This window comes from Triturus cristatus, chromosome 7 (genome assembly GCF_964204655.1).
Source record: "Triturus cristatus chromosome 7, aTriCri1.1, whole genome shotgun sequence".
NCBI classification, from domain to species: Eukaryota; Metazoa; Chordata; class Amphibia; order Caudata; family Salamandridae; genus Triturus; species Triturus cristatus.
In genome coordinates, this window is record NC_140590.1 from 1,421,804,686 (window position 1) to 1,422,093,043 (window position 288,358).

The window sequence follows — 288,358 nt, forward strand, 5'->3', positions numbered from 1 at the left end:
TAATACCCGCTATATTCCAGGACAAAATTTTTAGATGGTCATTCAAATTGCCTGGCAACAAATAGTGTAAGTGCTGTACAGATCCATGAGCAGCCCCTGTACTATCATTATCCACTAGATGCTCAACACAGTCTACCGGGGCAATGATTTTCTCCTCGATCTGGGACCCCTGGATAACTACGTGTGGTCTAGGGCTGTTTGGCAGATATGTTCGGCCTCCCTCCCCGTCAACTAGATTGGTCGGTAGAATTAGGCATACCACATTATAATCACTGGGGACTTGGGCTATCACACTACCAGTCGGAGACTCGCTAAAGGGTTTGTTAAGTCAATCTATAGCTTCCAAGTCAGAAAGGGGGCCAAAATGATTAAAGAGAAAGGGGCGCTGGCAGTCAATCGGGGTCAATGCCATGGGATGTCTTGCAGCAGGACCTTTACGGAACAGAGGATAAGATTGGAAGGGTATATGCCTGCGCGGGTAGAAGTAGGATAAATCTAATGTTTGTACATCCCCCTGCCTTGCAAATCTGGGTACTCGTTTAATAGCATCTACTACCCATGAGTCTTTGAACGATATAAGGATACAGTCTCCTTCTAGATCTTTAGCCTCAGGCCCCACCCAATCAACTCTCCTCACATACAATATCTCTGTAGGAGTGGAGGGGGGTAGCGGACGATTTTTGTTCAGCCAAAAGGTGACTTTATTACGAAGGTCACCATATGATTCCCTAAATCCTGGTTTTAATGGTGCTACGCCTGTCAAGACGATGGTGTGTAGAGCCGCTTCAGGTGGAAGATCAACACTGGGGATGTTCGGCCTTTTACGCCCCCCCTCCCTGCGACTGGTAGAAGCAATATTTTGAGTTCTTGAAGAGATTGGTGAAGGACAATTTATATTAGATTGTATTTGAGGACCCATGTGTTGACGCCCAACCATATTTTGTTTAGCCTCTATTTTCGTTTGGGGCTTTAATGTCTGAGTCTGAGAACTAACACCTGGTTTAAAAGAGATGGTAGAAGAGGTATTGGTTTTTTGACCCCCTTTAGCTATGGTGTTATTTATTCCTGTCATTTTATTGAGGGAATTTTTGCCGTTTTCCATATTTTTACTAGTAATCTTATTAGGTGCCTTACTTGGTGCTGGTACATTAACAGTGCCCTTATTATTTAAGCCACACAATGCTTGCAGCATCGCGTGGTTTGATTGGATCAGACCCTCCATACTATCGATCTTTGAGGTCATGAGCCTAGTCTGCTCCAAGACTGGTAAAAGTAGTGTTTTAAACATGGCCTCCATTTTTGCCAGCAGAGCCTCATCACTATTGAGGCACATGGGACATGTGGTGGAGGAACCCAAAGCCAAAAGTGAGGGGCATAGCATATTATTATTGTTAGGCACCGAAGGTTTTAGCAAGCTTAATTGGGGCTCGGGCCCCTGGCGCCATTCCCCTTGAACTGTATTTGCTTTATTGGATGTCATATTTCTTTCCCCTGACATTCTAGAATCCCGTTTTCTCTTTTTAGTATTGGGGGCAGAGTTGGATATAGGTGAATTAGCCTTTACAACAGGATTAGAGATATTGGATTGATTAAGAAGAGGAGTTCCGGATAATTGACTAAAATCCTGCTCCTCATTAATCACAGAGACATTATCCTCCATCCCAATCTCCTGCGTATCTTTAGAGTCGTTAATACTAAGCCTTTTTTCCATTATTTTGTCTCTTGTGGACAGGCTATCCCCAATATTTTCTATATGAACTATTGCGTCCGTTGAGATTGTATGGACACAATTAAAGGCAGCATGGGGTACAGATGGTACAGGGGAGACAGATGTAGCTAAAGCCCCCAGCGAGGATCGTTTTCCACTAATCAGATCCATTGAGAGCCTTTTCTCAACCATGGCAATTTCCTTTTCTAAGATGCCAGTTGCCCGGGTGATAAAAGCGTCCAAGGGGCCAGAAACGACGCCATTAGATGTATTAATTTGTACAGTACGTACCTTCCCTGATCTTAATGGCATTTTTGGGTGGTCTTCAGAACGTCCAGAGGGAGTGGGCCTGGGCCGGACTCTGCCGTACTCGAACGGCCTCAAACGGCCCGCTCTTTGCCCGGTCTTCGCCCCGGCCGTTGCCCCGCGCGCGTCCCGCGTGCGCGTTGTCCACAAAAGCTATGAAGGAAAAAACAAGAGGAGGGGGCGGGAAGAGGACCAGCTGCGGCCGATCCACGCCGCTAGGAATGCTGGTCCTCGCAGTCCCGCCTCTACCCCTGTTGACCAAATGACAGCTTGCAAGGGGCGCGTTGATGCTCAAAGCACATGAAGGGAGGCAGAAAGGATGTTCCCCAGAGAGCAGAGAGAGTCTAAGCCTACGAGCGGCTCCCGCGAAGCGGGGGCCGCGAGGCTTGGCAAAGTGGCCAGAGAGCAACAACACAGGAACAGCGCTTCTGTGCAGGAAGGGTCCCAAGGCTCACTCACTCCACACAGTTTTTGAAGAGGAGGAGGAGGGGGCGGGAAGAGGACCAGCTGCGGCCGATCCACGCCGCTAGGAATGCTGGTCCTCGCAGTCCCGCCTCTACCCCTGTTGACCAAATGACAGCTTGCAAGGGGCGCGTTGGTGCTCAAAGCACATGAAGGGAGGCAGAAAGGATGTTACCCAGAGAGAGTCTAAGCCTACGAGCGGCTCCCGCGAAGCGGGGGCCGCGAGGCGTGGCAAAGTGGCCAGAGAGCAACAACACAGGAACAGCGCTTCTTTGCAGGAAGGGTCCCAAGGCTCACTCACTCCACACAGTTTTTGAAGAGGAGGAGGAGGGGGCGGGAAGAGGACCAGCTGCGGCCGATCCACGCCGCTAGGAATGCTGGTCCTCGCAGTCCCGCCTCTACCCCTGTTGACCAAATGACAGCTTGCAAGGGGCGCGTTGGTGCTCAAAGCACATGAAGGGGGGCAGAAAGGATGTTCCCCAGAGAGAGTCTAAGCCTACGAGCGGCGCCCTCGAAGCGGGGGCCGCGAGGCGTGGCAAAGTGGCCAGAGAGCAACAACACAGGAACAGCGCTTCTTTGCAGGAAGGGTCCCAAGGCTCACTCACTCCACACAGTTTTTGAAGAGGAGGAGGAGGGGGCGGGAAGAGGACCAGCTGCGGCCGATCCACGCCGCTAGGAATGCTGGTCCTCGCAGTCTCGCCTCTACCCCTGTTGACCAAATGACAGCTTGCAAGGGGCGCGTTGGTGCTCAAAGCACATGAAGGGAGGCAGAAAGGATGTTCCCCAGAGAGAGTCTAAGCCTAAGAGCGGCTCCCGCGAAGCGGGGGCCGCGAGGCGTGGCAAAGTGGCCAGAGAGCAACAACACAGGAACAGCGCTTCTTTGCAGGAAGGGTCCCACATATAGTCACTCATGCTAATAAAGAATCAAACATCCATTTACTTGCATATACAGTTATACACACACCACCACACTTACTTTTACAGAAACTTACACATACTTAGTCTTTTAAACAAACACTTATAGAAACACATACTTATTCATACAGGAACTCTTCCAATCTCTCACTCTCACATATACTCACTTATAAACACCAATAGTCACATATACTAGTTTAAAACATATGTAGTTACTTATGAAGACACTATTGAGACAGTCATTCACTCACTAACACACCCATGCACACACTCATCCACCCATACAGTCCTGCACACATGCTGTCTTCAACACATACAAACAGTGAGTCACTCATTCATGCATCTATGCACTACGTAATACCCCCCACCGCACCATGAAGACACTCAGACACTCATACTGATACTCAAAAAACCAACTATTAACCTATATAGACACTCATGTAGCTACTCACCAACCCATGCAGCCACTTATATACAAAGTGAGAGACTGATACAGGTATTTACACATTTAAACATTACTCACTAAGCCATGTATTCAAAAAGATACACTTAATCAGTCAGTTATACAATCAATTTTTCAGAAACAAATCATCAATTTAGACACTTATATACTCATTTATTCTTCCATCGACCTTGAGATATACATATATAAAACATATTTAATTTTCAGAAAAACACACATTCACTGGATGATGTCATCAGTGATGTCATTTGAGATGTCATCAGTGATGTCATGAGTGATGTCACTGACCATGTCATGAGTGATGTAATATGTGACGTCATCAGTAGTGCATTGCGGGCGCGCGAGTTATAGTTAGCTGAACTAACTATAACGGGGGAATTTCATTGTTTTTTTACGAGTGAAATGTCCAGCTAACTATAACATGTGTGAAACCTTTGGTTTTTTCATTGAATTTCTAAGGTTTTTTAAATGCTAATTCCTAACTATAACGTGTGTGAAACCCATGGTTTTTTCAGTGAATATATATATATATATACACACATAATCAAAGAATTTCTCTGCATTGAAGTGACAAAACGTGCACAAGCTTAAGGAGAAGAGTTGTGATCTATGTGTGGTATCTGATCTGCCATTTGGAAATCCAGGTTCATCTTTTTTGGATAAATAAGGACCACGCCTCTAAATTATTGACGAGAATTCTGTTCATGGTTTTGAGTACACATTCATCACAGATATCAGCCTTTAACTTTAACAACAGAAATCACGAATTTGTAAATTGTGTACTGGACTTGCACTCTTCTTCTCAGTGTTTCTTTGTTCCACAGCTCGGTTTACTGCTATAAGTACCTCTACATAGTGTGTATCTCCCTTTTGTCAGTGGTTCTTCATGTATTGCCATAAGGCCCAAGCCTTATGTGGTATCTCAAAATGATACTTTATAGGAATGCCTACAGGTCCTAGAGTTTACCAATGTTTGGACACATTATGGCATCACTGGTTTTAGGAATATCTGAGAGAAATCTAGGAATTCACCACTGAGCTGTCCTGCCAGGGGATTTCATAAAAGCAAAACATTCTTGACAATCAATTTGGAACTTGTCCTTTTCTTCTTTATGTTTTAATTACAGCTTTTGTTTAACTTTTCCTTATGTTAACTGAAGGCCAGTCAAGATTGTCCCTGTTTACATGTATGTATGTTTACATGTATGAATGGCCCAGGAATTATCATTACTGATGTCCCACATTTTCTAGAAAGATTGAGTTAATATTGTGCCATGACAAAGCAAATTATGTAGAATAGTATACAAGTAAATTCATTAATGTAGCACTTTCTATAGCAATATTATCTAGTTGTTATGACGTCTTACCATAATCTAATTATTGATAGGAACCAGGACCATAAAAAAATGTCACAGGGCTTGTGATGCAGACATGTGCATGAGGCGGGTCTGTGAGTGAGAGTGCACCATAAATACTGAAACTGGAATATGGATGGGACACAATATCAAGGACAAATATCAACCAAAAATATCGACACGTCTAGATTTTTTATACCTAACCCACAACATGTACCTACGCTTTACATATATCTTCAAGGTACATAGATATGGAGTTAGGAATAGAAAATCTATACTACCCTATATGCACTTACGCTTTGATATTCTGTCCCTTCATATTCTATCCTCGATATTCTTGTACCACGATATTCTGGGGGTCGATATTTAGTAGTACAATCCTTTGAGTGCATATTGGGAAAGGTTTTGAATGGGGTGTCACAGACATTAAAAAGCAGTCTCTGCTCACATGTGGTCATGAAGGCTTGCATTCATTAATTTTGAGTGCAGTTACTCTGTAGGTGAGTGGATTGCGTCCTGTCACTATAAAGTTAGCGAGCAGACCCTGTATTTGCAAGGGAGCAAAGATAGGAACGGGGGATTCTAGAGGTGATACCAAGATGACAGGGCAAGGCAGGGGTGATGTGAACACCCAATCCCCTCCCCCCCCCTGCTTTTGCAGCTACAGCAGGGGTTGGGTTCTTTATGGGCCTCTTTTGTCTGTAACTCAGCAGTAAAATGCTCATAATTACCACTATAAAGGAATAGAGCATCAATAAAAGACAAACAGGAGCAAGGAGGTATGAAAGATGGGTAAATAGAAAAGGGAAAGAAGGAAGGAATATTGAATGGAAGGAATATTGTATGGACGCATGTGTGAGTGGGTGGATGAATGAGTGAGTAGATGGATGAGTGGGTGAAAAGATGAGGGAATTGATAGCTGGATGGACAGCTGAAAGGATGGCAGAGTAAAGGAATGGATGGATGGCTGGATGGATTCATTGATGAGTGAACTGACAGGTGGATGAACAGGTGAACGGATGGAAGAGTAAAGGCATAGATGGATGACTGAATGAATGGTTGGCTGTATGGACAAGTGAAAGAATGGCAGAGTAAAGGAATGGATGGATAGGTGGAAGGTCAGGTGAAAGGATGGGAGATGGATGGATGGATGAATTGATAGATGTTTAAGTGGGTCGAAATACGAAAGGATGGCAGAGTAAAGGGATGGGTGGATAGGTGGATGGACAGGTGAAAGGATGGTAGATTAAAGGGATGGATCAGTGAATGAACAGGTGACTGGATCGTAGAGTAAAGGGATGGATGGGCGAAAGGATGAATGAATAGATGACAAAGTGGATGGATGAGTGAATGGATGGCAGAGTGGATGGATGATGAATGGATGGCAGGCAGGGAGGATGGATGGATGGCAGGGTGGATAGATAGATCAATGGGTGGCAGTGTGGACAAATGTATGGGTGGAATGAAAAAAGACTGAATGATGGATGAAAGAATTCATGAATAGCAGAATGTAAAAGTGAAATAAGAAATATTATTTGTTGGATGGAAGGGTGAGAGGATGAATGAATAGATGCTTGAATGGAAGAGGCAATGGAGCTCTTTTAAGTATGGTTGGCTCAATTGCTTCACTTCTTTGGTACCATCAGAGTTTTAGTTCAAAGTGGGGGTATTTTGATTTTCTGGCTACTCCCTTGTGGCAAGGTAAAAGCTAAAAGTATAACTGAGTTCACAGGTCAGCATTGGACAAAAGATGGCTGTAAGCAGGGACAGACAAGATCACAGTTGATAAAACTAAGGTATGTACTGGTATATGCCAAGAGGTCCCATAGAAGCTTAGGATAGCCTTTAGGATAAACATCAGCAGATTTCTCATTAACAACAGTCACACAGCGAAGTCACAGTTTGGGCCTGCTGTAGAGAGACTGATGTACCGAGTGCAAAAAGGACCGAGACTAAAAAAAGCACTGAGACAGGTAAGATCCCAGCGGATCTGGACACAACAACAGAAGTTTCTTTCCCTTACCTAATCGGAATGGAGACCAAGTCAGAGTTTATCCTCTTAATGGATGTGGACTGCAACAGACAGTAGACCCTGTTTATAATGAATCGGAAATCCAGAGTGGAAACAATAGCCAGAATATAGGATACACAAAGATCAAGAGCAGGAAACTGGACAATACCAAGGAACAGGAGACAGAAACTGAAGACAGACACTGCCCTAGCACTAACTCAGAGAACAATAGAGATAGCAAGCAGACAGGGCGAAAACCAAGACAAGGCATATGAACAGGGCTATGGAAATCAAGGACTGGAATACTGAGTTAAAGAGCAGGCTGCACCCAACAGGCTCTGAAGCAAGTAATGCCCTGTTGGCACAAGAATAAAAATAGGGATTTCGAGCAAGGGCGGAAAAGTAAATCAGAACAAAGAAACAAATGGAAGTGCTGCCAACGCAGCGAAAATGTGGCTAGATGCCCAACTGGAAAAACACAGAACTTCAGGAAAAACAGGATTGAAAGGCAGAAAGAAGGATAGACTGTAAAGCAAGGAAAACACACAAAATGTTATGCGGCACACAGCAGCCAAGGGAAGGGAGGGCACAGCTAAATGCAGTAATAGGAAACGGGGACTCTTCTCAGTAATTCAAAGGTTTCTCAGTGCAGGCAATGGGAGGAGAAAGCAGGAGCTTCCAGTAACTGCAGTTGAAGTACAAATTCTGAAAGCAGAAGCCATTCCTAGATCCCTCCTCCAGCTCACAACCCCAGAAGGTGATCGGAACCCAGAACAGGTGTGAGATACCTGCAGCACAGTGCAGGAGAGGAGCAGGGAACAGATCTTGTTTCAGAACATGATAGGAATTCTTCAGAAGGAGCACATCAGCATGATGCTGGGAATGGTAAGACAGAGTTCAAAGTGTAATAAGATTCAACAAAAGGTTCCTCTCCAGCCCTCATACTCAAGTAAGGCATACAAGTACCACAATGCATTAAGAGTTGATAAGTAGACCCTGGAATGGAATCTAGAGTGTATCTGATTTCCAAGAGGATATGTAAAGTCTGTGATTGAAGACTGAAGAGCAGCACATGTTCAAAATCTGACCCCCTGAACTCACCTTTCTTCCCTACAATCTACAACTGCCACACCACTTCCCTATCTAATTAGCTTCATTTTCTCTTATATTTCATTCTAAACTCCATACGCTAACTCTGAAGCCACATCTTTAGACCCACTGCTTGTCAACCTTTGGTTCTCAAATCTGCCCTCGCCACTTACTATATCTCATCACCCTCTTTAATCTGTTTTAGTTCATTTCTGACCATTTGCTCTGCTTTCCCATCTGTCTACTGGAATGCCTCACCCACTTTCTTTTCTGTATTTGTTTGATATTTCTTCTCTTTTCCCTCCTGTTTAGTCTGGTTTCTAGCCTGCTCCCTCCATGCCATCAATGCTCACCTTACATCTTCCAGCCATCCTAAGCTATCCTCCCTGCCAATTCTTCTTGATCCATCTGTGGACTCTGACACAGTGGACTACTCACTCCATGTTATTATTGCTTGATTTGTGCAATCTGATCCTGTTCTCTCGTGGTTTACTTATTGCCTTTAAAATGCAGATGAAACCCGCTTCCTCACCCCGCAGGAAGAGAGGAAAACCCCTCCTCCTCTGGCAACATCTGCTCATGTATAACTCTTTGGACAATGCTTCTTTGCTTTACAACTAACATTGTTCTACATAGAATCTGATACATGCATTAGCACTTGACCCTCTAACTCAGCCACCAGCGCTAATCTTTCCTCACCCTGGGCTAATGTTCTCTCATTGTTTCTTGTCTCGCCACATATTTTCTCGAGACCTCTCCAGTCACTACTTCATTCCTCTCCTTTCAGGCGTCCTCCCTACTACCTTTAATATATTCCTGACTTTATTGAATCACCTTGCCTTTGTTTTCATATGCAATTCCGCTTTACCTGACTCTTGTTAAGATGTATTATGGCTGGGTGCTTCCCAATTAATCTGACATGATCAAGTCATTCATGACTACCCGATCACCTCCCTCCACTTCCATCAGTTTTCCAAACCTGTGACTACCACACACCATTTTTGTATCTTCTAGTCCCATTCAGTTTGTCTATGTAACAAAGGAATTGATCACCTGTGCTTATCACCTTGAAAATCTGCTTCTTATGTCCCACCTATATGTTGCAATATATATATACATATATATATTCACTGAAAAAACCATGGGTTTCACACACGTTATAGTTAGGAATTAGCATTTAAAAAACCTTAGAAATTCAATGAAAAAACCAAAGGTTTCACACATGTTATAGTTAGCTGGACATTTCACTCGTAAAAAAACAATGAAATTCCCCCGTTATAGTTAGTTCAGCTAACTATAACTCGCGCGCCCGCAATGCACTACTGATGACGTCACATATTACATCACTCATGACATGGTCAGTGACATCACTCATGACATCACTGATGACATCTCAAATGACATCACTGATGACATCATCCAGTGAATATGTGTTTTTCTGAAAATTAAATATGTTTTATATATGTATATCTCAAGGTCGATGGAAGAATAAATGAGTATATAAGTGTCTAAATTGATGATTTGTTTCTGAAAAATTGATTGTATAACTGACTGATTAAGTGTATCTTTTTGAATACATGGCTTAGTGAGTAATGTTTAAATGTGTAAATACCTGTATCAGTCTCTCACTTTGTATATAAGTGGCTGCATGGGTTGGTGAGTAGCTACATGAGTGTCTATATAGGTTAATAGTTGGTTTTTTGAGTATCAGTATGAGTGTCTGAGTGTCTTCATGGTGCGGTGGGGGGTATTACGTAGTGCATAGATGCATGAATGAGTGACTCACTGTTTGTATGTGTTGAAGACAGCATGTGTGCAGGACTGTATGGGTGGATGAGTGTGTGCATGGGTGTGTTAGTGAGTGAATGACTGTCTCAATAGTGTCTTCATAAGTAACTACATATGTTTTAAACTAGTATATGTGACTATTGGTGTTTATAAGTGAGTATATGTGAGAGTGAGAGATTGGAAGAGTTCCTGTATGAATAAGTATGTGTTTCTATAAGTGATTGTTTAAAAGACTAAGTATGTGTAAGTTTCTGTAAAAGTAAGTGTGGTGGTGTGTGTATAACTGTATATGCAAGTAAATGGATGTTTGATTCTTTATTAGCATGAGTGACTATGTGTGAGTAACTCTATGGATGAGTGGCATTGTGTTACAGGATGTTTAGGTGTATGAGTACATATGATGTGCGAGTACATGTATGAGTGACTGTATAGGATTGTTGGTGGATGAGTGGATGTGTATGTGGATCTTAGAATTACTGAATAGGTTGTTGTAACTGTTATTGGTATGTCCATTTTTTTGAAAATTTTAGTCTCTATTTTTGAATGTTTGTATCAAAGGTTATATTAGGGTGAGAGGAGGTCTACCACTCTGTCACAAGGATAATGTCATCAGTGATGTCATTTGAGATGTCATCAGTGATGTCATGAGTGATGTCACTGACCATGTCATGAGTGATGTAATATGTGACGTCATCAGTAGTGCATTGCGGGCGCGCGAGTTATAGTTAGCTGAACTAACTATAACGGGGGAATTTCATTGTTTTTTTACGAGTGAAATGTCCAGCTAACTATAACATGTGTGAAACCTTTGGTTTTTTCATTGAATTTCTAAGGTTTTTTAAATGCTAATTCCTAACTATAACGTGTGTGAAACCCATGGTTTTTTCAGTGAATTTCAAAGGTTTTTTAAATGCTAATTCCTAACTATAACGTGTGTGAAACCCATGGTTTTTTCAGTGAATTTGCAAGGTTTTTTAAATGCTAATTTTATTTTTTTCTTCTTTTTTTTTTTACATATTTTTATTTTAATTTTCTATCCTTTTTTAAAGACTATGGTTAAATTTTTAAAATTCTACAATATGTTTTTTTTAAACATTTTTTATAAAATAAACAGGTAAAATTTATTAGCAATACATTTTTTCCTTTTTTTTAAATTTTTTTTTAGTGCACGTACGGTAAGCTTACGGTAAGCGTACGGTTTACGCAATGTCCGTAATTTATCTACGCTGTTTGCGTATAGTTACGCAATTTTCGTAGCCGCGCGTACTCCGCGTGGGGCGCTTACGCGTGTACGCTACACGCGCACGTTACGCGGAAGTGTCGGGGAGTGACTGTTATGCGCATGCGCGCGAGCGCGTGTCTTTTTTATGCGCATGCGTACTTTTGCCGTAAGCGTACCGTAAGCGTACGGTAGGTCATGTGATCATGAAACACAACTTTTGATTGGTTGAAACTACTTTCAGTTCTAGAACTCTCCTACACCACACCAATTCCCCTCATTTCTGCTTGTGATCCCTTAGGAGAAGGAGCTGGGTTGTCTTTGTGATACGATGGCAGAACAGCAGAGCTCTTCTGAGAGTGAGGCTAGCAGCACTACCTTGAGGCAGAGAGCGAGGAAACAAAAGACCTCTTACGTATTGGAGTATTTTACTTTTCCAGAAGGCCAGCAAAAGGTAAATGCACCCTTAGTGACTTGCAAGCTGTGTAAGCGTGTACTTTCAAGAGGTAATCCTGACAGGAAGTATTCCTTTGGGAATCACACCATGATGAGACACCTTAAGGATGTACACAGAAGGACACATGCTCGACTTACTGAAGGTAACCCTTCAGTAAATCAACCAAGCACATCCACAGCAGCTCAGCCTGGACCATCATCTGCAGGGCCGAGTCCTTCTTCTGCAGGTCAGGTGAGCCCTTCATCTGTGGGGGGAGCATCTCCTTTTTCTGGTCCTCTGGAAATTAACCCTCGGTTTGTGAGGGTTGAAGTACGGTGCGCCACTTGTCACGATCTAATTACTTATAGGGAGACCAGTATTTCCCTAGTGAACAGTAAAATAGATCAGCACACTTGTCGTACCGTCTAATATTCCCAATCTTTCTTTCCTCTGTCCCTGCATGAACACAACGGCTCTTTTAAGAGCCAACCTTACCTTTCATCTATTTTTATATATTTTTTTTAAAACTTTTTTTTTTTTTTTTACCGTACGCGTACGGTACGCGTAATTTCTTTTTTTTTTTTTTTAAAAACACTAAAAATCAATTATCACATTACAAGGTCCTTGAGAGACTACAATTAAAAACTGAAAATGTGATTGTAGAGAAGTGGAAAAAAGGGACCATGACATTATTGACTTACCATACCCACTCAAAAAAAGATTTATTCATTTAATTTTTTTTTTTAATTGCTTTAAAAATGGTTCTAGTTTTCGAAAATGTTCTATCTCAATCTGAAAAAAAAGAAAAAAGTATTAATATTTAATAAAACATTTAATAATACAGTACACATATTTACATATTTTTCAAAAAATATTTTTGCCTTTTTTTTTGCTGTTTTCAGAAAATATTGCATTTCACTATAAATTGTGAAAGCAATTGCATTCATCATTTAACAGCAGGCAAAAAAAAAATTAACAATCTCAAAGATTGTTTTTAAAAAAGCCCACAATCTCTTTTTGCATAAACATAACTTTATAGAAATGCATAATATTCTTAAAAAATATCATCTAATATCAATACTTATTTCTTTAAAATACCGTCTGATATTTTTGTTTCAGAAGTATAATCACAATAATATATGTCAAATAACTCCACAATACATCTGGTTCCATTTCCTTTAGGCCAAATAGTAATTTTAAAATTCTTTTTTTGTTTAATTTCCAATGGTAATCCAATAAAAAACAAAAGTTTAAATTGTACAGATGTCACCGATTCTCTGTAACATTTTGGTTTCCGAAAGATTAATTAATAATTAAATAAGTCCACAATAGAATTGTTTACTTTTCCGCATGGCCAAATAGTAATTTTAAAAATCTTTTTTGAAAAAATTTCCAATGGCAATCCAATAACATTCCAAAATTTAAATTGTGCAGATGTTACCGATTTTTTCTAAATTTTTGGTTTTCCAAAGTTTCCTTAAAAAATGGAAAAATTCTACATTACAATTGGTTACCTTTCCATTAGGCCAAATGATAATTTGTTAAATCTTTTTATTTGTAAATTCCAAATGGTAATCCAATAAAATGGTAAAATTGTTTTGTCCAGATGTTGCCAAATCTCTCTAAAATTTAGGTTTCAGGAAGATTAGATAGGAATTTGCTAAATCAAAAGGCAAACGTTGCTTAAAAATCAATTGGGAATCATTACACAGTGTCCAGCCTTTTTCACATTTAAGATAAACTGTGTAATGACCTGAAGTTACAGTAGGTCCATCATGGAAAATTATTGCAACTGTTACAAATGTTTTTCCTGAAATTGATAATTGCTGTCCTGTAAACTTCTTTATTAAAGTATCCAATTTTGAACCATCAGCTCTACATCGTTGCATCATTAAAATTACATACTGTCTGTATTCCTTTAAAATTAATGTTGAAAACATGTCAGATTTACACTCACCGCATTGCATGCTATGATTAGCATCTTTAACTAATTTAGCAAAAGTGACTGTTTTACTATCTGGCAATGTTAAATAAATAAACCTTTCAGAATCAACATTAGAGCCACATATATTATAACAGTTTTCACAACTATGTTCCCATTTATAAGAGAGACCAAATAAATTTTCAATGGGAACCCCTTCTTCTTCCAGTACCTGAAGAAAATAAATCAAGAATTCCTGTGCGTCTTCCTGTACATTTTGAGAAAACTGTGTTCGTCCTGAACATACATCTAAAACTTTTCTAATTTCAGTAGCACTTTCTATTTGAGTTTTATCATTACTCAGCTTTTCAAAAAGGAGACTCAGCACAGAACAGAATCTTTTTCCCTGATTTACTATTATCTGCTCTTGCAAACTTTCCAGATAAAATGCAACATTCAGCACTACATTAGCGTAGCAGTTGACACCAGAGCTATTTTCAAAATAACATCCTACAACCTGTTCTTCATTTTCCTTATTCTTTTTGCTTGCAATTACATCACTCCTCTTTTTTTTCCTCCTCTCTACATCTTCATTACAGATATTCTCATTTCTCCTTTTACGAGAAACTACACGTTTCTCCAACACAGGATACTGACCTAAATGAGGAGCATAGCTTCTTCTTAATCTATTATACTCCTTTACACAATTTGTATCAGCACTAACTTTTGAATCATCAAAGTCTATCATGAATAAACCTGATAATGTTTTCACTCGTGACAAAGCAACATATGCCATACCTTCTTTGAACACAGTTGAATCAATGTTCACAAATGCACAATCTACAGTCAATCCTTGAGACTTGTGAATAGTTACAGCATATGCTAGCGAAAACGGAAACTGCTTCCTACGTACATATAAGTCTTTCACAAGCATGAAACGAACTGAACAACGACAAATGTCTTTAACTTCTTCTATCTGATCAAATTTTATTTTTAAACATTCAATTCCATCTTTTTTCTGATAATTAATAAAACCCACAACTCTTCCCATAGCTCCATTAACTAAACCTTTTTCAACATCCAAATTTCTCCTTAAAAATACTCTACAGTTCATGCAAACATATAGATTTTTTTCTAATCCAGCTGTTTTGGAAATGTTCTTCTCTAGTGAATCCAATTTATTTTTCAGTGTGCCTGTTAATGTGACAGTAATTCTTCCATCCTCAATTTTGTCCACTGCTTCCAATTTCCTGATATCTTCCTTTTCCAATTTCAAAAGCTCCTCATTGAATATTGAGCATTCACGTAGAGTTGGCATTAAGCAGGTGACACTTTTGTTTTCTGCAATGTTCTTGTATATCTTCTCTGCAACTATTTCTTCCTTTGGAAATAAATTATGTAGCAGCCGACTCTGTAATGCTTTTTTGCCAGCTTCTGTGAGTAGTCCAATCCTGATATCTTTCAGAATACTTCCATATTCTTCATCGTTTGCTTGCCTCATATTAGTTGTAAGTTCCTTGTACTCAAAGAAGGACCAAATATTTGTATTACCGATGCTTCCCAATGACTTCTTCGTGTCTTCATGTGTCACAGTATTAAACACTGGTTGTCCTTTAACTGGAGTAAGTTGCAAAAGATCTCCAAAAACTATGACGTGTTTTCCTCCAAATAACACGTCATAGTCTGTCTTCAGAATTTGCTGCATTCTTAAATGCACAAAGGCAAGCATTAAGTTCGATACCATGCTCACCTCATCAATAATGAGAACTTGCATCTTCTTCAATACTCTTGAAACTTCCAAGCATGCTTCTCCAGTTAGCTTGTTGTATTGTATTTTGTTCTCATGCTCCACTGGTAACATTAGCAAACGATGTAAAGTGATTCCTTTTATGTTATATGCTGCTAACCCAGTTGGAGCAGTAACCACACAAGACAAAGTAGAATCCGTTTTTTGCTGTAGGTAGCTTCTGATGACTTTTATTAGGAAACTTTTTCCAGTTCCAGCTTGTCCGCTTACATACATCCTGATTGGATGAAATGATGTGCATGAGAACTCTTTTTCTTTCATGTAGAAATCCGTGATCAATTTTTTTTCTGATCTCTTCATAAATTTGTTGCTGCTCTTCGTTCAGTTGTCTTTCCAAATTTTGTAAGTCTATAAATTCTCCTTGAGCTTGATTCATAGCCGTTTCCACTTCATTAATGGCTATTGATGCTTCATTTTCAACGATTGGTTGTCCTAGGGGATCTTGACTGAGTGTTCCTGAACTTTGGCTGTCCTGAGAACTGTCTCTAGCTATTTCTGCTGCAATTGTAGTTTCCTGTTCCATTTCTTCATTTAACATTTGCAGATAAGTTGTGAATGTATTGCATTGTATGCTGTCTTTGCAAGCATTAAAAGAATCTTCATAGCTTTGAAATTCTCCCAGTAGTTCATCCTCTGTACGCCATGGTTTAAACAGCTGTAAAAGAGCCAAGTAGTAAAATTCCTTTTTGTCAGTAGTGTCGCAACTCAGCTTCCGGTGATTTATCAAACTTCCTTTTGTTTGCTTCACCAAACATCCTTCCTCACCAATGACTTTATATTTTCCATTGTTGATGTCTTCTGCGGCTTTCCGTGAATAAATGTAGTTCTGCAGCACTTCATAGAGACACATGTTCTCCAGATGATGACTTCTCTTGGGATAATATGTGTCCAACATGTTTGATTTCAAAATATCTGTACTTTCTGGGTCATTCTCGGCCAAATATTCAATTTCTCCAACAGATTTCAGTACCCGATTTCTCATTGCTGCAAGGCCTAAACTTGCCCAAATTATTCTTCTTGATTTCGAGTAGAGACTTGCAGAAGATAACCTATCTGAACATTCGTAGGATCCAATTTCTCGATGCGATAACATCTTCAAACTGAAACTGTACAGCTTCTTACTGACAGTTTGCTCGTGAGAAATCTCTTCCCACATTTCCTTCAATTCTGTTTTTTCTGATTTCGTAATGTAAGACGTTACATATCGAGCAACAGCAATGGAATTGTCAGCTACATACTGTATATCCATGTTAGCGTTCCACATGGATAAAATCACTGGGTTGTAGTCATTTATATTTTTTGATTCTTCTTTTCTTTTAAGGTTGTAGGTATTCTTAGGTGATTTTCTTGTGATAGTATGTCTCACAGATGACATAAAACTGTTAACTCTTCCATTTGAAAGAACAGGTCTAGGAAATCCAAATCGACATTTAGTGTAGTATTTATCTTTGCTCTTGTATTTCCGTCGACAGTATTTTCCACACCGATGACTTTGGAAACGTAAAACTTGCTCCTTTAACTTTTTCTCTTCTGTGCTTTTTGGTATAGCACATGTTGCATATTCTTCAATGTAAGATAACACTGCTTCATCAGTATCTGTTCCAAACTTTGGGGCATCCTTGATCCACAACAGCATATGAATATGAGGAGCACCTCTTGCCTGGTACTCTTTTCTCCAAAAGAAATCCACTACTTCTCCTAGAGGTGGATTTTTTTTATTGCAGATGAAGGACATCATAGCCTCAAATCTATGATTGAAATATCTGCAAACATTAACCGGATCCAATGAGCACAGTTCTCCTGCTGTCTTGTATTCGATGTTTTTAATGTTTGAATTTGCCTCTCGTAGAAAATCCAGTAAATCATCCCAAGCGTACTCCGCACAGCTTAGGGTAACGAACCATGTTGGTGTTCCTAAATTCCGTAACATGCATTTTAATTCACCATGGCGTCGGTACCAATATTCATTTGTCCCACGCTGACAAGCCATCAGATTGATCAGTTGTGTTTCCAAATGATCATCTCGGTGCTGCACTTTCTCCATAAAATCCTTAGCAGACACATTTTGCAAATGTACTCCACTTTTTAAAATGTGATTTACTGCATAAGACAATCCAGACAAGTCGCTTTCAAATAAAAGATGGAACAAATAAGGAATACTTTGTCGAAATCTGGGATCTTCAGCATATAGTCTTGTAGTCCGATACTCAGAAGCTGGAATCTGTTCTGGACGTTCATCGTATCGTCCTCCTTTTCCTTTAGGAAACAGCTGGGGAAAACATCGAGCTTCCAAGCTCTCCTCCCATACACTCACGGGAGTTCCTTTTGCTTTCTTCATCTGAAATAGATCAATATTGTCTCCCATAACTTCTTTTGAATGAAGAGGATGTATGCTAAAATGTTCATAAATTTCTTCTTCCTTTGACTTGTCCACTTTTTCAATTTGTCCAGTTGGTGTTTCTGTGTCTTCTTGTAAATCTTCTTCTTCTTCTTCTTCTATATAAATTGATTCATACCATTTGTTATTCCTTTTCAAATACAAATTTGCTCTTTGTACTTTCCGTACATCTACCAGCTCCTGCCAAATCTTCTTATTCTTTGTAGGTACACCATTAACCAGAATAATTAATGGTTCAGTTTCCAAAGTATCCGCATCAATAGTTTCCATATTTTTTTTCAAATCCAAGGGCAAATACACCACTCTACCTTTTAAACCTCTCAGTAAATCTGAAGGAGGTAATTTACCAGTTTTGGGCTCCATACGTACTATGGTCTGGAACGGATGAACACATTGAATGAGTATAGACTCATATGTATTTAATTCAGAAAGTTCAGCAGGAATAGCATCCAATTCTAAATTATTATGTACAGCTCTGGTCGGCATTCTATTTTCCTCTAACTTGTTGTAACAGTATTTACAAATACGCTGAACTTCACCCAATTCAAAACAATTTTCAAGAAATATATATGTGGCAAAATCCTTCCACTTATAATTATCTTCATTTTCACTCTTTCTGTAGAGATCAACATACCTGGTTTGTTTTCTATAATGAGTTCTGCGGCAACAAATACAAGTAATATTTGGTCTTTCATTAGAGATTATTGCAAATTTTGTTATGTGATCATTAAATGTCTTACTTAGAAAGGGTTCTACATTCTCTTCCACTTCTTCCTCATTTACTGTGTCCTTCTCTGCACTGTTTTGTTCAGGACCAAAGTAACAAAACTGAATTTCATCAACAACCTTCTCTACATCTGATACCGTTCCACGGAACAGAGCCCTATTCAATTCATCTAACTTTATTGCTGGACTTTTAGCAAAATACAACCGTCTCACAAACTTTCTCATTTCAGTATGATGAACAGCCAGCATCCTAAAATGATGGAAAACACTATTACACACTTTTCTAGATAGACAAGCCAGAGAATGACCCTGCAAACCAGTATTCTCTCTCACTCTGCATGGATCCAAACTTTGAAGCACCTTAATCTTCTGTTTTACACTTTTTTTGCTATATTCTCTTAGAAACTCACGAAATTTATCAATAGATTCCTGACGCACAGTGCAAATACTACTACAATTCCAAGTGTACACTGGGGCTTTAGGACGTCTCCCCATAGCCTCATCCGCCATCACTTGTACCTCATCTCTTGGAACCATTATCTCCTTCTCCATTATGCAACCATTTTTCACTTCATAAGCACGACCTCTGGTGTCAACTGCATGCAGCAAACTATTACTTTGAAAATAACTCTCTTCATTAAAAAAAGGTTCACTACTTGAACTATGCATCCATTTTCCTAAAAACACTTTAGAAAAGTTTGTTCTGTTCACTACTCTTTTCCTTTTGCTATGTGATTTCAGTACATTAACCATTTTGTCTAATGTACGCATCCTATTCAAAATTAAAATGAATAGTTTCCTTTTTAATTCTAATGCCTTTGCTGCAATGGCTTCAATTTCTTTTTTTCTCTTATAAAACTTAGCCTTTTGCTTATATTTCTTCACATCCTTTATCAAATTGGACATAACTCTTCTCTGAAACATTTTTCTACGTATCTCTTTAAACGCTGTTTTTCTGTTTAAGTTAATCTTTTTAGTTGCAGAAGGTATATTTGCATTAACTAAATTCTCAATTTTTTCCTGTGCTTTTCGATTGAAATCATTCTTTCCAGTACAGACATTTTGTACATTTTTCCTTTTTTTGAATATGTTTTTTAGAAAAAGTTTTGTCTGCTTACCAGAAGATTTTTTCTTTTTCCCAACATGAGCATCTTCAACTAACTTAGGTCCTCCAGTTGTCTTCAAATATAGGTTTTTTTTGTGGTCTTTTTTTACTCTGGATTTTGTAGGCATCTTAAATTTTGTTCACTGCTCTTCAGCAATACCTGAAAAAAACTAAAAAAAAATTCCTTTATTTTATTTAAATATATTACTACATTTGTTTTCACATTAGTCACAAAACGAAATTTCTTTGCCAATTTGAAAGCACACTTACTGCTCTTTTTTTTGGCAAGTGATAATCACTTTTACAGACTGACACATTATGAATCCACTTTTCAGATTTTTTAAAAAGCACATGTCCAAACTGCTTTTTCAGACCATCACCATTTGTAACCTGGGTGACTGCCTACACTCCAGCAAGGGCAACCAGCCTTAGTGATGCTGAATGTATTTGCATTACTGACTGAAACCTCAAACCCCACTCGCTTGTGAATACTGTGCATGATTCCACATGGTAAGCAGCTGGGTGTGTGCTAAGAGTCTGCTTCTGCACCAAAAAATGGCTCCCCCTTTCCTTCTAATGCAACTGTGAAATCACCAGAGCAATACGCAATAAATCTCTGCCTGTAATTCCTATTTGCACACAGAGTCATGTTTTCACATTAGTCACAAAACGAAATTTCTTTGCCAATTTGAAAGCACACTTACTGCTCTTTTTTTTGGCAAGTGATAATCACTTTTACAGACTGACACATTATGAATCCACTTTTCAGATTTTTTAAAAAGCACATGTCCAAACTGCTTTTTCAGACCAGCACCATTTGTAACCTGGGTGACTGCCTACACTCCAGCAAGGGCAACCAGCCTTAGTGATGCTGAATGTATTTGCATTACTGACTGAAACCTCAAACCCCACTCGCTTGTGAATACTGTGCATGATTCCACATGGTAAGCAGCTGGCTGTGTGCTAAGAGTCTGCTTCTGCACCAAAAAATGGCTCCCCCTTTCCATCTTATGCAACTGTGAAATCACCAGAGCAATACGCAATAAATCTCTGCCTGTAATTCCTATTTGCACACAGAGTCATGTTTTCACATTAGTCACAAAACGAAATTTCTTTGCCAATTTGAAAGCACACTTACTGCTCTTTTTTTTGGCAAGTGATAAACACTTTTACAGACTGACACATTATGAATCCACTTTTCAGATTTTTTAAAAAGCATATGTCCAAACTGCTTTTTCAGACCAGCACCATTTGTAACCTGGGTGACTGCCTACACTCCAGCAAGGGCAACCAGCCTTAGTGATGCTGAATGTATTTGAATTACTGACTGAAACCTCAAACCCCACTCGCTTGTGAATACTGTGCATGATTCCACATGGTAAGCAGCTGGCTGTGTGCTAAGAGTCTGCTTCTGCACCAAAAAATGGCTCCCCCTTTCCATCTAATGCAACCGTGAAATCACCAGAGCAATACGCAATAAATCTCTGCCTATAATTCCTCTTTGCACACAGAGTCATGTTTTCACAGTAGGCCCTTAAACGAAATTTCTTTGCCAATTTAAAAGCACACTTACTGCTCTTTTTTTTGGCAAGTGATAAACACTTTTACAGACTGACACATTATGAATCCACTTTTCAGATTTTTTAAAAAGCACATGTCCAAACTGCTTTTTCAGACCAGCACCATTTGTAACCTGGGTGACTGCCTACACTCCAGCAAGGGCAAACAGCCTTAGTGATGCTGAATGTATTTGCATTACTGACTGAAACCTCAAACCCCACTCGCTTGTGAATACTGTCCATGATTCCACATGGTAAGCAGCTGGGTGTGTGCTAAGAGTCTGCTTCTGCACCAAAAAATGGCTCCCCCTTTCCATCTAATGCAACTGTGAAATCACCAGAGCAATACGCAATAAATCTCTGTCTGTAATTCCTATTTGCACACAGAGTCATGTTTTCACATTAGGCCCTTAAACGAAATTTCTTTGCCAATTTGAAAGCACACTTACTGCTCTTTTTTTTGGCAAGTGATAAACACTTTTACAGACTGACACATTATGAATCCACTTTTCAGATTTTTTAAAAAGCACATGTCCAAACTGCTTTTTCAGACCAGCACCATTTGTAACCTGGGTGACTGCCTACACTCCAGCAAGGGCAACCAGCCTTAGTGATGCTGAATGTATTTGCATTACTGACTGAAACCTCAAACCCCACTCGCTTGTGAATACTGTGCATGATTCCACATAGTAAGCAGCTGGGTGTGTGCTAAGAGTCTGCTTCTGCACCAAAAAATGGCTCCCCCTTTCCATCTAATGCAACTGTGAAATCACCAGAGCAATACGCAATAAATCTCTGCCTATAATTCCTCTTTGCACACAGTCATGTTTTCACATTAGTCACAAAACGAAATTTCTTTGCCAATTTGAAAGCACACTTACTGCTCTTTTTTTTGGCAAGTGATAAACACTTTTACAGACTGACACATTATGAATCCACTTTTCAGATTTTTTTAAAAAGCACATGTCCAAACTGCTTTTTCAGACCAGCACCATTTGTAACCTGGGTGACTGCCTACACTCCAGCAAGGGCAAACAGCCTTAGTGATGCTGAATGTATTTGCATTACTGAGTCCAACCTCAAACCCCACTCGCTTGTGAATACTGTCCATGATTCCACATGGTAAGCAGCTGGGTGTGTGCTAAGAGTCTGCTTCTGCACCAAAAAATGGCTCCCCCTTTCCATCTAATGCAACTGTGAAATCACCAGAGCAATACGCAATAAATCTCTGCCTATAATTCCTCTTTGCACACAGAGTCATGTTTTCACATTAGTCACAAAACGAAATTTCTTTGCCAATTTGAAAGCACACTTACTGCTCTTTTTTTTGGCAAGTGATAAACACTTTTACAGACTGACACATTATGAATCCACTTTTCAGATTTTTTAAAAAGCACATGTCCAAACTGCTTTTTCAGACCAGCACCATTTGTAACCTGGGTGACTGCCTACACTCCAGCAAGGGCAACCAGCCTTAGTGATGCTGAATGTATTTGCATTACTGACTGAAACCTCAAACCCCACTCGCTTGTGAATACTGTGCATGATTCCACATGGTAAGTAGCTGGCTGTGTGCTAAGAGTCTGCTTCTGCACCAAAAAATGGCTCCCCCTTTCCATCTAATGCAACTGTGAAATCACCAGAGCAATACGCAATAAATCTCTGCCTGTAATTCCTATTTGCACACAGAGTCATGTTTTCACATTAGTCACAAAACGAAATTTCTTTGCCAATTTGAAAGCACACTTACTGCTCTTTTTTTTGGCAAGTGATAAACACTTTTACAGACTGACACATTATGAATCCACTTTTCAGATTTTTTAAAAAGCACATGTCCAAACTGCTTTTTCAGACCAGCACCATTTGTAACCTGGGTGACTGCCTACACTCCAGCAAGGGCAAACAGCCTTAGTGATGCTGAATGTATTTGCATTACTGAGTCCAACCTCAAACCCTTAAACTATTCTTTTATTATACCAGTACACCTTAATTTATTGTGAAAACATAGTCCATATTATTTTACTTGTTCCTCACATTTAAATTTCTCCCAAAACAGAAAATAATAAACACAACTTCAACAAAAAGAATTGCATTTCTATTATTCATTTCTTAATTTACCATATACATCCCCTCTCAAACTCTAAACTCACCTTTAAAATTAGTTAGTTGTGAAAGAAATGTGGCACTCAAACAGCAGATTATCAGAGCCAGGATCTCTGTTCTTTACACCTCTCTCCTCTCAGCAGAACCAGATAATGGCAAACTTTCCCTCTCTTTTTCCACACATATACATGTTAGTTTTAAATCTCAGTGCTTGCCCCTTTTTTTCAAATGTAATCACACATTTCTATTGGTTGAAAACCAACCCTTTTCCAAAAGTACCCTTCCCCCAACTTGACTTCTGCCTAGTACCCTTCCCCCAACTTGACTTCTGCCTGCTACCATAGCAACAGCTCATGGAACACTGCTGTGTGGAGTCAGGTCAGAAGTTCGCCAAACAATGTTTCAATTCCACAGAGCAAGAGTGCTTGACTTTTCAAACCTAACAGCAAATCCATAGTACTGTTCTTTGGTAACACATTTTTCTGTACCAATACAAAACATGCTTCTATTAATTTACACATACAGCCTAGTTTTTATTCTAGAATGGTATGAAACAGCCAATCAGTTCTTTTTTTTATGAAAAAAATATGTATGCCTCCATTTCCAAACTGTCTTTCTTTTCATATTGCCATTCTACTGAATTACACCTCCTGAGTGCATCCAGTTCTCCTTTGAAGATGTTCACAGTGTGGATTGTAGGGCACAGCTATGTCTTCTGGAGTGAAAAGTATGCAGAGAAAACAGGTATGGTGAGAGACCTTGCTTTGCCAAATGTAGACATTAAATGGATTGGTCAGAGAGGGTTAAAGTGGCACCAATTGATGCCATTGGTGAAATCCTTCATGCAAAACCAACACCCTGACCTCATAATAGTGCACTGTGGTGGCAATGACCTAGGCACTTTGACTGGGGTAGGTCTGGAAATGCTTATGAAGGACACCTTTGCACAACTGTTTTCACTTTTCCCTAAAACTGCCTTTGTGTTTTCTAACATATGCCAAAGGCAAAAATGGAACTGGTCCAATCATTTCTGTCCGCAGATTGACAAAGCAAGAAAGCACGTCAACAAATCTGTTTCTGCTTTCCTCCGTGACTATGGTATGGGTTCCATTTACCACAACAACTTGCGTTATGACATGCAAGACATTTATAGAGGAGATGGTGTGCACTTCAATGATGAAGGGAACAGAGTCTTCCTCTTGAACCTTAGACTCTGCATCGGTACTTACTTGTAGGTACCACTAAAAAATCACTTCATAAACACAACGGCTCTTTTTAGAGCCCCCTAATATCTAAACACTTAAATCTGATTTTCATTTCTTTTTTTTTTTTTTTTTTACCGTACGCTTACCGTACGCGTACCCCGCGATTTTTTTTAAAATCAATAAATGTTTTCTTTGTACTTTTCTGTCCTTCTTTGACCCCCCTTACAAATGTTAGGGGGTCTGTAACTCTCCTCCTTGCCCCCTTTTCTTGTTATCACTCTTTTTTTTCTGAGTGAAACACACGAAATGGCGGCCGCCGCTTCCTGGTTTCGACCGATTCGAATGTTTACTAAGATCTAGGAGCCAATCAGAATCGCGCTCGCGCACGCCACCGTACGCGTACGGTAAGCGTACCGTAAGCGCACCGTAAGCTGGCTCAGATATATATATTGATTTAAAGGCTATTTTCTCAGAATCTACTGAACAGATTTACACCAAACCTACAAAAGGCACTTCCTTGACCTGAGGACTACCTCTCTGCCAAATTTCTAGTAATTCTGTTCAGCCGTTCGGGCTGTAGCCCTGTCTAAAGGTCCTATGGAAAAATGCATGGGAAAAACGCGTTTTGGGACCCCCCTTTTATCTCAGCCCCCGCTTGACGAATCCTCCCGAGACTTTCAGGGAAGGAGCGGAGCGTAGCGCCCCACCTATTTTGAAAAATTCACGAGGATTCGTCGACCGGCGCCAAAGTTATTCAAAATAGAATGTTGCGGATTTCCTATGGAAACGTGGTCCTAACTATAACTACCTACTGGCGACTGCCAGTAGGTAATTACTAGTTGGAATTGTTATTATATCCTGTTGTGAGACCCTATTCTCCACTCCTAAAACACTAGAAGGACCTTTTCCTGCAGCGGCTTCCATACCATTAACCTTTGGCGAATTAGCTTCGCGCACCCTTATATCTTTAGGTAAATACTCTTCAGGATAAGAACTTGTGTTCGCTGCTTTATCCTTCTGCATATTTGGGAGAACACAAAAAAAAGATTTAAGTGAAGGAGTCACTTTTACTCTTGATGATTTCCTAATATTCCTTCCCTCACTGGATTTCCTAATAGTCTCCCTGGTCTCTATTGTTTGGAGGGACCCCCCCTGTCGCCCTCTTTTTGCTTTAGTAGCAGTCTATTCCCCTTGTGGTAAATCAGGCAAAGTGTCCGGTAAAGTGGAAAGAAAACTCTTACCTTCGATGTTTCTGGTCCTCAGCGTATACATTGAGGGCGCCTAACCTTCCTTAGGGGTCTCTCCATAAGCAGGGGACTTCCTCTCCTCTCTCTTAGGCCACTCGTCTGCACCGCCGACTCTCTACTCGAGCCTTTCCTCTCGCCTCCCAGCTGTAGCAGGGAAACCCTGCTTGTTCTGCCTCTGCCCCCAAAGCCGGCCCACCAGATCTGCCGGAGGCTCCCTGCTGCCTCTTCCCAGCTTGTCAGCTGCGCTTCGTGCCGCAGTCCCCCGCGTCTCCCTTGCTCCCAAATAAGCTCCGTGAGCATTATCTGGTAAGTGCCTTCTTTTCTCTACCGCGGGTTAAACAAACAAAATTCCCGCTATGCACCGCCTCTCTGTAGCGCCGTTTCTTGCCGCTCGCTCACACGCCAGCTCTCCAGCGAATGCAAAGCCCTCCGGACTTCCGCCTACGGCCGCTAATGTCTAGTGGCCGCCATGTTCCCCCTCCACCGACTTGAGATTACTGTGTGACGCAATCTCCCTCATCTGAGGTTAATAAAAACAAAGATGTCTTTTATATTACAGCTTCTGTGCCGATCTCTTCTTTGCTGTTGGTTTAAAAGGACTAGGTGTATCAGTGAAACCCCTGAGAAGGTTTTGATTCCTTCAGGAGAAGGCTCCTAGTAAACCCCCCCAGGATGTGTATAGCTACAAGCTGGCCTTCAGGAACCCAATTAGGAGTTTCCAGCAACTCGCTCAGGCGAATCTGGAAGCCAGCCAGGAAGAAATGAAACATTGGTATGACCAGAATGCCACTCTGGTCGAGGTTCAACCTGGGCAAAAAGTATGGGTGATGGTACCAGTGGAGCCCTGCGTGTTCCAGGATAAGTGGACTGGGCCTTACGAGGTGGTGGACAGCAGGAGCAAAGTGACCTACCTGGTTGACTTAGTCTCCTAGGAACCCTCTGAGGGTTTTCCATGTGAACCACCTCAAACCCCACTTTGAGAGGTCTGATATGACCATGCTCTTGGCTACAGATGATGGGGCGGAAGAGGAGAGTGAACCTCTTCCTGACCTCCTGTCCGCCAGAGAAAAGGATGGGTCAGTGGATGGGGTGAACCTCTCGTCTACCCTGACCTCAGAACAGCACAGGGACTGTCGCCAGGTGTTGGGTCAGTTCGCCTCCCTGTTCTCCCTGACCCCAAAAATCACCCATTGGTGCGTCCATGATGTGAACACTGGAGACAGCCTGCCTATAAAACAAAGTTTTTACAGAGTAGCTGATAAGGTCAGGGCCAGCATCATGGAGGAGATTTCCAAAATTCTGGTGCTAGGGGTAATTGAGCCATCCAGCAGCCCCTGGGCTAGCCCAGTGGTCCTTGTGCTAAAAGCTGCTGCACCTGGTGCCACCCCAGAACTCTGGTTCTGTGTGAATTACTGTGGGCTCAATGCAGTCACCGAGACTGACGCTCACCCTATCCTCAGAGCTGATAAGCTCATGGATGGGCTGGGATTTGCCCAGTACCTCAGTACATTTGACTTGACGTCTGGGTACTGGCAGATTGCCTTAATCGAGGGGGTCAAAGAGAGGTCAGCGTTCTCAACGCCAGAGGGGCACAACCAATTCAGGGTTATGCCCTTTGGATTGAAGAACGCCCCTGTCACCTTCCAGAGATTGGTTAACCAGGTGCTGTGTGGGCTGGGGGAATTCAGCGCCGCCTACCTGGATGACATTGCTGTGTTCCGTTCCAGTTGGGAGAAACATTTGCAACACCTCTGTGAAGTGTTGAAGGCCCTGCAGAGGGCAGGCTTCACTATCAAGGCAAGTAAGTGCCAGATAGGTCAGGGTTCTGTGGTGTACTTAGGACAGCAGGTAGGGAGCGGCCAGGAGGCGCCCCTACAAGCAAAAATTGATACCATTCTGGCTTGGGAACCCCCCCCCCAAGACTCGGACAGAGGTGAGAACCTTTTTAGGACTCACGGGGTATTACAGATGGTTTGTGAAGAAGTGCCTTCTTTTCTCTACTGCGGGTTAAACAAACAAAATTCCCGCTATGCACCGCCTCTCTGTAGCGCAGTTTCTTGCCGCTCGCTCACACGCCAGCTCTCCAGCGAATGCAAAGCCCTCCGGACTTCCGCCTACGGCCGCTAATGTCTAGTGGCCGCCATGTTCCCCCTCCACCGACTTGAGATTACTGTGTGACGCAATCTCCCTCATCTGAGGTTAATAAAAACAAAGATGTCTTTTATATTACAGCTTCTGTGCCGATCTCTTCTTTGCTGTTGGTTTAAAAGGACTAGGTGTATCAGTGAAACCCCTGAGAAGGTTTTGATTCCTTCAGGAGAAGGCTCCTAGTAAACCCCCCCAGGATGTGTATAGCTACAAGCTGGCCTTCAGGAACCCAATTAGGAGTTTCCAGCAACTCGCTCAGGCGAATCTGGAAGCCAGCCAGGAAGAAATGAAACATTGGTATGACCAGAATGCCACTCTGGTCGAGGTTCAACCTGGGCAAAAAGTATGGGTGATGGTACCAGTGGAGCCCTGCGTGTTCCAGGATAAGTGGACTGGGCCTTACGAGGTGGTGGACAGCAGGAGCAAAGTGACCTACCTGGTTGACTTAGTCTCCTAGGAACCCTCTGAGGGTTTTCCATGTGAACCACCTCAAACCCCACTTTGAGAGGTCTGATATGACCATGCTCTTGGCTACAGATGATGGGGCGGAAGAGGAGAGTGAACCTCTTCCTGACCTCCTGTCCGCCAGAGAAAAGGATGGGTCAGTGGATGGGGTGAACCTCTCGTCTACCCTGACCTCAGAACAGCACAGGGACTGTCGCCAGGTGTTGGGTCAGTTCGCCTCCCTGTTCTCCCTGACCCCAAAAATCACCCATTGGTGCGTCCATGATGTGAACACTGGAGACAGCCTGCCTATAAAACAAAGTTTTTACAGAGTAGCTGATAAGGTCAGGGCCAGCATCATGGAGGAGATTTCCAAAATTCTGGTGCTAGGGGTAATTGAGCCATCCAGCAGCCCCTGGGCTAGCCCAGTGGTCCTTGTGCTAAAAGCTGCTGCACCTGGGGCCACCCCAGAACTCTGGTTCTGTGTGAATTACTGTGGGCTCAATGCAGTCACCGAGACTGACGCTCACCCTATCCTCAGAGCTGATAAGCTCATGGATGGGCTGGGATTTGCCCAGTACCTCAGTACATTTGACTTGACGTCTGGGTACTGGCAGATTGCCTTAATCGAGGGGGTCAAAGAGAGGTCAGCGTTCTCAACGCCAGAGGGGCACAACCAATTCAGGGTTATGCCCTTTGGATTGAAGAACGCCCCTGTCACCTTCCAGAGATTGGTTAACCAGGTGCTGTGTGGGCTGGGGGAATTCAGCGCCGCCTACCTGGATGACATTGCTGTGTTCCGTTCCAGTTGGGAGAAACATTTGCAACACCTCTGTGAAGTGTTGAAGGCCCTGCAGAGGGCAGGCTTCACTATCAAGGCAAGTAAGTGCCAGATAGGTCAGGGTTCTGTGGTGTACTTAGGACAGCAGGTAGGGAGCGGCCAGGAGGCGCCCCTACAAGCAAAAATTGATACCATTCTGGCTTGGGAACCCCCCCCAAGACTCGGACAGAGGTGAGAACCTTTTTAGGACTCACGGGGTATTACAGATGGTTTGTGAAGAAGTGCCTTCTTTTCTCTACTGCGGGTTAAACCAACAAAATTCCCGCTATGCACCGCCTCTCTGTAGCGCAGTTTCTTGCCGCTCGCTCACACGCCAGCTCTCCAGCGAATGCAAAGCCCTCCGGACTTCCGCCTACGGCCGCTAATGTCTAGTGGCCGCCATGTTCCCCCTCCACCGACTTGAGATTACTGTGTGACGCAATCTCCCTCATCTGAGGTTAATAAAAACAAAGATGTCTTTTATATTACAGCTTCTGTGCCGATCTCTTCTTTGCTGTTGGTTTAAAAGGACTAGGTGTATCAGTGAAACCCCTGAGAAGGTTTTGATTTCTTCAGGAGAAGGCTCCTAGTAAACCCCCCCAGGATGTGTATAGCTACAAGCTGGCCTTCAGGAACCAAATTAGGAGTTTCCAGCAACTCGCTCAGGCGAATCTGGAAGCCAGCCAGGAAGAAATGAAACATTGGTATGACCAGAATGCCACTCTGGTCGAGGTTCAACCTGGGCAAAAAGTATGGGTGATGGTACCAGTGGAGCCCTGCGTGTTCCAGGATAAGTGGACTGGGCCTTACGAGGTGGTGGAGAGCAAGAGCAAAGTGACCTACCTGGTTGACTTAGTCTCCTAGGAACCCTCTGAGGGTTTTCCATGTGAACCACCTCAAACCCCACTTTGAGAGGTCTGATATGACCATGCTCTTGGCTACAGATGATGGGGCGGAAGAAGAGAGTGAACCGCTTCCTGACCTCCTGTCCGCCAGAGAAAAGGATGGGTCAGTGGATGGGGTGAACCTCTCGTCTACCCTCACCTCAGAACAGCACAGGGACTGTCACCAGGTGTTGGGTCAGTTCGCCTCCCTGTTCTCCCTGACCCCAAAAATCACCCATTCGTGCGTCCATGATGTGAACACTGGAGACAGCCTGCCTATAAAACAAAGTTTTTACAGAGTAGCTGATAAGGTCAGGGCCAGCATCAAGGAGGAGATTTCCAAGATTCTGGTGCTAGGGGTAATTGAGCCATCCAGCAGCCCCTGGGCTAGCCCAGTGGTCCTTGTGCTAAAAGCTGCTGCACCTGGTGCCACCCCAGAACTCTGGTTCTGTGTGGATTACTGTGGGCTCAATGCAGTCACCGAGACTGACGCTCACCCCATCCTCAGAGCTGATGAGCTCGTGGATGGGCTGGGATTTGCCCGGTACCTCAGTACATTTGACTTGACCTCTGGGTACTGGCAGATTGCCTTAATCGAGGGGGTCAAAGAGAGGTCAGCGTTCTCAACGCCAGAGGGGCACTACCAATTCAGGGTTATGCCCTTTGGATTGAAGAACGCCCCTGTCACCTTCCAGAGATTGGTTAACCAGGTGCTGTGTGGGCTGGGGGAATTCAGCGCCGCCTACCTGGATGACATTGCTGTGTTCCGTTCCAGTTGGGAGAAACATTTGCAACACCTCTGTGAAGTGTTGAAGGCCCTGCAGAGGGCAGGCTTCACTATCAAGGCAAGTAAGTGCCAGATAGGTCAGGGTTCTGTGGTGTACTTAGGACACCAGGTAGGGAGCGGCCAGGAGGCTCCCCTACAAGCAAAAATTGATACCATTCTGGCTTGGGAACCCCCCCCAAGACTCGGACAGAGGTGAGAGCCTTTTTAGGACTCACGGGGTATTACAGATGGTTTGTGAAGGGGTATGGCACCATTGTTGCCTCCTTGACAGAACTGACTTAAAAAAAACAGCCCTAGAAGGTGATCTGGACTGATGCCTGCCAGACCGCCTTTTGATGCCCTGAAGACTGGCATGTGCACAGCGCCTGATTTCTCCAAAGAATTTGTGGTGCAGACAGATGCTTCAGAGCATGGTATGGGAGCAGTACTCTCACAGTTGAACGACGAGGGCTTGGACCAACCCGTAGCTTTCATTAGCAGGAAGCTACTTACCAGGGAACAGAGGTGGACTGCAATTGAAAGGGGAGCTTTTGCTGTGGTCTGGGCGCTGAAGAAGCTGAGGCCCTACTTGTTTGGGACTCACTTCCTGGTTGAGACAGACCAGAGGCCCCTCAGATGGTTGATGCAGATGAGGGGTGAGAACCCAAAACTGTTGATGTGGTCCATCTCCCTACAGGGAATGGACTTTACGGTGGACCACCGCCATGGAACAGAAGACGCCAATGCTGATGGTCTGTCCAGATGTTTCCGCCTTACTGACGAGAACTCCCACTTTTCAGCTAGAGGGGACACGTGTTAGACCTGGCATTTCTAGGCGTGGTTACCCCTGATTTTTTGTCTCTACCTCCTCTATTTTTGATGCTGTGATGGATTTCGTTTTGCTGGCTTAGATGCTGTGGGCACTTTGCCACTGCTGATCTGTGGAAATATGGATTTTTCTGGTCAGTTATGTCCCCTATCTTGGACCCCAACGGTTTCATGTATAAATCACAAGTACATGTATGATCCCTCCAGTTCCAGTTATGAAGACGCAAACACATGTGCGTCCACCGCCAACATGTCCTCTTTCAGATCCGCCATGAATGGGCTGGATATTCCATTCCTAAGTATGAAAGGCCACCACCTTTATATAGTTCACTTATGCCATTTTACAGTCCAGGCAAGTAGGCCCTGATTCTGCCATCAAGCTTTTTCTGCCTTCTGCCTCTGAAAGCTTCAGTCTGAGCTCGCATCTGTATCCATGAACTTTGTCCTACTCTCTGCGCGGCTAACGGTGCCTGACTCCAGCCTGTTGCCTGCCAAAAACTGTATTTCACCTTGTGATTATCTGCTCCGCTCCCTATCCAATGCATTCCTGTCTAGTAGTTTAAGTAAACATTCTTCCAGCTACCGAGCAAAAGGCCCGGCTTCTCTGTCTTTATGCAAGTAATTCATAGCCCTGTTACTATGGAAGATTTCTGTCCTCGCTTCTAGTGTAGACACTTAGACGCTCGTACACGCACTAACAGTCAGTATAGTCAGTATAGAATAAGATTCTATCCTACGAGACCTTTCTTTTTGGATAACACAGTTCTTTAAACATAGGATGTTAGATATGATTCGGGATTAGGTTGACTTGACCCTCCAGACTTCTGTCGCCACATGTAGAGCTAAATGTCAAGTCCCCTTCACCCCCTAGTTGCACGTCAATCACACGTCATGCTGCTGCGCGCGCATCTCTGCCAAGTATTTCTGCTGACATTGCGAAATTCTTTCATGGAACCACCTATTTATGACATCATATCCAATGACGTTCTTTAAGTTACGCCCAGTTACACCTACTTTAGCTACGCATGTATGTTCTTATCTTCATTATCAACTGTTACGCCTCCGGCATCTGTTTCACTGTAATGCCTATTGTATAAAAATGATTACCTGTCAATAAAGTGTGTTCTTCACTTCCTGAACCTTCGTGGTGATGGAATATGGAGCTCCTCAATTTAAATTGATTCTGGAATAAAGCCCGTTCCGAACCTCTAATACCACGGATTCTGCCTCTTATTTTACTGAGCTATTGTTATAGATTTTCCGCATCAAATTAAGTCCCGGTAATTAAATTATTTACCACATAAATGGCGCCCGAATAGGGACACTTTCTCATCTCATGCGCCGGAGGTGCGTTGCAGGCCCGGTCTCCTGTCACAGCTGGACGGACAACAACGCGTACCCACAGGATTTCCTGTATCTCCCTCCTGCCGAGCGGGGGTAACTGAGGCTGCGATCAACACCCAGACGAGGCGGTGAGAAGTGCGAAGTATCCCGACCAGAGCCTAGCTGAGAGAGCAAGATCCGAGGTATACAGAGGCCCACCAGTTTTCTGAAGTTTCCGAAGTTCCGAGTCGAGTCCAGTCCGGTTCAAGTTCAGTTCAGTTCCGAGGCCTTCCGTTCCGAGCTACCCGGTGAGTACCATTGTCGGGGAGGCGTTCTGACGTGCACATAGGTTGTGCCGGTCAAGACGGGTTTGGGTACACAAATCCGGTCTGCACTGTTTCAGCAGTGTATCTGTACTGTTTAGCAGTATATCAAGTATGTCTAGTATATGAAGTCAGAATTATCTAGTCAGTATCGAGTATTATGCTTAGTGAACGGCCATCATTGTTGTTCATTAAATGTTAAATGTTAAATGTTTTAAATACGTTCTGCATATTGTGGTGTGAATGACTGTTCTTTATTGTGTTTTGTTGTATTACACGTGTTCAAAATTAGGTATCAGATCAGATCAGTTCTCAAAATGCCGCTCTTTTCGAAATTAAGACAGATCAAAACTAGAAAAGGGGTACTCGAAGAAGCTGTTCCCATTCCTCCTAGGGACACTCCAGGGTACTTTATGTATCATAAACATGGCCTAGACGCCATATTATTTCTTGATCTATGGGTAGACTACACCAAGGAATTACCAGAAAGTCAGAGGTGGCCCGCAGCTGGGACCTGGGATGCAGGTTGCATTATGAAAGTAGAAGAAGAATTATGGAAAAAGAAAGCTAGACAATCACAGAAAGACGCCATTGAATTATGGCGTAAAGAATCGTATAGACGTACAGAAAAAGCACGTAGACAGGAAGAGAAGAGTAAGGAGAATTTAAATAAAGTTCGAGAAAATATATTAATTGAAGAAGGTACTCGAGTCAAATCAGAACAAGTAGACAGACAACGAAATGCCCTTATGAATGGTATGTATCCTCTTCTGGCCGAAGGACTACCTAAGGCTGCTCCGGAGATACCAAGAGACTTGCCACCCCCATTGTTTCCGATAAAAGCACATCCCAAAGGGCATCCCAGAACCGCAGAAGATGTTTTTCTTTCCTCTTATTTGGACGACGCAGCTCCCGAGTATGCTAATGCTGCGCCACATAGACCGCCTGCTGAGGGGGTTCAACGCCAAGACCCTCTTCCGTCTGTACCTCCACAACAGCAAACTCCGACACAAGTTCAGGCAAGCACATCTGCTTCGACATCTGTATCCACACCTATAGTGGCTATATCCCGTTCAACGAATCCTTTCACACCCAGCACCCCAGGTGGTGCTACCAGAGGTACATCAAGCATTTTTTCTACGCCACCCAGAACAAATAAACTTTCCTTTCAAGAATTAGCCCACCAACGTACGCCCAAACTAGTAACTCCCAACACGCTCAAGGAACTTCTAATAGACTGCAGATATGACCCTGTGCCCGGAAAAGGGGACGAAATGATGCTAGCATCATTACGTATCCGACGAGCTGCAATATATTTAGGGAAGCTACCAGGAATGACTGCACATTTAGAAAATATATATCATTTTGTTCAGTCAGGGCGAGACCCTGAGAGTATTAACAGAGCCATGGAGTACCAAAAGGTGGAAATACAGGGGGAACTGTTACGTTTCCTCATAAACTGTGTGATCAGAAATCAAGATCAACCAGGGGTAAATCCGGAAGAAATGCAAATTCTTACCACATGGGGTAAGAATATATCAGAGGGGAGACACGATAAACGATCATGTATAGTAGCTATGAGCCGAAAGATCCGCAAAGAAATAGAACGAATACACGAAGAAAGATTAGCAGTAGACGAACCTGAACAAACCGAAGACGAGGAAGAATTAGAACTGCCCACAGGACAGTTAGAAACCATGGCCTATGTAGGTAGAGGAAGATCTTGCAATAATACTAGATGCTTTACTGATCCGATACGTCCGATATGTCCAGATAATAACAGAAAATTCCAAACTCCTATAATAAATATGAGGTCCCCCGAACATTCGTTCCAAGCCGCTGACAAATTGCTCCGAGAACGAAGGGGTTATCATATACTTGATTCTATGGACGAGCAAGAATTAGCCAGGTCAGCCGTTCATTGGGTTGACAGTCCCGGAAAATATAGTGATGATACACTAGCACACACGTTTTTGAACCTCACACCAGATGAACAACGTTTAGCTGGTATCTATATGGTTCAACAACTCCTTATACTATATAAAAGCCAACACTCCGATCCTGGTCCCTTACCTGATATATTGACTGAATTACTCACGAATAAATGGAGAGGTTCCGGTACTAAGTTAATTAGAGAAATACTAGAATCCAGAAAACAGTACATCCTTTTTGTATGTCCTGAACATGTCTCACTGCCCATCAAGGAAAGAACGACGTATTACATGGATAGACAGAATCCCTTACGCGAAGTGCACCCGATAAAGGGTGATGACAATGAGTTTAAACGTGTGTTTGTATACACACCCATATCCAAAATAGAACTATTAGAAATGAAGAAAGTGGTACCCAGTCATGACAAAGACCCAGCGGGTTTCCACCGAGAAATTAAAGACATGTTGCTCATGGGAGAATATACCTACCCCGACATTATGACAATATTGAAGGTATTAATGCCTGCGGGCATTTACGAAAAATTCAAGGAAAAGGATTGGGAGGTGGGAGACCAGAAGATAGATTGGACAGCATTAGAAAACGAAGAAAAAGCTCGAGGTCCAGGTTCAGGGCTCGGGGACAAGATCAAAGCACTACCAGGTTTACTAGTACAGGTACTGCCACGTTTATTAACTACGAAAAAGGAAGACTGGGGTGCAATCTCAGCCTGTAAACAAAAATCAGATGAAGACACTAGTGATTTCTATTCCCGATTTGAGAAATGTTTTGGTATAAATAGTGGAATAAAAGCAAGTAGCGAGTCGTATCCACATCTGTTTGTGACAAAGTTAGTTGAAAATGCCTTGCCCCAAGTTAAGAATAGAGTATTGAAGTTCGAGAGTACCTGGCAAGGTAACACTCCGTCACAAATGTTACAAATGCTACAGTACCATCACAATAGAATTAGAGAAGAACAAGAACATGAACATAGACGCATGAAAGACACGAAAATGAAAATGCTAGTTTCCCAGACAGTGCCAGTTGACGGTCATAAAAAGGGTATGACACAGCCCAGTGTTTCAACAGGTCCTGTAAAAGGGACATGCAACTATTGTAAACAGCCAGGCCATTATGTACACGATTGTCCAGTTTTAAAACATAATATCGCCATAGGTAATACTAAAGAAAGACCACGGCCACTTAGACAGGATCAGAACACACAAGGAGCCCCGCAGCATGCACAGTCCATGCCAGCTCCGCAACAGTCTATGCCAGTTCCACCACCGCAGCCTATTGCTGCCACACAAACAACGACCCGACAGATGTATCAGACCGCACAGTATGACTATCCCGATTATCAACGATATTCATGAAACAGCCTAGAGAGGGAAGTTGGCTTACCGCTTATTGAGGTCCCTGTAGATCAAGAAGGACCTTATGTACACAGTGAACTGTTAGGTCAAGATAGAAATTTTTTACTTGATACAGGGGCAAGCCGAACAACAATAAAACATAGTGAAGTTCCAGGGGCACCCCTCTCAGGCTCACAGAATATTTCCCTTGGTTTTTCAGGAAAACCTATCATTAACGAAGTAACACAGCCTCTTCCACTTACGATCGGTCCCTTGACACGAACTACAGATTTATTACTTACTAAATCATGTCCAGAAAACTTGTTAGGCATAAAAACTTTGAAAGCTCTCGGAGCTATAATATGTTGTTCTCCAGAAGGAGTAAGATTATTTTTACGTGATTTCAAAGGGCACTACGTGTCCCGAGACATGGATCACCGACTACAGACTTTACCGACACATTTATGGGCACAAGGCCCTACAGATGTTGGTTGCATGAACATTACACCATATCGAGTCACACTAAAGGCAGGAGTGGTACTACCACGAATGCGACAATACAAGTTACCCCCAGATGCTGTAGTGGCTTTACTACAAATCATTGACGAGCTTATTGCCCAAGGAGTGGTTGTGGAAACCGACTCCAATGTATGTAATTCGCCGATAATTCCGATTCTTAAACGAACTGATCCAACAGCCCCGCCAGTATACCGATTGGTTATTGATCTGCGCGAATTAAATAAATGCATAGTACCACAATACCCCGTAGTCCCAGACATTTCTTCATTACTGACAGCCATTGACTCCGAAGCAACATTCTTTACTGTAATTGATCTCAAGAATGCCTTCTTCAGCGTCCCAATAGATCCGGAAAGCCAATACTTGTTCGGATTTAGTTTAAATGGACGAAGCTTTAAATTCACACGCGCACCTCAAGGATTTACAGAAAGCCCCAGCATTTATAGCCAAGCACTGAAACGAGAACTCAACAGTATCCACATGCCAGTCAACACTGCCCTGCTTCAATATGTCGATGATCTGCTGATCACCGCTAGAAGCGAACCTGAATGTGAAAAAGCCTCACTGACGGTTTTACAATTTTTGGCCGAAAAGGGGCATAAGGTGTCCCCTTCTAAGCTGCAATTCTGTGTCCAGCGAGTTGTTTACCTTGGTCACTCGCTGTCCAAGGAGGGAAGGCAGCTTACACCAGATCGCATCCAGTTAATTGCTAACATGCCAATACCCAAGACACAAAAGGAGGTGCGGGCTTTTATAGGCCTCACTTCATATTGTAGGCAGTGGATCCCTCAGTATGCATTTCTAGCAAAACCACTCATTCAGTTGACAACACAGGAGGCAGCCACGTCGACTGTCCTCCCTTGGACACAGGAACATACACAAGCTTTTGAAAGCCTAAAGAAAGCTTTATGTCAAGCACCCGTTTTAGCAACACCATGTTACTATAAACAGTTTACACTCTTTGTTACAGAACGCGAAGGTACTGCTTTGTCAGTACTCACTCAGGAACAAGCAGGATCACACAAACCGTGTGCTTATTTTTCTAGTACATTAGATCCCGTAGCTCAGGCTCTTCCTGCGTGCCTGAAATCAGTGGCAGCGACAGCTTTAGCAATTAGACAAAGCGATGCCATAGTGTTAGGACACCAATTGACAGTACAAGTACCACATGCAGTAGAGGTTCTCTTGAACCGCACACAGACACAACACTTGACTATAGCACGACTCACTGGTTACGAATTAACATTGTTTCAGCCACATATAGAAATCAGACGTTGTAGTACATTGAATCCTGCCACACTGTTATCAGTAAACGGAACAGACCCACTTGCACATGATTGTATTGAAGTTATCACTATCACGACGAAACCTAGACAAGACTTGACAGACGTCCCATTGTCAGATCCAGACCTGACGTTGTATGTAGATGGGTCATGTATGAGAACAAGTACAGGAGAGTTAGTGGCCGCGTATGCAGTCACAACAGATACTGAAGTTATTGAAACAAATCGCATAAATACCTTGTCCGCTCAAGCAGCAGAACTCATCGCTCTGACACAAGCCTGTATTCAAGCAACAAATAAAAAAGTCAACATATACACTGATTCACGTTATGCATTCGGAGTTGTACATGACTTCGGCGTGCTGTGGCGAGAGAGAGGTTATTTAACTTCTCACGGTGCCCACATTCAGCACGGACCCCTCATTCATGCTCTATTAGATGCAATACATCTACCCGCTGCAATATCAATTATGAAATGTAAAGCTCATACGAAAGTTACTGATATCATTTCCCAAGGCAATGATCTAGCTGACAAAACAGCTAAACAGACTGCTCAAACTCACACATCTGACATGACAAAGACAATAGTTCCGACACCAACACATTGCATGATGGTTAAGGATCCCGCTCTTGACGTAATTGACATACAGACACATGCTACACCAGAAGAAATAAAGAAATGGACAGAGTTAGGAGGGATCCAAACGGATCAAGGATGGATGACGAAGGAAAAATCTGTGTGGTTCCTTCCTGATTCAATGGTCCAAGTCGTTATTAACACTGTACATAGTCCAGCACATCTAGGAGAAAAAGCTATGCTAGACAGCATCCAACACATTTGGTTCAACAAACATTTACGAGCAGCAGCTAAACAAAAAGTCCGTACCTGTATGATCTGTTGTCAGTTTAACCCAGGTAAAAGCATTCCCGTAGAACAGGGTGGATTTCAGCCTCCTGATCACCCTTTTGAAGTCCTCCAGATGGATTATATCCAAATGGAACGATGTCGAGGATTCAAATATGTTCTCGTAGTTGTCTGTGCTCTTTCCCGTTGGACAGAGGCATACCCGGTTTCAGATTACACTGCCCCGACTACTGCCAAACAGTTAGTTCGAGAATTCTTCCCACGGTACGGTTTACCACGTGTTGTCTACTCAGATAACGGCCAGCCGTTCGCATCCGAATTAATGAAACACGTTTCACTTTTGTTAGGCTATCAGTGGAAATTTCACTGTGTCCGACACCCCGAGGCAGCAGGTCTCGTGGAAAGACATAACCAGACCCTGAAAATTAGATTGTCCAAAATATGCAGAGAAAAAGGTGTCGATTGGGTAGTAGCCTTACCCGTTGCACTTTTTTACATGAGAATGGTAGCACACTCTCGAACAGGGCTATCCCCTTATGAATCGATCTTCGGTAGACCACCAAATATGTGGGGGACGCCTATACCACGCAAAATAACTGATATTGACTGTAATATGCTGACAGATTACTTGGCTTCCTTGATGTCTGCACTACAATCTTGTCGTTCACAGGTAGCTGCAGCCTTTCTCGACAACACCGAGGTGAAACCCCATGACGTAATTCCAGGGGATTTAGTTCTAGTGAGGAACTTTGATCGGAAGTCTCAGCTGGATCCTAGGTGGAAGTCGCCTCAACTCGTATTGCTAACGACGAGGACAGCCGTAAAGATCGAAGGACGAAAAGGCTGGATACATTCAAGTCATATCAAGAAATTTCATGGACTACCGTCAGACGTAAACGACACACCTTGTGTGTCTTCCCCGAGTGACTCTAAACTTCCTTTGGTTGAACTGAATAACCATGAACAATACAAACTAAAACTTAGGTCTAACAAGTCAGGCAATTTGATTGTTTAAGTCCTCTCCAAGGTGAATCGGTCGAATTTGTCTCTGACATGTATCCCTTAGACCTGTATAGAGAAAGAAACAGAAGGATAAAGTTGAAACGACATGCATACTGTAAATCACTGCGTAGTCATTGCACAGTGACGTTATTAATTTTGTTTTTCCTAAGTCTTTTAATAATTACTGCAAGTATTTTGTTGCACACATATTATCCTATTTCTAGACATGTTTACAATATTACTGCTGAACATTCTTTTAGTGAATTACCTCCGCATGAATTGTCTTATAGATTTGCGCTGCGCAATAACACTTTTATTAGTATGTTACATCATTCCCATCAGGTTAGCAATGCTACAAATTGTTGGATATGTGGCCGACTCCCTCCCTATCAGAACTATAAAGGAATTCTACCTCTCTTTCCATACCCGTTCACACACAACGGCTCCTGTGGAGCATGGTTTAGTTTAATTAATTCCCTAGATTCGAATTCTGCAGTTTACCAGAATAACTGGGTATGGGGAAATCTGAACTTAGTTTTACTCAAAGTCTGCCACCCCAACAAGGAGGGACTTCCCAAAAGAACAGGAACTGATCTAGAAAATGAAGTATATGGATTAGGTAATTTTACGCTCAATCTCATGATCTTGAATGTCGAATCCGAAGCTACTCCAATTTTGCCCGTCATGTCAGTATTTCCAGTAAAAGGTGAATTATGTGTAAGAAAGAATGGTTCCATACATATGGGCCATAGTAGATGCACCACTGTAATAGAATTTAGTGATCAAGGCAAGTCTACATTTAGAGCTTCTCGCCATTCCTACTTCATATGTGGTCAGACGGCATACATACGTTTGCCACTAGATTGGGATGGTACCTGCTACATCGGATTCCTTTTGCCACCTGTTTTCCTAGCTCCTCCTGATTATCACAGAAATACTCATTTAGTACATAATAGAGAAAGGAGAGATCTCCCAATAGTCGATTACACTGAGACAGCATGGGAAAAATATACAGATTTCAATAAAGGTCTCTTTCCCTATATAGGTACAGTTACCAATAGTAAGCTGATACGTAGATTAACCAGAACCCTTGAAGCAGTAGTGAACGAAACTATCTCCGCCTTAGGCAATTTAACAGAAGAGCAGTCTGCTATGCGGATTGTTGTGCTTCAAAATCGTCTTGTCCTTGACGTCATCCTGGCCGATAGGGGCGGAGCTTGTAGGGTCATCGGATCAAGTTGTTGCATTTTCATACCAGAAAATTCGCCATCTGTATATAAAGCCATAACTCGCCTTCATAAGATTGTAAGCCAGATACACCAGAATCCAGGCACCTGGACTTGGTCCGGTTGGTTTTGGAGTGTATTATCTACCTTTGGATGGAAGGTCCTATCCTTCCTAGGTATTGGCTTTCTCATACTATTCAGTTGCTGTCTATGTCTACAATGTGGACCAGCGATCTGTGGCCTGTGTGCCACATCGTGTATTCCACCACCAAGATTTCATTCTTCACGGAAGAAGAAAGAAGAACAAATGATGCTATATGAACAGATCGATGGATTAATGAAGATTGATATCTCTTGACGGGCAAGTAGGGGACAAGGAGGGAATGTGGAAATATGGATTTTTCTGGTCAGTTATGTCCCCTATCTTGGACCCCAACGGTTTCATGTATAAATCACAAGTACATGTATGATCCCTCCAGTTCCAGTTATGAAGACGCAAACACATGTGCGTCCACCGCCAACATGTCCTCTTTCAGATCCGCCATGAATGGGCTGGATATTCCATTCCTAAGTATGAAAGGCCACCACCTTTATATAGTTCACTTATGCCATTTTACAGTCCAGGCAAGTAGGCCCTGATTCTGCCATCAAGCTTTTTCTGCCTTCTGCCTCTGAAAGCTTCAGTCTGAGCTCGCATCTGTATCCATGAACTTTGTCCTACTCTCTGCGCGGCTAACGGTGCCTGACTCCAGCCTGTTGCCTGCCAAAAACTGTATTTCACCTTGTGATTATCTGCTCCGCTCCCTATCCAATGCATTCCTGTCTAGTAGTTTAAGTAAACATTCTTCCAGCTACCGAGCAAAAGGCCCGGCTTCTCTGTCTTTATGCAAGTAATTCATAGCCCTGTTACTATGGAAGATTTCTGTCCTCGCTTCTAGTGTAGACACTTAGACGCTCGTACACGCACTAACAGTCAGTATAGTCAGTATAGAATAAGATTCTATCCTAAGAGACCTTTCTTTTTGGATAACACAGTTCTTTAAACATAGGATGTTAGATATGATTCGGGATTAGGTTGACTTGACCCTCCAGACTTCTGTCGCCACATGTAGAGCTAAATGTCAAGTCCCCTTCACCCCCTAGTTGCACGTCAATCACACGTCATGCTGCTGCGCGCGCATCTCTGCCAAGTATTTCTGCTGACATTGCGAAATTCTTTCATGGAACCACCTATTTATGACATCATAGCCAATGACGTTCTTTAAGTTACGCCCAGTTACACCTACTTTAGCTACGCATGTATGTTCTTATCTTCATTATCAACTGTTACGCCTCCGGCATCTGTTTCACTGTAATGCCTATTGTATAAAAATGATTACCTGTCAATAAAGTGTGTTCTTCACTTCCTGAACCTTCGTGGTGATGGAATATGGAGCTCCTCAATTTAAATTGATTCTGGAATAAAGCCCGTTCCGAACCTCTAATACCACGGATTCTGCCTCTTATTTTACTGAGCTATTGGTATAGATTTTCCGCATCAAATTAAGTCCCGGTAATTAAATTATTTACCACAGATCAGTATCAAAGTGCAAGTGCTCCCTGTATAAAGTGTTATGGTAATTGGTTGTCCAGAATAGGTATGTTTGCCTTACTAGTAAAGTCCCTAGTAAAGTGCACTATGTGTGCCAGGGCTGGTAATGCAAATGCTACTAGTGGGCCTGCAGCACTAATTGTGCCACCCATACAAGTAACCCTAAGAAGTGATCTTAGGGCTGCCACTGCAGTTCCTGCACGCAGTTTGTTAACTGCCTTGTTGTCTTGGCAAGGGCACCCACTTGCCAGGTCTTACCTTCCCTTTCTGTGCACATTCAACACCCCTATAGTAGGCCCAAGGTACCCCCCCTGGGTAGGGTGTAGTGTATGCGAATGGTAGGACATGTACTTAGGTGTGTACCAAGTCCTGACAGTGAAATACTGCCAAATTAGTTTTTCACTGTTGCAAGGCCATCTTGCCCATAGGACAGAATGGGGAATGCTGTGTCCCATGTTTCCAGCATATCTTCCCATAGGCATTAGATGGAGGGATGGAGTTTAGTGTGCCTGAACACAGAATTTAATAACACATCTTTTTGTGAAGATGTTTTTTAAATTGTGTTCTTAAAAACCACGTTTTTAAAAGTGTCTGGTTTCTTGTCTTAAACCATCCTGTGTGCCTCTGCCTGTTTGTGTATTGACCATCTGGGTTTGGATGTGACAGGGTCTGGGAAATGTCCTGACCTCAGGGAGGAGTAGGTGAGACAGTAACAGTCTGGCCTGCGTTTGATGTAGGGGGAGGAGTAGCCCCCTGGATGTAAAGAGGGCTGTGTTGTTGCCACCAGAGGATGGCTCCACCTCCTGCTGAGCGTCTGAGCCCCAGACCCTGACTATCAAAGGAGGAGGGTGTGCACTGGCAGGAAGACACCCAGGTCTGGTTTGGACCGAGGCCAGAGTCCCCTAAACACAAAGACTTCAAAGGCATTTAGGGGTATAAGTGTAAGAGCTAAAACCCCTGAACTCAAGACTGAAATCCAGACTGAAAAAGGATTGAACCTACTTTGTGATCAAGAGGAACCTATGCCAAAGAAGAACAGCGGAAGAGAAGGACTGCCCTTGCTGTGTGTTCTGGGGCCGTCCTGCAGTTTTCTGGTTTGACTAAGGAGAGGACAAGGGACTTTGCTGTGTGCTGTGTCCCCCTGCTTGTGAGGACTTTGCTGTGTGCTATGTCCTGAAGTAGCGTGTCTCCAAGGGCCCGAGGAGAGCTGGTCCCCTGTTGTGGAAACTCAGGAACATAAAAGTTTCTAACCGTGTCTCAGCGACGCTTGGTGTGTGGTGCTTTTGCATGCCTGAGACTGCCGTGTGGTCCGTGGTACTGTTTAAGAGGTGCTCCGTGATCGCATTGCCCCCGCAGTGTGAAACATCATCCACGCTGCTGCATTTCTGTTTGTGGCCCAAGCTGTCATCGTAACTGAGGCTCTGAGTAAGGATCGCCGCCGCCGGATGGAGCCGCAACGTGCTAATGGCTGACTTGAAACTAAGAACTGTGTCTCAGCGACGCTGTGTGCGTGGTGCTTTATGCACGCCTGAGACTGCTGTGAAGGATTTCATGAAGCTAAGGAAGCTACTAGGTGAAAGGGATCGTGATCGTTGTTCGTCCAAAGGAATCTGCCCAAGATCATCAACGAAGGAGAAGGCTGCATCATAACCCATCCTGCATCAGCGTCGCTTAGCAACAGAGCCGCAAAGTGATCTTGATCGCCCAGCAGGACGTCCGACGAGCGGAGAGAGAGAGAGCGAGGCAGCTCCCACCCCCAGGTGAGGCTTGGACTCGGGTCGGGAGCCGCAAGCGTGTGGGGCCTGGAGAGGCGTGCAGGAGGAGTACAGGAGTGCTCCGAGCTCTCTCCCGCCTCCCCATGTTAGACGCGCTGAGTCCCCGAGCGGCCCATACCTGCTCAGCAGTACCGGGGTTGTCGCTGCAAGCTTACGACTGTTGTTTCTGCTGTTGGGGCCCAGTGGGGCCCGAGTTGACTGCGCAGATTGGTTAACCGCATTATTCTTGCATTACAAACTGCCTGATTCTTGCATTACGATCCACATGATTATTGCAATACGAACTGCCTGATTTCTGCATTATGAACTGCATTATTATTGCATTACGAATTGCCTGATTCTTGCATTAAGGAGTGTCTTATTACTACATTACGAACTGCATTACGAACTGCATAGCATTGCATTAGGACTGCATTAGAGATCGTGAATTGCTCATTAATACCGCAAGAACCTACAAGTGATTGCTGGCCTAATAACCGGCCTAGTGAATTATTACAAATATGCATATGTTGGATTTCTATCTTTTGGTCTCATCGTATTCCTTTTTATAGAGATACCGCTATTTTTATGAAACCAGTGTGGTGTCCTTTTGTGGTGTTATCACTGTGTTACTGGGAATGTGGTTGCAAATACTTTACATATTGCCTTGGAGATAAGCCTGGCTGCTCATGCCGAGCTACCAGGGTGTGAACAGGGGTTATCTAAGGGTATGTCCCTCCTTACCCTGACTAGAAACAGGGGTCCTTATTTGGACTAAGGTGCCTACCTCAGCCAACTAGAGACCCCCAGTTCTAACAGGAAGTGTATTTCCTGTTTTCTAGCTATGAATATTATGCTTTGCAATGGATTTCTGCTACTGTATGTTTTTTTCCATGGTTTCAAAGTGGTAGGGAGGCAGTGGGGTTGGGTTGTTGGGTAAGGTGAAGAGGGTTAATTACATTGAGACTCTATTAAGGGCCCATGTTTTTCACAGTTAATAAAAATCATGGTGTATTCAACTAGCATGGATGTTTCCATTCACTGAGCGAGAGGCATCATTTTAATATCTTCTTTTGGGACAAAAGAAGGTGGAGTAGTTTTTACTAAAAGAAAAGTGAACATGACTTGCCCCACTGTCATTTATTTCTGGCTAATGCCATTGGCAGAGAAGCCAAGTTGGTGCGTGAATTTTTGGGAAAAAACTCTACAGATGAAGCTGATGATACAGATGACCTAACAATTAAATTCGCTATCACGGCCCTTCTGGAGGTGAGTATCCTGCCCGAGAGGTTTGTGTTACCGTTTGTACCACCATAATAAATGTGGTCCAAGCCTTCACCATTGATTTCCAAGCAGTTCAGTAGTAAAAGTTGCCAACATAGATTGGGCGGCGGCGATGAGACAAAACGGCCGCTCCTTAGAGCTCCTTCGCGACACAGAGAAATGGCCGATTACGAAGTGATTACTATAGTCAGCTGAGCGGCGCTCCGAGCATGGGAAAAGACGTCCGAGACACTCAGGAGCATAGAGGCAAGTTCTTAGACCTCTAAACGCTTTAATTGTCTGTTGGCTGCGTTTTTCCCTCTGCTCCTGGGACTCTCTGTGTTGCGACCGCCATTTTCCAAGCTCTGTACTCTCATTTACCTCAGCTTTCAACGCGCCTGAAATGCTCTCTGGGTTGTTTTTGGCTACTTGGAATTCTTTTTGCAAAGGAAAAATGCGCATTTTAATAAACTTTCCAGACCTAGAATGACATTTGAATTTTGCATTATAATAAGTAATTTCTGATGAGGTGATGGATATGTCCACTGCAGGAAAATACGGTCATTGTCCTTAATCAGCATGATCAGCGCCTCTACAAATATTGAGGCAGTGTATTGATGAAAGAGGCCCCTGGGACCGGTGAGGCAAGTTTTTGGCACCTTAATATAGCTAATTGGCAGTTGGGCACTTCTCACCCCCTGCACGTTCTGTACTTTGGATGCCATTTTGTGAGTTTGGTGCTTGTCAGTGCTTCAGGAGGCAGCGTGCCATATTGACTTTTTTGAGTAATAACGCTCATTTCCAGCTAATTTGAAGTAATTCTTTTTCATACGTTCTGGGAGAGGAGTACTCAGTTTTGTTGGAACACACTGGCTCACTTTGGCAGTGACTCCTCCTTGCAATATTTTTCCTCTGGAAAATATTTAAAATTTCCTCAGTCTGCTTTAAGCATGGATTCCGCGCATTCAAATAAATCTCAAAGATCTACAGGCTCTAATGCTAACGGACGCAAAGACTCTGTCGGAAATACTAATAAAAGGGTAAAAAAAGTTTGTTCCTCCCCAAATAAATCACTTCTTCCTTTGACCTTAGAAGATATTATGGATGAACTGAGGAATATACAGCCTTTTATGGCAGATACCATTGCGACTCTTCGAAGAATTGAAGAGAAATGCTCTAGTCTGGAGTTAAGTTTTACAGATGTAGAATAAAAGATTAGTGATGGACAATATGGTGTCATTAGAATGGACATTTTAGCTTAAGAGGTCGCTCAACTGAAGGATTTGGTAAATCAAAATAGACGTAACAACCTAAAACTTTATGGTATTCCAGAGGGTTCTGAGGGTCCTGACATGATTACTTTTATGAAAGTGCATACTCCACAAATAGTAGGTTTGTCGAAATCTGTACATCTAAATAGTCAGAGGGCTCACAGGATAGGTCCTCCTAACGTAGCAGCCTCAAGCAGACCACGTGGAATCATTGCCTACTTTCTTTTGTACTCTGACTTAATGGTGATTCTTACTGCAGCTAAACAACGTAAACAAATGCTCTGGTTGGGTCAAAAACATTTCTTTAGTCATGTTTCTAAGCCCACTGCTAATTGCGGAAAAGAGTTTCTAGACCTCAGACCTTTGCTGTGATCTATGAGTGCTCGTTATGGTCTTATCCATCCTTTCTCATAGTAATATATAAAGACAGAACAATAACCTTCGAAGTTCCTGCAGAGCTCAAGAAATGTATACATGTGCACAAGGGAGAAGATATGGCACTGAGTAAAACCTAATTGTTCTCTCTCTCTTTTGTTCCACGGGTAATTAATCGTATCATGTTGGATGATGATGTCTTTGTTCGCATTGTCCATCTGTTTCGTTGTCCGTGCTCCGTTTGGTTGTGTTGTCTCCCTAATGTTAGGTAAGTTCCCTTCCATGTGTTGGCTATGTTCTTTTTTCATTATTATTGTCCTTCCATTAATTGTGGATATTAGATCTGTTTATTCTCGGTATTCCTCTTTGGAGCGGCTTCTGTCCTTCTCGCTCCCCCCCCCTTCAACATTAATGTTCTTTCTGTTTGTGACTAATATGGCTAAAGTCTTCTGGCTTTTGTCATCTTTTCTATATATATATGCTTCAGAGGAAACTGGGTTCTCCTTTTGTTCCCCTTGCTCCTTCCTCACCTCTTACCTTATCTCTCCTTCCTTTTACTTTTCTCTTCAGCATATTACAGCTACCCTTGCTATATACAAACTTGTTCTTGTGGTTTTCTACTATTTTCTACCCAGTCTGATCGGTTTTGGAAAACATGTTGATTGTTTTGTATTCTTTTTTATCTTTTACTTAATTTTTTCTCAAATTCTATGTTTTGATGTTGTTTCGTTGTTCAATGGCATTCACTTATACCTAGGTTTGCATTATTGTCTATCATTTTGTTTTATGTTGATAAAGTATTTTACTTATTTTAAGTTTCATGCTTGTCTTTTTATGAATTTTTTTATATCACCTCAATGAGTGGATTATGTATTATCTCATAGAATGTCAAGGGCATTCGTAACCCTGTTAAAAAGCAAAGAGTGTTGTCTCATCTTGCTAAATTGCAATGCCATGTGACTCTACTACAAGAAACTAATCTTAAGGAACAAGAAATTCTTTCCTTACGTAGACAATGGGTTGGATTCATTTTTTATTCTCAAGCAGTAAATAATAAGAATGGTGTAGTAATATTATTTCACAAATCGTTATGTATTCTTTTGCTAAATGAAGTGAAAGATAATAATGAAAGACGGCTCTTACTAAACATTAAAGTGAATTAAACTCAGTTTTCTATATGTAATGTCTGTGGTCCCATTTTTAAAGACCTAAGGGTCGATTAGAATGTAGGGCGGATCGCCACCACCCACATGGCGGTGGCGATCTGCCCTACAACACACCCCGCCTGCCACCCATTTCCCCCCGCCATATTAGTATGGCGGGGGGACCCCGGCGGATGGAAACACTGTCCGCCGGTTTTCTGTCGCTCACACAGGTGACCAGGCGGAAAAAGGGCCTGACATGGTGGTGGTGTCTGCTAGACACCGCCATCCATATTAGGAAGGCAGCGGGAAGCAGCCTTTCGTTGCCGCCACGGAAAGGCATGCGGATTGTGCTTTCGGGGGCCCGTTGCGGGCCCCCAGGGTATTGGGGGGTGCACATGGGGGGTCCTACATTGTCATGGACCGCCACAATGCTGGGAATGGAGGATACCACGGTGGCGGTGGCATCCTAATTGCAGGTGCGGGCCGCCGTAACACTGGCGGCTGTTTCCAGTACCGCTAGGGTGGCGGGCGGACTAAAGTCTGCCCGCCACCCTAATCAGCCCCTTAGTATTTTGGAATAAGTTGTCCACTCTTCTTTCTTCTCACGCTTCATAAAATCTTATAGTGGGTGGTGATTGTAACCAACTTATGGATCCTTTCTTAGATCGGAAATCCCAAACCAAATTTATCCCGAATAAAATGCAAAAGACCTTCTTCAAAGCTATTACTTCTAGAGGGTTGCTGGAAGTTTTGAAAATTTCTCATCCTGATGTTTTTGAGTTCTCCTTCTTCTCCTGTGTTCATAAGTCTCATTCCAGAATAGATTGCATATTTTTCACTCAATTCATGACACATGCTGAGATAGGCTCAATTCTGATCTCAGATCATGCCCCTATTATTGTAGATTTGGACTATCCCACTCTCACGCCTATTTCCCGCATTTGGCATTTTAATAACGCCCTTTTGTTAGACACTCAATTTACAGAACAATTTTCATTGTTCCTACAAGAATTTTTCAAGAATAACCTTCCCTCGGACTCACAGGTGAACCTTATTTGGGATGCATTTAAAGCAACTGCCAGGGGATTCATGATAGACTTTGTTGCCAATAAAAAAACAGAAGGCATTTAAAGATGCAATGTCAATTTTAAAACAAATTAAGGTTTTAGAATATAAATACTTTACTTCAAATCGTGCAGATTCTTTATCCAATCTCATTAAAGCTAAATTGCAATATAATAAACAGTCTTGGGATAATGCTTGCAGTAGTCTGCTCAAATTTAATGCTAAAATGTACGGCGGTCGGAATAAAGCTGGCAAATCTCTAGCTAATTATCCTAATATTAAAAAACAGAAATCCAAGATTGTTGCTGTTACAGACAACACAGGGGTTAGGCATATTAGCGACTCTAAGATTTCAAATTGTTTGACTGAATATTACTCTATACACTCCTGAGTCCTCCCCTTCAACCGATCAGGTTTATGCATATTTTCAAACCATTCCCAAATACTCAGAAAACACGGTTGACCTGACATCTCTCGATAGTCCTATACTAGAACAAGAAATTACAAATGCTGTTAATCAACTTCCATAGGATAAAACTCCTGGCCCGGATGGAATTTCTGTAAGTTTCTTTCTTTACTTCAAACAATTACTTGTTCCTCGTCTGCTGTTTCTCATAAGTCATTTTCTAGCTACTGGAAAGATACAAGGATCCTTCACTCAAGCTATGCTCTGTTTAATTCCCAAAAAGGACAAAGACCCTTCTTATTGTAGCAATTATAGACCTATCTCTTTAGCACGGATTGTAAGGTTTTTGCCAAATTATTAGCTCTCTGTATTAATAAGGTAATTCCTGATTTAGTTAATTTATATCATAAACAGGGTTTATAAAAGGACGTTCAATTACAGATATTCTAGAACTTTCCTAAATATTATTCATTTGGCCTCCGAGACTGATTCACCAGTGGCCGGCTATAACGTTTGACGCTGAAAAGGCTTTCGGTAGAGTAAATTGGGACTTCATTTTTGTAGCATTAAAATGGCATGGCTTCTTTCTCTCACATCATTCGTTATATTAAATTGTTATATTCTGCACCCTCCACCTCCATCTGGGTTAACGGATGTCAATCCAATTACTTTTCACTTCACAGAAGAACCAGACAAGGCTGCCCTTTATCTCCACTTTTATTTATTATAGCCCTTGAACCTTTTTGGGAAATAATTTGGCGTTCTACACAGTATACGTGTTTTCAATTTGAAAACGTTGACATTAAATTTACTACTTATGCGGATGATATCTTATTATATTTAACTAACCCTATCAATTCTTTGCCGGAGTTTTTCTCATTATTGAGTGAGTATAGTTTCGGGGTATAAACTCAGTATTGATAAATCCAAGGTCCTGCCTTTAAATAAACATTGTCTCCCAGACATGTTTAAAGACACAGGGTTCAAACAGAACTCAAAAAATATTAAATGTTTAGGTATGTTATATACAAAAACATTAAGGAAAGCATTAAAATGAACCTTACTGAGATAACTCCAAAACCTACGGCGTTAATAGATAGTTGATCCCCATCATTTTTATCTTGGTGGGGTAGATTAGCAACAAGTAAAATGATGTTGAATCCGATAATTAAGTTTTCTATCCGTCCATTCTACCTATTACTCTTCCACTCTCTTTTTTTAAAACCATCAACCGTTCTTTGATTAAATTCTTGTGGAATAATTGCAAGACTAGGATCTCATTAAACCGTCTTCAACAACCCAAGGAATTAGGAGTTGTTAATTGCCCTAACCTTAGACGTTATCATTCTGCATTTACAATTAAACAAATCTGGACTTTTCTTTCAGATAACCCACATACAACATTAACTTCTTGGTGCCTATTAGATCAAGCCCAATATACACCATTTTCGTTAAACGCAGCAATTCTTTTATCTCAGCCTCTTCGGAGCTCTCACACATTCTGCAGCTGTAGCTAATTCTTTGGTTGCCTTCCATAACTCTCATATAGATATTATTGCACAGACTCCTATTTGGTATAATAAACACCTGAAACTAAATAATAAAGTTCTTTCATGGAAAGAATGGATTGACAAAGGTATTATTTCACTTAGGCATATAATGATTAATGGATCTCTTATGGACTATTCTGAGATAAACAATAAATATGACATATCCTCTCATCATGCCACTCCTTACCTTCAACTGAGAACTTGTATTCTTCATCTCCTTTCTTAGAATTCTTTCTTGGTTCCACACAGTCAGACCCCCTCTCTCTCCTTTAATTTTTATACTTATTTTAAAGCATCTGCTATTTACAAGATTCTCTCTCATCCCACTGATTTGAGAATTAAATCTAAGGTTGAAATTTTATGGGAAAAAGATTTACAACAAGAATTCGCCTTCCAGACTTGGGGTTTCTCATGAGCTAAAATTCACACCTCTTTTCGATCGGCAAGTAAAACACAGACATTGTATTATTTCCACAATAGGCTTTTTCTAACCCCAAAAGATCTTCAAAAGTTGAAGCTGACAGACAATGCAAAATGCTGGTCTTGTCCTCATGAAATAAGTGATTTATTACATATGTTTTTTCTTTGTCCTTTGGTTAAAAGATTTTGGATGCTCATTTGGAAGAAGTTGAATGAAATTTTGTCTACAAATATCTCTTTTGACATTTTACACAATTTTGGGGTGGTTCCTCCCCAATATGGTGTTCTTAGGGGAATGTGGGTAAGTTTATTGATTTGATAATAGCTATTACACTACAGATTATTACCACAAATTGAAAGGATACCACTAACATTTCTTATACTGGTTGGTGGAATCTTTTATGCTGTCATCATAGATTAGATCGTGCTCATGCTACCTCTATGGCTTTAATGATTAAAAAAGATTTACTATGGTCACCACTCACTGCATTTTTATCTAGGAAAGCCATTCAGCCCACTACTGTGGTTTCCAGATATGAACCCCCTTAAATATCAATATGTTTAACAAGTTAAGTTATTATTACAATGCTGTTTTGCTTATTATATGTTTTTCTTTGTATGTTTCCCCTTCTTTCTCCTTCCTTTCCTTTTTGTCCCCTGCTTAAATTTTTTAAAAATGCATATGTTTTAATGTAGAATTGTTTATTTTGTTCAAATTAATTTTTGTTGTTATAATTCCTAAATTATTTATATCGTTCTTTTTTTATTCTCAGTATTTGATTAGTTGCTATAGAAGTGTTTGAACATTATATGTATATTTTATACTTTACTTTATTTCAAATAATATATCAATGAAGCATTCTAAACACAAAGTTGCCAACATGAACGCTGATGTTTTTTAAAGAGATGATAAAACGGCTTATATAATATGTGGTTTACTCAGACTTCAGACATATTTTCGTGGCTTGTGGGTTTATGGAGTTAATTTATAAATGCAGATTAATGCCACATATTGGGGGTAAAAGACCAATTTTACATGTAACACTGGGTAGAACAATACCAGCAGAAGAAGCTAGTGAGGTATTGGAGCGAGGTCCACCACAAAGTGCTTAAAATAGAGGTTACCAGCATCATGGCATGTAAAATAGAAGTTCCATTGCACACAATAGTTTTAATCCTTCAAATACCCGCTCATACTTCAAGATCAGATAATGAGTAGTTCTTGTAAAATGGGTCCTATCCAGAGCTTTTTTCTTTACGGCTTTGTGTGTAAAGATGTCCTAGCTCACGTTGATTCCAGGGGTGATTCTACAGATGATTCGGTATGTTATTCCGGGGCATTCCTGGGCATCCAGTGCATCATTGCATTTGGCAAGTAAGGTGCATTGACGTAATATGTAATATTGCATTGATTTGCTGCCTTCTTGTGTGAGACATGGGAGGATTCACCACTTCAGGTGAAAAAATAAAATTAAAAGTTAATGCTGACAATCTGAGGACCTTCTAATAGTTTCATAGTGAAAGCTGGCGAGGAACACTTCAGGTATTCTACTGGTCAAAAGTTAGTAGCTCAGTTTTGCCTGTATTGAATTTGAACCACTAACTGCTCAGCACACACAGGTGGGAGCTACTAAAAGTGACATCTGGCTCTGGAGTTTACAGCTTTCTCAGTACGTTGTTTTTAAGGTGTTTTGAGAATTATTTTAGCAAATGTTTTAACATGGGGTGTTGCTGCTGCAGGCAATTGCTGTGCTCTAGTGTTGACATGTCATGCTGATTTAGTGTTGTTTTTAGTAGAACTATGTATAGTGCTCAGTATTTGACCAGCTTCTATCTGAAATTATTGTTGCCATTGGTGTCTGAAAATACACTTTTTGAGTGAAACCTACGCATTTGGGTCTTTGAAAGGACAGGTATCCCGGTATAACAAATGTTAGATCTTGAGCTTCAAGAGCTAGGTGAAAGGTTTAATTGCAGAAATTAGTGTTATGATTGATACCAGAAATACATTTCACGTTTGCACTACATTAGTCTTGTTTGTTTTGATTGTAGATTGTACAGTCTGGAGGCAGAAATATCGAGCTTGCAGTTATGAGACGAAATCAACCGCCAAAGGTTAAAAAAATAAAATAATTGCCGTTATTACCTGCTTCTATATTTCTTCTGCAAAGTCTTTTATACAAGTCCAGCAAAAATAGAATTGGTGCGCTGATGCAGCATTAAAGATTCTTTCTGGTCAATAGCTATGAATTTAATCTCATAGTCTATTACAAACATAATGTTACTAAATTATTTGAAATAGATTCTTTAATTTCCTGTTTCATCTCTGCAGTGGCCTTGATGTAACCAAAAACGTGACCGACAGCAACCACCCATATCTTTCGTCCACATAGATGTATCAAAGAAAAACAATTCCATTCTTTCCTTCTCTTTGACCCATGTACATGTACATAATCTTGAATCTTTTACTTCTGCCCACCCGTCTCTCTCTCTCCTGTGCACCATTGCATTCTAAATAGATTCTCGCTTTTAGATCATGCCAATCAAAGTAATTTTCGTGTGTAATGTTCAATGTTTGACATATGAAAGCAAGGGTTATCACAGACATAGATTTTTTAGATATTTTATATATTGCCAGAATGACCCCTTACAGCTGTCTCAAAACGCTATGCAACTTTCTAAACATACATCAGTACAAAATAATTCTGAAACTTGACAAATACAGACCTCAGTGGTAAGGGGAGCGAGAGTTAGTGAATGAGGTTGCTTAAGTCATAGAGTTTCAGGATTCCTTAAACTTTCTCAATATTCCATATAATATACTGGCATAAAAAGTACACTTGTAAGAAATTGGGTTATTGATTGAATGGGGTGGAAGCCTCGGACAGACAACAACCACAGTCCTTGTTCGGCTGAATCACAAAGTCACTGCATAACCTATGCTTAACCCTTTGGTAGTTGGCAGAAAAGCAGTCCGGCTAATCTCAGAGGCAATGATTAAAGTATTTATGCATTGCCGCTGGTGGTGCAACTAGAGTGCCCATCTAGACCTTGGGCAACCTTGGTCCTAACACCCAAAACTCGTAAGTCTTGTACTTGCCTGAGAAACCGCTGACACATTTTCTCCCTTAGTAACCCATGTTATGAGATTTGGGGTCTCAAATGTTCTTAGTGTTGAACTGATGTTTGTATGGTGAAAATAGAACTAAATTGCAAACAATAAAGTCTTACTTACCGTGTATTGTGAGAACCTTAGGTGTGGTATCTAGGTATACCGCCCCCAGTCCTCAAAGTAAACCAAAAGTTAGTAAAAAGTATTCAGAAAGTAATTATTACTATTTAGAGGCGGCTCACGATTTGGCGGCATCAGTGCACGATTTGGTGGCGTCAGCTCACGATTTGGCGGCGTTGGCTCACGATTTGGCAGCGTCGGCTCACGATTTGGCGGCGTTGGCTCACAATTTGGCAGTGTCGGCTCACAATGTGGCGTCAGCTCACAATGTCTTGGCGTCGGCTCACGATGTGGTGGCGTCGGCTCACGATGTGGTGGCGTCGGCTCATGATGTGGTGGCGTTGGCTCTTGATGTGGTGGCGGCGGCGGCTCACGATTTGGTGGCAGCAGCTCACGATGTGGTTGCGGCGGCGGCTCACTGTGGTGGCGACGGCTCACGATGTGGTAGCGGTGGCACACTATTTGGCGGCGGCACACTATTTGGTGGCGGCACACTGTTTGGCGGAGGCACAATATTTGTATGGAGAAAATAGAACTAAACTGCAAAGTATAAAGTCTTACTTACCGTGTATTGTAAGAACATTAGGTGTGGGATCTAGGCATAACACCCCCAGTCCTCAAAGTAAACCAAAAGTAAGTAAAAAGTATTCTGAAAGTAATTACTATTACTATTTGGCCACGACTCACTATTTTTTAGATGCCATATACGCCTCTAACTATTTCTTTTTATCACTAGCAAGATTGAAAATACAATACATACACCACACACATAACTACAATTCAGGTTATAGAGTAGAGTAGACAGCATGCCCTATCAAAAATAATAAAATAGCCGGTGTTTTTAAAAAGAAAAACAGTGGCCAAACTGGTGACAATCGGACATGAGGTCTCTTGGTTGGAAAATATAATGGTGCCCTCCTCCTCCTCATACTTCCTTCCTGCCATGGTGCACAGTAATCAGTTGTTTGCCATCAACTGCTGCTAATTTGATTTGATGTAAAAAAATACTAGAAATAGAAATAACTAAGTTGGTAGGTAATGCAGGGATAACAAGAATTTAGAAACAGATAGATCGAAGAGGATTTGGGAAAAAATGAAATTAGGAAACGGAAATAATAGTTCAAACTAAGGAGCGGTAAAAGTTAGGGAAATATATATTAATACTAACAACAGGACGACTTACTGGGGCTAGCAGAGCCATCTGCAGAGGAGCGTTGTTCCTGCTGGGAGGCACCTCCAGCTTCTGCACCCGCCTCAGAAGACCCCGTCTTCTTGCCCCTGGATGCTCAACATGTAAGGCATAATTAAAGAAATAAAAAAATGATTGGTGTTAAATAAATAATAAATAATTGCGCCAAAAAGATTTTCTGACAGGAAACGGCAATTGCAATAACATTGACCTTTCCTAAAACAGATAGACTAGTGGTAGACTAGTATCGCGGTTGTGGACTGTTCTATCTTTATTGTTCCACAGTTCCATTCCGATTCCTGAATCCTAAACCTACCTAGCCCACCTATTCCAAAGACTTTGGAATGAATTGCAAAAAAATTATATTTGCTTCTAAGTTCCGAATTCCAATCTCATTCGCAATCATCCCAAGCCCCTTTGACAGGTCAATCCACTAGGTCTGCATTTAGTCTTCTTCAATGCATAGATGGAACCATGCATATTGCATACACTAAATTGGTTGGTTGCTATTCACTCACTATATGAACTACAAAAGGTTCTACTGAGGACTGAAGACACGTGAGAAGACGCGTCACGCGGGCAGCTAAATAACCATCTAATACTAAGTAACTAACTACGACTATCTTAGTGTGACAGGACAAAGTAAAGGAGTCTCTCTAGTCTTCATTACCTAATTTAAGTTCTCTAACCTTTCTTACAAAATCAGCCCAAGCGAGTACAAAGTAGTAAACAAGTACGATTAGTAGCGCTTTTCACCTGTCTAGATTAAAAACAATCACATAATATGAGATTTTTAAACGTAACTTACCTGCATGTAAGCAGCAGCATTCTTGCTATTTGGGAGAAAAATTATATCCGCCATAACATAGAACACACAATAGTAATAATTAGCTACTCACCAAGCCCCACAACCTCAACACCTAATACGTCCAGCAGGTCCTGCTCTCAGTTCAGGATATCGGACCACGAGTGCGTCATTTGGTTATGGGTGCACCGGATCCCAGAGCTGCAATACACTGCCCTGCGCACCCTCACCCACTGCTGGTGACACTCCCGGAGCTTGTACCAGGCCTGCCGCCTGCTGCCAGGGGGAGGGGAGGTGGCGCTGCACACAAAAACAAGCACAGCCACCTCCAAAAACAAGGCCTGGGGCTGCACCCTTTCTGTGTGATCCCTTCCACAAGGAAGGCGGCTTCTCTTTCCCCGGTTCGCACTCTGAGTCTTCTTAGCCATGATTCTGGGGGAGCAGGGGTGGAAAAAAAAATTAGAAAGTAAAAATTTGAGTGAGGAGAAGAAGAAAGAAAGTAGGAAATAAGTAAGTAATAGAAAAACAGTACGAAATGCACACAAAAAACACAAAAATTAGAACAAAACACAAAATATACACTGAAGAAGAGAGAAGGATAGACAATAAATTAGAAAGATCCCCCAAAAAGTTTTAAGACTAAACGATTGCCAAGATTTAGGGAGGATTAAAAAAAAAGGCCCAGAACCATAACAGACAAGAAAAACAAGATGGCCGTGCCAATGTGCGACCTAGTGGTGAAGTTTGCACGGTATTTCCCCCCGAACACACAATCCGTGTTGGCGAATGTCAGCAACTCTGCCCGCTCGCGGAACTCTGCATAGTGCTGCTGAGTTTTTTTTACTACTTCGCGGAGTTTTACGTAGCACCGCTACGCGAACTCTGCCCAGGCTTACTAAAGATGAGTGAGCACAGATTAGTGGGAAAATGGCAGCATTAGATTTAAATTGGCTACAAAGATTATGCATATTCATTAGGAAATCCACAACTGAGAAAAATTTCGTAGGGAATAGTGAATGTGATCATACATTTGAAGTTCAAGGAAACTGGGGATTATATTTAGAGGAAGCAGATCCTCTTTTTCCTGGAGTTTATTACATGTGCGGGAAAATGCAATTTATAGGTTACACAAGAGATGGTATGGAACATGTTATATGGGGATAGTTGTTCCAAAGATTTATGATGTGTGACAAATTGATGATTCAATAAGGACACATGAGCTAAAAGAGGTGCTAGTGAAATTGTAGGTGACATATTTGGTGCTTTGATATGTAGGATTGATACTCATCTCAAAAGAATAGATACATTTTACTGTAGTTGACAAGTTGTATACTAGTATAGCTGGAGAATTTTTAGTTATAGATACAGAAATGGTTGCAATCAGATCCATGGTTTTGCAGAACTGACTTGTATTAGTCTTTCTGGCAAAAGAGGGTGTAGTCTGCTCGATGTTGAAAGTTCAACAATGTTGTACTTGCATTCCAGACTAGTGTAAGGACTTGAAATATATTAGAAACATCAATGATTTAAAGAAAGATTTGAAAGGGTTAACAGCAACAGGTGATTGGAAAGCAACAGGGAATGGATTTTCTGCTTTAGGCAGATTGCTTGGAACCTAGGTAGTGACATTTTGGAGGCATTTTGAAACCATTAGTGATTGCTCTTTGTGAATTATTTTTGATTATAATCAACAAGGGATATAAACATGCACCAGTGACAGAATATTTGAACCATTCAGTTCAAAAGCTATGCTTAGTTCTCAACTCTGACTCCAGCTATTGAAATGCTGGTGGCAGAACATACAATTGCACCAGCACACTCTGTGTTGCGTACCTTGTTGCTCTCTATTCTAGACATTTTCGGTACATGTACCTTGACCACTAGAGGGAGCTCACAGATTGTAGAAACAATATGCAAACATATACCAACACTAACTGCACCAATTTCCGAACTTGTATGAGAACCATCACTCAGTCACACAATTTGCATATAACTGGAAGTTCTAGCGTGCATTTTGTTCAGACGCTAAGTCTTCTAAAGACCTACTTTGTTGGTTGAATTTATTTCCATGGGATGACTGCCTCATGCCTGGTTATCAACAGGCCCCACAGTGTTCTTGGATCATCTGTCAAGATGATGGCCATAGGCAGTTTTCCAATATCCACACCGAAAGCAGTGGGAAGTCAAATGGCTCGATGTGTCTCGGTAGGGGAGTGATGAGAGAGTGTCACAATCAAAGCTACTTTGCTGGCATTTTGTGCCACATGTCCAATTTTGCAGTAAGAAATATGGGTGGGCGGGTCTCCATGGAAACACACAGAGTCTTTATTTGGGTATATTAGGGTAGTGGCTTCTTATGCTCCAATGTAAGTCAGATGTGTTGCCCCCTCATTACTACTACCAGCTGTGATAGCTGTTGTCAAACCTGCCTCAAGGAAAGTTTCCCGCGTTGCTCCTGGGTGACTGCTCCCGATCCACCCCGATGTTGCAACAGGGGTTTCCCCTCCCCTCCTCCCATGGGGCCAGTAGCTTTGGTATTTAGGGCTTGAACTTGGAAGCAATTTCATAGTGGAGAGTGACACAGCTCACACCCGCACAGTGGTATCTTCTTGCCACCAGTTGGTAAGAACGAAGCCCCCTATTCTTTACACTAAGGTCCTGATGAATGCCCTGTACCCACCTGGGCCAATACGGCAGAAACATGTCGACCTCTTACACTACGGTTAGGGGACGATAATTTCCCCATACACCATCCATTGATTTTAATATCATATAGTTACCAATCACATTAAAAAGACAATTTGATAACTATAAGGATTTTTACTCTCACTCACTCTTTCACGGGCCCCCACTTAGTTTAGAAGTGCATCCCTGTCGTCAGGTGTATGCCCGCCCTCTATCAAACCAAGGATTAAGAGGGCGAGGACTGGTCAATGATGACGCATGACACCAGGTGATGTGTGAGACCAGTCCGTCACATTTTGTGAGATGCCCTCACTCACAATATAACTATAACTCCACAGTGGTCACCACACTAGGAGCAGCTCTTGTTGTGGTTAACATTTATTGTTGTAGGCTGCTAGCTCCTGGAACCCCGCGCCCCTTGTCCTCTTCTACACGCATTGTGAAGCTCATTTGTGATTATGTTGTAGGAGCATCCCACAATAGCAAGAATATAATAAATGGAGCTGTAAGGCGGTAAGAGCAGCCTATTTAAGTAATAGTTTAGTAAATGGATGATTTATTATTCTCCCGCCAAACTCCATAAAATATATACACCAAGGTTGAGTCTAAATGCTTTAGATGCAGGCAGACCTATTGAGATTGGCTTCATACAGTATGTAGATGTACTCATTTAATTATATTCCGGCAAAACATCTCTTTAGGTATTAGTTTAAATCTGCAAATCAGCATTTGTCCAGAAGCATCTTCTGCTCTCTGTGCCATAACGGGAATAGTGGAAGAAATAACTATTGGACAGCGTCAATTTATGTTTATAGCTACCTTAGTAGCAAGGTCCTTAATTCTGGGAAATTGGAGAGAACTCTGCATTTTCAAGAGGCACTGAGATATTGTTAAAGAGTTTACACTCTAGAAGCTCTATATGCCAAAAGGGGGATGGAGGGGGGAATCCTTAGTTAAACTAAATAAAATAACGAAGAATTTGAATTGAACAGCTAAGAAGGGATAGTTGGTTATTGAGAGTAAACAATGAAATATGCTAGATATAATCTGAATATGAATTATGCAATTTCTATAACTTTTTGATCTAATGTTCCAAGTTAGTTTGTATGTCCTAGAATAAGTTTGAGAAGCACTTCATTACTGGTCGCTCACTGATTGTGCACTTTATAGATAATTCCTACTAGACCTATTGTATAGAAGAGTCTGTTTAATGAAGTAATTTTATTGCTGGAAAATGGAAATCTAGGAGTCAGAACATTACTGAGAAGAAATGTATTCTATATTGATAGTAAAATGAATTTGGGGAATGAATTTGGTAAGTTTATTAGATTCTTGCTTTCCTTTTTGATGCAACGGATTGTGCTATTTAGGAAACTTCTTCTTTTACTGCCATATCTTAAGAAAATACAAATTAAAAATACATATATTTGTATGGATCCTGGGTAAGGACTTTGGTATGACTCATGTGTACTTTTTATCATATGGATATTAAACTCTCAAAAAATGTAGCTAAAAAAATCACTGTAATTTCTTACCCAGGCGTCCAAAAAATTGATAATGTGACAGTGGATAGAGCTACAGTGAGAGGTAGAAGTAGCCTGAAGGTAGGTGTGATGTCTTGTTTTATTTTTGGGTGTGGAAGGGTTGGTTGTTTGCCTGTTAGACCTGGCATCTTTAGCTTAGTTCTCTCCTAACTTTTTGGCTTAAACCCGCCTATTTTTGGTGGCTCTGCTTTTGGAAGATCTTTTTGTTATCTCTGACTTTGTGTCGGCTCTGTCTTTGTGTTGACTCGCGATTTGGTTCTCCCCTGAAGTTTTGCCTTTAACCCTCCTATTTTTGATGGTTCTGTTTTTTGCTTCTGTTTTTTTCCAGCTCAGTATTTGGTGGCTCAATATTTGTAGGCAGACTTTTTGGCAGCTCACTTTAGTGGCTACTGATTTGTCAGCTCAATATGTCGTAGTTCAGTCTTTGGCGGCTCAGTCTTTGGTGGGTCCGTCATTGGGGCTTCTTTTATTATTGTGTATTTGTTTTGATGTACATCTTAATACTGTTATAGCTAATAACTGAACCACTATTATGTTAACAGAATACTGCCGTCCTGTCTCTGAGTTAAGCCTGTTGGTGGCGCAGTATTTGGCAGCTGACTTTTTGGCAGATAAGAATTTGGCAGCTCAGTATCTGCTGGCTCAGAAGTTTGTCAGCTCAGTATTTGGTGGCTAACTTTTTAATGGTCCCCTCTTCAAAATCTGAATTTTATTATTCAATATTTGCAAATTCATCCCAAAAATTCAATTGTACATTAAACTTTCAGTAAATGTCACTCTAAAATGAGTGTAATGTCTTGCATATTGCCCCCAAGAAATTGATAAGACAGTGGGTAGAGCAACAGTGAGAGATACAGGTAGCCTGAAAAGAGAGGTTAAGAAACTTGTGAAAGATCATTTTCCCTGAGGGGCAGCCTTGAAAATACTACACCTTGAGTAACTGCCCGTGCATTAATAACTCTTCTCTACTTTAAACTTTCAGCATTGTCAGGATTGGAACTCTAAATTCAAAAGGTACATGACAAACCACTGCAAGGAGGATGGTGTTAGATTTTGTGAGGTATAGACAACAGCTACCACCTACTTTTATTTGGGTATAATATATTAGTTCTTGGTTTCTTGTATTCCAAGGTAGTCAGATGTGTTGCCCTTTCATTACTACTACCAGCTGTGATGCTTAGTTTTTTTGAGGGGTCTGTTCTTGTCCTGTTAGTCCTGGCATATTTGGCACGGTCTCCCCTAACTTTTGGCCTTCAACAATCCTTGCTTTTTTGGCCCTGATTTTGACAGCTCTTTTTCGTGGCTCTGTTTTTGGCGGTCACTATGTCTCGGCCCGGTATTTGTCGGGCCAGTGTTTGACAGCTTAATATTTGGAGGCTCAATTTTTGGCCACTCAGTTTTGGTGGCACAGTTTTTGGCTTGCCATGTTTTGGTGGCTTTTTATTGCGCATTTCCTTTGATGGACATTTTTTGTTTTTGCCACTAACTGGACCTCTATTTTGTTAACAAAATACTGCTGTCCTGTCTCTGAGATAAGTCTGCCAATGCTTATGGTCTTGTACACATTGGTTTATTATGTGTTGAAAAAATGCAATAGAAATATTTATTTAAAAAGCTTTGCTTAGTCAAATAAGCTTAGAGAATGGTGATCCTGTCTGAGAAGGTGGTGGCTGTTTTTATGCCACTTTGAGACATATATAGATAAGGATACTGTGTAAGGACTTTGGTACGATTCGTTTCTACTTGTCTTATCTTATGAATATTAAGCTCTCAGGGAATGTCGCTCTTAAATCACTGCAACTTCTTGCTCAGGGTTCCAAAAAATTGATATGATGATAGTGGTTAGAGCGACAGTGAGAGATACGGGTAGCTTGAAAAGAGAGGTGAAGAAATTTGTGAAAGATAATTTTCCATGGGGGTAGCCTAAAAGATAGGATGCCATGAGAAACTGCCCATGCCTTAATACCTCTGGCATACTTGAAGCTGCAGCAATGTCAGAATTGGAACTGTAAATTCAAAAGCTAAAAGACAAGCCACTGCAAAGAGGCTTGTGTTATGGTAGGTAGCTTTGGGAGACATAGTCTTCTGTCGCCACCTACTATTTATTTGAGTATATTATAATAATTCTACTTATATTCCAAGCTAGTCAGATGTTTTGCCCATTCATTACTACTACCAGCTGTGATGGGTTTTTTGGGGGGGGTGTAGAGGGGCCCATTCTTTTCCTGTTACTTCTTGCATTTTTGGTGTGGTTCTTCCCTATCTTTTTGCCTTCAACCCTCCTATTGTATTCGGCGGCTCTGTTTTGGTGGCCCACTTTTTGGCAGCTCTATCTATTGTGGTGCATTTCTTTTGATGAACATCTTAATGCTGTTATTGTCACTAACTGAACCTCTGTTAATAGAATACTGCTCTCCTGTGTCTGAGTTAAGTCTGTCGAAGCTTATGGTCTTGTGCATATTAGTTTGTCATGTGTTAAAAAAAAGTGATATAAATATTTATTTAAAACTTTATTTAGTCAAATGGGCATTGAGAATGGTGATCCCGTCTGACAAGGTGGTAGGCATCTTTAAGCCTGTTTAAGACATATATTCATAAGGATCCTCGGCAAGGATTGGTATGATTCATGTGTAGTTGTTGGTCTAATTTAAGATTCACTTGATCTCATCCATTGTTTCACCAAAAGTTTCAATCCATTATCCATCCATTCAATCTACTTTATCTTTCAACCATCCCTTCACCCATCATCCTTTTACCCCCCATGCTCCCTTTCACCCACCCTTTCACTCGTATACCATTTCACCCATCCTTTCCTTTCTTCCAACCTTCCATTCTTTCCTGTTTCCTGCAAACCATCACCACTCATTATGTGAGCTTTTGCTGAGTTGCAGATAGAAGAGGCCATAACTCAACCACCACTGCACCTGGTAAAGCAGGAGGGGGTCACGATCACGAGTCGATGATGCCCTGGTAACTAGTGAGTATACTAGTATTTGTCAATAAGCAAGCAATTATGTGACTTACCATTGCCCGTCCCTGCCGAAGTATTTCACTCTCTAACTGACATGACTCCTGCAGAGACACTTGAGCTAAGATCACAAGTGGGTTGTGTGGTTGGAATAAAAACATTGTACATTTTTTAGATGGCAAATATGCCTCCCCTTAATTTATCCATTCAAAAAAACACAACCACAATCCATACTTAACTACATTTCAGTTAGCACTGCAGTATCTTCTAACAAAAAACTATCACTCTGGGCATTTTTTGGGTTGACCATATTAGACAAGCCAGGTAGTGATGCCAACCACAAATGTTATGTAATAGAGGTGCAGAGCTATAACCAATGATTATCATGATGACTTAGTCATTGAAGAACAATGAAGGGGTAGAATAATGGTCAATTAAAGACACATGGTATTGGTTAGCAAATGCAATGGTATTGTATGTTTTCCAGCCATGCTGCACTGTCAGGGAAACTGCTGGTATACTGTATAAATAAATTACACAGCACAACATTAGGGGGTGGGACCATGGCCACTCTCATATTAACCGTTAGATTAGGAGCAAGAAAATGAAAGCCTTCTCAACACATACATGGTGAATATTATTTATAACACTAGTTTACTTGAACCTCCAATCTTCATGGTAGACAGAAGAGTATAAAACATGTGTACTTAGTCGTCAAAATAGGGTTCAAAATAGGGGAAATATAGCCAACAAAGCAGAAGATAAGTGAACTATAGACCGGAATCATTCAGTTACCAAAATACAAAACTTGAAATAAGAAACAAAAAATGCAAGGATACCAGGAATGAAACTACAATTGGATAGGTGAGCTTGAAAAAATAAAAAATTGTAAATAAATATATTCAAGGACGTTTTTTAAAGTAGTATAGTAGGCAGAGGAAAAAAAGGAATCTATTGTGCTTTGCATGTGTAGGTTAGTGTCCCGTCCTCATCGCCACACGAAAAGATGGCTGGTAAGGGTGTCAGAGCATCTTTGTTTCTCACCAGCAACACCAGGATTGAGGCAGCAACTCCAGACCTGGAAGCCAGCACTAACGTTCCAATACCCCAAGTTTCTACCCTAGGCCCACAACAATCAAAATCCCAACATTATGGAAATTATTAAAAAAAATAGGACTTACTGGGGTTAGCAGAGCCCTCAGCAGCCTCGTTGGTGGTCGGTGCCTCCTGACCAGCTACTCCAGGACCCACCACCACAGCATCCTTCTTGTCCTTGGGGGCTGTTATGTGAAATGAAGATAAAAAAATAGATTAGTGATTCACTTATACTCCACAAAATTATTATGACAGGCAAACAGTCACATTGCACTCAAATAAAACAGATTGCCTATAGTACCAGTTTCAAGGCTATTGACTATCGTTGAGTTGGCCATGGCTAATCCAAAGGACAGCAAGATATTTTGAGACTGGCTGTTATGAAAGCACCTTATTTGTGTTGGTGGTTGGGAAGAAGGCAAAAGAACCATTCTTTCAATCTTGTGACTTGCCAATTTTTTCCTCCAGCCTATCGATCACCATTTGGATCTTCCAGTAAGATTTCACTGCAGGCATCTATGCCTCCTTGCAGTAATCTGGATGAAAATATTGAAATTACAAATGTGAATGAGCTACCTTTTTTTCTGGATTCTTTCTAGGGCTCGGCTCTTCACCTGCTCAGCCTCCTCCTTGTAAATCTCTTGTCACGCTACTGTGGTTGGATGATTATCTGACCTCGCACTGATGCAGGTTGTCATCGCAGGGCACTTCGAGCAGACCAGCAACAGATGCTCCAAAGTGCATTAATGGAGGATGTGAAACCCTGGGATGTTTACCCGCCTCTCATGTTCTTACCCAGTGACTGAGAGATCCTGGACTTTGACATGGACTATGTGCCTTGTGAAGGTGAAATTGTCCTCCCCTGAATCTCTTGCATGGGATCACATCTTGCTTTCCACCTTCAAAAGTTTGCATAGGTTCAAAGAAGTGTTACTTTCTTAATACCTATACTTTGAGTCATAGTCTGCTTTGGTGTAACTGTTTTAAGCAGTCTGTATTCATAGGTCATTGATTACGACTGGTGCTTTTGCACTGGCTAGCTATAGCTACAGTTCTTTAATTCAGAGTCACCTTTAAATGTCCCTTTGGCAAAACACATTCAAGAGCAAATGTGTATTTTCTGTGCCCTTGCATATCTTTAGTTATTTCAGCTAATTCATTAACTTGTTAGGGATAAAGATTTAATATTTGTAGTTATGCATCCTACATGGTCGACTGGTGGGGTAGGTGTGCTTGGAGAGAGTTTCAGACCCAGGTATGGTCAGTCTTAAAAGATGTCTGAGAATAGGCTTCACAATAAAAATAAAAGCATCCTCCCTGTAGGAAGTTTGGGTTCTGAAAGGATTCAAACATGCCCCATGTACTCAGCACACTCCACTAAAGCATGTTGCTTTTTTCTGTTTATGCTTCTCTGCTTAAAATAGGGTATAAAGTCTAAAAGATCAATTGTGTCTTGACCTCCAGGATGGGGCAAGCACTGATTTACTTTACTGGAGTCTGATTGCGGTTATTCTTTTAGCAAAGCCAGTATCTTAGCATGCAGGTGAAGTATTTGTGAGGGGTCTGTTGGATGTAGTGCATGGAGAGGTAATGTGTGGTAACAGGACAGTGATTTTGAGACTGTATTTAAAACCAGTCGGTTTCAAGACCTCCTTTTGTTTGTCATTTCACCAGAACTGGTCTCTCGCAACCCCAGAGCAGGAGGGGCTTCTACCGCATCAGAAGCAAGCTGCAGGTAAAACAATTGTGAAGGGAAGGTTGTGGTAACAAGATAATGGGTTGAGGCTCCATTTATTTGTCATGTAAGTCAGGATGTGGCTTAACAGCCAGAGCCGCCGGCTTTAGAACTGAGGACACTGGGTTCAAGTCTCTGCATCGGCTCAACATCCTGTGATTCTTTTCAAATCACTTAATCTCCCCACGCCTACCATAAATTAACGTGTCCTTGTGTAATGTAACTGGTGCTAATGTAAACCACTCAAATAACTTCGGGTTGAGTTCTGGCTATATAAAACTGCAAAAAAAAAGTCAGCCATGTTTTATAGACTGCAAGTTTCCTATCTGTTTGCTTGTCCCTTTCCCTCATTGAATTTAATCCTACCAGTGCTGCAGCTCTTGATCTAAACCCTATGCTGTCTTAAAGCTCTGTGTATCAGACACCCCAACTTGTGGATTTTTACTCTCCCCTTCAGTGTTTCTTATTATCAATGGCAGTAGAGTAGAACCTTTTAGTATTGCATTTCTTAAGGTGGAATGCACAAATAAGTAAATTGTCACAAAATGGTGACGGTAACCTCAGTATAAAATCTTTAAGGAAGTGAGTCCAAGTGGACACTGACTTCCAGCTTGGAGATGTCAGACAGGAGAGTTGGAGAGCAATATTTTAATACACTTATGGGTAGCTTGCAGAACTCAATACATTTCATAATTTTGCAGAGTGGCTCCAATGATTATATTTTCTTTAAATTGTTAATCTAGGTCCTAGGTTTGGATCCCAGGCTGTAGGAGAAATGGGTTTGGTCATAGGACCCGGAGTGGGATACCCTCCTTGATGGCTGTACATAGTTTACTGAAAGCCTCGAAGTCTGGTTCATGAGCACCCGACTGCAGAAGAACCCATAGTCTTCACTCTTAATTGCAGCTCAAGTACTAGTTAAATGAGGCGTAACTGAAATGGACTATGATCAAATGGGAACTGCACTGAAGGGGTGGGCTAGATGGAAGTAGCATAGCGGATTCAAGCCTTTGTTCTTTTAACTTGCAAGAGTGATTTGCCCAGCCATTTTCATGCCCATTGAAGTGCTTCAGATAAATAGACCTTCTATGCTAATTGGCACTACTGACTTGTCCAGCTCTGCATCATGACTATGATGGCAGAGGTCCGCCCATTAATGAGGTTCCACCCTGCCAACCACTGATGCATCTTTTTCTTATTTTTGATCCTGATTCTGATAAACCAGGTCCCATAAATAGGTTCTTACTTAAAGTAAATGCATTTCTCCAGCAGATTCTATGTACTAGATACACTTTTTTTGTGTGCCACATTATCACGTCCAGAGGTCGTGCAGACAATAGAATGGGTTTCGTCTGGTGTTTAGTTTGTTGTGATTTGTGTGGTTGATTTTCTTGTTTTTATAATCTGGATGTATCAACACCAGTTGAAACAATTGTTTGGGGATGGGTTGAGGAAAGGCCAGGGGGGTTGGGTTTGAATTAAACAGATTTTGATTAATATTTTGTGAACACAGGCAACAGTACAGAGGCAGTTGCGTCAACTAAAGGAAGAACGAGTGTGTAAGATATGCAGGAACAGCGAGGTGTCTTATCGTCTTTGTTCCCTGTGGCCATCTTGTAGTGTGTACAGGGTGTGCTCCTGAATTAAACCAGTGCCTAATCTGCCGAGCCTGTATCGAGGACTCTGTCCGCACTTTCCTGTCTTAGACCCGTAGCTGAGTTTTATATCTGACAAGTTTCAAAGTTTGTTCAAACATCTGGATAATGTGCCTTGATGTCATTGCTCTGACCATGTTTGCGTTTAATATGACAAGGGATAAACAGCTCTCTAGTGGTATTCAGGGCTAGCATTAGCGCTGACACCCGGTGGACCAATTATTATTTTATTTTTTGCCCCCCACCCCACCTTGACCTCCTCACTACTACCCGGTAAAGGGCCCCTCATCTCTCCATAGCCCCTCCGTCACATATAAAATATGTATACGCAGGCATATTAACCCTCTGCGCTACTTTATGGCGAGTCAAAACTGCCTCTAGACAAAACTCCGATCTCTTTCTAGCAGGAACATTAATCACAAAAGTCATCTTGACATTTTTATTGCTGCCTGAAATCTGGAGGCACAAGGAACTCTGCATCAAGTGCTTTTAAATTGTAAGTTATTGCTAAACACAGCGTCCCCTCCAACCTGAGGTCAGTGCCCCCATTCCAGGTCAGCCCCCAGTGTGACCGCACTGGTTGCACTGCCCTAAAGACGGCCCTAGTGGTATTTATACTTTTTTCTGCTGAGAGAACGCTCGGGGGTTGTGTGTGACCCGAAGGTGTCACAGCGATTTACATGCCTGCCGATACTCGAACCCGATTCCCCAGCTTCGATAGTGACCGCTGTAGCCATTAGGCCACATTCTCTTGTTGGCCTTCAGTGTACAACAGACTATGCTGACTCATCTAAACTGGCCTTGCCCCTAGATAAAACTATTTACCACCACATACAGGGATGGCCTAAAGTAACTCCCACTACTGGTTCCACTACTGGTTCCTAGGAAAATCATGCAATGTGTATAATCGTGCTGAAATTCTAGCTTTCAGTAATTGCCTCGAGTATGCAAAAATCAACATGCTACCGTAAATATTTCTGCTAAAATTCTATTCATTCATAAGGGCAGATCCGAAGGAAAAGGATACATTTTTTGTTGACACTACAATTCGTGACCTGGCTTTCACCTTGGCTGCTGGCTCTCACAGCAGGCATTGTGCCACAACTCTAACAGCTTTCTACCATGGAGTAGCTACATTTAGTTCTTACTTGTGACTAGACTTCAACAAACTGTAACGACTAAATGAAACTGCCTTTTGGACAGTTACTGCGATCTACCAGTTATTATATTTCACATCCCCACTTAACAATGTGCACTAAGTAACCATTAAGTTAATCTGCATTCTGTATGATTTGGCACTCCCCTGTAGCACTTTGCAATGTGATTCTAATGCAATCTGTATTGCCCTTAAACACAATTGATAAATATCCCCCTCCAAAAGGTAATGCAAAGTAACCTCCACCTGCTATAGGAGTAAGCAGTAATGTGAACTCTTCAGCCTATTAAAGTAAACAATTGAGGGGGGGGCGGTCTAGGGCAGGGGGTTGGGTGTTTGTTTGGATGTTTCTTTTGGTTTGTTAAAAATTCTTAAAATCGAAAGTTGCTTTGTTATGTGCCATATCAGAGAGATGTTCTCTCGCAATTTACTGCCATGTTTAGAAATTGCTAAATCTTGAAGTCTGGAAAATAAATGTGTAGCCCTGTTGTGCCACAATATTGTGCGGATGGGGTTTCGGAAGGAAAGGGAAGTTTTTCACCAGTATGAAACATTTGTGACTTTAGCTAGATAAAGGGGATTACAGATATCTGAAATAGGTGTTGCAGGAAATTGGATTATTTTGGGTGAAGTGACAACCCACATCAGAATAATCACAGCTTCTGAGTGAACCGTAAGCCACTAAATGAACCTGAGGTCAACCCCCTGGTAGCTGTGGCACAGAGCAGTCAGGCTTCACATGGAGGAAATGTGTTTTTATGCAGCATCAAAATGGATACAGTCACAACACAAAGTAATAATCCCAAACCTAACTGAAGAGAGTAAAATTTTGTAAACTAAATGACTCCTCAAAATAGGAGAGCTGCGAATATACAAGTAAAAAATAAATAAATAAAAATTGGGCACAGGGACGTAGGCGAAGTTTGAGGCAGACTATGATGGCGCCCCAGTCAGATACACAACCGGGTTTGTCTTAGTCCAAGATTTTACCTAACTACAGGAGTACACTTCTAAAGCCTTTCTGGGGAGGTGCTAAGACTCATAGGGTGTCAATAATGACGGCAGAGTCCAGTCCAAGTGCCATTAATCAGTTGGGAACTGCGGGAGAAAACTCTTGCTGCTTGTTTCCCTTTAGTTGCACAGGAGGTCACCCAGCTGACCCTTGGAGTTAACTTCTTTGTTCAGGGTACTAGAGGGAGGATGTCCATTCCTTCAGGACTTCTCAGTAGGTGGAGTAAGTGTTTGAGGAAGGCTGGGTGAGGTCAGTTTTTTAGGATTGACCAGCTTTTGGGTAAGCACAACGGAAGACACTCCTAGTTTACCTTTGACCAAGTAAAGCTTCCCAGGCCTGACCTGCTTACTTTGCAGTAGTTCCTATTTGATTTACTGCAATGTCCGGGCAAATCTAAGATGGTGACAGTCTTGGCAGTGGCGGTGCGTCCATTGGGGCGCAGGGGCGGAGCCCCACTTACCGAACGCGCATGCACGCAAATCAGCAAATCCCAGACCGGCAGCAATGGCAATGCAATGATGAATATATTGCGTCGGACATGAAGGGGGTGGGGCTGAGGGTCGAGCACTGACACAGTTGACAGGCAGCGGCTCGCAATTTATTTGCGCATGCTCGAGTTTGTCTCACGACAAGCACGGGCATGCGCATTCGCCGCACTGTCTGCCACTGACTACTACTGAGAGGAGGGGGCCGAGAGGCCGAGGGTTGCCTCATGCAGCAGCCCCCTCTCTCGGTATCCGGGCGAGCCCTATCCGTGCTCTTTCGCCAATCCAGGGCAGGCGCTGCTAATGCAGCGTCTTTGGATTGGCTGAGAGCCTGATACAGTCTCTCAGACCCGCGGCAGCCTACGAGTAACTGCTAATTGGGTGCCGCGCAACTATGGCCAATCACTGTGGCTTATGTCTGAACACAGTGACAGTGATTGGCCATGAGGTGCGCACTCCAGCAGTCGGTCGCGTCATCACGCACGCGGTTGTGCCACACTGTCTGCATAACCTCGTGGCGGCGGTGCGTACAGGACCCGTCGTGTGACCGTGTGACTGAGTGACTCGTGTGTCGTGGTGTGGTGACAATTAATTCTTGTCGTGTACTCTACTGTCCCGGACTTGTCCATTGGTGGTGAGTACTGCAGTGATGTATATCCTTATACCGGCAGGACAGGGTGTCTAGTGGAATGGATACAGTCAACCGTTTGATCCCTCTGCACTATAAAATAAGTTAAATGCCCCTGTAGTTAGCTGGCTCAGACCGTCTGTACTTCCTTCCGTCTCAAGTTTCTAGTTTAGATATAAATTATGAAGCATACTCTTTTTTTATTCCTTCTGTATAATACACAATATAATTAAATGTAAAGTCAGAGCATAACAAAGAGCCCGGTGCTAAAAGATTTCCATTAAAATGTTAAAACTTTGCGTGCACTGCATTGCTGAGAGTAGAGAGCCGTCGGCACTTAAACACCAACCACCGTGAAATGACAACCGTTTGCTGACATGTTTCTATAAACTGAGGAAATGGGCTATTTTGCGCGTGCAGAGAACGCCCCAGGGAGCGGCCATCTTCTCACCGCCAGTCAAAGCACACGCGATAGAGACCCACCCCTGGGTGAGAGCCTGGGGGTTAACAATAGCAGGCCCCAGGTGCCTGCCGTGTGTATGAATCAATCAATACGGCTATTTGTGGCCCAGACCACAGCGGTCTCTTCCGAGCGAGCTCCGATTACCGCCGAGCAGAGAGAGGCCTGATGGAGCAGGCGGGATCCGGGCCTGGCGCAATCCGCCCGACAGAACCTGTCGGAATTAAGTGGCTGGCAGGGACGGGCTGGCAGCGAGAGAGTGAGAGGCAGGGCGGGCTGGCAGCGGGACAGTGAGAGGCAGGGGGTGGGCAGCAGAGGTCAATTTTATATAGAGGAAGTAGCAGCGAAGCAAAGATGTCGTGTCCTCGTGCAAGAAGGTAAAATTGCCACTCTCCTCATTTGATAGTAAAAAACAGTCCTAATTGGAGTTTAGTGGGCCACTCGCACCCCTGGACCTGGTGCCACTAGCGGCCCGGTTGCACGTTATATAGGCAATCTCTTGGGGGGGGGGGGGCAAAAATACCAACAGTAGTAACAAGTGCGCATTCACACCAGGGATGGCTGCGTGCACTGTTTCCCTCCTGATTGGTAAACCGTCTACCCCATGCTGTTGATTAAAAAGTACAACATAATGTATCCTAACTTATTTTAAGCAAAAATTATAACTCAAGATTAGGTAAAATGATAATTAACCGTCTGCAGGGGTAGATGTAAAAACTATTTTTTTCTGTGCTTTAAAGTGGCTATAGGGATGTCTGTACAAATGATAACTTGTAACATGACACGTATATTTAATTTTCACGAGCACTTGTGATATTTATTTTTAGTTCTTCAGGGGTAAATGCTATTTGCGACCTCCAACCCAGTATCATGTCCTTCTATCTCCTTCTTCCACTCACCAACCGTTGTCATCATCCTCTCAGAGTGACACCCACCTTCCCTGATGGGCCTTACAGTTCACACCCTGAATCAAATACAACTAAGCGCTACCAAGAGGGCTCAAAGTGCAGGGATGGGCGCCTTACCAATAAACAGGTGTGGGGCAGTTCATCATCAGGGAATAGGGCTCTCTCCCAGGGCCCTGGCCAGTCTGCTTGTGTTTTTTTTTAGCACCTTTCAGAAGCATGGAGCGCAATGGCAGGCAGAGAAAGAGGGGGATGCAAGAGTTGTGCTGAGATAACGCTTCGAAACGTGTCTTTAGTAGAAACGTTTGAATTTAAAATTGTGATCTATTATATTCCATAAAGATACTGAAAGCTAAAAATCATATCATTATTACATTTAAATGTAAGCAGGTTCCAATGGATAATTTTAACGTAGCAGACTAAAAAAAGTCTGGTTTCCCCGAACATCTAACAAAATAAATATTTTAAGAACACTGTAGTTATTTTATGTTAACTTGAAGAACTGACGCTGGTAAAATTAATTGGGATTACTTGTATCTTAAAAGCAATGCTTGTCTAGTTACACCACGTTATTTTTATTTTCAGCACCTTCTAAAGCTTGACAACCCTTACCAAATTTTTGGTCATATTTCCGGCGAAGAACAAGACCTCCTTTGCTGCTCTTTCACCCCGGCTACGACCCAGCAAACACCAGAGTTAAAGGTAAGGAAACTGATGCTATTTTTTTTTTTAGATTGGAGTTAGAGCTATGTGTGTGGTCACTGTACATGGTGGTTGGGGTAGGCACACATTCTGAACATTGTACCCTCAGTGGATGGAATTTACTAACAGCCTTAGCCCTGTGATTTGGGCAATAACGGTTGTTAACAGCACTATCTATCCCTTGCCTTGTTCAAGGCCCTCAAGCAGTGTCTGTTTCAGTGCCTTCAGCAACCACTATGGCACACAGAGGCAGCAGGCAGTAAGGCCGTATTTTTAGCAGTCATGTTGTGCAAAGGGGAGCTGTTGGAGATTTATTGCGATACTGCACAAGATATATGTATTTATACTGAAATTTGATATTATTGCACCGCACCTTATATGTTGTACTTTGATTATTGGCAGGTTTCTTTAATATATATTGGTAAGGCCAGCATCGGCATCATGAATACAGTACAAGAGCTGATTACAAGGTCATTCCAGGCACGGCCACTTCAAGAGAAAATTCATTTAAAGCAATTGGGACCTCATCGGCCTGACCTAAAACTACAGCAAACTTCCCAGGACAGAGGAAAAATGTCCACACGTACATTCTCAAACGCCTGGTACACAAAAGCTGATTGGCTTACAGGGTGCCCTTTAAGAAATTCTCTGTTCTGCTTCCCCTGCTTGCTGTTTGGTGGTGAGTTTTCTTGGACAAATCAAGGAGTAACAGACTTGAAGCATTTGTCTGAAAAAATAAAGAAGCATTCACGCCCAAGAAAGCATATGGAAAACCTGACTAGACTGGGAATGTTGGGGGAAGATGCTCCGATTGAGCAGCAGATAAGTGATGCATACCGCAAAGCAATACAGAAGCACAATGAAGCAGTTGATAGGAACAGACAGATTCTATCCAAAATAATTGATTGCATTCGTTTCTGTGGTGCTTTTGAACTGGCATTGCGAGGCCATGATGAATCGGAAGGTTCCCCAAATCCTGGAATATTCAAAGGTCTTGTTGATTTAATAGCAACCATAGACAAGGATATGGAAGCACATTTAGCAAGTGCTACAGTCTTTAAGGGCACCTCTAAAGCAATACAAAATTAACTTCTTGAGTGTATGCTCCAAATTATGAGAAGCCATATTGTGCAAGAATTGCAAAACACAGACTTTGTGGCTATTCAGGCTGATGACACCACTGATGTGGCCACTAAAACACAGTCCGTATTAGTGTTTCGATACATTGACAATGACAGACAAGTTGTGGAGAGGTTCTATGGTTTCACACATTTAAGACACTCTAGTGCAGAAACCATTACTGCAGCTATACTGCGTCAACTGAGCTTAATTTTTCCAGAGCTGCCTCAAAAAAGAAAACTTATTGCGCAAAGCTATGATGGTGCGTCCGTAATGAGTGGAAGCCTTAGTGGAGTTCAGAAGAGAATTTGAGATGTGTACCCTAATGCTCATTATGTGCACTGTTACGCTCACCAACTTAATCTTATTATGCAACAGGCAGTATCAAAGATCACCGAGACACGAATTTTCTTTCAGGATATAGGAGGCATGGCAGCATTCTTCTCGCGTTCCCCCAAAAGAACAGAAGCACTTCATGACATTGTAGACAAAAGCGTTCCAAGGGGATCCTCAACTCGTTGGAACTTTAACATCCATACAGTCAACCTAATCTATGAACATAGAGAGGACCTTCTGAAATGTTTTGAAGCCATAGAAGCCAATGATGAGTTTGATTACAAAAGTCAGATTGAAGCCCATGGCTTTGGTAGAACACTACAAGACAGAGAGTTTCAGTTCTTACTGTTTTTATTTCATCATATAATGGTAGCTGTCGACCTGTTATACAATCAGTTACAAGCATGAGAGATAGATACTGTCAAAGTGCAAGTATATACTACTATGTTTGTCCAAAGCATAAGCAAAGTGAGAGATGGGGTTGACAATTTAGACAGCAAACTGCCAGAGCAATCTACTTTCACAAACCGCAGGAAAAACATCACCACTATGGTCCGAATTGCAAAGGAGATCTGTGACATTGTAATTGTGCAGGCAAAAGAGCGTTTTTATTTCACAAAACATTTGGTGAGTGCCACATTACTGCAAAGTCAACAGTTTGCCAAATATGATGAATCCTTCCCGGAGCGTGCTCTGAATGAGGCTGTGGGAGCTTATCCTATGCTCAATAAAGAAGAGCTGAGAACTGAGTTGACTGTACTGTACGCAATGCCTGTGTACCGGAAGGCCACAAGTGCCTTGTCTTTGCTGGCTTTAATACATAAACTTAATATGGAAAAGTCACTTGGAGAGACAGTGGCTTTACTTAAAATTGTCATAACCACTCCTATGACAACATTCGAGGCAGAACGATGTTTTTCAGCCTTAAAGAGGATTAAGACATTCCTGAGAAACACCATGCTTGAGGAAAGACTCAATGCTTTGGCAATACTCTCTGTAGAGAGCAAGCTAGTTCAGAAAATCCCGGACTTTAACACTAAAGTTATTGAAAAGTTTGCTGCTCTTAAAGAGAGACGTGCTGATTTCATTTACAAAAAGTAAACAATGTTGAATGCTGCTACTTTGCAACCAGTTTAGTTTGTTAAATAAAAAACATCTGTGAGTGAGGTACTCAGAAATGCATTTTATCTCGAAGTCTGTTATGAAGCTCTGTGGTTATAAGCAGCTACCTATGTTATATGACATCTCTTTATTAATGTTCTAACTGCACTTTCACAATTGCTTTATTAACCTTCCTGCTTTCTCAAATGTGCTTGAAAATGCACCATTTCTCTTCTCTTTTTTCAAAATTTTCTTATAGGGGTTCGGGCTCGCTCGCTCGCAACAGTGAAGTATTCCAATCACTTTACGCCCACCACTTTAAAATGTCACCAGCCGCCCCTGAGTCTTGGCTGTGATGAACTTGGCTCTGGCTCTAGGGTTGGCAGTGTGAGTGGGGAGGGTACTACGGTAATCTTAATGTGCTCACAACTGAACTCGATTTTTGAAGAGAGCACTGTACCCACAACAAATCCAAAGATCTAAGCCTGGCACAGCAATAGCAGGGTCCTTAAGCAACTAGACCGCGGATCAACAAGAAATGTCTTTGCATACTGTTCTCTCCATTTTCAGTGTCTCACAGGAGTTTCATGCGTTAAATATTTTAATTTGCACTGTTTAACATAGGATAGATGGGCCTGCCACAGTGAAATTAGGTTTTTTAGGTGCTTGTCCATTTCAGGCCATGGTAACCATTTTCTACATAGTCCACTTTTGAAAACCTTGCCCACTCCATTGTGGGCTACAAGGCCTACTGAGGGGTGATTTAAAGGAGGACTCCACTACTCAAGTACTTGAAGACATACTGCCGGGGGTCACACTGGGTTTAAGTGAACTAGTTGGTTTGAAGTGCTCCACTAGGCTTTTCATGGGTTTTTTGTCCTGCTTATATACAGTGTTTGAGGTGAGTTGGTTCTATGGCTGTAAATTAATGTTTGATATCTTTACACCTATTGGATGGAGGCAGGGGGAGGGCCGCAAGAACTGTCTCATTGAACTGTTGTCTTCCTTGAGTGCTGGTTCTCAACCTCTTGCTGACTGCTCCATCCCCACATGTCTTTTTCCTATATAGATCTAATTGGCCTTTTGGCATTTAGCTGGTCCCCAGCTCGGGCCTGTGTGTGGTTGAATCAGGGTCTATTTTGATCATATAAGACTCCCAGGTCCATTCTGCCCACATCTGAAGTATGAGACCCTCATATAGGGCCCACCAGCTAGCACATAGGAATCTGTTAAGTTGACCATACTGTCCCAGTTGTTCTTTTTCTGTTATGGGCCCCAAACTGTTTGTCAAACAAGACACCTCCTCAGCGAGACGCAGCTCCCCCAGGCCCCCACTCCCTCGATGTGCCCGTCTTCTCTTACACCCACGTAGATACAACAAGAACAGGGAACTTCCCGAGCTAATAGGGACATATCACAATACCTGATGTTGGGGGCCACTTGCCATCTGTCAATCTTTCATATTATTGTATCTTTTGCTAGCTTTAATGTAACTAAGACATGCAAATACTGTTCAATAGATGTTCAATTTCATTATGATTCACAGTCATGCATCAAGTATCCTTTTGGTAAGGAACGTAGTTTGCGTGTCATTTCTATTTGCTTAAATATTTCCATGAAGTGACCAAAGTGCGTCATGTTTCTGTGGTGAATGGTTCATCATTGAAAGAGTATAAATGATCTGCCCACAGTCCATTCATCGGACTACCTCGCTTTGGGTCACTAACACCTGTGTGGTCTCCTTCAGCCATCTAACTAGCATCTTTGGCTGAAACTCTAAATGCTTATTGTACTTTGAAATTGTCTCTTTCTCTCTGCTCTGCATTGCCCTTATTCTAAAACATTATTGCAATTGCAAAGCAGTTTTTTCCTCCTGTTTTAACGTGTGCATTCCTAACATTGCAGCCAAGTGTATTTTGCATTTTGAAAGTATTTCTCTTGATCAAAATTGTGTTTTTCATAACTCATTTACAAATGTGTCTTTGAGTTTTTAATCTGCTGCATTCTCCTAAATGTTTCTCTTCTAAAGTTGTTTATGATGTATGAATTCCATTGAGAGTTATATAAAAAGTGCCTTCTGATATGGTGATTCTCTGTGAAGACAAAGTCATTCTATTTTGTATCTAATCACCTTTTTCTTGAAGCTGCGCCTTCCAATAAATTGTGTAATCCTTTTGGCTTGGTTTCTGTGTCTCACACGTTTGTTTCCTTCATTTTAGTATGGGCATCCCTGAGCCCCCCCGGCTCAAGTTAAGTGGCCCACAAACCCTCCCACCAACATGGTGATTGGACAGGATTGTTGTTCGTCTGTCCTGGGGGAAGGGGGACTGTTGTGGTAGTGTTTTGTTGTGTACTTGCTTTTTGCCGGGGTGTGGTACATATGAGGCTGTGGTGACGTTTTGTACAATGGTGCCCTCCTGGCTATGTGAGGTTCAGTTGCTGGACAGTTCCCTAGGCTTTCCCTCTCCCACCTTGCCCACTAGCCATGGTTACACAAATTAAGTTGCTTTCATGGAATGTACAGTACCTCTCTTTCCTCCCCTTTCCCAAGAGTTACAATGTGTTGTAACTCTTGGGAATGTCATGAGTGATGTCACTGACCATGTCATGAATGATGTAATATGTGACATCATCAGCAGTGCATTGCGGGCGCACGAGTTATAGTTTGCTGAACTAACTATAACGGGGAATTTCTATGGTTTTGTACGAGTGAAATGTCCAACTAACTATAACGCCCCTGAAACCTATGGTTTTTTCAGTGAATTTCTAAGGTTTTTTAAATGCTAATTTCTAACTATAACGTGCCTGAAACTTATGTTTTTTTTCAGTGAATATATATATAATTATTATACTATGCATACATGTGAAAATGTCTCGGTCCGCCTGTTTGCCTCGGTGACACAGAAAAAATGGGTGGAACTGACATCAGCATGCAGACGAGGTCCTCTTATGGCTCCGATGAAGACATGCGGTGTCGCGAGCGGAGCCGTGCTATTATGACGTCCTCGTCAACGTGGGAGAGCTAGGAAAGAATTTCCGTGGAATGTTGGTGTAGGAGATATTCACCTACGTGTTCAGGCTAGTCCTTTGGGAGCAACTGTTTATGTTGCCACTCCAGAAACCGAAACCAGTGATCCGAGTACAGAGGCCCTGCAGATGGCACACGAGGTGGGGTGCCCAGTCATGTGCACCGGCTGGGCAACAAAGTGACAAGCACCACAACCCACAAAAAAGGTAACGGGGGCACTGAATAACACAGGATCTTCTCTTTGTATCTGGCAGGAACAACAAAGTTAAAATGCCCTAGTACCAAAATGTAGAATTAGTGTTACAACGGTCTTCAAGAGGACCTGCGATGCCACTTCTGCCTCCCGTACCCTGGATGCAGCACATGGGTCATGCGGTACGGTCATACTGCGGTGGGACGCACACTCGTTGACCTCTCATGGCACTGCTCCACACTTCAGGGAGGACGCTTTCCATTGGCTATGTTTTCTGATGACGTGTCGCGCCGGCCCCGTCCACAAACAGAACTCCTTTAGATCCAAACAGACTCTTCCACTTTCTCACCGGAAGTGAAACCAGGCCACGCGGACACTTTCACAATACAACAGTTGCGAATGCACTTTTCGGTAAAAAAAACACATTCCTTCCTCCTAAGTAATCAAATACACATCTCACTGAAGAACAGGGGCCAGCTTTGATTGGTAAATGGCTGTTACAACGACTTTTTTACCTTGCGATACCATTACAACGCATGCATTACCACGCATGTGTTGTACATCACAAAGTCATTACTACACATTTTTTTAGAACGCATGGTCATTTACCACGCATGCCTTTACAACAAATTTTGTGGTAAAGGTATGTATGGTAAATGACCATGCGTTCTAAAAAACATGTAGACGATCCACGTTGTTGTAAGGAAACAGAGGCTGTTCCGTTTCCTCACAACGACGTGCACCGCCCCTCAGAGACGATGTGAAGCAGGAACCACGAGGAGAGAGGAACCACGAGGAGTGAGAGGTAAGGGGGATTGGGCATGGGGAGTTTTTTTCCCCCCCTAGGGTTTAGGGTAGTGCAGTGGTGTTTGGGTAGTGTAGGGGGTCGTGCTGGGTAGTGTTTTAGGGTTGTGCAGTAGTGTAGGGGGTCGTGCTGGGGGTAGTGTTTTAGGGTTTAGGGTAGTGCAGTGATGTATGGATAGTGTAGGGGGTCGTGCTGGGGTAGTGTTAGGGTAGTGCTGTGTTTGAGTAGTGTAGGGGGTCATGCTGGTGGTAATGTTTTAGGGTTTAGGGTAGTGCAGTGGTGTTTATGTAGTGTAGGGGGTCATGCTGGGGGTAGTGTTTTATGGTTTAGGGTAGTGCAGCGGTGTTTGGGTAGTGTAGGGGGTCGTGCTGAGAGTAGATTAAGGTTTTAGGGTAGTGCAGTGGTGTTTGTGTAGTGTAGGGGGTCGTGCTTTGGGTAGTGTTTTATGGTTTAGGGTAGTGCAGCGTTGTTTGGGTAGTGTAGGGGGTAGTGCTGGGGTAGTGTTTTAGGGTTTAGGGTAGTGCAGTGGTGTATGTGTAGTATAGGGGGTAGTGCTGGGGGTAGTGTTTTAGGGTTTAGGGTAGTGCAGTGGTGTTTTTGTAGTGTAGGGGGCAGTGTTTTAGTGTTCCTGGTTAGTGCAGTGGTGTTTGTGTACTGTAGGGGGTCGTGCTGGGTTATAGTGTTTTAGGGTTTCGGGTAGTGCAGTGGTGTTTGTGTAATGTAGGGGGTCGTGTTTTAGGGTTTAGGGTCGTGCAGTGGTGTTTGGGTAGTGAAGGGGGTCGTGCTGGGGGTAGTGTTTTAGGGTTTAGGGTAGTGCAGTTGTGTTTAGGTACTGAAGGGGGTCATGCTGGGGGTAGTGTTTTAGGGTTTAGGGTAGTGCAGTGGTGTTTGTGTAGTGTAGGTGGTCATGCTGGGGGTAGATTTAGTGCTTAGGGTAGTGCAGTGGTGTTTGTGTAGTGAAGGGGTCGTGCTCGGGGTAGTGTTTTAGGGTTTAGGGTAGTGCAGTGGTTTTTGTGTAGTGTAGGGGGTTGTGCTGGGGGTAGATTTAGGGTTTAGGGCAGTGCAGTGGTGTTTGGGTAGTGTAGGGAGTCGTGCTGGTGGTAGTGTTTTAGGGTTTAGGGTAGTGCAGTTATGTTTGGGTAGTGTAGGGTGTTGTGCTGGGGTAGTATTTTAGGGTTTAGGGTAGTGCAGTGGTGTTTGGGTAGTGTAGGGGGTTGTGCGGGGGGTAGTGTTTTAGGGTTTAGGGTAGTGCAGTGGTGTTTAGGTAGTGTAGGGAGTCGTGCTAGGGGTAGTGTTTTAGGGATTAGGGTAGTGCAGTGGTGTTTGGGTAGTGTAGGGGGTCGTGCTGGGGTAGTGTTGCAGGGTTTAGGGCAGTGGTGTTCGGGCAGTTTAGGGGGTCTTGCTGGGGGTGGTGTTTCAGGGTTTAGGGCAGTGCAGTGGCGTTCGGGCAGTGTAGGAGGTCGTGCTGGGGTGGTGTTTCAGGGTTTAGGGCAGTGCAGTTGCATTCGGGCAGTGTAGGGGGTGGTGCTGGGGGTAGTGTTTCAGGGTTTAGGGCAGTGCAGTGGTGTTCGGGCAGTGTAGGGGGTCGTGCTGGGGCTGGTGTTTCAGGGTTTATGGCAGTGCAGTGGTGTTCGGGCATTGTAGGGGGTCGTGCTGGGGTTAGTGTTTCAGGGTTTAGAGCAGTGGAGTGGTGTTCGGGCAGTGTAGGGAGTCGTGCTGGGGGTGGTGTTTCAGGGTATAGGTCAGTGCAGTGGTGTTCGGGCAGTGTAGGGGGTCGTGCAGGGGGTGGTGTTTCAGGGTTTAGGGCAGGGCAGTGGTGTTCGGGCAGTGTAGGGGGTCTTGTAGGGGTTGGTGTTTTAGGGTTTAGGGCAGTGCAGTGGTGTTCGGGCAGTTTAGGGGTCGTGCTAGTGGTGGTGTTTCAGGGTTTAGGGCAGTGCAGTGGTGTTTGGGCAGTGTAGGGGGTCGTGCTGGGGCTGGTGTTTCAGGGTTTAGGGCAGTGCAGTGGTGTTCGAGCAGTGTAGGGGGTCGTGCAGGGGATGGTGTTTCAAGGTTTAGGGCAGTGCAATGGTGTTCGGGCAGTGTAGGGGGTCTTGCAAGGGTTGGTGTTTCAGGGTATAGGGCAGTGCAGTGGTGTTCGGGTAGTGTAGGGAGTCGTGCTGGGGGTAGTGTTTTAAGGTTTAGGCCAGAGCAGTGGTGTTTGGGTAGTGTAGAGGGTCGTGCTGGGGATGGTGTTTCAGGGTTTAGGGCAGTGCAGAGGTATTCGGGCAGTGTAGATGTCGTGCTGAGGGTGGTGTTTCAGGGTTTAGGGCAGTGCAGTGGTGTCCGGGCAGTGTAGAGGGTCATGCTGGGGGTGGTGTTTCAGGGTTTAGGGCAGTGCAGTGGCATTTAGGCAGTGTAGGGGTCATGCTGGGGGCGGTGTTTCAGGGTTTAGGGCAGTGCAGTGGTCTTCGGGCCATGTAGGGGGTCGTGCAGGGGGTGGTGTTTCAGGATTTAGGGCAGTGGTGTTCGGGCAGTGTAGATGGTCGTGCAGGGGGGTAGTGTTTCAGGGATTAGGGCAATTCAGGGGTGTGGTCGTTCAGGGGGTGGTGTTTTAGGGTTTAGGGTAGTGCAGTGGTGTTTGGGTAGTGTAGGGGGTCGTGCTGGGGGTGGTGTTTCATGGTTTAGGGCAGTGCAGTGGTATTCAAACAGTGTAGGGGTCGTGCTGGGGGTAGTGTTTCAGGGTTTAGGGCAGTGCAGTGGTGTTCGGGCAGTGTAGGGGGTCTTGCTTGGGGTGGTGTTTCAGGGTTTAGGGCAGTGCAGTGGCGTTCGGGCCGTGTTGGGGGTCTTTGCTGGGGGTTGTGTTTCAGGGTTTAGGGTAGTGCAGTGGCGTTCGTACTGTGTAGGGGGTTGTGCTGGGGAGTGTTTCAGGGTTTAGGGCAGTGCAGTAGTGTTCAGGCAGTGTAGGGGGTCGTGCTGGGGGTGGTGTTTCAAGGTTTAGGGCAGTGCAGTGGTGTTCGGGCAGTGTAGGGGGTCGTGTTAGGGCTAGTGTTTCAGTGTTTAGGGCAGTGCAGTGGAGTTCGGGCGGTGTAGGGGGTCATGCTGAGGCTAGTGTTTCAGTGTTTAGGGCAGTGCAGTGGTGTTCGGTCAGTGTAGGGGTTGTGCTGGGGCTAGTGTTTTAGCGTTTAGGACAGAGCAGTGGTGTTCGGGCAGTGTAGAGGGTCTTACTGGGGGTGGTGTTTTAGGGTTTAGGGCAGAGCAGTGTTGTTCGGGCAGAGTAGGGGGTCGTGCTGGGGGTGGTGTTTCAGGGTTTAGGGCAGTGGTGTTCAGACAGTGTAGGGGGTCTTGCTGGGGCTGGTGTTTCAGGGTTTAGGATAGTGCAGTGGTGTTCAGGCAGTGTAGGGGGTCGTGCTGGGGCCCGTGTTACAGGGTTTAGGGCAGTGCAGTGGTGTTCGGGCAGTGTAGGGGATTGTGCTGGGGTGGTGGTGTTTTAGGGTTTAGGGCAGTGCATTGGTGTTCAGGCCGTGTAGGGGGTCATGCAGGGGGTGGTGTTTCAGGGTTTAGGGCAGTGCAATGGTGTTCGGGTAGTGTAGGGGGTCGTGCTGGGGGTGGTGTTTCAGGGTTTAGGGAAGTGCAGTGGTGTTCGGGCAGTGTAGGGGGTTGTGCTGGGGGTGGTGTTTCAGGGTTTAGGGCAATGCAGTGGTGTTCGGGCAGTATAGGGGGTCCTGCCGGGGTGGTGTTTCAGGGTTTAGGGCAGTGCAATTGTGCTCGGGCAGTGTAGGGGGTCGTGCTGGGTGTAGTGTTTTAGGGTTTAGGGCAGTGCAGTGGTGTTCGTGTAGTGTAGGGGTCATGCTGGGGTAGTGTTTTAGGGTTTAGGGCAGTGCAGTGGTGTTCGGGCAGTGTAGGGGGTCTTACTGGGGGTGGTGTTTTAGGGTTTAGGGCAGAGCAGTGGTGTTAGGGTAGTGTAGGGGGTCGTGCTGGGGGTGGTGTTTCAGGGTTTAGGGAAGTGCAGTGGCGTTCGGGCAGTGTAGGGGGTTGTGCTGGGGGTGGTGTTTCAGGGTTTAGGGCAGTGCAGTGGTGTTCGGGCAGTATAGGGGGTCCTGCCGGGGTGGTGTTTCAGGGTTTAGGGCAGTGCAATTGTGTTCGGGCAGTGTAGGGGGTCGTGCTGGGTGTAGTGTTTTAGGGTTTAGGGCAGTGTAGTGGTGTTCGTGCAGTGTAGGGGTCATGCTGGGGTAGTGTTTTAGGGTTAAGGGCAGTGCAGCGGTGTTCGTGCAGTGTAGGGGGTCGTGCTGGGGCTAGTGTTTTAGCATTTGGGGCAGAGCAGTGGTGTTCGGGCAGTGTAGGGGGTTGTGCTGGGGGTGGTGTTTCAGGGTTTAGGGCAGTGCAGTGGTGTTCGGGCAGTATAGGGGGTCCTGCCGGGGTGGTGTTTCAGGGTTTAGGGCAGTGCAATTGTGTTCGGGCAGTGTAGGGGGTCGTGCTGGGTGTAGTGTTTTAGGGTTTAGGGCAGTGTAGTGGTGTTCGTGCAGTGTAGGGGTCATGCTGGGGTAGTGTTTTAGGGTTTAGGGCAGTGCAGCGGTGTTCGTGCAGTGTAGGGGGTAGTGCTGGGGCTAGTGTTTTAGCGTTTAGGGCAGAGCAGTGGTGTTCGGGCAGTGTAGGGGGTCGTGCAGGTGGTGGTGTTTCAGGGTTTAGGGCAGCGCAGTGGTGTCGGGCAGTGTAGGGGGTCTTGCTGGGGCTGGTGTTTCAGGGTTTAGGATAGTGCAGTGGTGTTCAGGCAGTGTAGGGGGTTGTGCTGGGGCTCGTGTTTCAGGGTTTAGGGCAGTGCAGTGGTGTTCGGGCAGTGTAGGGGGTCATGAAGGGGGGTTGTGTTTCAGGGTTTAGGGCAGTGCAATGGTGTTTGGGCAGAGTAGGGGTTTGTGCTGGGGGTGGTGTTTCAGGGTTTAGGGTAGTGGTGTTCGGGCAGTATATGGGGTCGTGCTGGGAGGTGGTGTTTTTGGGTTTAGGGCAGTGCATTGGTGTTCAGGCCGTGTAGGGGGTCATGCAGGGGGGTGGTGTTTCAGGGTTTAGGGCAGTGCAATGGTGTTCGGGTAGTGTAGGGGGTCGTGCTGGGGGTAGTGTTTTAAGGTTTAGGGCAGAGCAGTGGTGTTTGGGTAGTGTAGAGGGTCGTGCTGGGGCTGGTGTTTCAGGGTTTAGGGCAGTGCAGGTGTTCGGGCAGTTTAGGGGGTCGTGCTAGGGGGTGGTGTTTTAGGGTTTAGGGCAGTGCAGTGGTGTTCGGGCAGTGTAGGGGGTCGTGCTGGGGATGGTGTTTCAGGGTTTAGGGCAGTGCAGTGGTGTTCGGGCAGTGTAGATGTCGTGCTGAGGGTGGTGTTTCAGGGTTTAGGGCAGTGCAGTGGTGTCCGGGCAGTGTAGAGGGTCATGCTGGGGGTGGTGTTTCAGGGTTTAGGGCAGTGCAGTGGCGTTCGGGCCATGTTGGGGGTCTTTGCTGGGGGTTGTGTTTCAGGGTTTAGGTAGGGCAGTGGCGTTCGTACTGTGTAGGGGGTTGTGCTGGGGGTGTTTCAGGGTTTAGGGCAGTGCAGTAGTGTTAGGGCCGTGTAGGGGGTCATGCAGGGGGGTGGTGTTTCAGGGTTTAGTTGCAGTGCAATGGTGTTCGGGTAGTGTAGGGGGTCGTGCTGGGGCTAGTGTTTTAGCGTTTAGGGCAGAGCAGTGGTGTTCGGGCAGTGTAGGGGGTCTTACTGGGGGTGGTGTTTTAGGGTTTAGGGCAGAGCAGTGGTGTTCGGGCAGAGTAGGGGGTCGTGCTGGGGTTGGTGTGTCAGGGTTTAGGGCAGTGCAGTGGTGTTTGTGTAGTGTAGGGGGTCGTGCTGTGGGTAGTGTTTTATGGTTTAGGGTAGTGCAGTAGTGTTTGGGTAGTGTAGGGGGTAGTGCTGGGGTAGTGTTCTAGGGTTTAGGGTAGTGCAGTGGTGTATGTGTAGTATAGGGGGTAGTGCTGGGTGTGGTGTTTCAGGGTTTAGGGCAGTGCAGCGGTGTTCGTGCAGTGTAGGGGGTCGTGCTGGGGCTAGTGTTTTAGCGTTTAGGGCAGAGCAGTGGTGTTCGGGCAGTGTAGGGGGTCTTACTGGGGGTGGTGTTTTAGGGTTTAGGGCAGAGCAGTGATGTTCGGGCAGAGTAGGGGGTCTTGCTGGGGGTGGTGTTTCAGGGTTTAGGGCAGTGCAGTGATGTTTGTGTAGTGTAGGGGGTCGTGCGGTGGGTAGTGTTTTATGGTTTAGGGTAGTGCAGCGGTGTTTGGGTAGTGCTGGGGTAGTGTTTTAGGGTTTAGGGTAGTGCAGTGGTGTATGTGTAGGATAGGGGGTAGTGTTGGGGTAGTGTTTTAGGGTTTAGGGTAGTGCAGTGGTGTTTTTGTAGTGTAGGGGGCAGTGTTTTAGCGTTCTTGGTTAGTGCAGTGGTGTTTGTGTACTGTAGGAAGTCGTGCTGGGTTATAGTGTTTTAGGGTTTCGGGTAGTGCAGTGGTGTTTGTGTAATGTAGGGGGTCGTGTTTTAGGGTTTAGGGTCGTGCAGTGGTGTTTGGGTAGTGAAGGGGGTCGTGCTGGGGGTAGTGTTTTAGGGTTTAGGGTAGTGCAGTTGTGTTTAGGTACTGAAGGGGGTCGTGCTGGGGGTAGTGTTTTAGGGTTTAGGGTAGTGCAGTGGTGTTTGTGTAGTGTAGGTGGTCATGCTGGGGGTAGATTTAGTGCTTAGGGTAGTGCAGTGGTGTTTGTGTAGTGAAGGGGTCGTGCTCAGGGTAGTGTTTTAGGGTTTAGGGTAGTGCAGTGGTTATTGTGTAGTGTAGGGTGTTGTGCTGGGGTAGTATTTTAGGGTTTAGGGTAGTGCAGTGGTGTTTGGGTAGTGTAGGGGGTTGTGCGGGGGGTAGTGTTTTAGGGTTTAGGGTAGTGCAGTGGTATTTAGGTAGTGTAGGGGGTCGTGCTAGGGGTAGTGTTTTAGGGATTAGGGTAGTGCAGTGGTGTTTGGGTAGTGTAGGGGGTCGTGCAGGGGTAGTGTTTCAGGGTTTAGGGCAGTGGTGTTCGGGCAGTTTAGGGGGTCTTGCTGGGGGTGGTTCAGGGTTTAGGGCAGTGCAGTGGCGTTCGGGCAGTGTAGGAGGTCGTGCTGGGGTGGTGTTTCAGGGTTTAGGGCAGTGCAGTTGCATTCGGGCAGTGTAGGGGGTGGTGCTGGGGGTAGTGTTTCAGGGTTTAGGGCAGTGCAGTGGTGTTCGGGCAGTGTAGGGGGTCGTGCTGGGGCTGGTGTTTCAGGGTTTATGACAGTGCAGTGGTGTTCGGGCATTGTAGGGGGTCGTGCTGGGGTTAGTGTTTCAGGGTTTAGAGCAGTGGAGTGGTGTTCGGCCAGTGTAGGGGTCGTGCTCTGATTAGTGTTTCAGGGTTTAGGGCAGAGAAGTGGTGTTCGGGCAGTATAGGGGGTCGTACTGGGGGTGGTGTTTCAGGGTTTAGGGCAGTGCAGTGGTGTTCGGGCAGTGTAGGGAGTCGTGCTGGGGGTGGTGTTTCAGGGTATAGGGCAGTGCAGTGGTGTTCGGGCAGTGTAGGGGGTCGTGCAGGGGGTGGTGTTTCAGGGTTTAGGGCAGGGCAGTGGTGTTCGGGCAGTGTAGGGGGTCTTGTAGGGGTTGGTGTTTCAGGGTTTAGGGCAGTGGTGTTCGGGCAGTGTAGGGGGTCTTGTAGGGGTTGGTGCTTCAGGGATTAGGGCAGTGGTGTTCGGGCAGTGTAGGGGTTCTTGCTGGGGGTAGTGTTTTAAGGTTTAGGGCAGAGCGGTGGTGTTTGGGAAGTGTAGGGGGTCGTGCTGGGGCTGGTGTTTCAGGGTTTAGGGCTGTGCAGTGGTGTTCGGGCAGTTTAGGGGTCGTGCTAGTGGTGGTGTTTCAGGGTTTAGGGCAGTGCAGTGGTGTTTGGGCAGTGTAGGGGGTCGTGCTGGGGGTGGTGTTTCAGGGTTTAGGGCAGTGCATTGGTGTTCGAGCAGTGTAGGGGGTCGTGCAGGGGATGATGTTTCAAGGTTTAGGGCAGTGCAATGGTGTTCGGGCAGTGTAGGGGGTCTTGCAAGGGTTGGTGTTTCAGGGTATAGGGCAGTGCAGTGGTGTTCGGGTAGTGTAGGGGGTCGTGCTGGGTGTAGTGTTTTAGGGTTTAGGGCAGTGCAGTGGTGTTCGTGTAGTGTAGGGGTCATGCTGGGGTAGTGTTTTAGGGTTTAGGGCAGTGCAGTGGTGTTCGGGCAGTGTAGGGGGTCTTACTGGGGGTGGTGTTTTAGGGTTTAGGGCAGAGCAGTGGTGTTAGGGTAGTGTAGGGGGTCGTGCTGGGGGTGGTGTTTCAGGGTTTAGGGAAGTGCAGTGGCGTTCGGGCAGTGTAGGGGGTTGTGCTGGGGGTGGTGTTTCAGGGTTTAGGGCAGTGCAGTGGTGTTCGGGCAGTATAGGGGGTCCTGCCGGGGTGGTGTTTCAGGGTTTAGGGCAGTGCAATTGTGTTCGGGCAGTGTAGGGGGTCGTGCTGGGTGTAGTGTTTTAGGGTTTAGGGCAGTGTAGTGGTGTTCGTGCAGTGTAGGGGTCATGCTGGGGTAGTGTTTTAGGGTTAAGGGCAGTGCAGCGGTGTTCGTGCAGTGTAGGGGGTCGTGCTGGGGCTAGTGTTTTAGCATTTGGGGCAGAGCAGTGGTGTTCGGGCAGTGTAGGGGGTTGTGCTGGGGGTGGTGTTTCAGGGTTTAGGGCAGTGCAGTGGTGTTCGGGCAGTATAGGGGGTCCTGCCGGGGTGGTGTTTCAGGGTTTAGGGCAGTGCAATTGTGTTCGGGCAGTGTAGGGGGTCGTGCTGGGTGTAGTGTTTTAGGGTTTAGGGCAGTGTAGTGGTGTTCGTGCAGTGTAGGGGTCATGCTGGGGTAGTGTTTTAGGGTTTAGGGCAGTGCAGCGGTGTTCGTGCAGTGTAGGGGGTAGTGCTGGGGCTAGTGTTTTAGCGTTTAGGGCAGAGCAGTGGTGTTCGGGCAGTGTAGGGGGTCGTGCAGGTGGTGGTGTTTCAGGGTTTAGGGCAGCGCAGTGGTGTCGGGCAGTGTAGGGGGTCTTGCTGGGGCTGGTGTTTCAGGGTTTAGGATAGTGCAGTGGTGTTCAGGCAGTGTAGGGGGTTGTGCTGGGGCTCGTGTTTCAGGGTTTAGGGCAGTGCAGTGGTGTTCGGGCAGTGTAGGGGGTCATGAAGGGGGGTTGTGTTTCAGGGTTTAGGGCAGTGCAATGGTGTTTGGGCAGAGTAGGGGTTTGTGCTGGGGGTGGTGTTTCAGGGTTTAGGGTAGTGGTGTTCGGGCAGTATATGGGGTCGTGCTGGGAGGTGGTGTTTTTGGGTTTAGGGCAGTGCATTGGTGTTCAGGCCGTGTAGGGGGTCATGCAGGGGGGTGGTGTTTCAGGGTTTAGGGCAGTGCAATGGTGTTCGGGTAGTGTAGGGGGTCGTGCTGGGGGTAGTGTTTTAAGGTTTAGGGCAGAGCAGTGGTGTTTGGGTAGTGTAGAGGGTCGTGCTGGGGCTGGTGTTTCAGGGTTTAGGGCAGTGCAGGTGTTCGGGCAGTTTAGGGGGTCGTGCTAGGGGGTGGTGTTTTAGGGTTTAGGGCAGTGCAGTGGTGTTCGGGCAGTGTAGGGGGTCGTGCTGGGGATGGTGTTTCAGGGTTTAGGGCAGTGCAGTGGTGTTCGGGCAGTGTAGATGTCGTGCTGAGGGTGGTGTTTCAGGGTTTAGGGCAGTGCAGTGGTGTCCGGGCAGTGTAGAGGGTCATGCTGGGGGTGGTGTTTCAGGGTTTAGGGCAGTGCAGTGGCGTTCGGGCCATGTTGGGGGTCTTTGCTGGGGGTTGTGTTTCAGGGTTTAGGGTAGGGCAGTGGCGTTCGTACTGTGTAGGGGGTTGTGCTGGGGGTGTTTCAGGGTTTAGGGCAGTGCAGTAGTGTTAGGGCCGTGTAGGGGGTCATGCAGGGGGGTGGTGTTTCAGGGTTTAGTTGCAGTGCAATGGTGTTCGGGTAGTGTAGGGGGTCGTGCTGGGGCTAGTGTTTTAGCGTTTAGGGCAGAGCAGTGGTGTTCGGGCAGTGTAGGGGGTCTTACTGGGGGTGGTGTTTTAGGGTTTAGGGCAGAGCAGTGGTGTTCGGGCAGAGTAGGGGGTCGTGCTGGGGTTGGTGTGTCAGGGTTTAGGGCAGTGCAGTGGTGTTTGTGTAGTGTAGGGGGTCGTGCTGTGGGTAGTGTTTTATGGTTTAGGGTAGTGCAGTAGTGTTTGGGTAGTGTAGGGGGTAGTGCTGGGGTAGTGTTCTAGGGTTTAGGGTAGTGCAGTGGTGTATGTGTAGTATAGGGGGTAGTGCTGGGTGTGGTGTTTCAGGGTTTAGGGCAGTGCAGCGGTGTTCGTGCAGTGTAGGGGGTCGTGCTGGGGCTAGTGTTTTAGCGTTTAGGGCAGAGCAGTGGTGTTCGGGCAGTGTAGGGGGTCTTACTGGGGGTGGTGTTTTAGGGTTTAGGGCAGAGCAGTGATGTTCGGGCAGAGTAGGGGGTCTTGCTGGGGGTGGTGTTTCAGGGTTTAGGGCAGTGCAGTGATGTTTGTGTAGTGTAGGGGGTCGTGCGGTGGGTAGTGTTTTATGGTTTAGGGTAGTGCAGCGGTGTTTGGGTAGTGCTGGGGTAGTGTTTTAGGGTTTAGGGTAGTGCAGTGGTGTATGTGTAGGATAGGGGGTAGTGTTGGGGTAGTGTTTTAGGGTTTAGGGTAGTGCAGTGGTGTTTTTGTAGTGTAGGGGGCAGTGTTTTAGCGTTCTTGGTTAGTGCAGTGGTGTTTGTGTACTGTAGGAAGTCGTGCTGGGTTATAGTGTTTTAGGGTTTCGGGTAGTGCAGTGGTGTTTGTGTAATGTAGGGGGTCGTGTTTTAGGGTTTAGGGTCGTGCAGTGGTGTTTGGGTAGTGAAGGGGGTCGTGCTGGGGGTAGTGTTTTAGGGTTTAGGGTAGTGCAGTTGTGTTTAGGTACTGAAGGGGGTCGTGCTGGGGGTAGTGTTTTAGGGTTTAGGGTAGTGCAGTGGTGTTTGTGTAGTGTAGGTGGTCATGCTGGGGGTAGATTTAGTGCTTAGGGTAGTGCAGTGGTGTTTGTGTAGTGAAGGGGTCGTGCTCAGGGTAGTGTTTTAGGGTTTAGGGTAGTGCAGTGGTTATTGTGTAGTGTAGGGTGTTGTGCTGGGGTAGTATTTTAGGGTTTAGGGTAGTGCAGTGGTGTTTGGGTAGTGTAGGGGGTTGTGCGGGGGGTAGTGTTTTAGGGTTTAGGGTAGTGCAGTGGTATTTAGGTAGTGTAGGGGGTCGTGCTAGGGGTAGTGTTTTAGGGATTAGGGTAGTGCAGTGGTGTTTGGGTAGTGTAGGGGGTCGTGCAGGGGTAGTGTTTCAGGGTTTAGGGCAGTGGTGTTCGGGCAGTTTAGGGGGTCTTGCTGGGGGTGGTTCAGGGTTTAGGGCAGTGCAGTGGCGTTCGGGCAGTGTAGGAGGTCGTGCTGGGGTGGTGTTTCAGGGTTTAGGGCAGTGCAGTTGCATTCGGGCAGTGTAGGGGGTGGTGCTGGGGGTAGTGTTTCAGGGTTTAGGGCAGTGCAGTGGTGTTCGGGCAGTGTAGGGGGTCGTGCTGGGGCTGGTGTTTCAGGGTTTATGACAGTGCAGTGGTGTTCGGGCATTGTAGGGGGTCGTGCTGGGGTTAGTGTTTCAGGGTTTAGAGCAGTGGAGTGGTGTTCGGCCAGTGTAGGGGTCGTGCTCTGATTAGTGTTTCAGGGTTTAGGGCAGAGAAGTGGTGTTCGGGCAGTATAGGGGGTCGTACTGGGGGTGGTGTTTCAGGGTTTAGGGCAGTGCAGTGGTGTTCGGGCAGTGTAGGGAGTCGTGCTGGGGGTGGTGTTTCAGGGTATAGGGCAGTGCAGTGGTGTTCGGGCAGTGTAGGGGGTCGTGCAGGGGGTGGTGTTTCAGGGTTTAGGGCAGGGCAGTGGTGTTCGGGCAGTGTAGGGGGTCTTGTAGGGGTTGGTGTTTCAGGGTTTAGGGCAGTGGTGTTCGGGCAGTGTAGGGGGTCTTGTAGGGGTTGGTGTTTCAGGGATTAGGGCAGTGGTGTTCGGGCAGTGTAGGGGTTCTTGCTGGGGGTAGTGTTTTAAGGTTTAGGGCAGAGCGGTGGTGTTTGGGAAGTGTAGGGGGTCGTGCTGGGGCTGGTGTTTCAGGGTTTAGGGCTGTGCAGTGGTGTTCGGGCAGTTTAGGGGTCGTGCTAGTGGTGGTGTTTCAGGGTTTAGGGCAGTGCAGTGGTGTTTGGGCAGTGTAGGGGGTCGTGCTGGGGGTGGTGTTTCAGGGTTTAGGGCAGTGCATTGGTGTTCGAGCAGTGTAGGGGGTCGTGCAGGGGATGATGTTTCAAGGTTTAGGGCAGTGCAATGGTGTTCGGGCAGTGTAGGGGGTCTTGCAAGGGTTGGTGTTTCAGGGTATAGGGCAGTGCAGTGGTGTTCGGGTAGTGTAGGGAGTCGTGCTGGGGGTAGTGTTTTAAGGTTTAGGCCAGAGCAGTGGTGTTTGGGTAGTGTAGAGGGTCGTGCTGGGGCTGGGGCTGGTGTTTCAGGGTTTAGGGCAGTGCAGGTGTTCGGGCAGTTTAGGGGTCGGCTAGTGGTTGTGTTTCAGGGTTTAGGGCAGTGCAGTGGTGTTCGAGCAGTGTATGTGGACGTGCTGGGGATGATGTTTCAAGGTTTAGGGCAGTGCAGTGGTGTTCGGGCAGTGTAGGGGGTCTTGCAAGGGTTGCTTGTTCAGGGTATAGGGCAGTGCAGTGGTGTTCGGGTAGTGTAGGGGGTCTTGCTGGGGGTAGTGTTTTAAGGTTTAGGGCAGAGCAGTGGTGTTTGGGTAGTGTAAAGGGTTGTGCTGGGGCTGGTGTTTCAGGGTTTAGGGCAGTGCAGGTGTTCGGGCAGTTTAGGGGGTCGTGCTAGGGGGTGGTGTTTTAGGGTTTAGGGCAGTGCAGTGGTGTTCGGGCAGTGTAGGGGGTCGTGCTGGGGATGGTGTTTCAGGGTTTAGGGCAGTGCAGGGGTGTTCGGGCAGTGTAGATGTCGTGCTGAGGGTGGTGTTTCAGGGTCTAGGGCAGTGCAGTGGTGTCCGGGCAGTGTAGAGGGTCATGCTGGGGGTGGTGTTTCAGGGTTTAGGGCAGTGCAGTGGCATTTAGGCAGTGTAGGGGTCATGCTGCGGGTGGTGTTTCAGGGTTTAGGGCAGTGCAGTGGTCTTCGGGCCGTGTAGGGGGTCGTGCAGGGGGTGGTGTTTCAGGATTTAGGGCAATTCAGGGTTGTGGTCGTGCACGGGGTGGTGTTTTAGGGTTTAGGGTAGTGCAGTGGTGTTTGGGTAGTGTAGGGGGTCGTGCTGGGGGTGGTGTTTCATGGTTTAGGGCAGTGCAGTGGTGTTCAAGCAGTGTAGGGGTCGTGCTGGGGTTAGTGTTTCAGGGTTTAGGGCAGTGCAGTGGTGTTCGGGCAGTGTAGGGGGCTTGCTTGGGGTGGTGTTTCAGGGTTTAGGGCAGTGCAGTGGCGTTTGGGCGTCTTTGCTGGGGGTTGTGTTTCAGGGTTTAGGGCAGTGCAGTGGTGTTCGAGCAGTGTAGGGGGTCGTGCAGGGGATGGTGTTTCAAGGTTTAGGGCAGTGCAATGGTGTTCGGGCAGTGTAGGGGGTCTTGCAAGGGTTGGTGTTTCAGGGTATAGGGCAGTGCAGTGGTGTTTGGGTAATGTGGGGAGTCGTGCTGGGGGTAGTGTTTTAAGGTTTAGGCCAGAGCAGTGGTGTTTGGGTAGTGTAGAGGGTCGTGCTGGGGCTGGTGTTTCAGGGTTTAGGGCAGTGCAGGTGTTCGGGCAGTTTAGGGGTCGGCTAGTGGTTGTGTTTCAAGGTTTAGGGCAGTGCAGTGGTGTTCGAGCAGTGTAGGGGGACGTGCTGGGGATGGTGTTTCAAGGTTTAGGGCAGTGCAGTGGTGTTCGGGCAGTGTAGGGGGTCTTGCAAGCGTTGCTGTTTCAGGGTATAGGGCAGTGCAGTGGTGTTCGGGTAGTGTAGGGGGTCGTGCTGGGGGTAGTGTTTTAAGGTTTAGGGCAGAGCAGTGGTGCTTGGGTAGTGTAGAGGGTCGTGCTGGGGCTGGTGTTTCAGGGTTTAGGGCAGTGCAGGTGTTCGGGCAGTTTAGGGGGTCGTGCTAGTGGGTGGTGTATTAGGGTTTAGGGCAGTGCAGTGGTGTTCGGGCAGTGTAGGTCGTGCTGGGGATGGTGTTTCAGGGTTTAGGGCAGTGCAGTGGTGTTCGGGCAGTGTAGATGTCGTGCTGAGGGTGGTGTTTCAGGGTTTAGGGTAGTGCAGTGGTGTCCGGGCAGTGTAGAGGGTCATGCTGGGGGTGGTGTTTCAGGGTTTAGGGCAGTGCAGTGGCATTTAGGCAGTGTAGGGGTCATGCTGGGGGCGGTGTTTCAGGGTTTAGGGCAGTGCACTGGTCTTCGGGCCGTGTAGGGGGTCGTGCAGGGGGTGGTGTTTCAGGATTTAGGGCAGTGGTGTTCGGGCAGTGTAGATGGTCGTGCAGGAGGGTAGTGTTTCAGGAATTAGGGCAATTTAGGGGTGTGGTCGTGCAGGGGGTGGTGTTTTAGGGTTTAGGGTAGTGCAGTGGTGTTTGGGTAGTGTAGGGAGTCGTGCTGGGGGTGGTGTTTCATGGTTTAGGGCAGTGCAGTGGTGTTCAAGCAGTGTAGGGGTAGTTCTGGGGGTAGTGTTTCAGGGTTTAGGGTAGTGCAGTGGCGTTCGTACTGTGTAGGGGGTTGTGCTGGGGGGTGTTTCAGGGTTTAGGGCAGTGCAGTAGTGTTCGGGCAGTGTAGGGGGTCGTGCCGTGGGTGGTGTTTCAAGGTTTAGGGCAGTGCATTGGTGTTCAGGCCGTGTAGGGGGTCGTGATAGGGCTAGTGTTTCAGTGTTTAGGGCAGTGCAGTGGAGTTCGGGCAGTGTAGGGGGTCATGCTGAGGCTAGTGTTTCAGTGTTTAGGGCAGTGCAGTGGAGTTCGGGCAGTGTAGGGGGTCATGCTGAGGCTAGTGTTTCAGTGTTTAGGGCAGTGCAGTGGTGTTCGGTCAGTGTAGGGGTTGTGCTGGGGCTAGTGTTTTAGCGTTTAGGACAGAGCAGTGGTATTCGGGCAGTGTAGGGGGTCTTACTGGGGGTGGTGTTTTAGGGTTTAGGGCAGAGCAGTGGTGTTCGGGCAGAGTAGGGGGTCGTGCTGGGGGTGGTGTTTCAGTGTTTAGGGCAGGGCAGTGGTGTCGGGCAGTGTAGGGGGTCTTGCAGGGGGTGGTGTTTCAAGGTTTAGGGCAGTGGTGTTCAGACAGTGTAGGGGGTCTTGCTGGGGCTGGTGTTTCAGGGTTTAGGATAGTGCAGTGGTGTTCAGGCAGTGTAGGGGGTCGTGCTGGGGCTCGTGTTTCAGGGTTTAGGGCAGTGCAGTGGTGTTCGGGCAGTGTAGGGGATTGTGCTGGGGTGGTGTTTCAGGGTTTAGGGTAGTGGTGTTCGGGCAGTATATGGGGTCGTGCAGGGTGGTGGTGTTTTAGGGTTTAGGGCAGTGCATTGGTGTTCAGGCCGTGTAGGGGGTCATGCAGGGGTTGGTGTTTCAGGGTTTAGGGCAGTGCAATGGTGTTCGGGTAGTGTAGGGGGTCGTGCTGGGGGTGGTGTTTCAGGGTTTAGGGAAGTGCAGTGGTGTTCGGACAGTGTAAGGGTCGTGCTGGGTGTAGTGTTTTAGGGTTTAGGGCAGTGTAGTGGTGTTCGTGCAGTGTAGGGGTCATGCTGGGGTAGTGTTTTAGGGTTTAGGGCAGTGCAGCGGTGTTCGTGCAGTGTAGGGGGTCGTGCTGGGGGTAGTGTTTTAGCGTTTAGGGCAGAACAGTGGTGTTCGGGCAGTGTAGGGGGGTCTTACTGGGGGTGGTGTTTTAGGGTTTAGGGCAGAGCAGTGGTGTTCGGGCAGAGTAGGGGGTCGTGCTGGCGGTGGTGTTTCAGGGTTTAGGGCAGTGCAGTGGTGTTTGGGCAGTGTAGGGGGTCGTGCTGGGGGTGTTGTTTCAGGCTATAGGGCAGTGCAGTGGTGTTCGGGCAGTGTAGGGGGTCGTGCAGGTGGTGGTGTTTCAGGGTTTAGGGCAGGGCAGTGGTGTCGGGCAGTGTAGGGGGTCTTGCAGGGGGTGGTGTTTCAGGGTTTAGGGCAGTGGTGTTCAGACAGTGTAGGGGGTCTTGCTGGGGCTGGTGTTTCAGGGTTTAGGATAGTGCAGTGGTGTTCAGGCAGTGTAGGGGGTCGTGCTGGGGCTCGTGTTTCAGGGTTTAGGGCAGTGCAGTGGTGTTCGGGCAGTGTAGGGGGTCATGAAGGGGGGTGGTGTTTCAGGGTTAGGGCAGTGCAGTGGTGTTTGGGCAGTGTAGGGGGTTGTGCTGGGGGTGGTGTTACAGGGTTTAGGGTAGTGGTGTTCGGGCAGTATATGGGGTCGTGCAGGGAGGTGGTGTTTTAGGGTTTAGGGCAGTGCATTGGTGTTCAGGCCGTGTAGGGGGTCATGCAGGGGGGTGGTGTTTCAGGGTTTAGGGCAGTGCAATGGTGTTCGGGTAGTGTAGGGGGTCGTGCTGTGGGTGGTGTTTCAGGGTTTAGGGAAGTGCAGTGGTGTTCGGGCAGTGTAGGGGGTTGTGCTGGGGGTGGTGTTTCAGGGTTTAGGGCAGTGCAGTGGTGTTCGGGCAGTATAGGGGGTCGTGCTGGGGTGGTGTTTCAGAGTTTAGGGCAGTGCAATGGTGTTCGGGCAGTGTAGGGGGTCGTGCTGGGTGTAGTGTTTTAGGGTTTAGGGCAGTGTAGTGGTGTTCGTGCAGTGTAGGGGTCGTGCTGTGGTAGTGTTTTAGGGTTTAGGGCAGTGCAGCGATGTTCGTGCAGTGTAGGGGGTCGTGCTGGGGTAGTGTTTTAGGGTTTAGGGCAGTGCAGTGGTGTTTGTGTAGCGTGCAGCGCATGCTCTGCGTTGCTAGGAGAGACCTAAAAAGCATTGCACCAAGATGGCTGCCAACACTTCCTGGATTGAAGTGTTGGCAGCCAATTAGAGCCAAGCTCGTGCTTGTGTAGTTAGGTCCCCCATATATATAAAGGTATTTTTCCTTTAATATCTTGAAAACTACTTAACGGATTTACACCATTTAAAAAAAATGGCGCTTTCTGAACCAAGCACTACCTTTTTGCTAAATTTGGTGTAATTCCGTTCAGCAGTTTTGGCTGTAACCGTGTCTAAAGTTTCCTATAGGAAAAATGATTTTCCGACCTCTATTTATTGAATTTATCAGAAACTACTGAACGGATTTACACTATTTAAAAAAAAAGGTCTCCTTTTGAACCAGGGGCTACATTCTTGCCAAATTTGGTGTAAATCCATTCAGCAGTTCGGGCTGTATTCGTGTCTAAAATTTCCTATGGGAATTAACATGGAGAAAACACGTTTTGGGACCCCCCGTTTTTCTCGGCCCCTGCTTTGCGAATCACCGCGAAACTTTCAGGATAGGAACTGACCGGAGCGGGGCCAACGTTTTGAAAATTTTGCGAAGATTCGTCAACCGGCATCAAAGTTATTGGGAAAAGAAAAAACTCTTTGTATGGAAAGAAGGTCCTAACTATAACTATCGGTACAAAAGGGGGTGGTGATGGACAGAGCATCAGAACCAATCAAACACTCACACCCAGTCAACAGATCTGGGTTTGATCCATCACCGTTCTTTAGCCCACTCTGCCAACCCAGTTCAGACATGGCCATATGCAAATCAGTCTGACCCTGTGCCTCATGGGAACAGTCCAGCCCGAACTGCCAAGCCATGCCTTCCCTAGACCGGAAACAAGCTTCCTAGGACCGGTTTCTGGCATTTCAGCCGTCTTCAGCCAGGCTTGCTTGAATCCAGTGGCAAAGTGAGCAAGGGACTCACGTCTGAGCATACCCTGCCAACTTATGGCGAACAAAGCAGTACAAAAGGGGGTGGTGATGGACAGAGCATCAGAACCAATCAAACACTCACACCCAGTCAACAGATCTGGGTTTGATCCATCACCGTTCTTTAGCCCACTCTGCCACCCCAGTCCAGACATGGCCATATGCAAATCAGTCTGACCCCGTGCCTCATGGGAACAGTCCAGCCCGAACTGCCAAGCCATGACTTCCCTAGACCGGAAACAAGCTTCCTAGGACTGGTTTCTGGCATTTCAGCCGTCTTCCTCCAGGCTTGCTTGAATCCAGTGGCAAAGTGAGCAAGGGACTCACGTCTGAGCATACCCTGCCAACTTATGGCGAACAAAGCGGTACAAAAGGGGGTGGTGATGGACAGAGCATCAGAACCAATCAAACACTCACACCCAATCAACAGATCTGTGTTTGATCCATCACCGTTCTTTAGCCCACTCTGCCACCCCAGTTCAGACATGGCCATATGCAAATCAGTCTGACCCTGTGCCTCATGGGAACAGTCCAGCCCGAACTGCCAAGCCATGCCTTCCCTAGACCGGAAACAGGCTTCCTAGGACCGGTTTCTGGCATTTCAGCCGTCTTCAGCCAGGCTTGCTTGAATCCAGTGGCAAAGTGAGCAAGGGACTCACGTCTGAGCATACCCTGCCAATTTATGCCGAACAAAGCGGTACAAAAGGAGGTGGTGATGGACAGAGCATCAGAACCAATCAAACACTCACACCCAGTCAACAGATCTGGGTTTGATCCATCACCGTTCTTTAGCCCACTCTGCCACCCCAGTTCAGACATGGCCATATGCAAATCAGTCTGACCCTGTGCCTTGGCAGTTCGGGCTGGACTGTTCCCTTGAGGCAGAGGCCTGGCGGTGGTGCGTGTAGCCCTAACGAGGAGTGAAGGCCTGGGAGGCGGTGAGCTGCTGGGGCCTCCCCGCCCTGGGAACCCGAGTGCCCCCTGCTTCAGTGAAACAGCGGATGCCTGCGTGAGCCGCTGCTCAGACGAAAGAAGACAACCGCTGAAACAGCCTTGTGATCGCCTGCGTCTGACAATGAGCGCGCGGTGGCTGGGTAGCTGAGCTGCGGGACAAGCCAGCTGAGAGTCCATGGAGGTAAGCTCCCCTGACTTGCCTCCACCCGCCAGAACAGTTACCGCTAGCGAAGTGCTGCGGGAGACCACTAACACGCCCTAAGCCGCACTAAGACCACGGGTTGATGCGGTACACCACCGGACATATGAGCCCTGCAGAGGTCTGGTGGGGGCGCGCGTAGCTTTAAGAAGGTATGAAGGCCTACAGAAGCAAGCTGCGCTGTGCAGGCCTGCACCCTCTGAATTACTGGATCAGAGGAGAAACGTAACTGTGTCCTCCAGCTCCGACTCTGAGGTGCTCCTTGTGTTGCTGGGTGGGGAGCTGGCTGCCCGCTGTGACCGTGTGTTTGGACCGCCCTTGCGCCGCTATGGCAGTGTGAAGGGGAGGCGGTGTGGATGACCCAGCGACCTCTGAGGAACACAGCCACTGCTTTGGGCCTGAACTGCGGAGCCAAAGGGAGAGGCTGTTCCACGAGTTCTGAAATGGACAGCTTGCCCCTGACTTCCCCCTCCCCTCACCTGGACCGGTGCTGCGCTGGGGTGCCCAACTCACCCACACACCTTGAATTGCTCCGTGACGACTACGTAGGATATAGTGGGGGAGGGCAGACACCGCCTGGGCTGACTCGGGCTTACCGGGGTCTCGTCTGCGCAGACAGAGCGAGGAGAGCAACGATGCAGAACCTGTCCAGACGCAGATTTGCCCGGAGGTCGGATCGGGCCTAGACTGTCTGTCTAAGAAACGAAGAGGAGCACTTGCCCCGCGAAGCCCGAACACAAGGACAGAGGGGTGCAGGCACACAGTCCGCGCCATGGGGACAAAGACACAGAAGGAACGTGCACGGCGGGGCCACCCTTTACTGCACCATAAGCCATCAATCAGTGCCCAGAGACACCTAAGTGAGTGCCCCGAGACAAGTGGGTCCACCGCGAAGATGGTCGGACGCTGGGGGAGGCCCTGCCTCTCTCACCCCTCTCTACAAACAACAGGCTTGATCAGGCCTCACTACCTTCACTCGAGATGGAGGCGGAAACCAGGCGATAAAGCACGGGCGTGTAAACCGCGCACCCACATCCACCTCATACACTGCGTAGGCAGCTCCTCCACGTGACTGGGCCTACTGCGCCACCACGGTCCCTACTCTCGGTTGGCACCTCCACAGCCCTGTGACGAATGTTGACGGCGCAGCAATTAGTAATGGGCCGGTTACGCACCAGCACCCAGCACCTAAGCGCACGGACCGGCTGCTCGGAACAGACCGTGGTGGAGAGCGACACAAACACAGAAATGCCACGTGCAGGACTCGCTGCTAAGCTGGTCTCTGTTCTGGTAGCCGTTGAGAAGATAGAATCGTTGCTAGAACAAACCCGCTCCTCGTTGCAATCCAAAATCAACAGGGTCACCTCTGATTTCACCCTTCTGAAGGCTGACTACCATAAACTCTAGGACAAAGTACGCCTTCAGAAGCAATCTCTTGCGGAGCTGAAACTAGCCATGCGCAATCACACCGCAGCCCTCCAAGACCTTATAGATTGGGTACAAGACCTTGAAGAGAAGGTGGAGGATGCAGAGGGGTGCTCATGCCACAACAATATTCACATCGTGGATCTTCCGGAGGGTGAAGAGGGATGGCAGCCAGAAGACTATGCTGAACGTTGGATCAGAGACTTGCTTCCCGCTGGTACCCTGTCTCCTCACTTTGTAGTTGAGAGAGCCCACCGCGTTCCAGCGCAAAAGCCACCGACGGGAGCTCTCCCATGCCCATTCCTTTTTAAAGTTCTCAACTAAAGAGACAGGGACTCGATCCTCCGCAAAACCCACAAGCTGGTAACCATAAAGATAGGAAGCAGCCAAATCACAGTATTTCCAGATTATACGGCGCAAGTCCAACGCCGCAGAAGTGAATATGCGGCCGTGAAAAGACAGCTCTGCGACCTTGGTTTAAACTACTCATTGCTATTTCCTGCTCGACTTCGTGTTGTAGCAAAAAAATCGACGCACTTCTTCAATTTTCCCGCTGAGGTTTGGGATTGGTTGGAAGAATCAGGAACATTGACGGGTCCTGACCGCCTGCAGAAGAAGAATCTAGAAAATTCAGCAGAAAACTCAAGCTCCGAAGCTGACGCAATGGACACCGCTCAGAATCCGCCACCACCTCCATGGCCCTTGATCAGGCACAGAGGATGGCGGAAAGACAAGATGCACTACAAGTGGCAGCGACGCTGGAAACTGCAACGCACCACTCAGATGGTCACTTAAGCCCAGCCAGGTCCTCGGCCACTGGGGACTCCATGCCATCCAGACTCGAGGACCCTGAGGAGTTCCCAATGCCAGAGGTTACGCTGCAAATGGCTGATGACATTATCTGACTCTTCCCAAAGCCTCCGGTGGAATGATGAACATTACTCACGCAAGTACCTGCCACGCTGCCAGAATGTTGTGTTGCTTAATATGTTGAATATGTCAATGTTTTTTCCTCACATAGCGCGGCGCTGCCTCACACACAGCTACGCCCAACACATGCTAAACACTGTATTAGGGGGCATGCGCGACCCGCACTATCCTCCTTTTTTCTGCGAACAGGCCAAGGAGATACACGGCCCCAACACAACAACAGGGGGCAAGATACTCTCCGCCACTGACACACCAGACACACCCACGGCTCACGTCAATTTGACAAGTTTTTAGCCCTCAGTTGGACACTACAGTTTGGACGAACTTCCACTTGGAACTCGCCCTCATGGTTATGCATAGTTCAGTTCATGTATGTCCCCTGTTTCTCTTCCAGGGGATCCTCATCAATAGTCATAAGCACTGAATATTCCTGCCCATGTGCGGAGACCCCAGAAATATTAAAAATTATATATGAAAAACACATATATATACAGCTCTGTATATGTATAAACATATATTATTTTTTCCAAACCAATGCAGCCCCCATAGTAGGCTAGACAATGTAGATATAATATGCAATTAAACACTATAGGTATACAAATAGACCTAAATCTTTTTTTTTTTTTTTTTTAATGAGGTAAAAACTCATGAGATAGAAAAGAAAAACACTGTGCCAAACACAGATCAAGAAACATTGTTAGCCTGCAGGCTGCATTGCAATACAATACCATAGAGACTGAAAAGCCTTGTACAGGAAAAAACTGGCACCGTGCCTTTAAGGCAGCTCTGATTCCAATATCCCATCATGCCTCAGGGGTGACAGTTGGGTCAGTTGTTCTTTCCGGCTCCTTCTGTCAGGACCCTGGAATTCAGCTCTCTTCATTTTTGACTTTCTAGTCAAGAATTTGCCAGTTATTGGTGATTTTTTTGCTTCATCTTAATTATACTCCTGTTTGGTGAAGCATTTACTGTTTTTTCTGACAGATTTTCGAAACTTTTTTTCTGTCAGAAAATGCCTTCCTTGTTCATTCCCTGTCCATCCTGTGGCAAAAAGAAGGCTTCTTCGGATACTCATGATGTGTGTATCATTTGTCTACCTGACACACATTCTCCTGCTTCCTGTCGCCATTGTAAGAACCTTTCAAAGAGGACTTTGAAGGAAAGGGAGAGGATTAGGCTTTATGGCCTTTCTGAGAAGCGGTCGACGTCGAAGCAGTTGATTCCTGTGTGTCCTCCATCGGCGTCGGGCTCGGCGTCGAAGACTCCAGCGGCGGGATCGTCGTTGAGAGGTGAGGAGACCAGGGAGAGTCACGCTTCCAAGAGAAAATCAACGTCGATGCAAGATCGTGCGGCGAAACGCAGACGTTCGTCGTCGAAAACTTCGCCGTCGAGGAAGCATCGCTCGGCGTCGAAGGAGAAGCATCACCGCTCGGCGTCGAAGTCAACATCTAGGCGAAAGTCGACGTCGAGGGAACGGTACAGACGGTCGCCGTCGAAATCTACAGCAACGTCGAGAAGAAGATCGTCGTCAAAAGAACACGTCGGCGAGGATACAGACGTCGAGGCGAAGTTCCCCGTCGGGTTCTAGGCCTCCGTCCAGGTTAAGCCCTCCGTCGACGACAAGGCTCTCGACGTCGAGGCATGACTCATCGCCGGTTGTCTACTCGGTGTCGAAGTCCAGATCTCCGGCGATAGGCTTATCGCTGTCGAGACAGCCCACCGCTGTGGGACTTCAGGAGAAGAGGTCAGCGTCGAGACGGAAGTCTCCGCTTAGAGAGAGATATATACCGGATGTGACAGCAGAGCAGGGTTCAGCCTCTAGGTCTCCGCCTATTTCCATTTCACCATCGGCCTCAGCAGGATCAGGATCTCCTCTATCTCCTTCAAGATCCAGATCTCCAGAAGTCATAAATTCTTCTCCAGCTCCTCTTTCCCCAGTAGACGATCCTCGTCCATCAAGTCCTCAATTGAGAGCGTCACCGACACTCCAAAGGCAGGAAGAGGGACAGCCTCCGAGACAATGTCCTACCAGAGTGCTACCTCAGTCCATACCACCACGTATGCCTGCCATGGCACATGCAGTAAGCATTTCCTTGGCCAGATTGAGGAACCTTGTCCAGCCTAGGAGACCAGCAAGTTCCCATTCTCGGGAAAGAGAGTATGAACAGCGTTCTCGTTCACGTTCGCCCAGGAGAAGGTCGAGATCCACCTCTCGCAGGAGAGAGTCGGTGCGATCTGAGAGACGAAGGCGTAGATCTCCTACATCCTCTTCATCAAGTCGTTCTTCCAAAAGAAATTACTCTCCCACACTGACATATACGCCTCCATCTCGAGTTTCTCCAGTGGATGACATCAGCACTTTTCAAGACGTTTTGTGCAGGGGAGCGACAAAGTTGAACATTCCGATGCCTGTTCAGGAAACCACTTCCTCGGTCATCTTTGAGACTCTTCATGAAAGAACGGCGACTCATCCACTGTTGCCTCTGGTCCCTGGCTTGCTTAAACCAGTGATGGACGTCTTTCTCACGCCGGCTACCATCAAGTTGGCTCCGGCGCGAATCCTTAAGAAATATCGTCCCGCTCCGGAGGATCCTCTGTTTCTCAAGGCGGACCCTCCACCTGACTCTGTGATCACGGCGGCCGCTAGGAAGACCCACTCAGTGGCATTGTCGTCCACAGTCCCTCCGGACAAGGAGAGCAAGACGCAAGACTCTTGGGGTAGAAGAGCATGCGGATCGGCCGCTTCCAGTTTAAAGGTTGCCAGTGCCTCAGCGCTCTTGGGGCGCTACGACAGAACGCTTTGGGATTCTCTTCAAAGATTCGTAGACAGACTTCCTCAGGAGGACAGAAAGGATTTTGAGGAAATCCTGCAGGAGGGCAGTTTGGTTTCTAATCAGGTGATAAGTGCGGCAGCAGACGGAGCTACGCTGGCAGCTCACTCTTACGCCCATGGTATTTCAGCCAGAAGATCCTCTTGGCTGAGGTTAACAGCTCTTAAACCTGAGGCTCAAGCTAGGATTCTCAACCTACCTTTTTCTGGAACTTCGCTTTTTGGCTCACACACTGACGACCAGATGGCTCGTATGAAATCAGAGCTCGATACCATGAAAGCTCTGGGTCTGGAGAAAAGGAAGGAGTTCCGTCGTCGTAGGGGATCTGACAGGTTTACCTTCCAGCAGAGGGTTCAAACCCCTCACTGGCAAAAGAACCAAGACCAGCAAGGGCAGAAAAAGCAACAATTCCAGTCTCGTAGATCATCTAGAGGACGAGGGAATAACCGCCAATCCAACAGCGGTAACAAGGCTCAAGGCAAACAATGAGCATTCGCTTCCTCCAATACCGTCCACCGCTCCAGTGGGGGGAAGTATTTCGCGACATCTTTGAGAGTGGCAAAACATCACCAGAGACAAGTGGGTCCTAACTATACTGCGACATGGATACTCCCTCGATCCACCCAGTGCATTTGAATCATCATCTCAAGATGCTACGAGAAGAGGTAGCGACCCTTCTACTCAAATCGGCCATAGAAAGGGTTCCGAGAGCACAGAGAGGGAGAGGAGTCTACTCCAGATACTTTCTAATACAGAAAAGAAGTGCAAAAACAGAGTTCCGACCCATCTTGGATTTACGAACACTCAACAAACATATCAAAAAAGAGAAGTTTCGCACTCCACCAAATATATCAACATCTCCGTCGAGGTGATTGGATGTGTTCGCTGGACCTACAAGACGCGTATTTTCATATACCCATCTGCCAGAGTCATTGAAAATTCCTGAGATTTGTGGTCGGAACCTCCCACTACCAGTTCAAGGTTCTACCATTTGGCCTGAAATCAGCACCTCGAGTGTTCACAAAGTGCATGGCGGTGGTAGGTGCTGCCCTGAGGCGCGCAGGAGTCTTCGTCTATCCCTATCTAGACGATTGGTTACTAAAAGGTCCATCGCCCCAGAGTGTAAGCTCACAGCTGACACGCTGCCTGAATCTGTGTCACCGACTGGGGCTTCAAGTGAATTACAAGAAATCCAGCTTCACACCAACACAAAGGATACACTACCTGGGAGCAATTCTGGATTCCGAGCTAGGAAAAGTGTTTCCTTCGGAGGAGAGACAGTTATCCCTCGCTCAAAAAGGCAAGCGGGTAATGGTCAACAATCTGTCTACAGCGCGACAGATATCGTCCCTGCTAGGGGCCATGGCATCTTGCATATTCCTAGTGCCCAACACCAGGTTGCGAATGCGTCCTCTCCAACAGGATCTAGAGGACAAATGGGACCAAAAGACTTCTCTTTGGGAGGACACAGTATGTCTTTCGACAACGGCCAGACAGTCGATCAAGTGGTGGATGAGGCCGATCAATCTACAAGTTGGAATTCCTTTCCATCAGGAACCCCCATTGCAAACATTGATCACGGACGCATCGCTCCAAGGCTGGGGCGCGCATCTGGGGACTCTACAGACCCAGGGGCTCTGGTCCAGCAGCGAGCAGCTTTATCACATCAACATGCTAGAGCTCAGGGCAGTACATCTCGCCCTCAAGGCTTTCCTGCCCTCAATCAGCAAGAGTTCCATTTTAGTACAAACGGACAACACCACCACGATGTACTACCTAAACAAGCAGGGAGGTACTCGTTCCAGGACTCTCTCGCTGGAAGCTCAATCCCTGTGGCACTGGATCCTGGCAAGGAACATTTCCATAACGGCGGTACACCTGCCAGGCGAGCTCAACGTTCAAGCGGACTCACTCAGTCGGCACTTTCAAGATCCAGAGGACTGGGTCCTCAACGACGAGGTGCTAGAGGACTTTTTCGAGCAGTGGGGCCGTCCACAAATAGACCTCTTCGCGGACGAAAGCAACACAAAATGCCGAGGCTTCACCTCAAGGTACTATTGACCAGGGTCAGTGAGGAATGCCCTTTTGATCGACTGGTCAATGACATTTGTGTACGCTTTTCCGCCTCTTCCACTAATCCCGAAAGTGGTGACCAAGCTGCTACACTCTGCCACCAAGATGATCTTGATAGCACCGGATTGGCCGAGGCAGTGGTGGTACCCAGATCTCCTTCACCTATCGATCCGGCCGCACAAGCGTCTGCCATGCAGGCCGGACTTGCTAACCAAGCTGCAGGGGAGGATTTACCATCCCAACCTTCCCTCACTGAGCTTAACAGCATGGCTCCTGATGTCCTCCATTATGGCCATTTAAACCTCCCTCAGGAATGTATGACCATATTGAAGGAAGCTAGGAGGCCTTCTACAAGACACTCATATTTTTGTAAGTGGAAGAGATTTTACATATGGTGTATTCAAAATCATTATAACCCTACGAAATGTCAAGAGGAAGTGATTTTACCTTATCTACTCCACTTAGCCAGGGTGGGATTGAAATTTTCCTCCATCAAAGTGCACCTGGCGGCCATTACGGCCCATAGGCGCTCTCCCTCTCAGCAGTCATTCTTTAAACTGCAAGTGGTGAAAGATTTTTTGCAGGGACTCAAGAAGGTTTACCCCCCAATAAGGCCTCCCTCGCCTCCTTGGGAGTTGAACCTGGTTCTCTCGAAGCTTATGAGTCCTCCTTTCGAACCCATACATAAGGCTACTTTACAGCACCTTACGTGGAAAGCAGCCTTCTTGGTAGCTATTACCTCTGCACGTAGGGTGAGTGAGATTCAAGCCCTTTGCTCGAAAGAACCCTACATGGTTTTTCACCTTAATAGAGGGGTTATGAGGACTCACCCATCTTTTTTACCCAAAGTGGTGTCCGATTTTCATGTAAATCAGAATATCTCGCTACCAACATTCTTTCCCAACCCTTCCTCGCCAGCTGAGAGGGCGTTTCATTCTTTGAATATTAAGTGAGTTCTCAAATTCTACCTAGATAGAACTAAGGCTATCAGAAAGTCTGACCAATTGTTTGTAAACTATGGTGCTGTCCGTACAGGTTTTGCAGCATCTAAACGTTCTCACAAAAACTTTAGCGGGGTGGAGCGGAGTCCCCTGGCTCCTGGGGGGGAGACTTTAATTCTGTGCTCAATGTAGACCTGGACAGATTGTTCCCGCCTTTGTCCAGGACTGCATCTATGTCCAACTCGCAGGCTCTCACAGACTGGCTGACACACAGGGCGTTACTAGACTTATCGCGTGCCATCAATCCCGAGGCTCGGATCTCCTCACACTACTCAGCAGTGCATCGTCTGCATGTACGTATAGACAGAATAGTGGGACCACCTGCACTACTCCCTTTGATCCACCACATAGAATATTTGGGCCCAACACACTCCGACCACAACCCGCAACTACCGACACTTACCTGGGAACCTGAGCGTGCCCCTGCCCCCACGTGGAGACTCCAAACAGCCGCAATTGAAGATCCCCCTTTTAGCTCCTCCCTGGGCACGGCGATCCTTGAATATTTTTAGCTTAATGAGGACACAGCAGGGGATGCGCTCATAGAATGGGAAGCTTTTAAACCACAATAAGGGGACACTGCATGGGTGCGACATGGAACATACACAAAACACTCACCTCCAGTCTGAAGAAAATAGAACTCGAGGTGCTGCATCACGAGACAGAAGGGGAAGTTGAGGGTAGAGAAAGTCATCGTCTGGAGGCGCTGCGCACACAACATGCGGAGTTGATGGAACGCTTTCACTGCCAAAATTACAGCCCACACACAGCCCGCGCTCACGCCACTGCTGATCGTGCAGGTCGACTCCTAGCTTGGCTGATCCGCCAAAAACGGGCCCGCACACTGATAGTTGCGCTGCGCGATGGCACGGGGCTTCTAGAGCACACACAGCGGGACATTCACGAGGCACTGACGCATCACTACCAGTGGCTGTAGCAATCCCAAAGTCACCATACGCTGCACTCCCTTTCGACTTACCTAGAGCAAGTGCAACTACCTGAGGCGTCACGGTCGCACAATAAGATACTTGACGCTCGGATTTCGGCAGAGGAGATTAGAGAAGCAATTATGTCCCTGGCCACGGGGAAGACCCCAGGACCAGACAGATTCCCTGTGGAATATTACAACCCATATAAAGTGTCATTGATGCCACAGCTACGCGTCCTTTACGAGGCTGCTGTAGATGTAGGGCAGCTCCCTCCCACGTTGTGTGAAGCGCATCTGATTTCATTGCCCAACCCCGACAGAGACCCAGCAGATATGGGTTCAAACCAACCCCTCACCCTGCTCAACACTGATTATAAAATCTTAGCGAAAATCCTGGTGGACAGGCTAGCGCAGGTAGTCCCTGCTCTGGTGCACGCAGCCAAAACGGCTTTGTGCCATCCTGAAGCACCTTGCTCAATCTGCGTCGAGTTGCAAACTACTCCATGTGAGAATGACCAAGAGCGGGCTGCTTTGTACTCAATCTCGAGAAAGCATTCTATTCTCTTGAATGGAATTCCATGTGTGCAACCCTCGAAAAATACAAATTAGGCCTTGATTTTTTAAAACTAATCAGCTTACTCTATACAAAACCTGTGGTAAGGGTGAAGTTGGGACCATAAGTTTCGGCTGCCATCCCGGGGCGGCGTGGGACAAGACAAGGTTGCCCGTTGTCCCCTCTCCTTTTAGCGCTCGCAGTGAAGCCACTAGCAGAGTCACTAAGAACACAGCTGCATGATGGCATACTGCTGGGCGATGGCATGCACGTGGTATTGCTATACGTGGACCATCTCTTGATCTACTTGTGAGTCATCGCTCAGCTCCCAGAACGACTAGCCCAAATCCTCCGGGAATTTGCAGCTATATCCAGATTAAAAGTAAATGTTGCTAAATCCAAAATATTTGCCTTTAAAGAAGATCAATGGCATGAGAGTGCAGTAAGAGCGCAGACACATTCCGATATCTGGGCATACGCGTGTATCGCCAGCTGCTGGACCTTTCCGACGTAAACCTAGGCAGAGCGCTGACCGCGGTGAGATCCCAGATGCAGTTCTGGAGTATGCTCCCTCTCGCAGTGGTCGGTAGAGTGGCACTGCTCAAAATGGTTGCTTTGCTGCGATTCCTGTACTACTTCGCCAATCTGCCCATCTATGTCCCTGCCTCCTGTTTTTGCCACACTGGAAAAGATGACCAGAGACTTTATCTGGGGCCCCAACCGACACAGGGTGGCGATTAAAAAACTATATCTGCCCGTCGACCAGGGAGGCGCCCTGCTTTTAGCATTACTACCTGGCAGCCCAGCTTCAATGGATCGCCAAATGGATGGCAGACCGTCAACACAACGACACAGCGACCACACATCCCCCATATGCGCACCCCCATATACTCATGCTCTTCCACCCCGGCACGCGGGTGCGGCCCCCTGAATCCCTGTTCTTGAACGTGGCGTACAGGTGCTGTCGCAGTTGCCTCTACTAAACTCTGGGCACAACACCCTATGCTCCTGCGCTCCCCCTGGAAGGTGCTCCTACGGGCCGGGCAACACTTACAGCTGCTGAACTACATCATTGGCATGACCCGGGTATACAAACTCTAGGTGATCTCTATCGCGAAGGCTCGCTTATTCCTTACACCACACTAGTGGCCGGCGACAGACTCCTTGCAGGTGGTGGTTCGCGGCCTCACTGCGGCAGCATACAGAGGTAAATCTAGACCCCCTCCGCCACAAATGGGAGCACGACCTGGGCCGACCATTCACATATAAAGAATGGGGGCGAGCGCTGGCCAGTCCAGTTCAGATCCCCAGGAACGCTAGATTTAGACAAATCCAATACTACATAGCGCGGAGAGCGTACAACACACCATTCAACATCAACAGATATTTTCACGTGCAGATTCAGCCTGCCCCAGATGTGCTACTGTGGATGCAGACTTGGTGCACATGCTCTGGGGCTGCACCAGTCTGAGCGCATACTGGGAGGGGATGGCGACCACGCTCCGTGCCTGCAACGAGAGATACCCTTTGACTGGCCAACATACCTGCTACACATAGTCCGCAGGACACGAAACACTACAGTCACCTCTAGATTCCTAGATCTGGGCATGGTGACGGCCAAGAGGCTAATCACCAAAAGATGAAAGGCAACCGATCCCCCCGCATATACAGGCATGGAGGTGCTCTACCATTGCGTGGGCCAGGGCTGAATGTTTAGCAATCCGGCACGAGGAAACTACGGGCCTCAGGAAGATAGCCATCTCCACAAGTTGGGAAGTGATTCTGGGGACATTACAGCAATGTGCGGATCAACCCTTGCAAGCACCTAACCCGGTGGGGTAATTCCGCGTACGCGTCCAGCATCCCTAAATCACACATAAGCATTCGATCCGTTGTCCTTTGCTGTGCAATGACAAGCTGGAGCGCACGCGCGGCAGACACCAATTACCAAGGCAATCAGCGGGGGCACATACAGCGACATGCGCAAACACAAATACAAGCAGCCATGTGGGGCTGTTCCAGCTCTCCTCCAAGTTGTGTACCCTGTCTCCCTTGTTTTTTTCCCCCCTTCTTTCATCAAGAGGACAATATGTCAGAGGGGCCTAAGCCGAACTCGATCCGACACTATACCCGCAATGTAACAACTCTGTAAAGGACATATGATATAATGGGTTCATATGCTGGGTCCAGACAAATGTAAGATGTATGTTCCACCATCTTGTCATACCCGCTGCAGGAGCATATAAAAAGTACAGTTAGTATTAAAAACGTTATAAAATATGTCGCTACATGTTGTAGCAAAATGCCTCAACTGTCGGAAATGGAAACGTGAAACTTAAAAACTCAATAAAAACATATACAAAAAAAATGAGGGCGCTGTTCATATTAGCGCATACCTGTCCCACTAGATAGAGGCCCTCTCCCAATTGTCTGGAGGCGGGCCCAGAATGGAACGACTTTGGATGTTAGTTTTTGTCATATACGAGAAGTTGAAACCCATACTCTTTGTATTTCACTGTTTGACTGCACCTGCTTGGAAAATTCCATTGTGGGTGCGTTTTTGCTTGACTACGAAATGTACATAATGTATCTTTATGCTTGTCGAAGTCAGTCCTCTCTGCAGCACTCCTAGTGACTGGGCAGATGGGGCTCCACTCTGACTGTATATGAATAAACAGCTTTGGTTTGTATTCTTTACATTCTGATCGACTCTTCATTTATTACAGAAGGCTGAGAGGTGGTCATTAGTGACCCGAGTGGCCCTTAACGGGTCACTTCCTTCAGTTGGCGCCCTAACAGGAACTCCTTCAGGTGATTGATCCATCCCCTTTCCGCAGACAGGGGGGGAGGCCGAGGACATAGTCGGGTCGGACTGACGGTTCAGGGATCCCTGCAAGAATTGTCTGTTGCTCGAAGCTGCCCCCTCCGTCCTGCCAGACTGTGCCTCGCCCAGTGGTCATCCCAACTGGAGTCCTAAACGGCGAAACCCTTGGCTCTGACCATTTGGTCTGAAGAGTCGGCAGTGGAGAACCTGTTTGTTTGTACTACTGATATCAGGTGAGTTTGTTTTGGTTCTTCGTGGATATTGTACCGTTTGGTACTGTCTAAGGACTGTCTTGAGGCATTTTACCCCTTATTCAAATATTAATTTTGTTACTTAATATCTGCAAATTATGTTTATTTTTTTTGTAAACATTTTATTAATCAAAAACAAATTTAATGCAGTATTACAACAGCTGGAGCTGAGTCACGTTATAGAAAAAGATGAATGACAAGATTATATCATATATCGTCACACGTAATCACATTTTCAGAGTCAAACGCAATCATCAATCCGAGTATGGCTTTACACTACAGTCATATATGACGTAAACATTATTGTCAGTTACCGGGTATAAAACATTACTCATTCCCATGTATACTGACATTCTTGATGTCTGGTAGATCTGCCTTTTGGAGACGGTCTCGCCGCAGTTCAATTGTCAGAGAAAGACAGATGTCATCTCTGTACTTATTCCACCCACTCCATTTACGATCCCACTTTTTGGGGCAACTTCTGTTTTTAAAAACGTCTTTTTCAGCTGTCACTGCTTTGTCCATATCCGCTGCCCAGTCGCGCATGGTAGGAACAGTTCCCACCCCCTAGTGTTGCGCATCGTTCCGCTTGGCTATGATCCAACCCAGTGAGGCCCACGTTTTCTCCGTTTGTGTGAGGTCAGTGGCATCCCAGATATTCAGTAGATAGAGCTGTGGGGTGGCCTTTAAAGTCTTACCTCCCGCCCTTTGCAGTTGCTTGGTGACATCATCCCAGTATTTCCGTATCATGGAACAGTCCCACATGACATGGAAAAAGGTCTCTATTTGATGACAGTGTCTATGGCACAGCGTGTTGTCTCTCCTACCTATTTTGGCCAGGATTACCACATCTAAATACATGCGGTGAACTAGTTTCAATTGGACCAGGCGTAGTCTCATAGGAATCGCAACCTCCCTGGGAGAGGCCAGAGCGTCCCGCCAGTCATCATCTTCTAGGTCAGCCTCCCAATTGTGCCTATGGCGTATCAGGGTTCAGGGCGGTTGTTCAAAAGTTTTTTGTATGTGAGTGAGATGGCTTTTTTATTCATGGGGTCTAGTATTAATCTGTCTTCTAATGGTGAAGCCTCAGGTAGAGGGTCGTCCTTGGGGAGTGTTGTTCTAAGGGCATGACTTATTTCCATGTAGCGGAATGCTTCGGCCTCTGCAAGCTGGTGTTTTGGCTGGAGTTCTGCGAATACAGTCAACAATATCTGCAAATTTAAGGCCTCATAATATCTGCATATTAATATTTCAGAAAATGCCTCTAAAAAATCACTATAATGCCTTGCCTAGGGTTCCAAAAAATTGATAAGATGACAGTGGATAGAGCGACAGTGAAAGGTTGAGGTATCCTGATTGTGATGTTAAGAAACTAATGAAAGATCACATTCCCTGTGGGTAACCAAAAAGGTAGGATTCCTTGAGCAGCTGCCCATACCTAAATACCTCTAGTGCAGTGTTTCCCAAACTGGGGTCCGTGGACCCCCAGGGGTCCGCGACACATTCCCAGGGGGTCCGCAGGCACCAGTTTTAAAAGCACTTCAAAGTTCCTTGTAGAATTAGCAGTTTCGGAGCAACAATAAAAGTGTCAAGATGACACCTGTGATTAATGTACCTGCTGGAGAGAGATGAGAGTTTTGTCCGGTGGCAGGTTTGACTTGTATGTGCATAGGTCAGTGGGTTACTGCTTTTGTTACAGAGATTCTTTTGTTACTCTGCTGCTCATAAGAGACAATCATAATCTATCACAATGACCTATAAACGGTCATCAAAGAGCTTCTTACACACTGCATGGTACAAGTTGTTTTTTTCCCAGTCTTTCATTATCCTGATGCTGTTAAAGGAGTTTATTTGGGTGGTAATACATTTTTATTGTTAGTCAATGCTAACCACCACTGTGTTATGTTCTGAATCCTGAGTTTGTGCTTTTCCAGACCAAGCACTCTTTAAAGATGCCTACCAGTATGAAAGACATGTGAATCCTACACCTTGTAGTCCCCTTTGCCTTATGTAACATTTTCTCTACACTAATTTACAAGTAGGATTCATTGTCTCTTTATGTGTGTGATGTAAAGTGCTCTAACATCCTACAATGGTATGAGAGATGCTATAAAACAAATGAAATACATGTGACAGGTGTGCTATGGAGAAATGAGAGGCACTGTTGAAGGGTGATAATAAGGGAATCATTGAACAACCCCAACAAAGATTGTTGTATCCTGGTGCATAGTAAGGTCATCATTTACTATTCTTTAAAAGCTAATACAATTCAATATATAATGATACATGTGTTGTAGAATGCACCATTGTATCCTACATTTTCTTGGGGGGAGAGCCTCCCAAAGCCCCCTTTGTAGTGGTCAGGCTCACTCACTGCACTTGGTGTGCACTGTATGGGGACTGGTCTGAAAACATTTGCCAGCGCTGCTTTGGGTTTCCACTCTGGCCCTGGCAGGAGCAGGAGCCTTGTTCTGCGAAATAAAACGAACCATATAAAATGTAATCACGGAGATGCAGCACCAACCTTCCCATTAAAATGTTCTGTTTTTTGCAAACTCTTTCAATATAAAATACTAAAATCCTTAGTAATTCAAGTATTTGTTTTGTGTGGACGTGTGTTTATTTTTTACGAATTACTCTTTTAACCCGTTCTGTGCCCATGACGAGCTGGACTCGTCATGGAGCACAGTCGCGCTGTGCCCATGACGAGTCCAGCTCGTCATGACACCCACCCACTGGGGAAGCGCTGGCGCTCCCCCCGTGAGTGGTCGATCCTTTTTTTTTTTTTCTTGGAAGGCAGGGGAAGACCTTCCCCTGCCTCCCCCCGCCACGTCATCAACGACGTCAGCGCACGAGTCGCGCTGACGTCATTGGAGGTTTCCCCTTTGTTCTGCGTCGCGCAGGAAGCCATTTGCTTCCTGCGCAACGGAGAAGAAAGGTGAGTTTTGGGGCTGGGGAGGGAGAATTTCCTTTTCGTTTTTTTGCTGGCAGCTGTCCCCCCCCTCTCTTACTTTATCCTCTTTCGGTCTTGCTCCTCATTCCCTGAAAACCGTAACTTGAAACGGTGAGCAATCGATTTCATTTAGTTGCTTCCCTTTGAAATGGATCCAAAAAAGGTAAACACTTGCGGGAAATGCCCTTTTTTCTGACATTTTTGCTATTCCAAAGTTAGCGGGATGGAGAGAAATCGAAGGTTAATTCTATTAGGTCTGTACAGAGAGCTTTAGCTCATGGGATGAACGAAGGAAATATGCAGAGAGGGGCCTTGGGCCAGCCTCTTTCAGCCTGTTTGCTTTGAGTCTGCCACTTCAGCCAGTGCTTGCTGAAAGTTTCATTGGCATTTTGGTGAAGATGCAGCTATTGGGGCTAGGTCAAGGACAGTGCTCCTTGAATAGATTTGTGTTCATTTTTTCTGATTTGCGGTAGATCTGGTGTCGATCTGATGTAGCAGCTAAGTATACTGTACCAGATCCTGAGAGCATGATCTTAGGGTGCTTGCCTTCTGGTTTAAAAAAAAAAAAGAATTCCAGCATTGTTTGGTCTCAAGTGTGGCAATATCTAGGCTTCTAGTCCAGTGTTGCTGCAGGCAAGTCTAGTTCGTTTGTCATAAAGTTGTGATCTTGCTGCTTAGGGCTTCATCAGTTATGCAGCTCGTCGTGAAGAGGATCTGAACTGGAAGAAGGACACAGTGTGGGTCTTTTAACTTGTGGGTAATGCAATTGGTTTGGATATCAAGTGTTACAATTCAGGTCTTTAACCAGCATTCCTTTAATATGACAAATAAATACATAACTAAATAAAGCAAGACAGAGGGGTTGCAAAGTGGCCAGATTGGTTTTATTCAAATACATCAGCCTCACTTTACACTTTGCCAGTGAAGCGCTACTTTCGTTTTCTCGTCTTTCTTTGAACAGCATTGTTGTTCCCCGGTTGGGGAAGTGCACCATTCCTGGAGGTACTGCAATACCTGGTTGATGGGTGGATTGGAAAACACGTGTACCATGGCTCTGTGTTTATGGATGTGGTCTTTTTATACCATACTGCTTACGTTTTGTAAGGATATAAGCAATGGACATTGAAACGGTTCCCATCAGGGCCCTCTAGTCATGTCCATAACTTTTCAGGTAAAACCACTCGCTGATTTCTGAATAGTGAGTGAGAGATCGTTAAGGTAACCATTTTGTTTCTGCTTACATTTCACATGCTTTGCATTCCCTATGAGTGGTTGCTTTTATTTATTTTTTAGGCAGCATATTACTCTTATCAAGTGCATAATTTGAATTGAGCCACATCCAAGTGTTTATAGCGGGCACAATTAGGTTATAGCTGAAGGCAGTGCGAGTTTCTCTCAGTGGGGAAGTATGGTGTTCATTGGGGGAGAGGATGTGGCACTATGGCCAGAGCTGTTGAATTTGGAACTGGGGAACCGGGTTCAGCCTTCATGACCAGTCCACCAGACCACTGTACTGAGGGAGCACATTCCCATGCTAGACCTTAGAAGGCCCCACTAGACCTTAGAAGGCTTGATGTCTTAGCACAGGCAGGTGTACCCTAGTGGTGTCAATTGTGGGTTAACCTTGAAGGCCTGTCCACCACAATCCATACTGAAGTTCATCTCCAGTCTTGCAGGCAGGCCTACGAAGCAGCACACCCTAGAGCAACAGTGATCCAGTCGCTGTGACTCTGTCACTGAGGTCACATGAACCTTGAGCAGGTTAGGGCGATGCGAACGGTGTGACCTCACTGGGTACCTATTTTGGGTGGGTGCGTAGTGTTTGCAAGTATATTATGGTTTGAAAAAAACTTGCTGCCTCCTTCCTGGCCTCCAGCAATTTTCAGAAACAATTAAAATGTCATGATAACTTTGGTGATTAATGTTCTTCCTAGAGAGAGATGGAGTTTTGTCTAGTGGAAGGGTTGACTCCTGGAAAGGTAGCACAGAGGGTTAATGTGCCTGCTGCAAAGAACATGTACCATGCAGATCACAAAGTGCACTGCTTTAATGGGGGGACCATGATGAATGGTCATTTAATGTCAGCTGTAGATGATAGATCCCTGAACAGTGTCATGTATGTGCATGTTTGCATTGTGCTGAGGGGTTTACCAGGTAATTATTCACGCAGCTCTCTGATGGATGTCACATGTGGTTTTTCTGAGTCCCCAGATAGATCATGCAGTCTGTGTGTTCTCTTTTGTACTGCCAGTCACCGGTGTATTCAACTGTGTAGCCTTGGACCGTGTCATGTATGTGCATGTAACTTGCATGATCGAGGTAACTATTAGTGGCGATACTACTTGTCTCTCAGACCTCTTTCAAGACATTTTGAAAAAAAGAGCAAACGTTACGTTACATGAGGCAATGGTGGTATATGTGCATGTATGTTAGACCTGGCACCTTGGCGTGAGTCTCCCTTCCTCTTTTTGTCGCTGTGCCTCATGTGCCTTTATGGTGTTGGCCGTTCAGCGCGCTGTGCCACTGCCAACCAGTGTCGCGGTGCGAGTGCTCCCTATGTAAATTGTATATGTTGGTTGGATTCCATGATTGGATTGTTTGGTTTACTGTCAGACCCCAGTAAAGTGCGCCAGGAGTGCCAGGGCATGTAAATGCAAACACTGCTGGTGGGCTTGCAGCACTGGTTGTGCCACCCACAGAAGCGGCCGGTAAAATATGTCTAAGGTCTGCCATCGCAGAACCTGCATGCAGTCTGGTACTGACATGCTGACTGGCAAGTGCCCACACTTGCCGGTCCCTAAAACCTTTCCTTAACTTCATGTTAGTCACCCCTCTGGTAGGCCCGCGGGCAGGGTGCGTTGTAAGCATAAGGTAGGACAAGCCTGGATGCGTGGCATGTCCTAGTAGTGAATTACCGCCATCTTGTTGTTCACTACTGTAAGGCTACCCTGTTCTCATAGGCCAGCATGGGCGGCTAGGATTGTTACATCCTATGATCCTAACCGACCCAGGGAACATGGTGGAAGATCGAGTTTAGTATGCCTGAACTCGGAATAATAAGGTACATCTTTTCCCAAGGTTTATTTTGATATTCCGCGTTTGCAAATGCCGCTTTTAGAAAGCTGGCCTTTGCTTGCCTAAACATTTCAGCCCGCCTCTGCGTGATGTGTATCTGATGTCTGGCTGGTGTGAGTGACAGGGCTGGGGGAACCCAGATGGGCAGGGCTAGGTAGCCTGGTGGTGAATAGGACGATTGACAGGTAGATGGGTGGGAGGAGTACTCCTAGGCTCTGAATAGGACAGTGCTCTGCCACCACAATGCCGGCTCCGCCCCCTGTGGAGCGTCTGATGACTCTGCCCTGCACTCTGAAAGAAGAAGCCTGCATCGCGTAAACAAAGTGCTCAGAAACCGGACTGGACTAGGCAAGGGCCCCCCTGGCCTGGGAGAACAAAAGATTTGCTGTATAAATGTAGGAGCCCTCCTCCTAAGCAACTAGATCCGCTTTTGACCAAGAAGAATCTCTGCCTGAGGAGGAGGCACCGGGAAAGCTGTAAGGAGGAAGACTGTCCCTATCCTGGGGGACTGGCCTGCAGTGGTGACCTTGCTGCCAAAGGAGAGAAGAGAAACCTTTGCTGAAGTCTTTGCTTTATTTTTACTTTCAAGACTTGTGCTTTTCAAAACGATCTCCAAGGGCCTGAAACGAGCTTGCCCCCTGAACTGAGCCCCAGGACCATTGGGCTCTACCTGATCTTCACTCGCCTGCCGCTGGACTGTGGTGTCCTTTCCCTCGCCGGAGCTGTGACCCTCGTGCCCCAGTCCCTCCTTGAGCCGTGACCAGGACTGCTTAGCCGCCCCCGCCTTGGGAAGAGCCTCGCTCGATCTGAGCCGCTCCCCCTACGCTGTGCTGGGCTGCCCCTGTCACCTCGCTCGCCGGAGGCTCGCTGCGCACCTGCACCCTCCCGCCGGAATCGGCGTTGTGAGCATCTCCAAGACTCGGACGACCCGGACGTAACCTGCGTGCCCGGCTGCCCCGTTTTGTTCACTAGCCACCTGCAACACCCCGCTCTTGTCGTGAGCCTGAAGATCAGACCCCCATCGTGAAGTGTGGGAGCCCCGGACGCCGCCTCGCCCTTCTGTCGAAGAGCCGCTGAAATCCCGCACCCGCCTTCGCGTCAAGAAACCAGGTACTGTACTTACGAACTCGACCGCGAGCTCGCATCGGATCCAGGGTCCGCAACGTTCTGATTTCCCTGTCATCTGCCGTGTGCTTCCCGGTCGCCGCCTCAGCACGAAGTGCGCTGAGGCCCACAGTTACCTTGTGCCCGCCTAAGAACTTTCCGTAACAAAGAGAACTTTACCGTATTCCTAAGAGTTGGGGCCCCATCAGTTTAACGTTACTGGGCCTTGTATTGAATCTGCTGAATCTACATAAAAGCTTATTTTTATATACTTCCTGATTGGTGTCCGTTTGTGGTGCATGCAAGGGGTTTACTGTATGTATAATTGCACTTGCTTAACCGTGTACGCCTGAGACTTAGCCTAGACTGCTCACGCCACGCACCTAGAGGGTGAGCAGGGGTTATTCTGGGGAGTCATCCTTCGCCCTGACAAGAAGTAAAGGGTCCCTGCTTATTGTGGGTACACACCTGCGCCAACCAGAGCCCCCTCATTTCTAACAATGTATCAAAAGCAAACAAAATACAAGAGGTAGCAAACAATACGTTACAAGAGGAAAAGTGACATGTGTGCAAGTTACAAAAGAGTACAAAGTACAAGTAGAGGTATAAAAGTGCAATAAATGGCAGACACTCAAAACACAGGAACACACTGGGAAGGCACTTCTACGCCCATGGAAAACAGAATTTCCTATAATGTAAAGACTTCCTTCAGACAATAGAGAGGGCGTGAATTAAGTTTGGAAGTGTCTTTGCAGGAGGAGAACTTTGAGGTCAGTTTTGAAGGACTGGGAAGAGGGAGGGGGTGGTCCGGAGCTGAGGCTGAGTTCCAGATTCTCGCCGCGTTGCTTGTAAAGGATTGGACCATCGATCTTTCCTTCTTGAAAGTGGGAGGTTCAAGCAATAAATTTTGCGCAGTACGTGATGGTCTAGAGCATTATATGCATATGTGACATTAATGTTTTTTTCTCCTTTTTATTCTAGTCTAAAGCTTTTGATTCCTGTTTCCGGTTTCGACAGTGGTTGTTCTGCAGTTTTGTGTAGTTGCATTGTTTTGGTTTTTTTTGTTGTATTTACTCCAAATGAGTAATATTGTAATGTTTGAATGAATTTTTTTGTAAGTGATGTCATAATGGCGGCATATTTAGTTACTGGTTTGAGCATTAAATTCTTTGCGATGTGTTTTGCATAGTCTTATGTGTAATTTCTTTTCTCTTTCTTTTTTAGTGGGATATTGTTGATCCATACTGTGTCTGTACAGATTAGGTGGTGGTGAGTAGTTTAGCTGCTATTGTTTTTGAGTATATATGTGTTTTTGATAAAGGTGCTTTTTGTTTATTACTTTTTTTACAAAGTGTTTGTTGTTGTTGACTTGTTTGACAAGTTACCTTTATTAGTAAGCATTATGGCTAGCCGTAGAATGACTGCTCAACAGGTGGTTGGTATGCTTCTTGAATCTTCCTCTGAGCATGATTATGAGACTGACAGTGCGTCTGAGGGAGAGGAGGGAGGGGAAGATTCTGGCAGTGAGTTTTCTCTCAACATGGAATCATCGGATGATGAAGGTACTCTCAGTGCAGATGAAGGTACTCTTGATGTGGATGAAGCAACTCTCAGTGCGGATGAAGTGCCTGTCTTAGAGGAGGAAACTGCTGTGCCGATGGTGCAAGAGGCATCTGGATTGCAGTCTGAGGCTGCTAGGCTTCCTACTGGAAGTGCTGGACTTTGGGTTGATCCAAACAGGGTGCAGCCGGTGTTGCCTGCCTTTAGCGGTGATGCAGGGTGTACAGTGGATTGTGAACACTTTTTGCCTATACAGTTTTTTCAGTTGTTTATGGATGATGTATTTTTGGGTGAGATTGTTGAGCAGACGAATTTGTATGCTGAACAGTTTTTGAGGGACAACAGTGACAAACTTAGGCCCCAGTCTAGAGCTACCCGGTGGACTCCCACATATCTGGAAGAGATTAAGAAGTTTTTGGGTTTGACTTTATTGAGGGGTGTGGTAAGGAAGCCAACCTTGGCTTCATATTGGTCTACTAGCCCCTTGTTGGCAACTGCCATATTTCCTGCAGTTATGACTCATAATCGGTATTTACTTTTGCTACGTATGCTGCATTTTGTTGATAATTCTATGGCGTTGCCACGAGATCACCCTGACTGTGACCGTCTTTTTAAGATTTGGCCCGTTGTTGATCACTTTGTAGATCGATTTTCTGAGATCTATACTCCAAGGAAAGAAATATCTATTGATGAGTCTTTGGTCTTGTTCAAGGGCCGTTTGGTTTTTAGGCAGTACATCCCTAGCAAGAGGGCACGCTATGGAATTAAGCTGTATATGTTGTCTGAGAGTAGGACAGGATATGTTTTTAATTTTCGTGTGTACACTGGTAGAGATTCTACTATTGACCCCCCCAGGTTGTCCGTCCACTTTTGGAGTTTCAGAGAAAATTGTGTGGGATCTTGCTAGAAGACTGTTTAACAGAGGCCACCATTTGTACCTTGATAACTTCTATACTGCTGTGCAATTATTTAAGGAATTGTATAAAGTGGACACTTTTGCATGTGGCACAATCCGCTCTAACCGTAAAGGTTATCCGAAAGAGCTTGTTTGCAAAAAACTTCAGAGGGAGCAGTGCAGTGGCAGTTCATTGCGTAGTGATGAACTACTAGCTGTAAAATTTGTGGACAGGAGGGATGTGTACATGCTGACTACCATCCATGATGAGAGTACTTCACCTGTGGCTGTTTGGGGTCAGGTTGCTGAAGTGCGCAAACCTGTGTGCATTCTAGACTACAATAAGCACATGGGTGGTGTTGACAGAGTAGATCAGAGGTTGGAACCTTACTCTGCTATTCGGAAGGCTTATGTTTGGTATAAGAAGTTGGCCATCCATTTCTTCGAATTAGCAAATTTCAATGCTTTTATTGTGTTCAAGGAGTGTTCTCCTGCGTCAAACTTGACATTTCTTCAGTTTCAGCACTCTGTGATAGCTAGCCTTGTTGTTGTGGAACAGGCAAGTGTTCCTAGATTTGGAGTGGTGGAGGATGTGGTTTGATTGAAAGATCGCCACTTTACTGATTTCATCCCTCCCACACCGGCAAAAGATTTTCCCACTAGGAGATGCAGAGTCTGTTGGCGAAGAGGTATGCGGAAGGAGATTCGTATGTACTGCCCTGACTGTCCTTCTAAACCTGGGCTGTGTGTCCCTGCTTGTTTTAGAGCGTACCACACGCAAAATAATTTTTGGGAGCATTCATGAGTGGTAAAGTGAACTGCCTGGTCTGTATTCTTTAAAAAATTTGATTCTGTTTCAAGGTTGGCGTTAGTGCAATGTATTTAGTTTCATGATTTTGTGTTTGTAGATTTGTATCTATTTGCGATTTGTTTGTGTTTTTATTTTTGTCTAAAAAAAAATCCTAAATGTGTTGGCGGGGTGTGTGGACTGGCACTTGGTTGGCGGTGTGCGTGGAATGGTGCTTGGCTGGCGGTGTGCGTGGACTGGTACTTGGCTGGCGGTGTGTGTGGACTGGCGCTTGGCTGGTGGTGTGCGTGGACTGGCGCTTGGCTGGTGGTGTGCGTGGATTGGCAATTGGCTGGCGGTGTGCCTGGACTGGCGATTGGCTGGCGGTGTGCCTGGACTGGCGCTTGGCTAGCGGTGTGCGTGGACTGGTGTTTAGCTAGCGGTGTGCGTGGACTGGCGCTCGGCTAGCGGTGTGCGTGGACTGGCGCTCAGCTGGCTGTGTGTGAGTAGTGACTTGCTGCTGGTCACTACACACACTGCTAGCTGAGTGCCACTCCATGCAATCCATCAGCTTGTGTAGTTGCTGTGTCAGGAATGTGGGCGTGTGAAAGTGATGGGCCCTTGAATGGCGCTGTGTGCTGGTGTGAGTTTTGTTATGTGATGGGCCCGCGGCTGGCGGTGTGAATGGTTTTGTATGTCTCACACGTATGAAAGGTGTATGAATGGCCTGTAAAGAGGTTGGTGCCTTGTCGTGGCTTTACAGCTCACGAGCTGTGAGTCAATGGTTCAGTTTCTCGCCCTTTCAATTATTAACAGTGCATTTCATTTTTGTGAAATCACTTGCTAATACAATTGTATATACTGAACCATCACTCACCCTCGTGCCAAATCCAACCAGTATGTGTGTGTGCTTGAGGATTAGATGGCTGTGCAGTAATATTTGCCTTTCTGAAGCAGGGTGTACCTTGTCCCTTTTGTGAATTTTGTAATGTGTTGTTTTTGTGCCTGGTGGTGCGAATGGTCTTGTGTGTATCACGTATGAAAGGTGTGTGAATGGCCTGTAAAGCGGTTGGTGCCTTGCCGTGGCTTTACAGCTCACAAGCTGGGAGTCATTGGTTCAGTTTTTTCTCCAATTAATTATTGACAGTGCATTTCATTTTTGTGAAATCTCTTGTTAATAAAATGTAATATACTTAACCATCACTCGCCCTCGTGCCGAATCCAACCAGTATGTGTGTGCGTTTGAGGAATAGATGGCTGTGCAGGAATCTTTGTCTTTTTAGTTTCTCTGCCAAGGTGTATGTTCCATGTAAGACCCATGACCTCTGACACCTAGACATAGTGTGCCTTTGGGGCGATATATTTTTACTACAAAGGGTAAAATGTCTACAACTAAGCTGCAAGTTTACCCTTTATTATTTATGATTTTTTGTAGCACTTTGCACGCATCTCTCTTACCCTCAGAAGACCCCCTCCTTCACACACCCTCATGCACCATCCGGCAGTCCTGAAAAGATCTCCGACAAAGTGACCCTTCGGGGGACCCGTAGGGAATTGCAGCGCCGGCCCTACGAGGAGCAATTGCCCGATGATGAAGCATGACACCCCTTGGGGTGTGTGAGGGCACTAAAGGACAAAGAATGAATTTTCCTTTCTCCTTTTCTATGGACTCTTCATCCCTAGGATTTCCTTTTCTCTTCCTTTTTCTTCCCCTAATTTTATATGGGTGACTTTTGCACCCCAAAACATGGGTGACTTTTTGCACCCTGTTATAGGAACAGTGTCCTCTTGTTGTTGTTCATATAAGCATTAGGAGCATGGACACTGGACCTTCATTAGCTCCTAGGTCCCCCCTCTTCTCCTTTTTGATACATCCATGTAAGAATAACCCACCAACTGTAGATATTGTCGTAAACCCACGGGAGTTCATGGTGATGTCTCTCTTGTGAATTCCAAAAAGTTATTTTATCCACAATGTCCTGCAAACCTCAAAATGTCTGTCACATTTTCCTTGCAATATTGTGCCGAAATTCTCACGCTGTAAAAACAAACAATGTCAAAACGATCTGGTTTTGCAAGGGGGTCAACTGTCTTTTTGGCCCGTGCTCGGCGGCCATCTAGGGAAACCTACCAAACCCATACATTTCTGAAAACTAGACACCCGGGGGCTTCCAGGGAGGTATGGCTTGCGTGGATCCCCCAACGGTACCTTACCCAGAATCCCCTGCAAACCTCAATTTTAGCTGAAAAAATCACCTTTTTCACACATTTTTGTGTGGGAAAGTTGTGGCATCACCGGGCTCACTCAAATTGCCCACCTCCCAGCGTTCCCCTGGGTCTCCCGGTAAAAATGGTGCCTCACTTGTGTAGGAGGCCCAAGTACCCGCGACAGGCAAGGGCCCAAAACGTAGTGAGGTCACATCAAAATTGCCTATCTCAAAACCACCTGGTTTTGCAAGGGGGGTCACCTGGGTTTTTGGCCCGGTGCTCGGCGGCCATCTAGGGAAACCTACCAACCCCATACATTTCTGAAAACTAGACACCCGGGGGCTTCCAGGGAGGTATGGCTTGCGTGGATCCCCCAACGTTTCCTTACCCAGACTCCCCTGCAAACCTCAATTTTAGCTGAAAAAATCACTTTTTTCACACATTTTTGTGTGGGAAAGTTGTGGCATCACCAGGCTCACTCAAATTTCCCACCTCCCAGCGCTCCCCTGGGTCTCCCGGTAAAAATGGTGCCTCACTTGTGTGGGAGGCCCAAGTACCCGCGACAGGCAAGGGCCCAAAACGTAGTGAGGTGACATCAAAATTGCCTATCTCAAAACCACCTGGTTTTGCAAGGGGGTCACCTGGGTTTTTGGCCCGGTGCTCGGCGGCCATCTAGGGAAACCTACCAAACCCATACATTTCTGAAAACTAGACACCCAGGGGCTTCCAGGGAGGTATGGCTTGCGTAGATCCCCCAACGTTTCCTTACCCAGAATCCCCTGCAAACCTCAATTTTAGCTGAAAAAATCACTTTTTTCACCATTTTTGTGTGGGAAAGTGGTGGCATCACCGGGCTCACTCAAAATTCCCACCACCCAGCGTTCCCCCAGGTCTCCCGGTAAAAATGGTGCCTCACTTGTGTGGGAGGCCCAAGTACCCGCGACAGGCAAGGGCCCAACATTTTTTTGGGATAGGCAATGTTGATGTCATAATTTTTACCGGGAGACCCGGGGGAACGCTGGGTGGTGGGAAATTTGAGTGAGCCCGGTGATTTTGGCTCATTTCTGTGATCCCTCCAGGGGAATCCACAAACCCTGAGTACCTTTAGAATCCCCATGATGTTGGAAGAAAAGGACGCAAATTTGGCATGGATACCTAATGTGGTCAAAAAGTTACAGGGGCCTAAGCGCGCACTACCCCAAATAGCCAAAAAAAGTCTTGGCACAGGAGGGGGAAAAGGCCTTGCAGCGAAGGGGTTAATGTTTGAAATTTAAATCACACAAATTGCTGGGTGTACCCGGCTTCCAGTGGTGAGTCAATGGGGGTCCTCAGGAGTCAAAGGTTTGGGAACCACTGCTCTAGTGTACTCAAAGCTTCAGCAGTGTCAGAATTAGTACTGAAAATTTAAAAGCTACATGATGTTCCACTGCAAGGAGGCTGGTGTTAGCTTTTTGGAGGCATAGACACCTGCTGCCACCTGCTCTTTATTTGAATTTATTATGATAGTTCTAGACTTTTTATATTCCAAGGTAGTCAGATGTATTGTCCATTCATTACTAGCAGCTGTGCTGTCTTGTTTTGTTTGGGGAAGCGGGTGGTTATTTGCTTGTTAGACCTGGCCTTTTGGCATGGTTCCTGCTTAACTTTTGGCCTTCAACACTCTTTTTTTTGGCGGCTTAGTATATTTGGCGGCTCAGTATAAGCTGCGTTTCTTGGGCGGCTGTGTTTCTTGGGCGCTTTTCTATTGTGGTGCCTTTCTTTTGATGGACATCTTAATGCTGTCATTACCAGTAACTGTACCTCTGTAATATTATCTGAATGTCTCTGAGTTAAGCCTACAGGCGCTTATGGTCTCGTGCACATTTGTTTGTTATGTGTTGAAAAAATGTAAAAAAGATAGTTATTTAAAAAGCTTTGTTTAGTCAAATAAGCTTAGAGAATGGTGATCCCGTCCAAGAAGGTGGTGGCTGTTGTTATGCCACTTTAAGACATATCTTCATACGGATCCTGATTAAGGACTATTGTATGATTCATTTGTACATGTCATCTTATGGAATTTTACTCCCATTAGAAATCTGAATTTTTATTTCTCAATATCTGCAAATTCATGTCAACATATTGAATTGTATATTAAAGTCTCAAAATGTTGCACAAAAATCAATGTAATGTCTTCCCCAGAGTACCAAACAATTGTTAAGATGAAGTGGGGAGAGGAACAGTGAGAGCTATAGGTAGCCTGAAAAGAGGTTAAGAGACTGATGGAAGATTACTTTCAGTGGTGTTCAGATGAAAAGTTAGGACATGTTGACCAGCTGCCTATGCCTTAATACCTCTGGTGTACTTGAAGCTTCAAGTTTTGCAGAGGTACCCTACTTTCCCAAAGGACATTGAAGCTTCAGCAATGTCAGAATTGGAACTGTAAATTCAAAAGCGACATAAAAAGCCATTGCAAGGAGGTTGTCGTGATTTTTTGGGAGGCATGGAAACCTTCCGTCACCTACTGTTTATTTGGGTATATTATGATTGTTCTTGACCAATTATATTCCAAGCTATTCAGATATGTTGCCCATTAATTACTACTACCAGCTGTAATGGCTTTTTTTATTTTATGGGTTTGTCCTGTTAGTCCTGGCATCATTGGCGAGGTTCTCCCTTTACAGTTTGCCATCAATGCTCCTGTTTTTGGCAGCTCTGTTTTGGGGAGCTCAGTATTTTGTGGCCCAGTATTTGGCTGCTAAATATTTGTCAACTCAGTTTTTGACATGTCGGAGTTTGGCGGCTCAGTTTTTGTCTTGCCCTGTTTTTGTCTGCTTTTTATTGTGCATTTCCTTTTGTCGGCCTCTTGATGCTGTTATTGCCACTAACTGTACCTCTATTTTGTTAACAGAATACTGCTGTCTGGTCAAGCTTGCCAGCGGTTATGTTGTTCCACCCTTTACTTTGTTATGTGCTTAAAAAATTTAAGAAAAATATTTATTTAAAATCTTTGTTTAGTCAAACAGGCTTACTCAGGTAATCCTGTCTGACAATACGGTGGGCTTCTTAAGCCTTTTTCAAACCTATATTCATAAGGATCCTGGGTAAAGTCTTTGCTACTATTTATAATTACTTGTGTTATCTTAGAGAATTTTGCCTGCATTCGAAATCTGAATTTTATGACTCACTCTGTAAATTAAAGCTCACATATTGAACTGTATATTAAACTATCAGAAACTGCCCCTCAAAATTCACTGCAATGTCTTGCCCAGTGTTCCAAAAAATTTATAAGGTGACAGTGGATAGGTAGGACGCCTTGAGCAACTGCCCATGCCTTAATACCTCTGGTGCAGTTGAAGCTTCAGCAATGTCAGAATTGGAACTGAAAATTTTAAAGCTATACAGCAAGCCACTGTGGCGGCTGTGTGTATTGGCAGCTCTGTGTATTGGCGGCTTCAAATATTGGCGGCTCAGTTTTTGGCTTGCCTTTTTTTTGGCGGCTCAGTTTTTGGCTTGCCTTGTTGTTGGCGGCTCAGTTTTTGGCTTGCCTTGTTTTTGGCGGCTCAGTTTTTGGCTTACCTTGCTATTGGAGGCTCATTTTTTGGCTTGCCTTGCTTTCGACTGCTCAGTTTTTGGCTTGCCTTGTTTTTGATGGCTCAGTTTTTGGCTTGCCTTCCTCTTGGCGGCTCAGTTTTTCGCTTGCCTTGCTTTTAGCGGCGCAGTTTTTGGCTTGCCTTGCTTTTGGTGGCTCCGTTTTTGGCTTGCCTTGTTTTGGGCGGCTCAGTTTTTGTCTTGCCTTGCTTTTGGTGGTTCAGTTTTTGGCTTGCCTTGCTTTTGGCTGCTCAGTTTTTGGCTTGCCTTGTTTTGGACGGCTCAGTTTTTGGCGGTTCAGTTTTTGGCTTGCCTTGATTTTGGCGGCTCAGTTTTTGGTGGCTTTTTTGTACATGTGCCCCTCAAAATTCACTGCAATGTCTTGCCCAGGGTTCCAAAAAATTGATAGGGTGACAGTGGATAGGTAGGACGTCTGTGGCGCACTTGAAGCTTCAGCAATGTCAAAGTTGGAACTGAAAATTCAAAATATACACAGCAAGCCACTGCTGCGGCTCTGTGTATTGGAGGCTCTGTGTATTGGCAGCTCTGTGTATTAGCGGCTCTGTGTATTGGCGGCTCTATGTATTGGCGCCTCTGTGTATGGGCAGCTCTGTGTATTGGCGTTCCAGGGCTTGGCGGCCCAGTGCTTGCCAGCCCAATGCTTGGCGGCTCAGTTTTTGGCTTGCCTTGTTTTTGGCGGCTCTGTTTTTGGCAGCTCAGTTTTTGGCTTGCCTTGTTTTGGGCGACTCAGTTTTTGGCAGCTCAGTTTTTGGCGGCTCAGTTTTTGGCTTGCCTTTTTTTTGGCTGCTTTTTTGTACATGTGCTCCTCAAAATTCACTGCAATGTATTGCCCAGGGTTCCAAAAATTTGATAAGGTGACATTGGATAGGTAGGACGCCTTGAGCAACTGCCCATGCCTTATTATCTGTGGCGCACTTGAAGCTTTAGCAATGTCAGAATTGGAACTGAAAATTTAAAAGCTACACAACAAACCACTGCGGCGGCTCTGTGTATTGGCAGCTCTGAGTATTGGCGGCTCTGTTTATTGGCGGCTCTGTGTATTGGTGGCTCTGTGTATTGGCAGCTCGGTGTATTGGCGAGCCAGTGCTTGGCGGAAAGTGCTTGCTGGCCCTGTGCTTGGTAGCCCAGTGCTTGGCGGCTCAGTTTTTGGCTTGCCTTGTTTTTGACGGCTCTGTTTTTGGCTTGCCTTGTTTTTGGTGGCTCATTTTTTGGCTTACCTTGTTTTTTGCGGCTGTTTTTGGCTTGCCTTGTTTTTGATGGCTCAGTTTTTGCCTTGCCTTGTTTTTTGCGGCTCAGTTTTTGGCTTATCTTGCTATTAGCGGCTCAGTTTTTGGCTTGCCTTGCTTTTTGCGGCTCAGTTTTTGGCTTGCATTGCTTTTGGCGGCTCCATTTTTGGCTTGCCTTGTTTTGGGCGGTTCAGTTTTTTGCCGCTCAGTTTTTGGCTTGCCTTGTTTGTGGGGGCTCAGTTTTTGGCTTGGTTTGTTTTTGGCTGCTCAGATTTTGGCTTGCCTTGTTTTTGGTGGTATAGTTTTTGACTTGTAGATAGGTAGGACGCCTGCCCATGCCTTAATACCTCTGGCGCACTTGAAGCTTCAGCAATGTCTGAATTGGAATTGAAAATTTTAAAGCTACACAGCAAGCCACTGCGGCGGCTCTGTGTATTGGCGGCTCTGTGTATTGGCGGCTCTGTGTATTGGTAGCTCTGTGTATTGGCAGCTCAGTGTATTGGTGGCCCAGTGCTTGGCGGGCCAGTGCTTATCGGCCCAGTGCTTGGCGACTCAATGCTTGGCGGCCCAGTGCTTGGCTGCTCAGTTTTTGGCTTGCTTTGTTTTTGGTGGCTCCATTTTTGGCTGGCCTTGTTTTTGGCGGCTCAGTTTTTGGCTTGTCTTGCTATTAGCGGCTCAGTTTTTGGCTTACCTTGCTTTTGGCGGCTCCTTTTTTGGCTTGCCCTGCTTTTAGCGGCTCAGTTTTTTGCTTGCCTTGTTTTGGGCGGTTCCGTTTTTGACGGCTCAGTTTTTGGCTTCCTTTGTTTTTGGTGGCTCAGTTTTTGGCATGCCTTGTTTTTGGCGGCTCAGTTTTTGGCTTGCCTCGCTATTAAGAGCTCCGTTTTTGGCTTGCCTTGCTTATGGCGGCTCAGTTTTTGGCTTAGTTGCTTCTTGCAGCTCAGGTTTTGGCTTGCTTGGTTTTGGCGGCTCAGTTTTTGGCTTGCCTAGTTTTTGGCGGCTCAGTTTTTGGCTTGCCTTGTTTGTGGCTCTGTTTTTGGCTTGCCTTGCTTTTGGGGGCTCAGTTTTTGGCTTGCCTTGTTTTCGGCAGCTCAGTTTGTAGCGGCTCAGTTTTTGGCTTGCCTTGTTTTTGGCAGCTCAGTTTTTGGCTTGCCTTGTTTTGGGCGGCTTTTTTGTGCATTTCGTTTGATGGGAATGTTGATGCTGTTATTTCCACTAACCATACCTCTATTTTGTTTACAGAATGTCCCAGAACGAGGATAATAACACCGGAACCGGTGGAGCTGTACCCTACGATGTCGCAGCAGCTTTTGATTATACAGGTTTTAATGAAACCGATGAAAATGTGAAAATCATCGCTCCAAATTTAAGGAGAGCCATCACTCCAAAACTTATAAAACATGGCCTAACACCGAGAGGTGGTAGAGCAGTTTTTGTGATTGAGGCACATGAATCTCACCAGATAGAGGTATTCTATTCATGGATAGTATTCCCAGAATCATATCCAGTAACTAAAACGTTTAACTTCTACAAAGAAGATAAACCACCTGAGGAATATATTCCTTTCGAGTATATTGAAATTCCACTCACATACCAGGAGCATGATCTCTGGTTTAAAGGCTCCCTAAAACATTACAATCATATTACCAGGCTCGATCCACTAGGTAGACCAGGAGCAACATGGCCGATTTTAGCCAGCTACACACCTCATCCGGACATTGAAGAAATGTCAAATGAAGAATTACTTGCTTAACTCAAGGAGTTAATCAAAATATATAGACAATTGTTTCAATATGTCATGCGGACTTTCACAGTCCAACCAACAATAGCCATTCCAAGACAAACCTCTCACCAGGGGAATGCGCTAAAAATCACACCACAGACTTTATATGCAGTCATGGGTAAAATTCCCACAAAACATGAACAAATTCCGTTCTGGATAGCTCAAAAATTACTCAAATCGAAGCGGTATTTCCTAATACCAGCCCTATGAGAAACATAGAATTCTAACAATCTGTTTCCCAATGGGGATAACACCACATCTGGAAGACTTCCCCACTTGGGGAACAGTCTTTGCTGCTATCTACACTAAAACACATGGTGTTCCGTCTATGGCGGTAATACCCGATGTCCTGAAACAAATTCAAAACGAATACGGGGCAGAGCCTGCTCTGAATTTAGATATGAAGTTACTGAAAAATTTCGAGCAGGTCTCAACAATCATATTTAATATTAAAGGAGAAGCAGCATCAGTGGCAATCCGCCAGAAATTAAGGAAATTTTGATGTAACAGAACAACCACAAGAACTAGTCAGAATAATTGAAACATCCTATGAAGAATTAGGCCGAGACAGTTTGGGAGGGAAATCAGTTAAACCACAACTGTCTGAAAGTCCTGAAAAGGCCTTTTACTAAAAACAATCCCACCTCTTCTAAAAAGAAGTGGGAAAATAAAAAACAACATTCAAAAGAGAAAGATTCTCAATCCTGAGGTAGGTCTCCTCAAAAGGAGCCCTCTGGAAGGAGGTATAACCTCAGGAATAGGGATAATTTGAGAAAACCTGACAGGTATCAAGATACTGATACATGTTCCTCTCGTACCTTTCAGATATCGTTACAGACATACGAAAGAAGAGGACGGTCACATCAAAAAGAAGAACGCGTGAAGTCCAAAGACAATCAAGACGTTCAGAAAAACAAACCAAAACCTCTATTCACCAAGAAGAAAGTAGCAGGTCTGAAGATCAGACATGCTGAGGATTCTGAGAACACAACTCAAGAACGGAGAATGGGCTCAGACAATGTTGGACAGCGCAGCAGAAGTATCAATAGCTCGCCAGAACCTGAAGGGACTTCTGGAGACAGTGTACCTGAATGAAGACATTCGAGTTGAAACTGCAGACACCACGGTTAGTTCTCCACAAAGGTTATAAGAAATAACACTCCGGATGGAGGGAGACATACCAAGAAAAGTGAAAGCACTCTTTTGGGAGCGACTTTCAAAGGGTTATGATTTACTTTAGCAGAACGGGACTGGCCACCAGAATTTGTCATAGAGTGCCCGCATGGCGAGGCCATCATTATGCCAGCCTTCTCTAACCATGTTCCAGTACATTTAAAATATACTTATGCCAGGAAATGGGCAGTGGCCCAAGCCCCAGCAATTTACAAAAATCATGTAGGATGGGATGAGGACTCAACTCACCATAAAATCCAGTTAAAAAATCAACCAAATGCTCAAAGGCAGTATCCAATTAAGCAAAAGCTAAAAAACAGGTCCGGGAGATCTTAGATCAACTTGAATACTAAGGGGTGATTGAAACATGCACCTCATCAATGAACAATCCTTTGTTTCCTGTTTCCAAACCAGACAATACATATCGTCTAGTTTTGGATTACAGACACCTAAACTCTTGTTGTAAAACATTTGCAGAGCAAAATGCACATAGTAAAGCATTAATGAATAACATTGTGCGTAAAAAATTTAAAACCACATTAGATATTTCTAACGGTTTCTTTTGTCAAAACATGGCACCTGAAAGTAGGTATTTGACAGCTTTCTCAATAATGGGGACCCAGAGTCCATTCTGTCGTCTCCCTCAGGGATTCAAGAATAGACCAGGGTTATTCTCAGCAAGGGTAACAGAGTTACTGCAAATTTATGATGACAAGGCATTGTCATATGTCGATGATATCTATCTGACAGACGATGACCTGAGCAAGCACTTAAACAGAGTGAATACCATTATACTGGGCTTCACCTCTGAAGGTTATAAATTCAATTTAAAAAAATCAAGAATTGTCCATCTCAGCGTCCTTTTCCTAGGATATGAACTATCAAGTGAAGGAAAAAGCCTGGCAGCCAACTTTTTAGAAAAGTGTACGCTGCTCCAACCTCCAAAAACAATGAAAAACTTACAGTCGATTCTAGGTTTCCTACATTTTGGAAGAACATACATCTAAATTACGCAGAAATGGTTAAACCTCTCTGCGAATTAATCAAACCTGATTTTAAAATCACACATTGGACACAGGAACACACAGATATCCTGTGTTCACTTCAAGCTGACATGTTTGCAACAAAACACTTAAAAACACGTGTAAACGTACGCAACTTAGTGATCCGAATCATACCGGGTCAATGCGGATATACCTGCTTAACTTTTAACGAAGGTGAAAAAGTACCAAGTGCATGCAAATCACATTTGTATACGCAAGCAGAAATGAAATTTACATCGACAGAAAAATTCTGACAGCAGTTCAAACCGCTGTAGCAAAAGAAAGAGCCCTAGCACAGGGGAAACGCATTATGGTCGTAACCCCTGTACCAGCCTTATAGGCAGTTACAAAAGCGAGTATTGGCGAATGCAAAAGCTTTACATCCAAGATGGATACAGTGGGTTAATTCTCTTGCTGCAACTGATGTTGAATATGTTTTTGATCCTTATTTAAAAACACAAGCATTCCTGCAATACGAACACGAATTTCCTCTGCCTACTGAAATTCTCCGTCTTGACCAGTACAAATTTATAATTTATACTGACGGATCTGCACAACCCGCTACGGGGGGTAAGCAAGCTTATAGTGCAGCATGCGCGATCGTTAAAGGTCGTATGCTCGATGGCAAATTAAGACCAATGGTCACAAAAACGCAATCTCTAGGAGATTGTACAGCTCAGCGATTTGAACTACAAGAATTTAAAATGGCACTTGAAAATACGGATCGCGAATTCCCCACACTCATAGTGTGCGATTCTTTTTATTGTGTTCAATCATACAAAGAATATTTACAGAATTGGCTTCAAAATGGTTTCAAAGATGAAAAAGGTGGCACAATCAAGCATAAAACGCTTTGGGAACAAGTAGTTCAGTTGCGGAACGGACTACATAACACTCACGTGATACACACGCTGAGTCATCAACGTGATGGCGTTCACGTTGAAGGGAATTCATTGGCTGATGAAGCAGCGAAAGGGGCTGTGCAAACGGCTTTCGTAGCTGCAATCACTTGTTCAAAAACGAAAATAGACAGTGAAATAATACTGGCTGTCAATGCTTCGAGCAAAGTCAGCAGTGCAGCGTTGCCTAAAAGGTTTCCACTCAAATACTCATATATAATTGATGCGAACAATGTTCTGTTTGCTTGAATCCCTGGAGTGGGGGATAGGGTAATACCAAACATGGAACATAGATTAGGACTAATCCTAGCAGCACATGAAGGGATCGCCTCTGCCCATGCAGGTGTTTCCGCCACAGTATCATTATTAAAACAGAGATACTGGTAGCAAGGTATTAGGAACAGACCAGGAATTATGTTTTGGACTGCAAAATATGCCAGAAGATGAAAGTCTCTACTGTGAAATGTCCTGCGCAGACGCCCCTGTTAATTTCAGATAAACCGTTAGCATGTGTTTACCTGGACCACTGCGTTCCCTTACAAAGGGATGGTAACTATAAATATATTATGGTCGCAGTGGATTCGTGTTCAAGGTTCCTTTTGGATGTGGCCTCAGCGCTCGACTGACTCTCGAACCGTTATAAAAGATTTGCCAGTCTTTATCGGCACATACGCAATTGGCACACTACATTCTGACCAGGGTCCTGCGTTTACCTCTCGAGCTTTCAAAGAAGCCATGGCCAGTTTGGGGGTAGCATTGCGGTATTCTTCTCCATTCCATCCTGAGGCAAATTCTGTTGTGGAAAGAAAAAAACCGGAACATAAAGCAGTCTATAACAGCTAGGGTATTAGGTTCAGGTGATGGGTGGGTCAAACATCTTTATGGGGTCCAACACTCATTAAACAATTTGCCAAGAAGTTCTCTAGGGGGTGTCACTCCATAAGTCTTATTTGGAACTAGAATGTTGATTCCTGACCATGACATGAAAGGCACAGTGGTGGAAAATAAAAAGTTTGATATCAAAGATCATTTGGCTGTTTTACAGCACTTAAATGAACTAAGATCAAAACAAAGCAACGTGTTCCTGAAGCAAACCACCACTGGGAAAAACCAACCGTCCCAGCAAGGCCTGTCTGGATCCCAAAGCTTGGTGATCTAGTCAGAGAAAAGATCGCAGACAAGAAGGAATTTGGGCCTTCTTATAGACAACCAGTACCTGTCCTAGCAATCCACGGCTCGAGAACAGTACTACTGCCGCCCCTTGCTGGTAAAAAGGAGAGAAGATTTGTGTCCATCGACCTGATCAAACCACACTATGTGGCCGATACTAAGCAGTAGGCCAAGTAGACTCCAACAATGTAGCAGGCGCACTCCGCTAGCTACAATCCAAGAGGTTCAAACTGAGAGTCATCACCTTTGAAGATTCTACAGTGAGAAATAAAGGACTAAGCAATAAAGCTGTGAAACTCTTCCCTCTTGAGATCCAAATAACAGTTCGTCCTGATACACATGTCTACATCGAAGTAACAAGTGATCAACTGGTTCCAGAGATTTCAACGAATCCTGATGCAATTTCAACCATTGACAGAACTGCCTCTGGCTATTTCATTAACTTTGATACATTTTCTGAGGATCCAAATGAACCTGAAACGACGCCAGCATAAAGAACTTTCAAAGAACAAGCAACAGACTTTTTTCATCTCCCGAAAAAAACTTATCTGGTTTCACCATAGATTGAAGTATGGATTGTTTTGGGAATATTCTTCTTTCTACTTTGGTTAGCTCTGGTAATAACTCTGGGTATGCTGATAAATGGAAGATATATTCAAATGGACACAGCAAGTAAAAGAGTGAACTTACTTCTCTAGCCACACAAATTATCCCATCGTGAAGCAAGAGACGTGTCAGCAGTGAACATCACAGCCGTTCCTATACCTGATGGTATAGTTTGGGACAGAACTGAATATGACATTTTTGGCCCGTCGAAACATTTGAAGATTCCACACTTATTTAAAATTTCATTAAGTGACTTTATTACCTCTAGTACCTTTTCTGATGATTGGGATTTTGAGACTGTTAATAACATGCTGTCTGATCTAGAGATGTCTGCAGTATTCACAAATCATGAATATTTAGAGGGTTCATCAGACTATGAACAAATGTATTGTTATAACCTCTATTGTCATCATTTCTTGCATAAAACTGCATCACCTAGAAATGTATTTATGTATAACCAATGGGAACATTGTCCTACACCTCCAAAGGCTAGCTCAAAAACTTTTTCAAAGAAATTTCCATATTTTTCAGGGTTCAACTTATCAAATCCAGAATCGTTTTATTTTAAGAATATGAACAAGACAGGAACCAAAAATATGTTAACCAATACGAAACAGATTTATTCTGCAGCCTTTATTGCCCAACTGTCTAGACAGGGTTTCGACTTTTGGAAAGACAACATTGAGACAAAATCTGTCTGGGGTACAAAAGATTGGCAAGTGCAGGGGGTAGAAGCTTTGTTTAGAGCCTGTATCATCCCTGAGCATATTATGTTTTTGAATGACACCGTCCAACAAACATCTTGCCTTGGGTTAGACAAGATCAAAGACATGAACACACCGACCATACCTATACCTGCAAGTAATAGCACTACACGGAGGGAGGTCGACGTACATTATATTTTGCATCACAACAGATCAGATCCAGAATGGAAAAAATGGTTGCTCTGGCCCATAGAAACAAACAACTGTCAAGATCGAATCCTGAACAAAACACAGGGTTTCACTATCAACAGGCCAGACCCATGCTGTGTTCAAAGACAGCATCCAGGGGTAGTAACAACATACAGTGTAGGGAAACTCTGCCTTGATTGGCTACAGAAAGCTACATTGCAGGATGTAAAACAACACTTATCTTTACTTAAAGAAGGCACAGACCTTAGGGAATTCTTGCTAGGACCGAGAAAACCGCGTCAAAAACGTTTAATATATGCCGGTATCTACTCTGCTTATAATGAAATATGGAAGATTACCCAAGCAGAGACTGCAGAACGAATACGAGAAATTGATCGTATTAATTTAGAGAAATCTCTCTCTGTAGTAGACAATGGGTTAACAACTCTGTCGTCCAGGATATATTCATTGGACAGCATTGTGTCATCTGCCATAGACATCATGGAACAACATAGTCAGTCTCAATTACGTTCTATAATGCTATTAGGCTGGACGCTCCAAAACTTGCGTTCAGTCTATGTGCCTTGGCGTTTAATCAACACTACGTCACTGTTTTCAGAATTCAATCTCACTGATAAACAGATCAGACTGGCACAAAGGGGAGCAGACTATACGGTGCTGAGCATTGAAAAACTGGAAAAATTACCATTCACGGTGGCAGAAAAAACCGCTACTGAGTGGATCATACATGGTAAAATTACTCTGCCTGTTACAACTTTCCATTTTTTAATATTGCCTAAAACATATACCAGCAGGCAAATATGAAAGGTTGGGTAAAGAATACATCAACATCTTGGGATTTACCTACACACATAGATGTTGGAGTGGGGGGCATGAAGTGTTTCTTAGCGGTACAAACTGTGAAAATGCACTAAGCGGTTCTCTCCTTTGTCAGGGTATTAATTTACACGTGGCCTGCGATGGTTCCACTACAAACTTATCCTGTCACCTGCAAGGCTCACCAGCTGCAGTGATTACTCCAATTTTCGGACTACTTTCAAATGGAAGTTACCTCAAGTTGAATGATCACAGCTGCTGTGGCATGTTGCCAGGTATCCCAAATCTAGTAACGGTTACATCCAGGCTCACTTGCTGTATGCAAGTCTTGTTTCCACAAATACAGACAGTCATGGAGTCGCCTCTATGGCCTTCACTGAACATCTCTTCTATACGAATTGATACTCCAAGCAGAATGAAAGCCATTCTTTTACAACAAACTGTGCCACTGACCTCGGCCAAAGAAACCTATGACCTACAAGTCGCAAGGACTTCTGCCGAGATACATGCCCTTTTGAATACAAACTGCCCTATACATTTCTCAGAAATGTTGGAACGTATCTTAAACATGTCTGACACGAGCGGTATTGTACATGTATTTAAGACCGTGTGTTCAGGACTGTTAGCACCTTTTCAAGCAGTCCTCGGAATAATTCCCAACTTCGTGCACTCTGTGTTTCGCGGACTGACACTACTTTTTGGACCCGTTGCAGGGATCCTATTTTTGCTCCTACTGCTCCGTTATGGCAAGCCAAGTCATCAGCGTCACTCCGAGCACCGTAGAGAGAGCTCTGTTGGAAATGAAGTGTCGTGAGCGCATCGTCCAAATTGTAGGTTTACCTCGTCTACGAGAATTAAATACCACATGGTTTCTGTCATTCAGACCAATGTGGCAAGATTGCATCTTACCTGTTCTACGCTGCCTGCTTTGCGGTGAAGAATACGTGCTAGACATCTGTCTAACACTCCCATCAGTCATGCCTACGGATATTGATACTCTGCTGGACCCGGTAACGGCCCATGCTGTGTGTTGTCCCCAGCGGCTACCAATCCTGATGACGGCATTCATTGATATCTCACAGACGCAAATTGCTACTCCTGAGGTACGAGAGGAAACAACAGGCACGCAGGTAACATCGGATACGAACATTGCTGATGCGACCAAAGCTGACGGCGATGCTTCTCATCTATGAGCGGTTAGTCTTCTAAACAAGGTAATCCAACTTTCACCTACAATGGTAGACGACTTTTTGTCTACAGGGTTAGAAGATTTCATGTTTTCTCCATCCCCATACACTGCCTTTTGATTCAGCACACAGTGTACCGGGAAGACTCTGAATTTGGCCTTCATTTTTCAAAACAAAGACTAAACTTGGAACATTTTCCTATGATTCATTTTTTTTTCCAAATTTGAATTTTTCTTTTTATGGCACAGTAATCTGCTTATTGTAGAACTATTCATAGAGAACAGAATTCTTTGATACACTTTCAGAGAAAATATGTCACCTTGTCAGTACCAATTGATTTATGTAACTTAGCATGAAATGGTTTTGGCCTTTTTACTTCTGTATTTACGAGCCATTTCATAATGTGTATATATATGTATGTTCATTCTTTTAGCATTCAATGTAACTATATGCTTAGAATGAAACATTGCTTTAATATGTACAGCACCAGTGCATTTTTATGCATGGCAACAGTTTTTATGCATTTTACAATGTATTTTTAGACATGTTCTTAGCCATCCATATGTAGCTATATTTTAGATATGTTTAGCATGTTTAGGATTTAGTAATGTCGTTCATACGAAAGTGGAGTGGGTGTTGTGTGTCGATTTAGATACCGTGTATAGATTTCCCAATTTATGTCCTTATTTAGGCACAATGTGCATTGCCCATATTTAGGCATTGAAATCCTACCCTTATTTAGGCATTATCCATGCTGACAAAATACAGGCATGGCCACCTACATCCGTTCATCTACATCACAACGAGTTCTTGGTAAACCAGACTCTTAAGCCTTTAGGACTTCCCCTTGCGAACTCATTTATTATGCATGAACATCTATTCCTTAGGGGTTCATTCATGACGTTCTTCTGCCTGACTTTTACGTCAATACTGGCGTTCCTAAACACTTTCAATGTATATACCTTCACTTACCATGGCAAACCACGGTTCGGCCGCCTACTTGCACGACGCGGCTCGCCACGGCAAGTTCGGAAGGAAGTCAAGTCCCTGCCTGACGCACTGACCAGACGCTGTCATCCTCCTCGCAGAGAATCCAGCTCCAGTGTTTCTGACTCCCCTTGCGGGGTGTTAGAGATCGAGACTCGGAAAGAGATTCCAACCTCACTCATTCTAAGGTATGGAGCGGACTAGAACCTAGAGGGACTTTTGGCAAATCTTGGCAACTATAGCTTAACTAGACTATAGACAAACAGCACCTACTTCTTACCTCGTACTACACTTAGGTTAGGTACACTGGGGTAGAACTAGCTAGAAGCATCAGATGAGTATTAACATTTTAGCCTGTGTTATTTATGTATGTATTTTTATGAATATCTGTCATAGCTACAAACCATGCTATTGCAGTATTATTTTATCTTACTGCTAACGCTGTACATATTTTAATTCGCATTCTGTCTTACGATTGAAGCAGTTCATATCTCTTGCACGAAAAATAAGACTGTTCAATAAACCCTTTTTATTGAAATGCCTGTCTATCTATGTCTATGTAACTCTGTAGAAACGAAGCATGCACGATTGACTGAGTAAAACTGTTACCTATTGTTTCCACGATTCTTAGATTGTTTTGATTCTAAGGGAAACAAAGTTGTCATGTTTATGCGGTTGTCAGAAACGAATCCCTTCTTGTATATTCAAGAAGTTTCCATAGACCTCTGAGTTAGCTGGCACACACAAATAATTAAGTTTAATGTACTCAATAGAGACATACTGACCTCAGTCCTATGTCAAAACTATAGTGTATATTATTCCAATGCACAGAGCCTATCAGAGATATAGGACCTTGTTAGACCTGTCAGCCCTTTGGGTGGTCCCTCCTCATCATTATTTATTTTGTCCCACTTCTGCCTCAAACCCTGTTATAATTTTTCCTTTTTGGGAACCACCAGACTTTTTAGTGTTGATGCAGGGTCAGGGAGCCATTTTCCCTACCCCTGGAACTTCTGTCTGAGGGCCTGAGACACAAAATGGTGGCCACCCATTGTCACCTGAGACACATCTAGAACCTCCTGGAACATTCTAGAATCCTGTGATAGTGGGAGGCAGTTTAGAATGTTGGGAGGCCATCTCAGAGTGGCAGTTGGCATCTGACTAGAGAAGAGAGAGGACAGAGATAGAAGGAGGTCAGAGTAAGGCAGCAGAGGTGGAAACCAGTGCTTGGAGTGGGGTCCAGAAACCCACCCTTGATGCTAGTCCCTACTGACCAAGCCCAGCCTAAAGCCCTGTGTGGGACCAAGACCAGAAGAACCATCTTAAGGAACTGAACATTTGGAACAGGCCTTAAAGAGGAAGAACAGCAAGCTCCTGACCTGTTCAGCGGTGTCCTCCTGGAGTCCTGACGTCGAGAAGCCTGGAGACCTGGGGCCTGAGGTGGAGAAGCGGCGCTGACAGAAAGCAGACGTCGTACCCGGAGCCGCCAGAGGTCGAGTGAGGGCGCCGACGGAGGTCGTGGAGAGGCACCGGAGGTCGAGTACGGAGTCACCTGAGGTCGAGTGAGGACGCCGACGGAGGTCGTGGAGAGGCCCCGGAGGTCGAGTACGGAGTCACCTGAGGTCGAGGTGAGGCGTCGACGGAGGAGTGAAGTCCGCCCACCGGAGTCGCCGGAAACTAAAGTGAAGCGCGCCGGAGGTCGGGAGTGGAGATCGCACTCCGGAGACACCCGGAAGCGGGGAGACCGTGTCCCTGCGACGCCGGAAGGCGACATCGAGTCGAGACCGCCCAGCGACATCGAGTCGAGACCGCCCAGCGACATCGAGTCGAGACCGCCCAGCGACATCGAGTCGAGACCGCCCAGCGACGTCGAGTCGAGACCGCCCAGCGACATCGATCCGGAGCCGCCTCACGGCGTCGACACGGCGTCGAGCGGAGCCGATCGTCGAGGAAGGGACAGTAAGTGGTAGAGGGGGCGTCTGAGGCCCCGTGGAGCCCTAAAAGACCATTCTAGGGGTTAGAGGGGTGTTAGGACCAGCCTGGGAGTGCCAGGGGTGAACTGAGACTGGTATAGTGACCTCTGCAAAGGGCTGTGTAGTTTGGAGGGCCAGATCTTCAGATTACCCTTGTTCTGCCTCAGCTTAGGCCCAGCCTTGACCAATCTAGGTGGGACACCCCCCCCCATGCCATCTGAATGTCCATAAGCTGTGTTTGGGCAAAGTAAAACCAAGTGACCTCATGAAAGTGATCTGATCTGTAATTGTCATTGATTGTGTTTCCTTATTTATTGAAGGTGCTTTATTTATTGTCTTCCACTAATTTATTCTTGCACTGTATTTATTGACTGACTGTATTTATTTGCCGTCTATATTTATTGCACCCCTATTTATTCTTTGCTTAATGATGACCTGAACTTATTTATTGAGATCCCGAAGTAGCATTGTTTATTTGACCTGCTCTTTTGAAGGAAAATCCTATTGTATTGTATTTATGATGTGAAGCCTGCAACTAAGAGAAAATAAGATAAAGACATATATATTTTCATCTTGACTTCCATAATTATTTTACGGTGTAGTGTCGTTTTTGGAACGGATGAACGCATGGTTATTGTGAGGGTGTGACGTACGCTTAACACGGTGCCTGACCCCCAACCGCTCGAGCCAAGCTACCACTGTGCTGGGAACCTGGTGACTGCTAACCCGGTTGCCCGGTTTCCAACATAAAATTGGTGTTCAGCGGTGGGATAGAGCTGTGCTTGCGTCTACTCGACAATAACTTTGGGTAGTCCATAGGCCTACACCGGGAGTTTTCTCCAAGCGGACTTCCTAATTTTGAGTTTTGTTTTTTCCAAATTTACTTCTGGTGGTGGGAGGAGGTATTACAAAAGGTACCCCCCTGCATAGCTTCTGTAAGCAACTGTCTTCTATCCTGAGTGGGCAAAATGGAGTTTGTGTTGGAGGATGTGGAAACTTACACTGTGGCCCAACTCAGAGAGTTTTGTCAGCGAGAGGGGGTGTTTTGTCCCCAAGGTGCAAAGAAGGGTGAGCTCCAAACCAGCTTGAGGGCTTGGGGGGAGGCACGACGAGAGAGTAAGGTTGAGAAGGAGGACAAGGATGGAGAGCCTGACAGTGAGGGAGCTGGTGTGTACCAATCCGAGGTGGGGAACCTATTAGCGGGGCCCAGAACACTTTCAAGGAAGGGCAGCAGTGTCTCTAGCAACGGCTTATTAGAAGCAGAATTAACTGACCGGAGGGAGAAAAGACAGCTCACATGGGAGTTGGCGAAGCTGGAGAAAGTAAAGGAGGAACAGAGGATGGCTCACGAGTTGAGGCTCAGGGAGATAGATCTCCAGATCCTACGGGTCGGGGCACACACTGTTCCTAATGGTGGCAGCGAAGACAGAGAAATCACCAGGGAACCCAAACCCTATCTGCCAAAAGACATAGTAGCTGGCTATAGTGCGGGAGATGATATTGCCAAGTGGCTAGCGGCCTATGAGGTCTCTTTAAGAGTCCATGGGGTTCCAGAGAAATATTGGGGAGGGGGATTGTATAAATACATGCCTCCAGCTGGTAGGGATACATTATTGGCCCTGGAGCAGGATGAGCAGACCCACTACCCCACCATGAAAGTGGCGCTCGTGAGGAAGTTTGGACTAACACCCGAGAAGTACAGACAGAAGTTCCGGGGTAGCCACAAACTGGGCACACAGAATTGGGTGGATTTCCTGGACTATGCAAAGAAGGCATTAGAGGGTTGGATACAGGGCAGCGAGGTGAGGGACTACGAGGGGTTGTTTGATTTGATGTTGAAGGAACACCTGCTCGAAAAATGATTCCCCGAACTGCGTCAACACCTGGTGGATAGCAAGCTGACCAATCCCCGGAAGCTTGCTGAGGAGGCGGACATTTGGGCTAGTACCCGGTGTCCACAAGGGGGACTGGAGGGGACTCTCAAAAGACCGGACAGGGTGCCCCCCAGAAGAAAGAGGGAGGGGAAAAGAAAACGGAGTTCTCTAAAGGCCCCCAAAATAGTTTCCAAGGGAAGGGAACAGGATTCACCCCTAGGGCTAACCCACCCAGAAACCCTAATCCTGGCCAGAGTCAGCAGCCAAGGGTTGTCCATTGCTTCGAGTGCGATGGTGTCGGACACTATAAGGGAGATGTGAAGTGCCCGAAAAGACCACCCCCTCCCATCGGAGAAAAGGCCCCGGAGTAGCTAGTGTAGTGCTCGGGGAGGAGATGCCTTTAGATAAGGGAAGGGAGTGGGCGGGTGTCACTTTAGTGTCCCTGGGAGAACGGGAGATGGTTCCTAAGATCCAGGTGCCCGCAAATACCACAAAGTATGGGCAGTGGGTCACCATCAATGGCCAAAGAGGGGAGGCTCTGAGAGACACAGGAGCCAGTATGACTATGGTACGTAGCCAACTGGTGTCTCCAGTGCAGGTGATTCCCAATGCACTCCACCCTGCCGCGATGGCTGACGGCAGAATGGGCCACTATCCGGTGGCCGAGGTTCCATTCGAATGGGAAGGGGTTGCAGGGTTGCTTCGAGTTGCCGTAAGCCCTGCCGTGCCAGTCGATTGTCTGCTGGGGAATGACATGGAGCATAATGCTTGGAAGGAGGTGGAATACCGGACTCATGCTGAGATGCTGGGTACACCTGACTGGGCCTGTGTCAGCACAGGGTCTGCGACTACCCGGAGGGGGAGTACGTTTAGGCGGGAGCCTGGAACAAAGGCACCGCCGGCTGCCGATCAAGGGAAGAACCGAGGGCAGGAGGAACCTGCCTCGGCATCCGCGCCCCGTGTGACGGATAGGCCACCGGAGGTGATGGACCAGGAGTCCGCGGAGGGGGATGTTACCGAACTGGAGAACCTACCCATCCCGGCCGAGTGGCACGTGGAGGGAGGGCCGACCAGGGAGGAATCCTGCAAGGGCCAGAGGGAGTGTCCTACCCTTGAGGGACTGAGGCGACAGGCCGAAGCCCAGGCAGCAGGGAACGTTGAGGGGAACTACAACATTTACTGGGAGGATGGCCTCCTCTACAGTGAACCCAAGGCACCCATGCACGGTTCGTCACGGGCCTTGGTTGTCCCTCAACGTTATCGAGCCTTCCTCCTGGAATTGGCTCATGAGATCCCCTTGGCAGGACACCTGGGGCAAGACAAGACCTTTGCCCGTCTTGTCCCACACTTTTATTGGCCTCAAATGAAAGTGTCGTCCGACACCTACTGCCGGACATGTGTGTCTTGTCAAGCCAGTGGGAAAACAGGGGTGAAGCTGAAAGCTCCCCTGGAACCACTTCCTGTCGTTAGCACCCCCTTTGAAAGGGTGGGCATCGACATTGTGGGTCCGTTAGATCCGCCTACTACAGCTGGTCACAGGTTTATCCTGGTTCTGGTGGATCATGCCACACGGCACCCAGAGGCTATACCTCTGAGGACCATTACTGCACCTGTTGTGGCAAGGGCCCTGATGGGAATCTTTACCCGAGTGGGTTTTCCCAAGGAAGTTGTGTCCGACAGGGGGACCAACTTCATGTCAGCATACATGCGGGCTATGTGGAAGGAGTGTGGAGTGACCTACCGGTTCACCACCCCTTACCATCCCCAGACCAATGGTCTGGTGGAGAGGTTCAATAAAACCTTGAAAGGCATGATCAGAAGTCTGCCTGAAAGCCTGCGGAGGAAATGGGACGTCCTCCTACCCTGTCTATTGTTTTCTTACAGGGAAGTGCCACAGAAGGGAGTGGGCTCAGCCCCTTCGAGCTTTTGTATGGGCACCCTGTGCGTGGACCTCTCGGCCTGGTGAGAGACGGATGGGAAAGAACTCCCAGAAAGCTTCCCCAGGACGTGGTGAGCTACATGCTGGCCTTCTGGAGCCAAATGGCTAAGTTGTGGAAGCAAGCTTCTGACAACTTGGAAGCCAGCCAAGCAGTGATGTAAATGTCAAATGTAAATGTAAATGTAAATGTCAAGGTACTTATAGAGCGCACTGTCACCAGACGGCCACCTTGCGGTGTCGCCTTTGCGGTTTCCTGGCGCTGATACTCCTACCGCTGTGGAACCCCTCCTGGCTTTCCCTGTGAAGTGTCCACTCCTGGGCACCCCCAGGGTGAAGCCAGGCATCCTTAGCGCTGTTGGGGCCGGTGTGGAGGCTAAGCAAGCTATTGCCCAGAGTTGCAGCGTGGGGCCCATGATTAGAATAGGCACCGAGGCGAGAATAGGTAGGTCCGAGGAAATTGAGCCCGAGCCCCACCGAGGCGGGAATCGAACCCTGGTCCCTGGCCAGAACTCTGCTTCAGGGTCTGCCGCTCTAACCATTGAGCCACACTCCTCCACTGAAGGCGTGGTATGACCACAATGCTCATCCGGTGGAGTTGGAGCCTGGCCAGAAGGTGTGGGTGATCGAACCAGGAGAGCTTAGCGCCCTCCAGGATCGCTGGTCAGGACCCTTTGATGTGTTGGAGAAGAACGGTAAGGCGAACTACTTGGTGGATCTGAAGACCCCTCGCCAGCCCCTACGGGTGCTGCATGCCAACCGCCTCAAACCCCACCATGAGAGGCCCGAAGTCATCTTGCTGATGGTGACTGACGCAGCAGAGGACGTGGAAAGCGAGCCTCTCCCCGACTTATTTGCGTCTCAAGAGAAGGATGGGTTGGTGGAGGGAGTGATTCTCTCCCCGTCCCTAACTCCTGAACAGCAGGAGGACTGCCGCCAGGTCCTGGGGCAGTACTCTTCGTTGTTCTCCCTTGTTCCGGGTAGGACTCACCTGTGCGTCCATGATGTGGACACAGGAGACAGCCCACCTGTGAAGTCAAAGATCTACCGGATGACAGACAAGGTGAAGGCCAGCATTCACAGTGAAGTCACTAAGATGCTGGAGCTAGGAGTGATTGAACCTTCCAACAGCCCCTGGTCCAGTCCGGTGGTATTAGAACCAAAAGCTGTACCACCGGGTGCCCAACCGGAACTGAGGTTCTGTGTGGACTACCGGGGACTGAACTCAGTAACCAAGACTGATGCCCATCCGATCCCGAGGGCGGATGAACTGATTGACCGGCTGGGAGCTGCCCAATATCTGAGTACCTTTGACCTTACTTCTGGGTACTGGCAGATCTCTCTGACTGATGGAGCTAAGGAAAGGTCAGCCTTCTCCACGCCCAAGGGCCACCACCAGTTCTGCGTGATGCCCTTTGGGCTCAAGAACGCACCTGCCACGTTTCAGCGTCTGGTGAACCAGATCCTCGCCGGGATGGAGAGTTTCTCTGCTGCTTATCTGGACGACATTGCCGTCTTCAGTAACAGCTGGAAGGATCATTTGCGTCACCTGCAAGCTGTTCTCCAGGCCCTGAAGCACGCTGGTTTAACGATCAAGGCCAGTAAATGCCAGATCGGGCAGGGGTCGGTAGTGTACCTTGGACACTTGGTGGGTAGGGGAGCGGTGCAACCCCTCCAGGCGAAAATCGAGGCCATCATGGCCTGGGAACCCCCCAAGACTCAGACCGAGGTCCGAGCTTTTCTGGGCCTCACCGGATATTACCGCCGCTTCGTGAAGGGATATGGTACCATTGTGGCCCCCCTCACGGAGTTTACGTCCAAGAAGCAACCTCGACGGGTAGTCTGGACGGAGGCTTGTCAGCAGGCCTTTGTGAAACTGAAGCAAGCCATGTGCGAGGCCCCGGTCTTAAGGGCCCCAGACTTTTCCAAGGAGTTCATTGTCCAGACGGATGCATCGGAACATGGCATTGGGGCAGTATTATCGCAACTCAATGAAGAGGGTCTGGATCAACCCGTGGTCTTCCTATCCCGGAGACTACTTCCCAAGGAACAGAAGTGGAGTGCAATAGAGCGTGAAGCCTTTGCAGTGGTATGGGCTCTGAAGAAGTTGCGGCCATACCTGTTTGGCTCGCACTTCCTAGTTCAGACCGACCACAGACTCCTTCGGTGGCTGATGCAGATGAAGGGGAGAATCCCAAGTTGCTAAGGTGGTCTATCTCCCTACAGGGAATGGACTTTCAGGTGGAACATCGGCCTGGAGTGGACCACGCCAATGCAGACGGTCTCTCAAGGTATTTCCGCCTTAGTGATGAGAACTCCCAAGGGGTTGGGTAGCCCTCACCACTTTCAGCTGGGGGGGACGCGTGTTAGACCTGTCAGCCCTTTGGGTGGTCCCTCCTCATCATTATTTATTTTGTCCCACTTCTGCCTCAAACCCTGTTATAATTTTTCCTTTTTGGGAACCACCAGACTTTTTAGTGTTGATGCAGGGTCAGGGAGCCATTTTCCCTACCCCTGGAACTTCTGTCTGAGGGCCTGAGACACAAAATGGTGGCCACCCATTGTCACCTGAGACACATCTAGAACCTCCTGGAACATTCTAGAATCCTGTGATAGTGGGAGGCAGTTTAGAATGTTGGGAGGCCATCTCAGAGTGGCAGTTGGCATCTGACTAGAGAAGAGAGAGGACAGAGATAGAAGGAGGTCGGAGTAAGGCAGCAGAGGTGGAAACCAGTGCTTGGAGTGGGGTCCAGAAACCCTCCCTTGATGCTAGTCCCTACTGACCAAGCCCAGCCTAAAGCCCTGTGTGGGACCAAGACCAGAAGAACCATCTTAAGGAACTGAACATTTGGAACAGGCCTTAAAGAGGAAGAACAGCAAGCTCCTGACCTGTTCAGCGGTGTCCTCCTGGAGTCCTGACGTCGAGAAGCCTGGAGACCTGGGGCCTGAGGTGGAGAAGCGGCGCTGACAGAAAGCAGACGTCGTACCCGGAGCCGCCAGAGGTCGAGTGAGGGCGCCGACGGAGGTCGTGGAGAGGCACCGGAGGTCAAGTACGGAGTCACCTGAGGTCGAGTGAGGACGCCGACGGAGGTCGTGGAGAGGCCCCGGAGGTCGAGTACGGAGTCACCTGAGGTCGAGGTGAGGCGTCGACGTAGGAGTGAAGTCCGCCCATCGGAGTCGCCGGAAACTAAAGTGAAGTATACAAAAGCAAACAGTCGTACGACTGACCACAGGCTAAGCACATCAAAAGATTAAGTACAGGAATTCATATATAGTCTGTGCAATCGCATCCGGAGTACGTCGTACTTATACCCCACTGGAAACCAGATAGATACAAAATTGAAGAAAATGATGGTGCACCAGCATAAAGTCAAATTAGTCCATGTGTTTTCCAATTTTAACTTCTTTAATAGTTTTTCAGTTATAAAATCTTGGACATCAGCCAACGCGTTTCGTTCCTAGAGGAACTTCATCAGGGCGAATATATCATCGCGTCTCCGAGAGGTCGCTTAAGAAGGTCAAATTACCTATTTGTATAGAATCAATGTTCTCGAACTTAATATTGAATGCTAGGTATTTCCTCAAGATTCATAGTAAGTGTATTTTGTATTGTATTAAAGGCCCAAGTCCTAGCCCTTAGTAGGGGCCTAATTAATGGCCTATGAACCGTTGAGGTATCGTAGATCGCGGTCAAAGTACCGAGGCTCCGTTCCAATCGTTTGGCTAACTAAAGTGAAGCGCGCCGGAGGTCGGGAGTGGAGATCGCACTCCGGAGACACCCGGAAGCGGAGAGACCGTGTCCCTGCGACGCCGGAAGGCGACATCGAGTCGAGACCGCCCAGCGACATTGAGTCGAGACCGCCCAGCGACATCGAGTCGAGACCGCCCAGCGACATCGAGTCGAGACCGCCCAGCGACATCGAGTCGAGACCGCCCAGCGACATCGAGTCGAGACCGCCCAGCGACGTCGAGTCGAGACCGCCCAGCGACATCGATCCGGAGCCGCCTCACGGCGTCGACACGGCGCCGAGCGGAGCCGATCGTCGAGGAAGGGACAGTAAGTGGTAGAGGGGGCGTCTGAGGCCCCGTGGAGCCCTAAAAGACCATTCTAGGGGTTAGAGGGGTGTTAGGACCAGCCTGGGAGTGCCAGGGGTGAACTGAGACTGGTATAGTGACCTCTGCAAAGGGCTGTGTAGTTTGGAGGGCCAGATCTTCAGATTACCCTTGTTCTGCCTCAGCTTAGGCCCAGCCTTGACCAATCTAGGTGGGACACCCCCCCATGCCATCTGAATGTCCATAAGCTGTGTTTGGGCAAAGTAAAACCAAGTGACCTCATGAAAGTGATCTGATCTGTAATTGTCATTGATTGTGTTTCCTTATTTATTGAAGGTGCTTTATTTATTGTCTTCCACTAATTTATTCTTGCACTGTATTTATTGACTGACTGTATTTATTTGCCGTCTATATTTATTGCACCCCTATTTATTCTTTGCTTAATGATGACCTGAACTTATTTATTGAGATCCCGAAGTAGCATTGTTTATTTGACCTGCTCTTTTGAAGGAAAATCCTATTGTATTGTATTTATGATGTGAAGCCTGCAACTAAGAGAAAATAAGATAAAGACATATATATTTTCATCTTGACTTCCATAATTATTTTACGGTGTAGTGTCGTTTTTGGAACGGATGAACGCATGGTTATTGTGAGGGTGTGACGTACGCTTAACACGGTGCCTGACCCCCAACCGCTCGAGCCAAGCTACCACTGTGCTGGGAACCTGGTGACTGCTAACCCGGTTGCCCGGTTTCCAACAGACCTACACTACAGCACAGAGGAGGGTTTCTCTGAAACATCTAGTGTGCTTTGAGATTATAAAACTTGGGTTTGTTGACTTGGAGACTGGGATTTGTTTTGGAGTCTGAATGGGGACGGACTCGTCTACGTCAGCGCAGCAGGTTCCGGTTTTGATGATTCTCTTGACCCCCCTGTGAATCCCTCAGTCTCAAGTGGGCCAAGATGAAGTTTGCAGCCGGTGATGTGTTTTATTTTTGATTGTTGACATTGTGATGTGAGAGTGTCTGTGTGCACATTCAAGCCTCCAGTGGCTATAATCATCGTTGTGATGTGTGAGTGTCTGTGTGCACATTAATGTCTTCAGTGTTTGTAATCATCTGATGTATTTTGTGTATATATGATTTCTTGCAGCGACGTTCAGTATTATCTGCTGGTATTTCATTTCATATTTTTACAGTTGCATTTGCCTACTTATAAGTGTGATATTATTGCTTGCACATATATATATAGATATATAGATACATATATCCATATACATTTGAATGTTGTTCATTTGACACCTGAGAAAGCCTTTCTGTCAGAGAGTAATGCACAAATAAAACCCCATGCCTTGTTCTGAAAACAGTCTTTTGATGTGTCTCATTTTATAAATGTGAAATCCCTTTCCTGGTGGTTTCGTTTCTATTGCTTCGTGGTGTTTGAGCCTTTGTGCGGGAGAGCGGTATTTTCTATTATTTGGGAGGGCGAAGCAATACATTCTGTTAACATGTCTCTGAGGTAAGGCTGCTGGAGCTTATGGTCTTTTGCACATTGGTATTTGTGTCGAAAATATTTGATCAAGCAATTTGTTTTAAACAACTTAGTTAAGTTACATGGGTTTAGAGAATGGTGAACTTACCCAGTATGGTGTTGGGTGTCTTCAATCCACTTTACAACATATATTTGTAAGGAATCGGATTAAAACCTTTTTGACGATTCATGTGCATTTGTAGCATCTTTTTAAATGTTTCCTCCATTCGAAATCTGAATTTTATTACTCAATATCTGCACATTTTTCCCAAATATACAAATGTACATTAAACTTTCAGAAAATGTCACTCTAAAATCAGTGTAGTGTCCTGCCAAGGGCCGCAAAAAAATTGATAACACAATGGGTAGAGCAACAATGAAAGATACAGGTAGCCTGAAAGGAGAAGTTCAGAAAATTCTGAAAGGTATTTTTCCCTGGGGGGCAGCCTTGAAATTACAACATGTTGAGCAACTGCCCATGCCTTAATACCTCTTGTCTACTTTAAACTTTCAGTGTTGTCAGGATCAGAACTGTAAATTCAAAAGCTACATGGCAATCCACTGCAAGGAGGATGGTGTTAGATTTTAAGAGGTATAGACACCAGCCGCCACCTACTTTTTATTTAAGTATATTATAATAGTTCTTGGCTTCTGATATTCCAGGGTAGTCAGATATGTTGCCCTTTCATTACTGCTACCAGCTGTGATGCCTTAGGTTTTTTGAGGGGTGGAGGGGTCTGTTCTTGTCCTGTTAGTCCTGGCATATTTGGCATGGTTCTCCCCTAACCTTCTTCGTCGCTCTGTTTTTGGCAGCTCCATTTTTTTTAGCCCAGTGTTTGTCAGCCCAATGTTTGTCAGCCCAGTGTTTCTCAGCTCAGTGTTTTTGTCGACCCAGTGTTTGTCGGCCCAGTGTTTGTCGGCCCAGTGTTTGGCAGCTAAATATTTGGAGGCTCAATTTTTGACCACTCTGTTTTTGCAGCATAGTTTTTGGCTTGCCCTATTTTGGTGGCTTTTTATTGTTCATTTCTTTTGATGGGCATGTTGATATTTTTTTTGTCACTAACTGGAACTCTCTGAGTTAAGCCTATCCGGACTTATGCTCTTGTGCACATTGGTTTGTTGTGTTGAAATAATATAAAGATATTTATTTAAAAAGCTTTGTTTAGTCAAATAAGCTTAGAGAATGGTGATCCGGTCTGAGAAGATGGTGGCTATTTTTTGCCACTTTAAGACACGTATTCATAAGGATACTGGGTAAGGACTTTTGTATGATTAATTTCTACTTGTGGTACCTAATGGATATTAAACTTTCAGAAAATGGCACTCAAAGGTCACTGTAATTTTTTGCCCAGGGTTCCAAAACATTGATAACATGACAGTGGATAGAGCAACAGTGAGAGTTAGAGGTCGCCTTAAGAGAGGTTCAAAAACTTTCCACAGGGGCAGCCTAGAAGATAGGACGCCATGAGCAACTGCCCATGCCTTAATTCCTCTGGCGCACTGGAAGCTACAGCAATGTCAAAACTGGAACTGTAGATTCCCTTTTCAGCGGCTCTGCAGTTATTTTCACTAACTGAACCGCTATGTTAATAGAATACTGCTGCCCTGTGTCTGAGTTAATTCTATCGGAGCTTATGGTCTTGGGCACATCATGTGTGTTGAAAAACTTTACTAGGACAATTTTTACAACTTTGTTTTGTCACACAGGCTTAGAGAATGGTGATTTTGTCTAAAACGTTGTTGGGTGTCTTCAATCCAGTGTCACAAAAAATGTCACTCAAACATCAGTCTAATGTATTTTTCAGGACCCCAAAACCCCAAAATTCTTAAACAGTGGGTAGTTTGACAGCGAGAGGTACAAGTAGCGTGCAAAGAGTGGTTAAGAAACTTGTGAAAGATCACTTTCCTTGGGGTCAGCCTAGAAGATAGGACACCTTGAGCAACTGCCCATGCCTTAATACCTCTGGCATACTTGAAGCTTCAACAATGTCAGGAATGGAACTGCAAATTCAAAAGCTACACCACAACCCACTGAAAGGAGGCTGGTGGTAGCTTTTTGGAGGCATAGACACTTGGTGCCACCTACTCTTTAATTGGGTATATTATGATATATTCCAAGGTAATCAGATGTGTTGCCTCTTGAGTACTATTAACAGATGTGATGGCTTTTTTTGTTTGGGGGGGTGCGAGTGCTGGTTCTTAGCTTGTTGGATATATCCTAATTGGCATGGGTCTCCCCTAACTTTTTGCCTTCAACCCTCCTGTGCTTGACGGCTCTGTTCTTGGCAGCTCTGTTCTTGCCGGCTCGGTTTTTGGTGCTCCTTCTATTGTGCTGCCTTTCTTTTGATCGATATCTTAATGTTTGTATTGCCACTAACTGAATCACTATTATGTTAACAGAATACTACTGAGTTAAGCCTGTCCGAGGTTATGATCTTGTATGCATTGGTCTGTTATGTGTCAAAAAATGTAATAAAAATATTTATTTAAAACTTTATTTAGTCAAATGGTGATCCCGTCTGACAAGGTGTTGGGCGTCTTTAATCCTCTTTAAGACGTATATTCATAAGGATCCTTAGCAAGGACTGGTATGATTCATGTGTTGTTGTGGATCTAATGTAAGCTTTACTCGATCTCATCCATTATTTCACCAAAAGTTCCAATCCATTATCCATCCATTCTATACCCACTCTTTCTTTTAACCATCCCTTCAGCCATCATCCCTTTACCCTCCCATGCACCCTTTCACCCACCATTCACTTGTATACCATTTCACCCATCCTTTTTCCTAACCTTCCATTCTTCCTTGTTTCCCTCAAGCCATCAACGCTCATTATGTGAGCTTTTGCTGAGTTGCAAATAGAAGAGGACATAACTCAACCACCACTGCAGCTGGTAAAGCGGAGGAGGGGGTCACGATCACAACTCGATGATGCCCAGGTAACTAGTGAGTATACTAGTAATTGTCCATAAACAAGCAATTATGTGGCTTACCAGTGCCCATCCCTGTCACCATATTTCACTCTCCAACTGACATGACTTCTGCAGCGACACTTCAGCCGGCATCACCAGTGGTCTGTGTGGTTAGAATAAAAACATTGCAAATTTTTTTAGATGCCAAGTACGCCTCCCCTTAATTTTTTCAATCAAAAAAACACTACCACAATCCATACTTCACTTCATTTCAGTTAGCACTGAGGTATCTTCTAACAAAAAACTATCATTCTGGGCATTTTTTTGGTTGACAATGTTAGACAAGCCAAGTAGTGATGCCAACCAAACAATGTATGTAATAGAAAGGCAGAACTATAACCTGATGATCATGATGACTTAGTCATTGAAGCACAATGAAGGGGTGAAATTATGGCCAATTAAAGATACAATGTATTGGTTGGCAAATGCAATAGGACCTCATACTTTCCAGTCATGCTGCTCTTAGGGAAACTGCTGGTATACTGTATAAATGAATTACACAGCACAACATGGGGGGTGGAGGGGTCCTTGGCCGCTCTCATATTAACTATTAGATTAGGAGCAAGAAAATGAAAGTCTTCTCAACACATACATTGTGAAAATTATTACACTAGCTTACTTGAGCCTGCAAACTTCATGGTAGACAAAAGAGTATGAACAATGCGTTCTTAGTCTTACAGTACCACAAACTATAGAGGAAAGAGGGAAAGATTACTAACAAAGCAGAAGATAAGTGAACTATAGACTGGAAAAAGTCAGCTACCAAAATAAAAAACATTCAATAAAAAAAGGAACACCACAGAAAAACAGACGGAAAATGAATCTAAGACGGTCCAGAACACTAAACAAGTGTGTAATTAAAAGAGGTGTCCACCTTTGGGATTTCTAGGTAACCGGTCACATGGGGCGTAACAGAATCTCCAGTATCATTTTATTCTGCTTCGGCTGCAGCAGTGTAGTCTCTGAGCATTCACCAGAGAGTCTGCTTCAGCTTACAAACGTCTAAGCTTATACACATTTGTAATTTCATAGGAAAGAGTGGAAAACAATGATCTCAGCAAAACAATTATCATAAAACATAAAGGTCCTTGAGAAATGCAGCTGTAGCAGGAATATTTCAGACAGCTTGCCATGTATTATTAACAATAGTTGATCCGTTTCCTTCTTTTCTCACAATGTCTGGTTACACAAACCATTATTCACTGACCTTGACAACACAATGGGAAGTTTGTAGTATTCATAACTAATCTCAAAATCAGCTTCATTACCGGCTTCCAGGCCTGGTAACATTTTACAAAACTAAGTGAGAGATAAATTCTTTCCTTTAGTGATCTTTGAATTGGAAGGAAAACATTCTGCAGGGGAAGCTTTTCTTGAGGCACTTAATTCAACTAACCTTTCCGTAAACCCAGCTGCACTCAGCTAAACTAGATAAACATGATTATCCCTGGAATAAGTTGATGTAGAGGATACAGAAGAGAGAAAAATCAATATTAGAAACGAAGATCACTTTCACCACTTAAAGCCCTGGCATTGGTGACTGTAATGTCCAAATGATAGTCAGACACCTAGTATCACCTCTTCGGCTATATCTGCTGGAGAGTCTTCAGGTCTCATCAGTCGTGCATGGGGAGAGTTCCTGCACCATGTAAGCTTCAGTAAGTTTTAATCACAGCTTCCAACTCTGACATTTATCTGTTTTTGATGCGCTGAAGCGTGGCTTTTCTGTGCCATATGAGTGGCACTTAATTGTAAGTAAATCAAAGCAGTTACAGCCATGTAATGAGATACATGTTAGGAAGAGACCCTTTGGTGCGACCCAATGGTTTAAACAATCCATATCGCAAAGTAACCTTGGCCATAAAGCTGGGACTGGGTGACGGCATTGGTCGCACAAGTCAAGGGGCTCTGTAATGAGCTTATCATATCCCTTTCAAACCAATCCCTCACCCCACACATACAAATGGTGATTTTAAAATGTTCTGTTTAGCTTGCTTATGCTAAACATAGGACCCACAAACATTGATTTTTTTTTATCAGCGAAACTATTGTGATCTGTTATTTCAGTCCAAATAAAGTGAACCAAGACAGCATTCACAGAAACACATTATATTGTTTGCTTGGTGCGCAGGACTGAGCCATGCTTTTAACTTTCATTTGTCAATGCATAATTAAATCAATTATGTTCTTGAACCCTGATGGATATCAGGGACCTGAGGAAAGTTACTATGGTACCTGCAGCGCTTTGCCAGGGATTTCTAAGCAACCCTCCAATGTCCCCAGCCCATCTGGAAAATGCCAGATGGAATGCAAGGCAAGTATGGCCCAGTAAAACAGGTTCAACTTCATCTCTCAAGGGCAACCTAAAACATAAAGTAAAAGATGAATCACTGTACAACTTCAAAGTATAAAGCACTCTACATAACAATTGTAAACAGGTTTGAGAAAGTATAAATATGATAATATTGTGTTGGGTTATACAGTATAAATCTCAGACGCCATCCTTCCTTGAAGGAACGTGTGAAGCCCTGCCAAGTGCAGCACATCTCGGCTCAGATTTGCATCACCGCAAGGGCCAGAGGATGTCACATAATTTGCTGAATACATATTCTCGCCTCTCTGCACCTCAGGGCTGCCCAGGCAGCACTAATTGAATTCATTCAGTGATACATTGCATGTACCAAGACAATCTGGGGCTGATTCTCAGAAGCTTATCGGGCGAGAGACAGGCTCAGCGCGGACACTGGTTGAATGGTGCTGTTCTTGTGCTGTCGTCCTCTCGATAAAAAATTACTACACTAAGGTGATGCAGTTTGCTGCTCAGCTTTGACCGACTCACAGTGCGTGCTTCTGTAAGAACTTAAGCGTGAGCCTGGCTGTCCAGACAACTCAAGTCATGGAAGGTGGGAGGTTTCACACTACTAAACCAGCAGCGATTGACAGAGGCCTGTTAATGTAGTTCTAAATTTGAACTCATCTCGCCAAAGTAAGGAAGTTGGTGATCAACTGAGTGAGTCATTCATTCAGTCCAAATGCTATCCCCTCTGCTTTCTCCTAGTCATGGACCATCAGCATGGTATTCTTTTTCATCGTTTCTCTTGGTGCACCATGCTATGTCACCACGTATTTCTCTCCCAGAACTCAACAGTGACTAGATCGAGCCGAAAGGTAATGTGTTGTATCTTTAAGATAACTTAGAGAATGTCAGCTGGTATAATGTTATAATCCTGTGGTTTCTTCAAAACTAGAGGAACCAGGAGTATTTAGTATCCAGGTCCTGCACACGTACCCCCAAGCGTAAACTGATATAGAAAAATTGGTGTGCCCCCGGGCAATAAGGAATCCACCATAATGTGCCCAACATGGGGTTTTCCCTTCTGATACAATGCTGTGCCGTAAGGCACTGCCTCAGATTTTAAATATCACTTTTTATTATCTCACTTTCTTTCAGGTCTCACCGCACCAGGTCTACTAGACATGTTGGTTTCTTGCAAAACTGGTTACCACTCAACTTTATTCAATACTCGAACCATCTTTGCGTTAGTGTAACAGGAAAACTCCTCTTCTTATCATACTTGGTCCTGATGAATTGCCACCAGACCCGTTAGGGGCTCCTTGAGGCAAGAAACATGTTGACCTTTTACATCACACATGCCCTTTAGGATCATTGCATCCAGCTAGGGCTACATGCTTTTAGTTAGGTTAGCGCACCACTGGAATAGAATTTAGGATATAGGGCTGCTCTAAACCTATTTTAACACCACTTTGCACTCACTGCACTACCTAGCCCATACACCCGCATGCACCAAACGGCTTCACCACCAAACGAACTTTGTGGGTGCCCGTCGGGCATTGCAGCGCCGGCCCGATGAGGAGCCGGCCCAATGATGAAGCATGACATCCTTCGGGGTGTGTGAGGGCCCTTTAACAAAGACCTGAACATTTTCACCTTCACTTAGGAACTGCACACCAATTTTTCTATGTAATCCTGTGGTACCTGAAGTCACTTGATTTCTGATATTGCCTGGGATTTGGAATATATTTTGGTAACCATGTAGGTCAACAGCATATACGCGAATATAATGCATCCACTAGGTCTTGCAGCTTTGAAATCTTTCCTGTTGACAAAATCAGCAAGCTACTATTCATATTCTCGTATGATCTTGGATTTAGCAGAATTTGTTCTTACCAACAATTCTTTTCTTTTTCAAAATACTTTGTACCATCAATTGAAAGAGAATGCGATGGGATCCAAGTTTGCTCCCACTTATGCACACCTTTTCATGGGGATGTATGAGAGGGAGCATGCCTGGGTCCGATACATGCAGAGGCATTGAGAAGGTGATTTTTTGGGGTCGATATATGGACGATGTGTTGTTAATTTGGCATGGAACTGTCCCTGATCTTATCCTGTATCATGAATATCTGAACAAACTATACGTAATATTCTTAGTCCCAGTGACACTATTACATTTATGCCATCTGTTCAAGAAACTGGGGCTACATCTTGGCTTAACATTGGCCCCATTGGATGTTTTAAATGTTCTAAGTGTGTCTGTTGCAAATATGTAACCAACAATGCAAAGACATTTAGTGATCGTGATGGGGTGCAGCAATTCAAAATGTCCTCTTTTATTAATTGCAATACGACACATTGTGTGTAGATTTTGTACTGTGTCTGTGATAAGCAATATGTTGGTTCAACTACTCGCAAGTTGAAAAAGAGATGGAAAGAGCATATTAGAGCCATCAAAAATAAAGATCCCAAGTATCCAATGGCAACACATTTCAGTGTTGAACAGTCTATTACTGATCTTCCCAATATTAGACTCATGGGCATAGAAGCAGTTAAACCCAGCAGAAGAGGAGTAGATAGAGAAAAATCTGTTGGGAGGAGAGAAAACATTTGGATAAATAAACTTAATACAGCATCTGTTGGATTGAATTTAGACAGAGAGCTCTGTACACTGACGTATAACCTTTGGTTGTGTGGTCATCTGTGGTTCTGAGCATGATGTTCAATTACTAGTTTGGGCAAGCATATCTCATTCATGGTATAAAATAGGAAATGATTATGTATTTTACTTCTAACAACATAGAGGGTTTAAACTAAGTGAGATTCTTTTTAGAATTTATAATTATCAAACTGGTACATATTAGCTGAGGTTTTACTGATATGTACGACCATTGTTTATATATGTGTTTTATTGATGTAAATGATAGGAGTGAAGATTCCGATTTTCTCATAAGCCTATCATGCCCCATGTGGCTGATATAGAACGATATTGCTGCTGGACTGTCGGAAATTACATTATGAAATAGGACGTGACATCTTGTGAGGCTGAAACAAGCCAAGTTGCTTGTACCTTCTATCAGTTCAATGGGTTTATACCCTCTTCATTTTGCATGTCAAATAGGGGTTCAAATATCCACTTAGCTGATTTAATTTTGAATTTTGCATCATTGATGTTGATAATCTAGTAAGTTATGATGTGGCGATTGATAACGTTTTTTGAAAAGTTTTCATGCCCTCAGTGGCCAAAACAAGGGTGCTATTGATCTTGATTGATGCTATCCGCTGTTGAACTCAGATGGGATACCTTATGTGGAATATTAAAGCATAGTTAATTGTGTTCCTTAATAGCTCAACGGATCAAATCCTGATTTTTCACCTTTAGTTTTGACTATTGTTTATTACGTTTTAGTAGCATATGATGTATATAGAGATTGAGAATATATATATTACACTAGCAATATTGATGTTATTGGATGTAGGAGAGTAGGGTCTGCTTTCTATGTTCACCCCCACTTTTTGCTTTTGCTTCACTGGTTTTCGACTTAGATGTGGCTGTGGGCCTGCTAATCAGACCCACAGCCCAGCTGTTCTCTCTCTAAATTCATACTATATACTTTAGGTACATAACCCAATTGGTAAGGATCACCTTCTAGGGCCCTGTACAGTGTACCTTAGGTACCCAGGGCATAGGTGTACCCTAGGCCTACCAGTGGCTGCAGCATGTATTATGCCACCCCTGGCTGGCCTTCCATTATGACACAACTGGCTGATCACTCAGCTGGGGCAAGGTCGTGTAATCACCCCTTGCTTAGGTGTAATATTCCTATACCTACCTTAGGTATAGACACATGGGTAACCTATCAGTCACTCCTATGGCAGGCCTTAACAATCCTGAAGGCAGAGTGCTTGGTAACATGTGAGATGGTGCTCTAGCATGAGCTGAGCCTGTCTGAAGCTTTCGGAACCATGTCCTTATAGCTGTTCTATGATATCGCCTACCATATACTCTTAAAGTGCCTTATAATCCTCGCGGTTATGGTAACTATGGTTTGGCTTTATCAAAACATGTCGTGTAAGGTGTCTAACACTTTGGAATACTACCCCCACACCATTTCTGGCGATGAGGATAGTATTCCCCCCTTCTAGAGGGAGAAGACATGTTGAAGACCTACTACCCGGTTAAAGTTAACCAGAGCCCCAGCGTCACAGAATGGATGCTGCTGCCACAGACACAAGTCTGACCTCCTGCTGCTGGGAGTCCTTCCAGCGAGGGAGGCTTGGACAATAGGTTTCCTGCCTTGGGAGGTGCTAGCACCACCCTAGACAGGACTTAGTGTATTGGGGCAGGGAGGGATGAATGAAACAAGACACTGCCTGGGACACACAAGGTGTCCCATGCATAGTCCGGTTCAAACCGGTGCTGGGGCACTCCCGCCCCAGTCCTGGCGCGAAACTGGACAAAGGGAAGGGGGTGTAACCACCCCCCTCCCTGGTCCCACCCATAGGAGGGACCTAGCAGGTAACCCAGCCCCCCAGATTAGTATAAGAGTGGGAGCTGAGTCCCTAGGACTTTAGATTATCCTGAAAAACTGCAACTTGAACAGAAACTCTGGACCTTCGACTACGGAAGAAGACTGAAGAATCTCCCTTGTGGCCAAGGAGTGGCCACCCTGTGCAAAAAGGCACCATCAAGCGACCTGCCGTTTGCTTTGCCCAAGTTCTACAAGGAACCGACTGCAGAGCCCGATCAGCGCCTTGACTTCCAGACTTCTCCGACCCTGATCCACATCCACAGCAAAGCTGAGATCCGTGAAGGCGACGAGAGACGTGGGACCGGCTACCTGGGAAAATTGGCTACTAGCTTCCAGCGCAGCTTCTGAGGCATCCTCGAAGTTGTGCTCTGGGGATTGAGAAGCCCCAACCCCGAGCACCATCTGCACCGAAGATCAGCCCTCCACACTCCACGAGTTCTGCATGGGGCCCTTCTGCATTTCCCTGCTCGATGCGTCTGTCCGGTTACTGGCCCGTTGGCTAGTAGCCTCAGTGACGACAAACCCTTAACTTTCCACCGCTGGTTTGGCTCCTCCAGACTGGCCCTTGCTTCCCTGTGAAAGAGAAGCACCTCAGGCCTTCCTGGTCTGCAACAGAAGCAAGTCCTTCATCCTGCGTGGGTTGCGCTTGCCAAGGCTTGTTGGGTCCCAACTCGACATCGACGCCGCCAACAGCAAGAGCCTTCGTGGGGCAGCTCGGCTCCTGGTTCTGGTCGTCTTCGACGCCTCCTGGTACCCGTGGCTGCTGCGACAAACTTCACCTCTTCACCTGCATCTTCACGACATCGCCTGGTTCCTTCCCGGCTCCTGGTTGGCGACCTAGACTCTGACCTCTCTGCTTGCAGGTATCCTTCTTCTTGATTCCCACCTTGGAATCCAACGGACACTCTTCACTGACTGCCTGTCAGCATCTTTTCTTCAGGCATCCATAGGAGTCGACAGAGAAACCCGACGCAAGTTCACACCTATGCACCCGCAGCCCGTGGGCTAGGTAAACTGAGTACTCCGGTGCTCACAGAGGTATTGACTATCCTAGGGTCTAGTTTCCAAGTCTCTAACTCCTAGCTCCTTCCGAAGTGTCCTAAAACTCTTTAATTCTAAACACTACTATTTCTATCGACTTTTACGCATTACGCGTGAGTGTTTCCACTCTGCACCTGAATCCCGTGGGCCTCCCACTGCCTAGCAACTGGTAGTATAGTGTAGCCCCAGCGATTCCCTAGGCCTAGGCCTAACCTGTGTTCGTGACAGTGGTCCTTATACCACTTACTTAGTATATGGTTTGCGTGGCCCCTCGGGCCTAACTGTATTACTTACCTTGCTTAAATAAGACTGCGTTGTACTTACCTCGAATCTCATAAAGAGTGCTGAGGGTATTTTGACTAGAATAAATACATTCTATTTTTTATATATATCTGTTGTGGTGTCCTTTCATTTGGTATTCAAGGGATTGCAAATGGTATAACAGCTGGCTTCACATGCCATACAGAGTTTAGCCTAAGACTGCTCTTGTCCATGCTACCACTAGGATAGCTGGTCTATAAGGTTGACTTTACAACCAATCACCATAAGGGTTGTTTGGACTGATACAAGGTGTACACTAGAACTAGTGACATCATATATCAGGCCAACTTCTCACATTGGTGAGCAGCGGTTGGGATCTGAGCTTGCTGTTGTGATACCATTGCAATCTTGAGATATCAAAGTGAAAGATCACAAGGATATTTGTAAGGTACATATAACATATCTTATAAATACTTAAGTTCTACTGAACTTAGTTGTTGTAGGTTGAAGGGCCTAGCACACCCTGACTACAACTACTAGAGAGGTTTTAGTAGATACAACTAGTGTAGGTAGGTGCACACACCACACCCTCACTAGATCATGTCTCTGAGAGGGGATCAAGGTGATGCTCTCTCAGGAGAGGGATATCCTAGAAAGATACCCTCCAGATATGATACCCTAACTTTTCAGGAGATGAGACAATTGTGTACCTCCAGAAAGTTAAAACAGGGTTCAAATCCTACCCTCATTTATCTAGTGGAACTCTTAGAAGAGTATGATACTCAGAGAGCCTCCCAAGATGGTACCTTAGGTACAAGTGAGGGTCTGCCCTCTGCAGAAGACTCCTCTCACCATACTGATCAAGATGAGTCAGAAGAGACTTCAGAAGATGAGGTAGACAGCCAGGTCCAAGTTAGGAGACTTAGCCAGGCTAACCTAAGCCTACATGGGAGTCAGGATGGGGTCCCCCCATTCAGACCCCCAGGTGGACTTAACCAGAGAGGTAGGAGAGGAAAATCCCCTTCAGGGGAGTCTATCCACTCCCATGTCTCTAATAGCTCCCATGCCTCTTATCATAGGGGAATGACTTCTCCACAGAGAAAAGAGCATCAGGCCAGAATGAGGGAAGCCAATCTGAGGATTGAAAGGGAAGAACTTGCCCTTGCCAAAGAGAAGCTTGCTCTGGCCAGAGAGCAAAGGTTAAGTGGGTTAGATCCCACTGGTGGCAGCACTATCCCTAAAGATAGAGACAGGACCTATGATAATAGAAACCTGAGCAAGATTGTCCCTCCCTACAAGTGTGGGGATGACATCCACAAATGGATAACTGCTTTGGAGAGGGCTTGCAAAGTACAGCAGGTTCCCCAAAGTCAATGGGCAGCTATCTTGTGGCTCTCCTTTTCTGAGAAGGGTAGAGACAAGCTCCTCACAGTTAGTGATGAGGATGCTGACAATTACACTGTCCTGAAAAGTGCTCTGATTGATGGGTTTGGCCTAACCACTGAACAATACAGGTTGTTGTTCAGGGATACCCAGAAGACACAGACTCAGGACTGGACTGACTTTGTAGATTGTGCCACTAAGGCTTTGGAAGGCTGGTTATTGGGTAGTAAGGTTAAGGACTATACAGGATTGTATAATTTGATCATGAGAGAACAAATCCTTAACAACTGTCAAAACCAGCTACTGCATCAACACTTGATTGACTCTGATCTAACTTCTCCACAGGAATTGGGAAAGAAGGCAGATAGGTGGGTCAGGACTAGAGTTAAGCAGAAATCCCATAACCAGGGCGGTGATCAGAAAAAGGCAGACCAGAAGGGTAATGAGCAGAAAACAAAAGATCAGAAGTCTTCACCAGGCCCCCAAAAGGCTCAGGGGGAGGGTGGTCCCAAAAAGGATAAAAAGAAAGATGGCCATAAGAAACCTTGGTGTAACTATTGTAAGTCCAATTCCCATTAGTATAGTGAATGCACCAAAAAGGATAAGCCCCCAGCCACCATTGCCCCTAAGGCAACTGTACCCCCTAGTCCAGCTGTAAGTGGTGGTTCCCAGCAAAAGGGTGTAATAGGGTTAACCCTGGGAACTGAAGTGGATTCTGGCCTAGTCAGAATACCCACTCAGGCTGTTCTGATCTGTGATGGGGACATAGCTTTGTCCTCTACTGTGAGCCCCAGTAACCTGGGCAAGTACAGACAGAATCCTTTTATCAACCAGAGAATGGCTCAGGCCTACAGGGACACAGGTGCTAGTGTCACAATGGTGACACATGCCTTTGTGGACCCTGGACAGATCATGCTAGGTGAGAATTACCTAGTGACCAACGCTAGCAATGCCACTACCTCCCATAGTGTGGCAATTGTTAACTTCTCCTGGGGGGGGGGGGGGGGTAACTGGCCTCAAGAAAGTTGTGGTAAGTTCAGACCTTCCTGTAGAGTGTCTGTTGGGAAATGACCTTGAAACTTCAGTGTGAGCTGAAGTGGAGTATAAGACCCATGCAGAAATGCTGGGAATAGATGCACATGTCCTTGCTGTGACTAGGTCACAGGCCAAAAGGTGTAACACTGAACAAGTGCTGGATCCTGGGAAAATGGACCAGACACAACCCAAGAGAAAGAGCAGTAGGGTTAAGGCTGTGCCTTCCCCGCTGCCTCAGGTAGAGAATCAGCCCTCACAGGAGGATGATTCTGAGAGCTCTGAAGGAACTGTCCTAGAAGAACTGGAACCTGACCAGATTGAGTTTCTTGAGACAGGGGGACCTTCAAGGGCAGACCTGAGGCAGGCACAATTAGACTGTCCTTCTCTTGAACCACTCAGACAGCAGGCTGCTGCTGAGGCTGCAGGGAATGCTCAAGGTACCCATAGAGTGTATTGGGATGAAGGGCTGCTGTACTCAGAGGCTAGGGACCCCAAGCCTGGTGCGTCCAGGAGGTTGGTCATACCATTGAGTTTCAGAGGCTGTCTTCTTACCTTGGCCCATGATATTCCCCTTGCAGGACACTTAGGCCAGAATAAGACCTGGGACAGACTTGTCCCTCACTTGCACTGGCCTCACATGTCAGAAGATACCAAGGAGTTTTGTCGCTCCTGTGTCACCTGCCAAGCCAGTGGCAAATCAGGTGGCACCACAAAGGCCCCCCTAATACCACTACCTGTGGTGGGGGTTCCCTTTGAGAGAGTGGGGATAGACATTGTAGGACCAATGGACTCCCAAACAGCATCTGGGCACAGATTCATACTGGTGATAGTGGACCATGCCACCAGGTATCCAGAGGCTATACCCCTGAGGACCACAACAGCACCTGTTGTGGCAAGGGCCCTGCTTGGAGTATTCTCCAGAGTGGGGTTTCCAAAGGAGGTTGTTTCTGACAGAGGTGCCAACTTCATGTCAGGATATTTGACTGCAATGTGGAAGGAGTGTGGTGTTAACTACAAGTTCACTACACCCTATCACCCACAGTGCAATGGGCTTGTTGGGAGATTCAACAAGACCCTAAAAGGGATGATAAAAGGGTTACCAGACAAGCTTAGGCGAAGATGGGACATCCTTTTACCCTGCCTTCTGTTTGCTTACAGTGAGGTCCCACAAAAGGGGGTTGGCTACAGCCCTTTTGAACTTTTGTTTGGGCATCCTGTAAGGGGACCCCTATGTCTAGTAAGGGAAGGATGGGAGAGACATCTCAGACAACCCAAGCTTGATATAGTGGATTATGTACTTGGCCTCCGCTCAAGGATGGCAGAGTATATGAAGAAGGCTTCTAAAAACCTTGAGGCAAGCCAAGAACTTCAAAAAGCTTGGCATGACCAAAAGGCTGTGCTGATTGTGTACCAGCCAGGACAGAAAGTGTGGGTGTTGGAGCCAGTGGCCCCAGCAGCACTCCAAGACAAATGGTCTGGACCCCACACTATTGTTGAACAAAAGGGAGAAGTCACCTACTTGGTGGACCTTGGGACTCCCAGAAGCCCCCACAGGGTGCTTCATGTCAACAGACTGAAGGCATATGTTGACAGGGCAGACATGGGCTTACTCATGGCTACAGATGAGGGGCAGGAGGAAGAGAGTGACCCTCTCCCAGACCTGCTGACTCAGAACCCTGATGATGGTTCAGTTGATGGTGTGGTCTTTTCTGACAGCCTCACTAACCATCAGCAACAGGACTGCAGACAAGTTCTGCAGGCCTATAGACATATGTTCTCTCTGACCCCAAGTCAGACAAACTGGTGCACCCATGAGGTGGACACTGGTGACAGTCTGCCTGTGAAGAGTAAAATCTACAGGCAACCTGACCATGTCAGGGACTGCATAAACATTGAGGTACAAAAGATGTTGGAGCTGGGAGTCATTGAACCTTCAGAGAGCCCTTGGGCTAGTCCTGTAGTTCTGGTGCCAAAACCTCACACCCAAGATGGTAAGAGAGAGATGAGGTTTTGCGTGGATTACAGAGGTCTCAATGCTGTCACTAGGACAGATGCCCACCCAATACCTAGGGCAGATGAGCTCATTGACAGATTGGCAGCTACCAAGTTTTTGAGCACATTTGACCTGACAGCAGGCTACTGGCAAATCAGACTAGCTGAGAGTGCAAAGGCCAAAACTGCTTTCGCAACCCCAGGAGGACATTATCAATTTGTGGTAATGCCCTTTGGCTTGAAGAATGCACCTGCCACTTTCCAAAGGTTGGTGAATCAAGTCCTTACAGGCCTGGATGACTACTGTGCAGCTTATCTTGATGATATTGCTGTCTTTAGCTCCACCTGGGAGGATCACCTGGTCCACTGAGGAATGTTTTGGAGGCTCTGCAAAAGGCAGGCCTCACTATCAAGGCCACTAAGTGCCAGATAGGGCAGAGCAAGGTTGTGTACCTGGGCCACCTAGTAGGTGGGGGTCAGGTTCAACCACTGGAGAGCAAGATCCAGACCATAAAAGACTGGACTCCTCCAATTACCCAGACTCAGGTCAGAGCTTTCTTGGGCCTGACTGGGTACTACAGAAAGTTTGTTAAGAACTATGGGTCCATTGTGACACCACTTAATGACTTGACCTCTAAGAAAATGCCAAAGGAAGTTCAGTGGACAGTAAGCTGTCAAAAAGCATTTGATGACCTGAAGCAGGCCATGTGCACTGCACCTATTCTGAAAAGTCCAGACTACTCCAAGGAGTTCATTGTCCAGACTGATGCTTCTGAGTTGGGTGTGGGAGCTGTTCTTTCACAACTGAATATGGGTGGTCAAGACCAGCCCATTGCTTTTATTAGTAGAAGCCTGACCCCTAGAGAGAAACGTTGGTCAGCTATTGAGAGGGAGGCCTTTGCTGTGGTTTGGGCCCTGAAGAAGCTGAGGCCATACCTGTTTAGCACTCACTTCAAGATTCAGACAGACCATAAGCCCCTCTTGTGGCTAAATCAGATGAAGGGTGAAAATCCCAAACTTCTTAGGTGGTCCATTTCCCTACAGGGGATGGACTTCACAGTGGAACATAGACCTGGGACTGACCATGCCAATGCAGATGGACTCTCCATATATTTCCACTTAGAACATGAAGACTCAACTGGTCAAGGTTAGTTTAATGTCCCTAAGTTTAGGGGGGGGGGGGTTGTGTAGGAGAGTAGGGTCTGCTTTCTATGTTCACCCCCACTTTTTGCTTTTGCTTCACTGGTTTTCGACTTAGATGTGGCTGTGGGCCTGCTAATCAGACCCACAGCCCAGCTGTTCTCTCTCTAAATTCATACTATGTACTTTAGGTACATAACCCAATTGGTAAGGATCACCTTCTAGGGCCCTGTACAGTGTACCTTAGGTACCCAGGGCAAAGGTGTACCCTAGGCCTACCAGGGGCTGCAGCATGTATTATGCCACCCCTGGCTGGCCTTCCATTATGACACAACTGGCTGATCACTCAGCTGGGGCAAGGTCGTGTAATCACCCCTTGCTTAGGTGTAGTATTCCTATACCTACCTTAGATATAGACACATGGGTAACCTATCAGTCACTCCTATGGCAGGCCTTAACAATCCTGAAGGCAGAGTGCTTGGTAACATGTGAGATGGTGCTCTAGCATGAGCTGAGCCTGTCTGCAGCTTTCGGAACCATGTCCTTATAGCTGTTCTATGATATCGCCTACCATATACTCTTAAAGTGCCTTATAATCCTCGCGGTTATGGTAACTATGGTTTGGCTTTATCAAAACATGTCGTGTAAGGTGTCTAACACTTTGGAATACTACCCCCACACCATTTCTGGTGATGAGGATAGTATTCCCCCCTTCTAGAGGGAGAAGACATGTTGAAGACCTACTACCCGGTTAAAGTTAACCAGAGCCCCAGCGTCACAAAATGGATGCTGCTGCAACAGACACAAGTCTGACCTCCTGCTGCTGGGAGTCCTTCCAGCGAGGGAGGCTTGGACAATAGGTTTCCTGCCTTGGGAGGTGCTAGCACCACCCTGGACAGGACTTAGTGTATTGGGGCAGGGAGGGATGAATGAAACAAGACACTGCCTGGGGCACACAAGGTGTCCCATGCATAGTCCGGTTCAAACCGGTGCTGGGGCACTCCAGCCCCAGTCCTGGCGCGAAACTGGACAAAGGGAAGGGGGTGTAACCACCCCCCTCCCTGGTCCCACCCATAGGAGGGACCTAGCAGGTACCCCAGCCCCCCAGATTAGTATAAGAGTGGGAGCTGAGTCCCTAGGACTTTAGATTATCCTGAAAAACTGCAACTTGAACAGAAACTCTGGACCTTCGACATTCGACTATGGAAGAAGACTGAAGAATCTCCCTTGTGGCCAAGGAGTGGCCACCCTGTGCAAACAGGCACCATCAAGCGACCTGCCATTTGCTTTGCCCAAGTTCTACGAGGAACCGACTGCAGAGCCCGACCAGCGCCTTGACTTCCAGAATTCTCTGACCCTGATCCACATCCACAGCAAAGCTGAGATCCGTGGAGGCGACGAGAGACGTGGGACCGGCTACCTGGGAAAATTGGCTACTAGCTTCCAGCGCAGCTTCTGAGGCATCCTCAAAGTTGTACTCTGGGGATTGAGAAGCCCCAACCCCGAGCACCATCTGCACCGAAGATCAGCCCTCCACACTCCACGAGTTCTGCGTGGGGCCCTTCTGCATTTCCCTGCTCGACGCGTCTGTCCGGTTACTGGCCTGTTGGCTAGTAGCCTCAGTGACGACGAACCCTTAACTTTCCACCGCTGGTTTGGCTCCTCCAGACTGGCCCTTGCTTCCCTGTGAAAGAGAAGCACCTCAGGCCTTCCTGGTCTACAACAGAAGCAAGTCCTTCATCCTGCTTGGGTGGCGCTTGCCAAGGCTTGTTGGGTCCCAACTCGACATCGACGCCGCCAACAGCAAGAGCCTTCGTGGGGCAGCTCGGCTCCTGGTTCTGGTCGTCCTCGGCGCCTCCTGGTACCTGTGGCTGCTGCGACAAGCTTCACCTCTTCACCTGCATCTTTACGACATCGCCTGGTTCCTCCCTGGTTCCTTCCCGGCTCCTGGCTGGCGACCTAGACTCTGTCCTCTCTGCTTGCAGGTATCCTTCTTCTTGATTCCCACCTTGGAATCCAACGGACACTCTTCACTGACTGCCTGTCAGCATCTTTTCTTCAGGCATCCATAGGAGTCGACAGAGAAACCCGACGCAAGTTCACACCTATGCACCCGCAGCCCGTGGGCTAGGTAACATGAGTACTCCGGTGCTCACAGGGGTATTGACTATCCTAGGGTCTAGTTTCCAAGTCTCTAACTCCTAGCTCCTTCCGAAGTGTCCTAAAACTCTTTAATTCTAAACTACTATTTCTATCGACTTTTACGCATTACGCGTGAGTGTTTCCACTCTGCACCTGAATCCCGTGGGCCTCCCACTGCCTAGCAACTGGTAGTATAGTGTAGCCCCAGCGATTCCCTAGGCCTAACCTGTGTTCGTGACAGTGGTCCTTATACCACTTACTTAGTATATGGTTTGCGTGGCCCCTAGGGCCTAACTGGATTACTTACCTGTGTGACTTATGTATGCTTAAATAAGACTGTGTTGTACTTACCTCGAATCTCATAAAGAGTGCTGAGGGTATTTTGACTAGAATAAATACATTCTATTTTTTATATATATCTGTTGTGGTGTCCTTTCATTTGGTATTCAAGGGATTGCAAATGGTATAACAGCTGGCTTCACATGCCATACAGAGTTTAGCCTAAGACTGCTCTTGTCCATGCTACCACTAGGATAGCTGGTCTATAAGGTTGACTTTACAACCAATCACCATAAGGGTTGTTTGGACTGATACAAGGTGTACACTAGAACTAGTGACATCATATATCAGGGCAACTTCTCACATTTGAAAGGTTAGATCGAATGTTAGGATTTATTTTTTGAATGATAAACTGTATGGTTTTTCCTAATTGAATGTTTAATTTAGGGCCTAATTGACAATTTACCGTTATAATTTAGGGTATTTAAGAACTGGTGAGTGTGCGACAGCCTTTATCAAGTAAGTTCCTGTCGCTGTAGAGCTCTTTGAGGAGTTCGGAGGTTTACGTTTCTAGCTTACAGGTCATGGTTGTAGAGCTCTGATAATGTGATGGTAACTCATTGGAGATAAGATAGATCTGAAATATATATTTTTATTGACATTGTTTCAAAATTAATTTCTATACTGGTTGGGTGTTTGTATTTCCCAGTTTATGTATGGGGTCGGGTAACGCCATGGTGGGGGCTTTGTGATCTAATAGCTTTGAAATAGAAGTCACGCCTGGGGCTCTCATAAGTACTGTATCTAGGAACTTGTTGTACCGAGGGATATAAATTGGAATTGTGACAAAAATTTCAGTACACAGCATATTAATTTCTCAGTGAGTTTGTCAACCTAAGCAAGAGTAGAAATAGTGTTGGAATATATATGTATGGCACTAGGTTGCTGATTTAACTTATGGGGTAATAGAACGTGTAAAAATCTATGTTGTCATCAGTCTTCAAAGATAGCAATGTATATTTAGTCCATCTTTACATCAGCTTATCCATATTAGCTTGTAACAGATTGGCCTATATATTTGTTTTTTCCAATATAGTTATCGTGAAACATCCCAGAAGGAGTACTTATCATTTGGAGTGATTTACTTTATGAAAGAAGTTATAATATACAGAATTGTTCGTGCATTTTTTAAAGGTATATGCACTCTTATTTCTCCTACCTATGTTGCATATACGAAATTGTCCATCATATTAACATTATTATTAAGTGGACCTCAGCCAGTAGTTATATTCGTTGTTTGTTATATATTTGTTGTTTCTTATTTATTTTTGTGGAAGAGAGGATGTTCCCGGAAGTGGGAGAGCATGTTGGCCTAATAGTCTAAATAGGGCACAATGTTTGGGAATTACACATGATTTCCCTAGATAAAAAGGTCAACGACAGGTACCTATATAGTTTTTGTCCCCTTATGTGTAATATTCTTTCCTCTGTTTCCACTTTTTCTCCTTACATTTCATTCATTTTGTAACATGGATGACACTTGGGTTTTGTAAATGTTGTCAAATTTTCAATCAGTTTTGTTGTCTTCATTCAGAATACTTTATACTTTTTCTAATATAATGTATTCTCCTATTGACAGCACTGAAGAAGCAAATGTTTTTCGTGAAACACGTGTTTGCTTGGCTGTATTTCTTTGTATCTGTTAAAGAAGATTTTGTATCAAGGCTTGGTTGTATTTCCCTGTATTAGTGGAAGGAGATGTTTGCATCAATTTGAAGAATGAACACAATGAAGATGAATTTTGTGAACATGCAAAGAAAAAAAAATTGAACAATAAATATGTTCAATGAACTTTGTCTGTAGAGATTTGTATTATTCTCAGTGCATGATTCACTTGATATGCAATTGGTATCTGGAACACACATTTGGAGCCTGCCTTCAATAAAACTTAAAGAAACTGTCATCAGCCTATTGGCCTCACTGCCAGAGATTTTAGCAACAATTACATGAGTTCTGACAAGCTGAAGGAGACAGGAACAAGTGCTACAAAAACCCATCACTTAAGTAGACTTCTTACCGAAGTGCTCTGCTACAATAGAATGATACACTGCCTCCATAAGTGGTAAACTGCCATCCGTAAGTGTGTCTGTACCACAGCCTGAATCCGTTTATCAGATTCTCATTTTGCTGCCGTTTTACGGTGTTATGTGTGATTTAATGGGTGAACACTGTGAGTGGGAGCAGGCTGCTGACCAGGGGTCGTATTTCTCTTGCTGCTATCTAATTGGGGGGGGGGGGGGGCATAACTTTAACGTTATCCACCAGTATTACGCTTCTGAAACTTAATAGCTGCTATTTGATGTGGGGAACCTTTAAATTCATTGTAAATTGTTTTTAGCTGAGGAAAACGAGTTCGCGGCTGGCCTGGGGCAGCGCATTCAATGTAATAGAGCGCACTTTACCTGTTTGTACTTGTTTTAAGGTGCGCCGGACACAAACAGGGAAAGTGTGCCCTATGTATAATAAGGCCCCAGGTGTGTAACACAGGACCCTGCGGCGCGCAGAGGGGGGAGGGGGCAATCCTCCAGGGGGCTCAGCAGACCTTCAAGGTGGGACCTATATAGCCCAAGACAAATGAATGTTTGTGAGATATGGAAGATTTAGGGGCCCCTCTTTACATTTTGAGAGGGCCCCATCATTTTGCATTGCACCACTTCTGCTAACATCGTCCTCATAGGAATTAATCACGAGCCCCAACTCACGCTGAACATTCCTTACAGTCACTGAGAAAGTGTGTTTCACAGAACCACTAAACATGAGCTTTTATTCGTTCATAACAGGTGCCACTGCACACCGTGTGCGCATCCTTCGCAAGCTCTTGAATAAACACAAACATCGTTTTTTAGCGTTTTCTCTTATCCAGCAAAGCTCCTCTTTCTTTCTTGGTCCAGTCGCCTAAGGTTTACCCAGCACAAGTCTTCATTTAAACCAACAGCGCCATCTAGCGGATATCTTGAACACTGCAACCAAACATGGAGATAAATATATATGTAAAGCTTCAACCAAATAAAGTTAACTGTAAACTGCAGTTAAATGAACAAAAAACATTTGGCACAGTTTCAGCCTCAAGCTATCAAAACTGAACATTAGTGCTCCTCACAAGGAAAAATTATACCACCCAGCGCTCTCGAACATCCTTAAACTCCCAATATTTATTGGGCACCGTGGACTGATATGTTCCACAACTGTTAGGAAGCATTGGCTAGTCTAGTGGTTGTTCCACTTCATGAATGGGCCCCCATTTTTACCTAGGATATCTTAATTTCTTTCTTCTATCCCCCCACCCCTTTTTTTCATTGCACGGGTGACTAATTGCACCCTCATGCGTGAGTGACTTTTGCACCCCGCATACAGGAACAGTGCCCCTTGTGTTAACGAAACTTAAGCATTTGGAGCATGGACACTGGACCTTTATTAGCTCCTTGGCCCCCCCTCTTTTGATATGTTTAATTATGCACGGCGGTTCAGCCGAGGGCCAGTACTATATTTGCTCTTTCTCTCTTTCCGTTTCTACGGGCACACGAGACATTGTTACTTTAATTAGGGGTCTTATCTACATAAACTCCCCCTTCCTCTTTTTCTGAAAAATGAGAAAATAGTCTTGAGGGTATACAAGGGTCACTACCCTAAAGACACCTCTCCACCACAACCCACTACCTCCCTATGGTCTTAACTTTAGAAGATTTAGTTGGTATATTCACTGACACTAGGAACACAGACCTTCTTCTTACTCTGTTCAGCACGGGGTATTCCCGGATTAACAACGTGGGAGCGGCGTTATTGCCGCAGGATATTTAGCGCGAGTAACAAGGCAGTGGTCAGCAGGCACTTCAATTTGTGGGCAATTTCGTGATCGCTATTACAACGATCCAAATAGATTTTTTTGCCAAAAGGAATTTTTTTGCTACTTCTTAGCCCAGTTTGGTATGCGGCTGACCATTTAGCTTTTGCGCATGTGCTCGAGAGATCTTCTCCCTTGTTACACACATGCGCTGTTTACCTGCTTGTGCGCATGCGCGCTCCATGTTGATCTGTGAGGACAACCCGGAAATTGTATACGCCCACACCTCACCTCACTTCTTTATTAGCACCAAGTTCCGCGGCCACTGTTTCACTCCCGGCAGTGACTTGGAAGGGGTAGGTGTAGAGGAGGCAGCCCCCCCGGAGAAACAGTAAGTAGATTCCCGTGGCATAAAATTCAGACATGGTGAGCGTTTGGCTCAGGAAAGTCTGTGCTGTGTTTCTGTTCCTGCATCTATGTGTCCATCTCCATTTTTTTACAGCCCAGTAATGTTGCGGGCATTCCCTGCTCTTGCCGGCGGAGGTACCCTCATAACATTATGAGGTAAGCCCCTTTTATAACCAATGACCTCACGGCACCGCCAATAGGCGAAGCAACATTCGTTTTATCAGCTGCTGTTACTGTAAGGCATAATCCCCACTTGGGAGGGTTACGAGTGGTACCGATATTGACATTATCATATGGCATGGTGTTTCAATAATACCACACTGGGCCACTGCCCCATTGAACGTACTTATATGCCCCCTGTGCCTGTTTCTTTGCTTATTGCTTTTATTGATGTGAATACAGATGTGTCACATTATGAGACATCAAGTTGTTACTGATGCTCTTATCTGCTTTTTCTGTTCCTTCTCCTAGGTTTTTATCAGGAGCGTTCTTTCACCATGCAGCTGTAACCCCTAATGGTAATCAGGTTACTGCCCCGCCCCTTTTTTTGATTTAGAGGGTTTTGGAATTTTTATCACGTGCACTTTATTTATCATTGCTCTGGTCCTGAAGAAGCGCCAACGACCCTTAAGGCGACACAGGCGCGAAACATGTCGACCTATGACCTTTTGACACCCGGACATAGTGTGTTTCCGGGGCAAGTTTTTAATCAGCAGGCAATCTGCCAAGGGTTTACTATCCATACAATTGCTGCATGTTTACCCTTTATTAAATATCTCACCACTTTGCACGCACCACTTTCACCCTCAATTGGACCCATACCCCACACACCCACATGCACCATCCGGCAGGCCTAAAAAGATCTCCGACAAAGAGACCCTTCGGGGGACCCGTGGGGAATTGCAGCGCCGGCCCCACGAGGAGCAACAGCCCGATGATGAAGCATGACACCCCTTGGGGTGTGTGAGGGCAACAGAGTACAAGTGGTTGTTCCACTTCATGAATGGGCCCCCATTTTTACCTAGGATATCTTAATTTCTTTCTTCTATCCCCCCACCCCTTTTTAGGTCTCGCCTGGCGAACGCAGCGCGAAGCGCTGCTATCGCCAGCGAGATCTATTGTTGCTGACTTGCCTCGGAAGTGGGACAGGAGATGGGCACGCGCAGGCTTTGGCGGATTTGAGTTGGTGTACGCGCACGTACACCAACTCGCACGTGTGCACATCTCCAGTCCCCCTTCCGTCCACGCAAGCCAGCTGCATGCAGTAACTGCGCCACCAAACACAACCAGCCGCCCCCAGCCAGTGCACGCGTACTAGATCACTGAACAACAAACACACACACCAGCCCCCACGTTACAACTGAGCCCCACTCACCGGGCTCTTTTGTGACTGCTACAGGCTCCGTCTCAGGACTCCCCTAGTCTAATCTCCTCCGCCTCACATGACCTGGAACACGCGGGGCTTCCCTCACTCATGGGAGCCCCGCACTTGCATCGGCGGCCTCTGCTGCCACTTCTTACCCAGGGCTTCTCATTACTTCTGCCGCCACCGCGGGGCTCTCCCTCAGGCATGGGAGCCCCGCGTCACCACTTCTCCTCTCGGACAGCCACTCCGTGCGCGCGGGCTTCCCGCGGAAGGCGGAAGTCCCGCCCCACGACAGGCATGACGCTGCCTGACTTCCGGTTTTCGCGCCGAATCGGGCCGGCGGCGGTGATACCTTCACTCCAGATTCAGCCAGCAGGGTTGGAGCACTGGCGCAGAGAAAGCTTGGCACCCGTCGCTGCGTACAGATGCTAGGCAGAGGCTAGAGCCTATGCTGGGGTAGAGATCGCTGTGGCAGACTGTCGGAGCCTGATACTTTGTTTATGGTATCGGCATCGTGAGGATGTGAGGCCGGACTCTCTGTGCCATGTGCATTCAGCGTGAAACTGACAACACCGAGAAGCGGGCCCAGCTTCACTTGGATCCCGTGTTTGGCAGGCAGCAGTAGTATTACTCTTCTCCTCTGTCCCCACACCCGATAAGACAAGGTGCCGCCACGGCACAGCTGCCTGTGTGTGCTTCTCTGTAGGAGGCACTACGGGTGCTGCTGTGCAGGCTGTTTTGGTGGCACAAGTTAGCAGGAAGAGCAGAAACCTATGGCACTCCCTTTGCTCCCGACCCTCTAGCACTCACGGACATGTGTGTGTGCAATGGAGTTGGAGTCTTGTCTAAGCGCAGTGCAGGGGCCATGCACAGGCTTAAAATGGCCAGCCTGACCTGCCGCACCGCCATTCAGTCTTAGGAGTTGAAATGCTGCGGAGTGCATCAGAGGGATCAATGCGATAAATGAGCTACTGCCATATGACGTAGGAGACAGCCAGTGTGAAACTGGCTGGATAATTAGTGTTGGATTATTGGCAAATCAATTAAAACATTATTTTTCATGTTTCGGCGCGCACAGCAGGCAGAGAGAGTGTGGGGCTGGTATCCTGTTGTCCACGCTGTGCCTCATTGGTTCTGCACTCTCTGTATGCTACCAGCCATTAAAAGGGTTTTCAGCGCCCATGACTGATACCAGGCAGCATGCTTTTTAATTTTCCAAAAATCCTGCCGGAAAACAACATGCGGAGGGTTTCCAAACCTTTGAAACTGCTGCCAACCATAGCGAGAATCCTTAGGAGAGGGGACTTGCCTCGGACTCTCCATCCCGACGACCCAAGAAACATGGCATCTGAAGATGTGTAAACAAAGCTTGGCCGAAGCGCTCATCTTGGAGACCCCAAGGCACTTGTGAAATGGGAACAGGCAGGTTAGTCACGCTGTGCACTGTGTTTATTTGATATTAGCAGCATGGGCCTAACTGTATTAGGTTAACACAAATGTAATGGCATGGATGTGTAAGACGTGCTCAATTAATATTTCCTTACCTTTACATTTTTGGGCACATTTTTAGACTGTCCATGGCATATTGTATTCTACTAAAAATAGATTGAAAGGGAATGCCTGCTTGTACAACATTTTCTTCTTCTGCAGCTATGGTTCTATCTCAAACATTTCATTTGGTCTTTGCAATGGAGCATTGGAAACATTTTGAAAAATTGTACATGCAGCCATGTATTTGCTTGCAGAAACAGGAAAGTGTCACTTATACTCGTTGAATGTTACTCATAATTATACTGAAATTATATAAATGTCACACGTAGCAATCTGAAACTTTGGGAGCTATGTTGCATACACATGGTAGAAGGTGCAGCGTTACCCCTCCAGAGCTTTCTTTAAATCTAAACAAGCATTACGTGTGCATGTGTATTTACATGGTGGGGTAATGTACTGTAGCTGCTCCGCTGTGACGGTGAGCTATAACTCAGTATTCATTTAAAAATCTATGTTTTGTTGGAAAACAGTGACCAGCACTTTCTGGGTTCCAAACAAGCATTTGCAATGCAATAGGTCTTGCATTCGCGAGAATTAGAGCTATTGGCATTGTAATGACAATACCTTTTATTTATGTGTTCAGAAAAGCTGCAAGCTGTGCATAAACACGCACTTATAGTCCCTGCTTACGAAAAGAAAGACTGGCAGTAAAAGAGGTGTAGTTACTGCCAGCGTTGCTTTTCGTAAGCAATGACCACAAAGTGCCTGTTTACGCACCACTTGCAGATTTTTTAAATATATAATTAAAAGGCATTGATATTTACAATGCCAATAGCACAAACTCTTGTAAATGCGAGACCTATTGCATTGCAAATGCTTGTTTTCATTGCACGGGTGACTAATTGCACCCTCATGCGTGAGGGACTTTTGCACCCCGCATACAGGAACAGTGCCCCTTGTGTTAACGAAACTTAAGCATTTGGAGCATGGACACTGGACCTTTATTAGCTCCTTGGCCCCCCCTCTTTTGATATGTTTAGTCTAGACTACACTCATGTTCTGAAACAAGCATTTACAATGCAATGGTCTCGGCATTGTTAAAGTTAGAGCTATTGGCATTGCTCATGACATTATTTTTGTTCATGTTTTTGTTTTTAAAACATTTAAAGAAACGGCATTGTTATTTACAATGTAAATAGCTTAATCTCTCTCAAATGCGAGACCTATTGCATTTGCACCCACACACAGAGCCACATACACAAAGCCACCCACACACACAGAGCCACCCACACAGAGCCACCTACACAGAGCTATTCACAGCGAGCAACCCACACACGCTGCTGCTGTGTGACAGATAATAAAGTGTCATATTTTTGCCCGGCACTATGACTGTTGTGAAAGGAAATTCACCTTGTGCACAGTGTGGGAATACGTGATCCACTTGTCAAAGGGACACCGTTTTGAGATTGTTTGGGAACCTTTTACTGTCAACAAATGAACATTATTATTGAAAGATGTATTAGATTAATTTTGCTTTAAAAATAAAGTATTGCTGACTAATATAGCTAGCGAACATCCTTTTTTCAAGCAAATGCGGGGCCCTGTTACACGTTCCCCCAAAGTGTATGGCTTTGAGTTCCTCGACCAGTACCCCCTTAACTGGTACTGGCACTTCGGAAACCGCCACACCTTTGTGGTGGCTGGAGAGGGGGGGGGGGGGGGTTGTTGCTCTCTGATCTGTACACGCTTTTAGCCCCTAGGTGACCAAACTTGGTGGCTTAAACTGAACCCAGCTCTTCTATGAGAGGATAGACGCCATTGCACGAGGAGCGAGACACGCCTGTCAGTGGGGCTGACCCCCACGAGCGGGGCCTGGCGAAGACCAGCAGGAACCGAGAGAGAGATTGAAAGTGGAGGGGATGAGGTCCGTTAGACTGCCGACTTTGGTGTTGGAAACTAGGGTTTGAGCTTTGGGGTCGCAAATCACTTAATCTCCCCGTGCCTGAATGTGTAATGTAAATACGGTGCTCATGTAAAGCGCTCCAATACCTTCGGGTCGAGTTCACGCTATATAAATATGCAACAACAAAAAAAAAGTGGAAGATCTCTGGGGAATGTGTGGACGACGGGGAAGAGGTCAGGCAGGGAGGGAGGGTAACAGAGCAGGGGCGACTGGGGACGGTGGAGAGAGGCTGGGAAGAGGATGGGAGAGAGATCTGTGGACTGCGGAGAGAGGATGGGAGAGAGATCTGAGGTCTGTGGACTGAGGCAGAAGACGAGGGGCTGAGTAGACAGTCACCGAGTGAGATGTGAAAGAGGTCGACAGGCTCCGGAGGTGCGAGTCGGGGCGGAAGATCTGCCGACTGTGGAGCGAGAATGGAAGGGAGAGATCTGCGGTCTGTGAGCAGAGGCAGATGAGTGGCTGAGAGAGATCCTGAGTGAGAAGAGCGACCTGCAGGCTCCGGAGTGGCTTGTCAGGGGAGGGAAGGAGATCTGTGGACTGTGGAGAGAGGCTGAGAAGAGGATGGGTGAGAGGTCTGTGGTCTGTGGGCTGAGCACAGAGTTAGTGAGAAGAGGCGGGAAAGGAGATCAGGAGGATCCCATTGAAGAGGATGGGAGGGAGATCTGCTGTGGGCAGTGAGGGGAGATGAGTACAGAGTTAGTGAGAAGAGAGGCTACCAGAGAACAGCAGGCGGGAAGGTCTGGGGTCTGCCGAGGGACGGAAAATGGTGTGTGACTGGGAACTGCAAATTGTGGACAATAGAAGGGTTGGTATGCGGACAGTGGACGGAGGAAGCCGCCGGCTGAGCAACAGATACAGGACTGGAGCGGCAGCACAAAATTAAACACAACAGCCCCTATAATTAGGAGGTTGTTGTGGGTGGTGGCGGGCCGCTTTCACTTACCCGTGTGTTACCATGACCTCGACGTTCTCAAGCCGGGCTTCGGCACAGTGGGCTTCAGCTCGATCAACTGTGCGCCCACCCACACACAGAGTTGTCTTATAGCAGCTCCCTGGAGTGTGCCTCTACTAATCATCTTTTTGATCCAATCTCGCACCAGTGCCTGCAAGGGTCTGGCTAACCTCCAGGCTGGAGTCCGGCGGCTGCTCCCCGCTTCAAAACACAGATTGCGCATAGCCTGAAGGCTCACACAACATCCTGACCGCAAGCCACGGACCACCTGGGAGGCAGGGGAGGAGGGGCTCGGTGGACCACTAGCGGCGAGTACCCGTGGGCGCAGGAGGATTCGAGGACACCACCCCCTCTGGGGCACCAAGAACACACCTTGGATATCTGCTCCAGGGCGAACGCCGCGTCGCAGTAGCTCGGCTGCTGCAGGTACTCCAGGTCCAGGGGGGCGGCCGGATGGCGTCGGCTCTCCGGTTCCTCCGGCGGCTGCTCGGCCCAGGAGGCGCGGCAGCCCCACTGCTCTCCCGCTCGGGAAGAACCATACTGGGAGCGCGGTACTGCGCTTCAGAGCCTGGGTGGTGGGCAGGCGGCTCGGGCTGGGCTGGCGGTGGCTGGGCTGGCGCTGCTGGTCCTCATGCTGCTGCCGGCGGGGCGGGCTGCGCGGCTCCCATTGCCACATTTCACGAGGCTCCGGGGGGCTCCACCGCGTCCCACATCCAGAGGCGGCGGCAGGGAGGGGGCGCCGGGGCCGCTCCAGCCTCTCCTGCCCCCGGGGCGCATCCAGCTGTGGAGTTCGGCTCAAAGCGGGCGCCGGGGCGGGAGCACAAAGGACGGTGATCCGGGAGTCTCAGCGGTGCGTCTTCGGCGGGCTGCTGCTGGTGGAGGCTGGTTGCTTGCTTCGAGGGCCGGGGTGCATGGCCTGAGTACATTAGTCAAAGGCGCATGAAAAGTGACTGGAAATAAGGGATTGGTAATGGGCAGTAGATTATGGACACGATAGACTAATTCAAGGGACGCGGTTAATCGGTTGAGTGGAGACTAGCGTAGAACAGTTATGACAAGGAGGATTAGGACAAGCGCAGCCTTCGGTAGCTGAGACCTAATAAACACGAGAACGTCCCTGTAATAAAAAAAAAAAACACGCCCACCAGTGTAAAAGGGACGGGGCTTCAAAAAGAGAAAGAAGCGAAAAAACACGCCCCCGAATCCGAAAAAGACGGGGCTTGTTTCGCCAGAGAAAGCTCTTCTCCAATGGCTGACCAGCATTTAAGAGGCCAGCCAATGGAGAAGAGGGGCGGGTTCAAGCCCCACTACTGAAAAACATTAAATCTCGCAAGCGCAGCCTTCGCTAGCCGAGACCTAAAAAGCACTTTTGTTAAACGCGTTAGGCAAAGAAGGACAGCATATGTTAACATTTTGCCAAGGTGCTGGATGCAGAAGGCGTAGGTATAGATGATATTTTCAATGAAGCAAAGATGAGATTGGAAAATAAGTTTGATAAATTTACCAAGACAGAAGTTCCACACCACGATGCAAAATAGGCAAACAGTATAGATCAATTTGTGGCAAGAATTTGTGAATCGGCAACAAAATATCAATTTGGACTAATGACAGAAGCGTGAATCAAAGATCAATTTATAGTAGAGTGTGCTAGTAGGAAAGTACGAGATTGGCAGTATTCTCAAAGAGGCCATCACAACAGAAAAGACTGTTGAAGAGACAGAATGTTTGTTGCGTGGAGGAGATGCAGCGCTTGGGCTCAATGAAGATTCAGAAAGTCGCAGTGGCATGGGAAATCCAACAGGAAACAGACAGTAAAATAAATGCTGTACGGTGGAAGCATTTTCCATGGACCCAATTCAATTCATTGGAAAGAAAAAGAGAAGAACATGGCAGAACACACCAGAACAAGCCATGCAATGAAACTATCTCAGATGGCCAGTATATATCATGGACAAGAGTCCAAAGACTGCCCAGTGTTTGGGAAAGATTGTATGAAATGTGATAAAAAAAAAGGTTATTTTGCATGTGTATGTCGCATTGGGAGAAGCAAGATTGTTTCCATAGATTCGAAGATGATCACACAACAAAGATACTGTGGGCCTCATTTACTTATTTTTGGCATAGGGCAGCACCACCTGACTTCCTGCTGCACTGCCCTAAAATAAAAGGGTAGGAATCCTCCGTATCTATGAGATATGGCACATTCCTGTCCTCTTTTACTGCAATGGCACACAAATGGCTGCCTAGCGCCATTGCAGGCACCCTTGCACCATGGTGCAAGGGTGCCTGCATTGAAATCAGGTTGTTTTCATGCAGGAATGGACACCTTCCTGCACAAAAAAAAACAGTTATGCCACTCCTGGGGAGACGTAGGCTTTAGAGGCATTCCCCGGTTTCCAGTATGTTGTAAATTTTGGAATGTGTTAAATGCCGTGGGTGTTATGTGGGAGCACCGACCATAATGCCCATGGCACGCCTCCCTATCGCAGTGTGAGGCAACGTAGCGACTTGCGCTGCGTTGCCTCACACCATATCTATGAAGCCATGAAAAGCCACGCAGAGTGTCTTTATGTGGCCTTGTAGATATGGCTCTGGAGTGTGTGCCGCCGGCACATCATTACAAAGGATGTTCCGAGGTGCACAGGGATTGTAAATGGACCCTTGAGTGTGGATAAGTCAGGTGGAGACACTTGTTGGATGACCAGACCTAAAGCAAAATTTGTAAAAAAGGGAAAAAAGGTTGATCTGAAGCTTGATTCTGGCTCACTCTACACAATTGTTCCTAAAGACATGTTGGCTAGAAGTTGAACTTCTTACAAAGGGCATAAATCCACATGGATATCAAGGGAGTTCCATTGATGTCAGGGTATAGGTGGGTAGAAGTAGTATTCCAAAAGCATAGAGTCAAGGACAAAGTGTATGTAGGTCAATCATGGCCACCAATTTTGGAATGGGTGCATCGATACGATCTAAGTATTGGAAACACCAGGCTACCAGATCAGGTTATGGTGATTTCTGATATAAGTGTGGAAAGAGTTCTCACAAATTTCCAAACTGTGTTTCGAGATTGATTGGGTGCTCTGAAAAACTATATGCATTACATTGTATTGAAAACAGGATCAGTGCCTAATAGATATCGGGATAAAAGGATACCTTTAGTTATCAAAGTTGACGTAAACAAGTTGTAGCAGCAAATGGTTAAGGATGCTGTTATTAAGCAGGTTGAGGTGCACAATTGGAAATCACCTATTGTGATAACGAAGAAGGCTGATAGAAGTCTACGCTTTTGTGTGGATTCAAGGTGACTGAATCGAAATGCAGTATTGGATTCCTATTCTTTGGTAAACTTCAATTAAATTGTGTTATTATTGAAACCAGGAAGGCACCTTTAAAAGCTCAGTCTTAGAAGGCCTATCATCAGATTCAGTTACATCATGAGTCCAGAGCATTAACAGCATTCATTACACCTGAGGGAATTTTTCAGTTTGAGAGACTTCACTTTGGTTTTGCATAAGCTGACAATCAATCAATCAGGGATTTGTTAAGCGTGCTACTCACCTGTGTTTGTCTCAAGGTGCTGGGGGGGAGGGTGAGCAGCTCCAGTCAGTCGAAGAGCCAGGTCTGGAAAGTCTTCCTCAAGATGTGGAGAGAGGCGGTGCATCTGATGTCGACTGGGAGCTCATTCCAGTTCTTGGCTGCGATTTACGAGAAGGCTGTTCCACCCGTTCTGGCTCTGTGGATGTGTGGGTTTCGGCGAGGTCGGTGATCTGAGGTTTTTCTTGGGTATGTGGAAGGATATTCTTTCATTGAGGTATTGGGGTCCGGTGTTGTGGAGGCATTTGTGGGTGTGGGTGAGTACCTCGAAGGTCACTCTCTTCTCGACGGGGAGCCAGTAGAGGTCTCGCAGATGTTGGGAGATGTGTTCTTGTCAAGGGATGCGGAGGACGAGTCTGGCTGTGGTGTTCTGTATGGTCTGGAGTCTACGGAGCAGAGGCTTGTTGATCCCGGCATAGAGGGCGTTCCCGTAGTCCAGTCTGCAGGTTATGAGTGCGTGGGTGACAGTCTTTCTTGATTCGGGGGATCCATTTGAAGGTCTTGCATAGGATGCGGAAAGTGTTGAAGCAGGTGGAGGCTACGGCGTTGACCTTTCAGGTCATGGAGAGGGAGGAGTCAAGTACAATGCCGAGGTTTCAGGCGTGGTCCGTTGGGGGTGGGCAGGCTGCAGAGGGCGGTGGGCCACCAGGTGTTGTCCTATGCAGTGGGTGAGGGTCCGAGGACGAGAACCTATGTCTTCGAGTTGAGCTTAAGGCAGCTGCTGCTCATCCAGGATGCGACGTCCTTCATTCCTTCCTGGAAGCTGAGTTGGGTGGTGACGGGATCCTTGTTGAGAGAGAGGATGAGCTGGGTGTCGTCGGCGTAGGGGACTATGTTGAGGCTGTGCTGTCTGATGATGGCAGCTAGTGGGGCCATGTAGATGTTGAAGAGCGTCGGGCTGAGAGATGATCCTTGAGCTACTCTGCAGTTGATCTCTATGTGTTCGGAGAGGAACAGTGTCAATCAGATTCTCTGGGTTCTGCCAGTAAGGAAGGAGCATAGCCAGTCGATGGCGGTTCCCTGTATGCTGGCGTCGTGGAGAGTGGCGGCAAGAGTACAGTGGAAAACGGTGTCAAAAGCTGCAGAGAGGTCAAAGTAGGATCATTGCTGTGGTGTGGCCTTTGTCGAGTAGGGTGGGGATGTTGTCTGTGGCGGTGAGCAGGGAGGTCTCACTGCTGCGGTTGCTGCGGAATCCAAATTGGGAGGGGTTAAGGATGGAGTTCTAATCGATGAATTTTGTTAGTTGGGTGTTGACGGTCTTCTCGGTGACTTTGGCTGCTAAGGGGAGGAGTGAGATAATACGATAGTTCTTGAGGTCCGAAAGATCTGCCAAGGGCTTCCTGAGAACGGGCTTGACTTCTGCTCGTTTCCAGTCATCTGGGAAAATGACAGTTTTGAATGAGTCGTTGATGGTGCGTCATAGTTGCGGTGCGATGGTGGCGGCGGCTCTGTGGAACATGTGAGGAGGGCAGGGGTATGTGGGTGCTCCTGAGTGGATCCCTTTCATGGTTTATTCAGTGCCTTCTGTGGTGACTGGGGTCCAGGCGGAGATGATAGGTTAGCTGACGTTGCTGGGGGAGTGCGTGTTTTCGCTTTCCGGTGTTGGTTCGTCGAAGTTGTCGTAGAGGGACTTGATTTTCAGATGGAAGTATGTGCTGAGCTTGTTGCAGAGGTCCTGGGAGGGGGTGATGTCCTTGGCTTAGCTGGGGGTTTGGTGAATTCTTGGATGATACTGAAAAGTTTCTTCGGGTTGCTGGAGTTGGCGGCTAGCTTGTTCTGGATGAAGGTCTTTTTGGTTGATCTGATGAGTTGGTGTTGCTCAGTCAATGCGTTCTTTATGTGGTGCGGTTTTCCTAAGATTTGCTGTTCCTCCATTTCTTTTCAAGGCATCTGCAGATGCGTCTGGATTCTTGGAGGTAGGTGCTGAACCAGGTGGCCTTCCTGGGGCGCTGTCTGTCGGGGATGCGAAGATGTGCAAGTTCGTCTGCGCAGTTGGTGATCAATTTGTGTCGTTCCTTGGCAGCGAGGTTGGCGTAATTCGGGGTGGAGGGGCATCGCGGTTTAGGGGGGAGTGGAGGTGCTCCTCTGTGACCTTGCTCCAGTTCCTTCGTGGAGGGCGGGCTGTAGGTTTGAGGGCGGTGGGTTTGTGGAAGTGGACACAGTGGTGGTCCCTCCAGAGGGGCTGCGAGCTGTGCCTGAAGTGGATGGTGTTGCCTCCTGCGAAGATGGGGTCGAGGGTGTGTTCTACCATGTGGGTGGGGTTGGTGGCAAGCTGTTGCAGTCCGAGGTTGGCGAGGTTGTCCAGTAGGGCAGAGGCGGTGGGGTCGTTGAGGGTGTCGAGGTGGAAGTTGAGGTCCCCGAAGAGTATGTAGTCTGTGGAGGAGATGGCGTGGGGTGCGACGAGGTTGGTGATGGTGGTGATGAATGCTGTTCGTGGTCTGGGGGGCCTGTATGTGAGGGTGTTGCGTAGGATGGTTCTGGGTTGGTCAGTATCTGGAAGTGAAGGTGTTCATGGAGGAGGTGGAGAGTTGGAGGGAGCTCTTGTGTGCGAAGGTGAGTTCTGCTCCTGGGCAGTTGGGGCGGTCTTTCCACTGGAACTTGTATCCGTCAGGGATGGCGGTGGCGATGTTGGGGGCGGAGGAGGCGTTGGTCCAGGTTTCCGTGAGGCAGGCGACGTCTGGCGAGAGGGTGTCAAGGAGGCGTGCCTGTGTAGGGAGCGCATGTTAAGGAGGATGCCCTTCAGGGCCTCGGTGGTGCTGGCATCCGGTGTGGGGGAGGCGGCCGTTGGGGTACGGAGGGTGGTGAAGGTTCTGCAGCAGTGGCGGCAGGAGAACTGGCCGTGGGTGATGCTCAGCGTGGACAACTAGCAGTTGTTGTTCCTTCCTGGGTTAAGGGCGAGGAGGGCAGCTGAGTCGTAGCGGTAGGTGGTTGGAGGTCTAGGGTCCCTGGCACTGGTCGTGGTCGGGTCACAGACGGGCTTACTTTTGGCGCGCCTTCAGCACGCCAGTGGCGTGTCCGCTGTCCGGCCATGCAGCGGCCTCCATTAAATAGGGAAGGGCTAGGGAAGACGCAGCTGGGAGGCGGGAGCGGGCTCGGCAGGAGTGAGGGGCCGGTGGGGCACCAGCAGCGAAAAAGGACGGTAAGCAGGCACAGAGTATACAATAATAGGGGCACAGGCTGAATAAGCAGGCAGATATAATGCAGAATACAGGGCATGCCAAAAACCAGACAGGAAAATAGAATGGGCACAGTCATTAACAGGAATACAAAGAAAAACAGACCAGAAAGACAGAACGGGCACAGTCACAGGGGTAGACTCGAACCCGTGAGGGGACTCAACCTAGGTGCGGCGGGGTCAGCGGCACAATAGCAGAGCTGCGGGGGAGAGAGCAGGTCCCTGGCCAGGAGGTCAGTAGTCGTGCTCCAGCTGACAGTGTTTTTAAGTGCATGATGTCTGGAATTTTAAAGGGCACACAGAACACATTCTTTCAAGAAGACATTCTGGTGATTGGAAACATGGTCTGTGAGCATAACCAAGTTCTAGGAGAACCACTATCCAAGTTGGCAGCTGCTGAAATTACACAACATATGGAGAAATGTCACTTTCTGGAAAGTGAGGTGGATTACCTGAGGTTATTTCGGGGAGGGAGTAAGACTAAAGAAGGAACTAATTAGCGCTGTAGTAAATGCCCATTAACTAACTAATGAAGACCAGCTCAGGTCTTTCATGGACATAATTGAGTATTATGCTACATTTTTTAAAAGATTTCCGGATAAGACTGAGAATCTACGAGTATTATTGAGAAAAGGGTATCAGGGGGCGTGGCCAACTGGCCAAGATGGCGGATGCAATAGTTTGAAGCTTCGCACTAACTGCCCGTTATCCGCTACATTTCTCATCCAAGCAGCCCTCCGGAGGGCCATCCGGTTATCAGAAGGGTCCCTGAGCCCCCCTTCAAAGACTTGAGTGCAGCTTACCGCACAGTGGGTGCAGGATACCGCTGATCGGCGGCTGGGTGCCTCTGGCCCGAAGTCGCATTGCATTGTGATGGCGGGACCCTAGGGGGCTGCGGCCTCTGCCTGGATTGCCGGCTGCTTCTGTGAGGCCGCTGTGACTGGAGACTGCCTGCTGGAGACACCGAACCTGGGGAGTCCAGCGCTGAGCGGCTCGGAGGAGTCAGCCGTGTGTGCTGGGCGCTTGGTGCCAGCTAATGGAGTTCTGTGTGATTTCCAGCCTAGAGAGGCCTAGCCTGGTGACGCCGGAGGCAGATTATATGTATGCCTAGCGGTGGAGGTCGGATGTGCTGACCGAGTTGATGGGAGCTGGCTGCCCCTGCTGAGACCTACTCTGGTGGACATCCCCTGCACCGTGAGATCTGAGAGTGCGCAGGCAGCGAGGTGAGCACTACCAGCGGTCCCCTCCCATCCCTGTACTGAAGAGTGGCCTGGTGCGATCTCTCCCGCACGCCTGAGACTGTGCTGGCTCGGGGGTTAGATCAGGCCCAGGCTAGTTGTCACTTGAACGGGGCGAACGGTGGAGGGGTCTGTGCCTGCCGCCTGTGTGAGCGGGGGTGTCAGTCGAGCCCGGGGCCATATCGGACCTAGGCCAATCACTGGGGGTAGCGACCTAGTAGCCGCAGACTGCCTTGGGACTGGAGGCTTGCCGGATCGGGTGCAGGCTGCTGACCTGGGTGCTCTCTCTGGAGGGGACAATGATGGAGGACACAGAATACGCAGCCTAAGCAACTGTTGGACTCTCTCAACACCCAGGGGTGGGCTCGGGCCCAGGCTGCAATCGGAGTCATAATAGGTGATGCAGCACCTCACCTATAACATATAAGACTGCAGTGTGGTGTGGTTGGTAGCTGACTGCAGGACACATAAAAACGTGCTCAATTTGGGGCCTAGTAAGTGGATTTTGCGTGCACACGGCGTGACCTCCGAGCGCTGTGGGGGCCCCTGTACTGTTGCTGATACACAACATGTTGGTGCCGCAACACACAAAATACTTGGTGTGAGCTTTCCTTGCACGGTACTACTGCATTGGGCACCCCCCGCCCAATAAACTGGGGCTCCTGTGCAGGGGTGTTAGAATCCTGCAGTTGGGAATAGAGGAACAACAGGGTGGGCATTACTGATAACGTACACGCACTCCATAGCCTAACAAGAGCACTGCCCCTCCAACTTGAGGCCTGTCACTGAACTGTAAAAGTGCTCCACGATCAGTGCGGAAGAGGAGGAATATCATGCCAGTGGCGCATTGTTGCCTAACACACACGGGTGGCTTTGCTGGGATATGCAGCACGCAGGCTGCGACTGGGGGGCCCCGGGGTGGATAGATAAGTTTTTTACCCTCAGGTGGATTGACTGGGCTAGGGCGCTGTAGGATTGAGTAGACCACCCTGATCTCTCTAATAAATTGAATTGTAGGGCATTGCCACCACATGTAGTGGCATACACATATTCGCTATGAGGTCCCTGCACCTCCATTGAATGCCCACAGCACAACAACTGGTCATGGGGCGCCTCCGCTCTGGCCTTCTGCCCAATCCGAGTGGGCGCTCGCAGACTCCTGGGAAACATATGGAACATGAATCGCAACCTCAGCCTACACTAATGGACACAGAACTGAATGATAAGTTGGACAGTGTACTATCTGCGGTGCAGAAAACTGGGGCTTCCCTAGAGAGCACAAGAGTATCACTTAAATAGACAAAGTCAAAATGGATTTCAACCACCTGCGAGCGTATGAGCGTTAACTGACTGACAGACAATTCTCAACTGTGATGCAACTGGAAGAACTGCAGCCAGTTGCCCGGGTAAGCACCACTACGATGCAGGCACTGCTTAGTCGTAAAGCTGTGCTAGAGGATAGAATGGAGGATGCAGAAGGCAGATCACATCATAATTACGTACGTGTCATTGGTCTACCTGAAGGGGCTGAGGAGCAAGACGCTGTGAAATATACGGAGGGCTGGCTGCGCAAATGGATGCCTAAGGCCAGCTTATCTGCACTATTTGTGGTTGAGACTGCGCACCGGATGCAAGCGAGAAAACCACAGCCGGGAGCTACTCCTAGACCATTCTTGTTTCGGCTGCTCAACTATAGGGATCGGGACAGCATACTACATGAGGCGCGTAGCAGGCAAGAACTCAAGGTGAAGGGTGCTGTGTTGATGATGTTTCCGGATTATACTGTAGCAGTCTAGAAGCAAAGATACTCCTTCTCAGCTGTTAAGCGTCGACTTCGAGAACTGAATGTACGGTATTCGCAGCTTCTCCCTATGCGCTTGAGGGTGGAGGATAAATAAAATACTAGATTTTTCGAAGACCCAGCGGACGCAAGGTACTGGATGGATGGAGCGAGCGGGATACGTAACCGGGACGACACACCCCGCTGAGCTAGAGAGATCTCCTGTAACTGCAAGCTGTCACAACAGGGGCAAACGGAGGCGAACCAGTAGGGCCGAACAGCTGGTAGCTTTACCTAATCTAGAACAAATGATCACAGAGAGACGTAATGCTATACAAACAGCAGCATCGCTCCACTCTGAGCAACAAGCTTCAGACCCAGACAACGACAGGGAGAAATCCACCAACGAGGAGGACTTCATAGCAGAGCACATTTCAGAGTCTGATACATAGGTGACACCACAAACGGCTGACCCCATTATTTGACCCCATAGCTTACATTATTGGAGACCCCCCGCTCCTAGAAATTCAAACTACTCAACAGGTTCTGTACCATTAAGAGGTGCAAACTTACACCGAGTGACCTACCTCCCAGCCATTTGCACCCTGACAGATGATCATCAGCGTTGGTACAGGCACAGGAGTAGACATAGTTGTTTGCACTCACAGAGGCTAAACTGGCAAATGATGTAATGGGTGGCCACTCTGGCAAGTAACGTTCTGCATTCTAGCAGTAAAATGGGCATAGGAACACAAAGTTCTCCACTCCCCCAAATTTTGTGTGATATGTGAACTCTCTCCACTATGAATGGGGTAGTAAATCAGTCGCCACAAGTTGGCATGTTTGTTTGGGTGCATCCCTGTTGCATATGTGCTCCATTATGGTTGTACAAGTTGCATCTTATCAGTTGGTCTGTTAAAAACCTCGTAACTGAGCAATACTGTCATGTGAATTGTGTTCCCCCTTATGTGAGCGAAAGGTATACGTGGTTTCTGAGTATGAGGGCAGGGTTGGTATGATGAATATGCTGCTACAATGATAATGTCATCTACAAATATAATAACATGTAATGTGAGGGGCATGCACACGCTTTTGCGCCGCTACTTAGTCTACTCATATCTCATGCGTAGAACTGTGCACATTGCCCTTTTGCAGGAGACCCACCTGGCTGGCCTTGAGGTCGGGCGCCTGCTGTACCGTTGGCAAGGTCAGATCTATGCTACAAATTGTTCCTCATATGCGAGGGGGTGTTGATATGGGTGCAGGCAGGGACCCCATTTGAGTCGGAAGAAGTGAAAACTGACTCTAACTGGAGGGATGTCTTTTTAAAAGCTTGCATCAACGGTATCCCACTGATAATGGGCGTGGTGTACACTCCCAATACAGAACAGGTCCAGTCTGGCCAGTCGCTCTCGACAGTCTGAGCTTGATAGAGTGGCCTCTCATGGTTGATAGGGGGCGACTATAATGCTGTTATTGATGCATCACTGGACCGCTCTTTCTCTCCGCTATTGGGTACACAATCTACAAACAATGCACAGGTGCTGCGTGAATGGCTTCGACACTAGTAGATTTATGCCGGATACATCATCCCAGTACAAAAATATACTCTTACTATTCGGCTCCACAAGGCCTACATGTGCATATTGACTGGATAGTGGGATCTCCGGTATTTCAAAACATGGTAGATCATGCTGAGTACCTCAGTCTTACACACTCAGGACTGCAACCCCCACCTACTGCGCCTGACATGGGATCCACCTCATCCACTGGTTCCCATATGGCGTCTTCAGCAGCGGCCAAGAAGGATGCGTCATTCCAAGGGGCAGTGGGAGAAGCCACGGCTGAATATTTTGAACTCAATGTTGGGTGGACTGGCGACCCACTGACGGGGTGGGGGACGTTTAAGGTCTCCATCAGGGCCAGATGTATAGGTATTAATTGGAACATCCACAAACACTTAGAGGGAACAGTGGCGAGGGTGGAAGGTGAACTGATGCATTTAGAAACACGATGGGCAGCTAAGTCCGAGAACATAGCGACATTAGAGGCAAAATATTGAGAGCTGGCAGAATTATTGGAGCGCTTGCAACATGTTAACTATGTAGCACATTTGGCCAGAGTACACGTGCATTCGGACCTGGCGGGTCGCATATTAGCTTGGCTTATATGGCAAGACCAAACACTGCAACTTATGCCCTCAATGCTGTGACAGGTCAACTACTCTATTCACAAGCAGAAATACATGCAGAACTAACCAGTTACTACAAAGCCCTCTACACGTCCAAAAATATATTTAGCGACACAACTTGCCTCTTTGCTCTCCCAACTAATGCTCCCAGCAATAGACCAAGCACAGATCCTAGAACTAGATGAGCCCATCACACCTATGGAGATAGGAGCAGTGATACGAGCATTGCCTGTCGGCAAAACTCCCGGAACACATGGACTCCCTTCTGACTACTATAAAGCTTACGCAAATGTAGTGACAACGCATCTCCAACAGCTGTATAATACAGCGCTGGATGCGGGCATCCTCCCCCTCTCCATGCGGGAAGCATTACTTGTATCTCTTGCCAAGCAAAACAAAGATCCGGCCAAGCCTGGATCCTACCGTCTGTTAGCCTCGCATTACAAAATATTAGCTAGGGAACTGGCTGACCGTCGGGCCCCACTAGTGCCATTGCTAGTGGATGCTGAGCAGAATGACTTTTTCTCAGCCCATAATACATTGCTGAACCTTCGCCGTTTCTTCCAGGTTGCCAATTGTTCTCTCAGTAACTGGCCACACTTGGGTCTCCTGGTGCTGGATCTGGAGAAGGCGTTTGATTCCCTGCAGTGGCATTACATATTTGCAGTACTTAGTTAACAAGGCATCACAGGATGCTTTCTTCGTCTAGTCGAACTGCTGTACACACAACCAACGGCAAGAGTGAAGTCAGGCAATTATATCTCCAAACCCATACTGATTGGCGTGAAGCCCGTCAGGGGTGTCCTCTGTCTCCACTGTTGTTCGTCTTAGCAGTGGAACCACTGGCTGCTTTGCTTAGAAAGCAGGGTGTGGAGTGGGGCATTCTGCTAGGAGATGGCATACATACAGTATCACTGTATGCGGATGACTTTATAATAGACCTTGAGGATGTGCACACTCTCCCACTTACGTGCACACTGGCGTCTTTTGCTGATCTTTCGGGGTTGAAGGTTATCGGAAGTAAATCCTGCCTATAACCCTTTAGCCGAGCACAACTTAATCCTGCACTCCGATGCTGTGATGTAGGTATACCCTGGCAGCCAGGCACATTCAGATACCTTGGGATCTGCATATATCACAGCCAGGAGTTTCTGCTGAATGGCAACATAGGAAGAGCTATCACATCACTGTGCTCGCAAATTACCTTTTGACTTACGCTCCCGCTGGCGATTGCGGGCCATATCGCATTGGTGAAGAAGGTGGTGCTCCCCAGACTATTATATCACTTTACAAATTTACCCATATGCAGCCATTTTTCGGAGATTTGAAACTGCCTTAAGGGAATTTATATGGAATGGCTCCTGCTGCCGTGTAGCCCTTGCAGAGGTCCCTAACATGGAGCAGTATTATTTAGCTTCACAACTTCAGTGGGTGGCGAAATAACTGGCAGGGCTACAACTGGCTGACACTGCCTTGGACTGTGGGGGACATACTTCACCAATTTCACTCCTGTGCCAGGCGCCGTGCACCTCGACAATTGCTACTACAGATTGCAAAAAAAACTTACCTTAGAAGTCTGTACGTAACACGTGCAACAACACCATACGCACCGGCCTTAGCACTACAGGGCATGCCTCTTAGAGATGGTTCGGTGACCACTGCGGAACCATCGACCTGGCTGAATGCAGGGGTGCAAACACTGGGTGACCTTTACCAGGATGGGACACTTACTCCATTTGCGGAATTGATGGATGCAAATGAATTGCCGCCTGGTCAGTTTCTACAATATAACTCAATCCTAGCAGCACCTAGGGTTAGATGGAGAGACATGAGTGCGGAGCGGCCCACGCATCACACTATGCAATACCTGGATGTTATGGGTAGGGCCAGACACCACATTAGTTGGTTTACGGAGTCACTCCGCCTCTACACGGCGGTCCCAATGATGTCTGTTAGACAGAAGTGGGAAGCAGATAAGGGGCGGCCGTTTATGGACAAGGAATGGTCAGAAATACTGCTCGGTCCTATATACATCCTGCGTAACTCACGCTTTAGACTTATAGAACACCATATAGTCCAAAGGGCCTATCTCACTCCCGAGAGAATCAACAAATTTTATGGACGGACGGACAGGGTATGCCCTTGATGTAAATGCGTTGGGGCTGATTTGAAGCACATGCTGTGGTCCTGCACCTCCATACATGCTTATTGGAGATGAGTCTGTGTCGTCCTGGTGGCATCCATGGATCATCAGCTAGAACGCACCTGGGAGGTATGTATACTCACCTCTACCCTAGGGGCAAGAAACAAGGAGCAACTTTCTGCTTTCTAGATTTAGGTATGCTAACCGCAAAGTGTCTGATTCACTAAAAGGTGGAAAAAGCCAGACCTGCTGACAATATCAGCATGGATTCAATCGTTCTTAGTATGGGCTAGAGCAGAGGGCAAGGCACTCCGTGTAGAAGACATCCGGAGCCTTCGTAAAGTGCTCATAGCGGCACAATGGGAGGCCATGCTGCAGGTGTTTCATGGGTTGTTGGAGAATAACGATGGAAACTCAACCACTGCCTCCCCCAAAGCTACCACACTAGATGGGAGTACACACATAGCGGCTCCCCCTGGAATATAGTAGACCTGAGGGGTCGTCTGTGCTCCCTGTTCATATCAAAACCAAAGGGGATGATGGACGGAGTGTTGAACATTGCAAGCACTCACCCCTTGAATCCAGTGGCAAAGTGAGCAAGGGACCCACGTCTGGGCATACCCTGCCAACTTAGGGCGAACAAAGCAATACCAAAGGGTCCCTTGCTCACTTTGCCACTGAATGCAAGCTAGCCTGGCTGATGATGGCTGATTAGCCAGAAACCGGTCCCAGGATGCTTATTTCCGGTCCAGGGAAGACATGGCTTGGCAGTTCGGGCTGGACTGTTCCTATGAGGCACAGGGTCAGACTGATTTGCATATGGCCATGCCTGAACTAGGGTGGCGGTGTGAGCTAAAGAATGATGATGGATTAAACCCAGATCAGTTGACTGGGGGTGAGTGCCTGCAATGTTCAACACTCCGGCCATCATCCCCTTTGGTGTTGCTTTGTTCGCCCTGTTCATATACCTGGTCTCTTATGGCCCTGGGTTTGGGGAGTTGCTGGTTGGGGGACGATAATGGAGTTGTCCGGGCGAAGGCAGTACAAACAAATATACATACAGTACTCGCTCGCAAGCCTAAATAGCATAGTGACAATGCACGTTATACTTACTGTAAATGAAGTGCTTTCCACCCCTCAGTCCTACATCACTTGTAAAGGGAAAACAAAAGTCTAACAGAAACGTATTATGCATATAAAGTCATACACCACATCCGCATTGTTACTACAGTATTATGTAAACTCAAGGGAAAACAACAAACCTAATGCAATCGTATCAGTATGCTCAGAAGTTCTTGTGACACATGTTCAAATCTGTTACACAATGTTTAATCAGTGGTCTTAGCAAAGCTTAGGCTATTGGACTCCAATGAGAACCACAGATAATCTAAATAATTTAATGCACTATATGATCAGTTGGAGGACAGGAGCCGATTAAACTGTCATAACTAGTGCTTGTACATCAAGGCTGTTAAGTTCCTGTAAAATTGTGCAAATGATATATATGTAATATGTAAGCAGGTGCTTATTAACAAAACTCAATATACAGATGTTTAAAAAAGAAATTGAGAAAAGGGTGTGAGATTTCTGTGGGAGAAAGCCCAACAACAGTCTTTTGAAACTGTTAAACATTAAATTGCAAATTCTGGTGTATTCAAGCCTTTTGACATGAATAATAAAAGCCATCATCACAATGGATTCCAGTGCATCAGAAATAAGGGAAAAGGGCTGCCTTTGCATCCCACGGTTTGAGTGATTTGGAAAGGAAATATTCACCATTGAAAAAGAAGCATTAGAAGCTGCATGGGATATGGAATATTTTAAGATATTTGTGTGGTGGACAAAAAGCACCTTAAGGATGGACCAACCACTACTCTAGATTTTGACACCTGGAGGTTCAAATAAAAGCAGTCAGATTGACTAGGTTTGCTGCCAAATTGCAATGCTTCATGTTCACCATGGAGTACATCTCAGGATAGCAAAATGGTGTAGGGAAATGCCAGTTAAGACTATCAAATGAGGTTGAAGTAGTAGATGAGTTTGAATTAGATGAAGTGGTTGCATCTTGTGTTAATGATGTAAAAGAGGGCATTTATTAAGCTATTTATTTAAAAGATTTGGTTCTAGTCATGGATAAGGATCAAGTGATGAAAAATGTTATAAAGTTAATCAGGAGGGATTCAAAGGGATAGTTCTTTCCCAACAAGTATTAGGCCTTACAATCAGGTGTTGGATGTACTGACAATATGTACCTGACAGCCAGTCATGAGAAGTGAGAGATTGGTGCTTCCTTATGAACTAAGGAATAAACTGAGCATATTAGCACATCAAGTACACTTGGGTGAGACCAACTTGGCTGGACTGGAAGTAGAGGTCACTAGAGGTGTAATAGGTTGTCTTGTGTGTAAAGAAGGTGAGAAGCGGTTAAAAGCGGGTGTGAGTGAGAGTATCCAAATATTGGAGATCCAGGTTTACCTTGGGTTAAAATTTGTTTAGATTTCATTGGCCTGTTTTAATTCCTTATAGAAGCACAGTTATTTGCGATAGTCATAGTGGATTTCCACAATAGGTGGCTAGAAGTAATCTTTACATGTAATATCACAAAACCTACCATTAAATATTGAAAGTTGCATTTGCAATGGAAGGAATTTTACAATACATCATCACAGACAATGGTACACAGTTGGTCTCAGACAAAATGAGATATTTTCCATACTAAAAATGGGATGAAGCAGATAAGGACTTCACTTTGCAATCTCAAAAACAATGCCAGGCAGAAAGGGATAACAGATTAGCACAGGTAAGCCTAGAAATGACTATCTATCAAGAGTGGCTTGAAAGTCGATGAGGCTCTCAATGTCATGGTATAGGCTTTTTGAGCTACAACTACAAATCAAAGTTTCTCCCTTTTTTTAAATTTGAGGCAGAAAAGATGAATCCAACATGATGCCATTTTGGTTACAGGAATGATCTGCAGGTGTTAGGAGGAACATTGAATCAGTTGATAGCATATTGTGGTTGCAGTTTGAGAAAGGAGACTGGGTCAAGACTAGATCTGGAAGGGCTTCATCTGGTTTATCAAAGTCTATGGGACCTTTCAAAGTGAAAAATGTCTACAGCATTGGGTAGAGCTGAAAAATGGACAACAATGGAATAATAGGAGAGTGTAGTTGTATCAAAAGAAAGATTCTGAACATGAAGTATGTGAAAATGTAGATGATTGCAATGGGTTGATGTTAATGACTGCCGAAGAAATGGATATGAGGCTGAAAGCCATGGTCCAGCTACAGACGATGTTAAAAAAGGAGAGGTGGGAGGAAGTCAACTGTACTCTTCGTGTGTTCTGAAGACACCTACATGGTTGAGTGACTGCATCTTGAAGTTCCTCACAGTAACTTTATTTTGTGTTATAATTGTTTTTAATGTTTACTATTCTTATTTTCTTGTGGTATGTTCAAATGTGTACATTTTCTCCCTTTTGTGTAATATGTACCTGATTATGTAGAATTTTACTTCATCTTTTCTTGTATACAAGAAAGGGGAATGTATTGTATATTTCAGCTGAATTAGAATGCCGGCTGGTAGTATGTTATGCCATGACCTAGTTGGGCCATATTATACATCGTGTCCCGGGGTGCAATTGGAGTGTGCTCCCACTTTGTGCACCCCCAGGGCATAATGGTGTTACAGAAGTGGCCACAGCCGCTTGTGCGTACCTTTCTGTAATACTGATAGCACTGGCACACGTATAGCACCAGTGCTATCATCAAAGGATGTTCCCTCATTTGCATAAGTGTGTGGCCCCATGCAAATGAGGGAATTACTTTGCTTCTTCGCCTGTGCCGTATTTCCGACATGGGCGCAGAGGCAAACATTCCTTTAGGAAGTGCACTGAAAGGGAGCCACAAAAAGGTGGCACACTTTCAGTGTGCCTTCTAAAGACAGCCCTCTGGGGGAGAAAGTGGGTCCCAAGCCCCTAACATCCCTCTGCAGGCAGGTGCAGACATTCACTGCACCTGCCTGCAAGGGGAACCCTCTTCGAGTTGCAGGCGGCATGCTACCTGCACTGTGAAACACTCAGCGGCTTTGAAGCAGCAACTTTGTATTTCACTTAAATGTTCTGCCCCATGGCAGCATGTGTTTGTGACTGCCTTGTGGGCAGTGAATTCTGAATAATACGGCACACTTTGCCATTTTGCTCCCGATGCACCTTTTAAAAAGTGTGTCGTGGTGCAAACAGGGAAAGGGTGCCGTGTGTATATATAACACGGCCCCTGTAGTTCCTGGAGTCAGATGAAATGCAACTGACCTCCGGAAAGCACACTTGGAGCTTGCTTCTAATAAAACTTCAAGAAATTGTCATAGGCTCTGAAGTCTTATTACCACAGAACGCTGGCCTTCTATGACAGCTCCTGTATTTTGGATGGTACAGATACTCTGGCAAGTTCCTTATGTTGATGCCTAGGACTGGCAGTAAACAGCGCATATTTGTATTTTCTTGAAGAGCACAGTAAATGTGCTGCTCACCCCCCTCCTCTTCGTATTCTATTCACTTTTTGGTCTCGCCTAAAAAGCTGGTATCCTGATATAAATTATGTGTTTAAGGACTTATGGTCTAAATAAACATTACTTTAACTGGCTGATTGACTGTATGCACGCTCGAGTGGTATAATAGGCAACATTGCTCAGACTAAGAGTGATTTTAATACCACTCTATGGTTAGCCTCCCCTCATGAATTTATCAAGAGGAAGGAGGGAGGGGGGATCAATAGTAACTTAACGAATGCAGATAATGTTTTATCTGAAACAGTAGGCCAGGATTGTTCCCTAACGTCACAAAGAGTTGGGGATAGGGTGATCGAGGTCGACTTCTTCAGACTACTATCATGAAACCTTGAAAATCTCCACCATCTCCTGAGGCGGAAGCCGGGAGACCACTCGCCACAACTTTTTAAAATTGTAGTAACTTACTGTGTTTTTATTGGCACGTTCTCCCCCTGAGCATAATACCATTGGAACTTAGACTCACTCGAGCACCCCAAACAGCGGATATTAGCGCTGTCACAGGCTCCGTGAAAAGATTGCCGCCATTGCCGAGCATACCAGGACACGCCCACTACCGTGAGGCCACGCCCCCGCCAGAAGTATAAATAAAGGGCGCTGAATACAAGCGCTACCTTGAAAATCTCCACCATCTCCTGAGGCGGAAGCCGGGAGACCACTCGCCACAACTTTTTAAAATTGTAGTAACTTACTGTGTTTTTATTGGCACGTTCTCCCCCTGAGCATAATACCATTGGAACTTAGACTCACTCGAGCACCCCAAACAGCGGATATTAGCGCTGTCACGGGCAGCCATGCGCTTTAAAAATCTCCCAAAAAAAAACCTGGCAGGAGTTAGAACAAAGCTCTGTGAACCTGAATAGGGGGAATTTATTGACCAATCCCATATTATCCTTTTCCGGGAGACCTGGTAAGTGGTCCCGGTATTTAGAAGTGGTTTTATTACATTTTATATTAATGCAGTGCCGTCACCATCGGAAAGAGCTTCACGTGGCCTTTTAATCTGCTTGAGGTTGGATTTATTCCCAACAGTTAAAATAAACCCATCTAACAGCATGGACCTGTTGGGACTAGAAATAACAATTATGACTCCGCATGGGGCTAGACATATTGTCATTGTGAACATTTATATTAGATCAGGTCCCCCAAATATACAATCCCCAACAGTGGACCACCTTATTGACATACTGAGTCATTCTAACCAGGGTGCCTTAAAAAGAATTGCGGGGGACTGCAACATGAGACTCTCCCCTGGTAAAATGGAAATAGATAAAACCTTTGACTCATTATTCAGAACTGTGGTTCAGCGGTGGTCTCGTGCAGTTGGGAGATATGATTGTTGAATATGGCCCAAAAATATGCAACAGCAAAACCAGATCAGATTCCCCCCCCCCCATCATGTCCAACTTTTAGAAGAGGATCTACAACCAGCAATATTGATTACATATTGCTGGACTAGGTACTCTGTTAGATATGCAAATTGCCCCAGGACCAGATAGTGATCACCAAGTTCTGAGGGTCAAATTTGTAATCTCTATGTTCATGAGTTCAAACTTGGTGCCCCTAACCTTTTACAGCACAGTTTAGACAGTCAACAATAGGAGGAATGTTAAATGAGGCAAATATATAAAATATTTGTGGAAATGTTTTCCATATTAGGATCAACAGAAATGGCAAACTTAGATTTTCTTACTGCGCATTGACAATTAATGGATCCATTAAGACCTATCTTTGTTAAAAACGGAAAGAGGTGGTGCCTCAAAAGACATTACCCAGCTGGTTTAGTAGAGATTGTAGGCATGATGAAAACAGCCTACTAAAAAGAGTAGCCAGACAGAAATAGCTCTCACAAGAAAGCACTATAAGACCACTTTGATTGAAGCCAAAAGGATCTGGGAATCGGAACAGTGGTCAGAGCTCACTGAAGCAGTTGATAATGAAACCCAAAGAGTTTTTGGAAGCTAGTGGCACCTGGTACGCCAGCAATTGACAATCACCTAGAAGCTGTAGTGTAGCCAGAGAAGTGGGTTGACCACTTTGGGACGCTTTATAGTGAGTGGGACTCAGGAGAGAAGCAGGATAAGTTTAAGGCGAAGGAGTGTGCAACAGCTCAAGTAACCCCAATTCCCCTTGAAAGAGGTGAGGTTAACATTCCCAGGGAGCCTGCCTGTTTCATCTTAAGTGAGACAGAGCGTGCCCTAAAACAAATGAAAAAAGAAAAGGCACCTAGATTGGATGGCATACCCGGTGATTTTTACTTGTCCCACCTTGATGTCTGGGCCCCATACCTTAATCATTTGGGCAATGCCATCGTGAAGGGTAGTGAAATTCCACCAACCGGGCATGGAGCAGCCATAATCCCAGTTTGACAATAGACAAAAAACATTTTGCAGACAGGTTTTGGCAAGGCTACAAGCATGGATATTTGACAACCATATCCTTGAAGATGCACTGACAGGTTTCAGGAACAAAGTATGTACCCTCAACCAGGTCTTCCTTTTCAAGGTGTTGTGCTGTAAGTATGTCACCTTGAAGAGGGACCATCTATATGTTGCCTTTACTGATTGGAAGTCAGCATTTGACCTGGAACCGAGAGACAACTTATGGAGGATGTTGGATGACTAGGGGCTACCAGGAGATCTTCTGGGGGGGGGGGGGCGTGGCTTGATGCCCAAGGAGGAGGGCGGCTGCACAGTGAGCTCCAGCGCGACGGCACGAGTCAGTGGCAAGTTTTCACGGGTCCTGGGACCCTTTCTTTCTTTCCCGTGAGGGTCAAGCTTAATGAACAGCCAGACGACCTCCTGGTAATGCGCGAAGCACACCAGCATCAATGTAAGAAGGTATTTTGATAATTCTGCTACTGCCTCGGACGCGATCGCCATTTTGATATGTGGCCGCATCAACAGCTGCCGTTCCTGCAACGCTGAGATAACGTGCACCTTAGCTCTCCCTTTGTTTCGACCTTTGGAGACAATGTGGGTTAATAAAGCATGCCATCGTCTTTTCAATGATACATTTGAAGACCTCCTGCTAATATGCAGCGCTCACCAGCAATGAGGAAATAAAGTATTCACGATCTTCGCTAATGCTCCAGGAGAGACTGTCATTTTTCATTTATACTATCACGGCTGCTGCAACTGCTGTTTCTTCAAATCTGAGGTCGCGCACCTCAGCAACCTCAATGTCGCACCTTCAGATGTCAATGTTGCCTCTTATCATTAGACTGAGGTGCCTACTTTTCTTGTTTGGAATATTCTTCACTTTTGTACTCTCATACGTAGACAAAGGAGGATCTGCTTAATCATTGAACAGGTTGTCTCATGTGTTCCTCTTTTTGTCCTTTCTCCTTCTGTCACTCATAGGGTCTCATTTTAACAAGTTTGCCTGATATTTGACCCTCATCAGTACTTTTGTCCTCACCAGTTATTATTTCATCATAACAGTCTTTGTTTCATTGAAGAGTCTACACATTTCTTCTGTTTTTGGTACTCCTGAAGCGATTATTTGGACAAGGGAAGGTTTGTTTCGATGTCAAGAGACTTGGTTCAAATGTCCTTTGTTTTGGCTTTTGTCAAAAGAATTTGTCTTAAATAATTGACACAATATCTGTCGCCAGTGAATACTTTGCATTTGCTGCTGTAGCTGATTCTTTCATACCAAGTATTCTGCATTCCTACAAACTGTGTTCTTGCACAGCTTATGGGGAGGTTAAGGAAGATTAATTCTTCTACTTCATCTCTGGCACGTCGATTCCTCAAAAATTCTACAATCTTCATGACGTTTGCTGCAATGGATTCTACTTCAGCTTCTCAGCCAAGAGTCGGCGCGTCTCCATCTACGACATCAACAGTAACCACTTTGGTAATTCCTGCCAAGGCTAATCCCAAGCATCTCAAAAACAATGCTCCTTCTCCTACAGTAACCACCTCCTGCTTCACTGGATTAGTTACTGGAAGAAATGCTTGCATTAAAACCCTTCATGGAAGAAACAAATACTAAACTTCAGTTTCTAATAAATAAATGGTCCCAGTTGGATGAACGTCTCCTCGCAGTGGAACAGAGCGTTTCTTCATACAATGTAACTGAAAGCAAGGTTAACTTCCTACAGTCACAAGTTTCTTCCTTGCAGAAGCATGTTGAGGATTTGGAAAACAGAAATAGAAGAAACAATCTGCGCATATATGGCTTACCAGAGAACACAGAGGGTACAGATCCTCTCACCTTCTTCAAACGTTTTCTACCTAAATTGTTGGCTCTACCTGAAGATACTGTTTTGAACATACAACGCACACACATATTGGGCCGTCTGCACATTAATCCTTATGGTCCTAACCGTCCAAGAGATGAAATTCTGTATTTCCTGGAATATACAGACCTTCTTAAGGTTCTTTCAGCCTCTAATAAGTCAACACATATTTCTTGGTTGGGTCATACGTTGTTTTTTTCACAGAAATATGCTAAGAGCACTGCAGACAGACACAAAGAATTTCTAAATATGAGACCGGATCTTCGTGCTCTTGATGCTAGATATGGCCTCTTCTATCCTTGCCTTTTCAAGGTCACGTATAAGAATAAGACAACCTCCTACGAAGACCCAGTTAAACTGAAAAATGTTCTCAATACATGTAGATTTTAAACAATGGACACTTCTGGTGCCTCAACTTCTCAATTTGGTTGAATACTTGCTCTGGATTTAACACAGTTATCACTTATACCTATATTTTTGTGTACTCAGTGCTTCTTCTTAAGCTGTTCTAGTTTTTTGTTGTCTTGATTGTAATGTGACTGTTATGTTATTATTTCATAATTTAACCTTATCTATTTCCTCCCATAGGCATCCCCATTGTATGTCTCTCCCCTTGTCTCACACCTTGCCATATCCAGTTGCCCTTGTGCCCCTTTCCGTGAGATCTGGATGCACCGTTCTTCCATGTGGTTTCAGCCCCCCACCCTTGTCCTCCTTCTTGGATTTCCATAGGTATGTGTTTTTTCTTTTGTGTTAGTCTTGTTTTCTCATCTTTTGTCTTTTTTCATTTATCTACATTTCCTTCATTTTGTCTTTTGGTATCTTACTTGTTTACTTGCTCTCTCTCTAATTCTTCACTTTTGATTCTCTTCTTTTTTTCTTCTATATTAGTAATTGTTAATTTTTTTAATTCCTTACATGATCTTTGTGGTTTCTTCTATATCAAGTTTGTATTCTGTCTGGTCTGGTTCAATTTGTTCTTTCAACAGTTACTCTATGTCATTGAACATTGTTACTTGGAATGTTCGAGGTTTGCATTCACCGATCAAAAGGCAACTTGTCTTATCGCACCTATCTAAATTGAAAGCAGATATAGCAATGATTCAGGAATCACATCTCACAGAATGTGAGTCCTTAAAGTTAAAGAGATATTGGGTTGGTGATGTGTTCTTCTCTCCGGGGGATGATAAGCGTAATGGTGTTATTACGGTATGTCACAAATCTCTTCATGCTAAGCTTATATCTCAATAAAATGACGATGTAGGTCGCTGGTTATTCACAGAATTATTCATTGGGAAGGTTCCACTCTCTTTATTTAATATTTATGCACCAGCCACAGGTTACTCCCTTTTTTTGGTCGCACCTTGGAAAAAAATTGATGCAGTGTTCTCATGATAACCTCATTTTAGCTGGTGATTGCAATCAAATCATTGACCCTTTGATAGACCATAACTCCTTGATTTCCTTTGTTTCTTCTAAAGCTCATAAATCATTTTTACATTCCTTTCAGCACAGACATTTGATGGACGAATGGAGACTATGCAACCCCTCTCTAAGAGAATATACTTACTTTTCTCCAGTACATCAGACACAATCATGCATTGATCACATTTTTGTTATCCGTAACATCTCTCAATCCATACAATTTGCTGACATTGGTTCTATACTGATTTCTGACCATGCCCCGGTCTTTATTTCATTAGATATACTCAACAAACCTTCTGTCCCCAGACGTTGGCGATTTAATAACTCATTGCTACTTGATTCAGCTTTTACCTAATCTTTCTCCTCTTTTTTTGGTAGAATGTTTCTGTTTTAATGAATCAGACACTCTCCTTTTCCACACAGTATGGGATGCTTTTAAAGCTGCAGCTCGTGATTTTATAATTAATTATGTCTCCAAGAAACGACACAACGCCCGCAAAAATGCCACAGACCTTTTTGCAAAGGTAAAGAGACTGGAACATTCCTTCTCTGCTACTAAATCAAAAGATTGCATGGCGGAGCTCATAGCTACCAAAGTTAAATTCAATAAGAAGTCCACTGCGAATGCTTATTTGTACTTAATCAAATCCAGTGCAAAATTTTATTGTGGCCAGAACAAATCTAGTAAATTATTGGAAAATTACCTTGAAGTTAAAAAACATAAATTCAACATTGAGTCGATACTCGACGACCAACAATTGCCCAAATATAAAGATTCTGAGATTTTACAAGAATGTTATACTTATTACAAATCTTTATATACACCAGAAGTTTCACCTACAAATGAGTCCATTTTGGATTATCTTTCTTCCATTGAAAAAACCTTTGATGCTCATTTGAATTTTGATTTATTGAAACTCGATGTTTCATTGAAAAGTTGCACACTGCATTACTCACACTTAAAAAAGATAAAGCCCCAGGCGGCTTTACTGTCAAATTTTTCTTATATTTTTCCCAGCTACTCCTTCCTAAATTACACAAACTTCTACTTTCCTTTTTGCAAGTGGTTTCTTCTTCTGGTTCCTTTTTGGAAGCCCTAATTTGCCTCATACCCAAAGAGGATAAAAAACCACGTTTCTGTAAAAATTACAGACCAATTTCATTAGTGAATGTTGATTATAAAATTATTTCAAAATCCTTGGCCTTAAGATTAGAATCATTTCTCCCTTGTCTCTTAGGTCAGTAACAGTCTGGTTTTGTAAAAGGCCGTTTTCTAACAGATAATACGCGTCTCTTTTTTCACATACTCTCTAAATCATCTCACTCTTCCTTATCTCCAGGCTATTGCTTTAGATGCGGAAAAGGCATTTGACAGAGTTTACTGGCCTTTTATTTTCTCTACGCTCAAATGGTTTGGTTTTGTCCTAAGATTGTTAGTTTAATCTCTCTTCTATATTCAAATCCTAAGGCAGCAATATTTGCAAATGGCCTTACCTCTTCATACTTTAACTTGGGAAGAGGTGTTAGACAGGGTTTTACCTTATCCCCATTTTTGTTCAACTTAGCTGTAGAACCCTTTTTTATCTGACATTCGCCAGAATTCAGCTATTTTTGGTTTTACCTCTGATAAAATGCATATTAAGTTGGCAGCTTATGCGGATGATATTTTGTTATTTATCTTGAAACCACAATCCTCCCTTCCTACTTTCCTCCTTGAAACAAAGGCTTACTCCTTTGTCTCTGGCTATAAACTTAACAATTACAAATGTGAAATGTTACCCCTGTCTAAATTTACCTTCAAAGAAGATTTTAAAATAATTAATTTTAAGTGGTGCACCCAGCATATAAAGTAGCTAGGTATATACTTCTCTGCATAAATCAAATCGTCAATCTCCATTAACATAGATAATGTTCTTTAAAAATAACTTCCCTGATAGACAAATGAAACCCTTTATACCTTTCTTGGTGGGGAAGATTAGACACAATAAAGATGATGTTATCCCCGATTGTTCTTTTTATTATTTCTAACATTCCAGTGGCCTTACCTCAGAAGTTAAAAAAAAAAATCCTTATTATCATCTTTTCTTTGGAGTAGCAAAAAACCTTGTATGTTATTGTCAAAACTCATTCACCCTAAATAAGAAGGTGGTGTAAATTTTCCTACCGACCGTAAAGTTTGCAATTTACGTCAATCATCCCATTGGCTAAGAGGCTCTTCATTGGATTCTTCTCTTTGGGTTAGACTTGAACATTCATATCTCACTCCCTTTTCTTTTCAAGAATATTTATCATTTGCTCGGAAACCCCAAATATTATCTACTCTTATTGTTAAACACACAAATTATTGGGTATACTCAGATTAGATAACTCCGCTGACATGGGATCATTCCTTCAATCCTCTATATGGCATAACCAAAGCGTATGGATTAGAGGCAAGCCCATATATTGGAAATCATGGAGGCAGAAAGGTCTTCTTTGGGTTAATCAATTATTTCAAAATGATAAGTTTATATCCTTTCAGCAGGCTAGAACTATCTTTGATTTCCCTGTCTCATTTTCTAATAAATACCAATTGCTACATAATGCTTTAAGCCTAGCTATTGATCAGGCTGCTATCTCCCCTGTCTCCTCGAATACACCTACCAATATCACTCATACTTTTCAAAGCTCGTGCCCCAAGGCTTCATGCTTGTTTACCCAAATTAAATTCCCCTAGAGACAAAACTAAAGTGGAAACGGACTTGGAACGTGACTTAGATGTTAATTGGCCCATTCATTTATGGAACAAAATCTGGCATAAGATAAGAAAATCCTCTAGAGCACTATTCAGACACTTATCTTTGTTTATAACATATTACTTCTTTCCCCCACACTTCTTCATAAGATAAATGCTAATGTTCCTAATACTTGCTGGACCTGTTCTTCCACAAATTCTGATTTAAAACATTTGCTTTTTACCTGCCCGTTGTTCACGATTTTTGGAAAGGTGTTTGGAAGCAAATCGCCCTATTCTTTAAATCTACAGTGTCCTTCTCAATTCCTAATATTTTTTTGGGCTCTCTTTCTGACGATTGGTCTCAGTATCCTTTAAATATGCAAATTTTGGATCTACTTTTGGGAGTAGCATTTCAACAGATCACCAAACATTGCAAGAATCTGTCTGATCTTTCCTTCCAGGCTTGGTGGTATGCTGTATGTCACAATCATAGATTGGATACTGTTTATGTATATCCTGTGTCTCTGGCTGCAAAGCGTCTACATCTATGGTCTCCAGTTACTAAGTTTATTGATTGTAATGCTAAGCTTTTGCATGCACTTACCACCTCGGAACAAGAACCTCCTTGACATTAAAATTTTCTGCCTTCAGAATTGTTTGAATATATTTAATTGACATATGTTGTTGTATTCTTGATAGGTGACCAGACCTGTTCTTACATCTTTATATTTTTCTCTACCCCTTCTTTTCCTCTGTATTGACATTGTAAACATGATTTCATGTGTAATCATATGTACTCATATCATGTTGTATTTATATCCTTGGTTGTTTTTGCTCTTTTTTTTCTTGAATAAACTTTATTTTTTTTAAACTTAAAAAAAGGAGATCTTCTCTGGATTTTCTGAGTACTACCCATTAATATATATGCACAGGTGAGGTGGAACATGGGAGGAGACCTGATGGATAGGATTCCTATCAATCGGGGAGTAAATCAGGGATGCGTACTTGCTCCAACAATTTTTATCTTTTATCTCAATGGGGCAGTCAAATGGGTATCTGAAATCAAGCATGATGCACCCAAGACTGCAGGAATATCCTTCCTGATTTTAATGTTCGACGACAATACTTTACTTATTTCTCAGTCTCCTATGGGTCTGCAGGCAGATCTGGATTCCTTTGCTGCTTTTTGTAAAAACAGAGGCCCACCAATAAATCCATCAAAAACAGAATTTATGGGAATAAACCCACATAGGTCCTTTAGAAGCAGAATGAGGATTGAAGGTTCCCTGGTAGAACAGGTAGGACACTTTGATGATCTATGAATAAGATTGATAGATACTTTGAACTGGGGGGTGCAAATAGGGAAAAGCAAAACAGTAATTAACCAGTGAGTACTCCTAATTAGAAGGAAACATAAGGCAACTGCAGGAGGTGTGGTGATACCAGTACTCAAAATTTATGGAGCCACTGCAGGGCAGCAGCTCTCTTCGGGTCAGAGATATGGTGGTAAGTTGACACAGCTCCCCTCACACTAGAAGAGAATGAATTCATTACAATTCTTCTCAAGCTACCATGGAGTAGCCCTCTTGTCTCCCTGAGATTAGATTTAGCTCTTAACTGCATCCACTTGGTGCCCTATTTAAAGCCATTCACTTACTGGGTGAGGCTGTGTGCAACGGCGAAGTTAACTCCTCATAGGGAATCGCCAATGTGATAGACAAGTTTAAACTCTGTGGCTGATACATGTTAGGAAGCAGTGTGAAAGGCTGAAAATGGGATAATTGTGGAATACTGTTGCAGAAGCTACCAGAGGTGCAAAACAGAATCTTAAAAAGTATACTCAGAAAAGGTTATGCTTAAAATCTGCTCTGAGCATAAAGAGGGGAGCCCTGTGAGGCAATTTTTGACTCTCAAATGCTCTCCCAATTCTGAAATGTATATGGACAGAATTTATCCCCCCGTTGCCAAAATCTTGTATGTGCAATTTAGAAGTGGCACATTACCTTTAAGATCATTCACTTCTTGATAGGATAAAACCATCTGTTTGCCAGCGTACTGTCCCTTTTGTATGCAGATAAAAGAAACGGAAGCTCTCTGTTTCCTATTTTGCCAAAGATATATTCAGCTGCGTTAGAAATGGATAATTGCAGTATGTAAGCTAGAAGGTGTAAGGCACTTTGGGAGGCTCTAAGAATTTTAAAAAGTGACCTGAAGGAAACAATTGTTTTCGTGGGGCACGCTACCTACAGAGGGCTAGGGAAGTAATACAGAAAGGACTATCTACAGGGAATCTGTAATTTCCCACGTTTAGAGAAGGTATCAATTTCGCAAGGGCACATACTAAATTCTGGCTTTAGTAGGATATATAGAAGATGATAGTTAAATAACTGATTGTGGATATGGCACATTGGTATGAGCCCTAAGACCTTGAAAACCTCTGATCGGCATGGGCTACTCTAACAATATAACAGACCCTTTTTTGCCTATTTTAGGACATTTTAGAGGTTTTTTTTTGCTAATGATTTTACATGCAGAGTAGGTGATTATTGTCTTATGTAGGACTCATTTGATGCCTATACATGTGACTTTGTTCCTTGTATATATTAATATTTGTACATTTAAAATGTATTTTATTTGCACTTTTATGGTCATTTGACCGAAATAAAGTATCTTTGATGTTGCTATCTTTTTGGATGGACAATGTCAGAACTCCATCTTGCAGAGTCTTTTTGGGTGGAAAAGTGTCCCAGCATCTCAATACTTCAGAAAATAGATAATGCTCTTTAATAGTACTTGTTTACTTCAGGAGCATCCTTGACCATTTGCACTCACAATGCTGTGCCTCAAGCAAGCAAATTTGGGATATTTCGACTTTCATCTAATGAAAGTTTATTTAAACATTTTAATAGACTTCTTCCAGCCATATGTGACCATGAAATCAGATTCAGTTCACTGTGAATACTTTGTATTCTTGACTCTTTTAGGAGATTTTAAATTATTTTTAAACACCCATTTGTCACAGGCTCTAAAATATCACTTTTTTTCCACGCTAAGTATTTTTGCTACATAAAGTGTTAAAGGTGGGATTTTGTGCAAAACTGACTTCAAGAGTGGAGCACGGTGCAGCTCCTGCACATGGAGTTGCATTTAACCAGGAAGCTTGATTGCACAAGTGCTCTTGTTTTAATGGAATTCATATATTTGATCCACTTCCTTTGTCAAAAAAACTACAGTCCTAAATATTTAGATATTTTGACTTCATTCACTATTTTATATTAATAAAATCCATGCATAGTGTGGGACTTTTTCCTCCAACACCTAACACTTTTGTTTTTCCATTTTTATCTTAAAATAACTTAACTTACAATACCTTGTTAATACATCAAGTTTTTTCTGAAGACCACTAGGTGTATAATCTAATACAACAAGGACATGAGTATACATTAGACAAGGTAGGTGAGTTGACCTATTTAGGGGGAAAAAGAGTGAGCGCTGTTTTATGAGCCAGGCAAATCGGCCACATAGAGACTAAAAAGAATCAGTGTTAGGACTCACCCGCACCACAGTCCATTAAGTATTTATCTTTTCAATGAGGTGTCAAGAAGCGTCCATTTTCACACAAGTCCAATTTCAAGTGTGCAGAGCTTGATTTAAAGATAGTATGCCCTGCGCAGCATTCCATGCTAACAATTTACTCCATAATTTTCCTAAATCTACCGTGTAGAATGCAGTGCGAAAGTCCACAAAACAACAACACAGACTCTGATTTACCTTAGTGTACTTCTTAATAGATGTCTACCGAAAGCCGTTGATTTTGGAATGGCCTGCCCAAAAGCTTCCCTGCTTTAGAGGGAAAATTATCTGTAACCCAATCCTAAAGGAAATATAGGATCATCGGGCCCTATTCACAAAGGTAAACTGGAATGAAAGTCTAACTTTATGACTTTCAGTAGTCACAAAGGGCATTTACATTTAGTAAAGTTAGACTTTTGAGACCAAAAGTCTTAACTTAAGACCAAAATGTAAGTTTAACTGAGAAAAAAGTCTAACTTTAGTACTCGTAAATGCCCTCTGTGAATAGCGAAAGTCGTAAAGTTAGACTTTCGTCTCAGTTTACTTTTGTAAATTTTGCCCATAGAGAATATCTTTTCAGAGACATCTAGGAGGGTAATTAGCCAATAATTTGCAGTAAATTTGCCCATCACCTTTCTTTAATAGTGGTTTGATAAGAGAACCATTCCAGGATTCAGGGATGTTTCCCGTGTTTGCTATGCACTGGAATAAGAGCTGGAGGTTTTCTACCCAGCGATCAATCTTTGATTTTATTATAAATCGCTGGTATATTATCTGGTCCAGAAGCTGTGCTTCATTTAAAAGTTGTCATTTCCTTTATGCATTTTGAGGAGAATAGACACTTAATACATGTATTCATTTTACGTGATTTTTCTGGCACATTTGAAGAGGGGGAGACTTTTGAATTGTATACATATAAAACCCATTAACCTTCAGCTATCATATGGGATGGTGTTATAGAATTTACATCAAATGCATTGTTTACCAATCCCCCAAAAAATTCTGGTCACCGGTGTGTATTACCGCTAACATTTCATTAAATTTTTTATTACTAAAAAGTCTATCTTATTTTTAACTAGTCTCTTATACTACCTTTTTAACCCTTGTATTTGATCTGGATAACTTGAGCCTCTCATGTATAAGTGCTGCATTTTACGAAGACATTTCTTATACTTCGGCACTCTTGATCAAATGCCCCCTGTGATATGTTACAGTAGGGATTATTCCTCACCTTTCTTATTATACTTGCTGGTAATTGCAAGCATCCATGCACACTACCCGTTAGAGAAGCAAACCACGCATGTTTATCCTCATGGGAAAGGAAACTGCTACGTGTTTCAAAAGTCCGTTGGAGTTCAGCAAGTACCTGGCATTGCCTTGGGCAGAGTGTCCAGGTGAGGGACGTCCAAGTCCAAAAATCAAGCAGGTAAAATCATGTGTAGATTGTGATTCAAGTGCATCCCAGCCCTAGCCTCCTCAACACCCCTTCTATGATACTATAGACTGTGTTGTGCTTCCCTCTCTCTACTCATAGCCTTTTCTGCCCCCTGACACCTTCCCTATCCTCTGCTTTCTAGCCCTGCCCAACACAGGTCTTCCCCGCTACCATTTACCACCAAATCAGAGCAGGTGGTAAGTGGGAGCAGATTTGACCTCGCTTCTTGGAATATTTATTTCTAATATTATTGACTATTGCTGCATCTTTTAAACCAAGTGTATTGTGTAATAATTAACGATTGCAACCTTCATCCTTCATAATATTAAAATCACAGAAAAATGTAAAAACTTTTTAAGGACCAAACACAATCGATTAAGCAGTGATGACATACAAAAGTAAAGGTCTATACCGCTGGGCTATCCTGGTCTAATCTCATATTTAGGTATATTAATCCATTGCTGCCTAGCAAATCACACACAATTCCATTCATGCAAATATATTACTGTCAGGTACATTGCATTGGGAATACTATACATTTGAAAAAGATCGTTTAATACTTTATTCACTTTGATAGGATCAATTTTAAGAATGAAATTTCCAGTTATGATCAAGATACTGTCTGTGCATTCCAATCTTAGCTTGGGTACTATGATTTCAAGTTTATCCAAGAACATAGATAGATTTAACTACTTGCGTAAATATATATATTCACTAAAATTCAATTTACACATTGATCAATGTCTGTTTGCACCTCAACAACTGTTATTTGTGACCACTTCCTTTCCTATTTAATCTTTCTTACATTTCTATTTTTCCTTGTGGGAATCAGGATGAGTCGCCCCCACATAATCTCCACTCGACACAAGTGTGTGCAGGCTTAGAGATAGACACAAAACCAACTATGCTCGGATTCTCTCACAACCAAGTCTCTTGCAAACGAATAATGTCATTATTGTTTAACTCCAAATTCTGTGAATCATAATACAACAAAGGTTCAAAATCAGCATGATCGGATAATAAAGCTTAACGATTATCCTTGTAATAAAAAAAAAATGTAGGCCTCTGATTTGGGTATTGCCTATCAGTTGATACAATTCATAAATTCTTTAGGTTTGCACATGGCTGTGCCCCAAAAAATCTAGTATCTTGACTCTAGGATGTATTACCTGTTGTTCGGGCAATGTAGTTGATTGTCCACCATACCTTTATATTGCGACAATGCAAAGATGCCCTGACAATTCAAAGGGGCGGACATGTGTTGCCAAACTTATTGTTAAACCAAGGATACCTTCTCAGCTTTTCAAATTCTATTTGTTGTCAACAGCAATGTAAAGTCCTCTTTTGTTACTTTCCTCCCTTTTTTCATTGTATGGCAGCCACTGCTTTCAGGGCCACTGAAGTAATGTCCACTAAATCTGGTATTCTTTGAACAAAGAAAGAAGCTTCGATCTGTTTAATGGGGAGAACAACCATTACAACGCAACTTTTACAACGCACTGCCATTACAACGAAACTGTAACAACACAAATGCTGTGACAACGCATGCCATTACAACGCAAGTCTTTACATCGACTTGCACTAGATGGCGTGCTAACATTAAAAATAGTGTAGTTTACTATCCAAACACCTTCCCTACTGCAACGTGAACTAGAGTTAGAATAGTAAATTACCCTTTTTTAATGTTAGCACGCCATCTACTGCAAGTCGATGTAAAGACTTGCGTTGTAAAGACTTGCGTTGTCACAGCATTTGCGTTGTAAAAAATTCGTTGTAACAGCATGCGTTGTGAAAGCATGCGTTGTAACATCATACATCCGTTTAATGGACGCAGTGTTTTTCACTTTTTTTGAAATGTATATAAAAAACAAAGAGTGAAGTGTCGATATTCATCCAAAACCTGTTTAAATGTTCTTTTAGTGGTTTGGATATTAACTACTTCATCATGCCTCATCATGCTTCATCATTCTGTATGTCTACCTTTTGCTTTTTATTACTTTTCTTTGGGGAATTACATTTTCTGGCTTTACGCAACATTTGTTCAGACATATTCTTTCTTCCCTTTCTTCGTTACTGTGTTCGATAAACTATCGTTGATCTTTGTCCCAATTTGGGTGTTCTGAGAATGCTTATGCTTATCTTTTTTTTTTTACTGTTGACTTACTTTTCTCAATTGGTAAGATTTGCACAGTTGGCATTTTTTTCCTTTTTATACTTGAGAGCTGGCGTTGTTTCTTTTGTTGTCTCAAATATGACAGATTGTAATTTTGATATAGTTTTATGTAACTTCTAAAGTCATTGAACGATATGAGATTAATAATGTTCCATTACTTGCTACTAGATTAGTATTTTGTAGTAAAACATCTGAATGCATATCATGGTCAGAATCTACCCTTTCTGACAAGTTACCCATGGTGTTATTAATCTCACCCATTAGGGTTTTATTTACTAGTCTTAATAATGTAGGTCAACAGGTTTTGCCTTTATGAAATTCATCTGTTATATTCTATAAGAGATTAGAGTGGGTTTGTTGTTTTTTATTTACTTCTACCAGTCCCTCAAAAATACCTCGTAAGGTCCCTTGCATCAGCGATCCTGCATCTAAGTAAAGCAGAGGAGGATGTTGGATTCATATTTAAACTTAATATTGATTGAGGCAGTACACTATGGTCGTCTAAAAATGACTGTCGTTTTCTCTGACCAACATCTGCTGAGAATATTTGCTGCTCAGATATGCAAAACTTGTCTCCAATTGATATAAAAGATGACTCTAGGGTTTCACCTTGGATTATCTGTTGACAACATGGGGGATGATGACAGTCTATGTCTATATGGGGAGCCGTTCATTCTGCCTCGCTGCTGTCGCTGACGCCAGGGGACTCCAACCCCCAGCATACCTTGCGCCAGGAGCCGCCATCAAGAACCCTGATCGCCCAGAGGCGCATAAATTAAGCCCAGGGCTCCTGCTGTGCGGGAATCGTTCATTCTGCCTCAGTGCTGCCGCTGACGCCAGGTGACTCCAACCCCCAGCATACCTTGCGCCAGGAGGTGCCAACACGAACCCTGAGCGCCCGGAGGCGCATAAATTAAGCCCGGAGGAGGCTGGGCTGGGCCAGCCATCTGTCATTTTTAACTCAACGTTCCGGGACTATGACCTCTTCTCCATACTAAGGTACTGTGACGGATCTTGACTCCATCTAGTCCCACACAGCTCTTATCGTACTAATCGACCAGCCACGTGCAAATGGGAAAAAGAACAAGCATTTGCAATGCAATAGGTCTCGCATTTATAAGAGTTTGAGCTATTGGCATTGCAAAATTACAATGCCTTTTATTTATGTTTTGGTTTTAAAACAAATAAAAGGCATTGTCATTTACAATGTCAGTAGCATAAACTCGCCTAAAAGCAGTGTGTGGAGTGCAGCAGTGTTTCGTGTAGCAGTGTGAGGCATGCAGCTCTGTGTGGCGTGCAGCGGCGTGCAGCAGTGTGCGGTGTGCAGCAGTGTCGTGCAGCATGCAGCAGTGTCGTGCAGCATGCAGCAGTGTCGTGCAGCGTGCAGCAGTGTCGTGCAGCGTGCAGCAGTGTCGTGCAGCGTGCAGCAGTGTCGTGCAGCAGTGTCGTGCAGAAGTGTTGCGCAGCAGTGTGCAGCAGTGTCATGCAGCAGTGTGCAGCAGTGTCGTGCAGCAGTGTGTGGCGTGCAGCAGTGTTTCGTGCAGTAGTGTGCGGCGTGCAGCAGAGTGCGGCGTGCAGCAGTGTGAGGCGTGCAGCAGTGTGAGGCGTGCAGGAGTGTGAGGCATGCAGCAGTGTGCGGCGTGCAGCAGTGTGCGTCGTGCAGCAGTGTGAGGCGTGCAGCAGTGTGAGGCATGCAGCAGTGTGAGGCGTGCAGCAGTGTGAGGCGTGCAGCAGTGTGAGTGTTGGAAAGGCGTTCGCCGGAGGGGGGTTCGGTACAGGTCTTGCCCACCCCTTTGACCCACCTCTCCCAAGTAGGCCGAACCAGGCGCGCACACCCTGAGCTAACACTACGAACAGAGTGACACCACACGTATTCTTTGTAGGACGATAGGTTCTTTTATCGATGGTTTCAAGGGATCTTTATGATCCAAGGTGCAAGCAGTACAGCAGTGGCACGAGGTACCACAAATCGGTCGTGGGGAATGGGGGTAGCGGGACAGTCTTTAAAGGTAGTGTCTCTGCGAAGTACCCTGCGGATAGCTCACAATCCTCGAGCTGGAGGGTGTCGTGTCTCTGGGCGATCTCTTACCGAGTCGTCCTCAAGGGGAGCGCCGCAAGTCTCTCAGTAGGCACAGGTGGTCGGAGTTCGGGAGCTGCGATTCCGTCAGCAAGGCTCAGATGGTTCAATAGCTGGGGGCCGCGAGTCACTCAGCAGGCCCAGGTGGTTCAGTGTTCGGGAGCCGCGACCTCGTCAGCAGGGCTCAGATGGTTCAATAGCGAGAGGCCGCGAGTCACTCAGCAGGCCCAGGTGACTTCAGCGTTCAGGAGCCGCGACAGCGTCCGCAGGCTCGGATGGTTCCAGGTCTTCTCTGCATTCGTTCCCCCGGCACCCCTTGTTATACTCCGCTTGCTCTTTGAAGTCCGGAGTCCTCGCAGAGGGGGGACTGGGGTGACGGAGGGGGTTCGGCGGGATTTCCTGCCGCTCACTTCTTTGGTCTTTTCAGGTGGGTCTGGGAGGGACCCCAGACGCTCGGCAGGGGAGGCGCCTGCTCCCCAGGGGCCTGGTGGCCGATCGAGTCTTCCCGGGGGAAGGCGACCCGAGGTGTGACTGGGCTGGCGCCTCTGGGTCTGGCTCGAGGGTTCCCGCTCCCTTGGTCGGACATGCGTGGTAGGGTGTCGAGTCTGTCAGGGCTCTGGCCGGCCCTCGGATCTGGGTGGCTGGGGCGGCCGGAGTCGGAGATGTCGTGTCTTGAGGGTGGTTGCAGGTTGTCTGGATGATTGGGAGGGCAACGCCGTGAGGCCGGTCTCACAGTGAGGCGTGCAGCAGTGTCGTGGAACATGCAGCAGTGAGTAATGCAGCAGTGTGCAGCAGTGTGTGCCATGCAGCAGTGTGTGGCGTGCAGCAGTGTTTTTCGTGTAGCATTGTGCGGCGTGCAGCAGTGTGTGGCTTGCAGCAGTGTGAGGTGTGCAGCAGTGTTTTGTGTAGCAGTGCGCGGTGTGCAGCAGTGTGCAGCGTGCAGCAGTGTGTGGCGTGCAGCAGTGTGAGGTGTGCAGCAGTGTTTTGTGTAGCAGTGTGAGGCATGCAGCAGTGTGAGGCGTGCAGCAGTGTGAGGCGTGCAACAGTATGGCATGCAGCAGTGTGAGGTGTGCAGCAGTGTGAGGCGTGCAGCAGTGTAAGGCGTGCAGCAGTGTAAGGCGTGCAGCAGTGTGAGGCGTGCAGCAGTGTGAGGCGTGCAGCAGTGTGAGGCGTGCAGCAGTGTGAGGCATGCAGCACTGTGTGGCGTGCAGCGGCGTGCAGCAGTGTGCTGCGTGCAGCAGTGTGTGGCGTGCAGCAGTGTGCGGCGTGCAGCAGTGTGCGGCGTGCAGCAGTGTGTGCCGTGCAACAGTGTTTCGTGTAGCATTGTGCGGCGTGCAGCAGTGAGAGGCGTGCAGCAGTGGGAGGCGTGCAGCAGTGTGAGGCGTGCAGCAGTGTGAGGCGTGCAGCAGTGTGAGGCATGCAGCTGTGTAATGCAGCAGTGTGCGAAGCAGTGTGTGGCGTGCGGTAGTGTGCGGCGTGCAGCAGTAGCAGTGTGTGGCGTGCAGCAATGTTTTGTGTAGCAGTGTGAGCCATGCAGCACTGTGTGGCGTGCAGCGGTGTGCAGCAGTGTGCGGCATGCAGCAGTGTCGTGCAGCATGCAGCAGTGTTGTGCAGCATGCAGCAGTGTTGTGCAGCATGCAGCAGTGTCGGGCAGCATGCAGCAGTGTCGTGCAGCATGCAGCAGTGTTGTGCAGCATGCAGCAGTGTCGTGCAGCAGTGTGCAGCAGTGTCGTGCAGCAGTGTGCAGCAGTGTGTGGCGTGCAGCAGTGTTTCGTGCAGCAGTGTGTGGCGTGCAGCATTGTTTCGTGCAGTAGTGTGCGGCGTGCAGCAGTGTGCGGCGTGCAGCAGTGTGAGGCATGCAGCAGTGTGAGGCGTGCAGCAGTGTGAGGCGTGCAGCAGTGTGAGGCGTGCAGCAGTGTGAGGCGTGCAGCAGTGTGAGGCGTGCAGCAGTGTGAGGCGTGCAGCAGTGCCGTGCAACATGCAGCAGTGAGTAATGCAGCAGTGTGCAGCAGTGTTTTTCGTGTAGCATTGTGCGGCGTGCAGCAGTGTGCGGCGTGCAGCAGTGTGCGGCGTGCAGCAGTGTGTGGCGTGCAGCAGTGTGAGGCGTGCAGCAGTGTTTTGTGTAGCAGTGTGAGGCGTGCAGCATTGTTTCGTGCAGTAGTGTGCGGCGTGCAGCAGTGTGCGGCGTGCAGCAGTGTGCGGCGTGCAGCAGTGTGAGGCATGCAGCAGTGTGAGGCGTGCAGCAGTGTGAGGCGTGCAGCAGTGTGAGGCGTGCAGCAGTGTGAGGCATGCAGCAGTGTGAGGCGTGCAGCAGTGTCGTGCAACATGCAGCAGTGAGTAATGCAGCAGTGTGCAGCAGTGTGTGCCATGCAGCAGTGTGTGGCGTGCAGCAGTGTTTTTCGTGTAGCATTGTGCGGCGTGCAGCAGTGTGCGGCGTGCAGCAGTGTGTGGCGTGCAGCAGTGTGAGGCGTGCAGCAGTGTTTTGTGTAGCAGTGTGAGGCATGCAGCAGTGTGAGGCGTGCAAGAGTATGGCGTGCAGCAGTGTATGGCGTGCAGCAGTGTGAGGCGTGCAGCAGTGTGAGGCGTGCAGCAGTGTGAGGCGTGCAGCAGTGTGAGGCGTGCAGCAGTGTGAGGCATGCAGCACTGTGTGGCGTGCAGCGGCGTGCAGCAGTGTGCGGCGTGCAGCAGTGTGCGGCGTGCAGCAGTGTGCTGCGTGCAGCAGTGTGCAGCAGTGTGCGGCGTGAAACAGTGTGTGCCGTGCAACAGTGTGTGCCGTGCAGCAGTGTGAGGCGTGCAGCAGTGGGAGGCGTGCAGCAGTGGGAGGCGTGCAGCAGTGTGCGGCGTGCAGCAGTGTGCGGCGTGCAGCAGTTTGAGGCGTGCAGCAGTGTGAGGCGTGCAGCAGTGTGAGGCGTGCAGCAGTGTGCGGCGTGCAGCTGTGTAATGCAGCAGTGTGCGAAGCAGTGTGTGGCGTGTGGTAGTGTGCGGCGTGCAGCAGTAGTAGTGTGTGGCGTGCAGCAATGTTTCGTGTAGCAGTGTGCAGCATACAGCAGTGTGCGGCGTGCAGTAGTGTGTGGCTTGCAGAAGTGTGTGGCGTGCAGCAGTGTGCGGCGTGCAGCAGTGTGTGGCGTGCAGCAGTGTGTGGCGTGCCGCAGTGTGAGGTGTGCAGCAGTGTGTGGCGTGCAGCAGTGTCGTGCAGCATGCAGCAGTGAGTAATGCAGAAGTGTGCAGCAGTGTGTGGCGTGCAGCGTGCAGCAGTGTGTGCTGTGCAGCAGTGTGTGCCGTGCAGCAGTGTTTCGTGTAGCATTGTGCAGCGTGCAGCAGTGTGTGGCGTGCAGCAGTGTGTGGCGTGCAGCAGTGTTTTGTGTAACAGTGTTGTGTGTAGCAGTGTGCGGCGTGCAGCAGTGTGAGGCGTGCAGCAGTGTGTGGCGTGCAGCAGTGTGAGGCATGCAGCAGTGTGAGGCATGCAGCAGTGTGAGGCATGCAGCAGTGTGAGGCATGCAGCAGTGTGAGGCATGCAGCAGTACATGAAATACAAGCATCTCACTGCTAATGGGTTAAACACTGAATATAATACCATTTAACAGCACAACATGGGTCTAGAGACACACAGAAAGGCAGAATAGAGTCCGCTATTTCAGATCACATTCTCAGCCTACAGCTTGGTGCCATTAGCTGGTGCGCTTACACCACCACTGTTAAGCACGCCTCACACGCTGCTGCACGCCACACACTGCTGCTGTTGCTCAAGGGTAACCGTGCGCGTTATAAAACTCCAATAATAATAATAATAATAATAAGCGCCCGGCTTTTAACTAGTGCACCACGTGCTGCCCCACGAGGCCGCCAGTAACTGCAACACTGGGGCTCGTGCCCCAGCCCTTTCACTTTATAAATCACTGTTAGCAGATCTGTTAATCCCACTGGTGCAACTCCAGTGAGGCAGGACTACGGCTCCCACAATGCATCACATTATTAAACGAAAGCTCAGGACTGGAAAAGACTCGAGACCTGACTGTTCAACTGAAACCCCCACCGCAGCAGCCTCAGCGCCTGGTTACCCTTGGGGGCGATTAGACGCACTTTACAAAACTTGTTGATGTTAAATTGATAATGAATACGTGGTTGCTGGCGAATGAGTGCATCAGATAATCTGTGCTAGAAGTAAAATGTGGACTTTATGCCACACCTGAGCGAATAAACGGAAATACTTCTTTGCTCGGATACCAACCCCACCTTGTTCTCTCTCTTACACGCACATGGTCACTGCTTATCATGAACTAGCATTACGGGCGCTCTATTACATAAATAAAAAGCCATGGTGAATGCTGCTGGATGCTGTTTGGCAGGTGGGAGGGGTAAATAAAAGGCCACAGTGATTAAACAAAGAAAGTGAAACCAGCCATGGCATCTTGCTGGATGATGTTTGGGAGACAGAGAACAAGAGCGCACTGAAGCTGACGAGGAGGGAGTGGGAGGGGGGAGTGGTGCGGGCCGCAGTTGTAAAAGGCAGGGAGAGGGTGAGATTGAGGAAGGGAAAGATAGGGATCAAAGGAAAAAACAAGGGGGTGGCAAATGGTGTGCACTTTGATGTCCTCAGTGGCCGCGCGGCTCACTGAGGACATCAAAGCAAGTGATCAGGCAGTGCTTTTCAGGCTGCCAAATGGTGCGCGCGCCCGGGGCACATGCACTGTATTTGGAGGCCTGAAAAGCCACTGTTTGCACTTCCAAAACTCGCTTACTATAAGTCTCGCCAGAGCAGCGCTAAAGCACTGTCTCAGACGAGACCTAAAAATGAGATTGAGGGAGGGTTCGGAGGTGCCCAAAAGAAAAAGACCAAGAAAAAGGAGCAGAACATTAGTCCTGGGTCAGAGAGGGATGTGGAGCGCAGGGGAAGTGTGCTAGATCGAAGAGATAATATATTAAATGATTGCAAGGGCATCTTTACCCTCCCCCAAGGTCTCCCAATACTCTACCCCCTCTGCCATACCACTCGCTAGTTAAAAAAGAAATGTAACTCCGAGAGTCGGGCACGGAGGAACAACATCCGCATCATCGGGGTGCCCGAGGGACGCGAGGAGGCGGCAGCGGATCTCTTTGTGGAGGACCTGATTGCTACCCATCTCCAGCCACTGGGGTCTAGAGACACACAGAAAGGCAGAATAGAGTCCGCTATTTCAGATCACATTCTCAGCCTACAGCTTGGTGCCATTAGCTGGTGCGCTTACACCACCACTGTTAAGCACGCCTCACACGCTGCTGCACGCCACACACTGCTGCTGTTGCTCAAGGGTAACCGTGCGCGTTATAAAACTCCAATAATAATAATAATAATAATAATAAGCGCCCGGCTTTTAACTAGTGCACCACGTGCTGCCCCACGAGGCCGCCAGTAACTGCAACACTGGGGCTCGTGCCCCAGCCCTTTCACTTTATAAATCACTGTTAGCAGATCTGTTAATCCCACTGGTGCAACTCCAGTGAGGCAGGACTACGGCTCCCACAATGCATCACATTATTAAACGAAAGCTCAGGACTGGAAAAGACTCGAGACCTGACTGTTCAACTGAAACCCCCACCGCAGCAGCCTCAGCGCCTGGTTACCCTTGGGGGCGATTAGACGCACTTTACAAAACTTGTTGATGTTAAATTGATAATGAATACGTGGTTGCTGGCGAATGAGTGCATCAGATAATCTGTGCTAGAAGTAAAATGTGGACTTTATGCCACACCTGAGCGAATAAACGGAAATACTTCTTTGCTCGGATACCAACCCCACCTTGTTCTCTCTCTTACACGCACATGGTCACTGCTTATCATGAACTAGCATTACGGGCGCTCTATTACATAAATAAAAAGCCATGGTGAATGCTGCTGGATGCTGTTTGGCAGGTGGGAGGGGTAAATAAAAGGCCACAGTGATTAAACAAAGAAAGTGAAACCAGCCATGGCATCTTGCTGGATGATGTTTGGCAGACAGAGAACAAGAGCGCACTGAAGCTGACGAGGAGGGAGTGGGAGGGGGGAGTGGTGCGGGCCGCAGTTGTAAAAGGCAGGGAGAGGGTGAGATTGAGGAAGGGAAAGATAGGGATCAAAGGAAAAAACAAGGGGGTGGCAAATGGTGTGCACTTTGATGTCCTCAGTGGCCGCGCGGCTCACTGAGGACATCAAAGCAAGTGATCAGGCAGTGCTTTTCAGGCTGCCAAATGGTGCGCGCGCCCGGGGCACATGCACTGTATTTGGAGGCCTGAAAAGCCACTGTTTGCACTTCCAAAACTCGCTTACTATAAGTCTCGCCAGAGCAGCGCTAAAGCGCTGTCTCAGACGAGACCTAAAAATGAGATTGAGGGAGGGTTCGGAGGTGCCCAAAAGAAAAAGACCAAGAAAAAGGAGCAGAACATTAGTCCTGGGTCAGAGAGGGATGTGGAGCGCAGGGGAAGTGTGCTAGATCGAAGAGATAATATATTAAATGATTGCAAGGGCATCTTTACCCTCCCCCAAGGTCTCCCAATACTCTACCCCCTCTGCCATACCACTCGCTAGTTAAAAAAGAAATGTAACTCCGAGAGTCGGGCACGGAGGAACAACATCCGCATCATCGGGGTGCCCGAGGGACGCGAGGAGGCGGCAGCGGATCTCTTTGTGGAGGACCTGATTGCTACCCATCTCCAGCCACGGGGGCTGAGTAAACTCTTCGCTGTGGAGAGGGCCCACAGGGTTCCCGGGGGAAGGCCGAAGGTCGGAGCCCCTCCGAGACCTCTCATTGCCCGGATTTTCAATTTTCGGGACAGAGACGCCATCCTGCAAACCTCCAGACTGCATGGACCGGTCAAGTTTGACAATATGGAGGTAAATTTTTACCCTGATTTCACCCCAGCGGTCCAGAAGCAGAGACTGAGCTTCCTAGGCGTCAAACGCCGTCTTCAGGACCTAAACCTCAAATACGCCATGCTCTTCCCAGCCAAGCTGCGAGTGGAGGTGGATGGTCGCACGCACTTCTTTGATCGTCCCGAAGCGGCCGGGGACTGGCTGGATACTCTGCCCGGGGATCGTGATCGGGGGGGGGGGCGGCGGGGGGAGACGGCACGCTGGATCGGGACTGAGGGTTTAATATTGGGCCTCACTCTGGACGAAAATGATGCCACTTTCGATTCTGCGTCAGTCTTTGTAAGTTCCCCTCCTATGGAGGTTGCGTTGGGTCTATTGGGGGTTCTCCCTCCTCCTCTAGGGGGTCTAGTTAGTTTAACTATATATGGGGCGACAGGCACACTGCACGTTGGGGGGGCTGTTCGGGCTCATGCAGGGGTGCAGGGAGGGGGGAGTTCTGTTGGGGTGGGTGGGTAGGGATGGGGTGTTGTTCGTTTTTATCACAAGGCAAACTTATTTTTGTGTTAGTTCTAAAGTGCTCTCCGGGGGACGAATGATGGCTTCTGTATATGATGGGGGGTAGGGAATTAACTTTGTTGTCTTGGAATGTGAATGGACTGGGGGACAGGATCAAACGAGGTTTGGTCCTGCAGTTTTTTAAGCGAATCTCGCCCGATGTAGTCTTTCTGCAGGAGACACACCTCATTGGCAACTCCTTCTGCGCCATGAATCGGCGTGGCTATCGCCTAGTGGCTCACTCCGGCTTCACGTCTGGCTCAAGGGGTGTGGGCATCATGGTGAAGAACTCGCTCCCGTTGGAGATTGATGAGGTGCTCCACGATGACAGGGGACGTTACACGGTCTTGGTGGGAAGACTGGAGGGCAAAGTGGTTGTCTTTGTGTCAGTATACATCCCACCGGGGCTGCAGTCGACCACCTTTGCAGACCTGGGGCGCCTTCTCCTTGGTCTTCCGGGGGGGCTTTTAGTTGTGGGGGGGGATTTCAATGCGGTGGTATCTGGGACTGTTGATCGTCACCCCCCTAGGGACCTCCCCCGGGCACAGGCGTGGCTACCCGGCCTCTTGGATACATTTGGATTAGTGGACTGCTGGCGTTTAAAACACCCCACGCAGCTGCAGTACACTTTCCACTCGGGAGCCCATGGTAGTCTCTCACGACTAGACTATGTCCTTGTCCCGGCGGCCTATGTTGGGAGGGTGGGAGAGGTGCGCCATTTGCCACGGGGTATTTCGGACCACTCCTACTGCACTTTGATGTCTTTCCGAGGGGTGAGGGTAGGGTGGTCCCAATCAATCCTTGGTACCTGCGCGACCCCACCATTCGCGCTGAATTGATTAAATCCCTTCAGCGATATTTTGATGAGAATGTGGGGTCCGTGCCTTCGGCTGTACCGCTGTGGGAGGCCTTCAAGACAGTACTCCGAGGGGAGGCCCTATCCCTTATTTCCCACGCCCGGAGGCGCGAGCGGGTGGAGGTGACCCGGATGGAGGCTGAAATAGCCGAGTTGGAGGGTAATCTAGAAGGTGGGGTCACGGATGCCGCATTACATGTCCTCCAACTCAAGCAAGCGGCCTATAGGGCCCTCGTCACGGAGGCGGCCAGGGGCCTCAGTAGAGAGCAACAGGGGCGACTGTATGATGTGGGTGATAAGGCTGGTAAACTTATAGCGTGGTTGGACAAAAAAGAGAGAGCGAATCGTGTGGTCCCGCTGATTGAGAAAACGGATGGTGTGTGTGTAACTGAGCCAGAAGAAATCGTCTCCTGTTTCGCGGATTATTTCCGTGGGGTGTATTCCCCGGTGTCTCCCTGCTCGGAAGAGGATTCCCGTGCCCTGCTCAGTGATATCGCGCTGCCGTCCCTTTCCGGGGATGACAGGGTGTCGCTGGACGCCGCTCCCACCTCCGACGAAATCGCCCTCGCCATACGCTCGGTCGCTTCCGGCAAGGCCATGGGTCCGAATGGTCTCCCTATCGAGTTGTACAAGTTGCGACCGGATACGCTGGCGCCCCACCTCCGGGCTATGTTCCTGGCGGCACACTCGGTGGGCTCCCTCCCGCTGGACCAGCGTCTGGCTACAATCGTGGTCATCCACAAGGAGGGGAGACCTCGGGACCGGGTTACATCCTATCGGCCCATTTCGCTACTGAATGCGGAGCCCAAGATTCTCGCCAAGGTACTGGCCAATCGGCTGGTCGGCGTGGTGGGCGATTTGGTTCATCAGGACCAGTCCGGCTTTATTCCCCATCGCAACACAGCCCTTAATCTGCGGCGTTTGCACGGTGTGCTCGCAAGTGTCCCGTTCATACGGGAGCCGGCCATTTTGGCGTCCTTAGACGCCACCATGGCGTTTGACACGCTTGAATGGCCATATATCTGGGCGATGCTTGCGAAGTTTGGATTTGGCCCAGGGTTCATCAGTTGGGTCAAATTGCTGTATTCGGGCCCATTGGCGCAGGTGGTGGTGAACGGAAGAGTATCGGCTCCGTTCGAGCTGGGCCGGGGCACACGGCAGGGCTGCCCCTTATCGCCGCTCCTCTTTGCACTTGCCTTGGAGCCCCTGGCGGAGTGGCTGCGGTGGGAGCCTTCCATCCGTGGTCTCCGCTGGACCCCTGAGTATGAGGACCGCGTATCCCTATACGCTGATGACATCCTCTTGTACCTAGCTTCCCCACATAAATCACTCATAGTACTGGTTGATGTTTTGCATTCATTCGGTCATAACTCCGGTCTGGTCATCAACTGGGCTAAATCGTGTGTGTATGTTCTCTCCGGGGAGGCTCCTATCCTCCCGCGGCGCTGTCCGATCCAGGTCGCCCCGCAGGGATTTAGGTACCTGGGTGTCTTCATTACTCTGGACCCGGAGGCTCGGTATGATCGGAACTTGCTTCCCCCCCTCCAGCGTCTGAAAGAGGATGTCGTGCGCTGGCGGCGTTTGCCGCTTTCGCCGCTCGGCCGGGCGGCATTGTTTAAAATGATGTCGCTGCCGCGTTTCCTGTACGCGTTGCAGAACACTATGGACCTCGTCCCAGCGCGCTACTTCCGCGAAGTGGAGAGTTTGCAGCGCCGCCTGTTCTGGGACGGGAGGCCACGTATTGCCCTGGCAAAGCTGACGCTCCCATGGTATGACGGGGGGATTGCCCTCCCAGATATTAAACGGTACTATTGGGCCTCCCAGCTAGCTGCGATTAATCAGGGCCTATATGGGCCCGCCTTAAACCCGGCGTTTGAAATGGATAGGATGCTACTTCCAGGTGGTGACCATAATCGAGCGCTCTACTCTAGCGCGCCCGACGCTCGCCTAACGGGCCCCACGCGTGTCATGGTGCGAGTGTGGCACGCGGCCAATGCAGCTATGGGGTGGAAGGACCGTTTGACCCGGGCGTCACCACTATACGCGTCTGAGCGGTTGGGCTCCTTGTGGACCTCGAAGGGCTTTGAGAAGTGGGACATAATAGGCATTAGCAAAGTGGGGGATCTCTGGACGAGGGGAGGATTTAAAACGTTCGAGATGCTGCAGACGGAATTTCAGTTGCAGGGCAGCGAGTACTTTCGGTATTTGCAGGTCCGTCATGCGCTGGGCTCCGTCTTTCCGGACGTTGCCTCCATCCCGGAGTGTTCCCCCCTGGAGGATAGAGTGCTGGATGGACACGTCCCTGACAGCACGATCTCACTGATCTACAAAAAACTGATCAACGACCGCTCAGACTTGTTGACTGCCCTTCGTGAGGCTTGGGTAGCCGATGGGCTGGAGCTGGACGACGAGGACTGGATCTCCGCGGTGGCCTCCCCGAAAGAGGTGGCCATACCGGCTCGCCTTCGTTTCGTCCAGCTCAAGATACTCCACAGGGTCTACATGATGGGGCCAAAGCTCCTGCGTATGGGCTATGCTGAGGACGGTTTGTGTAAGCGTGGGTGTGGTGCAATGGGGACTTTTCTGCATATCTTGTGGGAGTGCCCGGAGGTGGAGGGGTTCTGGCGTGGTGTGCATGAGGTGCTGCGAGTGGTTACGCATGTGGCGCTGTTGCCCGAAGCGAGGAGATGCCTGTTGAATGTGTGGGAGCCTACCGATTACTCGGTGCCGCAGACGTGGTGGGTGACTCTGGGGTATATGGTTGCCAAGCGTGATATTGCCCAATTGTGGGGATCCCAGAGGCCCCCGACTGTCTCGGCCTGGAAGGAACATATGGATTGGTGCATGTTTCGGGAAAAGGTGGTGTATGTGGCGAGAGGTAAGCCTGGGACATGGGTGAAAGTATGGGGCCCCTGGAACGCCTACCGCGGGGGAATCTGTGCTCCACCGTTATTGCCTGATCCGTCGCCGGCCCCGTCCCCTTAGCCAACTCATCCCCCCGGTACCTGGGCATTGGGTTTACCCAGCCCTAGTTCTGATCTCTCCCCCCTCTTGAGATTCCTATGGATGGCTAGGATCCCCCCTCTAGTGGAGCACGTGTTGCTATTTCCGATTGAGGATTGCCTTGTGGGTTTGTTTGTATTTGTTGTTCTTTAAGTTTAAAATGGAACCGTATAGTGGGGTCTGGATAGTGTGGCTCGCAACGATGTTAACTCCTGTGCATGCTCAGCCGCAGCACCATGTGTTTTATAAATGTATATCGTATGCTCCTTTCATTGCTAGCGGCCGGCCGGAAGGTTGTATATTTTTGAGTCTTGTAATAAACGGTTTAAAAAAAAAAAAAAAAAAAGAAATGTATCCTTTGGTAGCTACACACTTGCCTCTGCATACACAATTAGCTCATAACCCATTTCAACCAACCATACATTTGAGAAAACATTCAAAGTAGCCCAAGTGGTATACCCAAGAAAACTGTCAGGAGTGGAAATTATTACAAAGGTTTTTTATTAAAACAAAGTATACAATTGTTCTTGCGAACATAATTTCATAAAAAATATAGTGTAATATGTCTCTATTCCAGTGACGCACAATGTTAAAAACATAGATCTATCTTTTATGCTAATGAACGAAGAAAAGACTCTATAAGCAAACATCATACATTTTTTTCGAGAGAAAGAGAACAGTGTACTTTTGTCATTTAGTTAAACACATCCGTAGCAAGAGAAATGTTGACTATGACCCGATACAAACATTTTCGTTGGGTATCTCTGATTCCAGTCAAACAGACGAATTGTGTAATGGAAGAGTCGATGTGTTTCGATGGTGTTTCTAAATTTATGCCATCTTTTTCAAGACACATTTATATACTCTCGATGTGCACCTGAAGGTTGAGCATAGAACAGATCCTTATAAGGGTATCCAAAGTTTATTGGTTGCGCTGTAAAGCGTCTGAGGTAAATATATCCTCTGCTACCATGGATGATTGGCACCAAATTATAAGTCTTATTATTTAGCAGTACTAAAAGAAAGGGCCAAATCTACTTCTTCAAGATTCGAGTGATTTTTTTTTTTTTTTAAACGGTTCCTTTTGTACCACGCCTCCTTAAAATCCCTTCTGGAAAATCTTGATAAAATACACCAAGAGCCGACACTCTATGCAATCTCCGTCTTCGGCACTCTCCCCAAGTATGGAGCTTAGGCGCCGTGTGTGTGAGGGCCCTTCATAAATTGGGCCTATACATGTCCTCTTGGGAACTGCTACACTGCTCTCCTTACTCAACAATTTGATCGATCTTTGACTAATGAGAACCATGGGATGGGTATGCCCAGACGTGGGTCCTTTGCTCACTGTGCCACTGGATTCAAGCTAGCCTGGGTGATGAGGGGTAATACCCAGAAACCGGTCCCAGGATGCTTGTTTCCGGTCCAGGGAGGACCTGGCTTGGCAGTTCTGTCTGGACTGTTCCCATGAGACACAGGGTCAAGACTGATTTGCATATGGCTGGGTCTAAACTGTGGTGGCATGGTGAGCAAAAGAACGATGGATTTAACCCAGATCTCTTGACTGGGGGTGAATGTATGATTTATTCATCATTCCGTCCATCATTTGTTTGTGTAGTAATTTGTATTAGCCACTGACACAAGTTCGTCCCACTGTTTAGTTAGAACTTCCCTCCTTCTGCTAGTGGTGCCAACTTTTTATTCCTTACATAGATATGTAACTTCCTGTGGGTCCCTGGGTTTTGCCAAAAGGGCTCTACTTAACTGTTGGTTAACCTTAGACCATACTTTATCAAACCACCTGGGCTTAATATTGGTTGGGAGCAGAGGTCTCAATAACATCCCCCTTATATTAAGACAAAGCTGGATAAAGGCACCAGTAACTTTGTGTTCGGTAGCAAACTCAACTAAAAAAGCTTCAATCAATATTGGGTTCTCCCTTATCACTTTGTAAAAAAGATGGGCAGATTCTTCGACTCTCCATACCAATCTTAAATTGTCAGAGGTCTATTGGGGGTTTCTAGCTGTGCAATCTATCTTGTAATTATCTTGCGAGGTAGTTGGAGTACTACTTCAACGGGTTGTGATGAGACAACTTTGCCATGCACAATGACTACCCCAAAACTAGGTGATATAAATATATAATCTATTGCAGTGCAGTCTCTACCTCTAAAGGCGGGGTTGGAAAAGTTGTTTCTACCTGCTATATCCATTACATTGTTTAAATTGTGTACTGCCAGGTACTCCATCAACTCAGACCCTCTAGTATCAGTGCTATTCAAACAAGCATTTGCAATGCAATAGGTCTCGCATTTGTTGCGAATTTAAGCTATTGGCGTTGTAAATGACAATGCCTTTCATTTATCTGTTTTGAAAAACAACACATAAATAAAAGGCATTGTCATTTTCAGTGCCAATAGCTCAAACTCTCGCAAATGCGAGACCTATTGCATTGCAATTGCTTGTTTTAGTAGGCGAGCCAGCAACATGTTCTCTTGGTGAAAAAGGAGAGGTCTGTGTACTAAATCTGCAGGTACAAAAGGGGGTGGTGATGGACGGAGCATCAGAACCAATCAAACACTCACACCCAGTCTAAATCTGCAGGTTACAGGTTCAAATCCACCATTCTGCAACTCTGACCGAAATCACTGCAAATTTGTGAAACTGAGTACCATTGAGGCAGGATCGTTAAATTTACCAGGTGACTCCATGTCATCTGACCCACAATGCTCCCCTCCAAACAGTCACGGGGTTCCAGTCCTTCTTGTTCACTGTACTTCATCATGGCTATCTGCTAATCCTATTACTTGAGCGCTGTGAAATGCAAACGAAACTGATGTTAAAACACAAAATATTATTTGAATCAGGAACCACAGCTTCCTTACTGTAGCGTGCAGTGTCAGGTAAGGGCAAGGGCTGTCTGCACACTGTGAAAAGAACGAGACTCGCACTACACTCACTTGTTCAGCTGGTGGTCATGTGCAACCCCGGCCTTTATATTTATACCCTCTGGCCGAGCCCGAACACGAGGGGTGAGAGTGGATACATTGGAGGGGAGAGGCCGGGTGGCTCTCTACATCCCTCCCATCTTTTAATCAGGAAACTCAAACAAACAAAACATTCTGTACTGTTAACACATGAAGTCCTTCAGCTTCTGGCTGGGTGCAAGATTTGGGTGCCATTGGTACCGCTGTCTCCTTGGCACTGCACCGGGCTCCTGTCTGCCATCTGGATCTCCACCTAAGGCATCTCTGGATGGCGTCGGCATGGACTCTCCGGAGGAGTCCCTTGGCATCCTTCTTTCTGGTCTCCCCATGGCTGCCGGCTGGGGGGGAAGCGGCACTCTCTCTACGTCCGCCACATCGAGTCGCCTTTCGTTGTCCTCTGGACCACCTTCGAAGCACCTCCGTGAGCTCGCAGGGGACTTGTCGGGCGGTATTTCCTGGAACCAGGCCATGTTCCTCACCGCTGTGTCCCAGCCACGTCTGGCTGTTAACATGGTCCCATCGATCTGCACAACAGTCCATACCTCTGGCTCATAGGGTTGCAGAAATTCCACTCCGGGTGCCAATCTCTAATCACAACGTGGGCCCCCACCTGCAGGGTCTGGGTCCTCGCATACCGGTGTTGGGTGGGTTTCTCATTGGTTGCCTCCCGCTTCTGCTGCGCCTTTTCTACGTCCAGGCTAGGTAGCATCTACTCAAAATCTTCTGGGATGACGTCACGTGGTGGCTGTCTGAACAGTAATGTGCCGGGGGCACAGCCTGTGATGGAATGTGGAATTTGCCGGTACGCCTGGAGGAACTGAGGTGACACACTTCGGCATCTTGATGCTGGTCAACACCGATCCGGAGGGCTTGATTCAGTGCCCTCATGAATCTCTCCACCTCCCCGTTAGCTTGTGGCCACTGGGGGGTGATCCCTCAGTGCCAGATTGCTTTCCATGCCAAAAAGTCCTGAAATTCTTGCCCCTGGAAGGGGGGGCGCATTGTCAGACTTGACCTCTTCTGGCAGGCCAAACAACGCGAAGGTCTTCACCAGCATGGGCTTCATGTGGACAAATGCAGTGGAGGGTACCAACTCTACCACAGGGAATTTGGAGAATGAATCCATGACCACCAGAGTGCTTCGCATGTCAGGAAAACTCCCAAAGTCAATGCTGACTTTTTCCCATGGGGGTGAGGCATGGTTCTTCAGTCAGCACGGGCGTGGGGACAGGGTCCTTGCAACGGATGGTGCAGGGGTGGCAACGTCGGAGTTCCTCGTCCACAAGTTCATCCATGCTTGGAAACCGGACCTTTGTTTTAAGTCTTGCTTTGGTATTGGCGGCCCCTTGATGTCCTTGGTGGGCGAGTATGACCATCTGCTTTTGGAGGCTTTTTGGGGATGACGATCCTCTGCTCTCGCAGTACCTGGCCAGAACCACTTGCGCTCAGCTCGTCCCGTACTCTCCCGAGCTGTTCAACCGACACTATTGCCTTGGATCCGTTGAGGAACCTCTGCCATTTTCCAGGTGCCAGGGTGTCCTTCACCTTCCGGACAGTGTCATCGGCGTCTGTGGCCTCCTTTATGTCTTCACAAGTGACGGCAACCGGGCAGGCATTGGCTTCAATCATGTTCACAAAGCATTCATGTGCTCTTTGCCCAGGGCAGCAGGGTTGTTGGCACCTGGTCTATAGACTAACTGGAACGAATATGCTTGGAGCTGGAAGGCCCACCTCTCTATCCACGGGGGAGCCAGGAGGGATGATCAGTTGAACAGGGGCTGGAGTGGTTTGTGATCTTTCACCACCCTGAACTGGTGACCACATACGTACAGGTAGAAATGTTGACATGCCCATCTGATGGCCAGAGCCATTCAATCTGTGCATATCGGGTCTCCGTCTGTGACAATGCCCGACTTCCATAGGCTACAGGGACATACTCCCCTCGAGCATCTTCCTGCAGTAGGACGGACCCGAGCCCCACTGGGCTGGCATCTATGACCAGTCCGGTCTTCCGCTGTGTGTGTGGCAGTAGGCCATCGTGGTCTGGTCTAGCAGCGTTTTATTTATATTGCAAAATGAGTTATTTTTCTTGGGGCCCAAAGACTAGGGTACACTGGTTTTCGTTAGTTGATGCAGGGGTTCCGACAGAGTGGCTAAACCGGGTATAAACTTCCCACAGTATGTCACCATTCCTAGGAAACTGCACATTCTCATTGGATTTTGTGGTACTGGCGCATAGCGGATTGCCTCTGCCTTCCTGGGATCGACATTTAGCACATCTCAGGAGAACACATAGCTGAAGAAATCAATTGAGTTCCGATAGAACAAGCCCTTTTTGCGGTGAAGAGTGAGGCTGCAGTCTGCCAGGCATTGTAATGTGGCTCGCAGTCGAGGGTGGTGCTCTTCTCGGCTCTGAGAGTATATGTGATTATTGTCATTCAGGTTAATCATGCCTATCAGTCCAGAGAGGGTTTCCTCGATGGTGTTTTGAAACACCTCTGCTGCCGAAGAGATGCTGAAACTGAGCCGGGTGTATCACCGGAGGACCAAGTGCATGTAAAAAGATGTGTTGTAATGACTTTTGGGTCTTACCTTCAGTTGGTGATACCCTGGGTTTAGGTCTAGTTTTGAAAACCATTGGGTGCTGTTGAGATCTGCTACGATATCGTCAATGGTAGGGTTCATGTGTCATTCCCTACGAATGGCGTGGGTGGGAAGCCTCATATCCACGCAAAGCCAGATGGCTCCTAGCTGCTTGGGTTTTGGCACAATGACCAGAGGAGAGACCCACGGGGTGGGACCTGATACCTTTTCAATCACAACCTGGTTTTCAAGTTCTTGCAGTTCCTTCTCCACCAGTGGGCGGAGGTGAAACGGGATGCGGTGGTGTCAGAACACCATTGGCTTACTGATTTTGTCGATATGTAGAGTGACGTGGTGGCTTTGAGCTTTTCCAGACCTTGGAATAGTTGAGGTAAGTCGTTCAGCATGTCCTCCGCATGTGTGTCATGGATTTGCTTCACGAAGAATACCAGCTCTAGGTGCCTTTATGGCCTTCAGTGATGTGGAATTTGGCCTTGAGAGTGTGGTCAGAGGTGATGACATCAACTTCGATCATTCCCATGACCGGTAGAGGGTCGGTAACCCGTACGTGTCGATTTTTGCTGAGTTAGGGGTGAGTGGTGGCCTGGGAATTATTTTCTTGTTCTGGCTCGAGCCCATCACATTCACAGATGCACTGGTATCAATCAGGGCTTGAATCGGGATGTCGTTGACATGTACCGTGCACATGGGTTGGGGGACATCTCTTGCGACCAGAGCGCAAGGCAAAGGAGAGTACAAAAATGTCATCATCATCCTCCTCAAAGTGGGCGGTGGCCCCTTGTGTGGACTGCACCTCTGTGTTGTAGGGGTCTTTCTGTGTCAGATGGTGTAGGGCGTGGCACATCCTCTCGATGTACCTCCTCTGGTGACACTTGGGCTTGCTGAGGAGGTGGTGGGTCCCCCATTGGTGCTCAATTGAAGGCCATGGATACTCTGAGGATGGCATGCTGTGTGGTTGGGTTCTAGCCGCAAATGCAGGCGCCTGCTGATGTGGGCACCCGCCCTTGATGATAGCTGGACACTGTGAGTATGATGCGGCTGTACCTGTGCAGATGGCAGCCCTTATGCTGCGTGGCTGAAGCACACTCGCAGTGGAGCTTCTTTCCTTGTGTGCTTGCAGGCCGGTAGACACTCCTACTTGTCTCCTGAGCAACAGTGAGTATGTGTGGGGAAGAGAGAGGGAAGCGCTCCGTGCTTGCAGGCAGACCTTTTTTTTGTATTTTTTCCTGTCTATGGCAGAATCCTCCGTTCGCCTGCACTCCCTGGCGTGGACATTACTTGCATGTCTGCGGCTTGCCATGATTAGGGGTGGGCGGAATTTGCGAAAGTGACTTTCGCAAATTATCGCGAAATGTTAAAAATCTCCGCAAACACGCGGAAATATCGTGAAGATGCAGAAGTTTTTTTCCCGCCCGTTTGCGGTATTTTCTGCGTGGTCGCGGCTCGCCAACTTACCCATGCGGTTGCTCGCGGGCGCGGCCATCTTGTTTTCACTCTTCTTGCGGTGCATGATCGCTAGAAGAAAGACGTGATCGCGCGACCAATGACATTACTGCGGGGGCAAACTGTCGCGAGACAGCGCAAATGGCTACCAACAATCCAACATCTCGTGGAGAACGCGACCGGATCGGGAAAACTTGTCGGCGAACGCGGGGATTCAGGTAAGGCGATCGCGCGCGAGAATGTATTAGTTTACAGCACAAGCAAGAAACAAATTATCGCTAAGCTGCGGAATGCGGAAATTTTGACATTTTCGCGCTCTCCGCGGAACGCGAAAATGTCAAATTATCGCAATTTCCGCGAGCGGAACGGAAATTTAGCCCAGGCCAAGCCATGATGTCGGCAGATGCGGAATTCAGGGGCTGCCCAACGCCGGGAACTAAACGGGCCTACTGCCCTCGGAGGTCACACCCCAGATGCATCACACACGGTCTATGCTGCGGAGGGAGCCATCCGTGGCTGCGAGATGAAGTGTAGAGTCTCTAGGGCGGGCGTCTACACCGCAGGTCCATACTGTTTTTTTTTTGGCATATTTATTTAGCGCGAACTGGACCCGAAGGTATTGGAGCGCTTTACATGAGCACCGTATTTACATTACACATTCAGGCACGGGGAGATTACGTGATTTGCGCAGAATCACAGGATGTGGACGCGACCCCGAGGCTCGAACCCTGGTTTCCATCACCAAAGTTGGCAGTCTAGCCGACGGACCACATCCTCTCTCCAAGTGGGCCCGCAGTGGACCTGCGTGAGAGGCGAAATCGTCAGGCCAGGGAAAACGGAGCCTGCAGCTTCCGATGGCCCAAACGCAGGAGAGGGCAGAGCGAGGGGTCGTAACTCCCTCGTCGCCATTGTAGTGGGCTGTGCCAGGTAAGGGCAAGGCCTGGCTGCACGCTGCGAAAAGAACGAGACTAGCACTACACTTGCTCATTCGGCTGGTGGTCACGTGCGACCCCAGCCCTTTTATGTATACCCTATGGCGAAGCCCGGCCACGAGGGGTGAGAGTGGATACATTTGGAGGGGAGGGGACTGGTGACATCTGCAACTACTAAATGACTACTCCTAGACTCATGGGGTGGATACCAGCCAGGCACACTGACCTGGCCCGCTGAAAATTGGCATTGGTGTATATCAAAAAAAGTCTTGAATAGTTAGAAAGGCGTTAAGAACAAGCTAATAGGTGCTAGAAATAGATTACCATGCACTTCCATGCATAAGTGAGCGATCAGCATTCACGTTGTCTGTTGTAGTGACCGCCCCATGATGCATCCGCGACCTAAATACAAAACATCACTTCTACCTCATGAGGTGTATGTATTGATGCCGAAATGACCGCTGGATTAAGCAAGCGGTTCTTGCAAGAGGAGACTGGTCCACGAACAGCAGCAGACAAGGATGTGACGCAGAAAACCCTGCTCTCTGATATCAGCTGTGCAGCACTGACTCCCTTCAGATAACGGATCACATTCTCTCAGCACAGGCTCCCTTTGTCTCTCTGCACAGAGGGGCAATGTTTATATAGAGCAGGGCAGGAAAAGCGAGAGTGGGGCAGAAATATGCAGGCGTATAGCAACCTCGAGAGAGTCAAAGTCAGTGGTACTCAGTGAGGGGGCAACAGGAAGAATGGGAGGGGCCATCAGCAGCTAGATTGTGAGTGGGGCAGGGAACAGAGGTTGAGGTACTAGGAAGACATGGTAAGGGAGGGACTTGCACCAGCAACAGACTAAGAGGGCCACTATAACACAGCTTAAGGCTGAGAGGGCCATGAGCACACAGCCAGGCACCAGTTAGATACTGACTGAGGGGTCAGGAACACACAAGATCCCTGAGTCGGGAGAAGCAAAGAACATGCATTTGCAATCCAATAGGTCTCACATTTACAAGAGTTTGAGCTATTTGCATTGTAAATAACAATGCCTTTTATTTATGTGTTGTTTTTAAAACAGACGAATTAAAAGCATTGTCATTTACAATGCCAATAGCTTAAACTCTCGCTAATGGAAGTCCTATTACATTGCAAATGTGTTTGTGCTATGAAAATAAATCTGTTTTGATAATTAACACATAAATAAAAGACAGTGTCGTTGTAAAACTTTATTTCGGTCATTTCGACCATAAAAGTGCAAATGCATACATTACACAAATTCGAGACGAGTACATGACAAGAGTTCATTAAAAACAACACAACGATTTCCAATTGGTTTGATTATACCGGCCAGTTGTGTGACAATTAAAACAACAGTCGAGGGAATATAAAAAGTAAGAACGAAAACTTGCGCCCCAATAAAATGCGTAGCATGACCCACCATTCAGTCACAATGTTAAAAATTGATCTGTAAACAAGGGTAAAAGCCATGTGAGTGTTTTCTAAAACATGGGCTAACAGAATTGGTAAAAAGAAAGGGGAACGCACACTATCGCGTCTTTGATGCGGACCTTCTAATGATCCACATTTTACCAAATAACTGGCAACTGCGCAAAGAACTAGAGGCCTTGAGTTAGATTTTAGAATGTGCAACGCTTCTTGGTGGCATTCAGTTCCAAGAAACCTGCAAACGGGGGCTAACCATTTGATTCTTGGAGAGTTGTGCATGGAGCAGACAAAAAAATATGGCTAATTGACCCAAGAGTGTGGGGGCAACCTGAGCAGTACTGCATTGCAAAGCATGGCCATTACCAAGCGGCTCTAAAGAAGTTCACTGGAAGGGAGCCAAATCTAAATTGGATGCAAAGCTTTCTATCCTGTGGAATCGTGATAAACTCAAAGTATTGTTCATAGTTGGTTAGCAATTTGTATTCCATAAGTTATAATGTGAGACTGTCCCCCGACGGATGGGTAACAGTAGTCTGCGCCACCCAATTCTAATATTGAGTCTTAACCAGTTATTTACTGGGCAGTAATGTAGGATCTTCAGCGTCTCACGACCTCCCCAGTCTAATCTTTGAGAGCAGTGACCTGTCCTTAGTAAACCACCCAATTTTCCTAAAGCGGTCAAGTGTGCAAACTTCATCCAGAGCAGCAGCATCTTTGGAGAGCTCAGGGGTTAATTTCAAGCGCAGCCAGAAAAGCAGGGGACTGAGCCTCGCTTTATCCACAATTGAGGGTCTCCCCATGTCTAACCTTAATGGCGGAGGGGAGTGCTCTGGGGAAGTGAGCATAGGGATCTCAGGAACTTGTTCTCAATAAAAAGAAGGCCTTCCAAGTTTTCAAATCCCCAAAGTTCTGCCGCACAGTGCAGAACCCACTACCTTATGGTCGTAAATCTGGGGTGGGGCTGCTGCAGTTTTAGTCTGGGAGGTCCTATGCTCTTTAATCAGGGCCCCTGTGGTCTGCTTCTGCTGAAGGATCATTTTGTAATGTGGTGCTTCCAGGCCATTTCATCAGAGAGAGCTACACCCAGATAGTCAAAGGTAGCAACTCTCTTGAGGGGGATCTCCCCCAATACCAATTTGCCTTTAAACGATTTATGGGGATTCAGCAGTAGAAGTTTAGTCTTCAAGGTGTTGAACTCCAAGCCTCTCATTCCACAGAAAGCCTCAAAGCGATCTAGGAGCAGTTGTAGACCGATGAGGGTCTTGGAGACTATTAGCATGTCATCCGCAAACAACAAGGTTTTTACTTTGACACACCCCAGGGAGGGGGTGTCAGCGGGGACTTCAGCTAAAAGTTGGACCACTCCATTGATAAAGAGTGAAAAGAGAGTAGGAGCCAACATGCAGCCCTGTCGAACCCCCCTGTCAACTCCGATCGAGTCTTGTCAGTTGTCCCGGCGGACTCTTGCGTAGTTGTCCTCATGAAGACTAGCAACCAATGCAAGGATCTCAGAAGGAAGGCCCATCTCCTGTAGAACGCACCATAGTTGATGCCTAGGGATGAGGCTAAATGCCGACTTCAGGTCAATAAATGCTATGCACATGCTTCCCTGTTCAATAGTCACAGTTTTCCAGGCCAATAAAAGATAGCAAAAAACCTGATAGATGGTGCTGATTTTCCGTCTAAACCCTGCTTGGAAGGAGGATAAGATGTTGTTGTCTTCCATCCAGGTCGTAATCTTTATAAGGAGTGCACGGCAGAAGACCTTTTGAGCACTATCGCTCAAGGGTAATGAGTCGTCACCCTTCTTAAGGGCCGGAATCACTGTGGCTCCCTACCACAAGGGAGGGATTGAAGCCCCTGCGGCAATTCCATTGGCTAGTGCCCAGATGTTTCGAGACCAATTGGCCATGTGATTGAGCAAAACATCGCCAGGGACACTCTCAGGCCCCAGGGCTTTATTCCTAACAACAGAATTGATGCTGTGCGTGATTTCGGCTAGTGAAAAACGTCTGATGGTGGGGGGCGGGTGTAATTAGGGATAGGGACATCCATAGCAAAATCCCCAGAACCAGTATATACTGAAGAGAAATGATCATACCAGGTGGCAATGGCAATATTGTTAGTGGGAGGTCTTGGTCTTTCCCAGTCTCCCCTGGTGACTAAAAACCAAAACTGTTGAGTCTTTCCTCTGGCAAGCATCACTGATCTGGAGCCAACGATTTGCGTCTCATTCTCTTTTGGCTCTGGCCAAAGCTGTCTTATAAGATCTCCTTGTTTCTTTTAGTTCCACCACATTGTGTGTTCTAATTCTGGTGGCCAGTTTTGACCCAAGGTTCCTGCACTCTTGATTAAACCTGGAGTGCGGTCTGGTGAATTTTGCCTTGCCCTGTGGCTGTTATGGCATTCTAAAGTGAGACACCAGTTGGTTAAAAAGATGTGTTTGACAATCCGCGATCTTTAGGAAACCGCCCTGTTGATCAAGTAAGCTATATAACTCGTTGGTGCTCTCTAGGAGATTGCATTTTATGGATTCTAGTTTCTTGGTGTCGATTGCTACTCATGCCCATTTGAGTCGCCTTTTGTCATTGGTTGGGCATACTTCCTTGGTTATAAGGGTCGGACCTGGGAGGCTAGGGTTTTTGGCCCAGGGTGATATCGTAGCAAGCTCAAGGGGGTTATGGTCGCTGTCAGTGGTGGACCCCACTACCATATCCATCACTTATGGCCACAATCTAACATCAAGTAGAATGTAGTCAATGCGGCTAGTACTTGTAGTTCTGTTGTATGTGTTCGCCCCCATCTTGTCATATTTTGTTCAACCATTGACAGCCCTTAGTCCGTACTCGAGGGTTAGGGTGTGAAGCTGTAACGCCGGTCGTGTCCATTTTTTAATAGGTGGTAAGTTGCGGGGAGGAAAGTGCCACATCTCGTTTACCTTCTCACTTTCGGTCACATCTACATTGTTTAGGGGGTCGAAGGTGACATTGAAGTCATCTCCTATTATTAATGGTGACTGAATGTGGTCATGAAATGAGAAATTCCCAGCCAAATTCGTTGAGTGTGGAAGGTGTTTCTTTATTCAAGGCAAGTCTATAAAACATAAAGATAAGGAAACTAAACAATTGAAGCTTGGGGATGTTAGCGAGGTCTTCTTGCTCGCATCTCCTCCTGTTTTGCTTCTTCTCCCTCCGGGAGTGTCCCACCTTCTTTCCTTGGTCTTGGCCCTCGGTTGAAAAAGGGGTGTTACGTTAGAGGTTGTTCTCTCCTGTTATTCCTGTCACCACACCTGTATGCTTTGGTTGAGGCTGGGCTGTGTCCCTGTCTATTCAACATGTACTCTCTTTTCTTTTACCCTTGGGGATCGAGAGTGTCTTGACCGTCCCGAGGTCTTCCCTCCCACCACTGCCTAAAACAACTGTGGAACACTGGCACTTGCCTGAAGCCATGGCCCACCAGGGTCATGGCGGGGGGACGTTTTGGCCTTCTCTGCCTCTCCTGGGCCCTCAGGAACCGGTCCGTCGTCTTCCTTCACTTCTGGGTGCTGTGTCATGCGTTCGGGTTTCAGGAACGCCTCTCCGTCACCGCCGAAGCCTCTCTCCATGTCCTCTCTCTCTCTCGTGCTGCTTCCGTCCTCTTCTTCCTGATTGGCTGCTTGCGTCTCCCCGGCTACGTGGTTGATTGGCCTAGAGTCTGGCATCATCCCGACGAGAGTTCTAACAGCTCGACTGTTTCTTCCGGGAGCCGGTGGGGAAGGAGGCGTGGCCATTACGGAGTTTCGTGGGTCCATGATGTCGGACTACACTGCTCCTCTTCCGGGCATGGACAGTCAGGCAATGTAGAAATCGAACAGCGAGATAGGAAGTCCACATTTCCCTGCAGCTTCACTGGAACATGGTATGTCTGAAACGAGAAAGGTTGCATAGCCAAAAACCATCGCAGAATTTTGGGGTTCGTGTCTTTATGGGTAGCGAGCCAGGTAAGAGCTGCATGATCAGTATGTAGGATGAAAGAACAGCCCAGTAAATAATATTGAAGGGCTTCCTTTGCCCACTTTATTGCCAAATACTCCTTCTCATAGTGGTGTAATGCGTTTCTCGTGGAAATTGTTTCCAGCTAAGAAACAAGATGTGTCGCAGATCCCCCTGTTGATCGGGTTGTGATAGGACGGTGCCCAGGCCTCGGCCAGAGGCATCGGTTTGGACTACAAACACTTTAGAAAAATCAGGACACATCAATAAAGGAGCATGGGAAAGGCAGTTTTTTAACTGGTGGAAGCTGTCTTCTTGGGAGGTTGTCCACAAGATGTTCTTATTGGGATGATGTTGGGACAAGAGGTCTGTAAGGGGACTAGCTATGTCTGAGAAATGAGGGATAAAGCGGCAATAATAACCCACTAAACCCTGGAAGGATTGTATTTCTTTTTTTGTTGCAGGACGAGGAATGTTTTCTATAGCTTCTAGTTTATTGAGTTGAGTTCTGATGGTACCTGCGTTAATGGTATATCCTAGATAGATATTCGATGTGGTCGATTGTGAGGGTTGTTTTTTGGGGGTTTAGTGTCAGCCCTGCTTGGTGTACGGCGTTAAGGACCTAGCGTAGGTGATGTAGGTGGGCTTCCCAATTCGGACTGTAAACGACTATTTCGTCGAGGTAGGTGACAACATATTCTTGATGGGCTCTAAGTATAATGTCCATAAGTCTTTGAAACGTAGCTGGAGCCCCATGAATCCCAAATGGCATTACTTTAAAGTGGTACAGCCCAGACGGAGTGGAAAAAGCCGTTTTTTTTCCCCGGGGTGATTGTGATAGTGGTATTTGCCAGTACCCCTTTGTCAAGTCAATGGTGGACATGACTGTGGCTCCGCCCAAGCGTTCAATCAGTTCGTCCACTCAGGGCATCGGTGGAGTGGGCGTTTAGTTGTCGAAAATCGATGCAAATACTGATACTACCGTCTGGATTTGGGACGAGTAGTACGGGTGAGCACCAGGCACTCTTGGAGGGTTCTATAATGACAGCTCGCAACATGGTTTCTATTTCCTGTTCGACAGCATGTCGCCGTGCTGCTGGGATGCTATGTTTTAAGCTTGATAATTCGCCCTGCTTCAGTTACTATATCATGGTGTATAAGGGAGGTTCGTCCCGGGTGGTGAGAAACCAATCCGGGAAAACTGTCCAACAGACGTAATACATCTTGCTTCTGTTCAGGGGTTCTTTTGGGACCTAATTTGTGTATCTCTCTGGGTAAGAAGGGAGAGGGGTGGGGTCTATAGGCTGGTGAAGGTTTACGTGGCTTATGGGGGCCTTGTCCTGTTCCGGGGGATCCTCCCACTTCTTCAACAGGTTAATATGGAAGATCTGTCCCATCCCGTGTTTCTGAGGGACGTCGACTTTATGTGTTACCGGTGTCACCTTTTCCAACACTCTGTAAGGGCCTGACCAGGTGGCTAAGAACTTCTTTACTGAGGTTTGTAGGAGCATGAGGATTTTGAACCCGAAGTTTAACTCCCTTAGCTTACTCCCTTTATCATAACAGAGTTTTTGCTTCCTCTGGGCTTTTTCAAGATTATCATGTTCTTCCTCCCATAGGGTGGCTAGGGTAGCTCTCAAGGACTCACTGTAGGCTAACAGGGGTCTTCCTTCGTCTTCTACTTTGGTCCACTGTTCGACCGTCATGTCCTGAAAAGTCCTGGGCTTTCGGCCGAACAGTAGCTCGAAGGGGGTGAAGCCGGTCGACTTTTGTTCGGGTGTTCGGATTGCAAAAAAAACAAGGGGCAACTTCCGGTCCCAATCCCTACCGCTATCCATGACTAGCTTTTTAACATGGTTGTGATGGTTTTACTATAGCGTTCCACTAATCCGTCCGTTTGTGGATGGTAAACAGTGGTACGGATGTGGTGCACTCCTACGACTTTGCACACTTCCTTCATCAGCCGGGACATGAATGGGGTTCCTTGGTCGATTAGGATTTCTTGTCCTTGGTCGATTAGGATTTCTTGAGGAAATCTGACTCGGGGGGGGGGGGGAAGAGATCACGGCCTGAGCTACTGATGACGTGGTTGTACTGGAAAGGGGTATAGCCTCTGGGTACCGGGTGGCACAGTCGACCAGTACTAGTATATATTGGTGACCTCTGGCGGATGGGAGTAAAGGGCCCACTAGATCTATCCCGACCCTTTGGAAAGGGGTCTCGATAATAGGGAGAGGGTATAAGGGAGCTTTTCTTACGCCGGAGGGGTTAGTGAGTTGGCACCTAGGACAGGCAGCGCAATACTTGGCGACTTCACAATAGACGCCGGGCCAGTAGAACCTTTCGAGGAGGTAACTAAGGGTGTTTTCTTGCCCATAGTGCTCCCTCTCTTCCTTTGTTGTGAGCCAGAAGTAGGACCTGAGGACGAAATGCCAGGGGAACCAGGAGCTGTTCCTTTTGACGGGGTGGGGTTCCCGTTACCATGAAGAGAAGCCCACACTTAATACAAAAAGAAGGGCCTACCTTATTAGGGTCTTCTTGTTGAGCCTGCTCCCATGCATGGTCTGTCTTCCATTTGTGTCATCCTGAAGTTTCTTGGAGCAGGGTTTTCATCTGATAAGAAAAAACAGGGGGTAGAATCTTATGGTTACCCCCACTTGTTGCTGATATATCACTGTTTTCGACTTAGACTGACTGGGATCCTGCTATCCGGGACCCCAGTCAAGCTGCTTTCTCCTTTAGATTGATTATATGTACTTTAGGTGCACTCCAGATTGGATACTGGAGTACCCTTATAAGTCCCTAGTATATGGTATACTTTGTACCCAGGGTAATAGGTACACCAGAGGCCTCCCAGGGGCTGCAGCATGTATTATACCACCCGTGAGAGACCATTCAAACTGACACCACAGGTCTGCTACTGCAGCCTGTGTAAGGTGGTGCATGCACCCCTTACATAGATATAGGTTCACTATATCTATTCTAAATTACTGCACATATAAACCTGTCAGTCACCCCTATGGCAGGCCTTATCAATCCTGAAGACAGGGTGCTGGGTTTTATGTGAGAGGGTGCTCCTATTTTCCGAGATTGTTTGGGATGCAGCCAACCATATATATTTAAGTGCATTATAACCTCACGGTAAATGCTAACTTTAAAACGGCTGCTTAGAATCATGTTGTGTTTGTTGTCAAGCACCTTGGAATCATACTGGCGGGGGAGATATGATTCCACCCTTCTAGAGGGACTTATGTGAAACACCGGTACACCCGGTACCAGCTTTCTCGACCTGGGCATCACAAAATGGATGCTGCCAGCCACAGACACAAGTCTGCCCTCCTGCTGCTGAGCCAAGCTCGAGCAGGGGAAGGCTTGACAATAGGTTTCCTGTCACAGGAAGGTGTGACCACCTCCCAGACGGAATTTAGTGTACTGGGGCTGGGTGGGTGCACTCTGAGAGTGATTGAAGACTGCACTGGGGGCACATTGGATGTCCCTGTGCATAGTCCAGTTCAAACCGGTTGCAGGAGCCATTGGCTCCTGCTCTGGCGCGAAACTGAACAAAGGATATGGGTGTAGCCACCCCTCTGTCCTGACCCTCCCATAGGTGGGTCCCCAGAGTTTGTCCCACCCCATCCTTGGGTATAAAGTAGGAACCCTGACTACAGGACTTTAGATTTTACCTGGACTAAACTCTGCTTCAGAAACCGAGTACTTTGACGATCTGCACAATGCTGGATGACTGAAGAAGCTCCCTTGGAGTAAAGGAGTTACTCCCAGATCTCTTAGCAATTCTGAGACCAGTATCCCTCGTGGGGACCATGCAACCCGAACCCCTGTGCACCGTGTACTTTTGCAGCAGCATATGCTTTTCGGCAATCCCTGAGGCGTGCTTTGGGCTACTTGTAGTCCTGACCCCGAGCAGTATTTCCACTGAAGATTTCCGGCCTACACTCCACGAGTGTTCCGTGGGCTGGTATTTCGTGATTCAGCTCGAGGTCCCTTCGTGATCCCTGGTCCATTGGCCTGTGGGTCCCTGTGACTTTCTGTAGGCTTTCCTGGTTGCCCCAGATGTGCCCTGACTCTCCATAGCTAGGAGAGTCCCCAGGACCTTGCTGGCCCTCACCAAAGCTTATTTCCTCTGCCCGCGTGGGTTGCAGTTGCCAAGGCTTGTTGGTTTTCAATCCGGACACTGACCCCCCAGCACTCAACATCCTTTGTGGGACAGCTCACCCCCAGACTTTGGTCATCGTCGATGTCTCCTGGTCCCCGTGGCTGCATAGTCAAGCATCGCATCATCTCACCTGAAGCACACGACATAGGTGGGCATTCATCTATCGTGCCCCTGGTCACTCTGAAGTGACCCAAACTCTGTCCCTTCTGCTTTCAGGTTCTTATCATCTTGGATCCAGCCTTGGATCCCACTGGACACTTTTCATCTTCCCGGAAGCAGCACTTTTTCTGCATCACGCCATTGAAAACGACGAAGGTTTCCAACACTACTTGACCCCTATGCACCCGGCTCCTCTGGGATAGGTAACACGGGTATCCCAGTACTCTCAAGGGTGCTGGCCTTAGAACCTTCTACGTTCCAAGGGATTTGCTTAAAGTCCTCTCCTAAGTGTCCTTAAACTCTAAAATTCCAACTGCGGATTTCCCATAGAGTTGTACGGAGCTCACGCTTGTGTTCACACACAGCACCTGTCCTCCGTGGGTCCCCTGTGTCACTACTTTGGGTAGTTCCTTGGGGTCCCAGCGATTCTACGTGCTCTAGGCACTGTGTCTAGTTAAGTCGTGGTTGTTATCCCACTTTCTTAGTATATGGTTCGGTCTCCCCCTGGAGCCTGCTGTGTATTGTGCTATTTACTGTTGTTCTAGTAATTTAATATTGTGTGCGTTGTGCTCTAATCTCATAAAGAGGTTTGTAGAGAGTGTTTAGTAATAAATACATATATTTTATATATCTCTTGTGTGGTTCTCCTTTCATTTGGTCATTCAGGAGGTTCTGATCTGGTAAAACAAGCTGCTTTACATTCCTTCAAGACTTAGCCTGAAGGCTGCTCTCCATAGCTACCACAAGGATAGCTTTCAATAAAGGTTGTCTTAAACCTAATCATAAATAAGGGTTGTTTGGACTGGTACAAGGTGCCCACTTTAATTAGTGGACAGCATATACCAGGCCAACTTCTCACATTGGTGTGCAGCTGTTGGGATTGCTATTGTTTTACCAGATAGATGTCATTGAGTGATTAACTGAAAACCACTAAAGGTATCAGGTACATATAAATCAAGACTAGAATAAGTAGGTTCTACTGAACTTGGAGTTGGGTAGCCAAGGGTCTAGCACACCCTTTCTCCAACTCAAGAGAGTTTAGTTCCCACTAGGTTAGGTAGGTGCCTACACCACATAACACTAGTATGTCTTCTAGGGTAGAAGCCAGTGGCTCCCTACCAACTAAGTATCACCATATCTCATTTCAGGAATTGAGAAATATGTGTGCATCTAGGAAACTGAGGACAGGAAGAAATGCAAGCACCCAACGTCTCATAGAGGCGTTGCTCTTAGATGACCTCAGAAAGACCCCAGGGTCTGATGAGGCTGAAACGTTAGGTAGGACAGCAGATGAGGACAGACCAGAAAGGGAACACTTCTATGAGATGGACTCAACTGCTGACCAGGAGGATCAAGATGATTCTAACCTGGAAACTTCAACTCTTCCTTCAGGTGGGGGAGAAGGCCCCAGTGGCCCTCTCTTTACTCCACCAGGAAGTGTAAACAGTTTACAAAGAAGATCAAGATCTCCTTCTCAGGAATCTAATCATTCTGGTACTTCTGTAGGGACCTCTGCTTCTCATAAAAGGGACTCCTCTTATGAGAAGAAGTGTCAGTTACTTGAGTATGAGAGGACCAAACTCAGAATCTAGAGGGAACAATTGGCCTTAGCCAGGGAATCCCTAGAGCTTCCAGAAGGTTGGGGCTAGAGCCCCATGGTGGCAGCAACAGTGTCCCTAAGGTAGAGAATATACTCATGACCATAGGAACCTGAACAAGATAGTCCCTCCCTATCAGAGTGGGGATGATGTCCACAAATGGATAACTGCACTAGAGAGGGCCTGTAAAGTACAGAGGGTCTCTTAAGAGCAGTGGGCAGCTATCTTGTGCCTTTTCTTTGCTGACAAAGGTAGAGACAAGCTCCTCACTGTACGAGAAGAGGATGCTGATAATTACAAAGTCTTGAAGAGTGCTCTCATTTATGGGTTTGGCTTAACCACTGAACAATACAGGATTAAGCTCAGAGACACCCAGAAGGCACAGACTCAGGACCGGGTTGACTTTGCAGATTGTGCTACTAAGGCTCTGGAAGGCTGGTTACTTGGCAGTAAAGTGTGTGATTTTAAAGGATTGTACAATTTAATTATGAGGGAGCAGATCCTTAATAATTGTCAAAATCAGTTGTTGCATCAGAACCTGGTAGACTCTGATCTGACCTCTCCCCAAGAATTGGGCCAGAAGGCAGACAAATGGGTCAGAACCAGGGTGAGGCAGAAAGTTCCGAACCAAGGTGGTGACTCTAAGAAGCAAGATTCTAAAACCTCAGATAAGGGTGTGGAGAAGGGTAAAGACCAGAAGTCTTCTCTAGGGCCCCAAAAATATTCATCTGGTGGGGAGTCACAATCTAACAAGAATAAAGGCAAGAAGAAACCATGGTATCATATCTGTAAACAGAAGACCCATTGGACAAATGATTGTTCAAAGTCCAAGGACTCAACTCCAGCCACCACTGCCCCTAAGGCAACTGTTCTGCCTAGTTCAGCTCAAAGTGGTGGTACACAAAATAAGGGTGTAGTAGGGTTAACCCTGGGATCTGAGATGGACTCTGGCCTAGTCAGAGTTCCAACTCAGGCTGTGTTGGTCTGTGATGGAGGCATGGATATTGCCTCCTTATTTGTCAGTCCAAGTCATTTTTTTTATTTATTTATTAAATTTATAAGGCGTGCAGCTACCCGGAGGTTTCCAGGTGCCTGTAATCTGGGCCAATACAGACAGCAGCCTTTGACCAATGGAAAGGAGGCCTTGGCATTCAGGGACACGGGTGTGTTAGACCTGGCATCATTGGCGCGGGTCTCCCTTCCTCTTTTCGCTTCCTATATTTTATGTTGGCTGGATTCAGATGCTCTGGGCACTGTGCCACTGCTAATCTGTGTAAAGATGACTGTATGAATTGCGATAACCATAATTGGCTCGTTTGGTTTACCTGTCAGTCCCTAGTATAAGTGCACTGTGTGTGCCCAGGGCTGGTAGACCAAATACTGCTGGTGGGCCTGCAGCGCTGATTTGCGCTACCCACCGAAGTAGCTTTTAAAGTATGTTTTACACCTGCCATTGCAGAGTCTACAGGCAGTCCAGAACTACCTTTGTAACTGTGAGGTTCACCCACTTCCCCGTCCATGCACCTTCCCTTCGCACCATGTAAGACACCCCTATGGCAGGGTGCGTTGTCTGTCAAAGTAAGAACATGCCTAGGTCTGTGTAGCAGGTTCTAATCGCGAGTTACCCTCCATTTCACTGTTTACTATTGTGAGGCTATGCGTTCTCATAGGCCAGAATGGGCAGGCTGAGTATTACATTCCATAATCCTATCTGCCCCCAGGAACCTGATAGGAAATTCGAATTTGATATGTTTTAGCACAGGACATTGAGATACATCTTTTAGTAAGGATCATTTGTATATCCCGTGTTTGAAAATGCCTCTTCTAGAAGCAAGGTATTTTCTTGCCTAAGCTTTCCTGTAGGCTTTGCTAGTATGTGTATTGGCCGTCTGGTTTTGGAGCAGCAGGGCCAGCCGGGTCAGACCTGGCTGGAGAGAGAGATCGGCATTCAGAGTATGGGGAGGGGTGACTCTTTGATCTGAGCAGGGCCGTGCCTGGCAAGGTGAATGATGGCTCCACCTCCCATTGGGCATCTGATAGCAGACCCCCTGATTCTCAAAGGGCAGGATGTCACCTCATAAACCAAGTGCTCCCCGACCCACCGAACTGGTTCTGGCTGGATTCAGTGATTTGTGACTTTAGAGAACAAACACTTTTTAGGTGTAAAAAGCTGCGCTGAAACCTCTTTCAAGTGTGTTCCTTCTGGATGTCAAGACGAAACTCTGTCCGAGTGAATAGAGGAAAGGACTTTGAAACTTTCACCAAGCTTGCTTAAGAAACTACCCGAAGGCCTGAATTAAGAGCGCCTCCTGCTGAAGTCTCAGGGACATTAGACTTCACCCCGTCAGCCGTTTGAATTCCTGTGCGAGGGATTCTACTTGCAGGTGAGGCCGCCGTCGAGTAATCCAGAGCCTCTAGTTCTACTGTGAGGAACGCGGACTGGTAACCCTTGTTAACTCTGTGTGGGCTGCCGCAGCTAAGAGAGAGCTGCCGCCGCTGAGAGTCCGCCTTAATTTGAACCTTCGGATCCTTCGCTGAATCTGTGTGGGCCGCCGCAGTGAAGCGAGAGCTGTAGCCGCTGAGTGCCCGCCATTGTGCCAGCCTGGTCGAGATCATCCTTTGCCCTGTGGGCCGCCGCAGTTAAGAGAGAGCTGTAGCCGCTGAGTGCCCGCCGTTGTGCCAGCCTGGTCGAGATCATCCTTTGTCCTGTGGGCCGCCGCAGCTAAGAGAGAGCTGCTGCCGCTGAGAGCCCGCACCTTTGCCAACTTTGCCTCATCAGGATTTGTCCTGTGGGCCGCTGCAGCTGAGAGAGCTGCTGCTGCTGAGTGGCCACACCTTTGCCAACTTTGCATCATCGTGATTTGTCCTGTGGGCGCCGTAGCTAAGAGAGAGCTGCTGCCGCTGTGAGCCCACCACGGAGCTTCACGATGAAAGTCATCGCCACCACCAGCTCGGGCCGCCGCAGCTGCGTGCTGCTGCCCCTGAGAGCTCGCCTGTCCCCGAGTGCCCGAATCATTGTGAGTGCATGCTGCGGACCCCTGCAGCCAAGAGCTGTGGTCGCTGGGAGTCCGCCTGTCACCGTCTCCACTTCTTTCAGAAGCTGCGTGCTGTGTCCCCTTCCAACGTTACAACAAACAAATGATGGACGGAATGCTGACAATGCAGACATTCTCCCCCAGTCAAGAGATCTGGGTTAAATCCATCGTTCTTTTGCCCACTACACCACCCCAGTTTAGACATGGCAATATGCAAATCAGTCTTGACCCTGTGCCTCATGGGAACAGTCCAGCCCGAACTGCCAAGCCATGTCTTCCCTGGACCGGAATCAAGCATCCTAGGACCGGTTTCTGGCTATCAGCCGTCATCAGCCAGGATAGCTTGACTCCAGTGGCGTAGTGAGCACGGGTCCCACGTCTGGGAATACCCATCCCACTTAGGGCGAAAAGCGTTACAACAAACAAATGATGGACGGAATGCTGACAATGCAGACATTCTCCCCCAGTCAAGAGATCTGGGTTAAATCCATCGTTCTTTTGCCCACTACACCACCCCAGTTTAGACATGGCAATATGCAAATCAGTCTTGACCCTGTGCCTCATGGGAACAGTCCAGCCCGAACTGCCAAGCCATGTCTTCCCTGGACCGGAATCAAGCATCCTAGAACCGGTTTCTGGCTATCAGCCGTCATCAGCCAGGATAGCTTGACTCCAGTGGCGTAGTGAGCACGGGTCCCACGTCTGGGAATACCCATCCCACTTAGGGCGAAAAGCGTTACAACAAACAAATGATGGACGGAATGCTGACAATGCAGACATTCTCCCCCAGTCAAGAGATCTGGGTTAAATCCATCGTTCTTTTGCCCACTACACCACCCCAGTTTAGACATGGCAATATGCAAATCAGTCTTGACCCTGTGCCTCATGGGAACAGTCCAGCCCGAACTGCCAAGCCATGTCTTCCCTGGACCGGAATCAAGCATCCTAGGACCGGTTTCTGGCTATCAGCCGTCATCAGCCAGGATAGCTTGACTCCAGTGGCGTAGTGAGCACGGGTCCCACGTCTGGGAATACCCATCCCACTTAGGGCGAAAAGCGTTACAACAAACAAATGATGGACGGAATGCTGACAATGCAGACATTCTCCCCCAGTCAAGAGATCTGGGTTAAATCCATCGTTCTTTTGCCCACTACACCACCCCAGTTTAGACATGGCAATATGCAAATCAGTCTTGACCCTGTGCCTCATGGGAACAGTCCAGCCCGAACTGCCAAGCCATGTCTTCCCTGGACCGGAATCAAGCATCCTAGGACCGGTTTCTGGCTATCAGCCGTCATCAGCCAGGATAGCTTGACTCCAGTGGCGTAGTGAGCACGGGTCCCACGTCTGGGAATACCCATCCCACTTAGGGCGAAAAGCGTTACAACAAACAAATGATGGACGGAATGCTGACAATGCAGACATTCTCCCCCAGTCAAGAGATCTGGGTTAAATCCATCGTTCTTTTGCCCACTACACCACCCCAGTTTAGACATGGCAATATGCAAATTAGTCTTGACCCTGTGCCTCATGGGAACAGTCCAGCCCGAACTGCCAAGCCATGTCTTCCCTGGACCGGAATCAAGCATCCTAGGACCGGTTTCTGGCTATCAGCCGTCATCAGCCAGGATAGCTTGACTCCAGTGGCGTAGTGAGCACGGGTCCCACGTCTGGGAATACCCATCCCACTTAGGGCGAAAAGCGTTACAACAAACAAATGATGGACGGAATGCTGACAATGCAGACATTCTCCCCCAGTCAAGAGATCTGGGTTAAATCCATCGTTCTTTTGCCCACTACACCACCCCAGTTTAGACATGGCAATATGCAAATCAGTCTTGACCCTGTGCCTCATGGGAACAGTCCAGCCCGAACTGCCAAGCCATGTCTTCCCTGGACCGGAATCAAGCATCCTAGGACCGGTTTCTGGCTATCAGCCGTCATCAGCCAGGATAGCTTGACTCCAGTGGCGTAGTGAGCACGGGTCCCACGTCTGGGAATACCCATCCCACTTAGGGCGAAAAGCGTTACAACAAACAAATGATGGACGGAATGCTGACAATGCAGACATTCTCCCCCAGTCAAGAGATCTGGGTTAAATCCATCGTTCTTTTGCCCACTACACCACCCCAGTTTAGACATGGCAATATGCAAATCAGTCTTGACCCTGTGCCTCATGGGAACAGTCCAGCCCGAACTGCCAAGCCATGTCTTCCCTGGACCGGAATCAAGCATCCTAGGACCGGTTTCTGGCTATCAGCCGTCATCAGCCAGGATAGCTTGACTCCAGTGGCGTAGTGAGCACGGGTCCCACGTCTGGGAATACCCATCCCACTTAGGGCGAAAAGCGTTACAACAAACAAATGATGGACGGAATGCTGACAATGCAGACATTCTCCCCCAGTCAAGAGATCTGGGTTAAATCCATCGTTCTTTTGCCCACTACACCACCCCAGTTTAGACATGGCAATATGCAAATCAGTCTTGACCCTGTGCCTCATGGGAACAGTCCAGCCCGAACTGCCAAGCCATGTCTTCCCTGGACCGGAATCAAGCATCCTAGGACCGGTTTCTGGCTATCAGCCGTCATCAGCCAGGATAGCTTGACTCCAGTGGCGTAGTGAGCACGGGTCCCACGTCTGGGAATACCCATCCCACTTAGGGCGAAAAGCGTTACAACAAACAAATGATGGACGGAATGCTGACAATGCAGACATTCTCCCCCAGTCAAGAGATCTGGGTTAAATCCATCGTTCTTTTGCCCACTACACCACCCCAGTTTAGACATGGCAATATGCAAATCAGTCTTGACCCTGTGCCTCATGGGAACAGTCCAGCCCGAACTGCCAAGCCATGTCTTCCCTGGACCGGAATCAAGCATCCTAGGACCGGTTTCTGGCTATCAGCCGTCATCAGCCAGGATAGCTTGACTCCAGTGGCGTAGTGAGCACGGGTCCCACGTCTGGGAATACCCATCCCACTTAGGGCGAAAAGCGTTACAACAAACAAATGATGGACGGAATGCTGACAATGCAGACATTCTCCCCCAGTCAAGAGATCTGGGTTAAATCCATCGTTCTTTTGCCCACTACACCACCCCAGTTTAGACATGGCAATATGCAAATCAGTCTTGACCCTGTGCCTCATGGGAACAGTCCAGCCCGAACTGCCAAGCCATGTCTTCCCTGGACCGGAATCAAGCATCCTAGGACCGGTTTCTGGCTATCAGCCGTCATCAGCCAGGATAGCTTGACTCCAGTGGCGTAGTGAGCACGGGTCCCACGTCTGGGAATACCCATCCCACTTAGGGCGAAAAGCGTTACAACAAACAAATGATGGACGGAATGCTGACAATGCAGACATTCTCCCCCAGTCAAGAGATCTGGGTTAAATCCATCGTTCTTTTGCCCACTACACCACCCCAGTTTAGACATGGCAATATGCAAATCAGTCTTGACCCTGTGCCTCATGGGAACAGTCCAGCCCGAACTGCCAAGCCATGTCTTCCCTGGACCGGAATCAAGCATCCTAGGACCGGTTTCTGGCTATCAGCCGTCATCAGCCAGGATAGCTTGACTCCAGTGGCGTAGTGAGCACGGGTCCCACGTCTGGGAATACCCATCCCACTTAGGGCGAAAAGCGTTACAACAAACAAATGATGGACGGAATGCTGACAATGCAGACATTCTCCCCCAGTCAAGAGATCTGGGTTAAATCCATCGTTCTTTTGCCCACTACACCACCCCAGTTTAGACATGACAATATGCAAATCAGTCTTGACCCTGTGCCTCATGGGAACAGTCCAGCCCGAACTGCCAAGCCATGTCTTCCCTGGACCGGAATCAAGCATCCTAGGACCGGTTTCTGGCTATCAGCCGTCATCAGCCAGGATAGCTTGACTCCAGTGGCGCAGTGAGCACGGGTCCCACGTCTGGGAATACCCATCCCACTTAGGGCGAAAAGCGTTACAACAAACAAATGATGGACGGAATGCTGACAATGCAGACATTCTCCCCCAGTCAAGAGATCTGGGTTAAATCCATCGTTCTTTTGCCCACTACACCACCCCAGTTTAGACATGGCAATATGCAAATCAGTCTTGACCCTGTGCCTCATGGGAACAGTCCAGCCCGAACTGCCAAGCCATGTCTTCCCTGGACCGGAATCAAGCATCCTAGGACCGGTTTCTGGCTATCAGCCGTCATCAGCCAGGATAGCTTGACTCCAGTGGCGTAGTGAGCACGGGTCCCACGTCTGGGAATACCCATCCCACTTAGGGCGAAAAGCGTTACAACAAACAAATGATGGACGGAATGCTGACAATGCAGACATTCTCCCCCAGTCAAGAGATCTGGGTTAAATCCATCGTTCTTTTGCCCACTACACCACCCCAGTTTAGACATGGCAATATGCAAATCAGTCTTGACCCTGTGCCTCATGGGAACAGTCCAGCCCGAACTGCCAAGCCATGTCTTCCCTGGACCGGAATCAAGCATCCTAGAACCGGTTTCTGGCTATCAGCCGTCATCAGCCAGGATAGCTTGACTCCAGTGGCGTAGTGAGCACGGGTCCCACGTCTGGGAATACCCATCCCACTTAGGGCGAAAAGCGTTACAACAAACAAATGATGGACGGAATGCTGACAATGCAGACATTCTCCCCCAGTCAAGAGATCTGGGTTAAATCCATCGTTCTTTTGCCCACTACACCACCCCAGTTTAGACATGGCAATATGCAAATCAGTCTTGACCCTGTGCCTCATGGGAACAGTCCAGCCCGAACTGCCAAGCCATGTCTTCCCTGGACCGGAATCAAGCATCCTAGGACCGGTTTCTGGCTATCAGCCGTCATCAGCCAGGATAGCTTGACTCCAGTGGCGTAGTGAGCACGGGTCCCACGTCTGGGAATACCCATCCCACTTAGGGCGAAAAGCGTTACAACAAACAAATGATGGACGGAATGCTGACAATGCAGACATTCTCCCCCAGTCAAGAGATCTGGGTTAAATCCATCGTTCTTTTGCCCACTACACCACCCCAGTTTAGACATGGCAATATGCAAATCAGTCTTGACCCTGTGCCTCATGGGAACAGTCCAGCCCGAACTGCCAAGCCATGTCTTCCCTGGACCGGAATCAAGCATCCTAGGACCGGTTTCTGGCTATCAGCCGTCATCAGCCAGGATAGCTTGACTCCAGTGGCGTAGTGAGCACGGGTCCCACGTCTGGGAATACCCATCCCACTTAGGGCGAAAAGCGTTACAACAAACAAATGATGGACGGAATGCTGACAATGCAGACATTCTCCCCCAGTCAAGAGATCTGGGTTAAATCCATCGTTCTTTTGCCCACTACACCACCCCAGTTTAGACATGGCAATATGCAAATTAGTCTTGACCCTGTGCCTCATGGGAACAGTCCAGCCCGAACTGCCAAGCCATGTCTTCCCTGGACCGGAATCAAGCATCCTAGGACCGGTTTCTGGCTATCAGCCGTCATCAGCCAGGATAGCTTGACTCCAGTGGCGTAGTGAGCACGGGTCCCACGTCTGGGAATACCCATCCCACTTAGGGCGAAAAGCGTTACAACAAACAAATGATGGACGGAATGCTGACAATGCAGACATTCTCCCCCAGTCAAGAGATCTGGGTTAAATCCATCGTTCTTTTGCCCACTACACCACCCCAGTTTAGACATGGCAATATGCAAATCAGTCTTGACCCTGTGCCTCATGGGAACAGTCCAGCCCGAACTGCCAAGCCATGTCTTCCCTGGACCGGAATCAAGCATCCTAGGACCGGTTTCTGGCTATCAGCCGTCATCAGCCAGGATAGCTTGACTCCAGTGGCGTAGTGAGCACGGGTCCCACGTCTGGGAATACCCATCCCACTTAGGGCGAAAAGCGTTACAACAAACAAATGATGGACGGAATGCTGACAATGCAGACATTCTCCCCCAGTCAAGAGATCTGGGTTAAATCCATCGTTCTTTTGCCCACTACACCACCCCAGTTTAGACATGGCAATATGCAAATCAGTCTTGACCCTGTGCCTCATGGGAACAGTCCAGCCCGAACTGCCAAGCCATGTCTTCCCTGGACCGGAATCAAGCATCCTAGGACCGGTTTCTGGCTATCAGCCGTCATCAGCCAGGATAGCTTGACTCCAGTGGCGTAGTGAGCACGGGTCCCACGTCTGGGAATACCCATCCCACTTAGGGCGAAAAGCGTTACAACAAACAAATGATGGACGGAATGCTGACAATGCAGACATTCTCCCCCAGTCAAGAGATCTGGGTTAAATCCATCGTTCTTTTGCCCACTACACCACCCCAGTTTAGACATGGCAATATGCAAATCAGTCTTGACCCTGTGCCTCATGGGAACAGTCCAGCCCGAACTGCCAAGCCATGTCTTCCCTGGACCGGAATCAAGCATCCTAGGACCGGTTTCTGGCTATCAGCCGTCATCAGCCAGGATAGCTTGACTCCAGTGGCGTAGTGAGCACGGGTCCCACGTCTGGGAATACCCATCCCACTTAGGGCGAAAAGCGTTACAACAAACAAATGATGGACGGAATGCTGACAATGCAGACATTCTCCCCCAGTCAAGAGATCTGGGTTAAATCCATCGTTCTTTTGCCCACTACACCACCCCAGTTTAGACATGGCAATATGCAAATCAGTCTTGACCCTGTGCCTCATGGGAACAGTCCAGCCCGAACTGCCAAGCCATGTCTTCCCTGGACCGGAATCAAGCATCCTAGGACCGGTTTCTGGCTATCAGCCGTCATCAGCCAGGATAGCTTGACTCCAGTGGCGTAGTGAGCACGGGTCCCACGTCTGGGAATACCCATCCCACTTAGGGCGAAAAGCGTTACAACAAACAAATGATGGACGGAATGCTGACAATGCAGACATTCTCCCCCAGTCAAGAGATCTGGGTTAAATCCATCGTTCTTTTGCCCACTACACCACCCCAGTTTAGACATGGCAATATGCAAATCAGTCTTGACCCTGTGCCTCATGGGAACAGTCCAGCCCGAACTGCCAAGCCATGTCTTCCCTGGACCGGAATCAAGCATCCTAGGACCGGTTTCTGGCTATCAGCCGTCATCAGCCAGGATAGCTTGACTCCAGTGGCGTAGTGAGCACGGGTCCCACGTCTGGGAATACCCATCCCACTTAGGGCGAAAAGCGTTACAACAAACAAATGATGGACGGAATGCTGACAATGCAGACATTCTCCCCCAGTCAAGAGATCTGGGTTAAATCCATCGTTCTTTTGCCCACTACACCACCCCAGTTTAGACATGGCAATATGCAAATCAGTCTTGACCCTGTGCCTCATGGGAACAGTCCAGCCCGAACTGCCAAGCCATGTCTTCCCTGGACCGGAATCAAGCATCCTAGGACCGGTTTCTGGCTATCAGCCGTCATCAGCCAGGATAGCTTGACTCCAGTGGCGTAGTGAGCACGGGTCCCACGTCTGGGAATACCCATCCCACTTAGGGCGAAAAGCGTTACAACAAACAAATGATGGACGGAATGCTGACAATGCAGACATTCTCCCCCAGTCAAGAGATCTGGGTTAAATCCATCGTTCTTTTGCCCACTACACCACCCCAGTTTAGACATGACAATATGCAAATCAGTCTTGACCCTGTGCCTCATGGGAACAGTCCAGCCCGAACTGCCAAGCCATGTCTTCCCTGGACCGGAATCAAGCATCCTAGGACCGGTTTCTGGCTATCAGCCGTCATCAGCCAGGATAGCTTGACTCCAGTGGCGCAGTGAGCACGGGTCCCACGTCTGGGAATACCCATCCCACTTAGGGCGAAAAGCGTTACAACAAACAAATGATGGACGGAATGCTGACAATGCAGACATTCTCCCCCAGTCAAGAGATCTGGGTTAAATCCATCGTTCTTTTGCCCACTACACCACCCCAGTTTAGACATGGCAATATGCAAATCAGTCTTGACCCTGTGCCTCATGGGAACAGTCCAGCCCGAACTGCCAAGCCATGTCTTCCCTGGACCGGAATCAAGCATCCTAGGACCGGTTTCTGGCTATCAGCCGTCATCAGCCAGGATAGCTTGACTCCAGTGGCGTAGTGAGCACGGGTCCCACGTCTGGGAATACCCATCCCACTTAGGGCGAAAAGCGTTACAACAAACAAATGATGGACGGAATGCTGACAATGCAGACATTCTCCCCCAGTCAAGAGATCTGGGTTAAATCCATCGTTCTTTTGCCCACTACACCACCCCAGTTTAGACATGGCAATATGCAAATCAGTCTTGACCCTGTGCCTCATGGGAACAGTCCAGCCCGAACTGCCAAGCCATGTCTTCCCTGGACCGGAATCAAGCATCCTAGGACCGGTTTCTGGCTATCAGCCGTCATCAGCCAGGATAGCTTGACTCCAGTGGCGTAGTGAGCACGGGTCCCACGTCTGGGAATACCCATCCCACTTAGGGCGAAAAGCGTTACAACAAACAAATGATGGACGGAATGCTGACAATGCAGACATTCTCCCCCAGTCAAGAGATCTGGGTTAAATCCATCGTTCTTTTGCCCACTACACCACCCCAGTTTAGACATGGCAATATGCAAATCAGTCTTGACCCTGTGCCTCATGGGAACAGTCCAGCCCGAACTGCCAAGCCATGTCTTCCCTGGACCGGAATCAAGCATCCTAGGACCGGTTTCTGGCTATCAGCCGTCATCAGCCAGGATAGCTTGACTCCAGTGGCGTAGTGAGCACGGGTCCCACGTCTGGGAATACCCATCCCACTTAGGGCGAAAAGCGTTACAACAAACAAATGATGGACGGAATGCTGACAATGCAGACATTCTCCCCCAGTCAAGAGATCTGGGTTAAATCCATCATTCTTTTGCCCACTACACCACCCCAGTTTAGACATGGCAATATGCAAATCAGTCTTGACCCTGTGCCTCATGGGAACAGTCCAGCCCGAACTGCCAAGCCATGTCTTCCCTGGACTGGAATCAAGCATCCTAGGACCGGTTTCTGGCTATCAGCCGTCATCAGCCAGGATAGCTTGACTCCAGTGGCGATGGATTTAGGCCCAGATCTCTGTACTGGGGTGAATGTATGACATTGTTCTGCATTCTGTCCATCAATTGTTATTTTTGCATTTGTCACCCCGAGTGGGAAGGGTATGCTCAGACGTGAGTCCCTTGCTCTCCATGCCACTGGAATCAAGCTATCCTGGCTGACGAGGGCTGAAAGCCCGAAACCGGTCCTAGGATGCTTGTTTCCAGTCCAGGGAGGACCTGGCTTGGCAGTTCGGGCTGGACTGTTCCCATGGGGCACAGGGTCAAGACTGATTTGCATATGGCTGGGTTCAAACTGGAATGGCATGGTGAGCAAAAAAACGATGGATTTAGGCCCAGATCTCTGTACTGGGGTGAATGTATGACATTGTTCTGCATTCTGTCCATCAATTGTTATTTTTGCATTTGTCACCCCGAGTGGGAAGGGTATGCTCAGACGTGAGTCCCTTGCTCTCCATGCCACTGGAATCAAGCTATCCTGGCTGACGAGGGCTGAAAGCCCGAAACCGGTCCTAGGATGCTTGTTTCCAGTCCAGGGAGGACCTGGCTTGGCAGTTCGGGCTGGACTGTTCCCATGGGGCACAGGGTCAAGACTGATTTGCATATGGCTGGGTTCAAACTGGAATGGCATGGTGAGCAAAAAAACGATGGATTTAGGCCCAGATCTCTGTACTGGGGTGAATGTATGACATTGTTCTGCATTCTGTCCATCAATTGTTATTTTTGCATTTGTCACCCCGAGTGGGAAGGGTATGCTCAGACGTGAGTCCCTTGCTCTCCATGCCACTGGAATCAAGCTATCCTGGCTGACGAGGGCTGAAAGCCCGAAACCGGTCCTAGGATGCTTGTTTCCAGTCCAGGGAGGACCTGGCTTGGCAGTTCGGGCTGGACTGTTCCCATGGGGCACAGGGTCAAGACTGATTTGCATATGGCTGGGTTCAAACTGGAATGGCATGGTGAGCAAAAAAACGATGGATTTAGGCCCAGATCTCTGTACTGGGGTGAATGTATGACATTGTTCTGCATTCTGTCCATCAATTGTTATTTTTGCATTTGTCACCCCGAGTGGGAAGGGTATGCTCAGACGTGAGTCCCTTGCTCTCCATGCCACTGGAATCAAGCTATCCTGGCTGACGAGGGCTGAAAGCCCGAAACCGGTCCTAGGATGCTTGTTTCCAGTCCAGGGAGGACCTGGCTTGGCAGTTCGGGCTGGACTGTTCCCATGGGGCACAGGGTCAAGACTGATTTGCATATGGCTGGGTTCAAACTGGAATGGCATGGTGAGCAAAAAAACGATGGATTTAGGCCCAGATCTCTGTACTGGGGTGAATGTATGACATTGTTCTGCATTCTGTCCATCAATTGTTATTTTTGCATTTGTCACCCCGAGTGGGAAGGGTATGCTCAGACGTGAGTCCCTTGCTCTCCATGCCACTGGAATCAAGCTATCCTGGCTGACGAGGGCTGAAAGCCCGAAACCGGTCCTAGGATGCTTGTTTCCAGTCCAGGGAGGACCTGGCTTGGCAGTTCGGGCTGGACTGTTCCCATGGGGCACAGGGTCAAGACTGATTTGCATATGGCTGGGTTCAAACTGGAATGGCATGGTGAGCAAAAAAACTATGGATTTAGGCCCAGATCTCTGTACTGGGGTGAATGTATGACATTGTTCTGCATTCTGTCCATCAATTGTTATTTTTGCATTTGTCACCCCGAGTGGGAAGGGTATGCTCAGACGTGAGTCCCTTGCTCTCCATGCCACTGGAATCAAGCTATCCTGGCTGACGAGGGCTGAAAGCCCGAAACCGGTCCTAGGATGCTTGTTTCCAGTCCAGGGAGGACCTGGCTTGGCAGTTCGGGCTGGACTGTTCCCATGGGGCACAGGGTCAAGACTGATTTGCATATGGCTGGGTTCAAACTGGAATGGCATGGTGAGCAAAAAAACGATGGATTTAGGCCCAGATCTCTGTACTGGGGTGAATGTATGACATTGTTCTGCATTCTGTCCATCAATTGTTATTTTTGCATTTGTCACCCCGAGTGGGAAGGGTATGCTCAGACGTGAGTCCCTTGCTCTCCATGCCACTGGAATCAAGCTATCCTGGCTGCCGAGGGCTGAAAGCCCGAAACCGGTCCTAGGATGCTTGTTTCCAGTCCAGGGAGGACCTGGCTTGGCAGTTCGGGCTGGACTGTTCCCATGGGGCACAGGGTCAAGACTGATTTGCATATGGCTGGGTTCAAACTGGAATGGCATGGTGAGCAAAAAAACGATGGATTTAGGCCCAGATCTCTGTACTGGGGTGAATGTATGACATTGTTCTGCATTCTGTCCATCAATTGTTATTTTTGCATTTGTCACCCCGAGTGGGAAGGGTATGCTCAGACGTGAGTCCCTTGCTCTCCATGCCACTGGAATCAAGCTATCCTGGCTGACGAGGGCTGAAAGCCCGAAACCGGTCCTAGGATGCTTGTTTCCAGTCCAGGGAGGACCTGGCTTGGCAGTTCGGGCTGGACTGTTCCCATGGGGCACAGGGTCAAGACTGATTTGCATATGGCTGGGTTCAAACTGGAATGGCATGGTGAGCAAAAAAACGATGGATTTAGGCCCAGATCTCTGTACTGGGGTGAATGTATGACATTGTTCTGCATTCTGTCCATCAATTGTTATTTTTGCATTTGTCACCCCGAGTGGGAAGGGTATGCTCAGACGTGAGTCCCTTGCTCTCCATGCCACTGGAATCAAGCTATCCTGGCTGACGAGGGCTGAAAGCCCGAAACCGGTCCTAGGATGCTTGTTTCCAGTCCAGGGAGGACCTGGCTTGGCAGTTCGGGCTGGACTGTTCCCATGGGGCACAGGGTCAAGACTGATTTGCATATGGCTGGGTTCAAACTGGAATGGCATGGTGAGCAAAAAAACGATGGATTTAGGCCCAGATCTCTGTACTGGGGTGAATGTATGACATTGTTCTGCATTCTGTCCATCAATTGTTATTTTTGCATTTGTCACCCCGAGTGGGAAGGGTATGCTCAGACGTGAGTCCCTTGCTCTCCATGCCACTGGAATCAAGCTATCCTAGCTGACGAGGGCTGAAAGCCCGAAACCGGTCCTAGGATGCTTGTTTCCAGTCCAGGGAGGACCTGGCTTGGCAGTTCGGGCTGGACTGTTCCCATGGGGCACAGGGTCAAGACTGATTTGCATATGGCTGGGTTCAAACTGGAATGGCATGGTGAGCAAAAAAACGATGGATTTAGGCCCAGATCTCTGTACTGGGGTGAATGTATGACATTGTTCTGCATTCTGTCCATCAATTGTTATTTTTGCATTTGTCACCCCGAGTGGGAAGGGTATGCTCAGACGTGAGTCCCTTGCTCTCCATGCCACTGGAATCAAGCTATCCTGGCTGACGAGGGCTGAAAGCCCGAAACCGGTCCTAGGATGCTTGTTTCCAGTCCAGGGAGGACCTGGCTTGGCAGTTCGGGCTGGACTGTTCCCATGGGGCACAGGGTCAAGACTGATTTGCATATGGCTGGGTTCAAACTGGAATGGCATGGTGAGCAAAAAAACGATGGATTTAGGCCCAGATCTCTGTACTGGGGTGAATGTATGACATTGTTCTGCATTCTGTCCATCAATTGTTATTTTTGCATTTGTCACCCCGAGTGGGAAGGGTATGCTCAGACGTGAGTCCCTTGCTCTCCATGCCACTGGAATCAAGCTATCCTGGCTGACGAGGGCTGAAAGCCCGAAACCGGTCCTAGGATGCTTGTTTCCAGTCCAGGGAGGACCTGGCTTGGCAGTTCGGGCTGGACTGTTCCCATGGGGCACAGGGTCAAGACTGATTTGCATATGGCTGGGTTCAAACTGGAATGGCATGGTGAGCAAAAAAACGATGGATTTAGGCCCAGATCTCTGTACTGGGGTGAATGTATGACATTGTTCTGCATTCTGTCCATCAATTGTTATTTTTGCATTTGTCACCCCGAGTGGGAAGGGTATGCTCAGACGTGAGTCCCTTGCTCTCCATGCCACTGGAATCAAGCTATCCTGGCTGACGAGGGCTGAAAGCCCGAAACCGGTCCTAGGATGCTTGTTTCCAGTCCAGGGAGGACCTGGCTTGGCAGTTCGGGCTGGACTGTTCCCATGGGGCACAGGGTCAAGACTGATTTGCATATGGCTGGGTTCAAACTGGAATGGCATGGTGAGCAAAAAAACGATGGATTTAGGCCCAGATCTCTGTACTGGGGTGAATGTATGACATTGTTCTGCATTCTGTCCATCAATTGTTATTTTTGCATTTGTCACCCCGAGTGGGAAGGGTATGCTCAGACGTGAGTCCCTTGCTCTCCATGCCACTGGAATCAAGCTATCCTGGCTGACGAGGGCTGAAAGCCCGAAACCGGTCCTAGGATGCTTGTTTCCAGTCCAGGGAGGACCTGGCTTGGCAGTTCGGGCTGGACTGTTCCCATGGGGCACAGGGTCAAGACTGATTTGCATATGGCTGGGTTCAAACTGGAATGGCATGGTGAGCAAAAAAACGATGGATTTAGGCCCAGATCTCTGTACTGGGGTGAATGTATGACATTGTTCTGCATTCTGTCCATCAATTGTTATTTTTGCATTTGTCACCCCGAGTGGGAAGGGTATGCTCAGACGTGAGTCCCTTGCTCTCCATGCCACTGGAATCAAGCTATCCTGGCTGACGAGGGCTGAAAGCCCGAAACCGGTCCTAGGATGCTTGTTTCCAGTCCAGGGAGGACCTGGCTTGGCAGTTCGGGCTGGACTGTTCCCATGGGGCACAGGGTCAAGACTGATTTGCATATGGCTGGGTTCAAACTGGAATGGCATGGTGAGCAAAAAAACGATGGATTTAGGCCCAGATCTCTGTACTGGGGTGAATGTATGACATTGTTCTGCATTCTGTCCATCAATTGTTATTTTTGCATTTGTCACCCCGAGTGGGAAGGGTATGCTCAGACGTGAGTCCCTTGCTCTCCATGCCACTGGAATCAAGCTATCCTGGCTGACGAGGGCTGAAAGCCCGAAACCGGTCCTAGGATGCTTGTTTCCAGTCCAGGGAGGACCTGGCTTGGCAGTTCGGGCTGGACTGTTCCCATGGGGCACAGGGTCAAGACTGATTTGCATATGGCTGGGTTCAAACTGGAATGGCATGGTGAGCAAAAAAACGATGGATTTAGGCCCAGATCTCTGTACTGGGGTGAATGTATGACATTGTTCTGCATTCTGTCCATCAATTGTTATTTTTGCATTTGTCACCCCGAGTGGGAAGGGTATGCTCAGACGTGAGTCCCTTGCTCTCCATGCCACTGGAATCAAGCTATCCTGGCTGACGAGGGCTGAAAGCCCGAAACCGGTCCTAGGATGCTTGTTTCCAGTCCAGGGAGGACCTGGCTTGGCAGTTCGGGCTGGACTGTTCCCATGGGGCACAGGGTCAAGACTGATTTGCATATGGCTGGGTTCAAACTGGAATGGCATGGTGAGCAAAAAAACGATGGATTTAGGCCCAGATCTCTGTACTGGGGTGAATGTATGACATTGTTCTGCATTCTGTCCATCAATTGTTATTTTTGCATTTGTCACCCCGAGTGGGAAGGGTATGCTCAGACGTGAGTCCCTTGCTCTCCATGCCACTGGAATCAAGCTATCCTGGCTGACGAGGGCTGAAAGCCCGAAACCGGTCCTAGGATGCTTGTTTCCAGTCCAGGGAGGACCTGGCTTGGCAGTTCAGGCTGGACTGTTCCCATGGGGCACAGGGTCAAGACTGATTTGCATATGGCTGGGTTCAAACTGGAATGGCATGGTGAGCAAAAAAACGATGGATTTAGGCCCAGATCTCTGTACTGGGGTGAATGTATGACATTGTTCTGCATTCTGTCCATCAATTGTTATTTTTGCATTTGTCACCCCGAGTGGGAAGGGTATGCTCAGACGTGAGTCCCTTGCTCTCCATGCCACTGGAATCAAGCTATCCTGGCTGACGAGGGCTGAAAGCCCGAAACCGGTCCTAGGATGCTTGTTTCCAGTCCAGGGAGGACCTGGCTTGGCAGTTCGGGCTGGACTGTTCCCATGGGGCACAGGGTCAAGACTGATTTGCATATGGCTGGGTTCAAACTGGAATGGCATGGTGAGCAAAAAAACGATGGATTTAGGCCCAGATCTCTGTACTGGGGTGAATGTATGACATTGTTCTGCATTCTGTCCATCAATTGTTATTTTTGCATTTGTCACCCCGAGTGGGAAGGGTATGCTCAGACGTGAGTCCCTTGCTCTCCATGCCACTGGAATCAAGCTATCCTGGCTGACGAGGGCTGAAAGCCCGAAACCGGTCCTAGGATGCTTGTTTCCAGTCCAGGGAGGACCTGGCTTGGCAGTTCGGGCTGGACTGTTCCCATGGGGCACAGGGTCAAGACTGATTTGCATATGGCTGGGTTCAAACTGGAATGGCATGGTGAGCAAAAAAACGATGGATTTAGGCCCAGATCTCTGTACTGGGGTGAATGTATGACATTGTTCTGCATTCTGTCCATCAATTGTTATTTTTGCATTTGTCACCCCGAGTGGGAAGGGTATGCTCAGACGTGAGTCCCTTGCTCTCCATGCCACTGGAATCAAGCTATCCTGGCTGACGAGGGCTGAAAGCCCGAAACCGGTCCTAGGATGCTTGTTTCCAGTCCAGGGAGGACCTGGCTTGGCAGTTCGGGCTGGACTGTTCCCATGGGGCACAGGGTCAAGACTGATTTGCATATGGCTGGGTTCAAACTGGAATGGCATGGTGAGCAAAAAAACGATGGATTTAGGCCCAGATCTCTGTACTGGGGTGAATGTATGACATTGTTCTGCATTCTGTCCATCAATTGTTATTTTTGCATTTGTCACCCCGAGTGGGAAGGGTATGCTCAGACGTGAGTCCCTTGCTCTCCATGCCACTGGAATCAAGCTATCCTGGCTGACGAGGGCTGAAAGCCCGAAACCGGTCCTAGGATGCTTGTTTCCAGTCCAGGGAGGACCTGGCTTGGCAGTTCGGGCTGGACTGTTCCCATGGGGCACAGGGTCAAGACTGATTTGCATATGGCTGGGTTCAAACTGGAATGGCATGGTGAGCAAAAAAACGATGGATTTAGGCCCAGATCTCTGTACTGGGGTGAATGTATGACATTGTTCTGCATTCTGTCCATCAATTGTTATTTTTGCATTTGTCACCCCGAGTGGGAAGGGTATGCTCAGACGTGAGTCCCTTGCTCTCCATGCCACTGGAATCAAGCTATCCTGGCTGACGAGGGCTGAAAGCCCGAAACCGGTCCTAGGATGCTTGTTTCCAGTCCAGGGAGGACCTGGCTTGGCAGTTCGGGCTGGACTGTTCCCATGGGGCACAGGGTCAAGACTGATTTGCATATGGCTGGGTTCAAACTGGAATGGCATGGTGAGCAAAAAAACTATGGATTTAGGCCCAGATCTCTGTACTGGGGTGAATGTATGACATTGTTCTGCATTCTGTCCATCAATTGTTATTTTTGCATTTGTCACCCCGAGTGGGAAGGGTATGCTCAGACGTGAGTCCCTTGCTCTCCATGCCACTGGAATCAAGCTATCCTGGCTGACGAGGGCTGAAAGCCCGAAACCGGTCCTAGGATGCTTGTTTCCAGTCCAGGGAGGACCTGGCTTGGCAGTTCGGGCTGGACTGTTCCCATGGGGCACAGGGTCAAGACTGATTTGCATATGGCTGGGTTCAAACTGGAATGGCATGGTGAGCAAAAAAACGATGGATTTAGGCCCAGATCTCTGTACTGGGGTGAATGTATGACATTGTTCTGCATTCTGTCCATCAATTGTTATTTTTGCATTTGTCACCCCGAGTGGGAAGGGTATGCTCAGACGTGAGTCCCTTGCTCTCCATGCCACTGGAATCAAGCTATCCTGGCTGCCGAGGGCTGAAAGCCCGAAACCGGTCCTAGGATGCTTGTTTCCAGTCCAGGGAGGACCTGGCTTGGCAGTTCGGGCTGGACTGTTCCCATGGGGCACAGGGTCAAGACTGATTTGCATATGGCTGGGTTCAAACTGGAATGGCATGGTGAGCAAAAAAACAATGGATTTAGGCCCAGATCTCTGTACTGGGGTGAATGTATGACATTGTTCTGCATTCTGTCCATCAATTGTTATTTTTGCATTTGTCACCCCGAGTGGGAAGGGTATGCTCAGACGTGAGTCCCTTGCTCTCCATGCCACTGGAATCAAGCTATCCTGGCTGACGAGGGCTGAAAGCCCGAAACCGGTCCTAGGATGCTTGTTTCCAGTCCAGGGAGGACCTGGCTTGGCAGTTCGGGCTGGACTGTTCCCATGGGGCACAGGGTCAAGACTGATTTGCATATGGCTGGGTTCAAACTGGAATGGCATGGTGAGCAAAAAAACGATGGATTTAGGCCCAGATCTCTGTACTGGGGTGAATGTATGACATTGTTCTGCATTCTGTCCATCAATTGTTATTTTTGCATTTGTCACCCCGAGTGGGAAGGGTATGCTCAGACGTGAGTCCCTTGCTCTCCATGCCACTGGAATCAAGCTATCCTGGCTGACGAGGGCTGAAAGCCCGAAACCGGTCCTAGGATGCTTGTTTCCAGTCCAGGGAGGACCTGGCTTGGCAGTTCGGGCTGGACTGTTCCCATGGGGCACAGGGTCAAGACTGATTTGCATATGGCTGGGTTCAAACTGGAATGGCATGGTGAGCAAAAAAACGATGGATTTAGGCCCAGATCTCTGTACTGGGGTGAATGTATGACATTGTTCTGCATTCTGTCCATCAATTGTTATTTTTGCATTTGTCACCCCGAGTGGGAAGGGTATGCTCAGACGTGAGTCCCTTGCTCTCCATGCCACTGGAATCAAGCTATCCTGGCTGACGAGGGCTGAAAGCCCGAAACCGGTCCTAGGATGCTTGTTTCCAGTCCAGGGAGGACCTGGCTTGGCAGTTCGGGCTGGACTGTTCCCATGGGGCACAGGGTCAAGACTGATTTGCATATGGCTGGGTTCAAACTGGAATGGCATGGTGAGCAAAAAAACGATGGATTTAGGCCCAGATCTCTGTACTGGGGTGAATGTATGACATTGTTCTGCATTCTGTCCATCAATTGTTATTTTTGCATTTGTCACCCCGAGTGGGAAGGGTATGCTCAGACGTGAGTCCCTTGCTCTCCATGCCACTGGAATCAAGCTATCCTGGCTGACGAGGGCTGAAAGCCCGAAACCGGTCCTAGGATGCTTGTTTCCAGTCCAGGGAGGACCTGGCTTGGCAGTTCGGGCTGGACTGTTCCCATGGGGCACAGGGTCAAGACTGATTTGCATATGGCTGGGTTCAAACTGGAATGGCATGGTGAGCAAAAAAACGATGGATTTAGGCCCAGATCTCTGTACTGGGGTGAATGTATGACATTGTTCTGCATTCTGTCCATCAATTGTTATTTTTGCATTTGTCACCCCGAGTGGGAAGGGTATGCTCAGACGTGAGTCCCTTGCTCTCCATGCCACTGGAATCAAGCTATCCTGGCTGACGAGGGCTGAAAGCCCGAAACCGGTCCTAGGATGCTTGTTTCCAGTCCAGGGAGGACCTGGCTTGGCAGTTCGGGCTGGACTGTTCCCATGGGGCACAGGGTCAAGACTGATTTGCATATGGCTGGGTTCAAACTGGAATGGCATGGTGAGCAAAAAAACGATGGATTTAGGCCCAGATCTCTGTACTGGGGTGAATGTATGACATTGTTCTGCATTCTGTCCATCAATTGTTATTTTTGCATTTGTCACCCCGAGTGGGAAGGGTATGCTCAGACGTGAGTCCCTTGCTCTCCATGCCACTGGAATCAAGCTATCCTGGCTGACGAGGGCTGAAAGCCCGAAACCGGTCCTAGGATGCTTGTTTCCAGTCCAGGGAGGACCTGGCTTGGCAGTTCGGGCTGGACTGTTCCCATGGGGCACAGGGTCAAGACTGATTTGCATATGGCTGGGTTCAAACTGGAATGGCATGGTGAGCAAAAAAACGATGGATTTAGGCCCAGATCTCTGTACTGGGGTGAATGTATGACATTGTTCTGCATTCTGTCCATCAATTGTTATTTTTGCATTTGTCACCCCGAGTGGGAAGGGTATGCTCAGACGTGAGTCCCTTGCTCTCCATGCCACTGGAATCAAGCTATCCTGGCTGACGAGGGCTGAAAGCCCGAAACCGGTCCTAGGATGCTTGTTTCCAGTCCAGGGAGGACCTGGCTTGGCAGTTCGGGCTGGACTGTTCCCATGGGGCACAGGGTCAAGACTGATTTGCATATGGCTGGGTTCAAACTGGAATGGCATGGTGAGCAAAAAAACGATGGATTTAGGCCCAGATCTCTGTACTGGGGTGAATGTATGACATTGTTCTGCATTCTGTCCATCAATTGTTATTTTTGCATTTGTCACCCCGAGTGGGAAGGGTATGCTCAGACGTGAGTCCCTTGCTCTCCATGCCACTGGAATCAAGCTATCCTGGCTGACGAGGGCTGAAAGCCCGAAACCGGTCCTAGGATGCTTGTTTCCAGTCCAGGGAGGACCTGGCTTGGCAGTTCGGGCTGGACTGTTCCCATGGGGCACAGGGTCAAGACTGATTTGCATATGGCTGGGTTCAAACTGGAATGGCATGGTGAGCAAAAAAACGATGGATTTAGGCCCAGATCTCTGTACTGGGGTGAATGTATGACATTGTTCTGCATTCTGTCCATCAATTGTTATTTTTGCATTTGTCACCCCGAGTGGGAAGGGTATGCTCAGACGTGAGTCCCTTGCTCTCCATGCCACTGGAATCAAGCTATCCTGGCTGACGAGGGCTGAAAGCCCGAAACCGGTCCTAGGATGCTTGTTTCCAGTCCAGGGAGGACCTGGCTTGGCAGTTCGGGCTGGACTGTTCCCATGGGGCACAGGGTCAAGACTGATTTGCATATGGCTGGGTTCAAACTGGAATGGCATGGTGAGCAAAAAAACGATGGATTTAGGCCCAGATCTCTGTACTGGGGTGAATGTATGACATTGTTCTGCATTCTGTCCATCAATTGTTATTTTTGCATTTGTCACCCCGAGTGGGAAGGGTATGCTCAGACGTGAGTCCCTTGCTCTCCATGCCACTGGAATCAAGCTATCCTGGCTGACGAGGGCTGAAAGCCCGAAACCGGTCCTAGGATGCTTGTTTCCAGTCCAGGGAGGACCTGGCTTGGCAGTTCAGGCTGGACTGTTCCCATGGGGCACAGGGTCAAGACTGATTTGCATATGGCTGGGTTCAAACTGGAATGGCATGGTGAGCAAAAAAACGATGGATTTAGGCCCAGATCTCTGTACTGGGGTGAATGTATGACATTGTTCTGCATTCTGTCCATCAATTGTTATTTTTGCATTTGTCACCCCGAGTGGGAAGGGTATGTTCAGACGTGAGTCCCTTGCTCTCCATGCCACTGGAATCAAGCTATCCTGGCTGACGAGGGCTGAAAGCCCGAAACCGGTCCTAGGATGCTTGTTTCCAGTCCAGGGAGGACCTGGCTTGGCAGTTCGGGCTGGACTGTTCCCATGGGGCACAGGGTCAAGACTGATTTGCATATGGCTGGGTTCAAACTGGAATGGCATGGTGAGCAAAAAAACGATGGATTTAGGCCCAGATCTCTGTACTGGGGTGAATGTATGACATTGTTCTGCATTCTGTCCATCAATTGTTATTTTTGCATGTGTCCCCTTCCAACGGCAGGTATCTTGTGCGCAACTGGTCGCATAGACCCAGGCCTTGAACTCAGTCCGTGCCTCGTTCTGGTGAATACGTTATTGCATTTTTAAGTCCATACTGATTTACGTGCATTGTGGCTTGTTAAAACGCTTTGAGAGTCTTGTGTTAAACCTTAGATAAAGATACTATTTTTCTATACATACTTCAGTTGTGTCCTTTTGTGTTGTCGTTACTGCCTTATTGTGCATGGTCATAAATGCTTCACACACTGCCTCTGAGATAGGCCTAACTGCTCGTGCTACATTGTCACAGGGTTGGGCAGGGGTTATCAAAGGGGGTAGCCCACTTGCCCTGACTTAGGAAGAAGGGTCCCTATTTGGACATTGGCGCCAGCCATTGCCAACTAGAGTCCCCCATTTCTAATATTGGTGGTCAGCGGTGAGGATCAGGACTTGCATTTATGATCCACGTACAATAACTGGTAGACGCCACTAGTGAGTGCAGACCAAAGCGCAGCCACGCACGTTTTTGTTCCCTCTTTGAATTTTTTTATTTTTTGGTTGGTTGTTCTAGTATTGAATTGTTGATCGCAGCCATGAGCGCTGCTAATATGAGAAGGCCAACATCCAATGCTTCGGAGGATCTCACCTTTGAGGAGGAAAGATTAGATACCTATACAGCCAGACAACTGAAGTAATTTTGTAAGCAATTCGCAGTCCCCGTGATAGGTCTCTCTAGGAAGGAGGAGTACCAGAAGGCGCTGAAGGCCTGGTGGTAAGCGAGAGAGTCCGCTGGGGATGAGGTAGAGAATGCTGGAGGGCAGCAGGATGATGCACTAGAGGGGGGGAGAGATAGAACACCCTCCATTCCAGGTATTAGTGTATCCCTAGGGAGCCTGACCCCAGAAGAGCTGGAGGACTGGGAGAGAGATAGGAGGCATAGTTTGGAGATGGCTAAATTGGAAGGTCAGAAGGACCTTGAGAGTAAGAAGTTAGACATTGAGAAGGATCGATTGTCAATTAAACTTGAGAAAATGAGAATGGAGCATGTGAGAATGTTAAGGGAGTTAGAGATCAGGGCGAGGAGTGTCCCGGTCACCCCCTCTGGTGGCAGCATACCTTTAGTAACTCTTGAGAGTAGAGTTTATATTCCTAGGGATGTCATTAAGGATTTTCACAAGAGTGAGGATATTGGGCAATGGTTTGCCGCATATGAGATAGCAATGGCATCCCACCGGGTCCCTGAGAAGGATTGGGGAGCGGGATTGTGGGGATGCTTTGTGAGTGATGGTAGGGATACCCTGTTGGACCTGCATGAGGAGAGCAGGATGGTATATGACCATATGGAAGAAGCTTTGATGACCCGTTATGGTTTGACCCCAGACAAGTACAGGCAGAGGTTTAGAACCTGTAAGAAGTTATAGGGTAGCACGTGGGTTGAATATGTGTCTTTTTTCTGCAGAGCAATGGATCGCTGGATAAAAGGTAGCAAAGTGGAAACTTTTGAGCAATTGTATGATTTGTTTGCGTGGAAGCATTTTTCTAGTAACTGTTTTCCAGAGCTACGCCAGCACCTGATTGATAGCAAGCTGACTAACCCTAAAAGTTTGCTGAGGAGGCGGACCGCTGGGTGAGCACCTGGGTCGGCAAAGTTTTTGTGGGAGACATTGCTAGAGATGGGCAGGGTCCCTAGCAGAGAAGTGGGGGGACAAGGGTAAGCTGAGGGAGTTCCATAGAGGGCCCCAAAGTAATTCCCAAGGGAACCAAGCGGTGATGTCCCAGCCTCCCCCTGAGAAGAAGCCAGTGTCCCCGACAGGTAGGCCTGTTCAGAGGGGGCCACTCACTTGTTTCAAGTGTGGTCAAGTGGGCCACTGGTATTATGATCTCCAGTGTCCCCAGAGGGACCCCAATGCATCCCCTCGTGCACCACCCCGTGCACCATCCCACCAGATTGCCAGTGTAGCCCTGGGGGGGAGGAGGTAGAGGTCCAAGGTGGGTGGGATCCCGTAGAGTTAACCCTTGCCTCACTGGAAGACTTTGAGAAGGTCCCTAACCCCACACTGCCTAATTATACTAAGTACTACCGGCTTTGGGTGACGATCAATGGCCATAGGGTGGGGGCTCTCAGGGACACCGGAGCTAGTGTGACAGCTGCCAGCTCCCGATTGGTGTCCAAGGAGCAGGTTGTCCCCCATGCATTCTGCCCCGTAGTGTCAGCAGACAACTCAGAGAGCCAGTGTGAGGTGGCTCAGGTTCCCTTAGAGTGGGGGGGTCTCAGGAACTCTTCAAGTGGCCGTGAGGCCCGCCATGCCTGTAGACTGTCTGTTGGGCAATGATCTAGAGAACTCCCCGTGGGCTACGGTGGAGAGAAAGTCTCATTTGGAAATGTTGGGTCTGCCTGAGTGGGCGTGTGCGACATCTCGGTCCATGACAGCTCAGAAGGGTGTTCAGGGGGGTCTGGAGCCTGAAAGTATGGTCCAGGCCCCTGCCTTAAAGAGAAGGGATAGGGGGCACAGGAAACCGGCCCCCGCGGTTCCCACGGTCCTGGAGGGAGCAGACCTTGAGGGGGATGCCCTGGAACCTACAGGGGAACAAGTGGCTGAACTAGGGGACCTACTGGAGCTGACCCATTGGCAGCAGGAAGGGGGGCCCTCCAGGGAGGAATTTTGTGAGCAACAGAGAAGCAACCCTTCTCTTGAGGGGGTGCGGTGACAGGCTGCCGCCCAGGCAGCAGGTAATCAGACAGGGTCACATTGGATCTATTGGGAGAATGACCTCCTTTACAGCGAGCCTAAGGTTGCTGAACCTGGGTCAGCCCGTGTGCTGGTGGTACCCCAGCGCTTCAGGACCTTCCTACTGGGGTTGGCTCATGATGTGCCACTGGCCGGACATCTAGGACAGACCAAGACCTTTGAGAGGCTGGTCACCCACTTCTTTTGACCCCAGATGCGCAGGAGCTCAGATGCTCATTGCAGGATGTGTGAGACTTGCCAGGCAAGTGGGAATAGTGTGGGGGGATTAAGGCCCCACTACTGCCTTTTCCCGTTATGAGTACCCCATTCAAGAGTGTGGGCATTGAAATTGTGGGGCCTCTGTATCCCAAGACAGCCATGGGCAACAGGTTCATCTTGGTCTTGGTGGACCATGCCAGAGAGGTGGTGTCCGATAGGGGAACTAACTTCATCTCCAAGTACATGAAGTCTCTGGGAGGAGTGTGGGGTAATGTGAAAGTTCACCACTCCTTACCACCCCCAGGGTAATGGGCTGGTTGAGAGATTCAACCGGACCCTTAAGGGCATGATTATGGGCCTAGGTGAGCCCATGAGGCGTAAGTGGGATGTCCTCTTGCCATGCTTGTGTTTTGCTTACCGTGAGGTGCCACAGAAGTCCTTAGGGTTCAGTCTCTTTGAGCTACTCTATGGTCACCCAGTAAGAGGGCCTCTGAGTCTGGTCAAGGGAGGCTGGGAGCAATGTCCCCGGAAACCTCCCCAGGATGTGTTTAGTTGCATGCTGGCCTTCAAGGAACCAGACTCGGCGTTTCAGGAAACTTGCTGAGGCAAACCTGGAAGCCAGCCAGGAAGAGATTAAATGCTGGCACGATCAGAATGCCACTCTGATTGAGTTTCAGCCTGGACAAAAGGTTTGGGTCATGGCCCCAGTGGAGCCCTGTGCGATCCAGGTTAGGTGGACCGGCCCCTTTGAGGTGGTGGAGCGCAAGAGTCCAGTTACCTACGTGGTGGACCTGCAGTCTCCCAGGAACCCCTTGCAGGTCCTGCATGTTAACCACGTGAAGCCCCACTTTGAGAGGTCTGAAGTGGGCATGCTTCTGGCCACAGATGCTGGGATGGAGGAGGAGAGCCCCTTCCTGACCTCCTGTGTGCAGGGGAGCGAGATGGGTCAGTGGAGGGTGTCGTCCTCTCCACCACACTGACTCCTGAGCAGCAGGGTGATTGTCGCCAACTGTTGGGGCAATTCAGTGATTTGTTCTCCCTGGTGTCTAGTGTCACTGATTGGTGTGTCCATGACATGGACACTGGGGACAGTCCTCCCATTAAGCACAAGGCTTACCGAGTGACTGACCAGGTAAGGGTCTACATTAAGGATGAGGTTACCAAAATGTTTGCCCTTGGGTTGATTGAGTCCTCTAGCAGCCCTTGGTCCAGCCCAGTGGTCCTGGTACCAAAAGCTGCAGCGCCTGGTACCACCCCTGAACTTCGGTTCTGCGTGGACAATCGGGGCCTCAATTCAGTCACGAAGACTGAAGCGCACCCCATCCCCAGAGCTGATGAGCTTGTAGATCGGTTGGGGGCTGCAAAATAGCTCCGCACATTTGATTTGACGTCTGGGTATTGGCAGATCGCCTTGACCGAGAGAGCAAAGGAGAGGTCAGCATTCTCCACACCCGATGGCACTACCAGTTCCAGGTGATGCCCTTTGGAATGAAGAATGCCCCTGCCACCTTTCAGAGGTTGGTGTTGGTTGGGCTGAAAGACTTCAGTGCCACCTACCTGGATGACATTGCGGTGTTTAGCTCTTCTTGGGAGGACAACCTGCGCCATCTCTGGGAGTTATTGATGGCACTGCGGAAGGCAGGCCTCACAATCAAAGCCAGTAAGTGCCAGATTGGGCAGGGTTCTGTAGTGTATTTGGGGCCCCAGGTGGGGAGCGGCCAGGTGGCGCCCCTTCAGCCCAAAATTAAAGCTATCATAGCGTGGGAACCCTCCAAGACTCAGACGCAGGTGAGACCCTTCTTAGGACTCACGGGGTACTACAGGAGGTTTGTCAAAGGATATGGCAACATATTTGCACCCTTGACTGAGCTGACCTCTAAGAAGTAGCCAAAGAAGGTAAACTGGACTGATACCTGTCAGAAAGCTTTTGACCCCCTGAAGACTGCCATGTGCACTGCACCCGTGCTTCAGGCGCTCAACTTTTCAAAGGAATTTGTTGTCCAGATAGAAGCCTCAGAGCATGGTATAGGGGCTGTTCTGTCACAGATCAATGAGGAGGAACTAGACCAACCGGTAGCCTTCTTAAGAAGGAGGTTACAATTACCCGGGAACAGAGGTGAAGTGCAGTTGAGCGTGAGGCATTTGCTGTGGTCTGGGCGCTGAAGAAGCTGAGACCATACCTGTTTGAGACTCACTTCCGGGTCCAGACAGACCACAGGCCCCTTAGATGGTTGATGTATATGAGGGGTGAGAATCCCAAGTTGTTGAGGTGGTCCATTTCCCTACAGGGTATGGATTTCACGGTGGAACACCGCCCTGGTACAGAACATGCCAATGCTGATGGTCTGTCCAGATTTTTCCGCCTTAGTGATGACAACTCCCACACATTTCAGCTGGAGGGGACACGTGTTAGACCTGGCATCATTGGCACGGAACTCCCTTCCTCTTTTCGCTTCCTATCTTTTATGTTGGCTAGATTTAGATGCTCTGGGCCCTCTGCCACTGCTAATCAGTGCCACAGAGCGAATGCTCCCTGTGTAAAGATGACTGTATGAATTGGGATAACCATAATTGGCTCGTTTGGTTTACCTGTCAGTCCCTAGTATAAGTGCACTGTGTGTTCCCAGGGCTGGTAGACCAAATACTGCTAGTTGGACTGTAGCGCTGATTTGCGCTACCCACCGAAGCAGCTTTTAAAGTATGTTTCAGACCTGCCATTGCAGAGTCTACAGGCAGTAGAGAACTGCCTTTGTTACTGTGAGTTGCACCCACTTCCCCGTCCCTGCACCTTCCCTTCGCACCATGTAAGACACCCCTATGGCAGGGTGCGTTGTCTGTGACAGGAAGAACATGGCTAGGTCTGTGTAGCATGTTCTAATAGCAAGTTTCCCTCCATGTCACTGTTTACTCTTGTGAGGCTATCCGTTCTCATAGGCCAGAATGGGCAGGCTGAGTATTACATTCCATAATTCTAACTGTCCCCAGGAACCTGATAGGAAATTCAAATTTGATATGTTTAAGCTCAGGACATTGAGATACATCTTTTAGTAAGGATCGTTTGTATATCCCATGTTCGAAAATGCCTCTTCTAGAAATAAGGTATTTTCTTGCCTACGCTTTCCTGGAGGCTTTGCTAGTATGTGTATTGGCCGTCTGGTTTTGGAGCAGCAGGGCCAGCTGGGTCAGACCTGGCTGGAGAGAGAGATCGGCATTCAGAGCATTGGGAGGGGTGACTCTTTTATCTGAGCAGGGCTGTGTCTGGCAAGGTGAATGAAGGCTCCATCTCCCACTGAGCGTCTGATAGCAGACCCCCTGATTCTCAAAGGGCAGGATGTCGCCTCGTAAACCAAGTGCTCCCTGACCCCACCAAACTGGTTCTGACTGGATTCAGTGATTTGTGACTTTAGAGAACAAAGACTTTTTAGGTATAAAACGCTGCGCTTGAAACCTCTTTCAAGTGTGTTCCTTCTGGATGTCAAGGCGAAACTCTGTCCGAGTGAACAGAGGTAAGGACTTTGAAACTTTCACCAAGCTTGCTGAAGAAACAACCCGAGGGCCTGAATTGAGAGCGCCTTCTGCTGAAGTCTCAGGAAAATTAGACTTCACCCCGTCTGCCGTCTGAATTCCTGTGCGAGGGATTCTACTTGCAGGTGAGGCCTCCGTCGAGTAATCCGGAGCCTCTAGTTCTACTGTGAGGAACGCGGACTGGTAACTTTTGTTAACTGTGTGTGGGCCGCCGCAGCTAAGAGAGAGCCGCCGCCACTGAGAGCCCGCCTTAATTTGAACCTTCGGAACCTTCGCTGAATCTCTGTGGGCCGCCACAGTTAAGAGAGAGCTGTAGCCGCTGAGTGCCCGCCGTTGTGCCAGCCTGGTCGAGATCATCCTTTGTCCTGTGGGCCGCCGCAGCTAAGAGAGATGCAAGAACAACAGTTGATGGACAGAATGCAGAACAATGTCATACATTCACCCCAGTACAGAGATCTGGGCCTAAATCCATCGTTTTTTTGCTCACCATGCCGTTCCAGTTTGACCCCAGCCATATGCAAATCAGTCTTGACCCTGTGTCTCATGGGAACAGTCCAGCCCAGACGTGAGTCCCGTGCTCTCCATGCCACTGGAATCAAGCTATCCTCGCTGAAGAGGGGTGAAACCCCGAAACCGGTCCTAGGATGCTTGGTTCCAGTCCAGGGAGGACGTGGCTTGGCAGTTCGGGCTGGACTGCTCCATGAGGCACAGGGTCAAGACTGATTTGCATATGGCTGGGTTCAAACTAGAATGGCATGGTGAGCAAAAAAACGATGGATTTAGTCCCAGATCTCTGTACTGGGGTGAATGTATGACATTGTTCTGCATTCTGTCCATCAACTGTTGTTTTTGCATTTGTCACCCCGAGTGGGATGGGTATGCTCAGGCGTGAGTCCCGTGCTCTCCATGCCACTGGAATCAAGCTATCCTGGCTGAAGAGGGTTGAAACCCCGAAACCAGTCCTAGGATGCTTGTTTCCAGTCCAGGGAGGACCTGACCTGGCCTGGCAGTTCGGGCTGGACTGTTCCCATAAAGCACAGGGTGAAGACTGATTTGCATATGGCTGGGTTCAAACTGGAATGGCATGGTGAGCAAAAAAACGATGGATTTAGGCCCAGATCTCTGTACTGGGGTGAATGTATGACATTGTTCTGCATTCTGTCCATCAACTGTTGTTTTTGCATTTGTAACCCCGAGTGGGACGGGTATGCTCAGACGTGAGTCCCGTACTCTCCTTGCCACTGGAATCAAGCTATCCTGGCTGAAGAGGAGTGAAACCCCGAAACCGGTCCTAGGATGCTTGGTTCCAGTCCAGGGAGGACCTGGCTTGGCAGTTCGGGCTGGACTGTTCTCATGAGGCACAGGGTCAAGACTGATTTGCATATGGCTGGGTTCAAACTGGAATGGCATGGTGAGCAAAAAAACCATGGATTAAGTCCCAGATCACTGTACTGGGGTTAATGTATGACATTGTTCTGCATTCTGTCCATCAACTGTTGTTCTTGCATTTGTCACCCCGAGTGGGACGGGTATGCTCAGACGTGAGTCCCGTGCTCTCCATGCCACTGGAATCAAGCTATCCTGGCTGAAGAGGGGTGAAACCCCGAAACCGGTCCTAGGATGCTTGGTTCCAGTCCAGGGAGGACCTGGCTTGGCAGTTCGGCTGGACTGTTCCCATGGGGCACAGGGTCAAGACTGATTTGCATATGGCTGGGTTCAAACTGGAATGGCATGGTGAGCAAAAAAACGATGGATTTAGGCCCAGATCTCTGTACTGGGGTGAATGTATGACATTGTTCTGCATTCTGTCCATCAATTGTTATTTTTGCATTTGTCACCCCGAGTGGGAAGGGTATGCTCAGACGTGAGTCCCTTGCTCTCCATGCCACTGGAATCAAGCTATCCTGGCTGACGAGGGCTGAAAGCCCGAAACCGGTCCTAGGATGCTTGTTTCCAGTCCAGGGAGGACCTGGCTTGGCAGTTCGGGCTGGACTGTTCCCATGGGGCACAGGGTCAAGACTGATTTGCATATGGCTGGGTTCAAACTGGAATGGCATGGTGAGCAAAAAAACGATGGATTTAGGCCCAGATCTCTGTACTGGGGTGAATGTATGACATTGTTCTGCATTCTGTCCATCAATTGTTATTTTTGCATTTGTCACCCCGAGTGGGAAGGGTATGCTCAGACGTGAGTCCCTTGCTCTCCATGCCACTGGAATCAAGCTATCCTGGCTGACGAGGGCTGAAAGCCCGAAACCGGTCCTAGGATGCTTGTTTCCAGTCCAGGGAGGACCTGGCTTGGCAGTTCGGGCTGGACTGTTCCCATGGGGCACAGGGTCAAGACTGATTTGCATATGGCTGGGTTCAAACTGGAATGGCATGGTGAGCAAAAAAACGATGGATTTAGGCCCAGATCTCTGTACTGGGGTGAATGTATGACATTGTTCTGCATTCTGTCCATCAATTGTTATTTTTGCATTTGTCACCCCGAGTGGGAAGGGTATGCTCAGACGTGAGTCCCTTGCTCTCCATGCCACTGGAATCAAGCTATCCTGGCTGACGAGGGCTGAAAGCCCGAAACCGGTCCTAGGATGCTTGTTTCCAGTCCAGGGAGGACCTGGCTTGGCAGTTCGGGCTGGACTGTTCCCATGGGGCACAGGGTCAAGACTGATTTGCATATGGCTGGGTTCAAACTGGAATGGCATGGTGAGCAAAAAAACGATGGATTTAGGCCCAGATCTCTGTACTGGGGTGAATGTATGACATTGTTCTGCATTCTGTCCATCAATTGTTATTTTTGCATTTGTCACCCCGAGTGGGAAGGGTATGCTCAGACGTGAGTCCCTTGCTCTCCATGCCACTGGAATCAAGCTATCCTGGCTGACGAGGGCTGAAAGCCCGAAACCGGTCCTAGGATGCTTGTTTCCAGTCCAGGGAGGACCTGGCTTGGCAGTTCGGGCTGGACTGTTCCCATGGGGCACAGGGTCAAGACTGATTTGCATATGGCTGGGTTCAAACTGGAATGGCATGGTGAGCAAAAAAACGATGGATTTAGGCCCAGATCTCTGTACTGGGGTGAATGTATGACATTGTTCTGCATTCTGTCCATCAATTGTTATTTTTGCATTTGTCACCCCGAGTGGGAAGGGTATGCTCAGACGTGAGTCCCTTGCTCTCCATGCCACTGGAATCAAGCTATCCTGGCTGACGAGGGCTGAAAGCCCGAAACCGGTCCTAGGATGCTTGTTTCCAGTCCAGGGAGGACCTGGCTTGGCAGTTCGGGCTGGACTGTTCCCATGGGGCACAGGGTCAAGACTGATTTGCATATGGCTGGGTTCAAACTGGAATGGCATGGTGAGCAAAAAAACGATGGATTTAGGCCCAGATCTCTGTACTGGGGTGAATGTATGACATTGTTCTGCATTCTGTCCATCAATTGTTATTTTTGCATTTGTCACCCCGAGTGGGAAGGGTATGCTCAGACGTGAGTCCCTTGCTCTCCATGCCACTGGAATCAAGCTATCCTGGCTGACGAGGGCTGAAAGCCCGAAACCGGTCCTAGGATGCTTGTTTCCAGTCCAGGGAGGACCTGGCTTGGCAGTTCGGGCTGGACTGTTCCCATGGGGCACAGGGTCAAGACTGATTTGCATATGGCTGGGTTCAAACTGGAATGGCATGGTGAGCAAAAAAACGATGGATTTAGGCCCAGATCTCTGTACTGGGGTGAATGTATGACATTGTTCTGCATTCTGTCCATCAATTGTTATTTTTGCATTTGTCACCCCGAGTGGGAAGGGTATGCTCAGACGTGAGTCCCTTGCTCTCCATGCCACTGGAATCAAGCTATCCTGGCTGACGAGGGCTGAAAGCCCGAAACCGGTCCTAGGATGCTTGTTTCCAGTCCAGGGAGGACCTGGCTTGGCAGTTCGGGCTGGACTGTTCCCATGGGGCACAGGGTCAAGACTGATTTGCATATGGCTGGGTTCAAACTGGAATGGCATGGTGAGCAAAAAAACGATGGATTTAGGCCCAGATCTCTGTACTGGGGTGAATGTATGACATTGTTCTGCATTCTGTCCATCAATTGTTATTTTTGCATTTGTCACCCCGAGTGGGAAGGGTATGCTCAGACGTGAGTCCCTTGCTCTCCATGCCACTGGAATCAAGCTATCCTGGCTGACGAGGGCTGAAAGCCCGAAACCGGTCCTAGGATGCTTGTTTCCAGTCCAGGGAGGACCTGGCTTGGCAGTTCAGGCTGGACTGTTCCCATGGGGCACAGGGTCAAGACTGATTTGCATATGGCTGGGTTCAAACTGGAATGGCATGGTGAGCAAAAAAACGATGGATTTAGGCCCAGATCTCTGTACTGGGGTGAATGTATGACATTGTTCTGCATTCTGTCCATCAATTGTTATTTTTGCATTTGTCACCCCGAGTGGGAAGGGTATGTTCAGACGTGAGTCCCTTGCTCTCCATGCCACTGGAATCAAGCTATCCTGGCTGACGAGGGCTGAAAGCCCGAAACCGGTCCTAGGATGCTTGTTTCCAGTCCAGGGAGGACCTGGCTTGGCAGTTCGGGCTGGACTGTTCCCATGGGGCACAGGGTCAAGACTGATTTGCATATGGCTGGGTTCAAACTGGAATGGCATGGTGAGCAAAAAAACGATGGATTTAGGCCCAGATCTCTGTACTGGGGTGAATGTATGACATTGTTCTGCATTCTGTCCATCAATTGTTATTTTTGCATGTGTCCCCTTCCAACGGCAGGTATCTTGTGCGCAACTGGTCGCATAGACCCAGGCCTTGAACTCAGTCCGTGCCTCGTTCTGGTGAATACGTTATTGCATTTTTAAGTCCATACTGATTTACGTGCATTGTGGCTTGTTAAAACGCTTTGAGAGTCTTGTGTTAAACCTTAGATAAAGATACTATTTTTCTATACATACTTCAGTTGTGTCCTTTTGTGTTGTCGTTACTGCCTTATTGTGCATGGTCATAAATGCTTCACACACTGCCTCTGAGATAGGCCTAACTGCTCGTGCTACATTGTCACAGGGTTGGGCAGGGGTTATCAAAGGGGGTAGCCCACTTGCCCTGACTTAGGAAGAAGGGTCCCTATTTGGACATTGGCGCCAGCCATTGCCAACTAGAGTCCCCCATTTCTAATATTGGTGGTCAGCGGTGAGGATCAGGACTTGCATTTATGATCCACGTACAATAACTGGTAGACGCCACTAGTGAGTGCAGACCAAAGCGCAGCCACGCACGTTTTTTTTCCCTCTTTGAATTTTTTTATTTTTTGGTTGGTTGTTCTAGTATTGAATTGTTGATCGCAGCCATGAGCGCTGCTAATATGAGAAGGCCAACATCCAATGCTTCGGAGGATCTCACCTTTGAGGAGGAAAGATTAGATACCTATACAGCCAGACAACTGAAGTAATTTTGTAAGCAATTCGCAGTCCCCGTGATAGGTCTCTCTAGGAAGGAGGAGTACCAGAAGGCGCTGAAGGCCTGGTGGTAAGCGAGAGAGTCCGCTGGGGATGAGGTAGAGAATGCTGGAGGGCAGCAGGATGATGCACTAGAGGGGGGGAGAGATAGAACACCCTCCATTCCAGGTATTAGTGTATCCCTAGGGAGCCTGACCCCAGAAGAGCTGGAGGACTGGGAGAGAGATAGGAGGCATAGTTTGGAGATGGCTAAATTGGAAGGTCAGAAGGACCTTGAGAGTAAGAAGTTAGACATTGAGAAGGATCGATTGTCAATTAAACTTGAGAAAATGAGAATGGAGCATGTGAGAATGTTAAGGGAGTTAGAGATCAGGGCGAGGAGTGTCCCGGTCACCCCCTCTGGTGGCAGCATACCTTTAGTAACTCTTGAGAGTAGAGTTTATATTCCTAGGGATGTCATTAAGGATTTTCACAAGAGTGAGGATATTGGGCAATGGTTTGCCGCATATGAGATAGCAATGGCATCCCACCGGGTCCCTGAGAAGGATTGGGGAGCGGGATTGTGGGGATGCTTTGTGAGTGATGGTAGGGATACCCTGTTGGACCTGCATGAGGAGAGCAGGATGGTATATGACCATATGGAAGAAGCTTTGATGACCCGTTATGGTTTGACCCCAGACAAGTACAGGCAGAGGTTTAGAACCTGTAAGAAGTTATAGGGTAGCACGTGGGTTGAATATGTGTCTTTTTTCTGCAGAGCAATGGATCGCTGGATAAAAGGTAGCAAAGTGGAAACTTTTGAGCAATTGTATGATTTGTTTGCGTGGAAGCATTTTTCTAGTAACTGTTTTCCAGAGCTACGCCAGCACCTGATTGATAGCAAGCTGACTAACCCTAAAAGTTTGCTGAGGAGGCGGACCGCTGGGTGAGCACCTGGGTCGGCAAAGTTTTTGTGGGAGACATTGCTAGAGATGGGCAGGGTCCCTAGCAGAGAAGTGGGGGGACAAGGGTAAGCTGAGGGAGTTCCATAGAGGGCCCCAAAGTAATTCCCAAGGGAACCAAGCGGTGATGTCCCAGCCTCCCCCTGAGAAGAAGCCAGTGTCCCCGACAGGTAGGCCTGTTCAGAGGGGGCCACTCACTTGTTTCAAGTGTGGTCAAGTGGGCCACTGGTATTATGATCTCCAGTGTCCCCAGAGGGACCCCAATGCATCCCCTCGTGCACCACCCCGTGCACCATCCCACCAGATTGCCAGTGTAGCCCTGGGGGGGAGGAGGTAGAGGTCCAAGGTGGGTGGGATCCCGTAGAGTTAACCCTTGCCTCACTGGAAGACTTTGAGAAGGTCCCTAACCCCACACTGCCTAATTATACTAAGTACTACCGGCTTTGGGTGACGATCAATGGCCATAGGGTGGGGGCTCTCAGGGACACCGGAGCTAGTGTGACAGCTGCCAGCTCCCGATTGGTGTCCAAGGAGCAGGTTGTCCCCCATGCATTCTGCCCCGTAGTGTCAGCAGACAACTCAGAGAGCCAGTGTGAGGTGGCTCAGGTTCCCTTAGAGTGGGGGGGTCTCAGGAACTCTTCAAGTGGCCGTGAGGCCCGCCATGCCTGTAGACTGTCTGTTGGGCAATGATCTAGAGAACTCCCCGTGGGCTACGGTGGAGAGAAAGTCTCATTTGGAAATGTTGGGTCTGCCTGAGTGGGCGTGTGCGACATCTCGGTCCATGACAGCTCAGAAGGGTGTTCAGGGGGGTCTGGAGCCTGAAAGTATGGTCCAGGCCCCTGCCTTAAAGAGAAGGGATAGGGGGCACAGGAAACCGGCCCCCGCGGTTCCCACGGTCCTGGAGGGAGCAGACCTTGAGGGGGATGCCCTGGAACCTACAGGGGAACAAGTGGCTGAACTAGGGGACCTACTGGAGCTGACCCATTGGCAGCAGGAAGGGGGGCCCTCCAGGGAGGAATTTTGTGAGCAACAGAGAAGCAACCCTTCTCTTGAGGGGGTGCGGTGACAGGCTGCCGCCCAGGCAGCAGGTAATCAGACAGGGTCACATTGGATCTATTGGGAGAATGACCTCCTTTACAGCGAGCCTAAGGTTGCTGAACCTGGGTCAGCCCGTGTGCTGGTGGTACCCCAGCGCTTCAGGACCTTCCTACTGGGGTTGGCTCATGATGTGCCACTGGCCGGACATCTAGGACAGACCAAGACCTTTGAGAGGCTGGTCACCCACTTCTTTTGACCCCAGATGCGCAGGAGCTCAGATGCTCATTGCAGGATGTGTGAGACTTGCCAGGCAAGTGGGAATAGTGTGGGGGGATTAAGGCCCCACTACTGCCTTTTCCCGTTATGAGTACCCCATTCAAGAGTGTGGGCATTGAAATTGTGGGGCCTCTGTATCCCAAGACAGCCATGGGCAACAGGTTCATCTTGGTCTTGGTGGACCATGCCAGAGAGGTGGTGTCCGATAGGGGAACTAACTTCATCTCCAAGTACATGAAGTCTCTGGGAGGAGTGTGGGGTAATGTGAAAGTTCACCACTCCTTACCACCCCCAGGGTAATGGGCTGGTTGAGAGATTCAACCGGACCCTTAAGGGCATGATTATGGGCCTAGGTGAGCCCATGAGGCGTAAGTGGGATGTCCTCTTGCCATGCTTGTGTTTTGCTTACCGTGAGGTGCCACAGAAGTCCTTAGGGTTCAGTCTCTTTGAGCTACTCTATGGTCACCCAGTAAGAGGGCCTCTGAGTCTGGTCAAGGGAGGCTGGGAGCAATGTCCCCGGAAACCTCCCCAGGATGTGTTTAGTTGCATGCTGGCCTTCAAGGAACCAGACTCGGCGTTTCAGGAAACTTGCTGAGGCAAACCTGGAAGCCAGCCAGGAAGAGATTAAATGCTGGCACGATCAGAATGCCACTCTGATTGAGTTTCAGCCTGGACAAAAGGTTTGGGTCATGGCCCCAGTGGAGCCCTGTGCGATCCAGGTTAGGTGGACCGGCCCCTTTGAGGTGGTGGAGCGCAAGAGTCCAGTTACCTACGTGGTGGACCTGCAGTCTCCCAGGAACCCCTTGCAGGTCCTGCATGTTAACCACGTGAAGCCCCACTTTGAGAGGTCTGAAGTGGGCATGCTTCTGGCCACAGATGCTGGGATGGAGGAGGAGAGCCCCTTCCTGACCTCCTGTGTGCAGGGGAGCGAGATGGGTCAGTGGAGGGTGTCGTCCTCTCCACCACACTGACTCCTGAGCAGCAGGGTGATTGTCGCCAACTGTTGGGGCAATTCAGTGATTTGTTCTCCCTGGTGTCTAGTGTCACTGATTGGTGTGTCCATGACATGGACACTGGGGACAGTCCTCCCATTAAGCACAAGGCTTACCGAGTGACTGACCAGGTAAGGGTCTACATTAAGGATGAGGTTACCAAAATGTTTGCCCTTGGGTTGATTGAGTCCTCTAGCAGCCCTTGGTCCAGCCCAGTGGTCCTGGTACCAAAAGCTGCAGCGCCTGGTACCACCCCTGAACTTCGGTTCTGCGTGGACAATCGGGGCCTCAATTCAGTCACGAAGACTGAAGCGCACCCCATCCCCAGAGCTGATGAGCTTGTAGATCGGTTGGGGGCTGCAAAATAGCTCCGCACATTTGATTTGACGTCTGGGTATTGGCAGATCGCCTTGACCGAGAGAGCAAAGGAGAGGTCAGCATTCTCCACACCCGATGGCACTACCAGTTCCAGGTGATGCCCTTTGGAATGAAGAATGCCCCTGCCACCTTTCAGAGGTTGGTGTTGGTTGGGCTGAAAGACTTCAGTGCCACCTACCTGGATGACATTGCGGTGTTTAGCTCTTCTTGGGAGGACAACCTGCGCCATCTCTGGGAGTTATTGATGGCACTGCGGAAGGCAGGCCTCACAATCAAAGCCAGTAAGTGCCAGATTGGGCAGGGTTCTGTAGTGTATTTGGGGCCCCAGGTGGGGAGCGGCCAGGTGGCGCCCCTTCAGCCCAAAATTAAAGCTATCATAGCGTGGGAACCCTCCAAGACTCAGACGCAGGTGAGACCCTTCTTAGGACTCACGGGGTACTACAGGAGGTTTGTCAAAGGATATGGCAACATATTTGCACCCTTGACTGAGCTGACCTCTAAGAAGTAGCCAAAGAAGGTAAACTGGACTGATACCTGTCAGAAAGCTTTTGACCCCCTGAAGACTGCCATGTGCACTGCACCCGTGCTTCAGGCGCTCAACTTTTCAAAGGAATTTGTTGTCC

At 46.9% G+C, this 288,358-nt stretch overlaps 1 long non-coding RNA gene across 1 annotated transcript; it reads left to right on the forward strand.

The window, feature by feature from the left end:
* Window positions 1-74,513: 74,513 nt before the first annotated feature.
* LOC146812137 (uncharacterized) lies at window positions 74,514-205,105 on the forward strand. The gene is made up of 3 exons (XR_014965874.1): window positions 74,514-74,633; window positions 155,185-155,304; window positions 204,978-205,105. It is a non-coding gene; the product is annotated as an uncharacterized LOC146812137 (long non-coding RNA).
* The last annotated feature ends 83,253 nt before the right edge of the window (window positions 205,106-288,358 follow it).